Source organism: Acanthochromis polyacanthus, chromosome 20, assembly GCF_021347895.1.
Source record: "Acanthochromis polyacanthus isolate Apoly-LR-REF ecotype Palm Island chromosome 20, KAUST_Apoly_ChrSc, whole genome shotgun sequence".
Classification (NCBI taxonomy): Eukaryota; Metazoa; Chordata; class Actinopteri; family Pomacentridae; genus Acanthochromis; species Acanthochromis polyacanthus.
The window spans coordinates 12,440,974-12,729,331 of record NC_067132.1 but is presented as its reverse complement, the minus strand read 5'-3'; the positions used below and the strand labels follow the sequence as shown (position 1 = coordinate 12,729,331).

General features: G+C 39.9%; 11 protein-coding genes across 15 annotated transcripts in view; 6 read left to right on the top strand and 5 right to left on the bottom strand.

Annotated features, from left to right (window-relative positions):
* LOC110970197 (cyclic nucleotide-gated cation channel beta-3-like) overlaps positions 1-540 on the top strand; it is a 10,818-nt gene extending 10,278 nt beyond the window's left edge. Inside the window, exons 16-17 of the mRNA XM_051940448.1 lie at positions 1-79; positions 183-540. The exon at positions 1-79 is cut by the window's left edge and continues 72 nt beyond it. Coding sequence (XP_051796408.1) covers positions 1-79; positions 183-200 — 97 coding nt within the window. The 3' untranslated portion in view covers positions 201-540. The remainder of the gene's footprint in view (positions 80-182) is intronic.
* A 3,354-nt stretch (positions 541-3,894) lies between these two features.
* On the top strand, positions 3,895-23,394 carry cngb3.1 (cyclic nucleotide gated channel subunit beta 3, tandem duplicate 1). The gene is made up of 18 exons (XM_051940168.1): positions 3,895-4,071; positions 4,554-4,740; positions 5,755-5,890; positions 8,763-8,923; positions 9,026-9,325; positions 10,437-10,645; positions 10,744-10,794; positions 12,036-12,122; positions 12,246-12,310; positions 15,018-15,140; positions 16,148-16,289; positions 17,105-17,264; positions 17,522-17,619; positions 20,826-20,909; positions 21,703-21,821; positions 22,672-22,824; positions 22,978-23,125; positions 23,281-23,394. Exons 1-18 carry the CDS (start codon positions 4,003-4,005, stop codon positions 23,290-23,292), a joined length of 2,304 nt encoding a protein of 767 aa, XP_051796128.1. The 5' UTR covers positions 3,895-4,002; the 3' UTR covers positions 23,293-23,394.
* On the bottom strand, positions 21,355-50,739 carry nsmaf (neutral sphingomyelinase (N-SMase) activation associated factor). Its single transcript, XM_022220519.2, has 31 exons — positions 50,600-50,739; positions 47,073-47,159; positions 45,079-45,157; positions 44,399-44,460; positions 44,050-44,086; positions 43,819-43,869; positions 41,437-41,508; positions 41,189-41,236; positions 40,944-40,996; positions 39,835-39,964; positions 39,650-39,721; positions 39,419-39,527; positions 37,327-37,503; positions 37,121-37,200; positions 36,938-37,028; positions 35,372-35,435; positions 34,848-34,899; positions 34,532-34,652; positions 34,287-34,418; positions 34,165-34,207; positions 33,911-34,077; positions 33,226-33,337; positions 31,146-31,204; positions 29,666-29,733; positions 29,497-29,564; positions 29,286-29,409; positions 28,975-29,058; positions 28,518-28,668; positions 27,741-27,843; positions 27,276-27,385; positions 21,355-25,629 (listed from the first exon to the last, which is right to left on the bottom strand). Exons 1-31 carry the CDS (start codon positions 50,635-50,637, stop codon positions 25,535-25,537), a joined length of 2,739 nt encoding a protein of 912 aa, XP_022076211.1. The 5' UTR covers positions 50,638-50,739; the 3' UTR covers positions 21,355-25,534.
* Positions 50,740-53,136: 2,397 nt separating this feature from the next.
* Positions 53,137-61,065, top strand: LOC110970270 (transmembrane protein 241). Of its 2 annotated transcripts, none has more exons than XM_022220539.2 (15): positions 53,137-53,371; positions 53,962-54,008; positions 55,138-55,215; positions 55,305-55,386; positions 55,496-55,573; positions 55,749-55,774; positions 56,573-56,624; positions 56,713-56,761; positions 56,977-57,022; positions 57,131-57,166; positions 59,147-59,181; positions 59,268-59,337; positions 59,613-59,706; positions 59,813-59,877; positions 60,867-61,065. In XM_022220539.2, the coding sequence occupies exons 1-15, from the start codon at positions 53,300-53,302 to the stop codon at positions 60,928-60,930; spliced, it is 894 nt and encodes a 297-aa protein (XP_022076231.1). In that variant the 5' UTR covers positions 53,137-53,299; the 3' UTR covers positions 60,931-61,065. The 2 variants fall into 2 exon arrangements, with proteins under 2 accessions (XP_022076231.1, XP_022076223.1); XM_022220531.2 differs by having other exon boundaries at positions 55,746-55,774.
* A 137-nt stretch (positions 61,066-61,202) lies between these two features.
* Positions 61,203-69,598, bottom strand: rbbp8 (retinoblastoma binding protein 8). Of its 2 annotated transcripts, XM_022220550.2 has the most exons (19): positions 69,513-69,598; positions 68,068-68,211; positions 67,843-67,885; positions 67,664-67,759; positions 67,205-67,296; positions 66,395-66,467; positions 65,878-66,059; positions 65,708-65,794; positions 65,103-65,182; positions 64,927-64,994; positions 64,154-64,445; positions 63,721-63,892; positions 63,484-63,572; positions 63,079-63,187; positions 62,793-62,939; positions 62,647-62,689; positions 62,401-62,488; positions 62,177-62,318; positions 61,203-61,506 (listed from the first exon to the last, which is right to left on the bottom strand). In XM_022220550.2, exons 2-19 carry the CDS (start codon positions 68,165-68,167, stop codon positions 61,412-61,414), a joined length of 1,998 nt encoding a protein of 665 aa, XP_022076242.2. In that variant the 5' UTR covers positions 68,168-68,211; positions 69,513-69,598; the 3' UTR covers positions 61,203-61,411. The 2 variants fall into 2 exon arrangements, with proteins under 2 accessions (XP_022076242.2, XP_051796689.1); XM_051940729.1 differs by lacking the exons at positions 68,068-68,211; positions 69,513-69,598 and having other exon boundaries at positions 67,644-67,759; positions 67,843-67,860.
* A 1,749-nt stretch (positions 69,599-71,347) lies between these two features.
* Positions 71,348-78,220, bottom strand: fam168b (family with sequence similarity 168 member B). The gene is made up of 7 exons (XM_022220569.2): positions 78,068-78,220; positions 75,025-75,116; positions 74,829-74,912; positions 73,478-73,620; positions 73,112-73,310; positions 72,905-73,029; positions 71,348-72,816 (listed from the first exon to the last, which is right to left on the bottom strand). The coding sequence occupies exons 2-6, from the start codon at positions 75,092-75,094 to the stop codon at positions 72,917-72,919; spliced, it is 609 nt and encodes a 202-aa protein (XP_022076261.1). The 5' UTR covers positions 75,095-75,116; positions 78,068-78,220; the 3' UTR covers positions 71,348-72,816; positions 72,905-72,916.
* Positions 78,221-78,707: 487 nt separating this feature from the next.
* Positions 78,708-81,627, top strand: fbxo45 (F-box protein 45). Its single transcript, XM_022220561.2, has 3 exons — positions 78,708-79,223; positions 79,980-80,336; positions 80,424-81,627. The coding sequence occupies exons 1-3, from the start codon at positions 78,897-78,899 to the stop codon at positions 80,607-80,609; spliced, it is 870 nt and encodes a 289-aa protein (XP_022076253.1). The 5' UTR covers positions 78,708-78,896; the 3' UTR covers positions 80,610-81,627.
* Positions 81,628-92,171: 10,544 nt separating this feature from the next.
* nrros (negative regulator of reactive oxygen species) lies at positions 92,172-98,892 on the top strand. 2 transcript variants are annotated; one of them, XM_022220586.2, is made up of 3 exons: positions 92,172-92,473; positions 94,591-94,705; positions 96,777-98,892. In XM_022220586.2, the coding sequence occupies exons 2-3, from the start codon at positions 94,604-94,606 to the stop codon at positions 98,715-98,717; spliced, it is 2,043 nt and encodes a 680-aa protein (XP_022076278.2). In that variant the 5' UTR covers positions 92,172-92,473; positions 94,591-94,603; the 3' UTR covers positions 98,718-98,892. The 2 variants fall into 2 exon arrangements, with proteins under 2 accessions (XP_022076278.2, XP_022076270.2); XM_022220578.2 differs by having other exon boundaries at positions 94,588-94,705.
* Positions 98,893-112,629: 13,737 nt separating this feature from the next.
* Positions 112,630-122,652, bottom strand: sh3glb1a (SH3-domain GRB2-like endophilin B1a). The gene is made up of 9 exons (XM_022220596.2): positions 122,455-122,652; positions 121,818-121,959; positions 120,953-121,081; positions 120,258-120,391; positions 119,643-119,735; positions 116,425-116,514; positions 116,201-116,301; positions 115,254-115,488; positions 112,630-113,903 (listed from the first exon to the last, which is right to left on the bottom strand). The coding sequence occupies exons 1-9, from the start codon at positions 122,515-122,517 to the stop codon at positions 113,796-113,798; spliced, it is 1,095 nt and encodes a 364-aa protein (XP_022076288.1). The 5' UTR covers positions 122,518-122,652; the 3' UTR covers positions 112,630-113,795.
* Positions 122,653-124,699: 2,047 nt separating this feature from the next.
* On the bottom strand, positions 124,700-131,050 carry LOC110970339 (crystallin J1B-like). Of its 2 annotated transcripts, none has more exons than XM_022220607.2 (10): positions 130,906-131,050; positions 130,274-130,340; positions 129,373-129,552; positions 128,658-128,756; positions 127,774-127,866; positions 127,530-127,686; positions 127,327-127,442; positions 126,183-126,260; positions 125,650-125,789; positions 124,700-125,060 (listed from the first exon to the last, which is right to left on the bottom strand). In XM_022220607.2, the coding sequence occupies exons 2-10, from the start codon at positions 130,338-130,340 to the stop codon at positions 124,959-124,961; spliced, it is 1,032 nt and encodes a 343-aa protein (XP_022076299.1). In that variant the 5' UTR covers positions 130,906-131,050; the 3' UTR covers positions 124,700-124,958. The 2 variants fall into 2 exon arrangements, with proteins under 2 accessions (XP_022076299.1, XP_022076290.1); XM_022220598.2 differs by having other exon boundaries at positions 130,274-130,343; positions 130,906-131,035.
* Positions 131,051-141,748: 10,698 nt separating this feature from the next.
* Positions 141,749-253,084, top strand: LOC110970356 (guanine nucleotide exchange factor VAV3). The gene is given in 28 exon segments (XM_022220626.2): positions 141,749-142,180; positions 162,306-162,422; positions 196,935-196,993; positions 197,196-197,261; positions 204,065-204,173; positions 204,926-205,027; positions 206,940-206,973; positions 206,976-207,007; positions 208,283-208,386; positions 208,717-208,816; positions 209,150-209,245; positions 213,066-213,134; positions 213,877-213,963; positions 214,083-214,168; positions 214,852-214,984; positions 219,066-219,175; positions 222,325-222,426; positions 224,540-224,631; positions 226,620-226,642; positions 227,732-227,750; positions 230,811-230,941; positions 233,773-233,838; positions 234,510-234,544; positions 234,967-235,083; positions 238,299-238,386; positions 238,967-239,096; positions 246,127-246,278; positions 249,171-253,084. Coding segments are annotated over 28 exon segments (2,511 nt in total). The 5' UTR covers positions 141,749-141,973; the 3' UTR covers positions 249,216-253,084.
* The last annotated feature ends 35,274 nt before the right edge of the window (positions 253,085-288,358 follow it).

Genomic DNA, 288,358 nt, shown 5'->3' with positions numbered 1-288,358 from the left:
TGGACCCAAACCGCCGACACTCAAACTGCTGCGAGCCAGCGGAGGAAGCATCAACAAAAACCTCATTGACAAAATGAAGGTAGCTACAATTTACTGTTCTCCTCAAAGACATTATTTCTATGTGGTCATCGCACAAACTCCTTAACAAACTATATTTTGTGTGTGTGTGGTTTTTTTTACAGAGTTCTGGTGGTCAGTGAGGACTATAATGAGCCTGCTTTGATTTTTCTTTATAACTCCTTTTTGGGAATAAATGTACAGTTTTATTTTCAGCCTCTTGCTGCTCTTTTGTACAGAGTTTGTTTTCTGTAATGTTAAGATTTTCTCTGAGATGGCCTCATTCAAACATTTACTAGAAGCCCGACAGCAGCACGGTTCACTTAAAGCAAGACTGCGAGCTTTAAGAACATTAATTGTAATCACAAGGAAATGTACTAAATGTCAAACAACACTGGCTGCAACAAACATTGAGAAATGCAATTAGTACAATATTAGGATCCAGAGACTGTCTACTGCCCCAAGTGGATACTGCAGGTTATACACACGTGGACAAAATTGTTGGTACCCCTCAGTTAAAGAAGGAAAAACCCACAATTCTCACTGAAATCACTTGAAACTCACAAAAGTAACAATAAATAAAAATTTATTGAAAATTAAATAATCAAAAACAGCCATTGCTTTTGAATTGTTGATTAACATAATTATTTAAAAAAACAAACTAATGAAACAGGCCTGGACAAAAATGATGGTACCTCTATAAAAGATTGAAAACTATTTGACCAGAGTGACATGATTAACTCAGGTGTGTCATTTAATTGACATCACAGGTGTTTCCAAACTCATAATCAGTCAGTCTGCCTATTTAAAGGGAGACAAGTAGTCACCCTGCTGTTTGGTGAAAAGGTGTGTACCACACTGAACATGGACAACAGAAAGCGAAGGAGAGAATTGTCCCAGGACATCCGAAAAAAAATTATAGACAAACATCTTAAAGGTAAAGGCTATAAGACCATCTCTAAACAGCTTGAAGTTCCTGTGACAACAGTGGCCCATATTATTCAGAAGTTCAAGACCCACGGGACAGTAGCCAACCTCCCTGGACGTGGCCGCAAGAGGAAAATTGATGACAAATTGAAGAGACGGATCGTTGGAATTGTATCCAAAGAGCCCAGAGCAACCTCCAAAGAAATTAAAGGTGAACTCCAAGGCCAAGGTACATCAGTGTCAGATCGCACCATTCGTCGTTGTTTGAGCCAAAGTGGACTTCATGGGAGACGACCAAGGAGGACACCACTGCTGAAAAAAACTCATAAAAAAGCCAGACTGGAATTTGCAAAAATGCATGTTGACAAGCCACAAAGCTTCTGGGAGAATGTCCTTTGGACAGATGAGACCAAACTGGAGCTTTTTGGTAAGGCACATCAACTCTATGTTCATAGACTCAAAAACCAAGCATACGAAGAAAAGAACACTGTCCCTACGGTGAAACATGGAGGAGGCTCAGTAATGTTTTGGGGCTGCTTTGCTGCATCTGGCACAGGGTGTCTTGAAAGTGTGCAAGGTACAATGAAATCTGAAGACTATCAAGGCATTCTGGAGAGAAATGTGCTGCCTTGTGTCAGAAAGCTTGGTCTCAGTCGCAGGTCATGGGTCTTCCAACAGGACAACCATCCAAAACACACAGCCAAAAACACCCAAGAATGGCTGAGAGAAAAGCGTTGGACTATTCTAAAGTGGCCTTCTATGAGCCCAGATCTGAATCCCATTGAACATATGTGGAAGGAGCTGAAACATGCCATTTGGAGAAGACACCCATCAAACCTGAGACAACTGGAGCTGTTTGCTCATGAGGAGTGGGCCAAAATACCTGTTGACAGCTGCAGAACGCTCATTGACAAATACAGAAATCGTTTAATTGCAGTGATTGCCTCAAAAGGTTGTGCAACAAAATATTAAGTTATGGGTACCATCATTTTTGTCCAGCCCTATTTCATTAGTTTGTTTTTTTAAATAATTATGTTAATCAACAATTCAAAAGTGATGGCTGATTTTGATTATTTAATTTTCAATAAATTTCTATTTATTGTTACTTTTGTGAGTTTCAAGTGATTTCAGTGAGAATTGTGGGTTTTTCCTTCTTTAACTGAGGGGTACCAACAATTTTGTCCACGTGTGTATATTCTGTCATTTTACATGCTGTATATTTATTTTTTCAGTTTCAGTGGTAAAAGCCAAACAGAGATTATCTGGAATTATGAGAAAGTTGTAATAGCATATAATGTTTGATTGATTTTATGCCCATCTATATCTGCTAAAATAAATAATTACCTGATTTAATTGCTTTTCCTCATAATTCTGCCTTTTGTTTTATCATTTCCGTTCCTGCCTGTCAGCATTGTGTTTGTGCATTTAGAGTTACACTTCAGATCCTACCTAATCCTGTTAATCAGACATAGTGAGGCCTGATTAACTAAGTGGTCTTTCCATTTGTGGATTCCACACCTAGACGGGCCTGAAATAACCCAGGCACAGTCCAATTTTAAACCACGTACTCTCAGCCTATACTGTCATGAGTCACTCCAATGTATTTTATGCACTACCGTTCAAAAGTTTGGGGTCACCCAGGCAAGTCCGTGTTTCCCATGAAAACTCACACTTTTATTCATGTGCTAACATAACTGCACAAGGGTTTTCTATTCATCAGTCAGCCTTTCAACACCATTAGCTACCAAAATGTAGCATTAGAACACAGGAGTGATGGTTGCTGGAAATGTTCCTCTGTACCCCTATGGAGATATTCCATTAAAAATCAGCTGTTTGCAGCTAGAATAGTCATTTACTAGCCTATCCGTGCTAGACAACCCACGGCAACGAATTTAATTCTCTGCCAGGGTGGGTCTAGTTACCCTCAGTAAGCCTCGAGGTTGGATGCTCCTAAAACTGGCCGACGAATCACCATAAAGTGTAGAGTCAGAAGGCGGGCGTAACTAAGTGACGACAGAGGCGCAACGATTCTGACAGAAACAACCGGAAACAACTAGCCTAGCCGTGCTAGACAACGGACGGCAACGAATTTAATTCTCTGCCAGGGTCGACAACAGTCGTTGAGCTCCATTAGCACCGACTCTGAATAATCTTTCTGTTAACATGTCTGTAATATACTTGAGCTTCACCCATTGACTGTATAAATAAGGCTTCACCGAACTCCCGCATCCTCTGATTTTCGGCGCTCTAGGAACTACGTCAGCCTATTCGTTCCGCTGATTGGTTGTATACCTACCCAATTGCTGCAGAGTGATTTGATAGACAACCTTTTAGCCCGCCTCCCTCCCTGTCGAGAGTTCTTAGACCCTTGTGTCTTCAGACCTGGGTCTAGCTCGGCTAAGCTAGTCATTTACCACATTAGCAATGGAAAAAAATGCTTTTCTTTCAAAAATAAGGACATTTCTAAGTGACCCCAAACTTTTGAACAGTAGTGTATGTTAGCCAATTATTCAGTATATTGTAAAATATACTTTATTGTTTCAAACATAGAGATAAAGATGATCCTGCATAAGCACAAATGCTGCATAAATAGAGGTAATAGAATATGGAGCTGATGTGTAATAATGATAAAATAACCACCATCCTTCTCCTTGAACATCCTCCAACATCCTGTCTAATTGATCCTTTCATTTGAATTCCCTCCATATAATTATTTATTTCTCAATATCTTAAAATATACTGGAGCTTTTTAAATGGTCAAACTTATTTTCACCTGGACTGTAGTCAGCAGTGGCTGCCGGTGATTGGTGGCTGTGATAGCTGATCTGGTGTTGGCTCCAGCAGAGAGGGGAGTGTCCAGAGGGAATTAATGCTCCTAGGAAATTTAATTGCCTCAGTCCTGCTGTGAGACGAAGACTTCACAACAAGGGATCCTGGGGGGGTTCTTTTAAGATCCAAAAAGCAAGAGGAGACGCAGACGGACAGGCCTGTTGGCTGTAGCCCACAGAGAGCCTCACCATGTTCAGCAGGCTGAAGAAGTGGATGGGGGCCCCTGAGCCCCCGTCTGCCCCAGCTCCACCAGCTAAGGTAAGACCTCATCCTCCTCTGTTGTCTTTGAAAATACAGAAACTGAGTGTTCGCAGACCTGAAGCAGTAAGGTATTTTGAAAACACTTTTCTTTTGTAAAAAATCAGCACTCTATACCTTGTTCCTCATCATAAAATTGTTAATTTCTATTGGCTTCCTGCTAAAGGTTTTCATTAAATAGGTACATCATTTAAACCAAAAATTGCATTGGTTAGTTTAAGTGTGTTTGTCACACTGAGCTGACTCAAGATGAATTAAGGTGAACATGGCTGATGTCCAGCCTGTGAAGCAGCTTGGCACTGATGAGCACAGGAGCAGCTTCTGTTTGTTCAATAGAGAGGCTGGTCCTGTGTAGGAGGACACGCTGATGATTTTTGTGCTTGAGTTTGAGAAAGAGAGACTGAGGATTAATTCCAAAGGCATTCGAGGACATTAGCAAGTGTTAAAACTTTTCTCTGCATACCTGTGTTGTGTATTTACAGGAAGAGAAGCCTCCTGAAAAGAAAGATGAAAAAGAGCAGCCAAAGGAGGAGGAGAAGAAAGAGGAGCCAAAGAAAGAGGAGGAGAAGAAAGAGGAGCCAAACAAGGAGGAGGAGAAGAAAGAGGAGCCAAAGAAGGAGGAGGAGGAGAAGAAAGAAGAAGAGGCCAAGAAGGAAGAGCCACAACCAGGTGAGATTTCAGCCTGCTTGGTGTTTGCGTTCTATTAAGATGATTGTGATTTGATGTACAGGCACAACATGATACAGGTTTTGGAAACCTGGCTTATGGTTATATATACTGTCTTCTATATCCTGTCCATGGTTGTTTTTTCTGTTACAATGCATAGTACCCTCTTTTTCATTTTTCCAAGTGTCTGTGTTTTGAGCCAACGTGGCTACAAGCAGATCATTAGCCAGTCCATCTGTCCTCATTTGCTCTGAACACACACAGACAAAAGGAATGATGCTAACTGGCAGCAAATATTGAACAGTGCACACAAAATAGGGAATTGTAAATGTGCACTTTTTATTTCTGAATATGAAATAATAAATATCATCTGCATCTGATTGATTTAAGGGAAATTAAGAGACTGAAATGCACCTTGTGCAGTCACCCTTTCATTTGTGTAGGAAGATACTGGAGAAAGACATAAAAGCTTTTGGGATTTTTGTTGCTTATCGATGACATTTTTCCAGTTACAGTTTTCAAATGACAACAGCATCATAATAATAATATTAGAATAACTTTATTAATAACTTTATTTATATAGCACTTTCAAATCAAAGTGCTTTACAGAGCAAACAGCAGATAAAATACAATAAATTGATAACGGATAAAAACAATGGCTAAGAAGACACAATAACAACGATAAAACTGATAAGAACAACATCTAAGAAGACTCAATACCTCACAGTTAAACATTATCTCTTTGCATAAGCTCACAAGGTGAACTGTTAACTTCAAAAGTTTCTGTCAAATTCCATCATGCTCTTGTTTTATGTATCACATTATAGTAAACACAGGTTGAACTGCACGTCTCCCTCTGTCAAACTTGACACTTTAGAGTGATTCTATATCCCGCTGTTATAAAAAATATAACCATCTTCTGTCTGTTTTTATGTCTTGGGCGGGATCACCTGCTGATACGAGTGTTCATGTTCAGTTTAAAACAGACCAAAGAGTGCTGCTATATATTTCTTCCAGCTCCTGCCCCAGCTCCTGCTCCAGCTGCAGCTCCTGCTCCAGCTGCAGCTCCTGCCCCAGCTCCTGCCCCAGCTCCTGCCCCAGCTGCAGCTCCTGCCCCTGCTGGTGCTGCTCCTGCCAATCCAGGAGTTGAAGGGTAAGAATGCATCTTATACTGTGTGTCTGACACATTGAACCCAGTATTAGATTGGATTGAGCTTGTTGCGATGGGTCAAGTGGATGCTCGACTGGACTGTGAACTGGATAGGTTGGATGGCTCAATGCCTCGGGCTCCTGGTCAGGGTCCTCAAGCTGCTCCTGAGCAGTTTTTATGGTGGGGCGACATGCTTTGGTACAGCTGGGAGGGGCTGCTGCCTCATGGGAGGGTTCTGCAGCAACGTTTAACTGAATGATACCCGTCATATCCTCATGATTGAGAGGGTCTAAGGTTCTGCAAGAGAACACTGCAGTGCATCGAGATGCCAACTTTACAGTATTTCACCATATGCCATGATTCAACAACATGTTGAAAAAAATCCCCCCTAAAATTTCTACATAGTACAGTATGGTGTTGTTTTTTGGCCAAAGTTCATGATGATTTTTTTTTCAAAGAAAACCGCTCTATAGTGTTTTTCACGGCCTTCTTTACATAATTTCATGTTTTTATAACATGTTGAAAAAAATCCCCCCAAAATTTTTGACATAGTATACTATGGTGGGGTTTTTTTTGGATAAAATTCATGACTTTTTTCAAACAAAACCTATCATAGTGTTTTTCACAACCTACTACACATTATTTCATCATATGGCATGTTTTCACAACATGTTGAAAAAAATTTTTTTTTGACATAGTATACTATGGCCTTTTTTTTGGACAAAATTCATGATGATTTTTTTTCAAACAAATCCTTACCATAGTGTTTTTCACAGCCTACTTTACATTATCCCATCATATTGCATGTTTTTACAACATGTTGAAAAAAATTATAAAAAACATTTCGACGTATACCGTGGCATTTTTTTTGCACAAAATTCATGATGATTCTTTTTTCCAAAGAAAACCACTCTATAGTGTTTTTTACAGCCTACTTTACATCATATGGCATGTTTTTACACAACAAAAATTCCCCCAAAAATTTCGATATAGAAGACGAATATATTACTTTAGGCTGTAGATTACAGAATATATCGCGATGCAGTCAGTTTGATATGACACATTTTTCGGGTACATGTTTCAAATTGAGCCATGTTTGGTCAGTTCATTTTGGAAATTGTTTTATTGAAATGCTGCAAGTGGAGACTGGATAGCAGAAGGTCAGCAGTTTCAAATGCAGACAAATGCAGGAGCACAGTGGATGGTGACTGAATCCAATCTAAATATATATATATATATATATATATATGTATGTATTTTAGTCATGTTACCGGTATATTATTTTAATGATTCAAATGGAGGGGTATTACCAGTTCACTGAACATTTCTGTTGGCTTTTATAAACTACTGTGTCATCAGTGCGGCTGCGTAATGACAAATGGGTTGTAAAATATGGAGCAAAAGCTAAAAATATTCATTATAGGGGGTAGTTTGTATTGTCTGTATGAGTGTTACAAAAACAGGCAAGACAGAGCAACATGCAGCTGAATATTTTGTTTCAGGTTAGTCTGATGAGAGACACAAATTACCAACAAAACTGGAGCATTATAAAAGATTCATTAAACAATGACATTAAGAAACATGCACATCAATCAGCCGTAGAGGCATGGACTCCCCTAGCAGTAGATCCTTCAAGTCCTGAATGCTGTGAGCTGGGGCCTGCATGGACTGGTTTTAATCAGCACATCCCACAAATGTATTATTGCTAGAATTTGAAGGCCAAATCAACACCTTTCAAATCAAAACCATTCCTGAACAATGTTTGTAGTGCAGCAGGGACATTATCCTGCTGAGAGAGCCCACTGCTATCAGGGGATACTGCTTGGTTGTAGAGTTGTACCTGGTCTACAGCAGTGATTAGGGAGTTGATTCATGTCAAATTAACATCCATACGAATGCAGGACTCAAGGTTTCCCAGCAGGAAATTGCCCAGAGCATCACGTTGCCTCTGCTGACTCACCTTCCTCCCACAGTGGACCACTTTTCCTTATCTGCCATTAGAAGCAGCTTCAGGCTCGGTGTATTTGAGCCAATGCCAATGAAATTAGCAGACAATGCGCTCTACCATCTGATCCACAACCACCACTGTCAGTTTGTCCTGTTTTCAACACATCGACTTCAACAACTGACTTTGACCTGCTGCCTAACATATCCCAGCCTTTGACAGGTGTTATGGTAACAAGATTATCAACGTAATTCACTTTAACTATCGGCGGTTTTCATCTTGTGGACTGCTCAGTGTGCATTTGTTGCACTCAATATGAGACCATTCAGACCCAACCAGTGATTTCCAGCTATGAAAATAGATTCAACAAAGAATATCTTGACTCTGCTTGAGCTGTGTCCATTTGATGAACTCCTCCTGCCTTCAGGTATCAGTGAAGTACATCAGCCTCAGTACAGCATAAAAACAACATCTCCACCTCACTGCTACCTTACAGTGAGAGAAGGTGTGTGGACATCATTCCTGTAACAGCAGCCATGATTACACTGCGACTTGCCGCATGTGACTTCTAAATCAGGAAAGGAGATTAGGAGCTTAGTGGTATTTGTGACTGAGAATGATCAGGGATAGCATTCACATGCAAACTGCAGTTGATTTTGAAGAATTTATTGCATCCTCTGTAGACAGTATAGAAGGAAATAACATTTAATCCTGTTTTGTCTTTGGCATTCAGATAAATTGCAAAAGAAAACTGCAGCCCATGTCGTCTTTTTCTATCACACCAGCTTAAAAAGTGCCCTGTTAACATGAACTACACCTGCAAAAATGGCTCCACTTATAGGGAATGTTATGTCCTTTCATTTCCACTCATGCCTCTGCACTTGCCCTCTGTCTGATTTGCTGTAATCTTTTATGTCTTGTCTCTTTTAGTGAAGAAGCCCCTCCTCCTCCTCCTCCACCTGTTGTCTACTTCCGCTACACAGATGACACCCTCAGAGAGTTGGCCAAGAAGTTAAAGGAGCGAACAGCCGAGCTCAAAGAGAAAGCCATAGATCCTTACGCCACATCTCCAGAAGTCACTCCACCTGTCAGTAAGTATGGATGCAAACGGACTAAATAAGATGCTTCCAGGCAAAAACACAAACCCAACAGCAGAGCTGCTTAACCCAACGTCTCTTTCTTGGCCTGTTCAGCACCTATTCTGCTGAAGGACGACTACATCAGACTGAAGGAAGAGGAGCGCATAGCAAAAGAAGAAGCAGATAAAAAGAAGGCCGAAGAAGCAGCCAAGAAAGCAGAGGAGAAGAAGAAGAAGGATGAGGAGAAGAGGCTGGAGGCTGAGAAGAAGGCGGAGGAGGAGAGGATGGCGGAGGAGGCCAGGAAGAAGGCAAAGATCCTACCAGAGATCACCTGCTCCTGCTTCGACGTCCTCTTCCATCCGATCGAGGTGATGATGGACTCCGTCTTAGGGAACACCATCGATCCCTTCACAGGTGGGTGAAGTTTGTATCAGTTACAGCTCAGATGAAATGAATTAGTGTTTAAAAATCTGCACTGGAAAAATGCCCCTCTCAAAACAAGAAAAAAAAAACTTATTTCAAAGAACTTTTACCTTGAAATAAGTGGAAAAAAACATCTACCAATAGAACAAGTGAAAAATGGCTTGGTAAGACTTTTTGAAGTAAGATATAATATTTAGTATATTGAGATCTTATAATTAGCTGGGGAAACTTATTTTACGGTCCATTTTACCAGGAATGTCAAGCTTAGGTGTCTTACCCTCCTGTTGTCATTTACAGCACCAAAAGTACTGTTCCTTTGTCTGAAAAAAATCCAGAAATTCAGCAAAAAAGTTCCCCAAATTTATAAAAATTTGCAAAATCTTCAAGAAGAAAATTCTTTAAAAGTTTTCCCTTAAAGGTTTTATTTAAAAAGAAAAAAAATCCCCAAATTTAGCAGGAAATAAAAATGAAAAATATCTAAAAAAAATTGTAAATATTTTTTTAAAAAATGAATAAAAATCTTCCCAAAAATCCTAAAAATATATAAAGTGATTACATATATATATATATATATATATATATATATATATATATATATATATATATATATATATATATATATATCAGTAAAACTTCTAATATTTTCTTTACGAACATTCACAAAAAAATCAACCAAAATCCAGCGAAATTTGCTGGATTTTGGTTGATTTTTTTCTGAATGTTCTTAAAGAAACATTTTTTTTTAGCATTTATTTTTTTCCATAAAAAAATGTTCAAAAACTTTCCAAAAACATGTGGAAGTTTTCACAGTGAAAATGTTTTTTTTTCTCCACATTTTCAAACTTTAAAACGGGTCAATTTGACCCGCAGGATGACACGAGGGTTAGAACAAGATCATTTCAAGATTGTTCGACTCAACAAGAAACTTAAGATGGATTGTCTTAAAATAAGTCCCTCTATGTTGCTGAAATGTCTCTTGTTAAGGGAATTTATCTTATTCCAAGTGGGATGAGACATTTGGACTAAAAATAAGACAAACAGACTTGGTAAGATTTTGAGTTTTTGCAGTGTAACTACAAATCTTTTGTGTTCCTCTCTCCAGACCGTCGGTATATTGCCTGGTTGACCGTCGTTGCCGTGGCGTACAACTACAACGTTTGGTTCTCCACTGCTCGGTTGGCCTTCCCCTACCACAATGACACCGCCAACCGATTCTGGATCTTCTTTGACGTTCTCAGTGACGCTGTGAATGTTATTGACATCATTATTTGGCAGCCTCGGCTTCAGTTCGTCAAAGCCGGAGACATTATTGTAAGTGACAAAGCAACATGAAGCATCACTGTCACTGACCTGCATCTAGTGTGAATTTTAGCACTGTGGAATAACACGGATGCTTCTGTCGTCTGCAGAAAGACGGAGCTATGACTAAGGTGCATTATCGCAAATCCCCACGATTTAAGGTGAGAACATAATTTAAAATAACTAAATGCATTTATTCAAGCACAGTATATACAGTAAGTAAAGTTTTGAGATGGACATATTTTAGTTTATCTACTATCCCTGCAATTCCAGCAAAGACTGATTTTTTTCCTTTCAAATAGTTATTGAAGGCTAAATAGATTCAAATATCCAATAAATAATAATAATAATGTTTATTTATGTAGCACTTTTCATACATCATTTGTAGCACAAAGTGCTTTACAAACAGACAAATAATTAAAATAAAATGAAAGAAATTAAAACCCAAATCCACCCTCCCACCCCCACCCCACACACACACACCCCACACACACACACACACACACACACACACACACACACACACACACCCCACCCACCCCGCGATCCATACACTGTAATGTTAAAAGCAACAGAAATAAAAGACAAAAATAAGTCAGGGACGTTGTTATACCCAGTACGTACTGAGGAAACACCATCTTAAAAGTTTAAAATAGGTAAACACTGGAGGTGAGTTTAAAGTGTAAAAAAAAAAAAAAATGAATAAAATAAAATAAATCCATAAGTAGATCAGTAAAATAGATAAATTAGTAAATAAATTCAATTAAATATGTCATATAAAAAACAGAATGAAATAAAATAATAATAAGGATAATAATGATAATAGTGATAATTATAAATTGGGAGTTGTAAAAAGAATAAAAACACTAAAAGGCAATTCAATTAAAAGCCAGACTAAAAAGGTAGGTTTAATAATAAAGGGGAATAAAAGGGGAGAAGTTCAACGTATTTCCTATTAATGTGGCTATTGTGGCTCCAAGTGTCACACTAACTTTGCAGTCTTTGGACCCATTCTAAAGATTTGGAGAAACAAGAGGCAAATTGTCTTAATGTCTCTTCTACACTACCAGTCAAAAATTTGGACACACCTTCTCATTCAGTGCTTTTTAATTATTTGTATTGATTTCTACATTATAGATTAATACTGAAGAATAACACTTTTTGTTTACAGCATAATTCCATTTCTGTTTTTTTATGGTTTTGATGTCTCCAGTATTAATCTGCAATGTATAAAATAATTCAATAAAAAACATCGAATGAGAAGGTGAGTCCAAACTTTTGACCAGTAACATACGTCAGTATATGTTGCAGTAATGTAAATCCTTTCAGATACTATTATAGAACTGAACAAGCTCCACTCACTTTGAACTCAGAGGTTTTGCTTATATTCCTCTCTGTATAGATTGATATGATCAGCATCCTCCCCTTAGACCTTCTCTGCCTGCACTTTGAATTCTCCTCCGTATACCGACTCAACCGCTTCGTCAGGGTAAGCAGGCAGCTCGTAGATTTTACAAATAAGGTCAATGCAGAGTATCTAAGAAAATATACTTTGGACTCAACTTGATATGTCCTCTTCACTTCCTCATGACTGTTTCCTTGTGTGTTCTAGATTGACTCCTTCTTTGAGTTCAGCGATCGACTTGAGAGCATCATGGCCAAAGCTTACATCTGGAGGTAAATGATGATCACGAACTGATACAAACATCTGATCTAGATAATGGAGTAGCACTAACAGTTTAAGAAAAGACAGAACTCTGGTCATCCTGAAGGAAAACCTTGAAAATGTAGAAATGAGGAGAAAGAAACAGTGCAGTGCAACAAACCAGACAGTAGAGGAAAAAAGTGTTCAAAAGTCCTGATTAATCTAGATAAAACTGATTTTGTATCCTTTTTTTTTTTAGATTTCCAGGTAAAACAGGTGCTAAACTGAACTATTGATGTGTTTGTTCGTCAGTTATGTCATGCCAGAGGCTGATGTAAAGGTGCAACATGCAAGATTTTGCACATAAATATAACATTAGTATGACAGCAAACAACTATGTGCTTTGTAAAGATATAGTGGAGTAATAGGATCCTTAGCAGAGAATGAAGTTACTCTGTGTCTGTGTTAGTCCTTGAATCTCAGTTTCTCTGTTTAAGTCTCTCCCTTTGAAACTTATGGCCCGTCTGCAGTTCTAAAGACAACTAGAGCAAAGTCTCACACCATAATAAAAACATAAAAGTGCAAACTAGTGCTCAGCCAGTTTCCCAAAACACCAAATAATTTAAAACAAAGCATTTTATTTATGTTTTTTTACCTAATTTGTGTGTACTTGTTGAATTTCACCTCAGTGTGAGAGTCTCTAGTGCTGGTTTGAGGCTCTCCTCTGCTTCTCCACGCTGGTCTTTGTGTGTTTGTTTCCACACACACCCCCACTCATGGACAGATCATGGAGACAAATTCAAAAGTATCTGTTCTGATCCTTTAGGTTCGGTGCCTTTAGCAGTGCTAATGTGGGCTAATGGTTGTGACTAGATTTCTTTTTGTTGGCTCCCATGTACACTACCAGTCAAAAGTTTGGACACACCTTCTCATTCAATGTTTTTTATTTATTTGCATTATTACCTAAATCATAGATTAATACTGAAGATTTACATTTTTTGTTAACAACATAATTCCATATGTAGTATTTTATAGTTTTGATTTCTCCAGTATAAATCTACAATGTACAAAATAATTAACTAAAAAGCACTGAATGAGAAGCTGTGTCCAAACTTTTGACTGGCATGTATAAAACCCTTCTGGTTGTAAATGAAAGTGAAGCGAGATGGGAGGTGCAGCTGACCTGTCCTTTTGTTTTGATCTGAGATGCTAGCGCTCTAGCGACATCCAGTGGTTGCACATAGAACTTTTGTCTGCTTATTGAACTATACTTTGCCTTCAAACATTTTTTGTTTTGGACTCTGATCCTTCCTCTAAGTTTCTCTCCTATGCGGAGCATCAGAATCTTTTCTTGGATGCTTCCCAGGTTTTTGTGCCATAATCTCCACCATACTCCTGGCTGCTGCATCCTAATGCGTCTCCATAGCTACAGCTGGTCCCCTCTCCATCTCTGGCAAAGCCCTTATTGCTGGTTGACATTAAACACATCACTACCAGTGCACCAGAGCAGGAATGTTGCCTCAGACACCAGATTAAAACCTGTATAAATACAGAGAGACTTACCTGGTGCTGATAGGCTTAATTAGCAATGTGTGAACTCCTTTGACAATTTATATTTTAGAGCTTTGCATTCTAACTTTAGCAAGAGAATGTTTTAATTTGATAGTCTATTTTTTAACTACTAATTCTCTGACACACCAATTACTGTAGACAAGTGTGTCCATGAAACATTGTGTTATCCAAAGCAGCCTTTTCTTAGCGTAATAGTCGTCTTGATTCATTATTAGAAGTCACTCTCAGTTCTATTTAGAGCAGGGGTGTCAAATTCATTTTGGTCCAGGGGCCGCATACAGCCCAATTTAATCTTAAAGGGGCCGGACCAGTAAATAATACCGAGAAGTAATAATAAGTCTAAGTTTTTCCGACGTTTTAGTGCAAAGGAGAACAAGTATATTAGAAAAATCTTTATATGCAATGAACTGTCCTTTTAAAAATTAGATTAGAAACAAGCAGAGATTAAAGTAAGTGCAATTTCAACAACACTATGACTCAGTTTAACATTTATTTGTGTGCATTGTGCATTACAACTGATCACAGTGATTGTACAATGGCACAACATATTTAGTCACAGGTATGTGTAACTTAAAAACATAGTCCTGGAACTTAAAAAAAAATCAAACTTATCAAGATATAGAACTTTTTTGAAGTCCGTTTTCCACATCTGGAAAGTAATTGTGAACACCTAAATTAACTCTGCACACCTTTAAATCTTAAGCAGCAGCTATTTTATACAGACAGTTAAGAAAGTAAAGTTGTCTCCTGCCTTGTTTATGTATAAAATGTATATGGAAAATATACACAAAAAACTACATACATAACATGGATGCATCCATTAGAAATAATATTCCACTCAACCAAGCAACACACTAGAGGATGTACTCCTCGTGTGAAGATTTTTTAATTCAGCCTGTTTTTTTAAAATCATTTTTTAGGACAAATTTATTCCATTAGATGACATGAACTGTTGTATACATGTATTGATGTATGCATATTACAACATCTGCCTATATTCATTCTCCACATGTGACATTTTTCAGAGTTATCATGTTTTCATTACCTCTATACATGCTGCTACCGATGTAATTCTCACTACTGTTTGAGTACATCACACTAAGATCCTTCCATGTCCATCTAATCCTGTCTCTTTCCGTCTTTCATGTCACTCTCTCTGTGATGCAGAGTTGCTCGCACCACCGGTTATCTACTCTACATGCTCCACCTCAACGCCTGTGCCTACTATGTAGCCTCAGTCCACCAGGGCCTTGCAACAACTACATGGGTGTATAATGGAGAAGGCACAGCGTATGTACTTTTTTTTATGTTTGTCTTGTTGTTGGTTGTTCAACTTTGTGATTAAAAGTTGTAGCTGCAGCTCTCCATGGTGCTGAAACACTGATTTTCTACTTTGAACCTCGGGGCTGAATGCTTCACGCAGTTTCTCTGTGTCCAAAATCCCTCCCCATTTATTTAAGAATAAACTATATCTGCTGTGAAAGTGTACCTAACAGTGTAGATGCATTTAATATATCGTGTCCTCAAATATTTCAACAATCAGTGGAAAACAGTCAAGTTGTTGCTTTGTGTAAAGCACATTTGAAAGAACAGCCACTTCGCCAAAGTGCTCCCCATAAAAAAAAAAAAACTGGATTACAAATGAACCCATGGGGAGTCACACTCATTTTAGATCAGGAGCCTCATACTGTCCAATTTGATTTCAAGTGGGCCGGACCAGTAAAATCACAGCACAATAACCTATAAATAATAACAACTACAAATTTGTTTTATGATAAAGACGAAGACAACATGACAAGGATTCATCCATCTGTGTCTGTTATGGAGCAGTTAATGAGGGACTGATGTTACACACAACCTATCCCTTATCCCTAAAACAGACAATATAGACAAACACAGTGTGTGTACGCTAAGAACACACAAACTTTTCTAATGTTTTGTTTCTAAATTGAAGACAGCCATAATCCTTCACAGTGTATGTGCAAAAACTGGGTGAAGCCTAAAATTTAATAACTAATCTGCTGTCTTTTGGCAGCAGCAGCGACAGTACTGAACTTGTTTTTTGCATGTGGTTTAAGCCTTTATTTATCAGCTGTAATAGTTCTGTTTTTTGTAAACTTGCCGTATTTGTGCCAATTTTGATTTTTTTTCCGCTCCAACAGTTTTGTGTTATTTTTTATAAGTTGCTTTCTTTTTGTTAAAACCCTGCTTCGACATTTGAAGTGAAGGTGTTTTATTTTGTTATCTGCAGCTATCAACAGATTATTCTTTTTTTTGATTTATTTTTGATTCTACAGATACATACGTTGTTACTACTATGCAGTCCGCAGTCTGATCAACATCGGGGGTCTTCCAGAACCTGTAACCACCTTTGAGATTACGTTTCAGATGGCCAACTTCTTCATTGGTGTCTTTGTGTTCTCCAGTTTGATTGGACAGGTAGAGGCTTTACTCAACACGTTGTCGTGTGGTAGACCTGTTTCAGTCTTCGGCCATTTAAATACATACACTACTGTTCAAAAGTTTGGGGTTACCCAGGCCATTTCATGTTTTCCATGAAAACTCACACTTCTATTCATGTGCTAACATAACTGCACAAGGATTTTCTAATCATCAATGAGCCTTTCAACACCATTAGCTAACACAATGTAGCATTAGAACACAGGAGTGATGGTTGCTGGAAATGTTCCTCTGTACCCCTATGGAGATATTCCATTAAAAATCAGCTGTTTACACATAGAATAGTCATTTACCACATTAGAAATGTCTAGACTGTATTTCTGATTTATTTAATGTTATCTTCACTGAAGAAAAATGCTTTTCTTTCAAAAATAAGGACATTTCTAAATGACCCCAAACTTTTGCACGGTAGTAGTTTCTACCTCTGTCACTGCTGCACTCTTTTCCCTCACACATGCATACCACTTAAGTGCAATAACTGTTTCATCCTCATCCTCAAAAATCTGTGTATATCTTGTTCTCTGCATTTTTGGATTGTGTTTCTAATTTATTCTGTACTGCCTCATACTATTTTTTCTTCTTGGAGCTGCTGTAATGGTGAACTGTCCCCACTGTGGGATCAATCAAGCATCTTATCTTATCTCATCAGTATCTCTCTCTCTCTCTCTATATATATATATATATATATATATATATATATTCAATATGTGGTGCTTTAAAATATTCAGATTCCACTTTAAATGCTTTTCTTCATAATTTTTACTTCTCTTCAACACTCTTCATTTCTGTCTCAGATGAGAGACGTCATCGGCGCAGCGACAGCAGGTCAGACGTATTTTCGGGCATCAATGGACGGATGTGTTGAATACATGAACACCTACACCATCCCCAAGCTCTGCCAGAACAGGGTCCGAATGTGGTACAACTACACCTGGGCGGCTCAGGGCATGCTGGGTGAGGACTTCATCCTGTAATTCTTGTCAGAAGAGGAGACAGCATAAACTCTTCTGAAAAGGCCACTGATTACACTCTTTGATTCTGAGCAGCTTCAAAACGTATTTATGCCATTGCAGCTACCCCATATTAGTGCATTTAGATGAATTAAAAATGTGCAGGTTCGTTATCTACTTATCCGTGGTTATGAAGAAGAATCAGTCAAATTTGAACCACTAGAGGTTTAAGGGCAATAACGCATGATCTGTCCTCTCCAGATGAGTCCGAGCTCCTGGATAAGATGCCTCTGGTGATGAAAACCGCCATCGCTGTGGACATCAACCTGGCCACCTTCCAGAAGATCGCACTGTTTCAGGTGATATCATTAGCCGACTAAACACACACACACCCTCACCAAATTATTGTCAATATGAAAAAAACATGGCAAGATGTAATTCACTGTAATTCAGTTTTGACTGGTGAAAATAATAAGCACAGGTATCTCAAATGTCATCAGGACTAGTCTCAAATGTTTTTTGTCAAAGATAATTACTGACCATAGTTGCACCCACAATGTACCCATAAATCAGGCTCCTTTATATAAATATCTTGGTGTGTACACTGACAGCACACTCGCATGGCCTGCTCATGTTCAAACCTTTGCTCTATGCTACAACACGTGATGCTGTTTTTGAAAGGGCTGTCCTGTAACTGGTGTACTTTGTCAGCATAGCTAAGTATAAGCTCACGTCTCATCCAGAGACAGAACATCAGTCTTTATATTAATCATGTATGCTCAGGGAAACACAGAAGACAATGAATAATACAACAGACATCCTAAACCCAGAATCGGAGGTGTTACCATCAGGGAGGACTCCAAAGTGTCCATTAATGTATTCATCCACTCTGCTATCAACATACGATGCATGATTAAAACCTCAAGGATATTAGTGAACCATCATCTTTGAGGAACAAATGTGGTTGGTACAAACTCTTAGATGATCGTAGGAAATGTTTAATAGTGACAATAAGATTATTTCCATATGCACAATGTTAAGGGAACTCAAGGGATTGGGACTTAACAGCTCCTCATGCCTAGTGTCTACCAGCCTGTAGGGGTTAGGGTTATGAACTTAGGTTCAGCAACGTTATGTTCCCAAAGAATGAGGTCAGCTGATACCTGAATATACTGAATGACCAGGGGCCTCATTTATAAAGCTTGCGTACGCACAAAACAGGGCTATCTACGCAAAGGTTGTGATTTCTAAAAACAAACTTGGCGTGAGAATGTGCGCACCGGTGCACCAACTTTGATGCTTGCTTAAGCACATTTTGGAGACAGAGGGAACGGCAGTGCCAGAGGGTGAAGTGGTGAATTGAAACCAGATTGATCTCAAACCTTTATTGTTATCACATATTAGACTTGTAGAGCCGGATAATCATAAACCCTCATTGTTGTAGATGTTCCTGTAGTGCGTCATTCGGCCTACGACTGTATTTGCAGAACTAAGTTCATATGTCAAACTTCCATCGTCAAATGATATAACAGAGCGGTTAGTGGCACTGATTGATTACTAATTTGGAAAAGGCATGTGACAATCAGTCCAATCGCTGATCAAGCAGATAAATAGCGGGTGACAGCCGTGTGTAATGTGGCACAATGGATGCGCTGGCATTGCTGGAAGATCACGTTAAGAAAGGAGAGAGATTTTAGGGATCACAGGGATTTGCCCATGACGATGACTGGCTAATAAGCCGATTCAGATTCCCTAGAGCAGTACTCTTGGATCTATGTGCTGAACTGGGCCGTCTTAGATGGACCCACCTACCAAAACCACGCCATCCCGGTACAGACACAGGAGCTGACGACTCGGGGGTTTCTGGCGACACCGGCTCCTTCCAGCGTTAAGTGGCTGACAGGTATGTGTTTTATATGAAGAATATATGAGGTTACATTTGTTGTCTAAATCCTATCTGGGTCTGATATACAGTTAAATGATGTCCTTTAGGTCTGGGATATCACAACCATCCCTCAGCGCAATAATGCCAGCTGTTTTGGATGACATTATAAACATGACCAGTCAATACATCAGGCTTCCTTACACTGTGGGTGAACAGGCCAACATTAAACGGCAATTTGCAGCAATGTCTGGTTTCCCAAATGTAATCGGCATAACTGACTGCACTCATGTTGCTGTAAGGGCTCCGAGTGAAAATGAATTTGTCTATGTGAACCGAAAAAATGTACATTCAATCAGTGTACAAATTATTTGTACATTGGACATGATCATAACAAATTTAGTGGCAGGGTGGCCTGGGTCAACACATGATTCATTCATCCTGACGCACAGCAGTGAAAAGACTGCAGGGGGCGCTGCGTGAAATGCCGTGGATCAGCAGCTTATTTATATACAGATACATTCATGAGATACTTTGCATTGACCATTCATGGTAAAATGTGGGTGTGTTGTGGGCGGAATGTGAGGTGGATCCACCTGTGCAATCTTCCAGCTGGTGTGTGATTTATCAAGAAATTGCGAGCAGCTGTGCTTAGACACAGTTTTATAAATCAGGGTGACGGGCATACGTCTATTTAGGATTTTCGGCGTACGCAAACTTTTAGTGTGGATCCTACGCAGTGTTTTATAAATGAGGCCCCTGGTCTTTACATCAATGTAGATTTTCTTCCCTGATGACATGAGCATGTTCCAAGATGATGATGCCAGGATTCATGGGGCTCACATTGGACAGAACTAAATGCTGTGATATTGCAAAAGCTTATTAGAATGATGCCAAAATGAATTTGTGCCATACTCAAAGCTAAAGGTGGTTCAATGAAATGTTAGTGTGTGGCTTTTTATTTTGGACGGGCAGTGTGTTAAATTGCAACCAATTAGGGGAATATACATATGATTTCACTAGGTTTCATACATTGTAACTTAAGTATTTATTCCAGGGTTTATTTATTTTTATGATGTTTTATTTAACAGAATCACTAGTTTGACTATAACTACTGTCTTTATATTATTTGCCAAAACTTTGTGACCGTTGTCTTGGTGTAATTAGGCATATTTATTTTATTATTTCTTGTAAAATCTAAATTCTTGTGTGAATGTGGATCTGTGTAGCTGTCAAGTGTGCTGTGTGAAGCAGTGGGTTGGAGCCCCATACAAGTTTCCCTGTGGGACAAGAAAGTATATATTTATCTACCTGTACATATGCTGCAGGTCTTAGTGGGTTAAAGCTGGTCTGGACCTTTGACAGGAAAGAAACTAAACAATAATCTGCTCCCATTATCTCCACGACAAACAAATTTTTGCAGCGGTGCTAAAATATTTCATATCATAAGAGGATAAAACAGAAAATTGTTTGTTTTCATGCAGAGATACTAAAAGGAGCACCTAAAATTCAACTCCGTTTTGCTGCTGTAATCTTTTACTATGCAATAAAATACAGTGTTTAGCTCAATGGCTAACAGTCTGTTACTTTTCTTTTCTGAAAAACCTGACAGGCATACAGTCCCACATCCATCTGAAAACAGGACTTTAAACAAACCTGCCAACTAAACATCGTCTCTTTCAGGGCTGTGACCAGCAGATGTTGGTGGACATGTTACTGAGGCTGAAGTCCATCATTTATCTACCCGGAGACTTTGTCGTGAAGAAGGTGAGAGTGTGTGAACCTTACAAAAAGCCAACAAAGTGACTGAAAACTAAAAAAGTAGCAACAATTGGATGAATAGATGAAGTGTGCTCATTATTATGAGGCTCATTCCAGAATTGGAGGACATTTGGGCTGCAAAATATTTGAAAAAATAAACTCTCTTTTTCAGTTTTCTGCTACATATTCATCAGTAATTGATAATAAAGTATCAAAGGCTTGATTGGCTCAGCTTGCACATCAATGGTGCAAATTTTATTCCGTGTTTTAGTTGTTGTTTGCTAACCCTACTCTAATCACAGTAACAGGATTGCTAATCCATGCTAATGTTAGCTTTGATGCTCCATTCCATGTACAATAATTATTATTTAAAATATTATGTTGATGAAAAAAAATGTACCCACAATTACAAGAGACGTCAATGAAAAAAAATACCAAAAGAAGAATTAAATTGCATTTCAACTGTTTTATTTGAGATTCAATTTGGTCATCAGAGGGGTGGGGCAAGAGAAAAACTGCATTTTAGGAGAAACTTCACACTTATTTGGTATTTTTAAAATATTTTCAAATATTCTTTTCTCCACTTTTTTTTTTTTTTTTTTTAAATTTGGTCTTAGGACAAGTCAGTTTACACAACTGCATGTTTTAGTATTTTGTACATGGATTATTTCAAATTTGTTGGGTGGGACATAAAATGTCCTCCAGTCCTAGAATGACGCATGACACAACCAGCAACGTTTTCTGACCTCAGTGTAACTCTGACCTGTGTGCTGCTGCTGCCCTGTGTGTTTCTCTGCAGGGTGACATCGGTAAAGAGATGTACATCATTAAAAGTGGAGCGGTGCAGGTGGTGGGAGGACCTGACAACAGTATAGTGTTTGTCACACTGAAGGCTGGATGTGTGTTTGGAGAAATCAGGTTAGTCTGCAGAGACATGGAGGACAGAGCTAGGATGGAACAGAATAATGCAGTTTATGTGCAATGTTCATTACTCTGTCAAGGGACACAGCAAAGTTATGTGACGATCAGCGTACGTTCGTTTGTCCGTCGGTTATGCTGTCCGTTAGCAATATTACTCAAAAACAGATTTGGGATGAAATTTTTCAGGGAAAACCAGAAATGACACAAAGACCAACTGATGAGATTTTGGTAGTAATGTGACTTATCTGGATCTACGGATTTGTTAAAGAGTTCTGTATCATTGCCAGATAGCGACACGGTGTCACTGCTACTATGACAACAAGCGAATGATACATCAGCTGCCTGCTGACATCACATGATTGCGTTCCTACTACAAATCCACCACTACAGACTTATCGGGACTTATCCATCTGACATTATACGAGGAACAGTTGATTCAATTGTGGTGCTGTTTCCGAGTCCATCAATTCCCGCTACATATTTAGGTCACGCAATTTGGTATCTGTACATAACAGACGCCTGTTCTCAGAGTAACGTCATTTTTCTGAGTACTTCTCTTGTTTTCATCATTTTATCACCAGTAAGTGTTTTGATAACACTGCTTGGCATGATAAAGCTAAACATTGTATAAGGAAATAAACATTTGTCTCAGGTAAATCTGCTTGTTAACTTAAAAGTAAATTTAACAAGATTTTAACAACAGATATTTTTATTTGCAATAATTTCATCCCAAAACTTCAGTTTTGGGGGATCGGAGGCCCAGACGTCACTGAAAATGTTACTTTGAAATCATTTAAAGTTACCTGACTGGAATACATGGTTTGTTTTTGTGTTTGTGCCTAATCAGTTTACTACAGTCTGCTAAAGATGGAGGAAACAGACGCACAGCTAACGTGAAAGCACACGGCTTTGCTAACCTCTTTGTCCTGGAGAAGAAAGACCTGTTTGACATTCTGGTCCACTATCCAGAGTCTCAGAAGGTTCTGGCCAGAAAGGGCAGGTTGGTCACCAATAAGCAAAACTTTTATTATGATGAGTGTTGGTTAAAAAAAAAAAAAAATCAAGATTTTATGCATCAGTCAGTCCTTTTTATGCCACATTATATGTAAATACACAGCTCAATAATGATGGTGTCTGTTTTGTGATTGAAAAGGAAACTGACCAAAGCCAAAGGTCCTGCAGGGGCTAAACCAGAGGAAAAGCCGAAAGGTATAGCTCTGTTTGGACAAAAACCACCGACACCCAAGCTCCTCAAAGCCTTTGGCAATTTTCGTAAAGGAGGAGTCGTGGACAAACTCAAGGTAAAGCCTTTACACTGAGTCTCCACACTGAAATAACAGTTTGATGTGATTTAAGAGCGATGGCAGCTCTTTGTGAATTTAGTTCCAGTCTTCTCATCACTTAACCAGTAACTGCGGAGTAATGTAATGTTTCTCTTTCTGTCTTTTGTCCACAGAAAAGTGATTAAAGCTAAGAAGAGGATGTGTATTCCTGAGCGTCTCCATTTCACAGCCGTCTCAGTTTGTATATTCTACTGTTCGCTGACCACTGGAGGGCTCGTGATGTTTCAGATTTACAAGCAGAGATGTGAAACAGTTGAGTCGTTGCAATGTTTAGCACATTTTCAGCGTTCGTACGATGTGACATTCTTCGGCAGAAACATCAACTGGAACCAGCTTTAGCGCAACAACCACAATTGAAGCTGAATATTTGGAATTCCAATCAAATGATGTTCGCTTAATCTTTTGTAGATTCCTTAGTAGAGACAGAAAAGTCTGCTATGACGGCTCTGATCAGTGTCGGGAGCAAAATTTAAAAGTCAAACTTGATTTTAAAGTTTGTATTTTTGAAATTGTGTTTCATTTTATAATAAAAAAACAAAGTTTACTACAAAATGTGTCCTCAGGTATATTATTAATAGATGATATTGTGTTGCTTTATACCTCAGATTCGCTTTAGTTGAGCTTCTCTGCTTTTGAACAGTTTGGAAGGAGTGAAGGTTAGACTGAGCAGTAGTTACAGTCCAGGTGAAGAGCACCACCGACTGTGTGACTTCAGGATTTAACCCTCGTGTCGTTCTGCGGGTCAAAATTGATCCGTTTAAAGTTTGAAAATGTGAAAAAAATAAATTCACAGTGAACCCTCTAATGTCCACATTTTCAACATTTTTAGGAAATCTTTGAGCATTTTTTGGTGGGGAAAAAAGAAATGTTAAAAATGTTTAAGAACATTCACAAAAATCAACCAAAATCCAGCGAATTTTGGTTGATTTTTTTTTTTTGTGTGTGTGTGAATGTAATCACTTTAGATATTTTTAGGATTTTTTTGGGGGAAGATATTTACAAGAATTTTCTTGCCAAATTTGGGGGATTTCTTTTTAAAATAAAACTTTAAAGGGAAACTTTCAAAGAATTATTGGAATTTTCTTCCTGAAGGTTTGCAAATTTTCAGAAATTTGGGGCTTTTTTTTTTGGCAGAATTTTGGGATTTTTTCAGACAAGGAAACAATATGTTTTGGTGGCCGTAAATGAGACAACAGGAGGGTTAAACAGATTAAGAGCTGAAGCACAGAAGCAGTGAGTTGGGTTCTGAGTAGAGATCGACTGATCATCAGCTCTGTTCTTCATTAAATCCAATATTCAGCATTTTCCTGATTATCTGCATTGTCACTACATTTAACTGTATCCCTATACTATAAATTCATATAACGTGTACTACACTGGCTCGTATTCAGCCACCTCTGAGGTCTAAGCCAACGTACCGCAAGCAGCCCTATCTGATTGGTTACATGTCCTACGTTTAAGCCGATCAACACTGGAGGAAACTGTGGCACAGACAATCTGCAAACTGGAGCAGCTCTGCTAGATGAGAAGTTTTGTTTTGAAGGCAACGTATACTTTTGTTACGCTGAAATATTGTATAATTTGTTTTTTTTCTTTTACTTTTTGTCCTCTGATCCATTTTTGCAACACAATTAGTATTCAGTTTATTAAAATAAATGCCATGTAATTGTAATTACTCACTCGGTAACGCTGCATCAACTGTTTCTAGACAGGAAAAAAATGCATCTGTCAAGATAATGAAAAAAGGTTGCGACTTGTGCCACTCAGGAAAACTGAAATCTGACACCAAAAAATGAGACGGGCCAGCCTTGAGAGGTAAATGTGCTTTTGTAATAACACCTGAGCAGCATCAAGCTCTGACAGATACCTTAAGTTCACTTCAAACAATAAAATGCACATAAAGCTAATTTAAAAAAAAAAAAAAAAGCAAATGAAGGTCCATCCACCCATTAAATCATCCCACTTTCTACATTAGAGGGTGTGGAGGAAGGTAACATGATACATAAGAAATAATAAATTGGGGAAAAAATCCACAGCAATGTATAACAAGCTAAAAACAGAAGTGTAAAATAAGGCGGGTACACCGTTTTAGCTTCCTGCTCTCATGCACAAACCTGCACTTGGACATTTTCTCTCAAGAAGCAGATGATGACTAACATGACTGGATGTGACCTTCTGTTCAGTTTTGGATGAGGAGACTTGTGGTCGTCATCTCCACTGACTCCTCAGACACACTGCACTTTTACAGTCTCTTGTGAAAGTCCGGTGGTGGGGTCATGTAGACGGCAGGGTACTTGGCCTGTGTTGTCCAGTCTATTGCACTGGAAGCCTTCCTCTCACCAGAAGCTGGATTCTGCAGAGATGCTTCTAACTCTGGAGCTTCCAGAGGATTATCTGTCTGTCCTCCCCGCCTGTGATCACCGTGGTGCACAGCTCGCTCATCCACATGGCTGTGACAGCACCTGTACAAACAGGTAAACCTTTACAATAACAACGCTATCCAACAGAAGGCCAAATAATGATTTTATGCTATATCACTTGTTTTATCGGCATATTCACTCTCAAATTAATTGCAAAACTTTAGTGCCACTGCTATAAACTAACAAGGGTCACAGTAAAAAATTTTGATTTGTGTTACCTCATAATATTCTTTATGCTCCCTCTGATACATACAGTCTGTGTTGTTCAGTGCAGTTATAACACACTGCCAGTTTATAGAAACCCTCAACAGATACTACAGACAGGAGAGATGATGTGAGGCTTTACATGACGCATTTATTGCTAATTAACCATTTTAAAAGTCCCGTCTATGACAGTTTCCAGGTGCTGGTTGTGAGCACAGCTGCTCTACCTGCTGTGATGGGGAAGCTGTGGCTGGATTTGGTTATTATCAGACTTTGGTAACTATCTGACCCCGTAGTGCTCCTATGATGATGTGGATATTTAGGAGTTTAGGAATAAAGTAGCAGCAAAATGATCTGTGCACCCACACTACTGCGGCATGTAGTCAGTGCTGCAACCATTAAAAATAATGTGCTACAGCCATGATTTTAAAAATGGTTGCAGCCACAGTGACAGCTGTCATGACAAAGCTGCAGTCAGTGAGTTTCTGCAGTGGCCAGTGAGAGAACGGCGAGTCCGTCCAGCTAGTTGTTTTCTTTAATGCAATAGCAGTCTATTGGCTACATGCTAAAACATGATACAGCTCATGCAGTTGTGACTACAGAGAGTCATTTTTAAATAATCTACTCTGCATTTCCCTTACTATACTTGATATGCTCATCTACACACTGTTTGCATCTGACTACCAGCTATATATGTGGTATATTTAATGCCAGTCTTACATCATAACAGTAAACTTATGAGTCAGTTTCATTGGTGACTTGTACTTCGCATGTATCATCTATCTTATCATGCATGTATCCCAATGTGTGTAATATGTTCCTTGTTCCCCGCCCTCCTCCACCTCTTCTGTCCGCCACATGAACCGGGTTCTTCTCAAGGCTTTTCCCATTAAAAGGGAGTTTTTTTCTTGCCACTGTCGCCTTAGGGCTGCTCTGGGGGTTCAGGCATATGGGTTCTGTAAAGTGTCTTGAAACAATCTGAACTGTAATTGGCGCTATATAAATATAACTAAACTGGTTTAAAATAAGCACATCTGTCATAATCACCACGCTACATTATCTCAGCCGAACAGAGTAGCTGTGCTCACAGTTAGTGGCAGGATTTTGCAGGACATCAGCCTTTAAAAATTAATAATGAATCATAAAAGCATCATGTGTCGCATAATCTCTCTTTTCTGTACGGGGTTTTCCCAAAACTGGCAGTGTATTAGAACAGGACTAAACTAACACTTCAACTTTTTATAAGGAGCACAAAACATGTAAAGTACATTCCAAAGAGTAATCTTCTTAAAATTCTCGCCATGACCTTTATAGAGCTCTATGCTGATTGAAACAAATGAGAAATATTTTGCTTTTTTTATAAAGATTTTTGCTGTGACCTTTGGATTTTCCAAACAAGAGTGTTGTATTTCTTTTTTTTTTTTTAATTAATAATCGTCCTTAAGGAACAGAAAATAAAAGCTGGATGTGTAACGATGAGCTACCTGAGTGTGCAGGGATCCTCTGGGTGACCGTGTTGCTGAGCAGGTCCCACAGAAGGAGATCACCAGACTGACCTCCGCACAGCACAGAGTTCCCGTCCCAGCAGAAACACCTGCAGCCACACAGGATGCCGTTTGATTAGCTTGACTTGCAATATGGATCAAGTTCTCTTCAAAGACTGAGATTTGTGCAGAGCTACAACTCAAAAAGCAAATCAAATTAAAGGTTAAAGGTTTCATTTTAGACATCAGAAAACCAACTCAATACCAGCAAGTCAGGGTTTTTCTGATAAAATATCTAATGAGAGATCTTCAATATCTAAATTAGTTTAACAAGGAAATAAAGGTTCATTAGAAATGAGGGAATATCAACTCCAGCACTGCCCAGCCTCCTGGCTTCCTAAACAGCTTCACATGCTGTGACGGTGTGGTACAACTGTAGCGTAATTTGAAGTGAGACTCTTTTACCTCTGCTCCTCCTCAGCTTTCACAGACGAGATCACCATCCCCGTCTGGACGTCAATGACCTTCATACAGGAGTCCGCACCAACACTGAGAACGTGTCGGCTGTCTGAGGATATAAAAATCAGAGTCCTTCTTTAATCAGGCAGGACTTCTGTGAGTTTCCTAGGCAGAAACTTATTGCTCAAATCTTTCAAACGCACTCTCAAGTCCACACAATATTTCCACTGTGATGTCATTTCTCAGTTCAGCTGCTTAGTGGGAGATAAAAGCGAAAACAGAGAAGAGTTCCAGCATGCACTCATATACCCTCAGTTTTTATAAGGCTTATAGGCATACTGTTATGTTCTTTGGACAATAAACTCCAGTCTATGAGCTATAATGTGCAGCCAGAAAATAAACACTGCCTTGGCTTTCAGGACAGTACTGTGTGGTAAAGTCCTTGTTGATCCATAAAGAGGAAAAAAAAAAAATCAAGCAGCTGCCAGCACTTCAAAACAGAACGCTGAAGTGGTCTGTTGGTAGGAAACAATAAGCTACTTAATGAACAGCATTGAAACAAATACTGTGCTCTGCGTTGACCTTTCAGTGCATTTTATTCCCCTCCTACTGAAAGAAAGTTTCAGAAGTATTTCATTATAGTTTCTTTGTAGTACTGGAAGGGAAATTAATGCAGACAAAGTCACATAAAAGGTTAAATCCTAAGATTCTGACTTCAGTGCATAAAAGATTAAGACTAAACTGCACACCATTCAGACCTAAAAGATCTGCATTTACACTTACCAGGACTGAAGGACACGTGGTGGATGGTTCCATTGTGGCAGTGGACCTGCTGCAGAGTCCCGTAGCTGCTGGTGTCCCAGATAGTGACCGTCCCGTCTTTACAGCCAGACACCAGCAGAGTCCCCGCCGGGTTCAAGGCAACAGTGTTCACCTGAATAAGAAAAGTACAGAAGGAAAATGAGCTTGTTTTCAGCTCTGTAACAACTTCTCAGCACTTCATATGGTAACATTGTTTGGTGTTTTTAACCATCTGTGTGTTTGGTAAAGCCTCAAACAACAGGATTATCCCACACTTGACAACATTAAAACATGCACATAGCTTCATCAGCTACAAACTGGCTTCCAACAAGTCAATGAAGTTTGAACAAATGGTGTCGATACATACAGAGTTTGTAGATGATGAAGCCTTACAGCATGTAGAGCAACATGGAAAGCTAGCGTTAGTGTCCTCACTCACCCCTGCTTCATGTTCCAGCTCAGCCAACAACTCAAACTGGGTTCTCTTGTGACTGGATGAGCTGTCAGACGCACACTGCCAGACCTGTGAAACAAAACAACACAATAAACTATAGCGGTCTCTCTTGCTACAAAGCTACAGCTGTAAAGCTTGATCATAAAAATCAGCATATTCCGTTGACACTTGCATTTGTCAGAATCTCAAGAGCCTAAATTGGCTTCTTTAACACTTTCATGGTTGAATAATAAACAAACACCGTGAGAACGTGTTCTAGAATCACCTCTGTAAGGCTGGGATTTATTTATATTTACCTTGACAGTGGAATCCCAGGATGCCGTGTAGAGTCGGTCATCAAACCAACACGTATCACTGACGGCGTCATCGTGACCCATCAGCGTGTCCTGCCGCCTGCCGTACGGGACGGAGTAGAAATAACTAGAAGGAAGGAGATTTTAGGTCAGTGAGAAGCCTTCAACATTTGCCTAAAAACACTTGAAATGTGCACAAATATGCTGTACGTACACATTGTTGTCCCATGAAGAACACACCACTGTTTTACCATCTGCCAGCATCAAACATGATGATAATGCCTGAAAAACAGTCAAATGGTTTATTGTTCTGAGAGAACTGGAGCAGATTGCAAGAAAACATACAGAGAGAGATGATGTGGTAAGTAAATACAGACATGTACCATGTTAGAGAAGGACATGCTTCTCTGGAAGTCCTTTAGGTCTTTGGAAAACATTTTAAGCGTTGAGTCTGGAATAAAGAGACACAGCTGAGTTTTACACAACACAACAGAGATGAAACTGCAGTCATTTAAAATGAACTGGAATCAGTGATTTGAATCAATCTGCTATTTGTTCTCCTTTTCCACTAGTAACAATTTACAAAGTATTGCGACTGATGGGAAACCTCAATCAATAAGATTACCAATAGCAAGTTGAAAAACAGAAATACATTTCAACTCAATAGTAAAATGTATAAATGAACTAGTTTATAAGACCACATCATGGAGAGCAAACGTATAAGCTGTGAGTGATTTTCAGGAGGCTCAACATAAACTGTTCAGTTAAATATATCTTGGTGAGGATAGTGGCATGTATGGGGGCACTTGGAAAATATTGTACGTTAATTCCAGGTTTTTGCAATTTTTGGAAAGTAAATATTAAAAGAAACTCCAATTTGTTGAATTTCCCCAAACTTCACTGGCATTTCCCTTGATTTTTTATGAAATTTTCCAAGAATTTTAAGGTGATGTTCTGGGAATTTTCCAGACATTCTATGGTAAATTTATGGGACTTTTCCTAAAATTGTATGGGAATTTTCCTGGAATTATCACATGATTTTCTAGAAATTGTATTAGAATATTATGGAAGTTCATGGGATTTTTGTGGGAATTTTCCTGGAATTTTATGGAAATTTTTAAGGAATTCAATGTGAATTTTCAAGAAATTTGGTGGGGAATTTTCCTGGAATTCTCTGGGAATTTTCTTGAAATTTTACGAGAATTTTCCAAAAAATGGAAATTTTTAAGTAAAATTCCCATAAGATTTCCATTAAATTCTAGTAGAATTCCTATTAAGATACAGTAAAATGTCCATTACCTTACAGAAAAAGTCTCATAACATTTCCATAGAATTCCTGGAAAATTTTCATAGAATTCCAGGAAAGTTGCCATAAATTTTCAGGGGAAATTCCTGGAAAATTCACATAAAAATTCTGGAAGATTTTCACAATATTCCAGGAAAATTCCCAGAGAATTCCTGGAAAATTTTCACAAAATTCCCATAAAATTACAACAACATAACTAAGTTACCAAAATAAGGTGGTGGGGTGGGGCTACCAAATAATTTGCTGGTGTGACCAACCAAAAAAGCTGGAAGCACCAGTGTTACCAGTTGAAAAGTTAGTCCCTGCCCTGTTGTGACATTACAGAACTTGTGGTTTTGATTCTCTCAGACAGCTGCACAGGTGAAATCTGTAACTACATTAGAATACCTCAGGAAACACCACTGCAGTGACTGAAAACTGTACGCAGAAAATAGTTTTATTCATCAGGTCTTTAAATTGATTGATGCACAAAATTCTTTAGCAGCCAGTGCCTTTCTTTGGATCCTTTCTGTATTAATACAACAGTCTATTTGTCACTGTTCAAACATTTTCTAGACCTTGGGATGTGGAGAAAATAGCCGCTCCATCTCGAGTCACAGCGATTCCCGTAACAGCTCTGCAAATACAGTAGAAACACTTGATTATTAAAAAACATAAATAAATAGAAAGAATGGATATACACACGTGGACAAAATTGTTGGTACCCCTCAGTTAAAGAAGGAAAAACCCACAATTCTCACTGAAATCACTTGAAACTCACAAAAGTAACAATAAATAAAAATTTATTGAAAATTAAATAATCAAAAACAGCCATTACTTTTGAATTGTTGATTAACATAATTATTTAAAAAAACAAACTAATGAAACAGGCCTGGACAAAAATGATGGTACCTCTATAAAAGATTGAAAACTATTTGACCAGAGTGACATGATTAACTCAGGTGTGTCATTTAATTGACATCACAGGTGTTTCAAAACTCATAATCAGTCAGTCTGCCTATTTAAAGGGAGACAAGTAGTCACCCTGCTGTTTGGTGAAAAGGTGTGTACCACACTGAACATGGACAACAGAAAGCGAAGGAGAGAATTGTCCCAGGACATCCGAAAAAAAATTATAGACAAACATCTTAAAGGTAAAGGCTATAAGACCATCTCTAAACAGCTTGAAGTTCCTGTGACAACAGTGGCTCATATTATTCAGAAGTTCAAGACCCACGGGACAGGAGCCAACCTCCCTGGACGTGGCCGCAAGAGGAAAATTGATGACAAATTGAAGAGACGGATCGTTGGAATTGTATCCAAAGAGCCCAGAGCAACCTCCAAAGAAATTAAAGGTGAACTCCAAGGCCAAGGTACATCAGTGTCAGATCGCACCATTCGTCGTTGTTTGAGCCAAAGTGGACTTCATGGGAGACGACCAAGGAGGACACCACTGCTGAAAAAAAACTCATAAAAAAGCGAGACTGGAATTTGCAAAAATGCATGTTGACAAGCCACAAAGCTTCTGGGAGAATGTCCTTTGGACAGATGAGACCAAACTGGAGCTTTTTGGTAAGGCACATCAACTCTATGTTCATAGACTCAAAAACCAAGCATACGAAGAAAAGAACACTGTCCCTACGGTGAAACATGGAGGAGGCTCAGTAATGTTTTGGGGCTGCTTTGCTGCATCTGGCACAGGGTGTCTTGAAAGTGTGCAAGGTACGATGAAATCTGAAGACTATCAAGGCATTCTGGAGAGAAATGTGCTGCCTAGTGTCAGAAAGCTTGGTCTCAGTCGCAGGTCATGGGTCTTCCAACAGGACAACCATCCAAAACACACAGCCAAAAACACCCAAGAATGGCTGAGAGAAAAGCGTTGGACTATTCTAAAGTGGCCTTCTATGAGCCCAGATCTGAATCCCATTGAACATATGTGGAAGGAGCTGAAACATGCCATTTGGAGAAGACACCCATCAAACCTGAGACAACTGGAACTGTTTGCTCATGAGGAGTGGGCCAAAATACCTGTTGACAGCTGCAGAACGCTCATTGACAAATACAGAAATCGTTTAATTGCAGTGATTGCCTCAAAAGGTTGTGCAACAAAATATTAAGTTATGGGTACCATCATTTTTGTCCAGCCCTATTTCATTAGTTTGTTTTTTAAATAATTATGTTAATCAACAATTCAAAAGTGATGGCTGATTTTGATTATTTAATTTTCAATAAATTTTTATTTATTGTTACTTTTGTGAGTTTCAAGTGATTTCAGTGAGAATTGTGGGTTTTTCCTTCTTTAACTGAGGGGTACCAACAATTTTGTCCACGTGTGTATGTAGGGAAAGGTAGCAGACAAACTATTACAAAACTGAGTCATCTGTGAGGGGATTTCATAATTCTACGGTTTAGAAATGGGAGAAAACAATGTTTTATCACTAAGTATTCTACAGCTCTGTCATTGTTTTAACACTGGAAGAAGAAATCTTACAGTAGCCCCCAGTCCTCATGGGTACTTCAGCTTCCTGCCACCTTCATACAATGCATATACTTCCTCTTACTTGAGCCAAAGCTTTTATTTCTCGTTTATGCGACTAGAAATGCAAATATATTTGTACTTTGTTATTTCTGTAGCCAAGTAGATGGGTCCTGACTCACTCTTTATGGATCTTGTGGCTGGAAATGACTTTCAAACTCCCCATGTTTGTCCAAGCCAACTTCCTGCTCTCCTCAGTCAGATCTTCAAACGACGAATCCTCACTCGGAGAGGCTGCAAAACAACACAAGGACAACTACTGTAGGGATACAGAGGGGTCCAAAATATGGTATCCAGCTTAAATGTTGGATGGCTGTGGTTGCTATATATGTAAATACTATTTTCCGATTCAAATTTGGGGTGCCAAAGATCACAAAACTCAAGGTTTGTATTGTATCATGGCTTCTGACTCACAGATTGGATCATTTTTCACATCAGCAAAAACACAGATACTGCTGTGATCGTTATTGTCAACTTCTCTTTGCTGCTTCGTTTGTTGTCACTGCAACTGTGCATCAATGTTTAGGGGACTCCTTTCTCAGACTGAGGTATGTTTTCAGTGCCATTTTTTTTGTCTGTTTATCTATAAGCAGGTTTATGCAAAAACTACCAGGCACGGATCTGGATTGCTTTAGAAATGGGACATCGGGCACTGGCCTTGGTGAAGGATGCCCTCTCTGAGTGTCCTTCTAAAAAGGAAAGACCTAAAAAGTAATAACGGCAGTAAAACTGTCTTTCACACTATGATGGAAATATAATGAAGCTACAAATGATAATGTTACAGTGTCCTCCTACTGTTTTTGTTACCTGGAGACGTGTCGCTGACGGGTGAGTTGATGCTGGGGCTTCGTGTGATGTTCTGAAATCTCGGTGTGATCCTCTGAGGGTGGGGGCTGGTGAACAGCTGTTTGGGTGTCTGGCCGAACTCCAGGATCTGCGTCAGCATGGCGATCCTCTGATCAGTGTCCTCAATGCTTCCCAGAGAGATGGAGGCCAAAGTTAGGTTAACAACACAGCAAACACGTTTGGAATAGTATTTGTTGAGGAATTGTCTCCTCTACCTGTCACAGTCGATGCCGCCTTCATAGGTTAGCGGGTGAAAGACTGGAAAGCAGTGAGATAAATATCAGTTGTTGTCCAATTTCAGTGTGTTTGATGTTGAAAACAGGTGCGTCTGGTTTACCATTCTGAGCTGCCACAGCTTCACTTCCTCTCTGTTTAAAGCCAAACACCAGGTCTATCCACTCATGAAGGTGCTCTGATACATACTGACTCTCCAGCGCTGCCTTATGCTTCTGAAGAAAATCACTGGAATCTGGTGGAAGCAGGAGAAAAAGATTGCTGGAGCACAGACAGTAAGCTGAATTAATTCTTTACAAAATTATCAACAGGACTGCGTCACACACAGATAATCCACAGACGGTTTACCTGAGGCCCACGGCGGGAGAATGACGTCACCAACTAAGCTTCCATTCTGCTTCCGACCCAAATCAAGACTCTGTCTGTTTTCCAGGAAGCTGGAGTCTTGCCCATAAAACTCTGGGATTAACTACATTAGCAGAAGAATATTCAGACAACGTGTCAAGAGATACATTCTACAGAAATCATATCAAGACTCTCTGCAGGCAGCATGAACATATTCTGTCTTATTTTCTTTTATTCAGTCATACTGATAACCTTGTGCAAAATCTCTGCAGAATCAGGCCACAGCAGGCAAACTGATGAAAATGACCAATAGCTGTACCTCTTTGAAGTCCGTTGCTCCTTCTAAGCAGTTTTTCCACGTTTCACCTATGCTGTAAGAAATACCAAATGTCAGTAAGTACCAATAGACATAATCAGATGTTGTCTTCAAAGCTCAAAATACAACCTTAATAAACACATTTAAACAATAAGCGAGTCATAAGGCACAAATTGGTGTTACAGACTAAATGCAACACCGCATGCAAACAAACTTTTTAGTGTTGGAAAGTACTGTAATTAGTCAAGTAAACCACTTAAAGAAAATGGTATCTGAGTATTTCCATCTTACAAGGCTGCAATTTTTAACCTCTCAGATTTATTTGACAGGTTGAGTTACTTTTGATATGAAGATTTTTTTTTAAATGAATAATATAACACGTTCTGAGATACATGTTTACACACAAAGATTAAACTAGGGGTTATTTTTGAACTTCTCCATCACCTGTATATATACAGTACAAGCTGGGTTAAAGAACGTACTGATCAAAGTATTTTTGGGATGTGCATAAGGCGAAAAAAATGTACCTGTTAAACATGCGATCTGCGTGGTCATAGCGGCCGTTCTGGAGACACAGCATGTGCTCTGGAGCTGGAGGGGAGACGACAGCTTGGGATTAAGTAAAACAGTACCTTGATGATCAAATAAATAAATTAATTAAATCAATCTGTTCAGTTTTTGAAAGCGATTCTGGGCAATATTTATAAAATAGCTTTCAAAATATTGCATTTTTGTCTCTAATTTTAAAGAACCTGCTCCTTCATGACTGTCATAATAATTCTGATCAACTGTCAGAATTAAATCTGAAAATTAAATCTGCTTCGAGGAACTGCAGTTTCACATTCGTGTAGAATCTGTCAGTTAATGGGCTGGCACACTTCACGATAGGGCTGAAATGATTCCTCAAGTTATTCTAGTAATTCAATTATTAAAATTCCAAATTCTCTGAATCAATGCTTTGTTTAATCCACTACATACTAGACCCCAGGTCACTAAACGGTGGACTGTGGTCTGAGGCCGGATCCAGACTTCATCTGATACAGACCCTGACCTAAATAAATTAAATTTAACGGGGCACTTGTATTTAAGCCGGCGCAGCTTTTCTCGTGCTTGGTTTATCAGATCAGAGGCTGAACTACGAAGGCAGTTTGAAATGGTCACACTTTCTTTGAACGACAACCTCAGTCAGAGTTAACAGGTATGAAGGCGGTTTTCAACTTTCTTTGATAACTCAGACTTCCTGCTTCAAACTCATCACACAAACAGGAGTATCATTTGACTCGCTTTCCACACAAAATGAACCGATCACGAACAGGTCGTTTTAATAGAGAACAATAAGGAATTTATGACAATAAAATGGAAATGATAAAAGACAGGAATGCTGGTAGAAAACTGCTAAATGTGCGTTAATGTATTTATTTTACCATCAATGCAGCTGATAAAACATGATGTTGTATTGAAGTGCATGCAGGTCTGACTCTGTCTCACAATGAAGGAAATCACTTTAATTTGTGGCCAAATAAAAGTGAAACTAATGTTAATGATTGAATATTCTTTGTAATAGATACTAATAAACTAATCAGTTTTCTAGCCTGTGTTCTATCAGCTGCAGTATTAATAGCAGCAGTTTAAACGGACGGAAATCTAACAACATATTTATGGGATTTCTCACATCACCAACTAAATACATAATGGGTGCCCTTTGAGTTTTAGCTGAGTACCCCCGTACTATACTATATATTACAATACACTGCAGATGACTGCCTGTGTTCCACCAGGATGGTTATTTCTGTCGCACAACGCTCTCACTTCAGCTTTTGATTCTGTAACGCGCATGTCTAGCACAGAACTCGATTATTTGATTTATCGCCAGAGTAATGCTTGATTACTTAAATGATCGATCGCTGCAGCTCTACTTCACACCCATGAGCCTCAGTCTACAGTGAAGAGTGACAGTATTCTAACAGCACACACAAGCAGACACAAAAACCAACAGTCTGACTGATCCATGACCTACTATGTACAAACACACTGAATCAGAGGGTTTGCATACATTCTGTAGCTGAGAAGTCATGTGAAAGTGTGACACATACCAACTCTGACCAGGTAAAAAAGGACGTAGCCTGGAGAGGAGTAGTGACTTCCGTACAAGAAGCGAGGTTCGGGCATGCCTCTGTAGCGAGCCTGTGAACGAGAGAACAACTCTGCGGTCACTGAGGGGCTCCTCGTCTCAGATATTCACAGTCCAGAAACATCAGTAAGCATCACAGTCTCACCAGCAGTCTGTCCAGACGCTCTTTATTGAGGGCACCCACAGGTTTGCTCAGGTCTCTGAATGTGGCAGCGTTTGTCATGTCTGGAAAACAAAGTGTGAAGTCCTGACAATGAGCTACTCTTTAAAATAGGTTACTACAGAGAAAAGCCGCTCCAAACACTCAGCAGGCATGAGGTGGAGTTGTTAAGTAGAGGCCAGCTGACCCACCTAACTGAGAGCTGCTGTAGTCAGTGATGACCCAGGGGAAGACGGGGTACTGGGAGAGGTCGTTGCAGCTGCGGTCGGCCAGGTTGTTGAGGTGGAGGAGATACTGGTAGTTGCTGAGATGACCGCGCTGCCACTGCAACATGTAACTCTCTGCTGTGTGCTCCGTCACGTGGTTCTCTGAGGACGAAAGAGAAGAAACAACAGGGCTCAGATTGGAATAAATTATGGGGTTTTATCAATGTCACCGTTCAAAGGTGGTGGACTCTGGTTTTAAAGCAACCAGAGTCGACCAAAGTGCTGTACAGAAGCGTAAAAAAACATGATCAAAAGATAAGAATAATAAAACTAGGATAAAAACAATAGAACTAGGTAGAAATAATAGAACTAAAAGCAAAGTACACAATAAAAACATGAACGATAAATAGACTAACAGACTGGACTGCCCATCCTAGATAAAATATATGTGCACATGAGAAGAACAGACCTATGTGGTGTGAAATGCCAAGGAAAACACCAACATTTCAGGATCACTGTGAATAGGTAATGTCTAATACTCTGCTGTTGTTTCATTTACTTTTCTTCTTATGTGGTCATCATCAAGGCAAACAATTCCACATACTTGAACAGTATATGACCAGCCTTTTTAACATTTAGCAGTAGTAGTAATTGACATCAACAATCATTTCGTATTTGTAGAAATGCCAACTATCTGTCATTCAAGTTAACATATAAATAATGCAATTTTGACTTAATGTAACTTGAATTCTTGATATCTACAGCTCACTATCAACTAGTCAAAATGTCAATTGTTAATATTAACATCTCATTTCTTACAAATGGAAACATTTATTGCAGATATTTATAGTTGTTCTTAGAATACACATGTAAGTGGAAATCCAGGTATATACAATGTGATTCTGACAGAATAGAATACAATTATTGATACGTCTGATTGGAACTGTAACTATGTAATTTAAGAGATCTAGTATTACATTTTAAGCATCTGCAGCAATTAAAAAAGTTGTGTTTGTACTAGAGACATTATATTACATTTCCTTTTCCACCAGTCAAAGTATCACTGGGAAAATCTTCACTGATACGTATCTAAAATCAATATGTTAATCAGGTAATAGGTCAGACATATCAGAAATGCAGGGATATCTTCAATGACATGTCTGTCTACTAATGAAAATGCTAACCAGTGCCACATATCAGAAATGGTTTGTTAATAGGCCAGATATATACAATAGATACAAATTTACTTTTCCACTTATTCTTTATCAACATCTGATAATTCAATCATTAAAACCTGTTAACAACAATTACTTTTTATAGTCAAATTACAAACATCTGTACATTAATTTTGACTGGTTCAATTGTAATTTCTACATGTGAAAAAATATATGGTAGCGTGTCAAAAAATGCTTTCCAGACGTCTTATCTTAAATGAACGATTTATCATTTACACAACTGTGTCACAATTTTCACTAATAAAAAAATAAATTAAAAAAACTCATTCACTACTAATCAGCTCCCCAAATGTTAAAAGGGCTTCCTAAAAACAGAATTTCATTGTGAATTTAATTGCCATCAAGGCAGATTATAACAGTACACTGAAACCCTGGTAACACTGTTGTCTGTAGACTACAGCTGAAACATTATCAGCAAAGAAAATTATCATTTAAAAACATGTAACTGCACAACTTCACGAAACAAATAAAGAGCAGGACACCAGGCAGAGATTAATAGAAAGGTGATCTGTGGAGATGTCTTGCATTTGTGAGCTGTGTGAGCTTTCCTTTCTCATTAAACCGTTTTCAACATATTTTAAACCCTGCATTGTTTAAATCATTGTGATTGTTGACAAGTCGCGGCAAATCGCAGCATTTTGCTGCCACCTGCTGATGAATGTACGACAAAACAGGCTCTCTTTCACAGAAAAGCAAACACAACTAAGGGTCAAAACTCCACTGGGAACCTTAAAAGTATAGCATGTTCAGAATTGCCAATCGTCAAGTTTTAAGTGCAGAAGATTTTTTAGGAACTGAAGACACTTTGCAGCAGATCTATCAATGTCTTTGCGTTTTCTCACCCAGGAAAGTGGCGATGTAGTAATAGATCTCATCTCTGTCAGCGGTGTTGTAAAACTTCAGGTAGATGTCTGAGCAGAAATCATTCTCAGTACAGAAAACCTCCAGACCCTGGTGAGGAGAGACCAGACAAACGAACACAAATGTAAATGCAACTGCTGTGACAGCTAATCCGATCAGCCGAGTGAGTGAGAGTGAATTTTACTGCATTAGTGGACATGCAGCAGCCTCACCAGGGGCCGCAGACCATGTCGTCTTTTGTAGATTCTCCTGACTCTGTGCAGCTTGATTTGAATCACGTGTTCCTGAAATGACACGTAAACGAATTAAACATAATCCATTCGTGATGAGGTTCCTGCTGTACAGCAGAGAGGAAACGCAGGTATCACAGCTGTGAGCGGCCACTGTGTCGGCTCACCGGATATCCGTTGAGAGGCTGGAAGTAGAGGTTTTCATCTGTTATGCAGACGTGGCCTGGATTGCACACCAGAGGCAGGACCATCTCCACTGGACACTCCATGTGAGGCTTCTCAGCAACACTCTGAAAGCTGTAGAGCAGATTAACGCCACAGTCAGATCCAGCTGTGAACTCCTATACAGTAGGTGTAATTCATACTATAGCACCATCCTGCTGATTATTATGATGATTTAAAACAAATCAAATGGCAGATCTGGAAAAATCAAGATCTGGACCTGGTATATTAGTAGTTTATATCTCAGCTTATAGCACAGAGAAGGCCTCAGAACAATTTCTAAATTATATAAGGACCTCCAAGAGTTAAATGAGGGAAATACATCCCATATGAAAGAAAAATAGGGAAGAGAGGGAGACTTTATCATGTCATCAGAGGACTGGGAAGATCTGAATGACAAGCACTGGAAATCAACCAGTTTACTGTCCCGGACCGAGCTTAACTGGAAAAATATGGTCAGATTCTTTATGACATCGACTCCAAAACAATTCAGGGAGAGGCAGGATGCTTTCTGGACAGGATGTGGAAATGTTTGGGCAAACCGTTTTCACGTGTTTTGGGGGTGTCCTCGGATTCACAGCTTCTGGAAGATGATCAATGACAGCATGGAGAAGGTGTTAAGAATCAAAGATTGTTCTTTGTTTTCAGGTCTTGTTCTTGGGTAAGATGCCACCACAACTCATTGGTTACCCTAAGACAGGCTAGAATTCTGCTTTCTGAGAGCAAAAAAGCCACTACAAAAAAATGGTTATGTCAGGACCCACCATCGATAGAACACTGGTTCAATGTGATGCATGATATTGTTGTAATCCAGAAACTAAGAGACTCAAAACAGATATGTTTGATAATTGTTGAAATGGTTCGATTGACTTTATCGACTCATATCGATCAGTCTTTAAATGACATAAGATAAGTTGTACTATGCTGGTTCTCTACACAGTTTTTGTTGTTGTTTTTTTCCTGGTGTGTATATCTGTGTTCTATTTGCTTATTTTTAGCTGCTTTTTCTGTATGTCAAAGCATATAAATATGCTTCTGTTTGACATGTACATACCAGTTTTTGTCAAATGATGACCTCGCCAGACGTGACTGCAGATTGGCAGCAATCTAGAAATACACAAGAAGAGAAGTAGGTTAGCTCATGGATGATTATACGATGGTTACTAACAAGAAACAATCAAAACATAATCATGGATTGAAGGAAGAAAACAATGGAAACGTGGAACAATGGACCATTCGGGATTTCAATAGTATCATCAAATTTCAGGTTTTGGAGGTGTAAAGTAATTATAGACTCACCATTGCAGTCTGGTCTCCAAGTTTTTCCAGACAGGACGCCCTGTGGAGCTACAAAGTTCAACAAAAGTCAAAAAAGAGAAAAATGACAGCAGCACCCGTTCAGCACCAAAACAAGTGCAGCAAATCCCTGCTGGGTGTGTTTAAAAGTAACACGGACCGACTGGTTTATCAAACAGACGCAGACAACTCCTTCATGGTATCAGCTGCTGTAAATGTTGTATTAGTATTGATGTGGAATAAACACATACCTGCAGTAATGTCTGGACAACATCTTCAGTTTTATTCCACACTTCCAGCTGAAAGGTTATTTTCTTTGCTCCCTGCCAGCGTGATGACACAAATTTATTCAGGAACAGCAGATAATATCTTTTCAAAAAACAACAAAAAAAAAAACAATTCTATCCAGTTCTCCTTTCTAGAAAAGCATTGTATGGTTTTACCCGGATCCTTACACTTTAGTTAAAAATTACTTTTCCTGAATCTTAAAGTCCTCATTTCAGTTTTTTTTTTACACTATCTACACATTCATTCATGACATAACCCCCTAATTGTCCTCTTAGCCTGGAAGCACCTTCATGAATTATTATTTTTTTTTAAATTATCATTCTGTATTAAAAGGGATCATCTTGGATGAGAAAATCCAAAATGAGCAGATATGAGTGAATTTACTTCATTTAGAGTTCCTCATTGTCAGCTGTCAAAACATTATGGAGGAGGACAGAGGCAACGAAACAATGAGGATCAATTGCAGGATAACTTTTTAATGTGAATGTGGCAAACAAGGGCCGATCTAATGTTAAACTTTTCACTGCATCTACTGGACAAAAGTCAGACTGGCTGCTGATTTAAATCTGATATCATCATTGCTCCCTCAGTTACTCAGTTCTGATCTATGGCCCTAACAGCAAGTGTGTTTTGTTGTTTTCAGGGGGAGTTCTATACGGTTTTTCTGTTTTAATGTAGCTTTGTTAGCTGCTGTAATTACAAACTTTTTTGTGTATATTTTCTCCTTGCTGTTTAGAACTACTCTTGCTGCAACATGCATAAAATGTATACACCATGATTATTTGGGGTATTTTTATTTATTTGATTAAAGAGCATGATCAAACTATTTAACCCTATAGAGCTCAGCGTAGTGCATCTATCCCATGATTGCATAATCATTTTTGATTGGCGGTAGATTGGAAACCAGATACGATAGATCAATCATTCCTTTTGCCTACGGGGAGTTACACCAACATTTCACACATTCCCCATGTCTCAGAGCACTTTTTCATTGCAGTGGTGGGTTTGTAAAAGTACACAATAAAGTGCACGTAACAAAAATCTTCAGAAACAAGAGCACAGGGTATTATGCAGTTTCTGTATTTTGAAATATATGTGAAAAAAAGCAAGTTTTTTAGGCTTATTGCACTTTCAAACAATTTATTGTAGTAGTGAAGATGTAAGTCAATATATATGTTAATAAAACTTGGGATGTAAGGGCTATATTGATGTAAAGCAAATAAAAACACTACACTACAGTATGTAAAAATGTAAGAATATGTCCTGGTGGACTTGCACAATGGTAAGTTAAAGGCATTAGAGGAGATTTAATTTCCTATGACTTTGAACGTAGCATGCGCATGCGCACATACAACCTCTCCCTCTCCCCCCTCTAACCTCCCCCCTCTTAACATTTACGAAGAAACGCCCCCCTCCAGAAACTTGCGTAGGACTCGTTAAGTTGCCTACAGCCGCAGTATAATACAGTAATACATTTTACCTGTCCAGAAGGAATTTAGCAACCAAGGCATCTGTCTTTAGGTCCATTTGTTGCTTGAGCTGACGCCATCGCCCAAATGACTCGCCAATAATCACTTTTGTTTTTGCATTCTCGTGATCCAGTTGTCTTTTATTTTCTCTGACCTCAAAATATGACTTTCTTTTATAGCTGGGTCCCCCTGGATCTTTATATGCCATTATGTAAAAAAGATGAGCAAAACAAGTCGCCAGCTAACTACGAAGCTATACCAAAGCAACACATACAGAAAACACGTAAGTCCAAGGCGTACGTAATCTACGTAACTAGGCCTGAGCCGGAGGATTTTTGATTGACAGGAAAGGGAGCAAACCAAACGCCTCGGTCCGAGCGCATTGATTGGCTGATGTTTTTCAGGTCCTGCCATGTCCACAGTTACTTTTTTTTACTCTTTTAGAAACCATACATACAAGTCCACTAAAGGTCAGTATATTCATTTTATGTGAATCAGACAAATTAAACAAACAAAATATTCTCCATAATGCCTTTAAAGGGTTAAGAAACTAGTGTTTCAGATGAGAACATCACATAAAAAGAGGCCCTCTGGTCTGCTTCTGGTGTGTGATCTCTCAGGTCTGACTCATTTTATTTCCCATATCCTTTTAATATACCAGGAGAGTTTTACTTTCAGATTTCACTCTTCAAACGTCAATGATCTGACCGCTTGAAATGCACCTTTACAACAATCAGGTGAAACTCTGACCATTAAAGTTTTACATTGTATTCTTGGTTTAACGTCACATCTATGAACGGATTTCCACAGAACACACAAACTGCTCTGAGCAGGGAAACATGAGAGGAAACCTGCTGCTGAGGTCAGCTGACTCACCCTGTCGTTTCTGTAAGGTGCTATGACATTGCTTTCTTTGATGTAAATGATCTGAAATGAAAGTGAAAATTATATTTAGAAATTTACTTTGAAAGCCTGTGAAAACAAATGGGTCAACGCAACAATTACACAAGATAAATCTGGACAATCAAAAACAAGTGAGAGCAATAAACAATGTGACAAGCCAGGACTCATGCCACTCATTTAATCACCTCTGTATTTATAACTCACCTGTCCACTTGAAACAGATATGGCTGATGGTCGAGGCCTACGAGAAAAATGCACATCAGAGAAGTTAAAATGCAAAAAGGATCAACAATGAGGATCAAAACTGCATCCAAAGGTAAAAGAACCAAACAAAAACAAAACTGAATGGTAAGATTCAGCTTAACAACATAAATGAACCAAAATTAGCTTAATTCCAAACCAAACTACTAAGTATGTCATTTTGTAGATGTTGGTTTCAAAATTGGCTTCGAACCACATCCGCATTCCATTTACAAGCAACAAAACCAGTCTGACAAACTACACTTGAGCAGCTAAACTGAACATGTAACACCGGAGCTGAAAGAGTTCTCACTCGTTAAAAGGGTTGTTCTCCTTCTCCACAAACTCTATCTTCTTGCAGTCTCGTAGAGGAATCTGCAGACACAGCAAGGAGGATGAGTTATGATTCCCAAACGCACAGTAAAACACAGCATCCATGCAAAACAGACAGCTGAGTTTATGTCGACCACTTCACCAATTTGCCCAACCTGAATGTGAAATGTAAGGTCTTATATGTTCAGCTTTCTAAAATGCCAAAGTTGAGTGTAAAAATGTCAAGTTTTACATTTCGATGGCAAGTTTATCATTGTTAAGCCTCTGTGCCAGGGAGAGCATTTTTAGAAATTTGACACAAACGCTCAGTTCAACCTTGAGGATGAACCAGTTAGAGCTTAATGGTCAAATTTTAAAACCACTGTAATCTCATAACACTTCTAGTCATCGATCAACACCATAACTCAGGAACAGAAGGAGAGATGGTGAGCATATTTTACATTTGTTCAGACACTGAACTGTGATAATCTAATCTTGAAAGCCACCTATTAGCTTCCTTCAAAGTCTTCACGACAGACAGGACAGACAGGAACGCAAACTGCGACTTCACCAGTTAAAGGAGGAAAACAAACACTAAGCTTATCTCATTTTGTTTTGATTAAAAAAAAGCTTTTAAAACAATCAAAAGTTATAATATACACAAATATTAGGAAAACACACCTTTAGAATTGGCTCTTCGAGATCCTCTGGATCAAATATGATCGATCTGGAACAAACCTTGAATGAGCCTCTGATTTTTCTGCAACATAAAAGTCAACATCAGCTGGTTAGTGCTGCTAACACCAGTCCATTTAGTTACACAGAGCAGTAGATATACTGTAAAGGCTACAGAAAACAATAATACAACCATGAACTTATACATGAGTGAATATTTTGACTGAAAGGAACACAGATATGAGCCTGTCTTTTACAAGTCTTTCTATAAACCCAGAATGACTTTAACCTAAATCAGGGGTGTCAAACATGCGGCCCGTGGGCCAAAAGCAGCCCAGCAGAGGGTTCACTTCGGCCTATAGGATGATTTTATAAAGTGTAAGACATTAACTGGAATTTGTAAATTTGTGAAACTACAAATTTTAAATAATTCCTCGACCTTGACAAGTTATTTCGATCATAAAATAAAATGCTAGATTGTTCATTTGTAATTTTGTGTCTCATTTTTCTAATGTTTTGTCTTATTTTTTATTGTTTGTTGTCTGACTTGTCGTTTGTCTCGTGTTTTTGTCGCTTTGTTTTGTATTTTTGTTTCGCCAGTGATTTTTCTTATTTTTGTCATTTTGTGTTTCGCTGAATTGGTTGTTTTGTGCATCGTTTTTGCCAATTTGTGTTTTTTGTCTCGCTTGTGTTGTTCGTCAATTTTTTCGTATACGTCCTATTTTTGTCGCTTTGTAACTTTTTAATCAAAATTTTTGTCTCTTTTTTGTTTCGTTTCATATCATTCGTCTCATTTTTGTAATGTTTTGTCACATTTTTGTTGTTTTTTTGTCTGACTTTTGTTGTTTTGACCATAAAGTAAAATACTACGTCATTCAGTTTCAGACACCTGTGACTAAAAGTTTAGTGCCTTTTTGTAGACACACTGATCTGGAGGTTGTAATGTGTAAATGATAAACTGAGGCATGATGTTGTTGAAACTGAATTGAACTATTTTTTGAAAGAAATTTTAGGTTGTTCATGATGTGCAAAAAGATAATAACTTAAAAGCAAACATTTTCAGAACGTACTTTTATTTACTTAAAGGAAAAATTTATAGTTGTGGATATTTTACTGGTCCGGCCCACTTGAGATCAAATCGGGCTTGATGTGACCCCTGAACTAAGAGGAGTTTAACACCCCTGATGTAAATGACTATAAATATAGAACCTGATTTACCAATAAATGCTCTACTTGTGTTGTGCTGCAAAGAACTTTAGATATCTTAATTAATCCAGCGGAGTAATAAAAGGTGTTAAATGCAGTTTTCTGACTGGAAGAGACAGAATTATAGTGAGGATACAAACTTAACATGGATTTTATATTTTGTTAGAGAACGCAGTGCTTCTTGTATGTTATATATTCATTTCACAAATCTCCTAATGGATAAAGAATTCACAGTGAGTTAGAGAAAGACGTTAGAGTCCTCTGGTGATAAATATATTCGTAATTTAGTCATTTTCTCTTCTCACAGCTGGACGCATTCACACACAGCTACACGATGTTTGTAGCTGTGCAAACGTGAGGAGGAATCAGAGGAGTTACAGCAGCATAAATATCTCCCTTCTCCTCACTGAGAACATAGTCGTTTTACTAAACCAGAGCAATAAAACTAAACTGTTCTAATAGTTGGTTTGCGCATCCAGAACAGGAAGCGATGATGTTTGAACAGCTGTTTTTTTTTTACAAGCTATTGTAACTGCTATTAGCTCTGAAGGCCTTAAAGAAACATAATAAGCACAATAAAACCAGACAAGCTTATCTAACAGTGTAAGATTTATAATATTTGGATTGTCACACATTGATTGTGAGAAGTTATGTACATTTTCTAGTATTATGGCAGCATGATGACATGTATCAGGATTCTCACACAAGAAGCTTCTCCACAGTTTGCACTCAGGCTTACAAAGTCATTTTATAGTGAAGCGGTTTTTGTCAAAGCATGAATACTAAGGACTTGCCTGTCCTTTTTTGAACTGCTCGTCACATGGTACGCAGTGTGCTGCTCAAAGTAATATTCTTCCAAATCCAGCAGCAAGAGAGAAAACCTGGAGAAGAACGAAACAGTTCTGTAAGATAAAGACACCTGAAATACAGCAGCAGGTGTTAGAGTGAAAAAAATGTCAAAGCAAAAAACAAATAGTTTTAAAACGCTAAACAAAAACTTAAATCGGTTTAAAAAGCAAAGGTTTGCCTACTGTACACATAAAGATCTGTAACGAGTTCAATGCTGGAGTTCTCCTAGTATCTGAGATACAGTCAAAGGTTTGTTTACATCAGTGGTGTTGATAGAAGAGACAGAGAAAGCAGGCAGCCTGTATTTCAGGTAATGATCAGCTGAAAAACACATAAGCTGTAAACTGCTATTCATTAACCATGAGATGCACGAGTGAAAATGACCCAGTCAGGTTGTTTTCTTGCAATCATCCATCCATCCTCTATACACTGCTTTATCCTCACTAGGGTCGCAGGGGGTGCTGGAGTCTATCCCAGCTGACTCGGGCGAAGGCAGGGGACACCCTGGACAGGTCACCAGTCTGTCACAGGGCTACATATACAGACAGACAATCACTCTCACATTCACACCTACGGGCAATTTAGAGTACTCAATGAACCTCAGCATATTTTTGGACTGTGGGAGGAAGCCGGAGTGCCCAGAGAAAACCCACACATGCTCAGGGAGAACATGCAGAAAGATCCCAGGCCCACCCCGGGATTCGAACCGGGGATCTTCTTGCTGCAAGGCAAAAGTGCTAACCACTTTCCCACTGAGCAGCCCCTTCTTGCAATCAATCATTTCATTTTCCACCTATTCATTAAAAAAGACATTTTAATATCATTACATTCAATTTTTCAAGCTACCTTTGATAAGTCCACTACATATTTAGGTGATGTGATTCGCTATCCGTGCATAACGTACACATGCATAACACACGCCTGTGCTCAGCGCAAGGTCATTTTGTTTGAGGGTGCATCTATAGTAAATGACCACATTCTATGTTGTCGTGGTTTCTGATCATCAATAACTAATAAACAAATGTTGCATTTCTGACAATGCCATTTGGGGGAATGAACAGTCTTAGTGGAGTACTGCGCTCTCTGAGTGTGTTTTTTGTTCAGTCTTGTTCAGTCTAGGACTCATATGGAGGAAATAGTGATCAAATTATGACTAATATAGATTTATTACGTGATGCTGAAGTTCAGTGTTTGATGTGAATATGTTGTTTAGCAAACGCAAAGTTAACATATTAGACAGAATGATTAAAACGGTGAGAATAAAAGCAAATTGTTCCTTTTAATACAGATCTTAGTCAAAGCCTTTTAAAAAATGTGCTTTTTAATTGTTGACACCTTTTATTGAAGCCCTCAGCATCTGGATGTAAAAAAAAAAAACTTTCTCAATGGTTCAACCCCGTAACTCCAAAGACCACGCTTAATAAAACCCACTCTCAATTATATATATCTTACTCATTTACCGTGTTATTTTCAGACTTCTTCCCTTTGTCTCTGAACACAGCACTCAAGTTCTTATTCAGGTCACATCCTGCTTTAATTACTGCAGTGCCATTGTCTTTGGTATGCCCAATAAATGGCTTAATCTGCTCAAACTCATCCAAAACTCTCCTGATCACCAGCACAGAGTCCACTGCTCATATCACACTCTGCCTCATTAAGCTCCACTGGCTCCCTGTCCAGACACACTACAAGGTTCTGCTGCTCATCTTCAAAGCCTTCCATTACCTGTCTCTCTCATATACCTTCCAGATGTTCTACAACCCTTCTTGTGCTTGAAGACTGCTGGCTGACACATCCTTCATCTCCCCTGCACCACAACTCTGGCACTCACTACTTTCATGCATTCATCAGCTGGACTCAACTGCTCGCTTCACGTGACAAGGCAGATTTATCCTATTATACCCCAACTGCAATCCAGCGGTCATCCTCCTTAAATGAAGCCACAGACAGGAGGCTATTTCTATGATCGACCTTAAAAAACAGACAGATAGGGCATCAGATTTGGCACAGGGGTTTATCAGTTTCTGTGACAGCTCAGACAGAGGGAAGCAAAGCTCATTAAGCTGGTCTCTATAGACAACATCCAAGAAAAAAAAGCCTTTGTTTGCTGTTCAGCACAACACTGCAAGGTCAAACTTTGTTTAAAGACACACAAAAAAAGCCTGATGAATACTGGAAGCGCATTTTATAGTCTGATGAGCCCGAGACAAATCAGTTCAGGCCAGCATGTTTTAAATAAATCTGATCAGGAGAATCAGTGTCCTGACAGCGACGCACAAAAGAGAGTGTGATGATATGAAGCTGCATGAGAGCAAAACCTGTTGGGAGGCGACATTTAGCGATGGTACCATAAGGAACATACAAGCTTGATGGCAGAACAAGAATATTCCAGCGTGATAATAATCCAAAGCACACTACACAGAAGCAAAGACTACGGCCTTGGTTGTCAGTTAACTTGAATCAAACAGAACATTTGGGGTATTTTAAAAAGAAAAGGTAGAGCAACACAACTCCTTTAGCAAAAAGCAGCTGAAAATAGTCTCTGAAGAACTCTTTATTAGTTGGTGTTGTCCATGAGGAGCAGTGAGTCTTTCATCAGAAATGTAGACAGCTTGTAAGGTGTCCTTGGGAGTTTTGAAAGGCGCCAGTAAAGAAAAAAATATGATTACTTCATTTAGTTGCAGAGCTCTCGACTCAGTCACATAAAAATGATTCCAATTCAGTCTCTGCAGTGAGGTAAACAGGTTTTAAAGCCTCAAAATGAGCTACTGCAGGAGAGAAACTTTGAATACGTCATCGATGAAGAATGCCTTTGACTTTCACCACATTGTTAGATTTATTTCACACTTACTGGACTGCAGTTTAATCACCAGTGTGCAGGCGTCACTTCACAGCTGATGCAGAAATATTTAATGCTCCATTCTTTAGAGCTGAGCAACTGACTGCACTCTGGAAATCCAATACCTCAGTTTAGAAGAGGCAGAGATGGAAAATCATTTAAAAGCTTTTACGAGATCACTCTGCTGGTGGATTTATACAACCCTCTGAGGACTTATTCAAAAGCATAGTGCTTCTGTCATGAGTTCTACAGCAGCTATATGGTCTATTGTTATAATAAACAAATCAACTGATGGACATGCTGTCAGTTCACAAAGAGCTTTGAGTGGTTTTGTTTAACAAACTTAGACTTTAAACTGCCATAGCTTTTATCTGTTTTTAAACTAGAAAATACCCCAGATTTACAGTTACAATACACAGCAGACTAGAATCCTCCTGACACTTCCAGTAATAATAAGAGCATCAGTGCTGGCAGTGGAGCTAATTAGCTGAGTGGTCCAGTCTGACGCTACAGCTGGCGCTCATCCAGAGCCCAGAAAAACAGCCGCTGCCGCCGTCAGCTGCCCCTCCGGCCACACGACGACCTCCAAGAAAGACACAGAGACCCGTAAACAAGCAACGCAGGGACACAAACCTCTCTTTGGTTCGCTCTGGCGTCTTTAAAAAGGCCATGACTGCAGCATCCTCTTCATAAACTCAACACCGACGACCAGCAGCGGATTTCTGAGCTCTGTAAACACGGAAACTTGACTGAGACCACGTGACTCTCTTACACAGATCATCCCCCCGCGAAGGAAAACGAAGAGGTCTCACTCCGGCGCGGTTTCTGGGAACCAAGCACTGCACGGCGGGATTTCACACAAAGGGGGGGATTGTGACTGATGGCAGTGTGTGCCGCCATTTTCAGAACTTTTTCATTATGAAATAGTGTCTTGTTCTGTAACTTCTGATATTTAAAAATGCTTCAAAAGTGGTATCATAATTATTCCACCAAGGAACATGGCGGAGTTATGTGACAATCAGCATATGTTTATCCTTCCCTCTGTCTGTGTGCAACTTTACTCAAAAATGGACAAACGGATTTGGATGAAATTTTCAGGGAAGGTCAGAAATGACACAAGGACCACCTGATAAGATTTTGGAAGTGATGCGGCTTATAGTCTGGATCCACGGATTTGTTAAAGATTTCTGTATCATTGTGAGAGAGCAGCACGATGTCACTGTAACTATGACAACAAGTGAACACTACCTCTGCTGAATGCTGGTGATCACATGATTGCAATCCTACTACAAATCCACTGCTGCAGACTTACTGGTACAATGTGAATCATGATGAGCGCGATGAAGATGTTATTACTACATTTAAACCCCCAGAGTATGTAAATGTTTGACATTTTGTGTTTAACAGCAATTACGGAAGCACAATACTGACACATCAGAAAAAAAAGTTAATTAGCACCACAATAAACAATGAAAGGTTTGACGTGATAAAAAAGATAAGCAGTACGCCATATTGTTATAATAATTTATGTTTTGTGTTATAATATAAGAAGTTTTCATGTCATAAAAATGTGAAAACATCTTATTATAGCAATAAAATTTTCACCGTAAGTAACATAATATTGATCAACTTTTCTTTTTGTGTTAATGCAGCAATTTTTGGAGAGAAATCATTGCACAATTTTAGTGCCGTTTAGTTATAGTGTTGAATCTCTGTAAAGTTAAGGTAGTCAAAGGTAAAAGAAGAAGAATAGTCAAAAGCAATGCAGGCAGCAGAGGCTAATATGTCTTGATTTTTGTTTGCAGTGTCTGAAAAAAATCCCTATAAAGCAGCTCAGCAGCAATTTTCGTTAGACCCTGAAAGTTTGGTAAAGATGGTAGATCTTTTAAAATCTGTGTCCCAAGTTTGCAAGACAATTCCAATCTTAAACCCAATCGAAGATAACTTGAAGTCAACATCAGGGTCAGTTTCTCAAGTTTATCCTGAGATGAGCAAAAATTCACTCATCCTAAAATGAACATAGAAGACAACAAGAAAAGCACTCAGAGGCTGCAGTATTCCGCTAAGACCATAGACTGTATGGCTAAGACTGCTCGTCATTGTATGATTTCCAACAGATACGTCCCGATAAGTCTGCAGTGGTTGATTTGCAGTCGGATCGCAATCATGTGATCATCAGCAGGCAGTTGAAGTAGTGTTCACTTGTTGTCATAGTTACAGTGACGCCAAGCCGCTATCTGGCAATGATAGAGAAATCTTTCACAAATCCATGGATCCAGACTGTAAGACGCATCACTGCAAAAAGCTAATCACTTGGTCCTTGTGTCATTTCTGACCTTCCCTGAAAATTTCATCCAAATTTGTAATTTCGTTTTTGACTAATGTTGCGCACAGACAGAATTACAGACAGACAAACATACACCGATCGTCATGTAACTCCGTCGCATTCCTTGGTGGAGTAATAACCTTACTAATCCTATTATTATTGTGTGTTGATCTGAACATAGTATACATTAAAATATCTGAATGTGAAAAAAGGTTACTATTAGTATGTTTAAGTTTTGAAAAATTCTGAAGAAATTATGTTTAACCAAGAAACTACACTCAGTTAAGGAAAATTAACTATCCTCTACAATCAAAAGTATTTTGAATTGCCAGTCTTAACTGTCGGAAATTTTACAGGCATTTTAAAATGGAGGAGGAAACTTGAAATCCTGAACTGAAGTTGAAGAAAAGTAGTTTTAAATGGATGAATGCAAACAGTTGTGATTAATTTACACACAATTTCAAATTGATGTAATTATTAACATAACAATCTCACCCTAACCCACCAAAAAAAAAAAAGTTTGCAGCTTCTGCAAATCAGTATTTTTTTTAGACTTTCAATCATGAATTGTGATTTAGAATTTATTTTGTGGTTGTTTTTTCTAATAAATGAAAATAGTGAAATGGGTGAAAACAGCTTTCCAAAACCTAAATACTGGAGAGATTGATAATTTCCATTTTGAGAACAGAGATGGTATTTTTGCTTTTAAAAGTATTTATATCTCTTTCCAGCTGCAGATGACTCAGACACCACACTGACATACTTGTTTTCAGATCAGAAAGTCTGACAGAGATAAGCAAAGGCGCATGCGTGACGCCCATCCAGTGAGCGATCCTGTCCGTTATAGACGATCTCTGTGTGAGGACGTCTTGACGTGTCACCAGGGGACACTGAGGGAAGTTTCCGATCTTAAAACCTCTCTAGTTTGAAACACGCTACATGTATGAAATGTAGAGTTAGTTTTTGGTGGGAATCATGTCCCTGCTGCGGTGTGTCTGCGGCTCAACATGCAGTGGAAGAGACACATCAACGGACTCGCTTTTAGCCTCGTTTTCGTTGTCTCGTATTTCACGAACAAGGTGAGACTGCAGTAGACGCAACACTAGTTTAAAGAGGAGACGTTAGCAGCTAAGTTTAGTTCAAACAGCCTGCTGGGTTCGTGTTGTTTTATGTCATTTTCTACCTCCAGCACCCAGACTTAAGCACAGGAAGGCTCCATAACAACTCCTGTGTACAGAACTTGACTTATTTCCCTTGAAAACTGCGGAAAATCGCATTTCATCACAAATAACAAGCACTGAAATGTAATTGCTGTTACAAATCCGGCGTAAATGTGACACAATAAAGCAGCATTATGCAATAAAATCCACACAGATTAGTAGAAATACTTGCAAGAAGTAAACAAACAAGTTGTAAAGTAGATACAGAGTATGCCGAATGGAAGACTGAATCCCATCAGTAATAAATAGTATATTCAGCTGTGTTTCACCACTTAAAGGATTTTGTGGAGAGGTATTAACTATAGCAATTGATAGATATTTGAATGGGGTTTGGTTCCAGTGAAGGAACATCACCTGTTATATAAATGATAAAAGTTATGAGTATCACACTGGTGGCATATGATGAGCTCATGGCCTGGTTTATATGTTTTTTTTTTCTTCTTTTGTAGTTTGTTCTGTCGGTGCTAAAGTTCACCTATCCCACCTTATTCCAAGGGTGAGTAGCTGAAAATATATAATGTGTATTTTAAAGCTCAAATACATCAAATAAAAATGTTTGAAAAGAAGCTTCTTCCACAGAATGAATATGCCTCTTGATTAAAGTTGTATCTACTACAACTGACCTTTTACATATACGCTATTAATGAGTGACCACATGCAAACTGCCAGACCAAAAATAAACTCACTGTTTACTCAGAAGAGAGTACGCTCCTGTACAATATCACTTTAATGTCAGATGACATGATGCAGAAAAACCTGTGCTTGCTGTTTTCTGCAAAACTGCAAGATTACATTAAACCTGATGAATATTGGGAGCAAATTCTTTGATCAGATGAGACCAAGATCTGTTTCTTAGGTCCAGGACTACAGGTGGGAGTGTGATGACATGGGCCTGTATGAGTGCCAAAGGTATTGTGAAGAGGACTTTTATAGATGCGCTATAAATGCCTGTGGATATACCAAAATACAGCCTGACAAAGGGACTTCCAGTGTGCAAAAGCTTTACAGAACAGGAATTTTACAGCATGATAACCATCGAAAGCACAAAATCAGTTTCCAAATAAGAGGAAGGAGAAGAAACTGTGATCTGGCCAAGTATGTTGTTTGACTTGAATCAAACGGAACACCTCTGGTAGAGTTTATTTTTTTAAAGGTTGAGTAATACAACACCTCCAGCAAAGAACAATAGCTATTCTTCAGAAATTTGTACAGCACTGGTGTTCTCCATGCTGAGGAGGATTGTCTGTCGAAACTAAAAGTGGACATGTGAAATCCAGGAAGAAATAAGACTTTCCTGTCAGTAATGAAATGTGATTTTTGGTTGCGTTCAGTCAATGCTAGTGCATAGGGGTATACTCACTTTTGCTGTATATTGTACACTACCAGTCATTCAATGGTTTTATTTGAATATTTTCTACATTATAGATTAGTACTGAAGACATCTCAACTGTTAAATAATACATATGGAATTATGTTGTAAACAAAAAAGTGTTCATCTTCAGTATTAATGTACAATGTAGAAAATAATACCAATAAATACAAAATGTTGATTGAGAAGGTGTGTCAGACTGTTGACTGGTGGTGTATGCATTGCTCACTAACATGACAGAAATGTTTGTTTCCAGATGGCAGACATTAATCGGGGCTGTCCTCCTCCTCCTATCTGGGAAACTGGGATGGGTGGAAATGAGCCGCATCACCAGGTACTTTTCGTAGACTTTTTCCTGGAGGATTAAATGTTTAACTCTCATATTTAGATATTTCTTTGACGTGTTTCAATGCTGTGTGACAGATCTGCAGCTCTGTCCTGGCTTCCAGGCTCTTGTCTGTTTGTGGGGAACATATATGCTGGTTCCAGGGCTTTATCACGCATCGTAAGTGGCACAATTAATATCGTACATTGGTGCTGCCTTAGTGTTGTGTTTTGTCTGTTGATTTTACTTTGGTTCTGTGTTGATGACGTTGTTTTTCCTTCTTGTGCAGGACATTCCTTTTTTCTTCACTCTTCAGAATTCCTCTCATGTTGTTAGTTACATAATCGTCAAGGCTGTCCGTAGAGAAGTAAGTGCTCTATGTGAATCTGTTCCATTATGTGCAGAGCACTCTGCCCTGTCATCTTTTTCACTGGAAGTAAAGGAGGCAGATATGGGACCTTGAACAGCCAAAAGCCACATACTATATCTTATACAAGCTTTTACCACTCAGTAAAATGTGCTTTCTTCTGTCTGTCCAGCAGAAGACACAATGGCCTAAATTCATCAGGTATGTGAATTTTTTCCATGTGATACAGCTGTACAATTACCAAGTTCTATATGGCAAGTACACAAAGGTTGCAGGAGATGAGGTGGACATGAGGGAATGCATTTATTTCACTTTACCCAATGAATCTAACTTGTCAAACACATATTCAAACACAAATATGAACAAGAAAAGCACCGAGAGAGCACAAGGCTGTTCATTCCCCCATATGACATTGTGAGAAATGCAGCATTTTTCTTACTTTTAGAAATGCAGCATTTGTTTATTAGTTATTGATGATCAGAAATCACAGCACTATGGAATGTGTCCATTTAATATAGATGTACCCACAAACAAAATGACCTTACGCTGAGCACAGGTGTGTGTTATGCACGTGTACGTTATGTACAGATACTGAATCACGTGAGCTAAATATGTAGCGGGTGGCGGGAATTGATGGGACTCAGAAACACTACCACAGTTTAATCAATTGTTCCTTGTATCATTTCTGACGGATAAGTCCTCCTAAGTCCGCAGTGGTGGATCGTTAGCAGGCAGCTGATGCACGCTATCTCACAATAATGCAGAAATATTTAACAAATCTGTGGATCCAGACTATAAGCTGCATCACTGCCAAAATCCAATCAGGTGGTCCTTGTGTCATTTCTGACCTTCCCTGAAAATTCCATCCAAATCCGTCCGTCTGTTTATGAGACAGACGGACAGACAAACGTACGCAGATCGTTACATAACTCCGCCGTGTTCCTTGGTGGAGTAAATAATCTCTCTGCTGCATATTTAAATGTGCTTCCCCTCCTACAGCGTCTGCCTCATGCTGCTCTCAGCGCTCAACCTTCCGCGTTATGACCCTCAGGTAACAATGTGTAATCATCATTAAATGGTGAATTTCTTACTTCCAGTGCAACACGTGTAGTTACTGTACATGTTTTTATCCTCTGCAGTTTGACTACAGTGGTTACCTGTGGGCTGTCTGCCATCTGCTCTGTGTTGGTAAGTTTACTATGCAGAGATGCCGCACCGTCAAGGCTTTGGGGAAACCACAGATTCCTGAAAGAAATCAGTCAGATGTTGTACTTAAGCTGTAAGTGATCAGAATATGCATCAAGCAGGAGGCATCAGAGTCTGTTTTTACTTATAAGATTGTTCCTTACTGCCAAAAATACCTTAAGAAAATGAATGTTGTAAAAATGTGATTTAATTTTCAGGTGCTTACAGGGTGTTTCAAGTTCACTACAAGTCCAGTAACCTGAGGTAAGTTTAAGCACATCTGATCAGAGCAGCAACATGCAGCAATTCAATCTAAAGTTGTTATTCTGAACATCACACACTGAACATGTTCCTTTTGTGATTTTATTCTAGTGATCTTGAGCAACAGTGCATTAACTACTTGTTCAGGTAAGAATAAATCATTCTAAGAGTTTTGATCTGACGCTGAATTGGTCCAAATTTTACTCTCAAACCTTATTGGGAAATTTAATTTGCATCTTAACAATTACAGATTGCTTCCATGTCTTACCAAAGTGTTGCTGTGACTTAAATGATGTAAAGTTAGGCATGTACATTTGTGTGATATTAAATATTGCAGGGTCAAAACTTTAATATTTAGATGAGCCACATGAATTTGTATTAAATATAATATTGTAGGGTCTTAACCTTAATATTTAAATGAGTCATAATTTTCTACCATATATAATAATGTAGGATCTTAGTGTTGTCTTAAATTAGTAAGGTAATTTTGTACAATCCATAATATTATAGAGGGTTAGGCTTAGTATTATATATATATATATATATATATATATATATATATATATATATATATACTCTCAACAAAAATATAAATGCAACGCTTTTGTTTTTGCTCCCATTTTTTATGAGATGAACTCAAAGATCTAAAACTTTTTCCACATGTACAATATCACCATTTCTCTCAAATATTGTTCACAAATCTGTCTAAATCTGTGATAGTGAGCACTTCTCCTTTGCTGAGATAATCCATCCCACCTCACAGCTGTGCCATATCAAGATGCTGATTAGACACCATGATTAGTGCACAGGTGTGCCTTAGACTGCCCACAATAAAAGGCCACTCTGAAAGGTACAGTGTTGTTTGATTGGGGGGGGGTCCACTCCTCTTCAATGGCTGTGCGAAGTTGCTGGATATTGGCGGGAACTGGTCCACACTGTCGTATACGCCGATTCAGAGCATCCTAAACATGCTCAATGGGTGACATGTCCGATGAGTATGCTGGCCATGCAAGAACTGGAACGTTTTCAGCTTCCATGGCACACCTGTGCACTAATCTTGGTGTCTAATCAGCATCTTGATATGGCACACCTGTGAGGTGGGATGGATTATCTCAGCAAAGGAGAAGTGCTCACTATCACAGATTTAGACAAATTTGTGAACAATATTTGAGAGAAATGGTGATATTGTGTATGTGGAAAAAGTTTTAGATCTTTGAGTTCATCTCATAAAAAATGGGAGCAAAAAAAAATAGTATTATATAATTATAATATATATAATACTTAATAATGTAAGATATTACATTTACATTTAAATAGTCCAGTAAATTTAAATAGAATATTAAAGGGTCTTAGCCTTAATATTTAAGTTAGATAAATTTACATTATACATCATATTGCAGGTCCTTAATATGTAAATTAGTCAGGTAAACTTGAGATTTAAATAATATTGTAGGATCTTAACCATAATATTTGAATTTATCAGATAAATGTTATCCTATTTTTCTGTTGGAAGGTGCTCTTTATCAGTGTCCGTTAAGTAACTAGTGGCAACTAAATGCTGTTAAATCTTTATTTCTTTAATTGTAGGAAAGTTTAAACTGTCCTCTCATTGAAACAAGTCAGAGTTAGCCTAAATACAGCAAAAACTTCATATCGAATCAGAAATTCTGGACCTCGCTGACAATGACCTCAAGTAGAAGGAGACTCTGTCTAGCAAGAATATGTTATAAATCTGCTCCAAAATGTAATATGGGTTTATCTTTCCCTGTGTTCGGGATCCTTAACGAGTTGCATGAGTCAGCCCGGTAGTTTCTGTGTAATCTTTCCCGTAGACAGACAGAGGCACTGAAAACATACCTTCACATGAGTGAATATACTTTTTTCAATCATGTGATCATAAACACATTGCCTGTGCTTCCACATAGTATGCAGAGGCCAATAAATAATTAGAATTAGTACATCAGGATTGTTATTTTTTTTTCCCAATGTACACCCCTTGTCAAAAGTTTTGAGACGGGTTCGAATTTATTTGAATGAGAAAGTGTCTCAAAACTTTTGACAGGGGGTGTACATTGGTGCGGTTTCAGGTATTATCAGTAGGTAACTAATTACAGCTTTTCCTCACAGTGTGCTGCTGCTGGCCATCGCTGCTCACCCAACAGGTACAATCAGTCCTGTGCAGATTTTGCTTCTCAGCTGTTTTACTCAGTAATCTGTGCATCATTTGTAAATCTTTGTTCCTCTACAGGTGACCTCACAGGTGCCTTGGAGTTTCCCTCCCTGCAGTCGCACACATTTCACGGTGGATGCTGTGCCAGGTGAAAACATCAGTCTTCCTGATTAATGGGAGAAGCAGCGCATGTAGCATCAAAATGTAGCATACTTTAGGTGTGATTTATGCAGTCCAGACCGTCAGTTTAACTGTATGGGATCTCAAACAGGTTACATCATGCAGAGGCTTACAGATCCTCTATTAACTGTACTTGGTTGTATAGTGAGATAAAAGCAGATGAGACAGGCCTTTTTCATGTTAGACTTTTTAATTTAGCTTGTTAGCAACACTTGCTGTCAACTTGTGTTTCTCACCCTGCAGTGCTTTGTTGGGGTTCTTGCTGCTGTTGACCACAGTCAAGTTAAAAAGTGGACTGTCCCTCGAGCACTTTGGAGTTTGGATTTTTTTGTCCAAGGTAACCTTTCTCGTTTCATTTTTCATCATATTTTGTGGTGTACTTAACACTCCTGTCCACGTGAAACATCAAGTGACTTCATTACTGTGATAATGTTTGCTGTCAGGTCACTGCGATGTTAATCTCCCCGTTTATTTTCCACATGGACATCAACACCCCGTCTCTCTTTTGGTGAGTTTCTCATTGCCTTTGTACCACATTTTGATGTGAAAAGATGTTTTTCACTCAATAACAATAAGTTTTATGTTATTATGACATACAGACTCCTCAAAATTACAGGTTTCATGTTCTAACAATATATTAGCATGTTATAATGTGAAATATTTCAGGTTATAACATGATAACTTAATGTTACTACATGAAATGTTTCACATTGGTAACTTCCATTGTTATTTAGTACAGTGGATGTTATTGTGATGATACACACATGAAAGGATTGTAAAATGCAGAGCGGTACAGAAATAGCTGATGTAGCATCATTTGTCACTAATTAGCCAAACAGGCACTGAAGGCTCCATGGATACATGATTTATCACAATATTATCTATTGTACACAAAGTCAGAATCTCACTGTGTCTCAGCATGAAGATGAGCTTAGTCAGATCACGTAAATGTGTAGTTTTCCTCAAGACATTACACGTTCTGTTATTACAGTGTAAATTACCACATTATTATCTGAAGCATTTCACATAAGACAAGTATGTTATTTGTCTCTTTGTTGTAACATTTGAGGTTTGTCTGTCACAATAATGTGAAAATATGTTATGATAGGAATCTTTTTGATGTGAAACTGGACAGTTTTTCATTTTCTTGAGTGCCAATAATACGCTTTCATACCTTTGTTTCACAGTTATCTTTCATATTCATTTTAGCAATGAAGTGTACAAAATATTTTTTCATGTCATGAATGTCTCCTATTTTTTGTTGTTTCTCAGCGTCAGTTTTTAGCTGTTACATAGATTTTTCTAACTGCTAAACACATGAAGGTGAATTATTTCAATGTTTGACTTTCCTCCTTAATAGTTTAATAAGTACGCCATGGGGCTGTGTCCAACCTGTGCTGTTTTTTTGTTTAACTTGTTTGTGGCCAATTATTGAACTAAAAATGTGATTCAGACTGACTGTTAGAAAAGTGACAAATCTGTGCTTGTTGATCGCAGCGTGGTCGTCAGTCATGCTGGAGAGGCCCTGCTGGTTTACGCCCAGAGAGATTCTCAACTGTAGCTTTCAGGATGAGTTCACAACTCGCACTTCATAAAGAGATTGCTTTTGAAGAACAGATTTTATATTTTCATTATTTTTATAATTTCTCATCTGCACTGATTATCTGCTTACCAAATAAAACTCTTTATATATGAATTCTGTTTTCATTGCCGTCACTTTTCATCCTCAAAGGGTTTCTATGTACTGAATGTGGTATTTCTTCTTGTTTTTTTAGTAAAATTCATTGACACTTGCAATCATGTAGACATGGCAATTCCAGCACTCCATAGGGATATGGTTAATCTTTTATTTATTTAAACATGTTACGTACAAAAACACAAACCAGCCAAATAGTCGTTACACTGAAACACTGAACATTCTTAAGGTCACTTTAAAACAGCATCTGTGCTAGCAGAACAATTTGAACACAGTAAAAAGCCTGTTCTTCTCACAGATTCTCAGTAAACGCGTCAGTTCAACAGTCTTCTAACAGAGAATCTTTTTAGTCCTGCTGGCTTTGCTTTGGAGAGAATAAAGCAGTGAGTGGTTGTCTTCTCCGCAGACGTGCCTCAGGATTCTTGTCTTCCTTGATGTAACCTATTAACAGAGAACATCTCAGTGTTTGAGACCACAGTGACTTCTGCTATTCAGTTCAGGCTAAGCTTCAGTGTACCGCCGGCGGTACACCTACTAATTTGCATAGGAATTTCAAGAATGTCCGACGGCTGCAAACACGATTATACAAACACTATACACCGATGGAAAGCTTAGATTCTCATGAATCCGCCGGTATAAACCACTTTCAGATGCGATTACCACAGCGGGTGAGAAAAATACATTTGTCCGACAAAAACAAATATTCATCCATCCGTTCTCTGTACACGGCTTCAACGCACACAGCGCGACTCACATTTCCGGGTTTGTTATTACACACACAAAAAAAGATTCCACAAAACGGCCATAATCCAACCTTTTACAGGCAGATGACACAAGCCAGTAAACTATTTTATCCAAAACATGTCCTCGAATCGGTCATTTTCAAGGAAATGCACCTCGCGATGCCCGTCCAATATTCCCTGTATTTTTCGTAATTTTTTTTATTTAAAAATAGAATATTAGCGATTTTTTTGTACTGAAAACGGCTGGAATTGACTGAAGCTTAAAGGGTTAAAGGATGTTGTGCTACTGCAAACATTTTTGGAATAACACTGTAAAAATGTGACACCATCCTGCTTTAAAGAAAGGTTTAGTTAAACTGTTCAGATACCTCTATCAATGCATGTTTGTGTTGATGGGAAGCCAACTTCCCAGAAGTTTTCAGGAGTACAAGGAGGAATATACAGAAAGCGATGTCTGGAGCAGGCGGACAGTTTTTTCTGTTTTTCCTCCTCTGGCAGATGTGCGTAATACTGTAGGAAACCACATTTATGTCAGCAGAATAAGAGTTAAAACCACATCTGTTTTATTCCGCTTTGTACTCTGCATACTCACAATTTCACATTCCTTGCAGGTAGTGCCCTTCAGCTTTCTTCTCTCATCTTTCTTACGAATTACTGCCACGTGTGGAAATGTCGGGTGTCTGATCCAGAGAGACGAGATTTAGGTTGTGGGGAACTGACAACGTGTATGAGGCAGGAATGCAAAGCAGTGAATGCTCTGCCCTTTTTCCTCTCGCTGTTAACTTTGAAACAGAGTTTAAAGGATACAAAACAGTAATAATCAGCGATTATTTCTTACCGTGCTTTACTCTGACGTGCACTGTTTTCACAAAGATCTTGTTCTAGTTAAGGAGAGTAAGATTAGAGGTGAGCACGAATTTAAGAGCTGCCATCCAATGTTAAACACAAAGTCCAATGACGGTTTCTTTTAATCTCAAAGCTTACCATCGTCGTCCTCTTCTTCCTCCTCCTCCTCCTCTTCGTCACAAGGCTGGCTCTGGCCTCCACGTGAACTGGTGAAGGACTTGTACTCTCCATTCGCTGTTGTCTCAAACAACATATCCAAACTGTCATTTGCCTTCATGCCTAGTCCTTAAAAAGAATGAGAGATGAAATATTATACATCAAGTGCTATAACCTGCTGGAGATTGGACCTATCAAGTTGTGTTAATAATCTCAATCAAAACATTGCAATATGTGGTTCTTTTAAAAAATAGTTTGTTGTATTTACCAGGCACATTGTCTTCTCTGTCCATGACATTATGTCTTTGACCCTGAAGTAAGCTGTGACTGACCCAAGTGCAGTCAGTATCTGCCAGATGCTGCTCTTCTTCCATTTCCTAGAACACAAACACATACTCAGAGACTCAGTGTACAGTTACAGCCAGATATATGAACCCACTTTTGAGACAATTTAATGCAGTAGCTGAAAACATCATGACACATGCTGATCTCAATCTAGAAATCCCCACAAATAAAATTAAGAGCCTATATATGTGCATCATATGGATTCTTTAATAAAGGTCTAATAAAAATACCATAATCTATGTCAATTCAGTATCATAATGTCTTAACAGCTAAAACACAGCTCATGAATCCAGTGAATGAAGCAGAATTACAGGTCCTGTGACTGTACCTCGTCTCTTCTCCACTCACTGTCATACATGGACAGAGCGAGGGCAGGGTCAAGGCTCCACATATTCTCCACCGTGTGCTTCTTTTCAGCTTGGAAAGCAGAATTTCACAGATTCACATTTACTTTCACATTCAAGTCGATTGATAATTATAAAGAAACGCTGAACGATTTACAGCATCAACCTGCAATCTGACATAAAAGCAGCCCTTTGAATTATTAATGTTGCACAGAACTCACCAGGTTTTCCTTCAGGCTGGCCGTGTGAAGCATTCAGATCCTGCAGAGGACTTCCTTTCTGGCCCGCACCATCTGCATCTTTTTTAACCTTACTGTTGGGCTTCTTGAAAGTAGGACTTACAAAAGAAACGTTGGACTTCTGGCGGGAAGTCTCTGCTTGTGCTGACTGGACCTGTAAAATGTTAAAGATAATCCAAAATATTTTAAAACTAATCTGTTCTGTGCTATAAATACTCATGCCTTTACTTCTTAACAGGTTAAATTTCACCTCTATAAATATCACAATTTAAAAAACAAAACAAGAACTTGATAAAGAAGATGGATCAATGTCTAGTTACATAGAAACCAGCATCTTAGATTTGGGTAGCACATGAAAGTAGAGCCGCTTCCCCAAACACACACATTTATACAAGCTTTTGGACACATCTCTTACCTTGATGTCCAAAAGCTCCTTCTTGACGCTTTGATTACTTGCAGATGAGGTCGCTTGGTTGAGCAGTTCAGGCTGCAGGTGTCTGCTTTCCTCCTCTTTGTCTGACCCTTCATGGGTTCCTTGTTTGTTGCCCTCCTGCACCTCATGGTCACTTTCCTGCTTTATTCTTTTCGCCTTCCAAACGGAGCCGTCTTCTGAAAACCGTTTGACACTTGGGAGCAGAGATGGGGATCTTTCTGTGGTGCTGTCTGCACTATGGATCAGTGTGGATGAATGGGAGGAGCAGTGAGACCTTTATGCAGGGAAACAAATTGATTACGTGAATTAAGAGCAACAGTCAAAAACACTAATCAGGAAGCAGTTGCATGAGAGTACAGAAACACATTACTACGAAAAAACACCTACAATACCCTCAGCGTCTACAGATAGAGACAGAATAAGGAAGGGTGAACTTCTCTACACTGCTCAATTGCAAGACATAATGTTTCCTACACACATGTTCGAGACGGAAACAGATTCTGAGGTAGAAAACTAATACAGAAAGCCCTCTCCTGCAAGCTGATGGCAGTGTTTTTGAGGTGTTAGATTTGAACTTCCAGAAGTCTGAATCTGTGTTGATTAGTCATGACACTGACTGTCTTTTTCGCTCATGATACATTTTGTCGTGACATCCAGGGGTTCTGAATGTCACATAAGCACCTGTAAAGCCACAACATGTAGGATTTGTAAACGTACAACTAGGCAGCAGATAAATACATCTCAACTGAGCTTACTTTAAACGGCCTTCATGCTTCCAGCGAGTTTTTGTGCTGCTTTGTTGTCTTGCAGAGGTCTCCATTTTCTGAGAAGAGAGAATATGAAAAAAAGGAACAGTGAATGTGAGTTCAGAGATAAGATCTAGTTATTCAGCACACTCACATTTTTAGCAATTAGGTCCTCTCCCACTTACCATAGGACGCTTATCAAGAAGTTCAAAACCACAGGTTTCTGCAATCACTTCTTCCCCATCATTATTCACTTCTTCTGAAACTGGACGGAAACATGTTCAGTGACAAGTTTCACTTCTCACAATTAAAGCTGCTACAGAGGCAACTAAAAATGTTCAGTGTTCATCAGTCCCACCACTCTATGATGCTTCATTAGCAGTAAAATAGGGAAATAATTTCACTGGGTGGATGATGTTTAATAGGCAGCTTATACACTCTTTTTCACTTTTCATTGAACAGTCTCTACTAAGTAGGGAGGTGGCTACACCCAACACAAGAAGTTAATCTGAAGTGATAGTATGAATTTACAGCAACGCCTCTCTCTCTGTGTGCAGCCTAACTGGGTGAATTCAGCTGATATCATAGGTGTGTTTTTATAGATAAATGTTGCTCATTTCCCTTCTAGAATTTTCCAGTAACACAGGTGCTAATGAAAAAAAATGAATATGTGAAAAAAAGTTTTCAGTTCCTGTTGTCTAAGAAACTAAAAGTACAGTCCTTCCGGTTCTTACATTTCCTAATTCTAAATAATAATGGCATTATAAGACTACAGTGGATGAAGTCAAACCTGAAATCTGGGATGCGTCCATTTCACAAGTGTTGGGTACGAGCACTTCACCCCACCCTGGGTTTCTTGTGGGCTCTTTATTTATCTCTTTAAAAAGAAGAGCAAAGATGAAAACACTCTGTTTCTTCAGACAGGTGATGGAGCAGCAGCCTGCTCTGTAGATGACTCACCGTCGAAGAGTGAAGTGTTAGACTTTGGCAGAGGCATCTCTGCATAGCGGACATGCTTGTTTTTGTTGATATTTTTCCGTTTCTTCAGTCTGTTCACCACAGGCAGCGAGCTCGACAGGATCGGTGAGTCTGGGATGATGCCCTCTTCCTCTTCCTGCGGTGAGGCCTCGTGGAGCTCCGAACTGATTTTAAAAAATTTAAAAAACACATCTGCAATGTTTAAAAGGGAACTGAAACTTTCCTGATATAACTTGTTCTAAACCTGAAGCCACAACACTGTCCTCCTGTAGAGTGTAAACTATAGAGTACATCTTAGTTAGGTTTCAAGTATGGAGGGTTTAAATAATTAAAACTTAAAGTGAAACCTCTGTGGCGTCTTCTGACCTACAGTAATTGGAGTCATCTTGGGCAGCTTTTACAAAACAAAAGCTGGCTTTAAAATACTAATTGTTCAAAGTATTTAATTAATTTGCAAATTTTACAAAGAAAGCATGGTGACAAACCATTAAGAACTTACCGAGACATCTTTAACTTTTGCAGCTCGGTGTGTAGTTTTCTGTTCTCATCCTCCAGACTGTTTTTTTCATTCTCTAAGGAACAAATGAGCAACAGCAGACTTTCACTCACAAATCACACTTATCGTTACGCTCTTCAAAGTGTCAGAAGCCATATCTTGTGCTACACTGGTTGTGGGAGAATTTGCACTACCACTGCTCTGGGCATGTATGACAGAGTAGTTCTTTCAAAGGGGACACACAGGCCACAACTGTTCCCCATGTGCTAAAGTCAGGAGATATGTGGAGCTTCTATGTCATTATTTAAAGAGTATAGAATTCTTTAATTTACATTCAGATTCTCTAACATTTTCCCTAAAAACCCTGTTCTGTCTCTCAAATGACTGATCCAAAATAAACACTGACAGGCAGCTGACACTGTCAGGCCTTAGAAACAGGAATAGACATAACACAGTAATATGGTAATCTCACTAAAGGAGAAATCTGATGCTCCCCTCAATCTCTGATTGAAAAGTTGATGGTATGAAAAATACTGACATATCAGATATCAAACTACCCTAACTGTTTTCTAGTTGTTCCTGTGTATCACAGTGTATGTCATGTCAGACAAACTACAGTGATGAAAATTGCAAAAACATTTTTGACATTCTCTTTTACTAGTACTTCAAGCATGTGGACTACACATTTAAGTAAAAAATAAATGCACTTGTTTTACAGGTTTTTCTGTGCTTTTAATTACATCAAGGAGGGTGCAGAGCTCTGGTTAAGCACTCTGTGACAAAAATAATAATAAGAAGAATGAATAAACTCACTTAATTTGGCAATAAGTTGCAAATTTTGATGTTGATGGGTCTTGAAGTTCTCCTCTAACACGACGCATCGATCACACTCTCCTGTCCGAAGCCTGGAAACAGTAAACAGCTGCTTGTGGTAATGTTTCAAATCATTTCAACTTAGCATGCCAACACTGTAAAGTCTGTTCAGCTTTAGGCTTAATTAGCTTTCATCAAAACCTTCTGATACAACCCTCATTCGCCTTTTTCATTTTAAATCTTACAGCTTTGGATTCCTAATGCTCTTATTAGAATCCCTGTGACAACAATAGCAGTCCTGAGTGGTACAGTGCCGAATACCTGTCTTTTTCTTAGTTTATAAGGTAGAAGGAGAGTTAAGTGAGGATCATCCGTGCTACTGATTTGGATTAAAACCCAAATGAGACATAAAGCATTGCGACAAACGGCAGATAAGTACATAGACCCTCAGGAAGTTACTTGTCCTCCAGGAGAGTGATGGCATCCTGCAGGGTTTTGTTTTGCTCCTTGAGCTGCTGGTTGCGATTGTAAAACACCTCCAGCCTCTGAGCATCTCTGTAAAAAACAAACACTGACACATAAGGTTACCATTCACAAATAAATTATTAATGAAAAAGAGTGTAGCATAAAATACTCACAGACAGCGATCTTTCTTCAGCTTGCTCACTTTTGCCTCCAATTCTGTAAACAGCCCCAAATGCAATGTTAATGTGTGAAACAATAGAAAACCTTTTATTTCGTATCTGATTTCTGTAAAATGTACTTAACAAGCATAAACATAACAAGACACACTCATACAGTAAATAAATAAACACTCATCTCATTTCTGCCTTCTTGTCTGAGGTCAGCTATGTGTCCATTACCTTGAAGTGCATTTTGGTGGCAGTCTCCCAGCTGCCTCCATAAGTCTTCAAACAGATCAGCTGGTTTGGTTGTCCCGCTGCTCTGTCCCGGGCTGCTCATCCCCCATTCACATATGAAACTCTCCACAGGAAACTCTCTGTCAGCTAATTCATAACAGAAATTGTGTTAAGTATTTTTCTACTTTGCATTTAATGGATTTTGTACCCTCATTACCACCGAGCTACTAAATCTAAGCTGCCATCGACACCATGAGCACGACACTATATGTCATTACATTAACAACTTTTTGATCTGCAATTCTCCAATTTCATTTAGCAGACGCTTCTATCCAAAGTGAACATACATCTGAGAGTAGATACAACACAAGCAAGGATCTAGTTAGGAGAAAACAACCTGGATAAGACCCACAAAATATGTTCAACGGTGATAGGATCCTAGTGCTTACAGGCCGTGCGGTAGGTCAGAAATTTATTTTATCTATGTATTTATTCATTTTGCAATCTGTCAAGTGCAAAGGTGTTCGGTGAAGAGCTGGGTCTTTAGTCATTTCTGAAAGAAGAAATATTTATCCCTTATGGGTGTTAATTTAGACAGAAATCAGCAAATATGTTGCTGTACAGTCTCAGATTTTGTTCTGTCTTCATAAGTATGTTCATTAGGGCCAAACACTAAGCTCTGTAAAAGCAGATGCAATATTATGAATTATTGGCCCTTGAAATTGAAAAAGAAAGTACGAAGTTTCACAATGAAGGTGGTACTGGGGTCCCATAAGGTTCCTGGAAGTGTGTATATATGGATGTATCCATATTTCCAATGACTAATACCACCTTTGGTAAACATTTCATTAAGTTTGGCTTAAACTTCATGTTTACTGAACCACTATAATGGCTTTCCAGGTAGGACGTCTTTTTAGCGTGAAAATGCAAACATTACCAGGTCTGAACACACGTATAGTTTTAAATATATATATATATATATTACACAACTTAATGAAAATAACAAATAAGTACATTCTGAGTCAGTGAATCAACTTTGTTAGCTGAAATTACATGGACTGACACTTACACTGAGATGTAATGATAGCCTACAGAACGCTAGTTTAGATTTGCCAAACTGTGCATTAAATGCTAAATTTCTAAGTTTAGCTTTGGTTGACTACTAACAGCTCCAGTTCCGTGTATAACAACTAACTAGCAACTCTTCAACTCTCACTATATATTACAATATACAACACAAAGCACTCAAGGCTGTGTTGTGTGTTTGCTATAAAATGAGGCTTTAAGGGCGTTTATGCTCGGTTTTCAGCAGTTGTTACAACTGTTTGTATATATTCACATTCACCATCTTGACGACTGTAAACAAAATGAAGCATTAAACGCGAAATACGGCTACATAAATGACACGAATTCACAGCAAGAATATCAACAAACTAATTCAGACTCACACCAAAGCGTCCAAGTAAATACAGAGAGACAAACAGCTAGGCTAACATGGAAGTATACGAAAATCCAAATTCGCGGGCCGCGTTGCATGCTGGGAAGTAGTCTTCTTCTGCTGTTCCTTGTTTTTGTTCCTAAGATTTCCGGCAGACCAGACACAGCGAAGGCGTTTTGCTGCCCTCCACAGTTCATCTGTAGAATTTCACTGACGCAGATAGATCCCTGTATACAGTCCAGTACAGTGATACACCTAAATTCAGGTTTGGTTGATTTCTAAGAGTCCACGTTCAGTTTTCACTTCAGTGATCTGTTACTCAGGTTTTAAACTGCTTTGCTTACTTCCCTTGCTGAGATAGTTTCTACTGGAGCACAATTTACAGTTCCTGCCTCTTCACAGATACAGGATCATCATGATGCTGGAAACCATTGTTAGTGCACAGTGACCCAGTCTCTGCCTAATCAGGACTGCATTGTGTGTTGTTTGTTTGTACGGTGTCCTTGGGTGCCAAGAAAGGTGCCTTCAAATAAAATATATCATCATTATTAGTAGTAGGATTGTCCCTGCTGGCCGCTGGTGTTGGTATTGATGAAAAAAATCTAGTTTAATGTCTATTTTCTTGAATTTCCCTTGGGATTAATAAAAGTATCTATCTATCTATCTTTATATATATTTTTGTATTATTCATGGATTCATTTAATGCTGAATGAAATGACATTCAATATAAGAGACATAAAGAAAACAAACTGTTCATATTTGAATTTTCTGTGATTCTTGCTGCACATGTCTGATCTGGTCCCACCTACCTGCCCAGTGGTTATGTTCTCTTTGTTTGTTGCCTGTTTTCCTGTCTTACTTCTCTCTCGCCCCAGTCACTTGACACAGATGACCACCCTCCCTTAGCCTGGTTCTTCTGGAGGTCTCAATCTATTATAAGGGAATTCTGCCCCTCCACTGTAATGTGCTTGCTCATAGTAAGACTGAGCTTGTTGAGTTTCATAAAGGGTCTAAATCATAGTATTCAAAAATATTAGGTAGAATTGTACTATTAATGCTGTTTCTCTCATGGAAGGTGCCATTGTTTTAAATGTACAGTATGAACAATGGGGACATTACCTGTTTTATTCTTTCCCAGTACTCCCTGTACTGCTGTCGGCTTTGTAATGTTATTCTGTTGTCAGCAAAGATTGGCTGAAAAATTACAGTGAAGAATTTTGTAGTCAAGAGCCTTGATCAGCTCTGTACTACTCCCTAAAAATAATAATTTTACTATTGCTACTAGAAAATAACAATACTATTGTTTAAAAAAATACTAATAATAATACAGCAAAAAACAATATTACTACTATAATAATAGCTTTAATACAGCTGGGGAAAATACAGATACTACAACAAAAAGTAATCACAAATGCATAAAACATAAACCCAGATAGTTATGTCAGTTTACGTAATGCTAGAAATGAAGTTTGTTTACTACCAGATAAATTATACAAGCTAATAAACAGAGCATAGACTGAAAAAGAGATACAGGAAAAATGGAAAAGACATTTTAAAATTGAGCAGTTGCATAGTAAATATTGGAGATTTTAAATCCTTCATATTTTAATTTTTTAAGTAGATCATCAATGTCTGCCTGCCACATAGTCTATTATAAGTTAAAAGTGATCATTTTAATCAAGCACAACTGTATCTGATGGATCATATAGGTACAAATCTGAAATATCCTATTCCAGCAGTATTTATTATTAATGTTACCAAAGGGTTACCACTTTGCTTCTGTGTAAACACAGAGTGTATACTAATGCAGCAAAATATCCAATAGCACAGGACAGAATGCACTGATTATTCTTATATTTGTTTTTATTTTTGGTCTTTCTTTAGAATACAAAACAGGAACCAAAATCACAAAAATAACATTTACAAAACAGATCATTTAACTGAGGTGACTGAGGCAACATAGAAAAGCATGTCTGAAACAGTGACATTGGTGGATTAGCCTGGAACCTTGAGGTAAAACAGCGAGCAATGTCAAAAGGTCCAATATCGTCACAAACTGTTTTGAATTAGTGCCTTCGTTCAGTAGTGCTATTCACAAATGGAGTTTAACAATATCGTGTTTTCCTATCATGTCCACAGCTAGCAGTGATTTACTGATGTAGTGCTTCAGACCTACCTAAGAACAAATTGGTTATAGTGACCTGTAGGCCTAAAATTCTAAGCATGTTGCACTGTATGCCACCATTTTGAATGGTTTGTATTTTAATCCACGTTCATACGCGGCCATAAACTCACACATGACACCGTTCCTCATTCACTCTCTTTAAATGGGTGCAAATGATTTCCAACAACTTCCTTTACTCGCTTCCCACCAAGAACACTTCTGGCTAAAATTACTGGATAGTTTTTAACATCAACATCACCCAAGCTGGAGCTGCTTCAGACTTTTTCTAAAATGCTTAACAAGGCAGGAAGAGCAAAACAGAGTGACTAAGTGTTGGAATGGCCGTCAGTCAGAGGCACGAACTCAAAAGTCCCATCTTTATCGTAAAATACAAAAATGGTAAGAGATAATGCAAACACTGCATCACTGAAAGAAACCATAAAAACCTAGCGTCACTTACCTAAACACAAAGCAGTGAAAATAGTACAGTTTGGTCTGCGCTCGACTACGCAGGCATGTTTTTGCATGAACAAACGTTTCTTGTCTTTTCTTCTTTCACATTTAAGACATGGTCACTGGTGATTCAGCATTGCAGATTATTACTTGTTTTTTTTGTTTGTTTTTTTTTTTTTAGTTCCTTTGGATGTGTGCCTTTTTGTTGAATTTGCATCTGTCACAGCAGGTAGATTGAGCTAGCATTACTTCATATATCTATATATACACATGCATTCAACATCATATGTATCCCCCAAATGAAAAAACAAAACTGAACAAACAAAGAAATGTAACTATTCCAAACTCCCTTTTCACCACTTTAAGGGCTTAAGCTATAAAAACCTGCATGACAGTCCACAAAAAGTTTGCATGGAGGCTCTGCAGTTTGATGTGAGATATGCAGCAGGTTGAAGAGGTGCTGGCGCTGGGGGTGTGGCATGGAATGCAGCCTTATTCCATATTAGGAGGGGTCATGGGGATGGGCCTTTCATTCATCCCCTCCCTATACAAATGGGCCTCTTTCTATGTAGTTGGGTTTTAGATTCACATTATGCTGGAAGAAGAGTAACTGGTTGCGGACACCACCAGGGCAGGTCCTCACCAAGAGCAAAAAACACTGGAGTAGAGTGTGAATGCATATCTACCATCTTCTAACCTGCAGAGAGAAGAAAAAGCATAAATATAAACCTCAAACCTGCGTGTATTTTTAGTCCATTTTAAGCGTCTCCGTGTATCGTACTCACGCTTCCCTCTCTTCACCACTGCGGGGGCACGTAGCTGTAGCTGGGTGTCCCAGGAGGCCGATATGTGGGCATCGTGACTTGGTGGGGGGCAACAGGCGCTGGTGATGGAGTTGTCAACAAAGTTCCTAAGAAGCAGAGTGGACATCGTAGATATGAAACCGTGCATGGGTATTCAACACAGTGAAGTGACGAATCGCTGCGGCTCACCAGCTGACATGGCCATGGTGGTGCCGGCTACCATCCCCATGGCGACGCCGTTGGGGCGGGGAGGGGGGATGGGCGGGGCATACATCGCTGCAGGCATCCCATTGGGCTGGACCACCGTCGTGTGATGGATAACATGAGGCGGCGCAGCATACAGTGGCTGTGTGTAATAAGGGCCTTGTTGTTGTGACGGTATTAGTGCCTGGATCACAGACAAACGGGATCATTTGTGACAGCTCGAAACCATAAATACATTACCGAAGTGAAAGAGAACAGGATAAAGAGAAACAAATATTACAGAATTACAAAAGACAAACTGTACAATTCAAACCAGAGAGCTTTTTAATACCATCACTCAAACGCACTGACCTGTGCATAGGGGTTCTGTTGGGCATAGGTGCTCCTGACAGGATAAACAGCAGCAGGGTAGGGGTTTGGTGAGGAGGAGTAGGGTGGGACAGTCCCTGTGTTGGGAGAGCAGGACATTTTGAAAGGAGTTCCTGGAGCGTAGCCTGGAGCGAGAGGAACACACCTCATGTTAATGCTGTTTTCATAGTCTCAAACAGACGCACAATACATAGAAGTACGCAGAATTTTTGGGACATTTTTACTGTTTTTTCTCAGTCACTTTGGTTCATTTCTCAGATCAGAAGTGAAATTCTCAAAACTATTTCTTCAATCTTCACATCGTTGTGTCACTTGTTCACATCAAAAAAAGCAGTTTACATTTCTTTGAAGAAGCTGCAAATGCTTTGGTTCATCCATGCAAATGATTCTGCACAATTCTCTGCCGTTTCCTACATTATCTATTGTTTATGTCATGTTGATCAAAATGTATTAGAATGGGTCTCTGTTGAATAGTCTCACCCCCACAACAGTTAGGCATTAGTTACATGCAAAATGGTTGAACAAGTTGTCATAATATGTCAAAGATATTTCTATACATTTCCATCAAACTTTCTTTTCTAAATCTGCCCTGAACTGGTAAATTGCTCCCTGGTGAATCTTGACTTTCTCTAATGAAGGTAAATGTGCATACACATCATTTTAGTCTGATAACAGATATTCCAATTGAGGTTACCGTGTATCAAACTAAGACCTCCTATTTAATGATTAGTGGGTTTTTTTCCCCCTCAGTAATTGTTAGGCTATGACATGTCAGAATATTCATTTATTTTTGTCCAACCATCAGATATCCGATCCGTGAAATCTAATCTACAATGGCATAAATCAAACAATAATTGTCATCCAAACTTTAGCCATAGTTTCCATCAGAACATCCCTCCAGAGTACACTGTTATAATGACAACATGACTAAGCAATCTGACTGTCTTATCCACACACAATGACACAAGGACTTGTCATTCTGACAGCAATGACATGTTCACTGACACAGATATTTACTTCTGAGAAATGAACTAAGGATTCTGAGCAAGACACTGGCTTTTGCAGGTAATCCGTGGTGTTTTGAAAAATGGACTTACTGGTTTGCAAATGTCGAGGAGGATTCGAGAAATGTACCAAAGCAACTGAGAAGAACTGCAATTACTCAGTTTCTCAGTGGCACTTAATAAAGTTGATTCTGTCATCCTTTACTATGATATACTTACAGTTCTACAATTCTAATCGAGCGCAAAGACATGTGAAGCATTGGAAAGGAAGTGATCTCATTTATCTTCATACAAACTCCAGAAGAGTTTTAGTATCGCTCTGTTCTTACCACTGGGGAAGGCTGGGTTTGCTCCTGCGTAGACATTGGGAGTGTATGCTGGAGCAGCTGCTGCATAGCCGACAGGGAATCCAGCTACCGTGAGCAAAAACAGAAAAAAAGAAATCAATATTTTTCTTGATTTTGGGCTACTTCTTTGCATTTAGGATATTTGTTTAAACCACTAAAAGTCAACACATGAAGTTACCTGGATAGCCTATACCCTTAGTGTTGGTGAAGGGGACCCCTGTTGGTGCAGGGCTGTAGACTGGATTCATTGTGTTCGCCTTCTCACAGATGCTGCAACAAAAGAGTCAAAGGAAACATGAACTGACGTTGGTGCAGCAAAGTAAATGATCCGATATAACAAAGTGGGAATATTTCACATTTGATGCAAAAGTCATCTGTGTGAACAAACACAGATTCTTGTGCTACCAGAACTCCACCAGCAGAGCCGCAACAATTAATCAGTGAAGAATTTAGCTCTGTATGATTAATTTTAAACCATTTTATTAATCAATTCATCAGTTTGACAATTGACAAGACAAAACCCTCAGCTTCCATCTTCTTAAATGTTGGTATTTTCTGGGTTTTGTACTCTTATATGACAGTGAGCTGAATATATTTGGGTTGTGGACAAAACAAGACATTTAAGGACGTCATATTGAGCTTTTACCAATTAACTATTGATTTTTTTAAAATTTCCTGACATTTTTAATCAACAGATGAATGAACAAAGGAGTAATTGTTGGTTGCAGCCCTCTCCCTCTCACTGCTCTTCTATGGGTTATCTTTACATTTGGGACTGACCAAAAAACGCTGAAATGTTTCTGATTGATTGCTAGAGATCGTAATATTTATAAACACCTGGTCCAAAAGAGGCTGTTGACTAGAAAAAAAACTTTAAAAAACATAACAGTATAACTTATTATAAGCTGGTTTGTTTGCCCTTTTTAGACAGAAGCTTCATGCTTTCCCAACTCCAGCCCTATTAATAGGCCTCTGTCACTGTAGTTCTCCCAGGTGGAACAGGATAGATTACATCTCCACTTATGCCCCAAAAAAAACTGAGCTCAAACTATGTATTATGGCAGCACTTAACATCGACATGAACAGATAAAAGCAACACAGAGGCTGCAGTGGAGATATAATTGTTCTTCTCACGGAGGGCTGCCAGTGGCTCACATGTAATGACCTTGCTGGGTCACATCACATTTGGTTCTTTATCTTTAACGCTCTGTTCACACATACTCATAAACTGAAATGACAACACTTATTTGGGGCTGGTTATTAAATAACATCACATCAAACAAGGTGTCATGAAGCCGCATCACAGCAGCAACACTACAGTAGAAATAAGCTGTTGCCTAGAATTTTCATTCCATAAACTTCTAAGTCTTTCATTATAATCTGACCACAGTATATCATTTCAGCACCAGCACTGTGATGTGTGTGTGCCTAAAAGCCACATCACACAATGATAAGTAATGCAAATTAAGCCCAACACATTATGCTACAAGTTTTTGTGCTGTTTAACACACAACAAAAACCTGCATTTTCTCATTTCTCATGACTAATCTATAAGAGAAGCTTGTCTAACATAACATAACATAACATACTCGTATTTTAGGTTTACTGGAACAAAGCCTTTAAAAATTCACTTTATTTACAAGGTGCAGTGCCTTGCTGAGGAGAGAAGCACTGAAAAGGATGATTCAGTTGCAAAAACAAATGCAGCATTAGCTGTATAAGAATATTTTGTCTATAGATGTGTTGCCAGTGTGAGGAAGGTGCCACAAAAAAATTTCAGCTTTTTAAATACTATTTTTCATGCAGATATACTCCCCTAAAAACAAACTCCAATCATTCGAGAACGAGTAAGTCTTTTCAGTTAGTTATTCAAGTATCAATGTGAAATTTAAAGTGTTTTTTTCTCCATATCACAATATACATCAAAGAAGAGCATTTTTCCCAATATCACACAACTTTATTTACCAATTGACATCTACCCTATGAATTGCTTTCCTATAATCATATTTTAAATTTGCTTTCCAGTTAAACATATTAATTCCATTTCCAGCAGAAACACCGGCTTCTGCTCTTCATGATATTCACTTGTTAAAAGAAATATTTGTCCTCAGTTGCATTTTATTTCTGTGCTGCCCTCTAGCTGTGCTTCAAATCCCATTACATCACTTTTTTTAAACGTGCTCATTCAAGGGAAACCTTTACCAATGAATGAACTACTTCTATAACGGTGAAATTATTGACGTGACAACATGCACGCAAAGTGAATAGAAGCCATTAAGCCATTTGTGCGGTTAAGAATACAGCAAAAATACTAATTTTAGTTTGCGGTCTGAAAATAACAGAGGACACAGAAAACAACATTTTTAAATTAAATGAAACCATCTTTCTCTTTGCATCACGCACACCGGCTGTAAAAGTATGAGGCATGTAGCTGTCTGAACTGTGCATGCAGGTGAAATGAATAAACGAGGTGATGCAAAGAATGTGACCTTTTCGTAACAACAGATTACATTAGACGAATGCATGTGCGTGTATTTATTTGTCAACTTCACATTTTTATTTTAAACATTACAGACGCGCACACACACACTCACTTATATTCACATACATACATATACATTTTGTGTAGTTTAAACATAAATTACACAGTGAGTTCATATTTATAGTCACTTCTCATGTATGTCGTCATGACACCAAAACACAAAGCGGACAGGAACAGTGTAAATGCTCTAAATGATTTTCATTCCTTTTTAGTTTTTATAAATCGAACAAATTATTGCTTTCTGGTTCGCCTGTGAGATCATTTCTCTAGGTCCTAACACCAAGGTCTCCGTGCATTTTCTTAAAGGTGACGTTGCCTGCAAAAATAAAGATGGCAACCTTTAAGTGGAAGAATTTTGAAAGGTGAACGTAGCGAGGCTTTGTTATCTTCAGCTAGCTTAGCCCAAAAGCTTCATAAAACTGCACCACCTGCAGTTAGCAAAGCGTGTTCGCGGCTGCAGGTAGGCTCCGGTGTGCAGACTGACCCGCTAATCACCTGTCTGACCGCACAAAACCGCCGGACTGTCCCCGGACAGCAGACAGATGGGGACAGCTTGTCAACAGGCCGCATAGCTCAGAAGGCAGGCAGCCAAACAGCTGTGTCCCGCAGTACCGCCTGTCCCAACAATATACATCACCCACAAACCTTCATATTTTCATAATAACCCACGGTAACTTACTGGTTACAGTTTTCACCGTCCGTTAGTCCCCTCCTCTGGTCCTCTGCTGTAAAATGAAATTTAGCTAGCTGGTGTTTTGCTCCCAGATGCTTTGCTTAACTCTTTTGAGCACCCCGTCACTTCCGTGTCGGATCACGTGGTTTACGAAAATAAAATACATTATTTTCGTTATCATATTTTCACATCGCAGTGAGTATTTCCTCTTTCTATACTTAAACTAACACTTTTGAATGGTTTTATCATCAAACAAAATCTGGGAAACGATCATGGATCCAACTGACAGGTCAGGTAAAATAATCAATAAATAAACAATGGTATCATTTAACACAGGTCGTTTAGACTGGGCTATTTTTTTTGTAACACCTTCGCTACTCTTTTGACATTGCAGCGGTGTAACTTCCAATATCGTAACACTGCAACGTTGAGGCAATCCTCTGTGAGCCAATTAGCATGTCTGCCCCGCGGTCCTAGCAGGTGATAAAATATATTTCACCTGAGCTTAGAGTTTCTTTTTATTTAATAAGGCTACAACGCTGTATTGGGGTGGCTTTATTGGTCATTTAAAGGAACTAATACTTTCACTAATTAATTTTCCCGTTTTGTTGACAGCAGCGCTATAGGTGTATTTGCTCTTCCAGGACCTTGACGCATCGTTTCCATTCAGCCATTGAACTGGGAAGAGTCGAGTCCATACTGTTGAGGTTTCAATGCGACCTACGTGCGGTTTTATAGGTAAAATGTTACTATTTAACTTATATTAGGAGTCATCCTACGGTGTAAGGTGAAAATATTCGGTCGGCTGGTGTCGTCGGTCAACAGCAGGGCTACAATGTCTGGAGCGGCCGGTGGGGGAGGAGGATCCTCCTGTTTGGGTGCAGCAGCGGCGGCCAGTTGCAGCTCCGCCGGCTCTCCCTACGCTGCTGCAGCCGGGGGAGGCGCAGGGGTGGCCGGGAGGCTGCCAGCTCGGGTCCTGGAGCATATTTTCTCCTATCTGGAGCTGTCTGACTTGATGCGGTGCGCGTTGGTGTGCTGGCATTGGTATAATATCCTGGCGGATGAAAACAGCGAGGTGTGGCGCAGCCTTTGCAGCCGGTCTCTGAGCGATGAAGCCCTGCGTTCAGACATCCTGTGCAACCTGCTCACCTACAGGGGGAAAGTAGGTTCACCTCACTAGTACACCTTTGTTGTCTGAGGCTGGTTAATGACTAACTCCAATCAAAAATCTACTTTTTTAGTGATAGTGTTGCTCTGCCAGCACGGAACATAACTGACAATGTGGTCTTCATCATGAACCCATAAACGGTATTATTGATTGCTAGACATCCCAAGTGATTTTTAACCATTCTTTTATACATTATTATTATTTCTGAGGATCCAACATAAATGGGCAGGTTGTTACATGGTGTTTGCTGTAATGTTGTTTCTGGGGTTACACAGAGCAGGTTCTCATGAGATAGTAGCTCTCTGTTTTATCCCTGAAGCCCTTACTGAGGTTATCATTGTTGCCTAACTGTGTGCAAGTTGGCCCACAAGAAGTTAAACCAGTTTTTGAAATAGTCTCTGAATGGAGATGTAAACAGGAACACTGAAATCAGGAAACTTTACTTGGAAATCCTCCAGGTGTTGCTGTAAAATCCCTAAATCCAGTTTAACATTTTACAGAGAGTCTAAATGTTAGGATTAATTTATGTCACATTTCATTTAGCAACCATAGCACCGAACAAAAGATTGAAGCTCCATAGCCCAGATTGGTTCAGTGCACACTTTCTTGCAAAATAGAAAATCCAACACAGTGTCTCATCTTGTTATGCAAGAATGCATGTCTAAAAGAAGGTAATTTCACCAATAAATATGCTTCTATTAATCATATAAGCTGTGAAATGCCTGATCAATTGCCTGTCCTCCTCTGCAGCTCAAGGCCTTTCAACACGCTCTGAGCTCCCACGACTGCTCCCGCAATGTTTATGTGAAGAAGAACGGCTTTACCCTGCACCGCAACCCCATCGCCCAGAGCACGGATGGAGCACGTGGCAAAATTGGCTTCTCAGAAGGGCGGCATGCCTGGGAAATCTGGTGGGAAGGCCCTCTTGGCACCGTGGCGGTGATAGGCATCGCCACAAAGCGGGCAGCGATGCAGTGCCAAGGCTACGTGGCCCTGCTGGGCAGCGACGACCAGAGCTGGGGCTGGAACCTGGTCGACAACAACCTGCTGCATAACGGGGAGGTCAACGGAAATTTCCCACAGTGTAACAATGCACCCAAATATCAGGTAGGAAAAAACTAATTAACATACACGGTGTCTGGTTTTTGGAATGTTTTTTGCTTTACACTACAGTACGATCGTGCTTGTCCACAGATTGGGGAGAGAATACGAGTGATCCTAGACATGGATGACAAGACATTAGCCTTCGAGAGGGGTTTTGAGTTTCTTGGAGTAGCATTTCGTGGACTGCCCAAAGCCTGCCTGTTCCCTGCTGTGTCTGCGGTGTACGGCAACACTGAAGTCACCATGGTGTACCTGGGGAAACCTCTGGACGGCTAGAAGCTCAACAGCCTGTGCCACCGCTCCGTTAAAACTTCCAAGCTCCTGGAGACTTTGTTGTACACTTTCAAGGTTTCAGAGGCTAAGTGGTCATGTTTTCTTCCAGATAGAACAACTTTATCCACATGAACAAAGAGAACCGTTGGCATTTCTACTACAGCTGGACTGGACAAACCACAGGGAGAAAGAATGTGTGGTTGACTGATGTAAACATGTTTCTCTACCACCGTGGAACTGACCACTTTTACAGTTTAGCTGCTGAGCTGTTTTACTCACAGGTCAGGGGAACATTATTTAATGTCATGCAATTCAGACTAACAGTGCTGAAGATTTATTTGAGATTTTATGACTGCTTGAATGAGGCCAAAACTACTCTAAACTGTGGCAAATACTTTAAGATACCATTTAAACAAGTTGTTATCTGTAGTTATCTGTTGTATGAGGTAATGGAATCAACTCATTGTGGATCAACACAGTTTAACTAAAATCAACAGCTGGAGTGTAACGACTTCATGCCAAATCAGTGTGACCTGATGTTATATTTTGATCAACATGGAGGACATGCAGACCAACTGGCATGCATGTGCATGGATAGCGGTGTATGGACAGAAACATCTCCCCTTTTAAAATACTCACCCAGTAATGGTGGAAACTATACCTGTAACATGATAACGTGTCCTTTTTAATGTGCTATTGTAGTATTACACTTTTATTTATTTCTTTGTTTTATCGATGGTACTATAGATGCTGTACGGTTATAAGGCCTGAAAATAAAGTCTACATGGTGCCACTCTTAGAATAAAGATGCTTAGATGCTTGTTTTAATGTGTGTTCGGCACAGATGGGCTTTTTATAACGCAGCCTGTCAGTTTGTCTGTGTATGCACAGCTGTCGAAATGCAGCGCACGTTTCCACTCCACGTTGCATAAATCAGCCCATAGAGATGCAGTTTTTAAAGACATGAACACAAGACTGTGGAATTACTGTGAAACCATAATAAAGACCTCACAGATTCTGACTGGCCTTTGTATAAATGTCAAGAAAAGAACAAACAGCTCTATAAGCTCTTACCACCTCTTCAGATTTGGATCATTCAGATAAACAGAAGAACTGAAGCTGTAGTAGGGGCAAACATTTGGGAAAAGGGAAAAATAAGACAATTTTAAAATATAAATCATCCTGTAGGTCTTCCCCTCTGTTTTAACTGCCTCCCAGCAGACAAGCGCATGATTTAAATGCACAAAGATTTGAATGTGGCAATGCACATTATGTCAAAAATAGCACAATGTACTACATCCAGGTAGATTTTGCAGCATACAACATAGCAGGCCATTCTGTCCCACAGTCCTGCGCACACTTCCGTCGCATACATCAAGGTGTCTTGCCCGAATATAAACAACCTTGAGCTGCTGAGAGCAAACAGACAGATGACAGCTCATTTCAAAGTGTGAAAGTCAAAGTTTAAGGTGCAATATTTTAATGAGGCAGTATGTCCCAATTGAATGCAGACTGCATGAAACAGTAGGTATTTTGTGAGAGCAGTTGTAGAATGAAATTAAAAGACAAAGTATGTAATGCAGACATAGTCAACATGCATCAGTGGTTTCATCCAAGTTTCAAACACCACTTTCCCAGGTGAAAGTCTTGTGTTTAACCCACTGTGCCCAGACATCATGTTCTCATGTTATTTGATCAGTGAAAAGCCCTATGATTGGCTGAAATCTCCTGTCATGGACTAGATTTTCTAAAGTTTAAAAATGGAGCCAAGAGGAGGTACAGAAGTCTAGTTTTCTTCCTGTGTGAAATACAACATTTCAAAGATCATTATGGATTTTTTCTGCTCAATGATACCAAAACCTACTGTTTACCCCAGTTTCAAATGCTCCATTGGACTATCTGACAAAGGACAAAGCTGGAAACGGAACTGTTTTTCTTAACCAATGAAAGGTTTAATTATCTACAGGACACATGACATTAATATACTGCAGCTACTGAAAAACAGGCACATGACACATTGTCATATATACAGGATAAAGCATTTCACATATATCACATTGAATAGACTGTACCATGATTGCTGAAATGGTTTAAATTGATTAAATGAATTCATAGGTGGCACATAGTATGCAACAGTGAGAGTAACTGTGCATGAACGGCATATATTTTAACTGATGTGACGTCTATGTTAGAGAATAGGGACTTAAAAGACCAGCAGGCAGTTTGAGTGGGGATGAAGAGAAAACCATCCCCATTGTTGACGTGCAATCCCTCCTCCAGCCCCTAGTAGCAGAAAGAGTGCAGTGGAAGAGAGGTCATTTAGCAGAACATTTCTGCCTGACTCAATGATCCTTTATGTGACTGAAGTTTGTTAAAGTTAGAATCTCTTGATCTGAAATATGAATAGTATAACTGTTCAATGTATTGATAAATCAATGGTGCTGTCCATGGTGCTGAAGAATCAATCCATAACATAATCTAAAGTGCAGCCCATAACTTCTCAATTCTGTACTATATTGTAGCTGGAATTTAACACTATCATTGTTCATTTTCAGGGCTTTCCTCCTTAATACATTTGATTTACTGACATCGTATGAGACCTCTCCATCACTGTAGCTGGAGGGCTGCTGGTTTGTGACAAACTGTGGTCAGACTTTTGCTATTACAGCCCACACACTGCTGAACTCTGTGTCTCCTGAACCCAGTCTGAAGCTTCTCCAAAATCACTCCTTCAAATATTTCTCTTTATTTTTTGCTGATACTCTTATTTCTTAAAAAAAAAAAAAAAAATTAAATCGCAGTTTTTATTTTCTTCTGGACTCATGTCTCTTTTCTTCAAATTTTATGTATTTTAAAAATTGTCCCATGCACTGTGTAAAATCGTAATTACTCCATATTCAATGGAGTAAAGTTTACCTTCAAGATCAGTGACCAGTAAGAATGTGTAGTTGCAGAAGAGCAAGATGATCCAGAACACTATGGTGCCAGAAGTATTTAGTAGCGTCTGTGCTGCAGAAAACACACCTCAGACTAAGCCGCCTCTATAAGGGGAGACATGACTGCAGGTATCAACTTAACAATAAATGTTCGGTGTAATAGGTGTCTGAACGTCTGGGAGTATAAAAGGTCTGACCTGTTTGAGGAAACTGACCTACAGTGACTGTCCTGCGCTCAGCTGTGTGTGTCATAGTGTCTGTATGTGTACTGTGAGAAGCATGAGAAACCCCTTTTATATGATGTAAATACACCATTTGGCACTCCTCCAGTCTAAAAAAATAAATATATCAGCTACTGTATGAGGCTGTATAGTTTTGTTTTGCTTAGTTTTGTTTTACAGGCAAATATTATTTTTGAATTGAGCAATTAATACCTGACTTTATGGTTTCTGAGTGTTTAGTGTCTCAAGTTCCTTTTTTGGTTTGATTCATATCAAGTAATCTCAATGTAGTCTAAGATATTACATGTTTATATGTGACCAGCCTAATTATATAAAATGTGTTTGAATGAAAATGATTTACCATGCTAATGATGGCAGTGTTGGTCTCATGTTCAGTCACTTTCCCAGCTTAATATCAACAACAACTAATTCACGTGTCTTCATCAAGTGCCATCATTAGATCAGTGCACGATTTTAATGGATTTTGGTTCCTCCTATAGTGACCTTCATGTTTTAGTATTTTATGTATGTTTGTACATGACTGTTTAAAAGTTTGGAGTCACTTAGAAATGTCCATATTACTGAAAGAAAAGCAGTTTTTTTCAGTGACGATAACATTAAATGAATCAGAAATACATTCTAAGACATTGTTAATGTGGAAAATGACTATTCTAGCTGGAAACTACTGACTTTTAATGGAATATCTCCATAGGGGTACAGAGGAACATTTCCAGCAACCGTCACTCCTGTGTTCTAATGCTACATTGATGATTAGAAAACCCTTGTGCAGTTATGTTAGCACATGAATAAAAGTGTGAGTTTTCATGGAAAACATGAAATTGCCTGAGTGACCCCAAACCTTTGAACAGTAGTGTACATTTATTAATCCATCTATTATCTTTATCCTCTGTTAGATCGCAGAGGGACTGGAGCCTATCAGAGCTGAGTTAGGTTGAAGGCAGGGTTCACCCTGGACAGGTCACCAGTCTATCATAGGGCTACATAGAGACAAAAAACACACTCATATTCACACCTGTGGACAATTTAGAAACACCAATTAGCCCGGACTGTGGGAGGAAGCCAGAGTCGTGCTCAGAGTATCTATCTATCTATCTATCTATCTATCTATCTATCTATCTATCTATCTATCTATCTATCTATCTATCTATCTATCTATCTATCTATCTATCTATCTATCTATCTATCTATCTATCTATCTATCTATCTATCTATTTACCTACCTACCTACCTACCTACCTATCTACCTACCTACCTACCTACCTACCTATCTATCTATCTATCTATCTATCTATCTATCTATCTATCTATCTATCTATCTATCTATCTATCTATCTATCTATCTATCTATCTATCTATCTATCTAGAATAGAATAGAATAGAATAGAATAGAATAGAATGCCATTTATTGTCACTATACACAAGTACAATGAGATTTAGAGCATCTCCATCAGTGCAAGATACATGTAATAAAAATCACAAAAAAGGATAAGTTAAAACAGTTAAAAAGAATAAAAGTGCATGGTCAGTGTGATATTGCACATTAGAATAGTCCGTATTGCACAGTAGACGGTTTTGAGGTAGTCTGGGGGGGGGGGTTTGGAATGTCAGTGCATGTTTGAATTCAGAGTGGTGATGGCTTTTGGAAAGAAACTGTTTTTGAGTCTGTTTGTTTTGGTTCTGATGCACCTGTAGCGCCTTCCTGAGGGCAACAGGACAAACAGGTCGGAACCAGGGTGGAAGTTGTCCTTGATGATGTTTCCTGCCCTTTTAAGGCAGCGGGAGGTGTAAATGTCCATCAGGGAGGGGAGGGGGCAGCCGATGATTTTCTGTGCTGTCTTAACAACCCTCTGAAGCCCCTTCCTGTCTGCCATGGTGCAGCTGCCGTACCACACTGTGATGCAATAAGTCAGCAGGCTCTCAATGGACGAGCGATAGAAGGTCGTCAGCAGGGTGGGGTCCAAGTTGTGTTTCTTGAGAACCCTCAGGAGGTGTAGTCGCTGCTGTGCCTTCTTAATGATCGCCGTAGTGTTGTCCGTCCAGGAGATGTCAGAGGAGATGAGGACGCCCAGGAACCGGAAGCTGTGGACCCTCTCCACACACTCACCGTTGATGTAGAGGGGGGCTAGGTCGGTGCTGAGCTTCCTAAAGTTGACAATGATCTCCTTTGTTTTCTTGGTGTTCAGAGCCAGGTTGTTTTCTGAACACCAAGCTGCCAACTTCAGGACCTCCCCTCTGTAGGCTGCCTCATCTTCTCCTGTGATGAGTCCGACAACTGTTGTATCGTCAGCAAACTTCACGATGAGGTTGCTGTTGTGGGCCGGACGACAGTCATGGGTGTAGAGGCAGTACAGGAGGGGGCTCAGCACACAGCCTTGTGGGGAGCCGGTGCTCAGTGTCCGTGTGGAGGACAGGTGGGGGCCGAGTCTCACAGCCTGGGGCCGGTTGGTGAGGAAGTCCTTTATCCAGGCACATGTGAGAGGGGGGAGGCCGAGAGTGTCCAGTTTGGTGATGAGAATGTCCGGAATGATTGTATTGAAGGCAGAGCTGAAATCCACGAAGAGCATTCGGACATAGCTCTGCTGCTGCTCCAGATGTGACAGCGCAGAGTGTAGAGCTACAGCGATGGCGTCCTCAGTGGATCTGTTTGCACGATATGCAAACTGGTAGGTGTCGAAGTCTGGGGGAGATGGTCCTTGATGTGCTGGAGGACCAGTCTCTCGAAGCACTTCATGATTATCGGAGTGAGGGCCACAGGACGATAATCGTTTGGGCTCATGGTGGGAGACTTCTTAGGTACTGGGATGATTGTGGCGGTTTTCAAACAGGGCGGAATGATTGCCTGTGACAGGGAGAGGTTGAAGATTCTGGTGAAGATGTGGGTGAGCTGGAGGGCACACGCCTTTAGCACTTTACCAGGAACACCATCAGGGCCAGCAGCCTTCTTGGGGTTCACTGCCAGGAGCACCCGTCTGACTTCATGCTCGCTGACAGTGAGTATAGTGGTGCAGGAACTGGGTGGGAGTGGGGGTAGTACAGGGGCTGCTGAGTGTTGCTGTTGTGATGGTTCAAAGCGAGCAAAAAAGCTGTTTAGCTCCTCAGCCAGTGATGCACTCAGGTCTTCTGTTGTTGTAGTGCCGCCCCTGGAGTTTATGATGTCGTAAATGCCCTGCCACACCGCACGTGTGTTGTTGCTGGACAGGTGAGACTCTATGCACTTCTTATGGTCCGCCTTTGCTTTTTAATTCCTTTTTTCAGATCCGCTCGAGCAGTCCTATAAAGGGCTCTGTCACCTGATCTGAAGGCAGTGTCACGGGCTCTGAGGAGTGTATGGACCTGGGCAGGGTTTCCGATTTGGGAAGACCCGGATGGTTTTATCCACAGTCACATTCCCAATACAGAACTTGATGTAGTCTAGTACTGTTTCTGTGAAAGTTCCAAGCTCCTGCTGTTCAAATAGGTCCCAGTCTGTCTCAGTGAAGCAGTCCTGCAGTTGGGAAAGCGCATCATCCGGCCAGGTTGTGACAGTCTTTATGGTGGGCCTGGCACTATGTCTAAGGGAGGTGTAGGCTGACTGTATCTATCTATCTATCTATCTATCTATCTATCTATCTATCTATCTATCTATCTATCTATCTATCTATCTATCTATCTATCTATCTATCTATCTATCTATCTATCTATCTATCTATCTATCTATCTATCTATCTATCTATCTATCTATCTATCTATAATTAAAATAATGGTTAGTTGCAACTAAGTAATGTGTGTTTTAGAAGTCTGATCACTGTGTTGTTGATTAGTCTGTTTTTAAGGCAGCATAAGAGGTTACATCTTTGTTTCCTGAACTGCTGGTACTACAAAACTGTCCACAGATACAGGAAAAGGCCTATAACAAGATACAATGTGTCAAAAACAGGAAAACAGAGCAACGGTCTTCCGTCAGCAACATTAACTGGAAGTGGATATTTAAAGACCACAACGTGTGGCCTAAAAACCTAATTCACCTCCTCTCAGAGTCCCCTCACTTTAAGTTTCACTTTGGCTGCATTTACTTCCAGCATTGAGGCTTTAAATGCAGCCATCCACCACATCGCTAGCACATTTAACTCAGATAATCTCCAAGCAATCATTTACAGTATTGTCATGCTCCATCTTGCTGTTCTCTATTAATTATTTATGAGGGTGATACAACAGTGACTCAACCTATATTCAGATAAAAGGAGCCTCATGCTTTTACTGTTGTAAACACTGTGTGCTCTGGGAACATTCTTCCACTGCACACTGAGAGACCCATTTTTACATTTCAGATAGTAGCAGCAGCAGCAGCAGCTTGTTTTGAAATCTGCAGAATCACATCAGCATGACTCATAACTGGATAAACAGACACAAGTGTGGCACATACAGAAACTTAACCTTCATCTACTGGAAATATGGGGAAAAGGCATCAGAGTGCCGGACATGCTGTTCTGCTGCGATGTGGACAAGTGTAGGAGAGAGTTACCGCTTCAGTAAATGATTGATTGAATATGTGCTGTCAATGCTGAGAGCCTGGCTGCATTGCCTGTTTGTCCCTTCCTCTCTAAGTTCCCCTGTCTGAGTATCTGCTAATACTCTCTGGTTGCTGTCCTGTCCCTGAACGTCTGTCTATCAGCTCCAGCCTCCTTGATACGTTCAACCGTACTGTCTGTCTGCCTCTGGATTGTGTTTCCAATTACAGCATCTGTCCATCAGTCTGCCTCTCTGTGACATTTACTGCTCTGTTAAACCTGCTGTTTGATGGCAGTAATTACACCTCTACAAGTGACAGAGGACAAGAAGAGCAGCTAATGTATTCTTAAGGTGTTGTGATTTTTTTCCGTAGATGGTTTTTTGTATAAATGTTACCAAATCAGGCATTTTAAGGGCATCAATGAAACAGAGGGCAAACTAAGTGGAAGGCAGCTGCATTTCTCCTTTTTTTGTTCTCGAAAACATTTCACCTGTCATCAAAGAAGCACTCCTTGCTGCATTGTACTGCATACAAAGCGTCGTTCAGCTTGTGGGTGGGTGTTTTATTCTTATCTAAAGGATAAGAGACACTCCTTTGAGGACAGCGGTGTTCACATTCTGGACAGAGAAAAGAGACAGTTTGAGAGAGGAGGGACAGCCATCTTTAACCCTCATGTAGTCCTTACCAAAAAATGTTGTTGCCTTGTCTGAAAAAAGTCCAAAAATTCAGAAAAAATTTATAAAAATTTGCAAAATCTTCAGGAAGAAAATTCCTGAAAAGTCCATCCATCCATTCTCTATACACCGCTTTATCCTCTCTAGGGTCGCAGGGGGTGCTGGAGTCTATCCCAGCTGACTCGGGCGAAGGCAGGGGACACCCTGGACAGGTCGCCAGTTCCTGAAAAATTTCCCTCAAAAATTTTATTTTTTTTAATAAAAAAAATCCCCAAATTTGACAGCGAAATTCACTGGATTTTGGTTGATTTTTTTCTGAATGTTCTTTTTCTTTAATGTTCTTTTTTCCACCAAAAAATGTTCAAAAATTTCCTTAAAAAATTTTGAAAATATGGAAGTTTTCACTGTGAAAATATATACATTTTTTCCCCACATTTTTAAAAATTTAAAATGGCTCAATCTGACCCGCAGGATGACAGGAGGGTTAAACAGAGGAGATAATCTATGACTTCACTTATCAGACACCTAAAATGCAGTTTCACCACGATGAAACACCTCGAGTCCTCCCTCGCGCGATAGTTTCAGAACTATTCAACAGTCAAGGCGCGTGACTCGTGTCTATAAGATGTGTAATTTTAGGGTGAATAGAAATACCTGAAACTCCATATTAGTCAGTTATATTTGCTGAAGCAGTTAAGAGTACCATCACCATGACCGAGAATCTGTACAGAGAACTTAATAGAAGTTTCTGTTTGTTATAGGTTCATTAAATATGTAGATTAAGTGTTACTTTTTAAATGAATGAATGAATATTAGTTATTGCTCGGTAATAACTGAGTCATCGCATTCTATTATATATGAAAAAAAACAATCTGATTAAGGTATTTTGATATACTTTCATGACATAACTATGATCTCATGGACTATCCTTGTAATGCCTTTACTGTATCTTTACTAAAAATGTATCCAACATCTATTCATACATACATACATACATTCATTCATTCATTCATTCATTCATTCATTATCTCTATCACAGACAAACAATCACACTCGCATTCACACCTATGGACAATTTAGAATGATCACATCTATTCATGCTAATTGTAATACTTGTGCTGTTGCATTGGTTGATATTTAAACATAAAATATAGTCATATCTGTACAATATCCTCACAAGTTTTGTAAAAGCTGTCATAAATCTGTCAGATGACATTAAATTTGACTGACCCAAGGCTTTCAGATCACAAGATCCTCGTGACAAAATGAACATCCTGTTTCCACTAGAGGGCAGCGATTGTCTTGTACATGTTAGCAGCTTCACAGCACATAAAAACTGGCTCATGTGTGGTTTAATATATCAGGAGGACAGAGGCTGCCCATTTTTTCAGATGTAAATACTGTTTAGCGTGAAGTAAAGTTTTTTTATTGTATCTGTTCTTGTTAACAGGCTGCACAGTGACTTGGTAGTGGGTTTTCTCCACGTTTTATGGCACAGTCCTGCTGAGATTAAGTGGTGATTCTAAATAGTCCATAGGTGTGAATGTGAGTGTGATTGTTTGTCTGTGTGTAGCCCTGTGATAGACTGGTGACCTGTCCATGGTGTCCCCTGTCTTCACCCTAAGTCAGCTGGGATAGACTCCAGCCCCCCTGCGACCCTAATGAGGATTAAGTGGTGTATAGATGATAGCTGGATGGATGTTCTCATTAACATCCAGCAGTGGAGCCATATTGAAACAATTACAGATATTAGCTGAGGGGAGAGAAATGAAATGTTCTTGCTGTTGAGGAATCAGGAAAATAAGGCAAATGAAAGGAACATAAACAATAGCCTGAGACCCTGAGGATTGTAAATACTCCAACATTTATCTTTATGTTGGTAAGTCCTCACTGCTCACACCCTCCTCTCCCATGAGGCTTTGCACCTCAGCTGCCACACCACCTCCTCAGCTCTCAGAAATAGAATGCAAATGTTGATACCACGTTCTAATTTGGTCTCAGCTGCTAAAGACAAAGCATAGTGACCAGAATTCACACTTGTGCTGCCCATGTTCACCAACAGTTGCTTTCATTTGATATACTTAGAACGCCACAAGTGAAGGATGTCAGTTGTCTTACATCACATGCAGAGCCACAGTTGAAGATGAACACAGATTCTAAAAGTGTCCTAACAGGTGACCGAAGCAATGTAAAAGCATCTATGAGTCAGAAACCCACTAGAGATGTAAGGCAAGAGGATCAGCAGTAATTCCAATGCTAACTACACATTTAAATCACATTATTTAGGCAGCTGGGTGAGAATTAAAGATGCCTGTAAAAGGTTTTTGTTCAAGTAAGTTTCTTTTAGCGTTCATTGTTGTTCAGCAAAATGCATTGTGTATATTCTGAAGGTCTAATAAACATGTTGAATTAATTTCCCCCAGCATAAAACATTCAGAAAGCTGGCTTTTTTATGAAACCTACATGTTTTTTTCCATCTGTGCTTTTTTGCAAGCTGCTCTTGTGCATAAAAACAAATGGAAACGCATTTTGTTCAGTTTTGTATAAACAGTCGCTGCGCTTTCTCTCCTAAGACATTTCACAGGTTATGGATTAAAAAATGCTGCTGCCACCTAAACTATTTTTACTCCAGAGTCAGAAGTGAGAGCTAGAGATGTCCTGTGTGAAAACAGGAAGGCATCACTAACTAATCGACACTCCAAGGACAGCACCATCACTTCCTGATTCCCAATTCCTTATTTTTGCACCAATACAAAGCAGGGTCCAAGCTGACAGCTGGAGTTGAACAGAAGATGGAGGAATTGTTATGCTGCATTTAGTTGCCATGCTAAAAGAAAAATAGAAGGAAACACATGAGGTGTTTAGATAAGCTACTGAAAGGTTACTTGAGGTGAGCAAAGTAAAACACGAGAAGACAGTGTTGATTCAGAGCATGCTGCAGCTAAATGATTTGTGCAGTTATCGATTGTCTTCATGATTGTACATTTTCTGGACTATATTAACATATCACCAGATGCACAGTGTAAAGCGTGTGTGTGTGTGTATTTGTTATGGCTGTTGCAGGCCGAAAGTCAGCAGGAAGGGTGTGTGTGTGTTGAGTGGTTTCCTCCCGAGTAGCTTGGCTGATCAGAACGAGCAGAAGGTGTCAAGGGTGTGTTCTCATTGGGTTTTTGCGGTAGCAGTTGCGCTACCAGCATTAGTCGTCTTTACAGCAACACCACTGCTGAAGAAAAAAGAAAACTCTTGTGCAGCAACCCTGGTGAGGAGCTGTTAAGCCTGCACTCGCCTTCCTGTGGCCCCGGGCTTGAGAACCTCTGACTGATTGCAGTTTGTCCATGTGACTCGGTTTCCGCTGCCTGCCTGCTTCCGTGAATAGTAAAAAGAGGCATCAGTGCTTCAGTCAGCGCAGAGGAGAGAAGCTGAACTTCACACGCTCTGAACACACTCTGCAAGCAGCGAGGCAACCAGCGATATGGTCAGGGGATCAACCGTCAGTGGCTTGGGAAATCCACACCTAACCACCAGTGTAAGTAGATGCACAAGGTGCTGTTGTAGTACAGCAGTCTGCACTGATACTCTGCTAAAAGAAGCAAAATAAACTGGCTCAATTAAGAACGTTGAATAGAAATGTGTTTGGTCTTTGATGTATTTGAGATACTTTAATGATGACCTGCTTTATATCATAGCACTTCATGTGAAAATTTGAGTCAGCATACTTTTTCTAGATATATGTTTATGGCATTTAGACATTTAAGGAACCATGTGGTGGACATTTGTGCAATTCATACACAATGTAACTGTGTTCAGCATTATCAGAATTTTTGCTTTATTTTGAGAAAATGTGCAATTTTCTCACAATCTGGCTGCATCAGTCCAGTCAGAAAGAATAAGTAGTATTCTGCAAATATTCTGCAAAACTCATACCGAGAGCATAGTTTAGGAAATGCTATTCTTCTGTTGCACACTGGCCACTAGCAAGGAAAAACTACTGTTTTTAAAAATGCTGTAGAACACAGAATCAATACTACAAGTTACAAAATTATCAAAACATTAAAATGAAATTTTCAAAAAGCCTAAATCTGACCAAAAATTGCTATATTTATTAATGGTATCTCTGGGAAAACATGTCATGTGAGTAAAAATACCTGAGTTAAGAAAGCTTGCAAGGCAAAAAGGAACACAAAAACTCCATATTCTGTATGCGTCACACAGTGGTTTGAACTGAAATTCAGGAAATTTTTTGCAAAGCTGCTGATCTCAGGACAAACTTTCACAATCTAAATCAATGTATAGGGTCCTCCGCAAAAGGAAACAGATTACATGGCGTAGATATGAACACTGTGAGAATTTTATTCCTCTGCCATGAAAGAAGTATGAACTGGACGCGGCATTCGTGTTCATAGAAGTCATGGGAAGTGTTTTTGATATTGCGTCTCGGTGCTGCAGAAAGTCTTCAGATATGAGTAAATCAGAAAAAGTGATAAAATCAACAACTGATAAAAACACTTCAATCAGTCTGAACATTTCTGGAATTAATTTGAAGTGGAACTCTGGTTATTAAAGATGAAGTTATCTGCTTCAACACTCCTGCGTCTCGTTCGGCTTGTTTGAAAGTCCACTTAGAGTGAAAAAAACTGCTTGTACCAGCATTTCATGAACACGTACATACACTACTGTTCAAACGTTTGGTGTTTTTCATGAAAACTCACACTTTTATTCATGTTCTAACATAATTGCACAAGGGTTTTCTATTCATCAATCAGCCTTTCAACACCATTAGTTAACAGAATGTAGCATTAGAACACAGGAGTGATGGTTGCTGGAAATGTTCCTCTGTAGCCCTATGGAGATATTCTATTAAAATCAGCTGTTTCCAGCTAGAATACTCATTTACCACATTAACAATGTCTAGACTGGATTTCTGATTAATTTAATGCTATCTTCATTGCAAGAAACGGCTTTTCTTTCAAAAATAAGGACATTTCTAAGTGACATCAAACTTCTGAAGGGTGTAATTACATGCGCATCGCACACAAATTGTAATAACTATGTCTACAGAAAAGCACAGCTAATGCAGGGACTCCTTCATCTGTTGGATCATCTACCATCCACACATAGCAGCACCCTCCTTAATTATTGGCACCCCTGGTTGGGATGTGTTCTTTAGCTTCTACTAAATTCACTTTTTTTCTAAACAACATAGGACCAAAATGAAAAAAAGAGGAAAATCCAACCTTTAATTCAAGTGCATTCATTCAGTGGGGAAAAAATCACACATTAAGAAATAATTCTTTTAGTATCAAATCATGTGTGCCACAATTATTAGCACCCCTGATGTTGATATTTTGTACAGCCACCTTTTACCAACAAAACAGCACCTATAATACATTTTTCTACAATTTTCAGCGTGAGAGTATGATTCTGCAATAAAATGGAATTTATTTTACGGTTTTCAACACATCTTAACCAGAACTACCAATAATTATGGAGGGCGCTGTATATTAACAGATCGGCTGAACAGTACTGCATCTGACTTTTTTTTTTTTTAGATAAAGTGTAAAAAATAAGTAATATAAAAACGTAGGAATCCATATTCAGTCGTTCAGAGCCTAATCCTGTCTGATTCTGCCATCTTCTCAGCAGTGAGGATGATAAAATGCCAGTCCACGGACTCACTCCCATCCTGCTTTGCTTGTTACCCATGTGGAGAATCCTGACACCAGTTGCAAGTCATCCACAACCCAGCCGATGTCAGCTGGTAAGACGACCTCCTTTCACTCTGCTCTGCTTAACAAGAGCTCTAACATAAACTTGATACAGTATCAGCAACACAGGTGGAAATATGAGTTTGTCTCATGCAGAAGGTCAAACTGTTTAAGTGATGTTTTTTTACTGCATTTTGTTGGAATGCAGTTCTAGTTTGAAGTGGAAAAGTCTCCACTGATAAATCAGTCATCTTGTTTCACTATCATGACCCTCAAAAACTGTGATGTTTTATTCTGTGGATATCATAAGTTCTCTAAACATGATCTGGTAACAATGACCATGTTAACGTGAAATTACATTTGTGAGGAGATTTAGTTTGACACCAAGAGCTTACATCATCAGCAAAGTTTTCTCTCACTAATACGATCCATGGTCTGAAGGCAATCTGTATACAAGGTTTATGATTTTAGTTACAACTTTAATTTATAATAATAATAATAATAACTGTAAACATCTGGCAGGCAGAAAAATATGAAATATGTTAAAGGATATTGGAATAATGAAAGGTTCCAAAAAATTAAAACTCGGTCAAAGTAGCATCCAATATCTGTAAACAAATCGTATTTTGAGCTGATTTAACGACAGTAAAACTGTGTAATTTTAGTTACATACAGTAAAAGAACAAACTGACATGTGTTCAAATACAGACTTTTAATGTGGATATTATTTACAGTTTAAGCCTGTTTTTGTTTTTGTTTTGTCTGCTTTTACAGTCAACATGTGATTTTACCGTTTTACTCTTTAATTAGCAAAATGGGAAAAAATTGTCAAATACCACTTAAACAATAATATACCATTTTTCTATACTTAATATGCATAATTCATCTTTCAAATAATGTCAAAACTCTGCAAAATAGTAGATTTTTTAGCTGATTTAAATGCAGTAAAAATAATTTAACAGTTAAACATTGTAAAAAAAAAATAATGAATTGCCATTACATTACATTACCATTACTATGTGATTTTACTAGTTATTATCAGCAATTTGACAAAACAGGGAAATTCTGGAAAATAACAGCAAATTTCCCCCCCAAAAAAATACAGTTTAAAACATTTATTTATTTATTTTTACAGTCTAGAGTCTCTGTAGTTGTTTTCACCTTAAATTTTATTTATTACTAATATATTAATGAATGCTGAAAGTGGCACTCAATTAAGAAAACGGAAAAAAAAAAACAACCCTGCTGTAGAGTGTTATGGTAAATTTAAATATTTTAGAAATACAATAATTCCACAGCAATAAAGTAGTAAACTTTATTTACCCTTTTCTTGATATGATCTAAATAAAAACTGGATGGAAACAGGATAACATCGACTTGTTCATTAAAATTCAAACATATAATTTGTCAGCTCTTTTTAAAATTCATACCTACTGACTAAGTGTTAAAAAGCACTGACAAATGCATGAAATACTTTTTTTCAAGTGGTCCCGTGAATTAAAGTGCAGCGCTAATGGAAAACGGAGGCTATTTCAAGGAAGTGTTGAAATTTTGGTTATTTATGGTGAGATCAGTGACCCTAACAGTCTACAGAGAGCCTACAGCGTTGTCAGTGTAAATGCTAACATAAGCACTATTGACATTTGCAAATCACTCAACACAAAAGTGATTGAAGAAACAGCTTTAAAAATCATTAATTTTGCATCAAGTTTTCCGGCAACTTGAAAAATGGTGGTGCTACAAGAAGAAGAGGAGAACCACTTAATTCATTTTAATGAATCTCCAGGGACCTTGACTATCTGTGGCAAATTTCCCAGTAATCCATTTAGTAGTTGTCGACATATTTTAGTCTAATAGATCAACATTGTCATTGCTAGATCTTGCATGCTTACAAAACTAAAATTCTGACACTATATACATATATATATCATATATCATATGATAAAACAATCCATCCAAACAGAAAGCTGACTGAGGTAACCACATGAAGGGTTAATTTAGGCCATGCGATATTTGTTCCTGAACCTGGTAAAACAATCAAATACAGTCACTGAATGCCAAAGCATTACAACACAGCACCGGCACACAATACAGAAACTTGACAGCATCTTATTTTCTCTGCAGATACAAAGAACAGCTCTCTGCAACGATGCCGAGCTCTCCTCTGTGCCCATGGGACTGCCAGACAACATAGAGGAGCTTCAGCTTAACTACAACCACATTAAAACACTACAGGACTCCGCTCTGCTCCGTTACCCCTCACTAAAGACCCTGAGCCTCGCTTGCAATAATTTGGAGAGAATAGAATCAAACACTTTTCAGAACTCACAACTGTTAGAAAGCCTTAATCTAGCAAATAACAATATTTCTAGTGGCAGCCTCGCGTTAAAAAAGCTACATGGCCTCAGAGCTCTGGATCTCTCTGAAAATAGGCTAGACGATGAAATGGCTGCCACTCTCCTTGAGAACCTAACATCCCTGGAGTATCTCAATCTTTCCGGAAACCTCTTGCGGAGAGTGGACGAGACCTCGTTCAGAGATCTCCACCAACTCAAAGAATTGGACCTGCAAAGAAACTTCATTTTTGAGATCGATAGCGCCTTCGACACCAACACCAAACTTCAGCGGCTGAACCTGGCCTTCAACTACCTGCCTTGTCTGACTGACTTCCACATGACGCAGCTGGTCGTCCTCAACGCCAGCTACAACACCATCGAGTGGTTCATCTCCAGGCAAGACCTCAATGAGACTTTCCAGCTGGAAACGCTCGATCTTTCCAACAACAGACTGCTCTTCTTTCCGTTCTTGCCCAGCCACAGTCGTTTACGGAACCTTTACCTCTCCCACAACGTCATTAGTTTCTACGAACGCTTGTCGCGCAACGTCACGCACCCAAACTCAACCACAACCGTTGAGTTCTACAATCTGAAGAGCTACATGCAAAATGTGACCGCTCAGCTGTGGGATGACGACCTTCACGGTGATATCTGCTCTTTAGAGATTTTAGATCTGAGAGGAAACCAGGTGGATTATTTCCCCGAAGGATTCATCCAGAAAATGCCAAAACTGTCCAGACTTCAAATGTGCACAAACTGCCTGGAGACTTTAAATCTAACAGCAGAACAGTTCTCTGGCAGCTTGTACGAGCTGGACGTCAGCAACAACAGACTGAACCAGATTTTGGCAGACGAGGATACACTGACCACTCTGAGCAATTTGACGTATTTTAACCTGAGCCTGAACGGTCTGGAGAGGCTGCCACTGGGTTTGTTTTCCTCACTGCCAAGCATCCGCTCAGTGGATCTCAGCTCCAACAACATTGACATTTGCCTTTCTGAGGAAGCTGAGATCACTACACACACTCTTTCATCTTGCGTGGACTGGAAGAACATTGCATCCTTAAGGCAGCTTTACCTAAAGGGATGCAACCTTAAAATAATTCCAAACTCTGCATTCACAGGTTTGTTATTGACACACTTAGAACTGTCTGACAACCCTGGACTCCATGTCAAAGAATCAATACAGAGACTGAGCAGAACGTTGCAGCATCTAGGTGTAGGAAATACTCAAATACACGACTTCGACTTCTCCCGCTTTCACAGTCTGAAGTCTTTAAACATTTCAAAGAACTCTCTCGCTCACTTACCCCCTTCACTTCCAGACCTCGACCTGAAAGTGCTCGACTTGAGGGACAACCAACTGTCCACTATCCACTCAGCTCATGCTGAAGCCTTAGCCCCGAAACTTCAGACTGTTTTTCTCACAGGAAATCCATTCAACTGCTGTCAAACAGAATGGTTCAGGACATTCGAGACAACGAGGACAATCAATATAGTTGGACAATCAGAAATCGAATGTGAGGATCTCTTCGGAACGGAGCGTATCACTGACCACTCATTTTCCTGTTTCGAAGAAGAGGGGGAGTCTATACTCTGGTACATTCTGCTTCTTTTACCTGTGTGTGTTTCTTTTATGGGAATTTCCATTATTGTCTTCCTCACATTCAAGCCCAAAATGCTACAAAAATCGATCAAAAAGAAATGCTTCAAGCCTACATCTTACTGATACTTTATAAACCCTGAATGAGCTATGTTTTGTACAGTAAATGTAACAGAATGTATGTTGGAAATAAATTCACTTCACTGTAAGACTGTCTACAATAATGAAGTACTGTAAAAGTTTTTCACATGGCTATGCATTGTTCAGTAAAGTGTGGCTGAATGCCAGGCCCTGATCCTGATGTCCTGATGTAAAAATGTGGCCGAGTTCTTGTGGGTCCTGGTGTGTGTGAGTGTGTGTGTGGGTGTATGTGTGTGTGTGAAGATATGCAGAAGTAGTGTGATGCAAGCTGTTGCTATAAGCAGCAGAGGAAACATGAAATTTCCTGTTTTGCTAAGATGTGCAGCAACTGCCCAGTTCTGTATCTCAGAGAGGAGGGGTTTGAGGTTTCCTTCCCACCACTGAGACTAAGATGCGTCGTTCAAATGAAATTCCAGAGTGTCTAAACCCTATACTACCCCTGTATTGATTCACAGTTATCTATTCCACCGTGCACCTCATAGAAATGCAAAAACTTTAAACAAATGCATACAGATATCATCAGAAATGTTGTATATACGTATCAGACACGATGCAGCGTTAGTGTTGCATAGCACAGAGAGGAGCAGCAGTGCATCTCTACAGTGTGCTGTGTGCAGCTGCTCACGAGGCTGGTAGATCAGTCTGTAGCTGTACATGATGCCGGAGGCTTAACCAGAAAGAAACCAGAATACCGCTGTGGTGCTGCTCATGGTCATGGTGGTTGCAACATAAAAAGAGAAACCAGAGTGAAGCCTTGCCAAAGCCTCGAAAAGTATTTTTTTTCTTACATATCTTTCACAAAATAAAGTTGCCAGTGGGTATGTTACAGAATCAAACCACTAATATAGTGTGCTTCCTTCAAAGCTGCAAATCGATTTTTCGAAAAAGTGAGAAATGTAGCGGCTGATGAGAGATAGAGCCTCGTGTTTTGAAGGTTTTTTAAGTGTGAATGTCAGTGAGTTATTAATAAGAAGTGTGACTGGCTCAACCTTCATGCTTTCGCTCATTTAACTGACTGTGAAACTGAACTACTAGAAAATGCAGAGGTGCACCTTGAGGTTTTCAGTTTCTCTCAGGAAATATGCAGCATGAAATTTAAGATAAAGATGTTTTTGTGAAAGCAAGAAGTGGACTTGGGGTGATACAGTGCCGATAGTGGCCTGCCAAAATGGCTTAAGAGCCGGGAAAGGAACTTGTTGTCCAAAAAAAAAAAAAAAATCATCATTTGAGGAAGCAACAGTGGACTGGTCAGAGATTGTTGACCAAGAGGAATTTTATTTGATTAGTCAGCTATACTGGGTCAGAAGTAAAAGGAAAGCGTTATTTAATAGGTTAGAAGTCACTTAAATAACAGGGCAGCCACACTACTGTAACTCTGAAGGTAAAAATGCACCACAGTGATTTTAAAAAGCATATTCATACCACATACAGAGTATATGAAATCAGGTTAGCAGCAGGCATATATTGCACTGCAGACCTGCAACTTTAATGAAGCTGATTTTCTCTTTTTTTTTTTTTTGCAAAAGAGCCCAGCTGTGGTTATGGGGTCATACTGGTGATTTGTTACCAGATACACACCACAAACACGAGCAAGTGTTGCTCGGAAAAAAATGATGTCTGTGTGTTTATACTTCTTTCAAGTAGTTGCCACAGTTAGTCCCAGATAAATACAAATGTGATTGGAGAAGTGAAATTTTAGTGGCAGTGGTAAAAAATGACATTCATTTGACATGCTTTCTCACATCACAGCAGCTGTGCATTGTGGTACTTCTGAGCCATGATCTAGATAGCTCACACCTGGACATATTAACACCAGAAGTGGTCAGGATTACGTGGGTTATACAGTACTGGTGAATGACAATATGCCCCCAATCACACTGAAGTTGAGTGAAGTAACACACAGTATTTTATCTGTCAATCTAAGAGGTATTAGAAATTGTACATTATCACGAGTGAGTTAGTGGAGTATTATCTGCAGAAAAAGTACTGTATGTACATAGAATTTTCAGTCATTCTCTGGTAGATGTGCACAATTTATCAGGATAAATGACGTCGTTTGTGCCAAACGCAAATGTGCACATGCTACCATGCTCACAGTGATAACACACAACACATACACTGTATGTAAAAGGTGAATGTTATGATCTAGACGTCACCCACTGGTTTGTGGATGACCATTATGAAGCCTCGAATGTGGAATTTGGTTGACGCCATCTTGATCTTTGAAGCCGGATGTAACGAGCTAGAGGTGGATCTGAAGACCTCAGTCACAAAGTAGCCACACTGTAAAACAGACTTTGCTCAATTGTCTATTTTTGTCTAAATGGAGCCATCATTTACAACATGAGCATCCTGCTCTATTGATAAAGACTTAAAACTGTGCAATTTAAATCACAAACTTGTTATCAAAATGTTCACTGAGGTGACAGATTAAGTGAAAAGTGGGTTTATTCTCTCATAGACTTCTATTTAACCAGACCTCGTTTTGGAACCAGAGGAGTCGTCCCCTGTTGGCCGCTGAAAAGAATGCAGGTTTAAGGCACTTCTGCATTGGCTTCACTTTTGAAACTCTGATGCTATGTTCATCTATTACATACAGTGTATGGCAAAACAAAGGGATGTTTAATATGATTTTAATTAAGCATCTTAGTGTAGCATGTTAGCATGCTAACATTTGCTACTAGTAATGTTTAAACAAGAAAAGCACACAGAAAGGCTGCTCAGTCGTTGTACGATGTCCAACGGATAAGTCCTGATAAGTCTGCAGCGGTTGATTTATAGCAGGATCACAATCATGTGACCACCAGCAGGCAGCTGATGTAGCGTTCACTTGTAGGCATAGTTACAGTGATGCTGTGCCGCTATCTTGCAATGATACAGAAATCTTTAACAAATTCATAGATCTAGAGTATAAGCCTCATCATTGCCAAAATCTAATCAGGTGTTCCTTGTGTCATTTCTGACTTTCCATGAAAATTTCATTGAAATCTATTAGTCCGTTTTTGAGTTATGTTGCAAACAAACAGACTAACAGACAGACAGATTCACAGACAAACATACGCTGATCGTCACATAACTCCGCCGCGTTCCTTGGCAGAGTAATGAATAGGAATGCCATTTAGCAGGTATTTGGTCATTGACCGGTTAGTAGTGGCCTAAGAAACTTTTTAGAGCTGTCAGGTGGTTGTAGCAGTTTATCCTGCGGTGGACATGGATGTTGGGGCTAAATTTTATGGCTACTTATCCAAAAATATTTTTGCTCAAAGATAAATATCAACATCATATTGGTGCTCCAGAAAAAGTCAAGGCACCACCAAATTAACCAAGACTCACCACCCATAGATCATGAATGCACACGGAACAAAAATGTAAATATTGCATGCAAATGGTGTTCTTTAAAAATCTTGTTTCTATTGTTTTGGTTTTGAAAGAGTTACATTTAGTAAACTGTGCACTTAGCATTTTTAAGCTGTTCAACTGGTGACTAATGCTCAACCTTTGAGTTAATCCACACTTTAATCAGGTGTGGCTTTAAAGGACAATGATTAGATAGTGTGACCAGTACACAGACAGTGACTGTAAAAGGTCACCTAAAAATGCAGCTTTATTTAAATTACATAATGACAAAAGAAAAAACAGAATGCGGTGTCATCCTGCTGGATGCTGCCATGTTAGCTGGAGCCTTAACCAGGCACTTAAATGTCCACCACTCCACTAGTTGACCACTCAGAAATCATCTCAGACAGCTTAGTAAAACAGACAGTCAGCACCAACTTCACCGAGGCCTTCAGGAAAAGTGGGTCAACATCTGACAAGCAGCATCAACAACCTCGCCACTCTTTGCATCACAGATGTGTAACTTGTTATTGACGTGTGGTTTCTGGTCTATGACTCCACTCCTTATCTGCCAGTTATTTCCAGGGTAGTCATACTCGGTTGATTAATGACATCCAATTTGTTGTAGAGACGTTGTGTTAGAACAATTTCTTATCTCCCTATGTTACAAGTATGGATATAATTCTATAAAATATTACATTCTGTATTTCATTTTGGTTGTTTGTACTTATTTTTGCTCCAATCCTTCTAGTGGAAGCTGAGATATTTGACTGATTGAGTAAAAACTTTGCTCAAGAAGGTCAGCAGAATTTACTTCATGTCTATTAGTCAGTGACAGAACTTGCTGATCGGACTTACGAGCAGCTGGTGTGACGAAAATACACAGCATCTGAAGTGAAATGCCTCTGACAAATCATTGTGAACAAGGCTAGAGTATCATCTCACTGCACCATTTTGCAGCTAAACAAACACCTTTTCCCCCAACAGGTTTGTTATTTTATAAGTAGCTGTTAAAAAATGTGAAACTATCTGATCTGAAGTTCTTTGCACATGTATAATGTATTTTTATAAATGTCTTTATCAGTATTTAGTGTAGCAATGAGGTGAATACATAACCAAAATGCTTTTAAAATATTTAAAGTAAGAAATACTACAATATTCTAAATAATACATATTTACCTGGGTGACTTAAATGTTAAGGTGAGAAGCCTGTATTATTGTACACTACTACAAATTCCCTGACTCTTTACTAAAGTTAAGACTTTGTAAAACTACACATGGACAAATTCCCTACAAATCCAGAGATTCCAGATGAAAAAGCATTTTGGTGGCAGTGGAGGAAATGCTTTGTTCAAGAAGGCAGAAGGTACGTTGGTGAAGCAGCACATTTAAATAAGAGTTTTCATCTGACAGAAAATAAGGAATGAAAGAAGAGGAAGTGGTTTTTCTCGGGCATGCTATCACTCATCTCATTATCTGCGTCACGATCAACCGGTTAAGTCTGACCTTATTGAACTGGGCGTGGTGGTTTTAAGAGGGACAAATGTGCAAAATGTATGAAAAAGTGCCAGTTTGGGAACACAGAATGCTGCACAGCCCTCACCTCTGGTTGGCCTCTGTCAGCTCGGTGGTGATGCTTTAGTTTAATGTCCATTGAAGGAACCAAACTCTAATGCACATCGAGATTTTCTACTAAACTCTTTAGGCCATTTTATAAAACATTACACTCAAAAAACTCTCTGGGTAAAAGGTAGCACGGACTACTGAGGTCAAAGATAAGCAGTTGCGTGCTTTGAAATGAAAATATGTAACATGTAATGTGATGCACAGGCAGCATGTCAGTCAAAAGGCAGTTTGCAAAACTCCACTTCCTCTTAACCCTTCCTACTCTCATGACAGGCAAAGCAATATCTTTGTTCTGGACTGACTGAAGAGCTTAAAGGTGGACTCAGCAGAAGGAACACGTTAAATCTGCAAACCCGTTGCGCTGTATGTTTTTAATACCACAGAACGAAACCATGCAGGTACAGAAGAGCTCACTATATGCACTGCACTGCCATGCAAATCTATATGCTTTTAGTTGGTCGTGCAGAAAAAAAAACAAATAAAATAGAAACAAACTTTTGAACTTCTGCTGCATGAGCACACATCAAGAGTTATCTATTGAAATTAAACTGTTATTTTTCTAAACTCTGGCATCAGTCTCCGCTTTATGTTGTGGTCCATAAACTACCTGGTAACACACAGAAGGAACATTTTTAGTTCTTATATTCCTTCTGGGGATTCTGCACCATTGCTTATGAATAATTGGTTGAATTTATAAATTTTCATTTGAATAAACAGATAGAAAAAAGTTTGCATTTTTTTGACTGTAACAACTTTGAAACAAACATATTGTGGTGTTTGATGTAGTAAATAAAAAATACGCAAAATTCCAGTGTTTTTCTGCAAAACCTGTCATACAAAGGTATATGAAGTTATTGGCTGCTCTATCTGAGTTATGAGATTTACTGTGCTTTTAAGATGCCACATTTTCACTCACTGCTGTAAAACACTGACAGTCATACACACACTGAACCTTGGGTATTTGACTAAATCAGGCTCAACCAACAATGGCCCTCCTCAAAAACAAACACAAATTTGAGATATTATATGACATTGCTACTTCTTATTACTCACCAGGGTAGAAACTGGAAACCAAAGCTCGTGCAGGAGACTCAGGATGCGCACGTACAATCACTCACACTGTGATATAATAAAACAGAAGATCAGCTCTTTGATTTGGAGTGAAAACACACCTATTAGTTCAGAAGTTTTCTCTGAACACCTCTCAGTTGTCTCCATTTTAACCAAAAATACAGCTTTTGAGCATTTTTTAAAAATACTCGAAAGCTGCTAAGGTTAGTGATTGGTCTAATGGGACTTCTGGCGTAGCACCTTGGGCTGGTAGCCTGGCTTCTTGAATGGACAGTGTACCACATGAGGTCGCTGGAGCCAGTATTTAGACACCTGGTGTTGGTGGGAGACCTTTAATTGCCAGAGGACCTTAGGCTTCTGTGGGACCTTGGGAATCTTTGGTTGCCCTGTCGCCATCTTGTTCCTAAAATGCCAATTTCAACAAACATATCCTCAAACCAAAACATAATAAACTAAATGTATCAAATAAACTAAACATACTAAAAAGAATAGTTTTATCAAGTCACTACAGCATTAACACATTCCTTATATATATATATATATGACACTTTTCATACAGTTAAACTCAGAAATAACTATTTTACACCAAGAAAATGTCAGTGTCACCCAAACTGTGTTTTTCAAACATCCCATCAAACATTCTGCTACTTAACAAACTCTAAATTCAACCATTTATTCTCCATTTTGTAAACATTTCATCGTTGGACAATAAATAAATCAGACCCATGAAAAGCATACATTTAATTTTCTTATCGTAGTGATGACTGTTCAGGTCTGGTAGGTTTAAGTTTAAATGCACAAAGTAAACATTTAGACTTTCATTTCACAGACACATATCCAAAGTGATGTACATCTGAGATTAGATACAACACCAGTAGTACAGGCCAAAAGGGTCCTCACTGGACAACTGCACCCTGAATGGAATTTGAATTACTGAAATCTACCAGAAATCTAAGTTTGGCTCACAAAGTTAAGCCAATGTTTGGACACATAGAGAGGTTTTGCATTATTCATTGGCATCCATCCATTCATTCAATGTAGCCACAAGGGGACACAAGCCAGTGTCTTATTGTGCCGGTCCCAAGCCCGGATAAATACAGAGGGTTGTGTCAGGAAGGGCATCCGACCTAAAACTTTGGCCAAATCAAACATGCGAATCAAATGTATGACTTCCATACCGGATTGGTCGAGGCCCGGGTTAACAACGACCGCCATCGGTGCTGTCGACCTACAGGGTGCCGGTGGAAAATGGACGACTGTTGGTCGAAGAAGGAGGGGAGGAAGCTGTGTTTGTAGGAAGAGAGAGAAGAGGAACACCAAGAGTCTAGGACTGAGAGTAGAGACTTTGCATGTTGGAATTATGACAGGAAAAGGTAGAGAGCTGGTTGGCATGATGCAGAGGAGGAAGGTGGACATACTGTGTGTCCAGGAGACCAGGTGGAAAGGTAGTGAAGCTAGAAGTTTAGGAGTAGGGTTCAAGTTGTTCTATCATGGTCTAGATAGGAAGCGAAATGGAGTAGGAATTATCTTGAAGGAGGAGTTTGTTAGGAATGTCCTGGAGGTAAAAAGAGTGTCAGATCAAGTGATGAGCCTGAAGCTAGAAATCGAAGGTGTGATGTTCAATGTTGTTAGTGGGTATGCTCCACAGGTAGAATGAGAGCTGGAGGAGAAGGAAAAATTCTGGTTGGACCTTGATGAAGTGATGCAGAGCATCCCTAGAAGTGAGAGAGTTGTCATTGGTGCAGACTTCAATGGACATGTTGGTGCAGGAAACAGAGATGATGAGGAGGTCATGGGCAGGTTTGGTATCCAGGAGAGGAACACAGAAGGACAGATGGTGGTTGACTTTGCAAAAAGGATGGAAATGGCTGTAGTGAATACTTTCTTCCAGAAGAGGCAGGAACATAGGGTGACCTATAAGAGTGGAGGTAGGAGCACACAGGTAGACTACATCTTGTGTAGACGGTGTAATCTGAAGGAGATCAGTGACTGCAAAGTAGTGGTAGATGAGAGTGTAGCCAGACAGCATAGGATGGTGGTGTGTAGGATGACCCTGGTGGTGAAGAAGATGAAGAGGGCAAAGGCAGAGCAGTGGAAGCTGAAAAAGGAAGAGTGTTGTATGACTTTCAGGAAAGAGTTGAGACAGGCTTTGGATGGTCAGGAGGTGCTTCCAGATGACTGGACAACTACAGCAAATGTGATCAGGGAGACAGGTCGGAGAGTACTTGGTGTGTCATCTGGAAGGAAAGGAGATAAGGAGACTTGGTGGTGGAATGAGGAGGTGCAGGAGTGGATCCAGAGAAAGAGGTTAGTTAAGAAGAAGTGGGACACTGAGAGGACTGAAGAGAGTAGACAGGAGTACAGGGAGATGCAGCGTAAGGTGAAAGTAGAGGTGGCAAAGGCCAAACAAGGGGCTTACGATGACTTGTATGCTAGGTTGGACAGTAAGGAGGGAGAGACTGATCTGTACGTATAGGTTGGCAAGGCAGAGAGACAGAGATGGGAAGGACGTGCAGCAGGTTAGGGTGATACAGGATAAGGATGGAAGTGTGTTGACAGGTGCCAATAGTGTGATGGGAAGATGGAAAGAGTACTTTGAAGAGTTGATGAACGAGGAAAATGAGAGAGAACGAAGAGTAGAAGAGGTGACTGTTGTGGACCAGGAAGTAGCAAAGATTAATAAGGATGAAGTAAGGAAGGCATTGAAGATGAATTGAAGATGATGAAGAGTCGAAAGGCACTTGGTCCTGATGATATACCTGTGGAGGTATGGAAGTGTCTCGGAGAGGTAGCAGTAGAGTTTGTGACTGGGTTGTTCAACAGGATCTTAGATAGTGAGAAGATGCCCGAGGAATGGAGGAGAAGTGTGCTGGTGCCCATCTTTAAGAACAAGGGAGATGTGCAGAGTTGTGGCAACTACAGAGGAATAAGGTGCTCAACACACGGGAAGCGACAACAGTCGCGCTCCATTCATTTTCTATGGCTGCTGTGCGACGAGACGAACATCGCTTTCCCCCCTCCCAACAACGCGACAGCGACATTCATGCATGTGAAATTTCGCGCGCGTTCACGTAGATGTGCACCCGCTGGCTTGCGACGCGATACAAGAAAGTTGAAAAATGTTCAACTTTTGTCGCTGTCGCCTGGAGCTTCAACCAATCAGCGAGGGTTTCACTCACTTACCAATGAGCTTACAGCATGTTACACAGTGAAGTCTGCTCCTATACATTAATGGTCCGCTCTGGTTTTCAACAATTGTTTTGAGTCCTTTTTCAACATTGAGGAGCAAAACATTTTAGCCGTGATTGACTTACCGAGTCTTTATGATGCTTCCCTTAATGACTATAGTTATATAAATAAAAAAGCTGCTGCACGGGAGTTGGTTGGCGCCAGGGTAAACTTTTATAAGCTAATGTCAATAGTAAAATTTCGGCTAAATCAAGCAATATCTTCTGGCTCATCATCTTTATGCTTTTCTGTCATGAAAATCTTTGAAAACGTAAAAAAATCCGTCCAATTTCACAGTTGATCAGAAGTGAGGGAGACAAGCAATCTGTGCTTTTGCACAGCGCGCCGTGTGTCGCCATCGCCTGCCGCTGCCAAGTATCGTGCACCGTGTGTTGAATCTGTCTCCTGTTGCGATGACTTTCGCATTCCCCCCTCAACTGTCGCTTCCCGTGTGTCGAGCCCCTAAAGCTGATGAGCCACACAATGAAGCTATGGGAAAGAGTAGTTGAAGCTAGGCCAAGGGCAGAGGTGAACATCTGTGAGCAGCAGCATGGTTTCATGCCAAGAAAGAGTGCAACAGATGCAATATTTGCTTTGAAGATGTTGATAGAGAAGTACAGAGAAGGTCAGAAGGAGCTGCATTGTGTCTTTGTAGATCTGGAGAAAGCTTATGACAGGGTGCCCAGAGAGGAACTTTGTTTTTGTATGAGGAAGTCTGGAGTGGCAGAGAAGTATGTTAGAGTGGTGCAGGACATGTATGAGGACTGTAAGACAGTGGTGAGGTGTGCTGTAGGTGTGACAGAGGAGTTCAAGGTGGAGGTGGGACTACATCAGGGATCAGCTCTGAGCCCCTTCTTGTTTGCTATGGTGATGGACAGGATGACAGACGAGGTTAGACAGGAGTCTCCATGGACTATGATATTTGCAGATGACATTGTGATCTGTAGTGAGAGCAGGGAACAGGTGGAGGAGAAGCCAGAGGCGTGGAGGTTTGCCCTGGAAAGGAGAGGAATGAAGGTTAGCCGCAGCAAGATGGAGTATCTGTGTGTGAATGAGAGGGACCCAAGTGGAAGAGTGAGGTTACAGGGAGAAGAGATCAAGAAGGTGGAGGATTTTAAGTACTTAGGGTCAACAGTCCAGAGCAATGGAGAGTGTGGAAAAGAGATGAAGAAGCGTGTACAGGCAGGCTGGAACGGCTGGAGAAAAGTGTCAGGTGTGATGTGTGATAGAAGAGTTTCAGCTAAAATGAAAGGAAAGGTTTACAAAACTGTGGTGAGACCAGCCATGTTGTTTGGTCTGGAGACAGTGTCCCTGAGGAAAAGACAGGAGGCAGAGCTGGAGGTAGCAGAACTGAAGATGCTGAGGTTCTCTTTGGGAGTGACCAGGATGGATAGGATCAGGAATGAGTACATCAGAGGGACAGCACATGTTAGAGGCTTTGGAGATAAAGTCAGAGAGGCCAGACTGAGATGGTTCGGACATGTCCAGAGGAGAGAGAGTGAATATATTGGTAGAAGGATGCTGAGTTTACCACTGCCAGGCAGGAGGCCTAGAGGAAGACCAAAGAGGAGGTTTATGGATGTGGTTAAAGAGGACATGAAGGTAGTTGGTGTGAGAGAAGAGGATGCAGCAGACAGAGTTAGATGGAGGCAATTGATTCGCTGTGGTGACCCCTGAAGGGAAAAGCCGAAAGGAAAAGAAGAAGAAGAAGATCCATCCATCCATCCATTCTCTATACACCACTTTATCCTCACTAGGGTCGCTGGGGGTGCTGGAGCCTATCTCAGCTGACTCGGGCGAAGGCAGGGGACACCCTGGACAGGTCACCAGTCTGTCACAGGGCTACATATAAAGACAAACAATCACACCAGCATATTTTTTAGACTGTAGGAGGAAGCCAGAGTGCCCGGAGAAAACCCACGCATGCACAGGGAGAACATGCAAACTCCATGCAGAAAGATCCCAGTCCCAGGCCGGGATTTGAACCGGGGATCTTCTTGCTGCAAGGCGAAGTGCTAACCACTACGTCACTGCCCCATTCACTGGCAAAAAATTGAATTAATTCTTTGAGATCTATACATTAATAGTTGGGTGACATAAAATATTCAAGCCATAAAAAGGCCCTAAAGGTGCTTACAGGGCTCCACTCCTCAGCGATCCCACCCACATTTTGACAGTTTGGTTACATTACCTGTGTTCACCTTTTTACCTGCCAGAAGTCTCAGATGTGTAGCTCCTCCATCTCCTCTGCTCCACCACAGCCCTCTGAAAGTCTCATACGGTGTTGGAGTCCCCTTTGGGATGTGGTTACTTTGGGAGAAGCCGTGCCTGAGAAATCACCAAGAATAAGAGCACAGAAATAAAACAGGAAACAGTTTATTAAGATTAGATCTGTGAGAAATCACACCCCTTTTCAACAAATTAATAAAAGTCTAAAAATCATGCAAAGATGGTTCATTTTACCATGACTGGATAATCCCTTGTTTTAACTGTGATGTTAAAGGAAAGTCAGTTAGCTTCTGTTGTTCCACCCTCTTCAGGATTAACATCCTTTACTGGACCACTATTGGTTAGTTACATAGGTGCTGGGTCAAAGTCTTACTGGCTTGTGAAGAGGAGAGGGTAACTAGTAGTTGGGAGAGTTGAGGAATGTCAGAAATAAACATCTACAAACATAAACAGCTTTTATTTTAACTCCAAAAACATTTTTTCACCATATGGAACCTTTAAATCTTCATGAGGAATCAACTCTGAATAAGTAAATGCAGTTTCTGTCAGCAGATTTTGACATATTTCCATCAGACCTGTAATAAATCTAGGACAGAATCTAAATGCAAGATTTTTTGCACATATTTTAATCAGTCCATCGCAGAAAACTAAGAGTAATAGGAAACTCAAGACTGCCATGACATACATGGTATTTACAAGTTAAGTAAATTAGCTGCCAACAGATAAAAGTGAGGTTGAACTCTGCGTGGTACAGGATGACTCTGCAAGAGCTCCTGACAGTTGAGGAATTTTTTTGAACTGATTAATATCAACACAACAGGAAGAACTTTCATAAAAGGCGTAGTATGTACTCATATATACTTTATGAATCATTAAAAAACCCCACCCCCTCAATTAATAACAAAAAACGACAAAATGAAGGAACCTAAATGAAATTCTTTCCACATATCCTTCATGAAAGGCCATTGCCAGACCTAAATGCACTCTTTTAACGTCATATTTAAATGTATTCCGTTTGACAGCTTTAATGTGCAGCTGTCATGTCAGAAATGAGTACACTAACTTACACGATTAAAAGATTTCTACCAGCATTCCTCTTTCACAACATTTAACACCATAATACATTTTTATATTCCTCCCTGGTCTTTTGAGTAAAGTATGCAACACACAATTAGGCGATTTTGTACAGAAGAAGAGTGGCATGATATATTAAACGCTCCCTTTTTAAACACACAGTCTGAAGAAGGATGCCAGAGAGCTAACAAAGAAAGCTGATAAGGTTTTATATTTTTCCAGAATACATAGAGAAAACCTGACTATGACAAACCTGTTTCATATTCACTGAATCTGATCGGCTATACTAGATTAGAATTGCAGATTATAATTTTGCAGTCAATTAATTGGCTAAAAGTGGCTGCTGCTGATAAGAAATAAGTGTAAAAAAATTGTACTGTATGTTTAATTTTATAAAGCTCTTGAGACCACAAGGAGTGCTCTTAACATTCACGTAGAGCCAAAATAAAGCTAATACTACTGTGTGCATTACTCTACCCAGTCCAGCAGTTCTCCTTTAAAGCTTCTTTAAATGAAGATATTTCATCAAACTGGGTCACTGTTTTGGCTCATTGTCTGGGGATTGGTTTGCTTCTGGTCCACAGCTGCAGCATGAAGCTCCACTGGGAACGGAGGAAGTCACTGGGGAACGGGTCAGGAGGGCCCAAAATAACACCAGCGTGGAGGGAAGCTACACTTTGATTTTAGATGTGAAACATATATTTATGTGAAGTCAACAGAAAGTCACAAAAATAAAAATATGCAGCATTGTTACACATCTGTAAATCAAATTTGTTGTGGATTGTTTAGGTCTTTTAGCATAGTGGGCAAAATTTGAGTCACTATGTTGGTGCTTGTGTTACTTACTTTACAGTCCAGTCTTTCTCATTCAGTGTATTTGCCTCATGACTGCTGTTAATCTGATCAAATGACACAAGGAAAACATTTAAAATAACGATAAATGAGTTTGTTCGTGTAGATCGACAGTACACTTGTGCATTACTGAGAGTTCATGGTGATGCATCTCCTGGAAAATGAGCGTTTTCTTTACTTTTTAGTTCATCATTGTCTGTTAAATCGATTTTGCACGTTCTTTTCTTATGCATTTCTTTAATATACAGCCATTTTGCCAATAAAATAAGAAACAGGGAGTTGTTACAGCTCACAAAAGCTGGTCATGCACCTATTTCTCAAGTTTGATGACTCAATCTGACATTTCTGCAAAGTTCTAACATTACAGGGCCAAACATTTCACAACACAGTTATAGGGATGATGTTGCCTGTTCTGCCCTCTAGTGGTCCCATCCGTGAACAGCAGATTCTACATGCATAAAACGCAAAAAACACATTTCAATGCATTAAATTGTGTATTTATTTTACAATTGTATGCCATCTCATCAGGTACACACACGACAAAAAGCAGATGTGTAATAATATACTTAAATCTCCCAGAAAGAAACAAAATATTTAGACAATATATGGATGTGGGGTTGAAATGAAAGGTTTTGGGGGTAACTGATGAAGCATGTTAGTAACATCTAAAAAAAAAGTAAAAGTCTTTACTTTTAGAGATTAAAAAAAAATTGAACACCAAGTCCACAAATAAACGTATCACAAATGTCACGTGTATTTCTGAAGAATACACAATTTAATAATTTAATCAAAGAAAGTCGCTGTTTTCTGGTTGAGATAAAATGTGGAAAAGCTGGTTTCCAATTCTGCCAATATTAGGGTTAAATACTTAGAGAGGAGGCTGAACTGACAGTCTCAATACTGCTGGTGTAGCTGTAAAAGAAGGAATTTTTAAAAAAAGGCGGATTCACTGTGATATACAGGCAACACGGTGTTTGGAGTTTCATAACTGCTCGGCCATCAGCAAGCTACAACTTCTCTTATTCTGCCTCGTCTGACTATCAGATGTTGTCCAGTGAGGCTCCATGTGAATAAAGCTGACCAACAACACATACAGTATGGTGCTGTTAAAAAGGACTTTTCACAAGATTATCAATTATAAAATAAGACGTAGAAACAATCAGCATTACTCTCCACTTCAAACTGAAGTGCACTTTCCTTGCAGTATATAAAAAAAAATTGTGCCACCACTTGCAGGTATTCACATGAGCAGTGAGGAAGGAGAAAAAAACTCACATCAAAAGCATTTAGGTTGCCATCTGAGATACATATTGTAAACAAAGTTGTTTTTTAAAGTTACAGTTTGGGAGATGTTCTTGCACATATTTCAGGTCGCATGGTATCAAACACAAAGGCATGGAAGCACGTTTAGGAAATGTACTGCAAAAAAGAAAGAGGGAATGGGTCCATTTGCTTTCCCTTCACTCGCATTTATTCATTCCAGCACGAGTCTGCTACAAGCGAGACTCCGTCTTTTCCTTACAAAAAAACCCCTCATTCTAAAATGACTGAATGGAAGAGAAAGTGAGGCCTGGCCCTGCAACACGATATAAATATGAGATCACAGCTGGTTACAGAGGGCTGGATAGAGGAGGGGGCTGGTGGGTTTCAGTTGAGCAGCTCCAGGTAGGTGATTGGCACTTTGCCCTTCTGGTTTCCTCGCTCACCCATCAGCCAGTCTGAATCCATTCCTGGGACGCTGCTGACCATGATCACCTGGAGGGAGCATGGATGATGGTCATTATCAAGGCTCATTATTATTCAGAAAGTGCTCTGTATCATCTCCTCTCAGCATTCCATTCGGTTTTCAAGATAAACAGCCGACACAGCCAGAACTTTACACAGCATTAATCAGCCCTATAGACTGTGTTTTCCACTTGTGGCATATTGTGGTTATAGATCCCGTTATTATCAGAAGCAGCGTGGGCTCACATGGCTCACAAAATGCAACGGCAGACTGGAAAATTTCTAGTTAGCAAGTGATGTCATGCTGGTTCATTGTTAATCAACCACAAGCTTGTAATGGACAGTTCAGATCTTTTCCAGGAAAAGGAGTGGCTTATGTTCCGCTGAGCAGAGGCTGCTGTAAAGAAACTGCTGCAGTCCTCGTATGGAGAGAGGATCGTATAGTTATACAGGATGCACAGAGAGCAGAGGAAATATCTGTTTGGAATTAGACTCAGCTTCCTGATCTTGTTAGTTCTTGGACTAAAAGAAAGTTGAAAATAAACTGGAATAAGTAGAAACAACAAACACAAATGTAAAAGAGAAAAACTCTGCTGGCAACCAATATGAAAAACATGAGTATGCCGTATTAACATTTGCATAGTGGTCCCTCACCATATCGCAGTCTGACTGTATTATGGATTTTTAAATTGTATATATCGAATTTTGGATCACAGATTTTTTTGCTAGATAGCGGGATTTTGCAATTTATAGATATTTTATGTAGTCATTTTAATTATTTTTGCAGTAAAATAAGCATTTTCTAGCCTAAAGAATTGGAGACAATATTTTAAAAATCTAAAAAATAATAATTAAGAGATATTAAAAGAATATTAAATCAAAATAAAACGTGTAGCGTACAGCGCTGGGTGCTGATTGGCTCAGCGACCATAGCACCAGTCTCCTCCATCTCCCCTGTAGAGCAGCATTCAGCATCTCGCCTTCCGTCTGATTGCTTCGCAGTGTTTTTGTTAAATTTGTGTAAAAAAACTGAATTTTTCGAGCCCTACAATGTTGACCCAACGTTCTGCTCCTTCTGAGGCTCCTGGCATCAAAACCAAGCACCAGAGAAAGACGCTTACTATTGCAGAAAATTATGTAGGTTTAATAGTGTAGAAAGTGTTTAAGAGGATAGGAAGTGTTTTTAAGAGTGTGGGAAAGGTTTATAAGAGTGTGGGGAGTGTTTATAAAGCCTTAGATATATATAAATAATAAAATACATATAAGGTCGCTACTTCGGGGATTCTCGCCTATCACGCCGATAGATGACGGACCACTGTACCTCATGATCTTTCTCAACAGTCAGAAAATTCAATGCAATGATGAATATTTCATGCTCACCTCATCAGCCAGCAGAGAAAGCTCACTGCTGCTAGCAGCATCGTAGTCGTAAAGGACTCGGGCTTTGCGGCTGCCGTTGGAGCTGCGCAATTCACTGAATCCTCCCGATGCTGTGGAGCTGCTGCGGCCTGCAGACACGCTGGGCAGGGAGGCCGACACCGGTAAGGTGGGCACGGAGATGCTGGCACCACCGGACACTGAAGACTGGTTGTTGTTGGTAAATGATGAGGGGAAACTGATGGAAGGGGAGAGGAGATGATGAGCACTGACACCTGTGGATTCCTGTGGCACGATAAAGCCATCGACTTGTGTCATTTTGCGTTTTGGTTTATGCATAGACATTCATGGAGCATCTATAAATGTCATCTTCCAAACACATTTTGCACCCACGCAGCCTCATACAATCAGTTGGTAAAGTTGTCTTGAAGTAGGTTTCACTGGGAGAGGCTGCTGCTATCTCTCACTTTAAGTACTTGACTTTTCTGTGACCGAAATCAGTTTGATCAATATTAGTCATTTTCCTTCTCACCTTAAAGTGAAAACTTTTTCTAACCCTACATGACCTTGCTCATCTTTGATTTTATCACACAGAGACAAGAACATTCAGCATCAATACTTTAGTCTACAGGAAGAGGTTTTAAAAGTGAGAAAGTCACCCATTTGAAAAGGAAATAAAAAAATAACAGATAAGGATCGCGTTGACTGGATGGTACTTGCAGTTTGAGTATGTTAAAAGTGACACTTGTGAAGGAGTGATAACATCATGTAGGTTCTCTTTGGAAAATATTGATGCATGCTGCTTTTTTTTTTCTTCCTCCACAGCTGCTCCAGTGGATCTTGTGTGTCAGAAAAGCTACGTGACATTACCCATGTTGTAAACTCCCTAAAAACGACAAGCTTGCATTGTATGACATTATTCTTGACAAAAGGCTGGAGTGATATTTCACCTGCCAAGCTGCTTCTGGAGATCCACCATGTACTGGTAACACTGTGCGTAGTAGGTAGTCTGGGCCTCCACAAAGTCATTCAAGCAGCGTAGATGGTGTGCCTAGTAACACACAAGGAGAAATGGTGTCAAGGCATCTCAGCTAAGCATAAATAATTATAAATTTTACTACCAAAAGGCAGCAGCACTGTAATTACATTCAGTGATGATATTTGTTCAACATACGTGGGTGCTGCTGACGCCTTCTAGCAGCAGTCTGGTGATCTCTGCCTGTCTATCGAATTCGCTCTGGGTCATCCTCAGCTCCTGCTCTGCCTGAGAATGAAGAAATTAAATTGTACTTATTTTAGAGAATAGCCACACCAGATAGACTTTCTGTAGGTGGAAGAAAAATGATCTGAACAAGCAATACGTTTTGTTTTTAAATAACAAAAATGGTGAGAATCATGGCACAGACCAAAGGAAACACATGGTTACAAAAAAAAACAAAAAACAAGATGGACGTGTTTGTATCGCTGAGAGTCCAGAAGGTGTTGCCCCCTCTGTGATGATCCAATAATGCAGTGTTTCTAGTGTCTGAAGAGTATTTGTGGTTGAAGCCAATTTGATTTTAGAGAAAACCCTCAACACATTGCAATTTTTTAAACAGCTTTGCTTGAAAATCATCACGTTCATCTGAAAGTTGTTAGCTTAAATAGACACTTAGGATCACTTAGAAATGTCCTTATTTTTGTAAGAAAAGCATTTTTTCAATGAAGATAACCTTAAACGAAGCAAAAATACAGTCTAGACATTGTTAATGTGGTAAATGACTATTCTAGCTGGAAACGGCTGATTTTAATGGAATATCTCCATAGGGGTACAGAGGAACATTTCCAGCAACCATCACTCCTGTGTTCTAATGCTACATCGTGTTAGCTAATGGTGATGAAAGGCTAACTGATGATTTGAACATCAAACACATGAAATTGCCTTGGTGACCCCAAACTTTTGAACGATAGTGTATATACTGCTCAAAAAATTTAAGGGAACACTTCATTCTCCTGTCATGTTGTTCTTAATAAATTATGCAGTGTATATCAATGATTGGACAGTGGTGAACAGAATTAGTTACCTACTGAGGGGGCATTCACAATCTTTTACGCTTCTAACTAGATCCCCAAAGTTATACTGTGATGATTAAGTGTTCCCTTATTTTTTTAGAGCAGTATATATAGTTAAACAGTCTAAAAATAAAAGGGTTCAGTCTGTATCTGTGAGTTTACCTCGATATGGCCACAATGAGACAAGTTCAGGAAAGTCAGATGTGGTCAAAAACAATGACGGAGATAACAAGACGTACAGAAATAACAAGAAAAGGGACACAGCATTTGAACATGTTTCTGTCCTACGGGAAATGTTTCCTTTTCCTCATGCCGAGCCAGTGGATTCAATATGAGACCTGCTGGAATAATGGCTTGTTGAGACGTTCTAAAAGAGTCCAATAAACACGCTGACAATGACCTCGCTGTCCTGCACTCTCTACAGCTTACATTAGAGGCCGACAGAGAGTTGTGCAGGAAGGGAGGCCTTTGCAGTGCGTCATTCTTAAAGGACTTGTCTACAAGGATTCAAGGTTTTCCATGTGGGACATCATGGAGATGGAGAAAGAGACAGACAGCAGCTGTTGACACTACTACCAAGGGGTTTGTTGTGTGTGTGTGTGTGTTTTGTGTTCAATTCAAAGATGGCTCCAACATTCCACTCACCTCTGTCACTTCCTCTGCTCACATCTGCTGCTTTGCGTTTTGAAAACAGTGACACAGTAGTTAGAGCTACAGCTGCTGCACAGCCACAGCCAACACAAGACATCCTTACACTCCGCGTTTGTGTGAAAGCGAGGCAGAGGTGTGCTCCAACAAAAACCACAATCAGCACAACGTAGCAGGACCGTGGCAATGCAGCACTTAGAACATTTCTTATGCCACCAAACCGCTTTAGATTTCCTGCCATCAGTGCATCTTTGTGCGAGATCACAACATCATTCAAGCACAGATTAAAGAAAAGACACGGTGTCGGCGTTAACCAGAAGAAACTACTGTTTACAGTTCATGTGTTTCGGGGACACTTTCTTTCTCACAAGAGAACATGTTTGCTCAAATGTTGTTGACAGGACGCACAGCTGTTTGTAGAGATTAAACACACAATACAATGTCAATACTTTGCTATTTGGAAAAGCTGTATAAAAAGAATATTCCAAGAGGAACAAAATAATGATTTTGTACAGAGAGCTGAAAATTACGCTCATGGAGTCTTAATGGGACTGTTTCTTCCAGTAGTTGTGGAAAAATTGTGCTCAAAAGAAACTAAATTATGTTAGATGATCTGAGGGCTGCAGACAAACAGCTCTCATACTGTCCAGGTTCTGTCTACCAGTTGTGGCATATTAGCAGCTATGATTAGTACACGTCTAATTTGTTTCCTTACTGACACACCCATCATGTTCTACTCCTGATGCAGCCCGGAGGAGGAGGAGATTAGGTGTTTGGCTTTCCTAAATGATTATGTAATAAATGTGCCACATATGAGGTCATTAGAGATTTAATCTGCAGACATTGTTAACTGGAATTCAGGGCAGTTTTCATTATGCTAACTAATGTTTCCTCACATCCTCCCACAACCCGGAAATTGTTCCCACTGAACCATCATTTAAGATTTTCCAATCCTTAAAGGAGCTGAGAGCGAGGAAACACCGGTGTATCCTAACCAACACATAAGGAAGAGCTGTGAGTGTGGGAAGCAAGAAAAAAGTCAGATGTGCAAGATTATTTAAGAGCAGTAATGAAATAAAATACTTTGTATGTTTGCAAAAATAGAAATTACCAAGTTCACATCTGTAATTAGAAAACCTGAGTTCATATTTGAACACTTCTAAGACATCAGACACTTCAAAAACGATTTGCTTAAATTGCATTTTACTCAGGAAAAAGGTTTCTCGGCCCCACTTTCTGTTCATTTATCAAAACTATGATGATCCTCCTGCATCCTGCTCAAACACAGCTGGAATGGTCTTTGCTGCCAGCTTTGGTGCAATGAAGAGTTAAAGTCTAAATTATGTCTGAAGAACTTGAACACAAAGCAAAAAATAAAATTAAGACAACTCTCTGGAAAAAGGGAAGTCTAAACTTCCCATCATTGCTCATGTGACTGTATGCAAGTCACAAGAGATAAAATTGTCAGTCCCATGTTGTGTAACTCTGTGTGTCAGTCATTCAGACACAGGGACAGTAAGACACGCCCTGAGAGCTTTTTGTGCCCCGAGAGGAAGTTGGCTAATGATTTTAACGAAAAGCAAATTTACTAAAGGTGGTCATTAATCAGCATTAGAACAACCAAGAAACATCCACATGCAAAAATGATGGTGTGACGCTGAAAATGACTCGGGTGATTTTGTGTGTACTCACTGCAGCTCTAGCATCAGCCATCCTGGCTTTCTTTAGTCTGGTTTTGGCTGCGTCCAGATCCAGGCGTTTGACCTGCAGCAGCTTCCGCTCTTTCTGGACACAAGTCACAACACAACAGAAGACTCAGAGACACAATCCTTAGCCCTAAGCAACACATAATGTCAGCTTTCATGCAGATGGGGTTTGTGGTTTGTGTTGGCTTTCATCAGGCCGATTATAGCAGACTGAAATGTGTAATTAAAAGGTCTTCTGTTGCACCAAAAGAACAAAAAGGGATACTTGAGATTATCGTGAAGGATCTCATTGTTCAGGATACCTGTGTTGACTGTGAGCAACTGTAAAGCATCAAGGGGTTTTTCACAGAACACTAAAAACAGTATAAAATGTTTTTCATTGTTTAGTTTCAGATTTATGAAATCCATGCTTATTCTCTAACTGTTCCAGCCTTTATTTTTGGAAGTGAAGCATTTCCAACCTAATTGAGCAACTGCAAAACAATGAGAGCAGTCATCCATACTATATTTATCTACATCGTGGACGCACTTGTCTTGTGAATCAGTTCCACATAAAAGTCCAGTGAAAAGCGAAACTGACTCAGCCAGCAGCCAAACTCACCAGGATGGTTTTAAAGTCGCCTTCTAGAAAGTTTCTAAAAGGTGTCAGGAAGTTGATGGCAGAACTTTGGATTAACTCCCGCTCTGCCCCTCCAATCTGCTTCTCCGTCTCACCACATTTAATCAGGGCATTTCCTGTGATGGTCAGCAGCAGATACAAAAGTTTACTCCCAACACAACATAGAACAGAAGATTAAGCACTGCACAAAGCCTCATGCTTCAGTCTTGAAGACACAGATCAGATGACTGCCATGCTAACTGTTACTAATAAGCTATGGCCACAACTGAGGAATGACATGGCCGACACAGACAACTGGCAGGGGATGGTCCTCAAATCATGACCGAGTGTGGTTCAAAAAAGCCCTTACTCGGTTTTGCAAGCTTTTATGAGACAGAACACTGGCATGCAAAAGAACCATTTCTGCTCAACAACAAACCCTTTATAACTAGAGGCTAAGAGGCTTTCAGTGTTTTTGTCTGCTGAATAAACTGGGGAACATGTAGGGGAGGATTGTTGTTTGCCGAGTTGCAACAACTAATTTCTTAGATGTTCTTACAGATTTTGGAAAGCGAAAGTCTTCAAATTTTATTCAACAAAATAAACTCCAGCGAGAAAAAGTGTTCTGAGCCACAGGCCAAGTTTAACAGCTTCAGCTGGTGTTACCAATGTGTCAGGCATTTCAGTGAAGGACTCACCATAGGCAGTTCCAGGGCCAAATTCATTTCCTGAGTCGATCATGGACTGGCCCAGCAACTCATGGTTGTTCATTCGTGTGGGAGCTTTTTTCTCCAGTTTCTCGTACACAAATTCTTCTAGCCGGACATCTGCAGATTACAACAAGAAAACTCAATTACAAAGTCATAAGACTACAGTGAGGGCGGGACGGCAGGTCCAAGAGACCTCCAAACTGCCTGACTTAAATTTGCAAACTCAAACAGAAGCATTCATTATGACAACCATGACAAGAAAGAGTTAAGGATTTTACAGCAGAAGCTGATTTGATTTGTTTCATGTTACTTTGTCATGTGAAAGAACGTTGACAATCATAGTGCTGTGTTTTATGTGAACACAGAACGAGTAGAACAAATCCAGTTTTCCATGTCTAAGACTGTTACACAAGACTGCAACTACCAGATGGCCTGTCTGTGTTTGTTGTGCGACAGTGATATGGCATCATGGTGTGAACTGAAGAGGATGCACAGCTGAGCTTACAGACACCCTACCTACAAATGTATGTCAAACACCCCGTCACAGATGTTTAGCATTGTTATATTTGACCCTTAGTGGCAAACATACACACCTCCAAGACTGAGGATTTTTTGGATTCAGAGGGCTGCAACACGAGTTATCAACTTCACACAACGATTTGAGTAATAATGCTCAGTTTCAAATACAAGGTCATAACAGAGCTGTGGGATGAGAAAAGTCACTGGTATACAGTTGACAGATCTACATACAAAGTTTGGTGACTTCTTGACACAGAGGGGGAAACACAGGGTGGGTAAATGTGTCAGCCCTGTGATTGTCAAGTTCATTAATAAATGATAAGTGTGGCCTTACTTGGATTGGGCTGTAATAAGACTTCTGTCTGCTTCATAATCCTCTCTGTCCATTGCTTGGTGTTCTCAGCTCTGATCAAAAGATTCTCCAGATGAGCATCCAACTCTGTCTTCTCAGCCTGGCCAAGCTTCTCTTCTGTAAACTGTAAAAAGAATATGCATTTAGAGTGTGACCATAAATTATTGTTCGGAAAGTGACACACACGTTTTTAAAAGGGTCTGAGGTGTCACACACGGCATCTTGAAGGAAAGAGCAAACTAATGTTAGCAAGCTAGGCGGACTAGCCTGCAAAATAAACGTTACCGCTGTCTGCCCAGCTACGGCTGATGCTTCTATCAACTCGTTACAGAGGCCTGCATTGATGGGTAAGTTGAATAACTACAACATATTTGGTTGTATCAATACCGAAGTATCCCTGGTGTTGGTTAAATTTACCGTGTAGTGTAAAATCCAGCAAATTTATTCGAATATGGGTCATACTTTCAGGCGATAATGGGCTACTTAGCTACACAATAACAGCCACGGTAACGTTAGCTGTTTAGCAAGTGAGCTAACGCTACTTTCCTGGTAGCGTTACGCTAGCTAGCAGCTAACGTTAGTTAGCAACGACTTCCACGAACCAGACGGTTGAACTTACTTGTACCGCACGGCTCAGGAAAGTACCGGCGTCTGCGGCTAACCGCTTAACATTAAAGTCCATGGCACAGCGCTGAAAAGAAACACTAAATACAACTACTAGCTAGTCTCACACTCAAATGTCCATCCCTACGGAAAATGTCATTGAGGCAACTTTTTTGTCAGAGTTCCACCCAGCTGTTGATCCAAGCAAAGATGATGTACTCACAAGATAATTCCCATCTCCTCCCCATCGTGACCGCCATAAGAAAATACTGCGTTTGCGCAATTTTACAGAGACACTAACTGGAAAAACAGCACTGAAAATTATGTTAATGTAAGAAACCTATTTGTATCGCTTTGCCATGCAAGACGCACTAAAAGTGTAAAACAAATATAAGTGAGTAAGCGCAGTTTAATGTATTAGAACAGGAAACACTACCCTGAGTACAGCATATAAAAGCGAACACGGCACGTAGTAGAAGATTTATCTCTTGCTTCGTGTGTTTCTCTTTGACTCAACTAATCTTTTGTTGCATTCAGGCTATGCGGAAATATCAGAATCATAATAAAGCGGACGAAGAAGGAAAAAATAAGTATGAACATTTACATTTCTGAAATAGTCGCTCAAGAAATCCAAACACCGTAGCCAGAGACAGTTGTTGTTGTATTCGGCTGGGATTTTTGTATTTGTGTATAACATGCTCCTGCAAATAAATCACAACCAATGGGATTATTAGTTTTAATATTATTACTTAGTTTCTTGTTTTATTGAGACACTTAAACGTAGCGTGTAGGAAAACATTTTCCTCAAAATGCCATGCTTCACACACATTAAAACATTTGGCACTAGTATAGAAAACAAAAGTAAACCATAAAACTATCAATTTCAGCTTTTATAAATACATGTTACTTTGAAAAAGGTACATTTAGACCTTAAATGACATAGCATTTAAAAGCATGCTTGAAGGCACCATTTGTGCAGTGTCTGCAGTCTTTTCTGCACTTATTGTTATAATCCGCCCTGAACCCTGAATCTAGCACACTTTGGTTGTTGGCTCTTGCTTTGAATGAGAATTAAGTTATTCAGCTGTATACTGCAGATACACCTCCAATCAGACTTAGTTGTTTACCATCTTGAATCTGACCCTTTCCACCCACCACAAACATAAGGCAAAGTTTTTATTTTTAATATCTATTTCTTATGTGGAGCAGCAGGAAGAGGATGAGGAAGGATTGGATAGGTGAGGGCTGGCTAATGTGTTCCCATAAATTCTACATTTTGTTTTATTTGCTACAGCCATGTTGGACTCCAGACTTTGTATATGTAATCAAAGTTAAATTAGTGCTCACCGTAAGTAACGCTGCTGACGGGAACAGGGAGAGATTCTTTACATCCTTGCAGGTCAATTGCTCAGTCACCCAGCACTCAAACACTTTTCCTTGATTACTTTGTGTACCACATCCTCAACACGATGCCTTTAGCAGTCCTCTCATCTGTTTCAGAGAATGTCTTGAGGATGTAGAATTTTTCAGATTTTGGGAAAACAAAAACAGTCTTCGGGTCTGGATGTAATTATGCCAGACTGAGTTTGCTACCTGCTGTGTGGGAGGAAGTCAGCCAGAGAGAGAAATCAAATGACTTCCCCTCTGTAGGCCTCCAAAACAACATCGAACACAACCTTTCCACTCACCTAAAGGATAGTTCCAGGATTTCTTCATCCAAATATTTGTTACTGTGAGATACACAAGTGAAACTGTGGGTATTTCAAAAACATATTATCCCCTTTTTACTGCAAAGATAACAGGTCATATCAATTTCCATTAAGATATTGATTTACTCCGTTAACCTTAGAAGTACTGCCTTTTTATCATTTGTCAACACGGTCATATAAGCTGTAAAAGCAACAGTAGCCTACACACTGCATTTTTCAATAACCACACCACGTCAAAGATATTAAGGCTTTGGCAATGCTTTACGCTTGGCTAACTTTCAGAACTGCTGGGGCGGGTGCTTTAAACATGCAAATATGGCAGTCAGCACTTTTAGAAAGGCAGAACAGCTCCTTTGAGGGAGGAATAAGTTGCAAGTCTCTGGTTGTTCCAGTAGTAAATCTGTGAGTATCTGCTCTTTCACTTCACAACAACAGAAAGTTCTCAGAGGAATAAGAAGACTGAAACCTGCTGAAACCCGACAACAACAAAATGACTTTCTCATCATCGAGATTTCGTGAGATTGCAGCAAAGAAGATAACAGTACGCGCTGGTAACATAAAAGTTTTTATTTGAGAATGTGTTGCACAGACCTTCACTTTCTTACATAATGCAGCTTTGGCAGAGCAAAAGGATTCAAGTTTCATTCAGCACGAGACTTTAGAATGCGACTGTCATGGATCGCTGTGTCAAAGAACATCTGTAACTTAAGAAAGTCTTTAAAATTAGCAATGAAATGCAACTCTCCACACTCCATAAATACTTGAGCGAGGATGAATAAGTCATATTCAGGGTAAAAGTATAGATGAACAACTACTGCTGGCTTCTTTTGACCACATTCTCGGCGAGCTCCAAGAGTAGAGGGTATCTGAGCGTCCTCTTCCTCCACGACTCCGGGATTCCCTGGAGACCGGTCTGAAATAACATCGAGATGACAGCTGAAAGCATCAAGAAAGCACAAAGCTCCCAGAATAGCTGAACTCACCGTCTTTAAAGGAATTCCACAAATATAGACAACAATATGCTAAAAGATATATTTTCAGGTGCTATTGACACAGTAGGGACATTTAAGGTCAAGCTCTACAGCAAGTTTGTTCACACTTTGGACTTCAGTTTGAAAACAGTGAACTAGTGCAATGCATTTTTTCCTAATAGTGCTGCATGTTATGGCTGCGTTAGCTGTGACAATGGGTGATACAAGTGTGAAAGTATTAGTATTGGCACATCAGCATCTGGAAAACAAATCAACGGTGTGTATGTATGATGCAAAGTTAATGTATTCTTATTTTTGACTGATCATTTTATCTTTAAGTATTTTGTGTTCTAGACAGAGCTTGTAGATCAATCGCGGTAATCATAAATGCTACCTATAATATATACCATAAGCATATGATTTGCATTTGCATTGCAGGAATGACCCACGAAAAGACTGGAATGTCAGTCTCTTTCTTACTTTAATTGATTTGTAGTAGGGATTCATGTCTGTTTTGCATTCCTACAGTACCTGAGCTCCAAAGCAGGCTCCTATGAAGGAGGATCGGCTGGCGGTGCATCCCCCGCAGCGCATGGTGTCCCTGACTGCTTCATCCAGCTGGTTGAGTGTCAGGACTCCATGAAGCGCTCCCTGGAACGCACCGGGCAAAGCTGGACACAAAAACCAGGGTTCAGCAAGACAGCAGCAGAATGATGGTAACAGATAATGTAAATGAAGTGTGGTCTGTTCTTATGCTGCCAAGAGATAGGATGTTATGTTATTACTGCCCCTTAAAAACTTTATAATTTGCTTAGACTGAATAACTTGAACATGCATGACAAGCAGAAGTCTTTACATGTACATTAAGGATCTCAACCTTTTACCCCTGTAAAACCCGAGACAGTTGGCTCAGCGGGAAGGGGAAAATGAAAAGGAAGGAGGAGGGAAACCATTAGTCAGGAGATCAAAGGCAGGAGGACCCACTAACGGATACACTGACAGGACGGATACGCAGGCAATGCCAAGTCAACAGACCTGAGTCCTGCTGCTACCTACTGGCTTACCTCATGTGTTTGTGAACACAGCAGGTATGAGCTGTTGGGATGCCTTGGCTAAGTTGTCCTTCACCTGGTGGATATGTGCTTTAGCAGAGGGACAGGAAAAGAGATAAAACATATTGTTTATTGTTCAAACACTGTTCAAACACTACAAAAAACATGTTGGCACTGACTACACACTGCTAGAGTCTCATATTATGCATTTTTATGCCTCTATTTTAATATAAATGTTTGATTTTGAGGGACAAATGCATACTTTGTTTAAGGAAGGTCATATCCTGCATGCAGTGTTTTGTTTCTTTTGACCACATGTCCAAGGTGCTGTGCTTGTTTAAAGGAAAGAGGAAACTAGAAAGCAAATCGCAATAGTTTCTGCTTTACCCAAAGTAAACCAGCAAAATGCACAGCAGCATAAATTAAAGCATATTAAAACCCAATGCACAGTAGCTGTGGGCCTTCTTATAAAATATCTTAACTCACACAAAGTAAACTTGTACTGAGCTAATCAAACCATCCAGTTGCTGGTTCCCTCTGAAGTTTCCCTCAGGATAGCTGGCACTCAGAGTCTCGTAGTTTTATCTGGTAAGGCAAATGATTACAGGTCTTGGGGCCAAAACGTTCTCAACCTGTTCTCTCATTTTAAATGGGTAGGAAGGCCGGCTCGCTGCCTTGGAGAAAGGTTTGAAATGCAAGCCGCCTAGTGGGCCACTTTTGGTAAGCAGAACGGGCGCTGTGGGATGAACTGAACTTCACAATTTACGGTAACCTTGTGGAAACTATTATGAGATTGTATGTTCATTATTATGCATTGTCCCATCCAAATAAATAAATAAATACAGTTAAAGTTCATCCTGATGGGTAACGCATATTCCACATAACAGCAACATCCAAGACTTAATTGCAAGGATGTTGTTGCATTTTGTTCTCTTCTTTCTTACATTGTTTTGTGTCTATGGCTCCTCCATTCTACCAAATAATGCCCCAAAACTATTTTTTAAAAAAAGAAGAAATCTTGCCTTCTGCACCTTTAACAGACACATGTTAGAGTGGTATCAATCTTCTTACATAACTCTGAGCAGGAAAGTGAATTGGCATATTTTCCACAACTGTTTCTTTAAATTTCTGAATGAATAAACCATCAGAGCCTTACCAATAACAGCTCTGTCCAGCTCCTGGGGGTTCTGTCTCTTGGGGTCATTCAGCTGCGCCAGAACTGCGTTCAGAGCATTGCGGTCTGGACCGTTCAGGATGAAATGCTCCAAAAACCTTATTCAACAAGTACATACAGTACAGTGTCAGACACATAGAGGTTCAGGAAATGATGATATCTGTTATACAAAAACAGTCCCTCACCTCGCTGCAGCCAGCGTCATCGCCACACACATGTCATTATTCTGGGTCACCCGCGTGGCTTTCTCCACCTTCTCCAGCATCTCCGGTTTCCCAGCAAACATGGCCACCACTGGAGCTAACTTAGTGACACCATCCATCTGACAGTCCACGTCACAGCCTCACAAAACACACACACAGAAGGATTACAAGCTGAAAATTGTAGGCCTAGAGGGGTCTTTGTGCCATTGTCGTCTGTGATTTTTACCAGTTTCCTCTTTGCCAGCATCGACATTTCTCAAGAAAGCCTTCAGGCTCCCATTCCTCCACGGGCCGTCTATGGGGAGAATGGCCTTGGGACCTGACAAATACAACAAAAAGTAGTTTGTTAAAGGGGAATATAAAGGAAGAGAAGAGCAGAGAAACATCTTGGACTTTCTCTTGTACATTACTACTTCAAAAGTTTGGAGTCACCCTGCAAATTACGTCTTGCATGAAAACTCATGTTTTTATGCATGTGCTAACATAATCAAATACCCCTATGTAGATATTCCATTAAAAAATCAGCCGTTTCCAGTTGGAACAGTCATTTACCACATTAACTAATTCATTTAATGTTATCTTCATTGAAAAAAAATGTTTTTCTTTCAAAAATAAGGACATTTCTAAGTGAACCCAAACTTTTGAACAGTAGTGCAGCAGTTAAACTCTCTGTAGGTGGAGCTCTTTTCTTTGTCTGTGCAGTCATGATGGCTATCACTGCCCACGATGACGCAGCTCTTCTTGTTATTGCAACCCGTAAAGCCATCTGCACTTTACTGTACCCAGAGGTGCCCTGTGGTGTTATGGTGATTTACTGTAGCACTGCGTTTATATGACATCCTGACAGTAAAAAAAAGCAGCAAATATTCAAAGTGCTGGACACCAACCAAGAACAGGGAAGTCTGACTGTATGGAACATTTTCATGGAGAGGGAATTCCCCATCAGCAGGTAGAGAAAAAAAACATTCACACGCTGTTATCAGACAGCAACAGAAGCACTCACATCCTTTTAGACCTGTTAAGCTGCTGATTAACAAATATTGAAATCACTATATTGACATGCAGTTCAGTGAAAGTGATGGTTATGTAACAGCCGGTCAGGTACAGTACCTCCTTTCTTTCTGTAAGGATCGTTGAGAGGCAGATCGTACACCGTTCCCGGACCAAAGAACTTGTAGATGCGCTTGGTCAAGTCTTCCACATCCACATCTGTAAAAACACGACACAAGGCATCATTAGAAAACCCTTTACATTTCTGCTACTACCATATTTTGAAGTGAAAGATGGTACGTCTGTTTAAAAGGTTTGCTATTGAATAGCCTGATGTATTATCTTTTACCAACAAATCTCTTAAAGGTGGTTTGTGTCGCAAAATAAGTAATAGTTGGGAGTAATACGCCTGCTTACTTCTTTGTGAAGAGTTAGAGAAGTAAATTAATATCACACTCATTCAATAGGAAGCTATTAATCTTAGCTTGGTGAAGCCTTAGCAGAGGAGAAGGTAGTTTTGAACTTTCAAAGGTAAAAAGTACACAACTCTTTCAATACCACTGTTCAACACAACACAATTCAGTCCATAAAAAGAAAACTGTTTTGTGGGTTTTGTGCATATGTAGCTTCATATTATAGACACTGTATGTAAGGGTAAATCTTTCAGAAATCTTTGCTCCTTTCAATGTAGGAATCATCGTCATTTATGGGATTTTTTTTACTATGCAATTAGTATCCGTAACACAGTTTTATATAGAGCTTTATTCCCAGGCTCTGAAAATATCATGTTTGCATATGACACATAGTTGCTGGCCGTCTGGGTGGATCTCTGTACCTCCACACTGACTCAGTGACTCCAGCAGGACGTACGCCTGGTCTCCATAGCAGGTCTGTTCGCCTGTTGTCCTACGGTAGAAAGGATTTGCTGACTGAGGCCGAAACTCCGGACAGGGCTCCAGATCAGAGAGGACTTCTTTCAGCCGGTCTGGGCTATAGATCCAGTGCATGGGCTGGGCTGTATGGGTGGGGAACACACACACACACACACACACACGCACACACACACACACACACAATGCTTTTAACATACAGCATATCCAGTCTGTCAATAATAAAAAGCATATAAGAGGAGGAAAATGTGTTATAATGAAATAAGAGAATCCTGAATCTAAACATGAATTACATGTAGAAGCAGTGACATTAGCAATTACTCTCCTTATATGCATCATTATACGGTGTTAAGAATTAGATGTGGTTGTAAAAATAAATGTGCTTCTTGGTTAGCGCTCATTTATCAGTGCAGCTGTTGCAGAAACTCGGCTTTCATAACATTATGTGTGAAATCAGCATGAGTTACAGAAATGAAGGCACCACCCATGTGCTTTATCACCATCTGCAGATGTTGCCTATGGATAATTCTACTCAACATGTTTCTACGCAACACAATGAAACACAGTTTGAACATGTCACATTGTGTAACAAGCACAGCAGTCTATTAAATATATCAAATTGTAAATAGCGGAAAGTGAAAAAAGTCATGTATAAACATATGTATCACATTTGCAGTATGAAAAATAACCGTGACTGCAATGTGAAAGAGTAGAACGCCCATGAGAGCATTCAAATGCGCTAAAAGGGCCTATGAATTATGAGGACACAGGAAGCTTTGCCACATGAAAAACTCTGCTGCTAATTAACTCAGCTCCGGTATCTGCATCTCACACACTTTATCTTACCTGCTGCATCTGCCACTGCTGCCCCGATAATGGCCCCAATGGCTCTGTCTGCCACACTCAAGGCCATCTGCTTTCATTATAGACAAACATAGAGCATAAAAGAGAAAATGCAGAGAGGTTGTTATGCTATGTTCAAGCAGAACCTTTGAAGAGCCTGCCTGAATGAAAACCTGCCATTTTCATTAAAGAAACAGAAATGCAGCTCAGCATTGAGGTTAGAAATGTTCTAATGCAGCCAAGGACTTCAATGTTTGCTATGATGAATGCAACATATAGAATATCTAAATGCATGCATTATATTGTTTCTTTTGGTGGAATGAAGCTTCTCCTCATATAGTTTACCACCATTAATTTCGAAAGAAAAAAAGAGGTTACCATGTTAACTAATACACCACAATATTAATTGCATTTCATTGATTAACATCTGGTTAAAAGCTTAGAGTTGTTCCTATGTATTCATGGCTTTAATCAGCAAACTCTTCATGATTTGGCTGTATTATTTTAGAATTTGCGTAAAATATGAATGTGCTTATTTCATCAAGTAATAGCCTAGAAGTTCTGAAAACTATAAGATGTGTGATGACGAAGCTAAATATTATTTTAATAACAAATACAAGCTTGTTCATTCTTACCTTAAAGCCTGATCTGGACCTTTCTGCACACCACTTCAAGTATTGCTGTCTCACTGTCCGTTTTCTAAAAAGGGGAGGGTCGATAAGCCGAATGATAAGCACACACCACTCGCAAACAAATAAAAAAACATCTTGTAGTGCACTGAAGACCAAAACTGGACTGGACTGATAATACATAGCAATCAAAAAAGTATCACTAACATACAGAAAAGGGATTAGTCCAGCTGAGGCTCATGGGAATGTCATTAGTTTAGAATTTTTCAGTCATAAACCAAAATATTGGACAAATGGAAATATTATCCTCCTGATGGAGATAAATGGAAGTCTGGCATTGTAAAAGTTTAATCCAGAGGGGTGCATGAATGGCTGGAGGCTTAATTATAGTACAGTCCACCCTGTCGTCATGGAGATCTTTCACTCGTGGTGGTCCTTAAGGAAAACTTAGAAAATCACAAAAATCATTGGGATGCATTTTATGAGAATATTAAAGTGGTCTCATTTTTTTTACTGACAGCTAAGGGGTTATTTTAAAATCTAGGTACTGACTCATATATAGTATGCATACACAGTTCAGTTACATTTTCTGTTTCACTTTGAACAACGGTTGTGTTCAGCAACCAAATAATGCAACAATTTGCATCAGTCATTTTGAGTTAGAACAATGAAATGCCAACCTGCCCTTGAGCAAGACCCTGAATTCTACCTGTCTACCGTCAATTTCCTACCAAGCTGGTGTGAGTGTGTATACATTACATATATATTAGTGTAGCTCCTAGTGAGAGCAAATTAACTTTCTACTGTGTCCCTGTTGATGATGAACTCCGCATTTATCCCAAATAACCGACTTTTGATGTCAAACCTTTAATATTACAATCTAACAGAAAAGTTGTGATGGATATAGTATTATTTCTGTATTGATCTGTGTACATAAGTTGCTGCGTTTTCTCTGACCGGAAAATTAGGCCAGTGGTGCACAGCCAGACAACACTCACCCACACCGTCTATTACAATCTGCACATACACCATCAATGTCTTTCTTCGATGTCAGTGTCAAGTTTGCCTCATTCCATCGATTAGATGTCAAGTTATTTCCCTCAATTAAAGAAAACTTCAATCTGCTAATAGAGCTACAATAAAAACACTAAAGTCATTTGGGTTCATCTGCGGGAGAATGTGAATGTCAGATCAAAATTTCACAACAATCCAGATAATAATTAGCCAGATATTTCAGTATGGTAAAGGCCTCTAGGGCTGATAAATGAAGCAAATGTTAAATGTTAAAAACTGCAGCCACTTGAAACGCCAGTTGAGGCTGGATTCAAAAGTGAGTCAATCTCTTTAGAAGCTCATGTTAAAATGTCCAACTATACAGCAGAAATAAACATATCTACAGCCTGTTACAAAAAATGGTTTCAATCTCTAGAGCTAATTTCTCTGTATGTGAGGAGAATTTTTTATAAACTCACTCATTTGTTTGAATGCTTAAATTAAGGGTGCAGCCACTTTGAGAGACGGTTGGGTGCCTTCATAAGACAGCTCTTCGTCTATTTCAGTTAAACACTCCACCTCTCTGCCCTCTTCTGCATTAACCAGGAGTTAGATGGAATGAAGAAACGGCTGTAATCAGCTCACTGATCTTCAAAACTGTCTTCAGGAAATCTATTGGTGATGTCATAGGTGATTGGCTCATCTTTATATACACACAATCAACAGTTTCAGCCCTAAAATAAAAAGTGAAAGTTAAGTCAAAAGAAGGCAAACACAGGTCTAACTGTGTTATTCTATTGATTTGACTCAGCTAGTGTTTCTGCACAATTGAATAAAAATGCTGTTGCAGATGCTGTTTGAAGCTAAAGACAAAAGATCTACTCAGCAGGATTTTGAGCCTCTCTACAGGCCTAACACTGGGAGTCACACTCCTCACTGCTGAGCTTACATAGTGTCTATCTGCAAGTGATCCCATGTGCTTGAACTTAAGACAGTTTTAATAAAACTATTAATGTTTTTTTTAAATTCCTAAAAGGGGTGAACACTTTATTTATAGGTTAATTTGCACTTAACGAACTCAACTTCAACACCAGAGGGCAAATTAATATATGCTGAAATGACTTTCATAGACTCTCTTTGTCATTTTGATTTGTCATGCTCTCTCTCTCTCCATATATCTTCCACTCCATTGCCTCCACCCTGACAGTTCCCCAGCTGATCCTCTCCACTGCTGCAACTCTGATGAAACCCTGCAAGGCCTGGCCCCTCGCCACTTATCCCAGGCCTCTCATGGGTATCCCAGACCATCGATTTCTCCTCTGGCCTTCTAAAACAGCAAAAATAGAGCGCTACGGCTGGGGTCAGACAATCAATAGCAGTTAGAAAACAATGAACAAAAGCTGCTATGGTTGCCTTCAGAGTAACCTCTAGGTTATGTTCACAGATACTGAAGGTATTAGCTGTAAAAAGCCCACCATGCAAATGCATTCACTGAAATTTGCCATCAGGTACTGATGCATTAAATAATTCAAAATATTAAATTTTCACTAGCACATGGAAAGAAATGCACAGGGAAACAGACTTCAAAGAGGTGCTTAGTGAAAATACATGACATTGCAATTTGTGTAAATACATTAAGTCAGGTACAGCTGAGAGATAAAACTTCATAAGACAAATCTGCAGGGAATGGAGAGCGTTTCCTTTCTCCGGCAACGAGATAACATGCCCTTCACAGAGCGGATGAAAGAGCTGCACAAATAGATCAGACGCTGTCACCAGATCAAGTGACACAATGAGCTGGGTAAAGCTCTATAAATTACAGCCTGGCAGAGCTGCAAGACGGTATTGGTGGAGTGTGGACAATGTGGCAATGCCCACATGTTCATGGGGCGGCTCAGCTTCGGGGGCTTTGGTCATCTGGTAGGACAGTGGGGAGTGGAGGGGATGCCACTCTGTTATTTGATGCCAAAACTTGCAAAATAACAATGTGTAATTGAAGGCCATGGATGCTGACCTGAACACAATGCTGAGGTGCATTTGGGGCTTGCAGAGGCAGATATGACCGTAACCAGCAAGAGAAACGAACAAAGCTCTTAAGCACAACAGGGCTTCATGGTAAATGCTAAGCAGTGACAGCTGGAGGAATGGCTACCTAAGTGAGCAAAAAAAATAAAATAAGACTAAAAAATCTAAATAATGATAATAATAATAAATATACCCAAATATAGAAAAAATTAGCATGAATTCTATCATTTTTTTCTTTTTTTCTATATTTGTTGCATATTATTTTCTTTTTTGCTCATTTTCTTTTACACACACACACACACACACACACACACACACACACACACACACACGCACACATATATAATAGAAAATAATATTTAAAAAATAAAACTGATGTATTTCTGTAACAGTGGGTTTTACAGAGATTTGTCAAAAATTAATTATATATTAAAAAGTAATTCTGAACTTTTTTAAATTTATTTTTGGTTCTGTTATGCTCCTTGTCCATTAACTGCATGGAGAAGAGGGACATTTTAACATGGGGGTTTAAGGGAACTGACTCACTTTTCAGTCAGCCTCAAGTGGCCGTTCTAGGAACTGCAGTTTATGGTACTTAACTAATGGTGTCATTTTCAACCACAGACATTGACCCACCATCCATCCATCCATCCATTCTCTATACACCGCTGTATCCTCTCGGGCGAAGGCAGGGGACATCCTGGACAGGTCGCCAGTCTGTCACAGGGCTACATATACAGACAAACAATCACACTCACATTCACACCTACGGGCAATTTAGAGTTATCAATTAACCTCAGCATATTTTTGGACTGTGGGAGGAAGCCGGAGTGTCCGGAGAAAACCCAAGCATGCACAGGGAGAACATGCAAACTCCATGCAGAAAGAGCCCAGACCCACCCCGGGATTTGAACCGGGGATCTTCTTGCGGCAAGGCGAAAGTGCTAACCACTTTACCACTGTGCAGCCCCCACATTGGCACACAGTTAAATGAAATTCTTTCAAATTGTTTTTAGGGTAATTTTTGTGTAAATGCATGTATTTCACGTGTGATGGGAAATGAATGTGCACATTGCGAACTTTTGGCAAGCAGGTGACCTGAAGCTGCGCTCTATCTAGTTGTTGCTTCAAACTGGATTCTCTTTGTGCCCAATACACAACATTTGATTGCAGAATAGTGGTCTATTTTTTGTTATTATTTCTGTTTTTCTGATTTGGTTGAATAATTGTTGTTGCTACATATCTCCTCCTCACCCACTATGATTCTTGCTCCTTTCAGTAGCTTGTTAGTTCACTGGTCCTGCAGCAGGACATTCCCATTTCTGAACTGGCATTGCAATGAAAAAAATCTGGGAAACAGGTGACACACAGTCTCACAAAAGAAGCAGCACTGATAGACAGCACAAAATTATTTAAAGCTGCTGTCCGGAGTTTGAATCGCAGCGTCTCCCAAAACGCTGTTGGTCCCACCGTCCCTCCCTCTGATTTCGCCCCTTTATTTGTGCACGCGCGCAGTACATGAGAGAAGTGCCCGGAGTGCTGCAGCATATGGCCTGTTTTGCTGTTTTCCCCTCTTCTGCATTTAGTACATTTAGTAAATAATAAAGGAATTACGTTAGAATGCTGTATTGAGTCTAATTTGTCCTAATACCAAAATAACATGAATCTGCTAGGACGAACGAGTAAAGTTTCAACATGTGATTACACTCGTGTATCCCTCTCGATGACGTTGTTTATCAAACTTAGTGCATTTACGCGTGTATATGTGTTAGATTGTTTATTTATTTCTATCTAGAGTTCAGAATTGCATGACTCCTCTGACGAAGAGTATGTCCCAGACGCCCCAACACCTTCCTCCAGAGGTCGGGCATCTAAATGAAGCCGTCAGGCGGGCTATGGAGGCCGTGGTCGGGGAGCGATGCGAGCACCCCGAGCCAAAGAACGTCCTGCAGTCTCTTGGTCTGACAAGCCGTGGGATTGGTAACTTTTCTGGAAGTTGCTGAGCCCTGATGCTCTCTCCTCCACAAGCAAAACAAATGTGCACGTGGTTGCGTAGTGCGTAGCTCGCCCACCTCTGCATGGGCTTGCTTGCTGTGCGCGTAACCGTTGATTGACAGCATGACAAAGCTGAAGCTCGAACTTGATTGGTCGGCAGCAACCGGCGCTTTTTGGAATAACATGGGGGTCTATGAGAGGAAGGCGGAGCTCAGGAATAAATTTTCATATCGCGTTATACTAACTTTATATTATAGTATCGAACTAGACTAACACATTTAAGCTTTGTTAAAAAATGATACATAAATTGAAAACAAACGGAAACTCCGGACAGCAGCTTTAATGTCACAAAAGAGGCTGTGAAATTGTGGCACGCCGATATTTCCAGAGGTGTTCTTATTGCAAGACTTGTCTATAGCAGTGTATGAATAATGTTTGCTAAACCTAAACAAGCAAAAAAAAGATGCAAGACCACATGCAACTCAAACTCCAGTCTCCAGGTTTTGTGTATCCATCATAACCAGGTCTGTTTAATAATAGGAAGTTGCTAGAGGTACGGACCCGTACCTCTAGCCTGTGGCCTACGGATACGGCACTTTCCATTTGCGAATCAGATACGCGAGATCTGGTCACGTGACCCCCGGTAGACGCTAGAGGTACGGACCCGGAGCATCGGTACTACAGGTACGGACCCTAAACCTAACCCTAACATTAACCCTAACCCTAACCTTTGCTTACCTTTCAACATTTTGCAGAGGTTAGCAGATTCTTGACTCGCGAGACTCGCGTACGGGTCTGTATAATGGAAAGTGCCGTATCCGTAGGCTACAGGCTACGGGTACAGGTCCGTATCTGTAGACACTACCTTAATAATATATCAGTAATCAGCTGTCCTAATGTAACTAGACCTGGTATCTGGAGAGAATGTGCAGATTGAAGCTTGTAAAACACTCTGAAAACACACATAAATGGAAGTAGGCCAAAAATACATACACATCTGGTACGTGCCTGTAGGCTCCTTATAATCACTTAAATACTGTTTATTGTGTGACATTTTTGATTTAGTCTTCCTTCTGCCTTATGCCATAATTTCTTTGTCTTCAACCACGCAAACAACATTATAGTTTGCATTTGATTGTTGACTTTAATTATGTGCTGTGACAGTGGCGAAGAAACCCTGGCAGCCGCATCACGTCTGCCATATGTGCCCAGAAATAATCATGCTGTTACTTGGAAGTTCATGTGGTTAGTCATTACCTTTCATTTCTGGTCATCTTCCAGGTGAAATAACCCAGAAATAGGCAAATCAGTCATCTGTGCATTGATGGAAAATTGAAGACAGTAACATCCTGTTTTCATGCAAATGCAGTGGTGCTAGAAAAAAAAACAAAAAACAGCATGAACTCTTCGGATCACTGGGTTTTGGCAGCACATGTTAGTGCAATTTGAACTGAACAATTAAAGCAAGTCTTGTGTGATAAAGGCTGAAAATGCACTGTACAGCCTTAATTCCAACATACGAACCATGCAGTGTGTTTATGTGTGTGTGTTCTCCCCGAGTCGCTGTGCAGCATTAATCAGAGGAATGCTGATAATTGCCAGGATGCAGGGCTGTCCAGTTTGGGAGAGGAAGTTGAAATAGAAGAAGGGTGCTGAGCAGTTCGCCAGCATCCGGCCACTGCAGCCACCTCTCCTGTCATCTGTGCAATGCCAGCCATGGCATCCAGTGTTCAGCCTGTGGAAGACAAAGCTGGATGCTCACAGCTGAACCGCAACCAACCTCCGTTTTTCATTAGTCTTTATCTCAGTGCAATGTAGATCAGTGGAAGAGGAGACATTCGTGCTGGCGTTCCCACTCCGACATTCATCTAAATCCTCTGCACAAATATGGAGAGCAGAGGTGGAGATGAGGAACTGAGATGGGGAGAGAGAGCGAAGAATTGAGGATCACAGAAGTGTTTACAACGGCAAAATGCTGGAGACTAATCTTCACCGCATTGTTTGCACAGGCCCATGTGTTCAGTCATTGTATGTAAATGCACTCAGCAGAGCACACAGTCTGCACAGAGCTTTATTTCTTTCATCCAGGTTCTTCCTCTTCGTGTCTGGAGATCTTATTGGAAATGAAATTAATCTGGAAGGTGCGCAGGTCTTCTCTTCTAATCTCCCATCGCTGCCGTGCATACTGTAAGAGCAGCCTCGCTGTTAATGTGATTACCAGCACTTTCTTCTTAGAGGGTTGCATTCATTTTCACATATTAGATGTCTCACATTCCTGTCTCCGTCATTCAATCCACACATTTCTGCATTAAAGGCAGAGCTCTCTATCTTTATCACATCCTCCTGCAGCAGTATATTGTTTTGCTATTAACTTTTTCACGTGTTTATTCTCCTCAAACAATAATTTTGCAGCTTGTTGCTTTTCGTTCTAACAGTACAACAGGGATCAATAAAAGCTTGCATCAGTCTAATTGGTTTTGCAGGTGCCCTCTGCTGCTTCACATTCATCCCCGGATGCTGCTTACTTGACTCTTATTTTGTAGCTCCAGTTTGTCAGTTTAATTGCCTTGCTCAGGAGCAACTTAATAACGACAGAGTATTACACATTCACAGCCAGATTGTGTGTTTATAGGCACAAGCTACAGTGCTACGTGATAATCTAGCATGTGCTAACGATGAAAAGGCTGCTTACACATTCTGTAATACCCCGCATCATTTCCATTTCCATTACCGAGCAATTTAAAACATTTAATTTGATGCCTATAAGTCAAACCAGAGCAGTCAGCACACAGCGCAATCTGAGGACACTTTCTTCATTTTAGTCACATACAGGCAATAAAAGATAAACCCAGCTTCAGTTAGACCATATATTGGCTCAGTCATGCCAATCAAGCTCTCAGTGGCGTGATAAGCAGGTTCATGCATTTGCAAAATGAATGAGCAAGAAATGTTAATGCTTCCCATTTATAAGAAATAGTACGCCTTTACACGTGTCTGTCTCTTTCTTGAGGTGGTGTGAAAAAAACATTTACCTCATATCATAAAAGCAGATTTGTTTACTATTATTGCATTATGAATAATTGATTTATTCACTTTTTGTTGGACTTTTTCATACTGGACAAAATTCTAAATGTCCATCCATTTATCCATTATCTATACACCACTTAATCGTCATTAGGGTTGTAGGGGGCGAGAGTCTATCCCAGCTGACTTAGGGTGAAGGCAGGAGACACTCTGGACAGGTCACAAGTCTATCACAGGGCTACATATAGAGACAAACAATCACACTCACATCTACAGGCAATTTAGAATCACTAGTTAATCTCAGCATGTTTTTGAACTGTGGGAGGAAACCGGAGTACCTGAAGAAAACCTGCGCATGCACAGGGAAAACACGTAGACTCCATGCAGAAAGATCCCAGGAAGGCTGGGACATGACCTGGGATCTTCTTGCTGCAAGGCGACAGTGCTAACCACCAAGCTACTGGGCAGCCCAACTCTAACTCTCACATTTGTATTTGTATATGTCTATGATGCCATGTTAGTATGACGATACTAAAAACAGAAGTAGTTATGCTTCCATTTTCCAAAACAGGAAACAGTGCAGGTAGTAGATTGAAACTGGAAATGATTTTAATGGACACACTATCAAATCAAATCAGTAAATCAAATTCTAAAGGTACAGCAGGAACAGAATCACAGCTGTTATTTAGTAATTACCTTTTTAACCTTCTTTATACAGCTACACATAAGGCATTGTTACGGTGTCTCTGTGTTGGTTTCACCTTGTGGATTAAACTCTTAAAAACAAATATTTACATGTTAAAATTACATATTTTAAAGTAGTTTTTTTAAACTTTATTTTTCTTATTTTTACGACAAACATGGCTAAATGTACATAGCAAACAACATGGTCAGGGAGTCACAACTTAGATAAGAAAATAACACATACACTCGTTCTCATCTGTCTACCTATACGCATTTTCACACAGTATAGATGTATCTGTATGTGCACCTGCACAGGCAAGTTTAAGCAGATAGCATCTTTGAAGTTACTGAGCTAAGAAAAGGGTCCTTTTGTAGCCTGAGGTTATAGGTGATCTGCTCGATATGAGATAACTGATTGACAATATTTATAAAAGTATCCACAGAAGGGCCGTGTTTTCAAAGCCAGCACCTTGTGACAGCATTCTTGCTGGCTGCCATAAAGATCATTAATAAATATACACCATTCTTGCTTAGATCTCCTGGGGGAAGTCTGAGGTATAGTGTTCGGAAGGACCTATTAACCTCAAAGCCTGGTACCTTGGAGATCGGTTTGGACACTTCCTCCCAAAAACAGCTTGGTAAGTGGACAAGATCAGACTATATGTATTCTACCGCTCCTCCAGCATTTCAGTGGGGTCCTCATTTGTCTGGATTTTTGTTTATTTTAGGGTTATGAAATAGCAAGGAATGCTTTTCCAGCAGAAGTCTCTTCAATTTAGTGAGTTTGTGGAGGAGATTAGCTTTTCTCATATTGTATTCCACATTTCCTTTGTTATTTCTATGTCATTTTTATTTTTTAAATTACAGTTATCCCCTTGTTCCTTAAAATGGTTTAGGCCTTGATTACACTCCCTTGTGGATGCACACAAACAGCTGCAGACACCCACAGACACATACTGTAGTTGTTGCTGTTACACTGCTTCTGTAGTCCGCAGGAGTCTACATAGAACTTCTAACATTAGGCTTCGATATAACTCTACACTGCTGTTTCCTCTAGAACGTATGGATTCATGAACTACCTACCTCTCTTCAAGCACCTCTCCACAGTGCTGCACCTCGAGCACACCAGCTCCCCTACACCTCTGCTCAAACACTGTAAAACCACTCTACGCATTGGAGTAAATCAGTCATACATGTTCGAACGGGAAACCAAACCTGAAGATGGATAATGAAACAGAAAGGTCCATCCTGCAACCTGACAAGCTTGGTTCCTTAGGTTGTAGGAAACAGTAAAAGTCTGAATTTTGACACTGTCATCAGGTTCAAGGTGGAATTGCCCAACCGTAGCAGTGACTGTCTATTTAGCTCACGCTGTGTCTAACAGCATATAGAAAAAACACCATATGGTCATGTTAACAAGGTAAAGCATTTGATTTACACCGGAGGGGGTCTTTAACTCCGACATACCTCTTGAGGATGAAGTGTGTCTTCAGCATTTTAAGCACAAGTTGACAGTTTTGCACTTTTTCCTCCCCAAACTGGCAATTCACTCATGAAACTGACAATGGTATGATCTCTTGGTGCATCACTGAATAAGCAAGTTGTGGTAATATAAAATACAAAGCAACTATACACAAATGTAAGGTGTTAGTTTAATGAGTGTAGTTACATTTGTTTATGTAATATATTGACAGAGAAGCATTGGTTATAGGGTCTTCAACCCACTTTATGATATGAAATGAGGGTGCAATAAGAGATTCAGAAGCTTTATGAATCATAAACCATGACCACAGCCAGCTTAAATATCAATATATTTAACAGAAAGTGACATATAATAGGGATGAAAGAGGATCTGTATGTCAGAGAGATAAACTCATTTGGCTTGTTTAATAATTTCTAGACCTGCCCTATCATTATAGCTACTTTCTGTCCAAGCAGCAGGATTTGCATAGTTAATGGCTGCGAGAGTTAAATAAGATGGTAATTTTATTACAGTCCATGTTGCTTTCTGTTTCACTAAATGTTAAGTGAGGTTATTCCGTGTACTGTCATTTCATACACTAGCATGGGAGGCAAGCGGAAGAGGTGAGGAACTGGGTGAGGGGGAGGGAAGAGAGACAGAGAGAGAGAGGAAGAGTGCAGGGTGCGCTCCATCCACAGCCTCACTACACCGGACTGTCATCCTCTGAGCGGCCGCCTGCATCTCCAGCTGCTCTCCGCAGAGCTCCACTGCCGTTTCACCGGGTTTTACGCTTCACGGATGTAGCATGGATCCCGTTTAAGGGCACCACCAAACCGACAGCAGTTTCGTTTCTTAAATTCTCTCAAAGCTCGTTCGGCTCAAGTCAGAATAATGATGGAGTACTGGAGGCAGTGCGCGCTGTGGCTGATCAACTGCAAGGTGCTTCCAGCGAGCCACCGGGTTACATGGGAGTCCGCTCAGGTGTTCGACTTGGCGCAGACCCTCCGGGATGGAGTCCTGCTGTGCCACCTGCTCAACAACCTGCGGCCCCAGTCCATCAACCTGAAGGAGATCAACCTCCGACCTCAAATGTCACAGGTAAGAAACGGTCTCTCCAGCGCCTGTGCCTCACTGCATCGCCAAACTTACAGCCCCGATGGTGAGAGCGCTGCCAGACTCGGTGAAAGTTACGCCGGTTTAAAGCCTCCCTCGTCCTAGGCAGCGGTTGCATTCCTTGTAGAATACAGCTGAATTGTATCTTAATTGAAACCTCTTAATATAAGATTCGGCTTAATATAATCCACATATTATGAAATACTTTCAGGAAAAATTCTACTTTTTAAATCTTGGTAACGGCGCTCGCTACCGCCCCCGCTGTGTACTAGTCGGTGACGGAAACAGTACAAATACGAAGTCAACGAATCATATTAGTTGAAACTGTGTTCATTCCAGTCTTTACTTGTGTGCGAAATGTACGCCGAAGGAAACGCGGGCTCGTTTCCATCATAGGGCACTCAGAATTGTTGTGTCATTACACGAATACTTCGACAATTCGCTACAGGACACAAAATTACAGAAAAAAATAAACAGAGTTTGGTGGGTATTTACTATGGGCGGATTTAGCGCTGTGTAAAAGTTAATCTCTGAGAGAAAATGACAAAATTCGGACTTTTTCTGATTTTTTTACTTGAATTAGTTGCATAAGTTACTTATAGTGACTATTAGACTGTTTTAGTACACAGTAAATAGTGCGTACAGACCTCTGGCTATCTGCCCTCTGTGGGTGATGTATATACTGGTGGATAAGCCTTAAGTGGTGACTGGGCTTTGTTGTGGACTGCACTAATGACATAAATCGGTTTACTTTAAAAGATTTACCATATAGACAAAATATAAGGTGTTTTTTAAATTCAGAAATTGAGCAAATAAGGCATTTATTTGGATTGTTTGGTAATAGGAGTTATTATGATCCTTTGTGTTTTGTGGTTTGCTCTTTGATAGATAGATAGATAGATAGATAGATAGATAGATAGATAGATAGATAGATAGATAGATAGATAGATATCTGTGGCCACGTGGCTCCTGTTTGTCAGATACCATCTGTCTCAGTAACAGGACAGCCTAAGCCAGCGCCAGATTAATATTCACCTTCATAACACAGTGAATCTGGCTGTCTGGCCTGCTGACAGCACACAGTGAGGTAGACACTCACCTACAGAGTCTGCAGATCTACTGTTGGAGCATTAGACTGTACCACACACAGACTACAGTATATTACCTTTAATGGATGCCCATCTAATGCAAACTAGAGGATTAGGTATGAATATGAGCACCATGATGTACTGACCATATAATGGAGAGCAGGATTATGCCTGTTTCCTGGAAAAAGAAGCACTCAGAGTCACGGTGACACAGTCAATATAATATGCATTTACTGTTCGTTCACAATCGAATTGGGTATCCGCTGTTCGATTTGAGCGCACAGGTCAAGTGGACAATTTAAAAAAGCATATAGGATTTTAATGTCATTAAGCGGAATGAAAGTCAGCTGTGTAAGGATCCGTTTACCCAGAGATTTCAGTGAAAACTAGATTGGGGCTGTAAGAGGAGAATGTTGGTCCATTTGCTGCTAGAACCAATATCATTGCTAATTCAGAGACAACAATAGTTCAGAGTTTTCTGTCCACTGTGGCACACTGACATACAACAGAATCCCATGCGTAGAGGGTTGATGAACCATACTTACACTCAGCACCTGGTCTAGCCTGGCCTGGCCCAGACTGGGTTATTTATAGGCAGACTTTGTTTTATGCATGGCTGAGTGGCTTACTCACACCACACCAGTGATGAAGCTACATTTAGAGGCATATTAGCATCAGTAGTAGGCAGGATCCCACACATTTACAAAATGCACTTGCAAGTTCATGTGTATGTCAGCAGACACTGCGCAAAAGTACTGCTTTTGCTCATGATACCTTGTTACTGCAGTGTCTTAAAACTGTTTTTTGGAGCTGAAGGTTTTGAGGTGGTGCCTGATCAACCAGCGTTTTTGAATCGGTCATTTGTTTTTTGCAAAGAAGCAAAGTGCATAAATTGTTGTTGACCAAAGGATCTCTAAAGATACAATCCCACCAAACAATGCATATTACAGCAATTATGGGCTGCTTAAATGCTCATTTCCTGTTCAGATGAGTGGTAAAACATTGTTACATTGCGAGGATCACTCTGAATATTGTACATTTGTTCTGAAACTTAACTCGTACTTTAGATGTGTGTCAGTAGATCACGACAGCTTTCCCTTTCACACACATTCACACTCTGTGCTGCTGGATACAAGCTCCCTGATGTGCACATCGCTACTAGAGAAATGGGCGTCGGGACCCCCCCAGCAACTTTGCTCCCTCTGTCTCCTCCAAGTTAAATTTACATAACTGAGGGTGGAGTTGCTTCCCTTTCGCCCTGCATAATTCATGAGGACCGTGGCAGCTACTTTATCATTGGCCAATAATAACACATGGGACACCGCTGTGGCCTCACCCGTGGGACCTATGAGATGGAGAGACAAAGGCGCTGAAAGGACAGAGCTACAAAGAGTCTGTTTTGCCTCCATAGAGGCATCTCAGAGGACATAAAGGGACCTGCAGGGATAACCCGCTGTGCTGGGGTTGGCTGCGTAATTAAAGTACAATGCATCAGAAGCTCTGGAGAGTTCACATGTGTGGTGTTGGCATGAGGACGGGCTGCTTCTCGTTCTGCAACATTAATTGTGTTTGGATGATTTGTATGGGCTGGAGGGAGCCAGTTATGTTGAGAAATGGATCATGCGAGGGCAACAAAGAGACTGAAAACTACTTACATGCTGTAAAATGATGAGGTGAAGTAGGTGTGATCCATCTATTTACTGAAGAAATGACCTGATCTGTGCTGTAGCCTTCTCTCAAGCAGAAGATGAAGAATGATGGCAGTGCTATGAGCAAATATTGGATGATTTGACTGTGTGTGTTTGCAAGGTTTTCTATGACAATTTAAAACAAAGAACTTAGATTTTCAGTTATGGGCTTAGGATCAGCAACATTTTCACCCTCTTTGATGGGAGTTTTACAGGGCGGTAATGAACTAATTACACAGTCTAGACACAGCCCGACCGCAGCAAATGCAGCATTTTGCTTTCCTACCAGAGAAAACACCACATAATCAGCAGTTGTGTTTGGTCTTGCACAGTGGAAATCAAGGGTTTAGCTTGAAGAGGAACTATGGATCGCTTGTCATGGTGCAACGAGCAGACCATGCGGTCGAACATGCAGTCTTTTTACCCGTCTGTGTCTTGAAATGTTTGGTTTAGTATTCTGCTGAATCTGTTTCTGTTAATAAAACTGAAAATGTCTTCTAAACCATGCTTGGTTAAGTTGGTGGTTGTGGCATTCAGCTGCTTGTACGGGTATTTTTTCTGTTCAAATGCGGCTATAAAGTGTACTAAAAACAAACTAATGTGACAGGATGCCTATTGGGGCAAAGGGCAGCCAGCGAGTCACATAAACAGCTCCATAAATGCATAAAAACAAACTTGTTGGGGGGTTTCAAAGTATATAATTATACAATTTGATTGAAATTGAAATCTTAAGTCTGCCCCGGCGCCCCTAACTTGTTAAGCCTACTGTTGCCTTGTTTTCCGTGAAACAGGATTATGGGCTGTGGATTGAGAGTGAGAACATAGTTGCGAACCGACCAGCTGCTGAGAGCCTCTCGCACAGACCAGCCAAGAGCCTCGACATGCACAGGAAATCAGGAAACGGAATAGAGGAAGGAAGTGAAACTAAACATGCCCTCGATCGAGCTCAGACCAATGCAGTGTAGATGTCAGACGCAATGAAGAGAAAAGCCGCTTCTCTCTTTGCGCAGCCAAAAAACCGCCCCACTTTGCTCTTCACAGAGTCGGCTTCAAAGATTTCAAGGCCTGTTCTTCATTTGTGAAAAGTGAAAGTGAGAGAAAGACATGCTGTGAGTAAGAGTCGGGTCTAATTTTAACGAGGATCAAACGGCTACACATCAGAACACAGAAAAACAAGATTCCCAACCAACAAATAGGTGCCATGAAGGCTTTATTGACTCATTTATGAATTAGTTATCCATTTATACCATAGTGATGCAAAACTCTGTAGTATCAGGCTACATATAACAAGCCCTAGAAGTGAAAATCTGTCAAAAGATTCAACATTTTTTGATACCCAGTAAATTAAACTCCACTTTTTGACAGGTAAGCAGCCAGCGTGACATTCCAGCTGACCAGACTTTGACTCTTGAAGACCTTGACAGCTGTATTACATTTGTACTCACAGCATACTTGGAGAACACTATAATACATTATACATGGCACATATGTATATTTTATAAAACTGAGACCAAAGTTCTGTGATGTTAAACAAAGGAGAGAAAAGCCAGTTTCACACAGTGAGCACTCCATGCAGCAGGCTTCAAAGGCTCCGAGGCTCGCTCTTCACTCGCTGAGACTAAAGTTAGATAGAGGTAGTGTGGAAGAATGAGGCACACAGAATGTCTTAATTTTATTTTTGGTAAAGCAGTTCATATAGTTTGAGGAAACAGGAGCTTGTGAGTCTGTTTGATAATGTAAAGTAAAATGTCCCAAATGTGAACATGTAAATTTAGTTTGAGAACTTTGGGGTTCACATCAGGTTTTACAGTGTAATTACAGAGGAATAAAGCTGATTGGTGGATTGTTACTGAAATGGAAATACATGATAGTTGATAATAGATCAGAGGGGTGAACCACATAAAGCAATGCGGTTAAAGTGAATAATAATACTTGTTCATCACAGATTCATATCGCAGACTGTACACTATAGATGAATCAAAATAAGAATGTCAACAAAAGTACAACTTTATTGTAACGAAGAAAGAAACTGTAACGAGCCAGATAAAAGAGACTCACCAATAATATAATTTATGTTTTGACCAAAACATTAACAGGAGCTGAAATTCAGTTTGTTGCTTCCAGTTGTTTGTAGGAGTCTTTCCTCTAAACTTATTAAATACCAGCAGCATCAGACAGGAGTGGGAACAACTGCAGTAACTTTGTCAATTGCTTATAATTATAAATAGTCCTTGACACGGAGACAGAATCTATCGGAATCTAACAGAAGTTCACACTACGTACTTTCTTCACTGCAGTTAATCAGCTGCAGTGAAATTATTTGTTAGATCGCGGTTGTCCTCAGGTTGAGTTCTGAACTTCATCACAGTAGCCGGAATAGTATCCATCCATTATCTAAACACCATTTAACCTCATTAGGGTTGCGGGGGGACTGGAGTCTATCCCAGCTGACTTAGGGAGAGTGCATGGGACACCCTGGACATGCTACCAGTCTATCACAGAGTTCACACCTACGGACATTTTAGAATCATCAGTTAAACTCAGTATGTTTTTGGACTGTGAGAGGAAGCTGGAAAACCCGGGGAAAACCCATGCATGCACAGGGAAAACATGCAAACTCCATGCATAAAGATCCCAGACCCAGGCCGCGATCTTTCTAGCTGCTTGTAGCTGCAAGGTGACAGTGCTAACCACGGAACCACTATGCAGCCCCGGCCTGAACAGTAGTGGTTAGAAAATCATCACACATTGACAAAACCACACTTTGTTTTTTGGACACTTTGATAAACTGCTGTCAGATTTAGTCCTTTGTTTATCAGTGGATTATTATGTATTACACATCACTTGATTTACTGTCCAGTCTTGAATGTTTGACAAACATCGTGGATGTACTGAGGCTCTCTCTGTCCTGTGGTAGTTTTATCTAAACAAAGCCTTGACTGGCGTTAATCTACAAGTGACATGTATATGACACTTTAGCATATTAATACAATGTTCTGTATCCAGTGTCTGAAAAGGGGCTCATTTTTACCTTATAAACGTGTTTTTAATGGATTGTAATGCGGCAAGACGATTCATTCAATGTAGGTGTCTAAAGAAATGCTTTGATTACATCACAGTGCGAAAAACGGATCTGTTCTAACTCCAACTTTTAGATGCATACCACCAACTTCTGAAAAGATTTATGCAGTAGTTGCTCTGTGTGTTTGGTTTCAGTGCTGAATTGTTGATGTTACACCACATGCATTGCAAATTGTCACTGTTGATTTACTGTTCATGGTCTTGGAATGGTCTCTTGTCCACTTACTCATTCAGCCTCTATAGAGTGTTTAAAGAACACTCACTAGGGGACAAGGCCATGCTGTAGATACTTGAATGTAACACTGCTACATAGTTATGTATCATGTATTCATAATTCTATCATTTCCACAAGAGACACCAGTACATGTGCACCACATTTGATGATACAAACAACACAAAGTTGCTACTTCTGGCTATGTTATAATTGACACAACATTGAAATACAAATTTAAAACACAAATCTGTGCACATGTAGCTTCAAATACAACATATGTTTCCTTTATTGTATCATATACACAAGCACGAAGATGACAGCAGTTGTTAATTATTGTGAATTGCTACCCATTCAAAGCAGTCAAGTACATTAAAAGAACAATTTCAAGTCCCACAGTTGCTACAGCAGATATTTCACAAGTGAGCTACTGAATAGCATCTCTCTACCATATTTACAGTTCAAACTGAGCAACTAAAGTCTCACGTATGCTTCCTGTAGGTGTTTTAATAATAACTGCTGCTGCTGAGGAGGAGGAGGAGGAGGAGACAAGCTACGGTAGATTTTAGATGTCTGAGAAGTGTTATGCTCACCCCAAAGGGTAAAAAATTGACATTAGCAATCAGCTAACGTTTCTTCTTCTTGCAACAGAGAGACAGGCTGCGGTGTGTGATGCTGTAAGTCAGCTGATGTGGTGAACAGCTTCTGTTGCTGCGCTACAGTTTGGTGTGCCTCGTGATGGTTTTGTAGTTAAACATATAGTGCATGAAACAGAGTAGATATTACAGTGGGTCCTGATTATGATTACTCGGCGGAGTTATGTGAAGTTAAGCATTGGTTTGTTTGTCTGTCATCAGTCCGTTAGCAATATTATTCAAAAACGAACTAACGGATTTGGATGAAATTTTCAGGGAAGGTTGGAAATGACACAAGGACCAAGTGATTAGATTTTAGCAGTGATGCGGCTTATAGTCTGGATTCACGAATTTGTTAAAGATTTCTGTATCATTGCAAGATAGCAGCACAGCATCACTGTAACTATGACAACAAGTGAACACTATGCCAGCTGTCTGTCAACAATCACATGATTACCGTCCTGCTATAAATCGACCGCTGTGGACTTATCAAGACTTATCAATGATACGAGGAACAATTGATTAAATTGTGGGGGTGTTTCCGAGTCCCATCATTTCCTGCCTCCCACTACAAATTTAGGTAACATGATTCGGTATCCGTACACAACGAACACGTTTAACATACAAATGTGTTCTGCACAACGTCATTTTGTTTGTGGGTACATTGATATTAAATGGCCTTTTTCTATGTTGTTGTGATTTCTGATTATCAATAACTAATTTAAAAAAAATGCTGAATTTCTTTTAAAAAAATGCTGCATTTCTGACAAGGCCATATGGGGGAATGAACAGCCTTGGCAGAGTACTGCGCTCTCTGAGTGCTTTTCTTTTTTTCCAATGTGTACATTGGCTGCTGTCGTTTTTAATTTCCTGAGATTAGATATGATGAATTATAAGTGCAGTGAGAATGGACCTTTACCCCTTGATATCAGTAGTTAGTTCTTTATAATAAGAGCTGTAAGTAGAACTTCCAGTCAACTTCAGCTCGTTAACTGCACTGATTTTATTGCTATTATCTGCACTTTTCCTGGCATGACAAATAACAAGGTTGCCAATAAAAGAGAGAGTATTAGATATACAGTGCATAGTCATGCACGTAATTCTTGTGTTGCACAGCTATTATGTTACACAGCTGATATGTGAAATCTTCTTAATGTATTCTACTCTACAGCTTTTTAACTCTTTGACACATGTCCGAATGAAGTCTGTAAAGCGTTCTACGTACGATTAAACTTTTTGATTTCATTTGTAGCCCAGAAGACACTTTCCAATTTAGCTATTTTCCTTTAAGAAATCCCATATCATAAAATTGTTAAACATTCCCACACTAAAACATACATTTGATGCTGCTCAGCCTCCTTTCTAGTCCCTTATCTTGTGTAGAAACTGTCTTTTGATTTGTTTGTATGAGAACAATAACAATTAATGGTGATATTTCATTGACTTAGTGCAATTCTCATCTATATTTAATACATGCTCACACCTTTAACCTACTAAATCTGCATATTAATATTGCACATGCTACAAATTGCGTGCTATTAGTATGCAGTATGCTCGTGAGTACCATGATGACTACCCCTGAGTTGCTGGAGCTTGGCTGCCCTTGTTGATTCATTTTGAAGGAAGGATTGCACCTGTCATAGTGTAAACACCACATTACTGCAGCCATGCATGCCACGTCAGAGCAAGACTCCGCAGCCTCGCGTTCACGATTCCAGTGCAGCATAATGCAGTCGCTCTGGTTTGTTCCGCCGTGTCCACACGATACGAGCATGCTCATGTGCGGTTTTATGTCCACCGACATGGACGCAGATATTTGCAAAGAAAAGACCGTGCTGCACGTGCACAGAGCCGACTGGCCTTTCATTCCATCACCAAGGTAACAAGCCTGAACCACAGCCAACCAGTAAAGACAGCTCCGCCACACATTAAAGTATAGATAATGTATATCCTGATTTTATTAGGAGATATTCAGTGGTGGGGAATGTACTTACAATCAATGTTTATTCTGTTATTCAGTCCTGGCGTGGATACTTCGGTTAATCACTGTTGAGTGCTCTGAAAGCCTTGAGAAAGTCAATACTGTCTTTTGTCTTTACCGGCAAACAATCATCATCATCATCATAAGTGACATTTGGTTGTCAGGAGCTTCCTCACATCAGAGGAGACCTCAGCATACACTGTAATTTTGAGCATTCGGAGAGCAACATTAATAAATGATAACTGCACTCGTGCCCCCTTTTTTTATAGCTTGATGGAAATGTCAAGATGCAATCTGAAAGACAGAGAGCAGTCAGGAGTTTTATATATATATATAGATGATACTAAGCTCCAACCACCAACCTCGGTTATAGCCAGCAGCAGTGTGGCTGCAGCCTTTTACCATCAGGATTCAGTGTAGTGGAAACCTGGAGCCAGGAGAGATGTGTAGTACTGTATCAAGCTCTGCAGAAAGCTAATATTACGACTCACTGCAACCTTCACAGAATGCCGACTAAATACAAATGAATGGAGCAGCATATATCTTTTTTGTAGACGACACATACATGTTTGTGCAAGAATATGGACGCAGAATGGATATAGATAACGCCAGCTGCAGTTTAGGAGATTATTGAGCCCGTGTCTTTTCCAGCAAGGACAGGTCTGGTCTGTAGAAGACGTCCTGAGCTGGAAGTGATGGATGGCTGCTGTCTGTTGGAAAGTCCGCATTTGTGTAATGGAGACAGAGAGGGAAATAGTAAAGGCTCCTGCAGAAGGTATAGGTGTGACTCCATATAGGACCGAACAGTATGCATAAAAAACCCCAGTGCGATTATTTTTGATTTGAGCCGTAATTTTAGTGGAAATGGTCCTTTTTACATTTCTTTTTCACCGAGGAAAATATAAAAATGATGATGTAATTTCGACTGCAGTCTAACAGACATGTTCTCTTATGTCTGGAGAATACAATGTGTGGGTGTGCTTCATTTATAATGGTAGGCTATGACACATTTTACTTTAATTGCAGCTCCTGCGATTTGGAGAATATTTTGATGAATTGCTCCAGCGACATGCATGTCTATTTCAGTATATTCACTGAATGAGGACAATGGGTGGGATCATATATAAGCTTATATGTTGTATATAGAATTTTACTGATTCTTTGGAGGGCTCTAATTTACCAGGCATGGACATTTTAGAAAGATTGAATATGTTTTTGTGAAAAAAAAATGAGATACATTAAGACAAACATTCAGTTTTATTAATTTTTTTACAGTGTACATCTAAAAATAGCTCCCTCACAAACCCACATCAGTCTAACTACACACCTGAATGGGCATTGACACACACACACACACACACACACACACACACACACACACACACACACACACACACACACACACACACACACACACACACACACACACACACACACACACGCATACACGGGTTGGACAGCAGTTGACCGGGCAACACAACAGAGTGTTGTTCACACTTTCGTAACACAATCTTCCAAGAAGTACCAAATCAGGTAGAGTAGGAGGAGGAGGAGGAGGAGAGATGCTGTCTGCTCACCATTCACGCTTCAGTGTTTGCTCATTCAGGGTGTACATTTTATTTAGTGCTCGGCACAGTTTATAGGACATTCAGCTCTCTGCTCTCCTCAGCCCTTTGCTCCTTTTAATCCTTCTTTTGAGTCAGTCACACACTGTTGAGCTGAATCTACTTGACCTGTGTTGCCGTCGCCAAGAGGGTTCATATCTCACGCAGTAGCCCTAATTCAATTCCCTTATCTAGTGGGGGATGGAGTAAACGTCGTGTATATGTAGGGGTCACTGGGGTTAAAACCAGGATTTAATGGAAAATGGTTTCTGAGACACGTACTGGTGTTGTGGGGGAGGTACAGGGTTTCCCCTGATTGACTTATTGGCATTATATGAATGAAACTGAAAAACACCGGAAGCCTTGCTGTAAGCCTTTGTCAGGCGTCTTCAGAATGAAAATCAGGTTTCATCGTGTGGATGGGGAAATCAAAGCTTTTCAAAATGGTGTGCAGCTGAAATGTCAAGAGGAAGAAGACAGCTTTCTGTCACTGTCAGTTCTTCCTGTGATTCATTTTAAACGACAGTAGAGCTGATCATGCAGTTTGGGTGTTATTAACCTTTAGGTATGGTAATGCTGTGAGATGACTTTGCGAACAAAACCTGCTGTTGGGTTTCAATGTCAGCAGAGATTCTTTTAAAAGTGTGCTTGGAGAACATGACAAACAACTTTTGAGGTTTTTTCAGTGATTCTGGCATTTGTAAGAAGATCGTGCAGCTAGTCTGCTGTAAGAGAAAGAAGAACTATTTGAAAATTACCTTTGTGGACATTCGGCTGTCGTTATTTATCTGGATTTTAAAGAAATACAGAGATTTGGATGATAGAAATAACACCACTCTCTCATATCTGAATGATAAACTTAATCCTACTGCCGACATGGCTGTAAGCAGCACCTCTAAACTTCATGAATTAACACAATACATTTTTTATTTATGTCGCCAGCATTCCAAACATGAAAGCAGCTCTTCTATTTTTGGTCTGTCTTTTGGCCTGGACCACTAACCTCCTGGAGTCTCTGCTGATTGTGTCGTCTCAGTCCACAAACTTAGGAAATAAGAGTTTATTGTCTCATCCAATTATTGAATCTAATATTCAACATTTTTCCAAATATTGGTATTATTTTCTTTAAACGAATTCTCGATAAAGCCGCCTCTCTCTACCTGTAGTCACTCTGTGATCTTCAGCATTGTCCCGCCCACAACACCATCTGATTGGTTACACATCATGAGTAATAGCCCGTCAATACTGGAGATTAAAATGCTGAAATATTACCAATTAATGAAAAACACAAATAAACAAGGATACTTCAACAAAGTTTTATGTTTGAATTTGAAATTGCATTTTTAAATCAGGTTCTAAGCTTCCTTGATTAATAGAAATCAATATCATTATTGACCCTGAAAAGACATCTAGGGCCAACCTCTACCAGAAACAGTCAGGTGACTCTTTCAGAGATTTGGTTCAGTGACATCATTTCCTATACAGTTAGGATTACAATTAGGGATTTGACCATCCAGCAGATTTAAACCAATATTAACTTCAGTTTTTTACCCCCACTAACTCTTGAGGCAAACATCTCACTATTTAGTTGCTGGAGGCTCCAGTACGTTCAGCAGCTAGTTACTTGCTTTTCTTGCTTTCTCAGAGCCTCCTGCTGCATCTGGAATTTAGGTTGATGAGAGAAGTGAACCAAACAGGAATGCTGCAGACCATAAAACCAAAACAACTAGCTGCAAGACGCTAAAATGCTCCACAAAGCTTTGAGGAACTGCAGAGTAAGGACACGATTCTCCGTGGGTTCACCTCCACTAGTAGTCACCCCTTTCACATTACACACAGTAATGTTTTCCATTGCTAATATGAAATGAGAAGTGAAGCTGTAACTGTTTTTCTGGGGGTGAAAAAATCTTATTTGGGCTCTCTCTGATACCACAATGCTTGTCGCCCACACTTACCGCACATGCTGAATGGAAGGATTAGCAGGAGACCGAAACACAGCTGCAGTATCTCCTGGACACACAGATGACTTCCATGCCAATCCCCTCCTCACCTAAAACGGGCGGTGACCAATGAGCCGAACTCCTGAAAAAACAGAACAGTCACTTACCGGAAATGTGAAAAGATAAAGAGGTGACAAAGAGGTTGTCACTAACTAGCAGAGGATATTCACAGTCATGAGTGACTGGAAAAAGTGACTGGAAAGGTCATCTGCATGCAGCACAGAGTCTGTGGGTTTTTACTTAACACTTTAGCACACCATAAACTGAAGAGGAGGAACTACAAAATCTGTTACCACAGTGTATTTCTGGAACGTAAAGCTGCTGATTGCATCTTTTTGACAATATTCTATGAAGATAAGTGAGATGATGAGCCTGCGGTCACTGTCTACACAGTCTGGACGGGGAGGGAGCAGCGTTTTCGGCAGCGTCAGCAGACCTTCGCCTCCCTTTCCACCTCCCATTTCCTGGTTACACAGCTGCTGAAAGCTCCAACATGACATGGATGTGACCTGATGGCTCGGATTGTGATATGCCACCCACGGGTTATAACTTAAGAGTCTTCACAAAAGAGCACCACAGATCACATCACGTGGTGTCATTCACACTGCATACACTATCTCAGCGATGTAAACCAACAAGTGGTTGACCATGGCAGAAATCAATATATCACCTATACATTTCACGGTTCCCTCTTAGTAATTTCCTTCTTTTTGTTCTCACGCTGCTGTCAATGAGGACATAAAATAGACAAGCAGATGGAGAACTTTTAACCAGATTTAATTCTTTGCACACAGGCCTTGATTCCCTCTGCTCGAGATGCATCCATTTTATCGCCATTAATTGATGCTCAACGAGGTTTATACAGTGAGATGGCCACTCTCTGCCTGCATACTTCTAGAATAGGATTTCATTAAGCACCACAATACACACAGGAGCCATAAAAGGCTCCAGCTTGTTGCTATGGAGCTTTGACTCGTATCAAAGAATACATAAGCAGACGCTGGATACTTGTTGAGGATACAGAGCACGACCTGGTTCATATCAAAAGCGCAGCAACGAGATAGCTTGTCTTACAGGAATTTTTTATATTCCACTCGTTTGGCCTTCAAAATGAAGCGCACTGGTGGAATTTTAAGCCCCCCATACATCAGTCTTGTATAAACTATGCATTTTCATCCAAACTGAGTCAGTGTCTGTTTGGAGCTTGCTGCGGAGATGTCGGTGCTTAATCTGTCCTTAATTCCTTCTTCTGCACAATGAAGTTGTTTGCTGAATTCATTGGATGACAGAAATAGGTGCACTCATGCGCTGTTGGTTGTATTTGCCTCGGATGTGGAACAGTTCAGAACAATTTTGAATAGCAGGTTTATAAATAGAACCCAATAGATACAGTTTTTTTTTTGAGACACATGCTATTTTCTTCCATCAACACAGAACATAAACAAGCAAGTTTGATAAGGACTGCAATAATATGTTTTTCAAGAGAGCTATGATCAAGATATGCACTGAGCAAGGCAATTTGGATAACCATGCCCTGGATGAATGAGAACCTACACAGACATCTGAGCAAGGCAATGTATCATGAAGGGTCTCATATATTTAAGGGACACAGTTTATCATTGTATTATCATTAAAAGTTTGCATTCATCATACACATTTATTTCCCAGACTAGATCTGTAGGAGTGAATTTGCCCGTTCTATTTATATAATCTGATTTAATCTAGATGTAATGGATAAAAAAGTTTAAAAGGTTCCAAAACCCCATAAACACTGTTTTAAGACTTATTTCAGAGCTGTAGTGTGTTTTTATTTTAATTAATCTGACTTACCAGATGCAGACTTTGGGTAAAAATCTGCAATTTCTGCTTTCCCCCTTCGATTCTCTGGGTGTTAATGTTTTCAAAATCCCTTTCGGTACAGGAAACGACAACACCCTTTGAGTTAGCAGCATACATGCTGAAAAGTTTTACTGAACATTTGGATCATGCGATAATGCAGGTTTGTTTATGTGTATCAATAAGAAATGAAAAAAATATGAACGTACAGAAAATCACCTTACTTTGGCTTAATTTTATTAGTGAGGCTAATTAATGTAGCCATAAATGGGAAGGCATGGACAAACTAGCCACATGGTTTGTTAATTGCTTAAAACATATTTTTTTCATTTCAGGACCTTTTCATCATATGTTAAATTTAATTAACTTGCTATGCTAAATGCTAAAAACCCTTCTGGCAGCAGCCTATTAGCTTAGCTTACTGTAAAAACAACAATTTGTCGATGAAAGGTAGTTTTGAGTCAACTGTGTTCATTTGGATTTGGTTCATTTGTGAAGTTTAAAGTAGCAGCTAGCTAAATCTTAGCTCCTTCCAGTTTTCATGCTAAGCTAACTGGCTGCTTGTTGCCTCTTCTAACTCTCAAGAAGGCGACTAAACATATTATGCTAAATGACACATTATTCCATTATAATATAAACGCTATTAATCGCAGACTAATTTCAAAGCTGAGGAGTCAACATAATATATTCAAATGGATTAAATGACAATTTACATACATCTCCACATTAATCTTAGTTCACCATATTGACTTGGTTTGGACACACAGTGCATGCAAATGTCGCGCACACACACACACATGCGCTTATTAGGCCATTCGCTTCCAGAGCCCCAGAGAGTCACCAGTGCTGAAGAAAAGCTGCCAGTGGAACAGTTAGCGGTTGCCTCATGCTGCTACACTCTTGTTAATGCAATTCCCCCTCTGCTGTCTTCGGCTCAGTGCAGCAGAGACACAGTCTTTCATATGTGCTCTGTGAAGCTGCTTCCCTCAGATAATATACCGAGGTCCTCTGGGACTCTCCAGAGACTCCAGGCAGACAAGATGTGCTTGTCTGATAAAAGAAAGTGATGTGTACAAGTGTAAACATTCAATATTATTCACTCAGTGCTCGCTGGCTGCTTTACTCTTATCTGGAGCTTGCTGGCTGGGGGCTCTCTCTCTGTGAAGCCATCTGTAAAGCCTAATTCAATTGGAGTGGAGAGGCATTTTATATTTGATGCATGGACATGCGCCGTGCAGACAAATCTGATTTTTGCTCTGTACCGCGAGGCCAAAGGTGTGTTATGCATAACAGAATGAGCTCAGCTGTTTTGCTTGTTCTCCTGAGCTCTTTGCTTTTCTGAGATGACACCGAGTGAATCATTTTCTCCTCAACTTGTCGAACATGATTACGGTTCTGAGTGCAGACACATAACAGCACAGCGCAGCACGTGCTCACTTTAAGAAACGGGAAATGGTTAATGAAATCCGTTTCCTGTGAACCGGTTACCCAAGAAGAGAAAGAAGAAAAAGAAGAAGGCGAGAATGACGAGTCATTGTGATATGGAAACTTATCTCTGGAGAATTTTAAATGATGGTTAGATAGGAAGCTTGAGAAGCACTTATTGCCATTTTGAGTATTAGAGAGTGGGCAAAATGACAAAAAGCACATAACTACACACAGAATTTTACCTTTACAATTCATCCCTGCAGCTAAACCTTAAATCAGGGGTGTCAAGATCCGTTCCTAGAGGGCCACTATCCTTCATGTTTTAGATGTTTCCCTCTTCCAACACACCTGATTCAAATGATCAGGCTCGTTATCAGGCTTCTGCTGAGCTTGATGATAAGCTGATCATTTGAATCAGGTGTGTTGGAAGAGGGAAACATCTAAAACATGCAGGATAGTGGCCCTCCAGGAACTGAGTTTGACACCCCTGCCTTAAATAATTGAGTGTTTTCCAAGAATCAAATAATATTCATATTTTTCATACATTTTTCAAAGCTGACACTAATAGCTGATGGGCATTCTAATTAGTGAATCTTTCTTCTGTAGCTGCCAATTTCTCCTGACTGATTTCTTTGTTTTTCCTATCACTTTACACAGTTCTTTTGTCCTCCTCTGTATGAACAACAGTGCGGCATTTTCAGTTGTCTTTCTTTGTTTTAAATGCTGGTTTCACATACTGGTGCAGCCATAATGCCTCACTGCTCAAATGTGCAAGCCACAACCACACAGTTGCTCTTGCAGTGTGCGTATGTGTCTCTGTACCCTTCATGTCAACATTGATATGCTGATAAATCCATCGTGAAAGTGCCATTTTGCCACATTATGATCTGCCTGTGAAAGATGCACGGCTTCTAATGCTCTGCACTTCCAACAAGACATCACATAATGCCAGAAATCTGGTCGTTCTTACAATTCTCCACATCATTTCCAATACCGCAGCAAAAAATAGTCCAATTAAATGAATGCATTTCATCATCAGCATAACTTTTTTTATGGCAGCCACAAATAATAAATAGTCTATGTCTTAAAAAGAATCTGAAAAAAATATGAAAATTACAAAAAACTGTGTAATACAGCCTTGAAGTGTTTAAAACAAACAGTATTTTGTTATATAACTCACTCCAGTTTCCTTGTGAGGACTTAGATGTGAGTCCTTGTCATATTTTTTGTGCCTCTGAAAAGCTTCAGATATGGTTGTCTGCGTGTGCGTTGCTCGACTTAACATCCTCTCCGTGCTATGAAAAGATCATTAGGAAAACCACAGAAGCTGCTGCGCACACACACACACACACACACACACACACGCTCACACACGCTCACACACAAAGGTTTTGACAGGAAGAGTTTTATTTTTACCGCAAATATATATTGGTTTTCAAACATCAGCTATCGACTTGATTGCTGTTAGCCTTAATTACTGATAATTGGTTATCGGTATCATCCTAGCATGTAAATCACATTATGAGCTCGTGTTGTAAACTATTTCTACGTTCACCTCAACAAGCTAATTCAGTCTTTGTGAGCTGTGTACAGCGTTGCCACAACAGATGCAACTGTCACACTTGTTAATATAAAGTAACAACCGAAAGTCTCAGCTGGCAATGAGTGAGCAGATTTGCGTGTCTGTCTTTGAGCTGCTCAGTTTGTTCTGTTGAATGACTAAGTGAGACTGCTTGCGGTCTGACTTTTAGTTATCTGTGATGGACTCCAAAGCTATGTAGCTGGAGGTTTTTTTGTTTTATTTTCAAATCAGGCTCAGAAAACCTGTTGACACCATGAATTTGTAGAATTTACATCTTCAACAGCCTACCTATGACTGCTGTGGTACTTTAAGCACCTCTGGCAGTAGGGATGCAAATTTTGGACTATTGTTTAAATGAATATCAGCAGCCTTATTAATCAGTAATTAATAATTGATGACATTGATCAAGTACAGTACACTCTATTCCAATTGCTGGTATTGCTGCCGTGTCAATGGACAGATGACTGCAAAAGTGTAATATATATGTGCCACCAGCACTAGATCTCAGCTCATCTTAGATACATGAGCTCGAGCTGGAGTCTATTAAGTATCACAGAGGTCTTTGTCATAGTGCCCGTTGCTAGCTAAATCCTCACAATACTCTCTGGTTGGCAACATGGAACTGCCAGTAGTCAGATAGTCATTAACATCCCTGTTTGATACCACTGAAAATAAGTACCATCATGTTTTCAGAGCTTCGGTATTGACTAGTGCTGCAACAGTTAATTATTGCTCTGCCAAGGAACGGCGGAGTTATGTGATGATTTGTCCGTCTGTTTGTCTGTTCGCAGCATTACTCAAAGACAGAATAACGGATTTGAGAAATTTTTAGGGAAGATTAGAAATGACACAAGAAGCACTTGATTAGATTTTGGCAGTGATGTGGCTTAGAGTCTGGATCCACAGATTTGTTAAAGATTTCTGTATCATTGCAAGATAGCGGCCTGGTGTCACTGTAACTATGACAACAAGTGAACACTATGTCAGCTGCCTGCTGACGATCTCATGATTGCAATCCTACTAAAATCCACCACTGCGCACTTATTGGGACTTGTCCGTTTGAAATGATACAAGGAAGAATTGATTAAATTGTGGGGGTGTTTTTGCATCCCATCAATTTATACTGCCTGCTACATATTTAGGTCACGCGATTCAGTATCCGTACATTACGTACACATGCATAACACACGCCTGTGCTCAGCGCAAGGTAATTTTTTGTGTGGGTACACCATGTTAAGTTGCCACATTCTATGGTGCTGTGATTTCTGCCATGAATTTTTCAAGATTTCAGCCGTTGGAAGTGATACGACTGAGCAGCCTTGGCGGAATACTGCGCTCTCTGAATGCTTTTCTTGTTGTAGCTGTTATAATCTGTTAGTTGTAAACTAACTACTAACTGCTCTACATTAACTGTCAACTGTTTTGATAATCAATTAACCACATGATTATTGAGAACAAGGTAAAACTCTCTTACTCCAGCTTCTTAAATGTGTATAATTTCGGCAAACCAAATGTCTTTGGGTTCTGGACAGAAGGAGACATTTGAGGACATTCTGGTGGCCTTTGGGAAAAACTGATCCACAGTTTTCACCATTTTCTGACATTTTATAGACAAAACAACTAATAGGGCAGATTACTACTCTTTACTGACAGATTCATTAACAATGAAAATTACCATTAGTCACAGTATTGACTTGGTGCCAAAGTACTGGCTCTCATGTCATCTCTATTTCAAAACACTGTAGAAAAGCTAAAAGTCCAAACAAAGGCAGTTTATAGTGAAACATTAATACAGTCAAAAGTACACTTACAGATTAGATCATTGGTTAAGCCCAGTTGCAGCACTGCGGTGCACAGTGTTGTGGCCAAAAGCATTACTTCATCAAACACCTCTTTCATCAGCCTCCTCTCTTTTGTTCCATCTTGTCTCAGCTACAGGAAGGCCCAGTCACAGAGGCTTCAGATTGGCTAACTGCACTATGTTGACACCTTCCCCTTCACTCTCCGCCTGCAGCTTTGCCCTCTTCATGAAGAGCGTTCACCACCTCAGAAAGCCTTACTTAACACTACGGCTTTACCATCTCATTCGCTCGGTTTCATTGATGTTTTCGAGCTGCATTCAGTGGTGCCGCATAATTTAGATAAATAGCTTCTGGGTTGGGTCCCATTAGGATCATTAGTGAAAGATTTAGGTTGCAGATGAGGCAAAAACACTTGTGTCCTGAGTAAATGACCTTGTTTATTATTAGTAGAGTTACTTATTGATCGTTTGATTCAATTTTCGAGTCTCAAGGTGCACCTTCAGCTATAATTAAGCTCACAGGGTATGAAAATTAGCTTAGAAAGAACCTCCCTGCCCCTTCAGTGCACCTGCATTATACAACTTAATTACTAGTAGCCTTGTTACCACCTATGGAAGATATACCTCGACTCAGTATTTTTGTAGGATATCGTGGGAATATATATATATAAATATATAGTGATTCACAGAACAATAAAGGTAATTTCTAGAAATTTGCTCCTTTCTAAAACAGTCAGATATTTGCTTTTTGAGTATGTTATCTTAATGGTGACATCTACTCTATCAATAGGAGTAAAAAGATCTCTGCCTTCCTCTCCCAGCTCTGCTGAATTATCTTTTCCTAATTACCCTCCACTCCACTGCCCTATTTCAGCAGGAAATACATCATAATAATGAAACAAGACGCCCTCATGGTGCCTATAAACACTGATTCATGCATCTTTTAGAGCTGTGGTCCTCCAGTGTTCTCCGCTGCATGGCCTGATTAGACAGCCAGAGTGAACACAGAATAGAAAAGCAGCCGTATGCGAATCCATTCATACGTCAGTGAAGACACACGCGTATTTCTTTAGAGATGAAAATGAAGGATAATAACAGGTCATATCATTCGTGCATGTAATGCATTTATTGGTGACTCACTCACACATGAACCCTCTCTTTCTTTCTCAACGCAGTTCCTTTGCCTGAAGAATATCAGGACTTTCCTGGCGGCGTGCAACGAGACGTTCGGCATGAAGAAAGGCGAGCTGTTCGAGGCCTTTGACCTTTTTGACGTCAGGGACTTTGGAAAGGTAAGGCAGGATTAGTCAGTGGCGTAGAAAGAGATAGAGGTTTGGTTATTGGGAATGACAGCCTGCATCCACCCTCGCTGTGTACACCAGCTGTCCCCAAAGACTCAAACACTGTACTGAATTAGTCAAATGCACTTTTAAGCCCACTCTTACCTTTGTGTGGAAGTTCTGGAACTTTATCAAAATTATTTATAAGTCTAAGGTCTCTTTTTTATTCAACTTGGATGCTAAATTATAATGAAAGTCTTGTTGCAGATTCCAGTGTCTGTGCTTTCTTCTCACACAAGTCGAGGCTTTTGATATTGACAGCCACATTTTGGATTGTCTTAGAAGATCAAACAGGACAGTTGCCTCTGGGTGTTATCTGCAGTATCATTAGCTGATGTGCATCCTGTCATTACAGGTGCTAATAAACGCAGTCTGAGACCACGTTGCAGCTTTCTTCACACACCAGAACTCTTAAGCCGAAGCTGAAGTCAGCATCGTGACCCTGTAGTTTAATCGCTTCCTCTCATTAAAGTGAAAATGCCTCCGTGTGCAGAGTTTATGAGGGGTTAAAAGTCTGGCCTCGGGTTCATTACTTTGATAGGGCTCTCAGTCTTTGCTCGCAGGGCTGTGAAAGTGTCTGTGGCTCTCTGACAGCACTTCTGCTGCCCTCAAGAAGTCCCCAGGAGGTTTAATTAGAAATCGCAGCCTTGAGCAGAGAGAGGGTGCTGCTGGGTGCTGATGCACATGATGGGCTTATGAGATGACATGGTCATCTATCCATGGCTTAAAATGTGTCTGTGTGGCAGAGAGAAACACAGAAAGACGGAGACACAAACTAATTGGAATGGAAAAAAACACTGTTAAACATCTGTCTTAAAACTTCCCTTTTTAAGGTCAACCCACGTGTCAGGTGACAGCAGTCTCCCAGAAAAAGTTTATGAAAGATAGCAGCTTGTGAAATGAAGGTCTGTGAAACTGTAGTGTTGTACTGCGACGATCACGACACTGAGAGACTAAGTTTTGTTGAAATAGCTTCCTTTTCCTTTCAAGTAGAACCATCTGTTTGTTGAAACTTAACTTTTCAGCTGATCTGTTCTGGTTTTGGTTTGAACATAACTACAGAAATCATCTCAACACAGTGGGGGTTGACTGTACACTGTAAAAAAATTAAAACAATTTAGCTGTCAACTGTGAATTGCTATTTTTTCGACAGTTTACCATTATTTTGTAGATATGCCCTGTTTTTGTAAATTACAAGTAATAGGTAGTAAAACCATGGAAAGAAGGTATAGATTTTTTATGTTAACCATAAAAAACTGTTTTGTCAAAAATCCTCCACATCTGGCTGTAAAATGACACTATTTTTCTGAATTGAAAATATATCAAAAATATTGATAAAAGTAAAAAAAATTTTTTTTTACAGATATTTACTATTATTTGACAGAAAAAAATTTGATTCAGGATTTAAAAATTGTAGATTTTTTTTAAAATACGAAAAAATCCCTAAAATCTAGTAAACTCACAGAAAAAAGTATTGATTTACATGGACTGTGGACTGTTAAACAACAGGTCAAAACTGTAAAAAAACAACAACTTCCACATCAAAAAGCTGTACTTCTACAAGTGGTAATTTGTCGTTTTTAACATGTGACCATAAAGTATACTGTGTTAATATCTGCTAATATAATGTAATTTTTCTACAGTTAGCTGCTGTTAAAGTTTTTTAATGTTATGAAAGCATTTTTTTCTGGCGTGTTGGCTGCTAGATTTTCACTTTTTTGTTATTTTCTAAATTACAGAATTAGTTTTTTATAGTGTACAATGACTAATTGGGTGACAGCCAACAAAAGCATTTTTTAATGGAGTCTTTGACTTAACAAAAGATGTACTAACACCATACCCTCTGTATGAACTGTTAATGATACAGTATGTACAGATCTTTAAAAAAAATCCCCAAGAACGGAGAAAGAAAAATGAGAAAAGGCTTTAGATATAATCAGCAGCACATTTTTTCTTTATCTCTGCCTGAATGTTCATTTTTACTGGTGTGCGGAGCTGCATTAAGTAGATGAGAGAATTAAGTCATCTAGTCATTAAGTCATTTATAATTAAAACACACTTGGACCGCTGGCAAGTTTCTTTCTTTATGCTGGGAGGGAAATAGTTTCACTGAAAATCTGCAGTGACTTGGTGAATGAGACTATGCAAATACAAATCCTTGCTTCTGAGCAACAGAAAAAGTGGTACAGTTGAGGGCTTTATGGATTTACTCATGCTTGTGATCTTGCATTCTTATGCTTTTGAAGTTTCAACCCCCGTATGTTGCTTTCTTACTGAGAAGATCAATACCAATCTCATGGTTTGGAGATTATAAAAAAAAAGAGGGTCATCTGGGACCCTTTGTTTGCCGGACTGTTTTGGTTGGAATAATTAAATTAGATTCAGTTATTAAGCAAAAGTGCTGGCAGGTCGATTGTCACAGAATTTATGCTGTATTAGCTAACTAGCTGTAGCAGACAGAGATGAAGGTCATCCATGTCAAACCCTTTGGATGCCCACCTGTGTTACCCAATAGAAAAATCTATAAAATCCATAGAAAATCACTTGCAATTCTGTAATGAAACTTGTCAATTCCACCTCTTCCAATGCTTGTTATTTTTTTAATTCAGCGTAGAGTGCCACAATAAAACAAAAAGCCAAACTGTCCCACATGAATAGCGAGGTTACCCATCTTGATAACAAATGCCAAAGTGCTAAAGCCTCCTTTATTATTAGTACAAATAATGTCTTAAATTTTCACTCTTAGTCTCAGTCAGATTGGTTTCAAATCCTATGTTTGCTGTATTTGGATGTGGATTTTAAAAAAATATATAGAATCTGTAGCATCTATAAATGGAAGCAAAATGTATCAATTATTAAGCATTCATTAAAAAATCTGCAAAAATATATATTCAACTGTGGTATTGTACTGGCAAAACAAACCCTGTGTGTGAGATTTTAGGATGCATTCGGTTCGTATGATGCAAAGGAACAAACTGCAGCAGAAGAACAGAGTGTATATCAAAGGGAGAATCAGCCCCAGATGATGATATTTGCACATTCTCAGCCAAAAGAGCTAAAGTTAAGATGTGCAACTTCGTACAACAACATAGTCAGCTAATGGCTATCATGAAGCACTTGACTTAACTGAAAATGAGCTGTTTTCTTGACATGAATTCAGTGATTCCATGTGTATATCTGTATTAATATAAATGGGGGGAAATTTAAGGACATTCCATTTAAGTTCACATATAAGCTCATAGAACTCCCCAACTTTATATAATGTTCATCAGCTACTTTAATATATTACATTTTGTCCAAGTTTTTAAGCACAAAATTGAATTAGGAACTGAACCAAACACATGCTCAGTCCTCTTTTCAGCAGCTCTGCTCACTACTTGTCACTAAATGACTGAATGTTGCAGTGTTGCCACCTGGGAAATGTTAAATCCCACCAGATACCAGAGGCTTAAAGTTATCATATTGTGAGGAAAACTATTGCACACAATTCATAATCAAGAGAAGAAATAGGCGTAAATGATTAATTTGAGAAAACGGGTATTGAAGATGAAAAACTTTGTGAAACTACCACCTACAGATCTGGCTGCAGTGTTAAAAACCTAAATAAAAACATGCTGACAGCTGTATTGTTGCAACCCAAGTGGGACTGTCAGTGAAGATTTGTAGAGGCAAAACTAACATGTTCTGCATATTCTGTCATACTTTTTTTTGTTTGTTCTGTCATGTTTAGTTGATCATGTTGTGTTTTATTAACATTTGTGATCATTGAGGATGTGGTCCCATTAGTGCAGATGATGATCACTGTGTTAGTACAAATATAGTTTTGCCTGTTCAGATTGATGCTCTGACTGCGGTTAAAAAATAGAGAACTGTGACAAGACTATCGTTGTTTCACTTATACTGATCAGAAGCCCGTCACACTGTTATAGCCAAAGTGTAAAGGAACACTGGGGCGTAGTCACATGGAAACATCTAAACATTGAAATCTGAAGCACAGCTGTTCAATCAACTAATGGTTATAATGGGAAAAACATGAAGACATGTGTTGGGGCTTATTCAGATTTAATGGTATTCAAATAGCTTAGAGTGATTAGAACTGCTGAGTACTTGTATGTGTAACAAAATGATTAAATTATCATACATTATAAGGCTTTTGGCGTTGTTGATTCTACATCATACAAAGAAGGGGATCGTCACACATCTGGCGACGCGGATATTTGATGAACTAGAGAGAATTTCTCAGTCCAGCTTTCCCTGACCAGCTTCAGAAGAGACCATGAACTCTTTCCAGGCACAGATTAATTCTCAGCGTTTGTGATGCCTGGTTTCACTTGGCTCAGGTAGAAGACTTTGATGACTCTTGAGTGAATCCCACTCCGCCCAGAGTGAATCTAACATCTCTGAAATTAGACTGCAAGCCGGGTTGGTAATCCTCGCTCGGCTGGCTCTGCAGAGGCTAATGGAGTGAGGAGGGGAGGGAACGGGCAGAGCTGCCATTCACCTGCCCTCCCAACACTTTCTGTTCTCCGTGCGTTTTAAAAATAGCTACTGGACTCCTCCTGAATAAAACATCAGCCGTGCCTGTTTATTTTAGAGTTTGTGTGATCGCGCCTGTGTGAAGAAACAAATCTCTCTCAGGGCTCAGGAGTTGCACTGTGTAATCTTAAGGTATTAAAGTTCTCGACTTCTTCACCTTCAAAGCTGGGAAAGAGCAAGAAGAAGTGTGCTTAGAAGACAGACTCAGAACTTTGAAGAAAATGTGATACAGAATTTATACCAGATATGCATCTGACTGACAGCTGGATTGTTGGTAATTCAAACTGTGGCTGCAGAGCACTAGTTCTAGGAAAACAGACCAGTGCAACAGGTCTGTCTCCTCAGTGCACGAACATCTGGTTTGCACATCTGTCTTGTAGACACATGAGGGGATGTGGGCTCTGTAGGGAGAAGAGAAATTTGGCTGCACAGGTCATGCACACACACTGATACACACCTGGCAGAGAGAGGGGAAGGGCGAGCAAGCACCAGAGCTGATGGTGTCAAGTACTTAGAAACGACAGCGTCACAATATCTTTCTTTATGTGTGATTTTTTTAATCTGTGAAAGTATTTGGTATCAAGGACAGGTAAGCTGGAAACTATTGTATTATGTATTACCAGATCATATGTGTTTTTTACAGTGAATAAAGCTTTAGTGACATACAATACAAGCTTGTTCTATAGAGGAAAACTTCCATGTAATAAGTCAGGGTCAAACTGAGGACTGGTTTAGAAGTATTTTTCAAAAGTAATCTCTTGTGAAAATGCTAAAACACAAGTTGAAGCTCTGCCAAAACCATGCCAAACCAACAGCCAGTGACACAACCCTAACCCAAAAGCCATGTTGGCTAATAGAAGCTTTAAAAAAAACATTGATGTGGTGTTGGTAGGCCACCAACAATGTCACATCGGAGAAGGAGGAAATTGTGTGTGAACTGATTCTGTTTTTTCTGCTCCTCAATGCAGTGGAAGAGCAGCTGTATATTTATGTGTAAAGGTGTGAAGTCCTGTTATCAAGGTTACCACAGCACTATATTGATTATGTCTTCTATTGCACATAATCGCTTCATGTAAACAGAGGAGATAATGGAGTTTACTTTATTATCACAAGAAGGAAAGTCAGTTTGCTCTGTCTGCACATCTACCCTGCAAACAGAGTGTCTGAATATCTTCAGGCTAAAATTAGTTTCCCAAAAGTTCTTTTTTCCAGTCACTTAGAACTGTGTTTGTGTGCGGATGAAAGGCCAGAACTCATAGATAGAGCTACATTGTAAATAGTAGCTGCACTGTCACTCAACATGACTTGACACAAATGACTCAACAGTGAAACAGTAAAAATGTTCTGTGAACTGTTTGGTAACTACAAACATGGCAGCTGTAATCCCACATAAAATTAAAGAGCCCATTGTATTCATATCTACAAGTTGAACATTTTTTGGGGGAGGTCTAGTGGATTATGTCAACATACTTGAATGCCCAGAAAACATACATTTTGTCATGTCTGACACACTCAATTTTAGCTTCTGACTATTTGAGGACCCCTCTTGAAAAGCCCAGTCTGCTCTGATTGGCTGGCCCGATGACAGGAAGGCAACATTGGTTAGAATAGAATAGAATCACTAGAATAGAATCACTTTATTCATCCCCGAAGGGAAATTCAGTGCTACTATAATCTACTATAATCTGGTTACTACTATAATCTCTGAACATAGGGAGGTGACCCTAGCAGAAGAGGCTCCGGTGAGGCGATAATGGCCAACTGCAAGGACACTGCACATTTTTTGTTTGAGGGCAAAATGAGGCATGCATTTTACAGAATTGTGACATAGTGATGTAGATAAGTAGCCGAAGGATGTCCTGGACTTCAAACAAGGCAGTTCAGGCAGGCAAGGAGCAGTGCTTTGTGATTTTGTGAACCTTTTCCATGCACAAAAGCTACAACAGACTAAAGTAAAAGGAAATACACCCCAAAAGGCACAATATGGACTCTTTGAAGTTAGTATTATTTTCAATTTTCTCTCTTACAGATTGTGTTAAAAATACCACGATGTGCTTACAGTGAGCTGAGGAGACCATATTGAAATGCAACATGCTACTAGTAGCAGTTGAAAAGCTGCCCCCTTGTGATTTCATGTATAAAGCCTGACATATCTGTGGTTGTGACATAAATGCAGAGAGGTGCTGCCATCATCATCCCTGACAGTGAATGACTAACTGTCTCACTTCTATTTTACTGCTAATTCAAGCTGGTTTCAAAATAGAATCAAAGTGCTGACAGGAGCTTTCCATACTCAGTCACATGATGGACAGTTTCTTAGTACTTGGAGAAAAAATAGTTATCCTTTCTTCACTCCAGTATTTACAGATCAAGGAAGAAAGATACAAAATGTAAATTAGTGAGCTCATGAGGTGCTTTGGACAAAGTCATCATTCCCAGTAATTCCATTCTCTACACAGAACAAAGCTAACCATGTATTGTCTGTGGCTTCATTTAGTACTGGCATTTTATAACTGGTAAGAGTGCATGTAAGCATTTTTTATCACTTTCAGTTGTTCTATGAGGATACGTGTAGAGACACAGCACCCATCTGGATGATTGATGAACACAGTGGTTTTTATGAAGACCAGTTCCTGTATTGTAAAGTAACCTCACATCATCTGTATGTTCCATTCTGTAGAAAATGCAAATTCTTGCTGCGCTGCGGCTTCCTTCAGATGGACCAGAAGATGCACATCTGCATGTGTTTAACCATATAAAATGTAAATAATCTGGTAATAAGAGAGTAATGTTGCATGCCGTTGCCTTTGCAGCTGCACCCAAGTCATCCATCTGAAACAAAGTCACCACACGTGTAATTTAGATATGAAACAGTTTCAATAATCAGACGAGAGTTTCTGGGGCTTCATCCACACTAATGTTTCCATTTTAAGATGTTTTAGCCTGACCATGATCTCTGTCTAGATTAGGGCTGAATGAACTTGAAATGAAACTTTGATTTATTATTTACTATGAAATAGATTGAAAATCACCATCAAAACATTATCAAAAGTGTGTACTGAAAGTTTGAATTTGCTTGAATTATAAACAGTTGAACTACAGCATTCATTTCATTATATATCCTAAATTGAAGCCTTTCAATTTACTCATAATAATTTTGTTTTGAAATTGATTATTTGTTCTGACATCTTCCAGATGAGTGTTTCAGAAATAATGTTCGTTCATACTAACACACATACAAAAAAGTATCACATAACCATGTGTTGGTCTAAACAGAGAGTCAGTGGTTGGTTGCTTAATTTTAAAGATGAAATTGCTCAAATAATAGGTTTCCTCCTGCGTGTGTAGGCAGTAGTAGCATGGGAAAATGCAGAATTTAGCTGAACAACAGCTGTTAGCAAAGACAACAAGACCAGCAACATCTGTAGTTTGTCATCCATGTTGAACTGAGCACTGGTAGTCGAGACTGATGTCATTTTTTTCGTCCAAAAAAAAAGAATCATGTGATACGAGCGGAAGGAAACAGGGAAGGACATGTAGTGGCTAAAAAGACCCAATCAAGAAGCAAACTTGGGTGTCTGTGTTTGTCTCACTTTCTGCCGAACCAGACTAAAATATAATCCTGCAGTTCCCAGACTAAAACAGGGCCAGCAGCTTTTCCAAAAGTCTCAGTTTCAAGGCAGAGTAGTGTGGACATGTACTTGTAAATGGAGCAGAAGTTATGAGTCCTACAACCAAAATGTATCACTGTGGATCTAGGTTTCTAGAGTTCCGCCAACGCTTTATTTATTCATTCGTCTTTGTACAGTAAAATCTTCCTTCAAACACTAAATCAGTGCATGAGCAGGACATGTCTGAAAGCCTCTCATGTGCTATCTTTGAAGAGGTTAATCAGAACAATCCAGTCTGATCTCAGTACCAGTTCTATCTGTTATCTCTTCCACTGACTCTCCAGCATTTATAGCTTGATGAAGAGGTTGATTACATGTATTTTTCTTGTGTTGTTTTTTTTCTTCTTCAGATAAGGTGTGGAAACTGATAGACAGGGAAAGCGAAGATAAGGATGAAGGGGGAGACAGACAGAGAGGGGTTATTGATCGGTTTCTTCCTCCTCAGTTGACTGTGATAAATTTAACTGTGGAAACCCACTAAAGGCTGATGCATCTCCTGACCAGCCCCCCTCATCATTTCTCCCCCTCTGTCTCTTTCCTTTGTCCTTCAGCTGTGCTCTCTCCAGTAGATCTGTGTGGTCAGATATCAGATGTCTGCTATGTGCTAATGCATACTTGGGGTGTATCTTTGTATCGCAAGGCTAAGCTGCTGGAACAGTGACCCACAACTGCTTTAGAGACACTTTCCAATAGCTGACATTAGCGTCAGATCAGTGCACCAGCTCGCCAATGTATTTTACTGACATTTGTCATTTGTCTGTTATGTTAAAAAATCATCAGTGCATCTCCACTTTGAATATGATAGAGATTCATCCCAGAGTGGAGTAATCTCTACAGCCCGGTGTAGGAGGTTTTACTTTATAGCTTTGTAGGTGTCAGTCGGTTAAACCTGCAATTAAACTGTCAGCCTCATGGAGCTGTGAACCCGCCTACAACAGATTAATTAGTCTGGCTTTTAAAGCGTAGAAGCGTAGCCTTACTTTCCTGTCATGGTGCAAAGGCTTTTCTATCCCGAGACAACACAACAAAAGAATACAAAAATGGTTTAAAAAGACCTGACATTATGTAAGTGTGCAGTGTTTTGATCACTAAAATGTGTGTGTGAGAAAGCCAAGTCAGTTTAACTCTCTGCAGAAGCAATTAGTTCGATTTTATTGGAGGACAGCTGTAGAACAGACTTGTCAAATGCAGGTGGAAGCATTAACTTTAAAAATGACCACATTCCAGTTGCGTTGTGCATGCAGGTTCTCTGACACTTAGATTTAATGGAGCTGTAAGGATCATTGTTTGACATGAGAGAGATCTGTGTAGGTGGTCTCAGAAATACAAAAGTGTCATCTGCAAACATGTCCACCTTGACTGAGGACACAACAATATACATGTGAATCGTTTGGATTTTATCATCCCACTGATTGTCTAGTGTCCAACCTGGCTTGGAATATCATAAACCAAGAAGTAAAAGTGTTAGAAAAAGGAAAATTAAAAGACGATTACGATTTTGGGTTTTCACAATTTAATACACATAATGGACTGCAATGCTGCTATTTAAAATGTGGTCTCTGCTCTTAAAAATCTTTTTCCATGCAGATAAAATCACTAAGTTTAAGCTTGTGGAAATCTGACTTTCGAATGTCTTTGGTCACACACCTGTCTGAGTTGCTGTACTGCAGTAACTGAATGGAGACTAGAGGCTTCACTGTGCACAGCTGCCTAGCTAGCTTCTATTGTAGTCTGCATGTGAGGCATTTAGAGAAATACCAGTGTCTAATGACACAGATATTCAGCAAGTTAGGTGTTTTGAGTCGATTTTGATTTATATTTTCCCTCAAGGAGATGCAATAAATACATGTGAAGAAGATTTCAAAGCAGACATTTGTACATTAGCAGGAATGTAGCAAAACACGGAAATGAAATCAATGATTTGTTTATTTTAATATGAAAGTGCAAAAGATTGTCTTTAAAATCAATAAGTAATGATCTTTACATTGATCAAAATAATCATGATTGGACGTAGGTTGGCCATAGTCTTGCATAAGTCAAAGCTTGAGAAGAAATCTGTGTCCTTCTTGTTATATTTCTGCATGATTTCTTTCAGCACTTGAGTTCTGTTGGTACCGTAGTGAAATCGTCACGGTCTGGTTCCTGTAGAAATGTTTGCACTTATATCACGCTGTTCAGGGGTGGTCATTTACTGGAGCTGAGTGTGAAAAAAAGTTGATGCTTCATTTGCAATGCATTTGGAGTGAAAGTCATCTCCAAAACAGTTTGACAGAACCTACTGTAAAGATGCTTTTGCTGAAAGCTCTGTGGATAATTCATGGACTCCCAGTGTCTGACTGCATGGCAGCTGCTTCCACTGGAATCACACTTCTCATGTCATACTGGCTTTCTTCGGGCACGAATGCCTGCACATGTGCAAACACACACACGCGTGCACACACAAGCACATACACACAGGCATACAAACACCCTCCAGGCCCAATCATGGCTTGCTGAAGATCACTCGACCACAGAGCTCCCTGCTTCTGTGTTTGCCAGCTGCAGAAAATGGATCGTCTCTCTTTGATTGTTTCAGAGTGTCAGAGAAAAAAACTCCTTTGATGATTGCGGACATCTGTTTGATCCCTATGCGAACTCATTGGATGTCTTAGCTGTGGCAACCACCACCTTGCTCTGTGTACAATTACACACATTGAAAGCAGAAAGTAGGCTTCTTATAGGGAGCAGTTTGAGTATGAACATAAAAGCTGCTGATAAAATGTGTTTTGAAGGCTTTTGACAGACATCTGCACTGCTCACAGTGTTTTAAACTCTCCCGAGAATCTTTTTTAACTTTCTTACAGCGTGCAGGTCATACAGCAAAGGTTGTATCCATCAAGGTTTCTCTGATGTGCAATTCACTTTTGTTGCTCTGTTGTGTTGGTGCTGAAGAACCTAATGCTTTTATTTCTGCGTAAACAGAATCAGAATCTTTGTCAGTCATCAAAACAGTAAACGTTTCAGTAACACTTTCACGTTTATTTCTGAAAAATTGCCAGCTTAACCCTTTAGACCCTACAATAAGCCAGTAGGTTTAAAAGGTGTGTTGTCTTTTTGAAAAATAGCCAAAAATGACACCATTTATCAGAAACTGAAAGCTGGAAATAATTGGCAGGTTTTCAGCATTCTGACTTTCTTAAACTACTCAGCTGTGATGTGCTGTTCCATCAGGAAACTTGACAAAATCTCAGCTTAAAATTGTACTATTTCATCAAATTTACTTCATTCTACATATATTGCTTAAAATATTGTCAAAAATTTATGGTTTGCTCGAACTAGAGTCTGTAAAAAAACTATAATTTGTGTGCTTGCCAGTACGGCTAGGAGGCTATAAAGGACTCAGCTGCTGTCAATGGGTATTTTACGACAATTCTGGGACTTTTTGGTTGAACTGGGCTGAACTGCAGATTTTGCTTCCATAGAGCAAATCGGAGGAAACTTTGGAAAAAAAGATCAAAAATGTGCGTTGCAAAATATCTTTGATATATCGAGTTATCATTTCTTTTGTTCCAGTATTTGTAACGCCTATGGACACTTAGAAAAATGTATACTCTGATACTTGGTTTTAAAGATTTTTGTACAAGAAGAAATGAAAGAAAAACAGCAACGTTTTTACATTTTTTTAGCGATATATGGCATTGTAACAGTCTCATTGTTCTCTCTACTTCTAGCCTTGGCTGTGCTGTTTCTATAGAGGTGCAGGACTTTATGTTGTAGAGAAAAATTAGTTCACTGAGTAAAAATGTGACAAGAGTGAACAGTTTGGGATTCTAAAGATTTAAAAGCTTTTAATAAGTACATTACATTAATAAACTTAGAACACTGCAACCAAGTAACATTTAGTTATATTTTGCCGTTTGAATCCAACCTCGCCTAATAATCTGACAGCACATGTGACTGTTTTTCCAGTACGGCTGCAGATTGAGGTCTCTCTGTCCATGGACTGACCTCAGGTGATTTCAGACCAGATGGATAATTTCTTTGTTACTCTCAGGTTCATATTGCTGGCATTTAAACAAATCATGCACAGATCCAAACCAGTATGAAAGCACTTGTTTTTGCGATGCCACGTAAATGACAGAAAGACGAGAAAACCGATTAAGATAAAAATCGAAGCATTTGGAAGCAACTTCTTGATGACCTACTGTAATAGTATTTATGGAACATTAGCTGAAATCGGAGGCACGCTGGCACCGGCATGGCTGGACTGTGACAGAGGCCACTGACACTCGTCTCCATCAGGTTTTTCAAGTCTTCATACAAATGTAATTCTTGTGACAACGATTCTCTGACATTTAAAATGCCACACGGACCTTTTAAATGCGAATGATGGGATAAGATGTTTGCATATGAGTGTGTGTGAGTGCTAGTGTTAGCTTAATAGTGCGTGTGTGTGCATGCTGGAGTGGCTCCCCTGAGGACTGACTCATCTCAAGTCTCCGCTAGCAGCAGGAAACAGGACGAGGAAACGGTCACCACAGAGCCCCCTCTGGAGTTGTTTCTTTCTGTGTGTGTGGATAAATTCAAATTCTACTTGAGGTGTAACGGTGCATTTACACAGTGCGTGCTGCGCTCTACTCATGCTGTCAAAATCACAACTACCTCCTCTGGTGTGTTGTATTCTTCCCAATGGCCTCGTGGGGACAACAAGACTGTCAAGACCTATATTTTGTATGTGTGTGTGTGTGTGTATGTGCACGCTCGCTTGTGTGTTTGTGTGTGTGTGTGTGTGTGTGTGCGACCGAGACAATTGGACTTCCCCTAAATTTCTCTGTCAGAGGTTCTAACAAGTAGACACTCTTCCTGTGACCGGGCTTCTGGAAGTGGAAGCGTGGTTGTGAATGTGAGAGAGTTTATGACACACAGCGTAAAGAAAAATTAAGAGGCCAAAGCATGTTCCAACTGGAAAAATTACATTTTATATGCCTGCCACTTTTGACCTGCTGTGGGGAGTGTGTGTGTGAAGAGAGTGTGTTGTACATCTTTGCTCCAGACCAGTTCAAAGGGAGCCTCCCATTGAGTGAGTAACACATAAACCCTGCAGGTAGTCCTTCTGTGGAAGCACTAAAAAGGGTCTTACTCATTCTATAAACTTAAAATCCAGTTTTCAAATGCAAACAAATGTTCTGTTGCAGTTATTCTGCATAATATTTAATAGGAGTACAATAAATAGGTTCATTTAATCTCTTTGTATTGGCTTCCTGACATTACTTAGTATAACGTTAGCGGTAACATCTGAGGGTACTGCTGAGTATTGAGGTTACCTGGCTGCGCAGACATGCCAGGTATTTATAGGCCACCGCTGAGTGTGGGCCAGCTACAGAGCATGTGAAGCTAAGCCACCGTGGTCAGGATCAAAGACGACAAAGACTGAAGTGCAGGACTACAAACCAGCCCTCCTCCCCTCGCTGTCCTACTTTCTGACAGCTTTCCCCCCCCCTTAGCTTCAATACTGATGGTCTCTCTACCTGGAAAAACAGCAGAGAGACCTACATCTCACTGTGGCTGAATGCTACAGAATAAGGTTGGACTGATAGATTTGCTTGCAAGGTCTGCTGTGAAAATTGCAATCTGGTGTAGCTGTTGCTTGACAGATATGCTGTGACTGTACAGTACCACTACAAATATTTGAGTTTTTTTTCTTATGGAATGCTGGTTTACATCAATATAGTGTAGGTTTACTGTCACTGTTATTTTTAGTGGTATTGTATTGTAGGGGTGTATTGTCTTCTGTGGTTCACATTGCTTTAGAAGGTTTTCCACACTGACAAGAAAATAACATTGTGGCTTTCCAAAGCTTCAGACTAGCAGCTAAATATTTGTTTCCAGCAGCTTCAATCATAGCCCCGATGGAGAACCAAACACATATCACAGTCCTGTATGGATGTTTCTTGGAGCTTAGACATAATAGTTCGTAATGCACTCTGAATGCCCATCTTACTGCATTGATTTCACCCCTAAACACATCATTTCATTACATCATTTCCATGGATCAAAATTACACATTTACAGTTCTTTTCTCCATAAAAACACCATTGTCTTGCCTTAAAGTTGCTTCGATGTAACGCTATGGTATTTTTTAAACTAAAATGGCCACCCATCCTTCCACTGCTTGCTGCAGCTCAAGCACACCAGCTCACCTATGACTGCTGTAGCACTCTTAAACTACTCTACACTACACTACACAATGGCACGCTGTAAATTTGGACTAATGCAGTCATATTTGAACCACAAATTGCCTCTGAAGGAGAACAATGATGCAGAAAACCCTAAAATGTCACAGGATTGGTTCCTTAGAATTGTTACATATCAGATCCTGCTTGTCTGAATCTGTGATTTTGAGACTGTCATTGGTACATTGCTGTTTCAAGGTGGATATACTCAGCGAAGACATTAAATGTTTATTTCATTAGCCTATGAAAAAGACCATATGGACAGGTTGATGAGGTTAAAACTTGATTTTTGGTGTCTTTCCGAAGATTATTGTACATACACACTCAATAGTGGAAATTGTCTGTAACTGGCTGTAGAGACAGAAACAGAAAAGTTTCTCATATAAAAGTCAGTACGCAAGTGTAAAAATAACACATTTGTGCTGTTAGTGGCATTAAATGCTTGAGTGACTATTTCTTGGCCTGGGGCAGGGATTTCATGAAGTCTCACTGTTGTCACGCTGTGGTTGTCAGGCAACCAGTGGAGACTCCAGAAGAATACACCTGGTCAAGGAAAAGCTTAGGAAAAACGCCTCAGAAAACTGCAATGGGCCATTTTTGAAGTTTGTTTTTTGTACAAGCTATGAAAAAAGATACACCATAGCAGTTAGTGAGCCTTAGAGGTGGTGCTTTGCAGATGTTACTTTTGGACAGAGCCAGGCTGTAGCTGTTTCCCTGTTTCCAGTCTATGTGCTAAACTACACATATTACACAATCAAACTTAGCAAGTTACAAACTTTCAAACTATTTCTTTTCTCTAGCGGAAAAGCTCATGTTTGTTATGTCATGGTCACTTAATGTGTGTTTCCCAGTTCTAGTGAGTCACTAAGAAGAGGTGTGGTGCGTTTGTATGTTCAACTTTTGTCTCGTAAAATGTTTTATGAGCAGATCTGTGATATGTAGGCCTGGATTGGGGCTACTTCAATCCAAAAGCAACAGCTTCTAAAATGTCATGAAAGTTCATTTTTTCAACCTGCTGACAATAATAAATCAGATATCTCTCCACACAGGCTTCAGTCACAACTACTGGACTTTAAAACCACACTGTTCAGCCTCCACTGTGAGGTTCAGGCATCAGAGTCGAGCTGTAAAACTTTGATCCTGCTCACAGATGACTGTATGAGGGGTGTTTATTCAGAACATGAATTGCCCGTGGTCAGCATTCTCTTCCAGATGGGCAACCATGCGCTGCAGTAATGTGCAGATTCTACATGTTTATCACACTCTCGTCAGTCCACTTTCTCCCCACCGTGCAACCGGTTTCCCTGGGGCACCTGCTGGCTTCATCTGAAAGAAGACGAAATGAGGGAGATTTATATTTTCAACAAGTGCAATCCCTGTCAGACACATCTTGAAAAACTTACTCCTAAAATCTTTCATGAGGCGCCGCAGGCAACATCTATCATCTCTGTATCTGAGCTAACGGCAACGAATGAGATTTCACAGAGACGTTTATGGCTTTCTGATCTAGCTGAGATGTTTTTCTGCAATGTAAAGATTCTGCAGAAACCGTGCGGAGGACTGTGTGTGTATGTCAACGATGCTTTTTCCAGATGCTGAAGGCTCTGGCTATGAGGGGGGTTGGGGTCTTTCACTCTCTGTATTGCTTCCCAGAGGTGGAGGTGGAGTGGGCGGATGCACTGTCATTCAAAGTGAGGGTGATTCTAAAAGCTAATCTCCATCCTCCACACTCTTCAAATGTTATCTCGCTCCACAATATAGCAACTGTTCCGATGTTATATAATACCCAAAAAGAGGCAGTTTTACTGAAATCACATGGGGAGAAAAAAAAAAGTTCATGCAGTAGATAAAATAATGCATGGAGGCAGCCTTGTGATTCATCTTACATGAAAAGCTGTGGATTGGTTTCTTGTTCTCTGGGCGGATACGGGAAACATTCTGATGGGGATTACAGTAATACAGTATTCATGGCTGTGTAGTTATTTGATGGGAATTAATCCACAAGTGGTCGCTGTATATTCAAATGATAGAAAAATGAGGGCAGTCTGTTTCCTATCCAAGTGTTGACATGGATATGCGAGTAAAAAAATAAGATTAATTTCAGCAGCAGGGCCGAGCTTTTTCTGACAAACCTGGTCGATGACAAATATATCCTGTGTAGCATTAGCACACTGTACAGCAAACAATATTATTAATGCCATTAATGGACACTGCTATATAAACCATTAATAACAGCACAGAGCAGAAAGCTTTATGAAATGACTCCTGATGTCCCTCTTAAGACACAATCTATAATTGAAGGTAATGTGTATTATCCATTATGATATCCACAGGGATATCGTATTATGACATCCACAGGGAGCTGATAATCAATAATAATCTCTTCATTCAGTGTGGCATGTGAACCAGTTAAAAGCACTGTTCTTTGCTGCTACACAGGTATGTTCATGTTCATGCTCATCTTTTATGGAAAGTTTTAAATTAGCAAGAAAAGCACTCAGAGAGCGCAGTACTCCGCCAAGGCTCCTCAGTCGTTGTATCATTTCCGACAAATGAAATCTTTATTAAAAAATGACCTTGCGCTGAGCACAGGCGTGTGTTATGCATGTGTGCGTTATGTACGGATACCGAATCGTGTGACCTAAATATGTAGCGGGTGTTGGGAATTGATGGGACTCAGAAACACCCCCACAAATGAATAAATTGTTCCTTGTATCATTTTCAACAGTCCCGATAAGCGGCCGATTTTTAGTAGGATCACAATCAGGCAGCAGGCAGCTGCCATAGCATTCACTTGTTGCCATAGTTACAGTGAGGCTGTGCTGCTATCTTACAATAATATAGAAATCTTTAACAAATCCATGGATCCAGACTATATACCATACTGCCAAAATCTAATCAGGTGGTCCTTGTGTCATTTATTGTGGAGTTATGTGACAAACGTACGCCGATCATCACATAGCTCTTTTTGCAGAGTAATTATCATTCTTTAAGAAAATGAGGGAATTTTATTTAAAATAACAGAAATTGCTGCTAAAACTTCAAAGTGAGTGACTGGATGCGGTCCACACTCATCCACACTCAGCAGTGGAAAGTAGCAAAAATGTAGTTTGCAAATGGTTTTCTTCTCTCACTTAGACAAGAAGTTACAAATGACTTTTCCATTTTTATGGTTATGTTTGTGGCAGGACAGTTGACGTCTGAGAAATTGTTTCCGACAGCTCTGGATGGATGTGATCCTGTCTCCCAAATTCTCTTCCAAGTTGGCTCAGCTCTTCAACAGGAGTAGGACAGCATTCAGCAGAGCAGCATGGACAGTCTCATTTACTCTGTCACAAATCAGAGGCATTAGGTGATGTGAATGGTAGATTCACTGACTTATGGTTTCTGCAGACCACACTCTCCTTCTGTCCATTATGAATTCCAATATAGTGCATATTTGGTTGTTTCATGACATCCATTGTGTTACAGAGGTGCTTATTCCCTTATATTTAAAAGAAGCTATAGATTTCATATAAAGTTACTATATGCTGCGTTTGTTTTTGTTCAGTTTATTACTTCTACTCCTTTGTATTTCAGAGTGAAATATTTAACTTTCTTGCTTTAGTTACTAATTACTCTTAAGATAAAGATTTTACACAGTGCATGACAAAACAAGCTTGAAAATGGAATAAACCGATATCTTTTAACGTTTTCAACTTCTTGTGTAGTCTCGGTCTTGTTTCAGATGAGTTGCTAACATATTATTTTTTTAAAAGCCATATTATTATTTTTTTCCCTCTAAATGCCTCACATTATTTAATTTTTACAGATATTTAAATCATCCAATATTTCATCTAATATTATAGAAAAAGACTAAAAATCTGAAAACAGATTTGTGTTTCAGAGCTTTGTTTTTCTTCAACCATCTCTCATTAATCAGATTTTCTGCTGTCCCTGAATATAAAACCGTCTATTAAATAGTTTAAATGATCTTGACTTGCAGTTACTACAGAAACATGCTGCTGACACACTGATGCTTCGCTAATAATATCTAATGATGTCCTTTATATGGTATCAGTCTTAAGAACTAAGCCATTACTTTTACCTCAACATTTCAGCTATTTTTACTCCCTCCATACATAGGATTACAGAAGATTTTCATGCAAGATCTTTACTTTTAATGGAGTATTTTTTACGTTACTGGCTCTTCCACCACTGTCCACACTCTTATCTTCTACCTCCCTAGATACTAGTAGTAGAGTATTAAAGAAGATCTTTTGGAGTGAAATGTTTGGGGTTCATACAAGCAACAGAAATCCTGTAAATTTGACCTTAAATTTGGAAGGTTGGGGTGTTTTTTTGGGTAGCAGCATCTGTAAATGCACTTGTTTTGTCTGAAGTTACGTTAAGCGTCTCTAATGGGTAGATAAGTGTGATAGTTTACCTTGTGGCATTCAGTTATTCAAGCACAAGTAAAATAGCATTCCAAGATTGCGAACAGCTGCGTGACTCATGTGTGGAATCTGCTCAGCGAGATTGAAACAGTGCGTCTTTAAGTGCTCATGATTATAATGGGAACTCCTCAGGGTATGCTAAATGATGCTAACCCACTTACGCCATATAGATATGACAAGCTGACTATCTGTAGCCAAAGCTTTAGCAGCACACATCCAGAAGTGGGAGCATATTTGATGCATTGCAGGGGAACTGAATGCATTTGGTTATTTTGGCTTTTTTGCTGCCATTTCAGAGCCAGTTTGGGATTTCATCACTTGATTTGATGTCTCATGTTATGTTCATCAAGAAGATCTCCTATATTACCATAACTTACATCAGAATTTAACTCAAGCAGAAGAACATCTTTGAGTGGAAGCTCTTCTCTGTTGCAGCTCTACTGTTTCATCTAGACTGATTAGATGAGCAGCTTTGTATTTATTAATCCTACCTGTTTCATCCTGGGTATATGACACCAGATAATAAAATGACCAATAAAAGCCAATGACGATGACATGCTGGTGTTGAATCTAGAAACAATATACTAGACTGCTAGAACGGATTTACTGCCTTGAGATTTGGGAATTCATTTCCCTTCCAGGCTTTTACTGTCTTGAGCCAATATTCGGGATGTCATTATGTTTACCTTGTTCCTTGGAGGTTTGGATTTATGACACCATCTCAGACAGGATTTGCCTGTTATGACTCTGGTCAACACTGTAATCCAGCATCGACGAAGGAGGTGATAAAACACCTGACATGTAAACTACCACGATGAATAGCACTGCAAGGTGCAACAAGATGGATAACCCTGCCTCAGCCTTTGTTTACCTACACCCAGTATGGTTATAAATCAGGAAAAAGCATCGCAAAAGATGTGTCTTCTGTTGGCCAGAAAACCACTATATCTGATTTGCTGGAGCTCGTAAATGGTGAGGCACTAGTCTGATTGGTCGAGAGATTTTTCTTTGTCCCTTAATGTATATAAAAATCCGCCAGTGCTGTGTTTCTTCTTTGAACTAGAAGCAATTTCCCCTTTGAGTGCTACACTCTGTTCACTCTCTGCAGCATCACAGATCTACTGGCTTTTCTCACCTTCCAATAGTTTAACTACATTCACCTGGTGTCCCAAGTGTAATTCAGCTCCTGATTAGGTGACTGCAATAGGAGAGCTTTGAGGTTGGAATTGAGATTGCTTTAGCGAGTACTACTGGGGAAAAAACATTCATTTAACTGCTTAGATGTTGTAATTTTAAAGGGAGCTTATCCAAATACAGGACAAGATTTACAGGATCTTGCTGCCATAATGTTAAGGCCATGGAGAATTTATCCTCAGTGACAGACTCCAGTCCAAACCCCAACATATTCATGCTTGATAAATGGTAAAATCTTTTCTTTTTTGATAGCTGGATCACTGACTGAACTACTACTATAGAATGTTCAGTCAAACAGCTGTTTGCTGCCCCACATTATGAACATGAAAGGAATTTTTTAACCTAAGCTATTTGTAAATGTTACATAGGTGGGCACGAATTTTGTCGAAGATGTCTTGTAGGGTGCTCCCTGAAATGTAGTGTCAACAGGGTGTGCTGGGGTTCCACAAGCTCAAACAGACAGTTATTCTCTACATCCATTGTCTATACACCGCTTAGTCCTCATTAGGGTCACAGGGGGGCTGGAGTCTATCCCAGCTGACTTAGGGTGAAGGCAGGGGACACCTGGACAGGTCACCAGTCTATCACAAGGTTACATATACAGACAAACAATCACACTTGCATTCACACTTATGGACAATTAAATTAGTCACCAATTAACCTTAACATGTTGTTGAACTGTGGGAGGAAGCTGGAGAACCCAGAAGAAACCCACACATGCACAGGGAGAACATGCAAATTCCATGCAGAGGATCGCGACGCAAACAGGGATCTTCTTGCTGCAAGGCAAAAGTAGTAACCACCAAGCGACCGTGCAGCACTATTTTCTACATGCATGTCAGAAAATGTATTGTAGATTAGCTGTAGTACCTGGTTGTGCCACCAGGTGGAGCCTCTTACGGTTTAAGACTGTAGTGACCTAAGGAGGCAGTCACTTGGATGATGGGCGGCATTGGTAAGCACAAAGCATTGTAGGGGTTTAGCTAGCAACGGGCACCATGACAAAGATTCCTGTGACGTTTAATGATGTCCAGCCAGACCTCACGTCTTTAGGACAAGCTGAGATTGACTACGACAGCATCTTTATAATCTAGTGATATGTATAACAGAGTTGCTTTTCCAATCCGTATCATGTGTCTGTTACACATTCAGATTACCTTACTGATTCAGCTAGCTGATTATTGATTTAGACAGGTATTCACAATTTGCATCCATCCTGTCCTGCCAGCCTTGTGACAGCGGACATAAACAAAGGGCCAGGCTTAGATTTGTGTTGATATCGATGACTTAAAAAATGCCTTGATCAGTCCCAATTCCAATCTTTGAGATTGAATCAGGAAATCCTTACCTGTCATCATCTGTTTTTGCAGTTGGTGCACAAGAAACAAACATATGTTACAGTTTTTCAACAGAATATGAGACTATATATGCTCTAACAAACATCAGTTGAAGTGTGAGTGGGGAAAACCACTGTCACAAAGAGACATCAAAGCTTGCTTAGTAAGTAATTTAGCCATAGCTTCACTATTTTCATTTTCTGATGCTAAGCTGTGGAGAGATACATCCCATCGACAGACTTCAGCATTTGTTGTCTCCTCTTCTGGGTCACAGGGTCCCGTCGGGTGAGACAGAGCTGACTAAAGCTCAAGCGAAGGGCTCAATAACTGACACAGCAGGATCAAAGGCTCCAAATGGGGAAAAAAAATTCAGAGGAATGTCCATATGGATTTTCACTGACTGCCTTGGGACATCGTTTACAGCACAGACGACCCACTCAAAGTTGCTCTTACACTTTGTTACAGTTCTGCCGACTCTTTTAAGTCTTGGCTCCCCCAAATGAGCCTTCAAGGATCTGAAATGTGCAGTTTTTAAACAGCGTCCTGGTAACTTCTCTGCAGCGCTTGTTTCAAGGACTCTTATAAACAGAGTTCATATTTTCAAGTGAAGGGCTCCTCGGGGACGCTGCTTTCCTCTGTTTGCTTCATTTCATCCTCAGTTAACTGCGAGATAGTATTTCAGTGGCGAGGGAATGAGATCGTCATGTCAGCGTGATGAAACAATGGCGATTGTGTTGTAGATTAGTTTAGGAGTGGGCGGAGAGATGAGGTTATGTCTTTAGCGTGACTGCCACAGTGGAGTCAATGATAATAGCAGCCATGAACACAATAGCACGGAGCTCTGTGATGTGTTGCGCTATCTTTGAGTGGGGGATTCTCTTTGAAAAAATTAATCTTCGAGTGTACAGTCTCAAATATTAGTCTGCGATGATTTTAGGATGCTGAGATTCTTTTAAAAGCCACATCCACAGATGGGTTCTGCAGCCTCGCGATGTGTTTTGAAGTTTCAAACAGCTGCTTTTCAATATGTGAGCAGTTTTCATTAAAGGAAAAGATCCAAGGTAGTCCTCTGGCAAAAACTTAAAAAAAAAACAAAAAAACAGGCTTCTTTGGATGGCTATTTCATGATGAAATTCTTGTACATATTTGAACAAACAAACGGTCTTCGTCAAGGAACCAGTATGTTTGTGCTGGGTTGTAACTCAGCTCTAAAGCAAAAATATTATGTTCTTTCGTTTTTTTTTCTTTAGTCATCTCAATAAAACTTGTCGACTCTTTGTCAGATGAGTGCCTTGGATTTGTTTTCCCCTGCCAAAGAACACCTTCATTATACTTTTTGGAACATCCAAGCATTTGATATTATTTTCCAAAAAACCTGAATATGGATTGAATTAAATGGGGAAAAAAAATGAAAATTGGATTCAAAGTGCCATTATCTGCCATATATATACTCTCTTCCTGAAAGCGTCTGCTTCACTTGCAGTGCAGTAACCTTCTTAAAGAAAAAAGGTTGAAAGTCATCTAAATTTGATTTACTGAAAGGGAGACTCCACTGATTTTATTAAGATCAGACTATTTGGCACAAAGCATACTATTCAGCCTCTGAAAACACTGCTGTTAATGTTTTCTTTGGCTCGGCTGAGAAAACAACCCTGATGATATCATCACAACCCCAACAGCAACCCTGGAGTCCTTGGACTGCTACAGAGGTGCATGGACTTTGAAGCATATATAAAAGATTTTCTTTTAATTGCAGCTAACACATATTTTTATTAGGGATGTGCGGGACTAGTCGTTTAATTGTTTAACTGCCTACTCATTTATTAAACGTATTTTACTAGTCGGTTAAACGCTGCATTAAGCATCATGCACCTTGTCCCCGACCGGGCGCCGCCACGCAGCTCTACGCTCGGGCGTGCGCCGCATTCTCGTCCCATCTGGGCTACCTGGTTGATCCTGCCAGTAGCATATGCTTGTCTCTTTTTTCAACCCCCGCTATCCCCCTCATCATTAGCGGTGTTTTGACCACTCCAGCTACACCCACCACGTCCCTTCCTGCCACCCCGAAGCAAAGCGGCTCCAGTATGTGCTGCTCGTGGACTGTCATGGCACACCGACCCGCTTCCGTTACGCACAGACGCAGCGGCACTTTCTGTCTCAGTGGACGACTGAACATCTTCATCCGAGGGTGAATATTCCTCTTCAGAATATGAGTAAGCCATTACTTGACAAAGTACTTTGTCCGCGTTGAGCAGACCTCTCGGTATGGTGAGTTTTCTCACTCTAAAATGTGCCGTCTTGTGCTCTGATACGCTCCGACGGCGAGTCTTGTCTCCTCGGTTTTCAAACTCTGTAAACTCCAAAACTTTGAATGAAAACACGCCCACAACTGATGCTCAGATTGAAGTTCCAGATGTCTGCCATCTCCTGGTGTACAGTACATGAGGCACACGAGGCAGTATATTTGAAGCTATGGCTTGTTATGTTCAGCAATGTTGCTTGTCGCAATATTGCGACTTTGGCGCTTAAAGGGTTAAATTGCAAGTTTTCCGAACCGACTCGTCCCCAATAAAATTAGCGACTAGTCGGTTCGGAAATTAGTCGAAATTCCCATCCCTAATTTTTATTATTGCTTAATCTGCCTTTTAGCTTCTTTATTGATCATTTGGTCGATAAAATCAGAAAATTGTAAAATATTGAGGATAATCAAAGTGCCAAAAAAGTTAAAAACCTAGAAATGTCAGCTTAATATCACTCAAGATTTACCAACTTTACCAACATCCCAAGTAATTTGTTAAAAATGCTTAATTTTGGGGCCATTTTTTAATGAGAATGAATTTGACTTTTATTATTTATTCATGTAATATCACAATCATATGATCTATGGCAGCAAAATACATTTTTAATGTGAAAATGACTGTATGGTTATTTGCCTTAGGTAGGGTGTTTTTTTAAATTGAGAACAATAATAGACTAAGCAATAAAGAAAACATCCACAGTTGTTAAATCTCACACTACTGTATTTATGTCACATTTGTTTATGAGATTTTCTCGTCTGCACAGTGTGTGTGTGTGTGTTTTGCGTTGACTGACTGTGTGTTGCTGGTCAGCTGTGAGCAGCCTGCTGATTCAGACAGTGTGAAATTCAGCTGGAGTTGAATCACCTGTCAGCAAAGTGAGGATTTGGCAGCCGGGATGTGTGCCTGGGAACATCAGTATGCTTGTTGTGCGTTTGTGCGCCTGTCCGTGTGTGAAAACCATGCAAATGTGCCATCTCATGGGTAATATGCTCCCCTACTAATGTGAACAAAACACACGGGCAGTGTAGGAGTGAGGGGTTTTGCTTGGAAGGGTGTGAATACAAGCGTGAATGTGTGTCTGTGTTGTGAGCGGCTGTGTTTGATGTGATTTACCTGGACAGTGAGGATGACCTTAGTTTTGACCTAACGCTGTTGAGATGGAGTCATGAGGCTGGAGAGAGATATGGGTAATACTCAAAGCCTATTTTTTCTTTTTTCTTCTAGAGTAGCTCATAAACTGAACTATAATCAGCTTAAGATCAAGAGATGGAGTAGGAGTGTGGGTTAGAGGAGGCTGGGAGTGTCTTCAGCTTCTGTTTCTGTGCTAGAACAGCAGTTGTTAAAACCCTCAGTAGCTTGATCATGAAGTGTTTAACCATCGATCAATGATTGAAAACACTTTTAAATCACATCTTATTTTGGGGGCTGCACAGTGGTGGTTAGCAATGCTGCCTTCCAGCTAGAAGGTCCTTGGTTTGTGTCCCCGGCCTGGGATCTTTCTGCATGGAGTTTGCATGTTGTAATGCTGAGATTATTGATAATTAATAATGAGGTTCGTGATTATTCTAAATTGTTTGTAGGTGTGAATGTGAGTGTGATTGTTTGTCTGTATAAGTAGCCCTGTGACAGACTGGTGACCAGTCCAGGGTGTCTCCTGTCTTCACCCTAAGTCAGCTGGGATGGACTCCAGCCCTCACGACCCTGATGAGGGTAAAGTGGTGTGTAGCTAATGGATGGATTGATCTTATTTTGGTTATTTTGTGTTGTTCAATTCAGTTATCAGTAGACAGTTTGTTATACATTCAATGTCATACCTTATTAATTACCCCGCCAAGGAACACAGTGGAGTTATGTGACCATGGATGTACATTTGTTTGTCTGTTTGAAACATTACTCAAAAATGGACTGACTGATTTGGATGAAATTTTCAGGGAAGGTCAGAAATTACACAAGGACCAAGTGATTACATTTTGACAGTGATGTGGCTTATAGTCTGGATCCACAGATTTGTTAAAGATTTCTGTATCACTGCAAGATAGCGGCACAGCGTCACTGTAATCATGACAACAAGTGAACACTATGCCAGCTGCCTGTTGATGATCACGATTGTGATCCTACTACAAATCCACCGCTATGGACTTATTGGGACTTATCCGTCGGATAGCCTGCAGGGACCAACTGATTCAATTGTGGTGATGTTTCCAAATCAGTTCTCGCTGCCCGCTACATATTGAAGTCAGGTGATTCAGTACCCATGTATACATGACGTAAACATACATAACATGCACCTGTGCTCAGTGCAAGGTCATTTTTTATTAAAAATTTCCTCCGTCGGAAATAGTACAATGACTGAGCAGCCTTGGCGGAGTACTGCGCTCTCTGAGTGCTTTTCTTGTTCAATATGAGTCAGCATTGATCATGAACACAAAGTCCTCGTAGCTGCATTCATCCCTGACACATAAAACAAAATTTTAGGATGTTGTCAGACAGATGTCAGACTAGAAGCATCTAACAGAGACGATGTAAGGGAGACTCACCACTTCAAGAATCCAAAATAGAAACCTATGGGAGAATTCCATAATGTCAAATTGTCTGCTTTGTAAGAACCAAACCAGGGAACATCCAGGGAGTTGTGTTGTTTTGCTGACACAATCACAGAAACTGTGGCCAACTCGCTAAATTTAAAGCGAAAAAATTTAAAAAAAAGTATGAGATTTGATTCTTGACACACAGTTGATACAACTATTTACATTAGAGTTGTTACACTTGAAAGTCTGAGCGATAGTGTTACCAAGATGGCTGTCCAGTGGCGAGACTTGCTCTAGAAGAATTTTGCATCTAATCATCTAATTGTACGACAGACTAAGCACAAAATCACAGTTTACATTAACATCAGATTTCATATGAGTTAGTGGTGTCTGGGTCTGAACATCTGATAGAAATTCACAAGTTGAATCATTGGAGTGAGGGAATTGCAAATGCTGCATTTTAAAAATGTCTGAAGTATATTTTAATTTGATTATATTTCATTTAAGGAGTTTCAAACTTGCAGGGGTTGTTTATGCTGCCTATTGAACATCGTATACAACGTGGTTCAAACATGCACGCTGTGGCTCAGTGAACATGAGTCTGGTCTTGTTATTTCACAGCCTCACATTTGTACATTCTGAGAGGGTCTGACCCTGAGTTTAAACTGTCAGTGCTTTTACAAATTCATGCCGTCCTCCGTGTGTGACAGTCACGCTTCTGATGGTGTCTCATATGGTAATTCTCCATCGCATGTTTTAACCCTCTGAACCTCAAGTACATTCAGGGTATTTTTTGCTCCCCTCACAATTTTGACTCACTGCCAACTATTTTTCACTGCAGAATAAACTCTTGCACCTCTATGGAAAAAGCACAAATATGGTAAGTTGGAAACTTTAAAAAAAATCCACAAAAATAGATTTGGTGGAATGCAACAAAGCTATGATGCTATAAATTGTAATAAAAGAAACAGTTGCATTTCTTTGATTATTGATAATTGACAAGTCCAACGTTTTTGTCAGCGTCACCAGAAAAACATGGTAGCTCTACATGTTATAGATATTTTTTGAGGCACATTTTTCGATTTCTGTCTCCAAACTAGTCTTCTATCAGCTCTGTGTATACACAACCTGCAGTTCAACCCAGCTCTGTCAAAAAGTCCAAGATTTTTGTTCTTTTTTCAGGATCTGGTTACTTGGGGTAAATGCAGGGGACACTCTGGACAGGACACCAGTCTATCACAGGGCTACACACAAAGACAAACAATCATACTTACATTCACACCTACGAACAATTTAGAGTTGTTCAACTCCAGTAGTTCCAAATTTTTACATACTTTGTTGGTTACTATATATTTTTAAAAATATTTCTAGTACCTTCTGAAATCTGAAATTGTTCTGTTCTCTTTTCCTTTTCACATACCAATTGACTAGTTATCACAATTCATCCTGCTTTGTGACTTCATCCAAGTGAAGTCTGGCAGGCTTGGCAACAAGCATGGTCCATCCCAGTCTAAGAAAGTGTTACTTAATTCTAAACAAGAAAAGCACTCAGTACTCCACCAAAGCTGCTCAGTCGTTGCATCATTTCCAACGGATGTAGTCTTTAATAAAGAAATGACCTTGCGTTGAGCACAGGTGTGTGTTCTGCACGTGTATGTGTATGAATACCGAATCGTGTGACTTAAATATGTAGTGGAATTGATGGGACTCGGAAACACCCCCATAACTTAATCAATTGTTCCTTGTATCATTTCCCACCGATAAGTCCTGATTAGACCGCAGTGGTCCATTTGTAGTAGGATCACACTCATGCGAAAGTCAGCAGGCACCTGACGTAGTGTTAACTTGTTCACTCATAGTTACAGTGACACCGTGCTGCTATCTCACAATGATACAGAAATCTTTAACAAATCCATGGATCCAGACTGTAAGCCGCTAAATATTTTCTTTTGTTTTTCTTTTAATAATTATTGTCATCTTCTGTTTTAATGTCTTTGTAAAGCACTTTGAATCGCCTCGTTGTTGAAATGCGCTATTTAAATAAATTTGCCTTTGCATCACTGCCAAAATCTAATCACTTGGTCCTTGTGCCATTTCTGACCTTCCCTGAAAATTTCATCCAAATCCGTTGGTTCGTTTTTGAGTAATGTTGCAAATAGACAGACAAACGTACATATCGTCACATAACTCCGCCGCGTTACTTGGCAGAGTACTAATTTTTTTGCAGCTTTAGATAGCAGGAACATGCAGAATTAGATGATCTTTCAACCTGCAGCTTGGATTTTAGGCTACACACGCTGCATTTCCACTTGACGGGTCAGAGCATCTCTAGATGTGCTTTAGTTGATCTGTTCATTCTGCCACGTTGCTTTAACATGTTTTTACTTATTCAGGACATCCAGATCATAATCTTAATATGTATGTGCACTCCCAGTATGTACATGTGAACAGTCCTGTTGTTCTCACTTGCTTGTTCGAGAACATCAAGTAGTGCCGTGTGGAAGTATTTATAGATTTGGCTGACTTAGTGCATTTTCTAGCAAGGTGTCTTCTTCATGACTGTAGAGTGAATGCAAAGCAGGGTTTGATGAGGAGAGTGGTGGACTAAATGATGCAGGCAATAAAGACAGAGGAGAAACGACCAACGTGTGCTGCATTCCAATCAGCTATACGTGTATCCAAACACACTAATTATGTATTATGGGTCGTAATGAGCCGTGGCACTGATTGTCAAACATTAGCTAGTCTGTCTCTCTGAGCCAATTACATTTTTATTGGCTCCTCTGTATGTGGATTGGATTTAATGCACCGGCTGCGTCTGTTTGACAGTCGTGCTCGCATGTTCGTGTATGTATATGCGGTGAAAAAACAATAATCAATCTCACATACGACGGCGTGCACGAAAATGGATCTCACGTGCAGTGGCATACACACAACACTGAAAACAAACTGAAATCAGTTAGTCCCAGTAACACATGTACTACATCCCTCCCTCCCTCTGCATCACACCCCCACACATCATCAACTAACATGCATTGTACTTACGCCCTCTCTTGTGTATTTTTATGTAAATTCTTTCAGTATTTCAGTGGAGGCTGTTAAATATTCACATGTCCTTCATCTCCCAACTGTAACAACAGCAAAAAGTCTGATGGGAAAAATATGGGATGGAAGAGCCTTCTGGTTTTCACCCTGGAAATACAAACTGGCTTACTGAAAGCTTCCTGCTTTTCATTAATGTTTTATAAAGTACGGCCTGCAAACACAGAGGCAGGGGCATTAAAAGGTTTGTGAACACTTTAAAAAAGAGAACATGCTGATTGATATACATTTGTGATGCAAAAAGACATTTACAGACGAGCCAAAGAAAAACTTTAAATTTTTTTTTGTAGACTTATATGTGGTTTCTTTTAGAACTTCAGCAGAACTGTATTTTTTTTAAAGGAAAAGCCAATTTGGAGCGTTTGGTTTCTTCACTTCAGCACATTCAGATCATCCTTGAGTGTTTACATCACCAAAGTCATCCTCTTACAGACAGCGTTAGGTCTTTGTGCAGAAAACAAAAGCACTTCCACACACTGGATGATAAGCGTGAGACACTTCAAGACGGCGATGTAGGTATAAAGCAGTCAGAGAGGGATGCAGCTGATACTGATGTCTTCTGAAGGTGTTTTTGCGCCTGCTGGTTCGGTGTGGTCAGATCAGCCCCTCGAGTGTTTCCCTCCGGGTTTCGATCATATGTGTGGTGAGAAAACCCTGAAGGCAGTGTCTGTCAAACAGCTGATCCCTGGTCAGGCACATTTACATAGTTGCTGGCACTTTAATGTGAAAGCATTTTGGACAAAATGTTTGAGAGACGCAGCAATACACTGACAAATACACTTGTGAAACGCAAAAGGCAGCATCTGTGTGTGTTTGTAGTTTCTAAAACAGCCACCTAGTTTATTGAGATGATTTAGAGGCTGTGAATTTTATTATGTGTAACCTCTCATATCTAGACTCTCAGGAAACATAGCGTTGATTGATAATACATTTGGAAACTGCACAATAAAAGGAAACTGTTGGTCAAACAATGATTTTTGCTGTTGCTGAGCTTCTGAATTGCAGGTTACAAAACAAAAATGATGGTTCTGGCTGAATAGTGATTTGTTTTTTTATTTTTGTTTTTTTTTTTTGCTGAGGAAGGTTCAAAACTGAGTATAATGGTTCACAGTTATCTAAATGGCAGCCATGATAGAAGGTGGTCCAATTTTCCAAATTAAGGAGGTTCATGATAAATTTGTTAATTTAACCAAAAAAATAAGACAGAAGATGGAGGACATGTGTGTCAAAAAAATGTATTGTAAAACAGTTTTTATGTTTAAAATGGCACAACTGAACGCTGACGTGCAGTGTGACCTGGCAACAAAATAGTCTTTTTGGGGCGACTTTTGGTTGCAGCTTGAAAATGGAAGATCAGTCAAAGCTGACTGGCAGTCATGCTTTTAATTTAAGATTCTCTGTCAGTCTGACTACTGTCTAGCACTGATTTCAAACTCTTTTAAATGACCTCAATTGCAAACTGTAAAGAAATATTTGTCTCGGTTTCTTAAGCAAAGTCTTTATGCAAAACATATAATATGACCAACTGTATGTGTTCCAGTGGATTACCTAACAGATCTCTATTTTTAGCTGGTAATCAGTAATTTAGAAGGAAAAAAAAGGGGGAAAGAAAATAAAAGCAGCCACAGAAAGGAGGAGCAAAAGCAGAGAGCTGAAAACTGGGACAGCACGCCGGCTTGTGTGTGAAACCAGCAGAAATGTTGACACGTTACACATTCGAAATGCATCACTAAAGAATATATCTGCAGAAATGAGCAAAATGAGGATAAGCAAATATCGAAAATTGGTTTTGTGTCTTGTCAGAGACAGATACATGGGGCTGCTATTGATTTTTTCTGCAGCCTCGCTTTAACATCCAATCAGTGGAATCGTCATGTGATAATGATTAATTACAGTTTTAATTATGAGTAAGCGTCAGAGTTCAGTAAAGTGTAATTACAGTGTTACAGCTGTTTCCACTCGTCAAGTATAAAATTATGAAGCTGAGAAGCTGAATAGCTGCAATTTTAGGTTTGAATGTTTTAATATGAACATCATGTATATATGAGCGCTTCCAAACACGCACGTATACATGCAGCCACCCACTCCCACATGCTGTGCACTCGTCTGCCTTTCTTCTGTGCAGACACATCCCTCATCCTGCTTTAATTGGTCTGGTGTGAATCACTTGATCGGGCGGTGCCACCGTGGTCAGACAGAGCAGGTTTATTAGCCTCCATCAAAGGGCCAGTCATCCTCCATCATCTGCAGTACAGTACATGACTGCTACTCAGCCTTTGACCTCTGATTTATGTTCACACAATCTACTGCGTGATCTCCGAGTTGTTTTCTTAGCTCATGTCTGCTTATTGCTGTTTCTGCATTGTGATCTTTTTTAACTCGTAGCAATACAAACGTAGTAATCATGTGTATTTTTGCCTTGCTGACTAATGAAATTCGACACTAAAAATTGTCTATATGCGTCTTGGAATTATAAACCTCTCATTTCCTTTGTGGTCATTTTCTTGATGTTTCTATTATTAGAGGTATGACTGCTGATGGATGTCTTTAAACAGTCTTCCTGGCTGCATGCAGATGGTCAGTTTTGTGTCCGAATGCATGTGACTCATGTGCTCAGTGAAGCCAGAAAGCACAACATTTCACGATTCGTCCCCTTAAATTTCGCCTGCCAGCTACAACTGGAAAGCTTCCAAAGCTCTGTTCAACACGCAGTGGATCCTCAGTTTTTGGACATGTTGTACCTGCCAACTGGCCTCCGGATGTCATGCCCTTCATTCATTACTGGAGAGAGTGCACCAACGGCTCTGCTTGATAACTCTGTGAGGATTAATAAGTGGAAGGAGGAAGATTTTCCTGACGTAGATCTGCAGTCCCGTTTTTTAACAACATGTGCTCATGAGTACATGCTGTGTGTTTGAGTAGATTTTTAACACAACGTTTACATGTTGCAAAACCATTATATAATTACTGCATTAATGAAGCACAAAGGGATGCTATACACACATCGTAAATAGTTGCAGAATCTTGCCTGAAGTCTGAATCTGTTTTTCCCGTCCTTCTTTGCTTGCTGAAGGGCTCAGTGATAGCACAGGTTGTCTAACCTCCAGGCACCTCCTTCAGGGCTTCAGTATGTTTTGGATGATAGTTTGACAGCTCTAAATAAGTTCTGTACAGTATGTGCCAGATTTGGGTGTTTTCTCTAATTTGGCTTGCAGAAAAAAAGCTCCATGCTGCACTTAGCATCCTGGAATCAACCATTCTGAACAGCACTGTATTTCCTTCGATAATGGAGTCGATTTAAAGAGTACATGCAAATGAGCGGGATTGATTTTCTTGTTCCAGTTAAAGCTAAAAAATAAATTCCACTTGCGCTGGAACACTTATTTCATGGGCTTATTTCACAGGAAACGGGAGAACAATTCAAAAGCCTCATTTTTGTCGCCCTCGCTTTAATTATTTTGGGTTGATTTTACTAACATGCTTCTTCTCGTGTCCACCCACCACAGATGAGAGAGCGTCTGATAAATATGTGTCAGTGTCGCCTTCAAATATGTCAATGCGCTCAATGTTGTAAGCTTAAGAAACAGGAAAAAAAGAAAAAAGTGCGTGACTCTCTTTTTTTCCCCTGGATTTTGTCTCTCAGGCTACAAACAGGCTGTCATAGCTCATTTGTTGGGCTTGTGTTGCTCTAAAGAACACCTGCAGACATTACTCAGAGGCGAAAACAGCACCATTTATTTGTCTACATGTTAATCAAGTGGAAAAAAAGGAACAAAATATGATGAGTGCTTTATTTGCGATTATAGATAGTACAGTAACCTGTTTAATCCTTACTTCTTAATTGCTACGTTGATTTAAATGTATACAAGTGTACGTTTGAAGCACTTTTACACCTCCTCGCATGATGTGTTAACACCCACTGCTGCAGAGCCGAGCGCAGTCACAAACTCGCTGCATCCTCCCACTGTTCAGCTGCTCACGACTAACATTTCCCTTTGATCACCAGCTACAACTAATGAACTCGGCTCTTATTTGTGTGTCACTGTGTCATTAACGTACTGCTGCCTCCGAAGCGCCTCGTGTTTGTGATGATTAAACGCCTTGCCACATGCAGGATCTGACAGATTTATGAAGCTTGAACTGTCACTCAGTGTCATCCACGTCTGGTGTGATGGACGGGATGCAGTTTGGTTGCAGCTGATCAACACGAGTCTGATTAGAGATCCTTCTGGGTAGAAATACTGATACACTGACAGATGCAGTTTTAGTTTGTTGCTCATGTTTCTGTGGCTCTCTGTCCTTTGTGGTGCCACTGTCTGTTTACTGGAGGGGGAAGGGGAAAGGGCCAGTTGTGCGATCAATATTGATCTTTGAGAGCTTTTGCTCCGGGGCAAATGTATCTACGTTTCATCTGTGATGTGCGAGTGTGAGCTTGCAAACACGACAAGAGGTTTGCGCGAAACATGAATGAACACAGCTTTGAGCTTTGATAATACAGCTGTATTCACCAGGTGAGTTCGGCAGTGATTAGTCAAGCAGGTCACACACTCACACACACACACACATAGAGGAAGTCAAGGGCACTGGCAGGACTGAGCACAGAAGCGTGAAATTACATGTCATACTAATAGCAATCATGTCAGCCCACGAGGACACGCAGTTCACTTCACAGCATGATCAATTACTGATCAGGTCATGTGACGCTGTCTTGCTGTTACTGTGCTGCTAACTGTTGACTGTGTGTCAAATGAGTCATTTTACTGTGGAGGAGCCTTGTTCATTTGTCTGCTCCCTCTCATCATATTGCACTAAACTGTGTGTTACTATTTTAAATTCATTCCAATATATGGGGACGTTAAAGCAGATCCAATTAATGTAGTGTTATAAATATATATATATGCACATACCAACATTTGATTAAAGTTGCAGTGTGCACCTTCATTAGCGCCCATAACATCCAATGTCTGTTTTTTCACACAAACATGAGAGAAGGCTTTGAAAATGCTGCCCTCATGTGTCTCTTCTTGGAAATGCAACACCAACACCCGAAAAAAATCTTCCATGTGGGTCACACTATTCCTTGTCAGGCTTTTGCATATAAAATAATATAAAGAATATTTCTAAATGACATCTGTCTTTCTTTTCCAGGTTATGGATACACTATCTAAACTCTCCCACACAGTGATCGCGCAACAAACTGGAATCAGGTAAGCCAAAGTGAAATGATGTAATGCAAAACAGTGCAACTATATATATTTTTGAAGGTATAAAATGATGTGATTATGTCTTGTGATGTTGTTATATGCAAACATATATGTCATTAAATGTAGCGCAATGTAAAGGAGAACCACATGAAAACAATATGAGATTTTAGGTCAAAAACAGACTCCTCTCTGTTTGCTTTTACAGGCCTTTTCCTACAGAAGAGAGTGTTGAAGATGAGGACATCTACAACCACCTGGAGGACCTCATAGAGTATGTTTCCTCCCCTCCCTCTCACCTATAATTTTAAGCTTTAAAGATGGATAATTTTGCCTTTTTCTCTTAAATACCTGTGAACATTTTCACAAAAATTTCATTTTGAGAAAGTCAGCTGTTATCTTCCTTTCCCTGCCATTTGAAAATGTACACAATGTTGTAGATGAAGGCGCCATTTGTTCCCTGGGTGTTTCCTGGAAGGCAGCCACCTCCTCCGAATTTTTCAGCATGAGCTCGCCCCTCTCTTTTCTTAGTAAGCCACAAGTTGTGTGGGACTGTGAATTAATCATCTATTAGTCAAGACCTACACTGCAAAGCTTTGCATTTTTAAATGGCAGATTTTTGTGTTTAGAAATAAAGTTCATTACTTGAAGTTCAAAAGGGTTGTATGAACTTCAGTTAATTATTGACAGACACTAACCAAACCAACCACACTGGTATCAGCATAAACTTCAGCCTGATCCTTTGTTTACATCCGCTCTCATGTAGGTGTCATAAAAGTAGAGCACAATTTGTGGTAGGACATAAGTGATGCAAACTGGACAACAGACACATGATATAGGAAAAAAGTGTCTCTAATACGCATGTCAAAGGGATGTAGACTTGTTTGAGTTATTACAAGTTGGTCTCAAGAAAATTAGCCCTGGTCAGAGGTCATGAGACGTCACAGAGGACTTTGTCATGGTGGCACCTTGTTGGTCAAACCCCAATAATGCTTTCTGCTTGCCAACATACAACTACCTGTAGTCTGAGTGACTGCCTCCTACAGCATTAAACAGTAAACATGTCCAGGTATTACATCTAATCTACAATACTTAAAAGTGTGTATTCAGATACTAAGTTATTTTAAACACAGGAAACTTGTGCTCCAAACAAAAAGGATGTGCACTCAATGAAGGACCTAGGATCCCTGATCTCTCAGTATACACACCAGTGAGCAATGATTCATAACACATCTCTGGGGGTCATCAGGTGGAAACTTCCCTTCAACGGTGATTCACCTATTTAGTCCCACAACACCTCCAGGAGGCTAGGCAATGAACTCTGGCATCCCAGATCTCCTACACAATCCAGACAGCACTGCCACGTCCAGTTGACCCAGGCCCGTTTAGGAGATGCTTCAGTGCTGATGCTACCAGTTAGCTAGTACAAAAGGCTGAACACCTAGTGCCAACTGCTAAAAAGTGACAAAGAAACTATACTTGTGAACTTTCCAAACCTCTCTAAATGCTAATGCTAGCTGCAAGACTACTACCATGTCCAAAGCAAACATACCACTGACAAAAAAACTATACAAGCCAGCTCGCCAAACTTGCTAGTGCTACATGCTAATGCTAACTGCTAATTGCTAAAATACTTCCCTACTTTAGCCAAGCTCCCCACAGACAGAAACTATACAAGCAGACTTCATCTAAGATGCAAGTACCAAGTGCTAACTTCTAATTGATAATGCTATCTAACAAGAGAAAACTAACAACAAACTAAAAGACAAAGACACAGCCAGTACCTTACATCACAGATTTACCTGAGATGGCCACATAGTCCCAAAGAGACTCTAACTGGCCACCACTGTTGCCAACTCCTCAGTAAGGAAAGTCGCTGTTGGCTGTCCTAAAAGTCGCTAGAAGTCGCTAAATGACGTCATCGCCTAATTTGCATATTTCCCAGTTTGCATGTAATTGTAATCAACGTTGTAGGAGAGAGGAATAACGTTGTGGAAGAGACCAAAAAGTGAGTATAAAACATCCAAAATATGTTTTTGTACTAGAGGCTAAATGCTGTGGTTTATTTTAGTATGACAGTGAAGAAACATTTTCGTTTATATGGCTCCGTAAGTCTGGATGGGATCTGTAGTGACTTTGCGCATGCGCGATTCATCTGCTGTCTGGCCGTGGAGTGATGTGGGTGTCCCCCTCCCCTCACTGGGACTGCTGCGGGGTTACTGGACTGACAGCCTGTGCTTTGGGAGGGGGAGAAGCTCACAGCAGCACCTGCTGCTTGTTGAAAACAGTAACTGCAGAATGAGCTGAGTTTTCCTATTAGAGTCTCCAAAACGGCCGAAAAAGTCGCTAGATTTGTCGCTAGTCGCTTTTGACAAAAAAAAGTCGCTAGGAGCTTTGAAAAGTCGCTAGATTTAGCGAGAAAGTCGCGAAGTTGGCAACACTGCTGGCCACTCCCCCACCTGATCTACACTTCATTTCCTGGACCTATGCCCATTGGGAGAGGAAAAAGAAGGCAAGGAAAGCAAAGTGAAGGAGAGGGCTTGTCCTCTGCCTCCCTCTACTCCCTCACTGCCTCTGTTTCACCCCCCCCAACTATTAATATATCTCCTAATCCATATCCACTGACTAGATCTAGCAGCCACATCTACCACGTCCCTCACCGTCTTCCTCAGACTCTGCCCCTGCGATTCCAGCTCCCTCAATAGTGACCCTGTAACAAAGTCCCTACACTGTACTTCAACTGGGCCAACTCTGGTTCTCTATCCGCTCTGCTCAGCTTCTGTCTTTAAGTCTGCATATCTAGCCTTCTTCCTTTCATAAGCTACTTCCACAGGACTGTTAACTCAATGAAATACACTGTCTGTTCATTCACAAACCACAATACAATGTCTGGCCTCAGATTAGTAAACACTATTTCTTGGGGAGCTACAAACTTTCCTCCTAAATCTACATGCATTTCCCAATCACAAGCTCCTACCAGACGGCCACACTCCTGCCTCCTTCCTGACTTAAGGCCCTTATCCTTCTCCCTCTCTCGAACAAATTTCACCACTAACATCTCCTTACTAGAACCTCCAGTCTTCTCCTGTCTTCAGTTCCTGCAGCTAAATAATAAGGGACACAGATCAGAACAAGGACAGATAAACTTGTTCAGGCTATCCTCAATATGAACTGATGAAGGACATTTGAACGTGCAGCCTTGGAAGACCTTAACTAAACATATGACAACAATAACTGAAACTATCATACGACTTCCATTTTCAAAATTCAATTGAAAGTAACAAAGATTGCGTTTTTTTTCCGCTGAAAGCAAAGGACCAATAAAATAATAAGATTACACAATCCTCCTTTGTGGCAAACAGGACTTTTGGCACAATTCCATGCAAAGCCCTTTTTAAATGCAGTGAAGCAGTAAAAAAATGGTTGACTGGCTTGTTTAATATGGATTTTTTTTTAATGTAATGTAGTCTGGTTTGGACTATTCTTGTGTCAGTTGCCAATTTATGCAGATGTTCTTGTCAATACTTTTCCATTGTCTTGCTAACATTGCATTGAAGTGAACGGCTGATAACACAGTGTAGTTGCCTGTTTATTAATAAGACTTATATTAGTCTATCACTGGGACACATTCGAATGTCACTGCTGGAATCTGAGCAGAAACCATTACCAGTACGGAAAAATGAGGGATATCGTGACTTGTGTGGTTAAGTGAAGTCAGTGGAGGGAGACAATCCCACAGTAAAACCACTGTTTAAAAGCCTCGCACTGACACTGTGGTCTGGTCTATGTTTAGTGCTGACAGCTCCTAGAGCAGGAAGCAGCCCACTACCGGTAGTAACAGAGGATAACAGCGGCCTGACAGCAGCCAGCAGAGGATGGGAGGTTTGATGTGTCAGTCTGAATCTTGCTGAACTCCCATCTGTTCAGTGTTTAACAGCCATCCAATGGACAACATATACTGAAACATACCATTGCACACAACAGGAGATCTCGCTTTCGCTTTATCTTCGCCATTTAGAGCCATCTGTCAGCAGCTGACCAAAATAAATCTTCCTATCTGGCAAGTGAAGATTTTGAAGATCATTATGTGTTTGAGACTGAATTAGATTAAGCGCTAATTCTGTACACCACTTGACTTCTTGGGGCCATTAGTTCAACTTAGTTTAATGCAAAATATCTTTGTTCCTTGTGAAAATCAAATCATTTAATTTGATTCTCCAAGAAAGACTGCCAGCGTGTGGCTGGAATAGGGAGTTTTATTAAATGTGGAAATGTCATTAAATAAGACAGACGTGCCATCTCTCTTTGTGAAAACTACTCTGGTTGTGTGTTTTGTGTTGAGATTTAAAGACCCATCCAATGAAAATCAAGGCTTTAATCATATTAAGATGTCTGTCTGATGTTTTCATTTGCTTAAAGACATATCATGAGCAAAATAATCAGTGAATTTCTGCCTTAAAACTGCAGAGTACTGATGGCAGTTTCAAAAACACGATTCAGAAACAGAGATGTCAGCTACATGAGTAATTCAAATGAAATAAAACAAAAGAGGGACACAAACACGACTTGCATTTCTTTAAATTGTCAGTTAAGAGTATTATCAATGTCTACTATGTTTGATTGTCATTGTTTTGGTTGTTCTACTGCAAAGTTGAATATGTGACGGTTAAAAATACCATACTTTATCAGTAAAGTATCACACCTTTTAAATTCCAGGGTATATTACCTTTAAGAACATACTTAGTTCTGTCGCTTCCTGTTAAATAGGAGAAAAGGTGTCAAAAATATTTGGTAGTTTTACAGGGAGATGTACAAATTTTACAGGAAGATAATTATTACCTCCGCCAGGAGGTTATGTAATCACCGGAGTTTGCTTATCTGTCTGTCCGTCTGTGTGTGTGTGTGTGTGTGTGTGTGTGTGTGTGTGTGTGTGTGTGTGTCTGTTTGTCTGTTAACAGCATAACTCAAAAAGTCATGGACGGATTTTCACCAAATTTTTTACAGGATGTCCGGAAGAGCACAAGTAAGAATCGATTAGATTTTGGCGGCCATCTCTCAATTGTCCTTCGACCTTCAAAAAATTCTTGGATCCAGACGGTGATTCAGATCACCTCCAAAATCTAATCGATTCTTATTTGTGCTCTTCTGGACATCCTGTAAAAATTTGGTGAAAATCCGTCCATGACGTTTTGAGTTATGCTGTTAACAGACAAACAGACACACACACACACACACACACACACACACACACACATATAGACGGACAGACAGACAAACAGACACACGGCATGGCGGAGGTATGCGCTCTCCGAGTGCTTTTCTAGTTACATATGGATTATTCTTCTGGCATTACACCAGAACTTTGGGGTGCTGGTAGTGTATTTTGTCAGTCTTCATGTTTGGCTGTCAGTACAAAAGTTGTTTTTCTAAAAATCTCTAAATGTTCTCCAATAACCACAGTTGTCAATGCTTAATCCTCATGCCACACCCTACCAATAAGGGCGATTTGAGGGGGAATGATTTGGTCTACCACCCCCCTTGTTAACCCTCTTGTTAACCAGCCATTTCCCCCTGTCCATCCTAGAGTACTCGAGAGAGTGTGGGGGCAGAAGGGTGGTTTATTTGAGTTTGTTAGTCCAGCCTGCCTGACTCATTGATCTTTTATCCAGAGTTGACAACTCTCATGCTTTTGGTGTGAGGCACCGGCTTTCAGGCTCTGACTCACACTCACTCCACATGAGAAAAGGCCTCAAAATCACAAAACTCCTTCTGTGTATGTTACCTCATTGTTGTTACTCCATAAAAAAAACTTGATTTCGACTAAAACAAGTCTGGAATAGGTCAGATTAATTAAACTCAATCAGTCATCAATTATAAATATAACAGGAGCTTAAGTTTAGTTTGTTCCTTCCAGCTGTTTGTAGGAGTTTTTCCTCTGAGTTTATGAAATACCTGCAGCATTTGGACACCTATGAGAGTCTCCAAAGCTGGAGAGTTAAGTGCATTTATGCACATAGCACAATAGTGGTAACTTTAATTTTTGGACTACTTTTTGGCTAATTATAAATTATCCCTGGCATGGGGTAAAGATTGATCACAATCTCGCGGCAAACAATAATTTATCTGTAGTTTTTTGACTTGATGTAAAGTCACAGCTTAAAAGCTACAGTTAAATATGTTAATCCTTATGGTCGCATAGAACTCTCACATGGAGTCCTGAGCTCAGTCAGAGCTGTTGGAAAATTATTTAACTGCGGAAAAGTCTGATCTGTTTACTTAAGTCTACTAATGTGTGAAAAGATGCATTTCCATAACTATATATAGAGCATCGCCTCTTTAATAATTAAAATAACAACCAAAAAACAAAGACAATAAGTATGTATCAATGAAAATGCATTTTACTGTAGCCTGCCATAAGTGGCTGTGGTTATCTACGTTTTCATCAGGGTATAGTTTGCTTAGAATTATATATTTTGTCTGATGGCTATTCAAATTGAAATTACAATTGCAGATATAGTATCAAAAATCATGTTGGTTGGTGGTGTGGGAGCCCATTAGACACCCCCTCTATTAAACATAGCAGATCTATTCTTCCCCATAATAAACCTGCACATGTAGAAATCCTTATCCATACCCTCCTGTGCAGATGTGCCTTTTTAAGAGTTTTCTCCTCATGTGACATCTCTTTTGAGAACATCTGGTTCTGAAGTACATTGATAAAAAGTAGAAGAACACACATCTACGCACTGAGTCACTTGCTAAGGTACAGTAATTGGCTCCGATGTGAGCAGTCAGAACAAGCCTGTGGTGTCACACATAAAAGTCTTTTCTTGCGTGCGTGTTCCTGAGCCACTTTCACAGCCACGGATTAAGTGTTGTCCCCAGCTAACAAGATTTGTAGTAAAGTATTAAAATCCACGTCTGTAAAACCGGAGCCGTGTGTGTGTTTCTTTGTGACCCTTCCGTGTGGTTGTCATGAAGAGTAAAAACCATTACCCACTCACTGTGAAACTCAGGATCAAACGGCAGCGTGATGTAATGTAATGTCACTACCATATACTGTCATGTGTGCCGCAGTGAGAACGGAGTGGAGGACGAGGAGGATCTGTATGACTGCGTGTACGATGATGAAGATGGCGGGGAAATCTATGAGGATCTGATGAAGACAGAAGCCATCCCTCCTCCGGTTAGTTCACCTCTCACTGACATACGAGTTGGCCCAAAGTAGCACACAGCCCACCTATGAACACATATTAAAGAAACACTGTAGCCTGACATTGTGGCATATGTGCATATTCTTTTTTAAAAAATGGACAAATCGAGCCTCTGTGATGTTGGTATGTTTACTAAATATGAAGCTAATGGCTGATTAGCCTAGCCTAATCTAGCATAAAGGCTGAAAGCTGGCCTCACTGAATTAGAAGAAAAAAATCTGTGGGCCAGCATCTCTACTACTCACAAATGAACACTGGTTGGACCAGTAGGTGCAGATCAGACCCATGCAACTCCTGTCTACCTTTGCAAATTGTTTACAACCAACCATTATATTTTTCAGAATTCATCTAATATTTGTATGTATTTAACTATTCTGATTGGTATCTTTTGCTCTGTTTTACGCTCTCTCTGTTACAGTCGATGTAACTTGGTAATCATGGTCTTTTCTAACTCTTTAAATCTGCAGATACCAAAGATCTAATTTTGTAGCTCTGTTAGTTAGATTTTTGCCTACATCATTAACGCTTTGTTCAGTGAAAATCCCCCATGTTCTCTCATAATTGGCAAACAGCTTAGCAAGCATGTGTGACCGTCTGACCTTGCTCAAAGCGTTGGATTGACTACATCTGGTTGAGGACTCAACAGTGTGTCAGCCCACAGAGCTGACACACAGTAACGGGCCCCTGTGTGTGTGTCTGTGTGTGTTTGTATGTGTTTGTGTAGGCGTTCCAGAAGCAGGCAGAGATTGACATCAGGAGTTGCTGTTTAACAGAGATCAAGCAGACAGAGGAGAAATACGCTGAGACCCTGGAGTCTATAGAGAAGGTAATAGATGGTTGTCATAGTGAAGACGTCATCCCGGTGCTTTACACTGACTGAAATTGAAGCATTTCATGTGAGTGAGTGTGCCGGGGTCAGTAGCAGCAATATGCAAAAGCGTAAATCCAGCTTTCCTGTCCAATAGAATGAGTACCAAATACTACTATGAATACTTCCAGAACTATTGAACGTGCACAATTGTAGTTGAATGATTTTTCAGGAGATTTTTCTTTCTTTTTCTTTTAAATCGAGGTCTCCATATGTTTAATTTTAAGAGAACTTTTTCAACCTTTATCCTTTGTGCTGGTAGGCTGTTACTTGTGATGTGTAATTTATTTTATCAGGAGCTTCTGAGGCATTATATTTTCAAGTTGTCTATTCATATGTCCTTCTCACGAACACTGCATCTCTAAAACACCTTCAGACAGTTTCTTCAAATTTGAGACAAATGTGGACTCAAAGATGACCTGATTAGATTTGGGTGGTCAGAGGTTAAGGTCACTGTGACATCCCATCTGTCTCGTTCTCGTGAACAGCTTGCAACAGAAATGCCTGGAGGAAATTTCGTCACATCTGGCACAAACGTCTACTTTGACACAAAGATGAAGGGATTAGGATTTGGAAGTCGAAAGTCACCGTGACCTCACAGAACACATTTTTATCCGTAACGTGAGAATTTATAGTAATAATTTCTCATTCCAACAAAATTCTAAACACAATTTTTATAGGATAAAATAATGAAGTCATGATATTTTAAATCTTAAAGGTCAGGGCTGGACAGAAATGGAGGATAACTCATTAGTCGAGACATAGAACATAGAGGCATAGGAGGTTTCTACTTTATGTCAGATCATGTAAACTGGTATAACTAAAGAAAATCATTAGTCTATTAGTCTGATAACATTAGTTGTCAACTAGATGGCTCGTCTGGTATCTTTTCTGTGTTTTTGTAGTTGTGAAGGGCGAGAAGTTCATTCATGGTATCTGGGTCTAGATTTCATCCCATCAAAATCCATTCATTTATCAGTCATCAGCCCCAGTTCTTTTCAAATGTTTTACATTAAAATTGTAAGTCTAGTTGTCCCAACAATGATTTAAAAGTTACAGCTATTCTTTGTTTGCCATTGATGTGAAACTGCACTCCACCACTGTGGCTAGAAAAATGAAGGTACACTTTTTTTGGGTGGGAACAGTCTCACCCTATTTGATTTTTTAAAAAGATAACAAAGCACTGAAGTTTGGCCTCGTTATCACCTGTAATGTGAGAAAATGTGAAACGGACTCACTGTAATGACTCGTTTTGGGGTATAATGGAAATAATAATGAGTAGTGTAGCAATACTCCCAGAGAGAAATGAGTTAAAGCATGCATTTTTATTTTTGAAATTAGTAGTAGGTGAAGAGTAATCCCAGCACTCCTTACAACAAACTGCCCTTAAAGACCAAAACTCTGAGAAAAGCCCTTTTCTTGGGGAGTTTTCCACCTTACCCTGCACTTTCACAGGACTGTAGGAGGCCCGCCGTCTCTGAGGCTCCAACCACAGCTACTTGTCTTCTCCCTCTTGTGTACGTTCACGTCTGTAAAAAGACCTTGCCTGATTTCCCAGTGGAGTGTCTCGGTAGATGACTTTCGATATGAAGTGGATGGTGGAATTTAGTTTGTGCTCGCCCGCTCCTTTGAGATGTAGAGGTGACTATGCGGTGGGAGTTTTCTGAGAGGAAATCATTAAATTGCAAACTCTGAAAATGAGATTATTGTCGTGACCCAGACAGTCCTCCTTGTTTTTGCTGACTGCAGCTCTTTGCAGCTTGGCCCCATAATATAATAGCGTCTCTCGCAAAATGACTTTCCCACTCTTACTCTAGAGGAACGACTTTCATTCCCTTGCATCCTCTCTCTCTGCCTCTCTCTCCTGCAGCACTTTATGACGCCCCTCACCATGTTTTTACCGCCGCCGAGCTGGAGAAGGTGTTTGTGAATATTCCGGTAAGTCATCGTGTTTCACTGTGGTCAACTCAGGGTCACAAAACTCTTCTTTTGACTTTTTCACTGAAAATGCTTTGAAAGATCACACAAAGGGGAGCACAGATGTAACCAGTGAAAAAGTTTATGACTTAATTTCACATTTTAGTGTCACAAAAACTGATTTAATTAAAAAAAAAATAGAACTCAATGGTTCACTGAACTTGAAATGAGTTTTAAATCCAGTGAAACTGTAGCACAACAGAGTCTAACTATAGTTACAGCCATTCTAGGCTGTCAAAGTACTAGAGTCCTTTAAGCTAAAGGTTAATGGGACAATGCCACTACTAACATGCAGGTTGCTGCCAAGCAGGGAGAGATTTTTTGTGTTTACTGTTAGTTTTGTGTTTAATATACTAACATTTTCTAACTTGCATAACAGATTTTTTGACAGAGTAGAAAAGCACAGGTGTAGATAATAGAACAAATGGGTTAATTCCACATTTTATTGGTTTACTGTGCCAAAAACTAATTTTGTTATGGACCTTGATGCACATACATCTGCTATAAAGCTTTAAATTCATATTAAATATTGTGAAATTAGGAACATGACAGAGTATGACTATAAGGTAATGGTCATTTTAGGTTTTCTGTCCATCCAAAGCACAATAGTGTTTTGAGCTAAATGCTAACTGTGCTAACATGCTCACAATGATAATTCTTAAAATGCTAATTGTGAGCTCGAAGAAGGATATTTTCTGTGCTTACTTTTAGCTCTGTGTTTTAGCATGCTAACATTTGCAAATTAGCACTAAAAACAAAGTATAACTAAAGCTCATGGGTACGTCATTAGTTTTCTGGTTAAACCATTAGCTTGACATTAAAAATAGCCAAACAAAGACACATTGTTAAATGCCATCTCATTTAAAGCTTCAGCATAATGTTTGCCTGTTATAAGAAGTAGTTACGATGTAATGTTAAAAAAAACACGAATTGAATTCAAAAAGACATATGCATCCAATATAATGTCAAAAGAAGGTTAAAATCAAATGCTCAATTTATTTCTGGATAGACAGAAAAATGATAGACGGAAATTTTGATAGTACCAATCTCCTCACTTTAAATTGTGTTTTGTGATTATTCATGCTTACAGGAGCCTTGATTTTTCATTATTATCTCACACATATTTACCAAACTATTAGTTTAGTTGAGAAAATGATCTTCCGATTAATTGACAGGCAAGGAAAAGAATTGTTATTTGCAGTTTAATGATTAGCGTTGTTTGCTGTTGTTTTTCAGGACTTGGTTAAAGTTCACAAGTGTTTACTGCTGGAAATCCAAGACTCAGTCCACCATAGAAGTGCCCAAAACCTTTACCAGATCTTCATCACTTTCAAAGAGAGGTACACAATGAACTTTATAACATCTCACTTTTCTGTATTTTTTCCAGTGTCCCCATATGCCCTTAAGATTTCTGTAAAGCTCTGTACATATAATTTATAATAGTGTAGTATAATATCTTAAGCCTAATAGTTTTCAGTCATCATGCAATGACAAGTTTCTCTGTATTGTATGCGACCAACTTAGAACAATTTGTCTGTCAGCTTTGTTTCTTCAGTCAAGTTATTAAGTAGGTCTTAACCCAATCTTAGACGCTGTTTTCAGAAAAGTGTAGGCACTCAATTCGTCTCTCTAATCTTCTTACTGTCTTTCACATTTTCAATATATTTCAGGTTGTTGATCTATGGAAAATACTGCAGCCATGTGGAGACAGCCATTGCCACCCTGGATGACATCTGCAAAAACAGAGAGGATGTGCGCATGAAGCTAGAGGTAAGTTTTTTTTTTTTAATGCTTTTTATTAAATGATCAATGAAAGCTTATTTACAGCTACACCAACCAGTGTTCATTTCTCAGGATGGTCAGAGAATGCCCTCAAGTGTGTACCTGAGGCATTGCAGGGGATGTCACTGCAGCTGACAACATAAATTACAGCAAAGCTTTTATTAAGCCTGAACACGATCCTCCTTTCACTGCACGTGTTTCTACAAAGTGAAAAATGTAAAACTAAACCCTTTTTTATTGAGAGTTGGTGGAAATGGTATCCTCTATAGGGTCTATACATAATGTATACACTATTGATTCTCTTTCTGTGTCTTTGTACAGGAATGTTCAAAGAGAGCCAACTACGGCAAATTCACACTGAGGGATCTGCTAGTGGTCCCAATGCAGCGGGTTTTGAAGTATCACCTCCTCCTGCAGGTAAAGTGCTCCAAACTACCGATCATGTTTCTGTTCTGAGCAGTCAAAAAGTTGGCATTTCATCTTTTTGTAAGGTTGTAGCCTTCCAGGTAATGCTGGGAATGTTGGCAAACCAGGGATGACTGCATTTTTCTGAACAAACCCACTGCACCCTCTGCAGTCTGTCCATTCATGGGACAATACACTGAGCATATCGCATTCATTGTAGCATAACTTTACTAATATATCATGTGTATATCATGTTGGCGGTGCTGATATTGAGCTTGTTTATATCTGACGATCCCAAATGTATTTTTTTGTGTGAAAAGTGAAACGGTATGGTATTTTGAGTGATAATCTCTAAAGATTTGACTATTTTTATGTTGTGAATGCATCATTTTATTGCTATGCTGAATCCCTGCATAATTAGATTTATCAGTTTGTCTGTAAAGATGTCATGCTTAGTATTATCAGGATGACGACAGATACTACAAATGCTGCTAAAATACACCAATGAATGCACAGAAAGTTGACCAAAATGAACCAAATTGAGCCACACTCCTGATTGATAAAGCTTGTAGGTACGTCGATAAGATCGTTGCCTGGTTTAGCTTCATGTTCTGTGTGAAAACATGACATTTGAGCATATGTGTCACCTATACTACCTTCTAAATACCAAAAGCAACTTTGACACTTCGTTAACTTTGCTAAAAAGTACAGTATTTGTATTGAATCAAGCATCTATGCATTATTAGCAGTGGAGAGTGACTGATTAGATTCACTGATGCACTGTACTTCAGGGCTGTTATGAGGTTCAAGATTTTCATTTTATGATACCTACTGTTTAAACTCTTCCACTCGTATCTGCCAGTAGTGGTCACTCTGCTGGTTTATGCATATAGTTACAATTACCTGCATATCGACCAGCAGTAACATTAACATACTGATTACATGTCACTGCATTTTAATAACAGCAATAAATGTAAATATAAAACCTTTTGAAAAAGGGTGACTGGGCATTATAAAGATTTGAATTCTTCAGATATAATTCACTGATAGGCTAGATTGCAAGACTTTTGCTAAAAACTGTGTATTTTATACTGTCATGTCACTGCTTTTGCCTCACTTAAAGAGATCAGAATTTCTCCCACTACTGTGCATAACCAGCTGTGTAATTAAGCTGTCCATATTTATCCATCATCCTATATTTCCGCCCCATATTTCACACTGCACAGCTGCATAAGATGTCACTTACTGCTATTCTGGACGAGATTGTAAATGACAGTGACTTCATTGACTTTATAGATGACTCTTAGCGAATGACAGAGCCCCATCAGGGAGTTTTTGATTCAGCAAAGGCTCCATCAATGCCAATCAGTCTTTATGAGCAGGAGGACTCACTGTCACTGCTCAGTTCATCCACCGGAGGCAGCCTTGACCACGTTTCGCTCTCCTCCCCAGCCTTCGTCCTTCAGGCTCTGAGGCTCCTCTCGTCTATTTCTGTAGCTTCTTTGTGTCTGCGAGTCTGAAATGAGCCGCTCATAATCTGATCGAGACAATCAAGGAGGAGGTGAGAGAAAATAGATAAAGTGAAGCAGGACTGAAAGAGAGAGCAGCAGACAGAACGAGACAAACAACTAGAGAGATAGACAAAGAGGAAGATAAAGTATTTCTGATGTGTTCAGAAAACCTGAGTGTAGAAACTAAGGATGAAGTCAGTGAGAAGTTACTAATGTGTCACTGAAGATGGAAGCATTTCATATTTCAGCATTCAATGTCTCAGAACCTGTTCCTCTGTAATGCATTTTGAATGATGCATATTGTTGTGTTTATTTAAATTTTAGGAATTCTGACATGCATTTTTGATACAGTAGCAGATTTGAACTGTAAAATAGGGCAAAGACTGAATGCTTAATTGAGCTAAATCAATGTTGTGGGTACGTCAGTGGGTGGGGAGGTGACAAGAACAGCTCTGCCTCCTTGCGTCTGCTGTAACAGTCTTCCATAGGGAGGATTTTTACTATGTTATTCTTTTATTGTGTATATGCTAATGTGAAACCTAGGAGGTGCGATGAGTTCAAGGTGGTCTGATGTGTAGTAGGAGGCTTTTTACAGAAGCAAATGAGCTGATTACTTAAAGTTCAAATGTTAATCTTTTAAATATTTTACTGCAAGAACCATCTGTCTGAATTCATGTGGTTTGCCTTCATCTAATTTCCAGCAGGCGCTTTCAATTTGTACATGAGTGATATTCAGCTTAGGGTTCACAAATTTGGATAGAAAAAAGTGTCCAAAAGAGAATTCTGTTCGTCTGTCATTTTCAGATAAAAAAAAATCAAAATGAAAACTTACAATTGAAAGAACATATCACTCTTTGCACAACCGAGGATGGGCAATCATTTCTTTGGATGGAAGAATGAAAAGCATGCACATTAAAGTTTTTATACTGTTTTTGTGTCTGTTGAAAGCGGTGGAACTAGAAATTACCTGTTGAAAATTTGCAAGACTTGAATGCAGACCACATTTCACATGTTTCAAAGCACATTTCTGTTCTCTTAGTAACATTTTAATGCTGAGGAATTGTAAGTAGTCAAGTTATTTTCAGTCCTAAACCAAAAAAAGACTTCTCTTTGCTTTCATACCTCTAACCTAGTAAGTGAAGCATGATAGAAGCATTACTAAAGAATGCCATTCAGATTGTGTCCACAACAGGGTTAATACACCAATATTCCTCTATGTGGAAGACATGCATGCTTTGCTCTTTCAATTCAAATTGCTCATTTACTTATGTTCCTCAGGCAGAAATGTGCCCATTCCAAGAGGGTTCCATAAAACGTCCCAAATTAGGCTCTCTGAAACCTCTGAAAGCGTGTGATCTCACCACTCTCATGTTTACATGCAACACAAATGTAACACCAAAAATAAAAAAGGAAAATTATCTGTAGGAACAAAGATTCTGTTGTGTCAACATGGGCCGGGATCCCTGTGGAACAGCCGGGTAATAGCAAGCTGCACCGAATAAAGCATCCGCTGGGTTACTTTCCCACATGGTGACAGCCCGAATCTGTACAACTAATGTCTTGTCACTTCCCCTCGCTCCCCGAGTACCTCTCTTTTGCTGTTTCTTTCTCTCTTTTTTTTGTCATCAATCTCTCGCTCTTTCTTCCTTGCTGCCTCTGCTCATCATTTCTCTTCCCCCCTGAACCTGCAGCAACACGATTCCCTCAGTGAGTCCATCATGTATGGTCCCTGCTATCAGTGTGACCACTCCCTTCCCCTGTATCTCTGGATGTGTGGAGGTGGGAGCAAGCCTTGATAAATAGGCCTCTGTCGTCTTGCTAGTGATAATAATGCCCAGGTTGAGCTTGACTGACACCAGGGATTTGAGCAGTGCCAAGCAGACATATATATCTCCCTTAGCGGCTCAGTGTGTATATGTGTGGACACAGTGTTTGTCTGCCTGTATGAAGGACATGCATGGCATCCTTCCTTATCCTCCACTGCTGAGGTCTAGATGTCTTGTTTACGCTGCAACTAGGCACTGGCAAGCAATTTCAGATACACACTGCACACACAGACACACACACACCTGCAATAGATGAGTGCACACACATACACACTATCTGATTTATTTCAGGACGAGGTTCTTTTTGCAGCAAACCTTTTTCATTTCATATCTAGAGGCAAAGCCTCACGTTCATGTGTGGCGTGTGGCGGTACTGTATGCGTGCAGGATAACAATGTTCATGAATATTACATGTATCTTTATGATTGACAGACAACTTTTCGTCCCTTTTTACATTTTCTGTTTTTTTGTGCGTGATTTGTTTTTGCCCACTAGGAACTGGTGAAGCACACTCATGATGCCACTGACAAGAGTAATCTACGGACGGCATTAGATGCCATGAAGGTACGCCATCAGTTTGTCCAGTGTGTTGTCTTTCACAATCTTATCCCAGTGTGCATTGAGCGGAAGGCCCACCACAGCGTCAGCATCACTTTAATCAAGCAGTAAACTGTAAATAATTTATGTGAAGTGCACTAGGAGGAACACGCATACCCAAAATTACGAGATGTGCGATACACAGCTCAGCTTCAGGTTTCATGCTGTTCTTCATATCAACATTTGGTGGCAGTAACATGCCAGGAAACGTCGAAATGCACCAACAAAAACTGTGAAAAAGAAGAGTGCAAGTTCGCAAATATAGATATATAAACAATGCAGGATTTAAAATAGCTTTAAAAATTGCTTATTTTTGTTGGACCTCCAGGACACACACAATGCATTTGGGCAAGAAAAACAATTTAAATATATCTTGTCTTTGTTTATGGCACCTTTAAAGGTAATAATGTCATGGAAGTTTATTGTGGTTTCCTAAATAATGTGTTATACATGCATTAAATTCATTTTTCTACAGCTTTTCATGGTGATTTTGTAACCCTGTGAAGCTGCTCAGTAATACTGAAAGCTGAGAGTCAAGTCAATCTCTCTTTGTAAAGCAGAATGTCATACATGGTCTCTTGGAGTTTACAAGCCTACATGGCGAAGTGAAAACTACGCAAAGGATGTTACATACAGTGCAGCATGTCCAGCTGCACTCTGTGTAACTAAATTAAAAGAGATGTTTTATTGTTTCCTGATGTGTGTGCAGGACTTGGCTCAGTACGTTAATGAGGTCAAGAGGGACAATGAGACGCTGCGAGAAATAGATCAGTATCAGAAGTCCATCGAAAACCTGGTAAGGCGCACGTTTTGTCCAAATAATGAGAGGCTGGTATCGTTTACACAAGGCTTTGGAAAAAGGCTGTTATTCCTGCCAGATCACAGCCCAACTTTGTCTTTTCTCTTCTGCTGTAGAATCAGCCTCTGAGTAACTATGGGAGACCCAAAGGTGACGGGGAGGTACGGGTGGCCTCGGTGGACAAACGAGCTAAACAGGACAGGTGAGATGTCAGGTTGACACGTTGGTTGACTAAATGACTGAAGTTGAACTGGAATCAGGTGCTGTGGTTGGAAACCTGCCAGAGTATGCATTAGTTCAAGCCACAGTGTTGTTAAAACTAAACCTGTGTGCTTTCTACAACATAAAGTCAATACTCGTGAATTACATGCACAGTACAAGTCATATTTTTGGCATTTAGCTGATGCTCCAGTCATGTATGATCTACAATCATAAAAATGAAACTGCATTTGCAAGCATTGTTAAGTATATGTATGAATACTGGGCTTCTACAGGAATGCACCCTGCAGTTTTTCCATCAGACAGATATTGTATTGTTAGTCTTATTGTCAAGGATTATCTTTGTCAAAACACACGTCACCTGACATGAGTAACTGCCTGCTTTGCCTTAAAACAACAGCTCGCTTGACTATCTACGTAAGCAGACAGAAAAATGCGTAAAACCTTGTTTAAAGTTTCGTTTTAAAAATGTGCTTGGGATCACACAGTTCAGGACAAGTGATAATATGGAATACATCAGATGTATTTCTATTACATCAAAAAAGTGGTGTCCATTTAACTTGACTGCAAGTCATATGACGACCCAAAATACAATGGACAATAAATATGAAATTATCAACCACTGAGTAAAGTTTTTTCAATGATTCTGACATCTTTGAACTGCAGGCACATCTTCCTGTTCGATGCAGCCGTCATTGTCTGTAAGCGACGAGGAGACAACTATGAAATGAAGGAAGTAATTGACCTGCACCTCTTCAAGATCACCAACAACCCCACATCGGACAAGGAGAACCGAAAGGTCTGCATTCACACAAGCAGTGCTGGAGTATTTGATTCATGGTTTGGTGTAAAATGTCTCTGAGCTGGACCTCTAATGGTCTAAATGTCATTACGGTGATGCTTTTTAGCCTGAAATCAACCAAAACACAGGTGTAATATTAATAATGATAAATATATTAGACTGTTTAGGTGAATATTAATTGTTGCTATTATGAGTATAAACTACAGTGTTCATTGCAAGAAAGGGCTGCTGTTTGAAGGAGTTTTGGGAGTGTTTCTTCCACATATAGTTTTTAGGGGCTATGGTGTTTCTTGAGTATTGTAGAAGTCTGACAGGTGTACGCCATGCAATTTAAGGTCAGATCTGGGAAACAGAGGGCATATATAAAATAATTTTACAGATGTAACACATCACAGAAATAGATCACATCGCAGTACTCATCCAGAAAAACAAAGGTAATACAGAACATACAGTGTTAGATCAGCATTGAGTGGGAGTGCTCAGATTCTATCATGGTAAGTCATGGGAAATTCATTGTATTGTACAACATGGTCTGGTTTGGATCCCCCAGCACTGTGCATGAGTAGGCCTCCCAGTTGATTTCAGCCTCCAACATGTACCTGCCAAGCTACATGTTTTTCAACTTTCAGATCTGGCTCTCACCTTGGAAAAGATATTGGCACGTCTCTCAGTCATTTCACCTTTTCTTTCTTTTTCTTCTTTTCTGTTTTTGGAGGCAGCACATCTCTAGTGAACATTTCATTTTCAGTTCCAAGAGAGTAACTCGATTCCACTTTTGGCAAGGCCGCAGTGATGATGTTTTACCTCAGACTTGTGGAAACATTAGCCTCAATTAAATCAAGTTGATGTCAAAAACAAACAAAACTGGATGTTTTTCTTGCCTGCCTTGCAGACTACATACAGTATATTGCTCTCAAGTGCTCAAAACTGTCAAGACACATTTTCTACCTTTTGTATTACACAGAAATGGAGAACTTTAAACAATGAACACAAGTGCGTTGAATTTAAATCCAAAGAAAACAGCTTATTACAACAGTTAACAGTGTGATTCACGCCTCTAACATTTTCCTAACTTTTATTTTTGCCTGTAATAAAGAAGCCTATTGTCTGGACTGATGGGTGGAGTAACTTTGAATCCACAATGATTCAGCTCATTAACTGACACAGAAAATATGTCTTTAACATTTAGCTTTCAATTTTATGGTGTGTTATCATTTTCAAAAAGCAATAACCCACTTAAAGCTGTGATTTACAGTGATTTTATAAGAGCTAAAAGAGCTTTGGATGACATTTAATTTCACCCAGGGCTGTATGCCACGTAGTCCATCCTCTTAGGACAAAGTAGTGAGCTTATTCCGCATGAGGGTTGACTTCACTGTTGCTCTAATAAACAGCTTGTAGAACTGATAACACAGTAACAAAACTTGCTTATTAATGTGCTGTGAAATAAAAAGAACAAAACAAGCATCTCATATAACAACCAGTCAGCTATAATGGAGGCAAGTCTTGCACTGTTGAGCCCATTATTGCCTCTTTATGACTGAGTCAGCAAAGCTCCGAAACCATGTTGGACTCCTGACAAACCAATTAACAGCGCTACTTCTGCCTAATGAGCAGCCATAACAATTCATCAGATAAATGCAGGTTCATAAAATTGAGTTAAAATGGAGTCAACTTGCTTCTTGACAGGATTTCATGAGCACCTGGAACAACCTCTCCGCCCCGCCGCTGCCTTCTGTGCTCTCAATCCCCCAATGTGCTGCTAAAAGGAGTCACATGCAAAAGTCATTCCTAACACAAACAATATCAAACTAATCAACAGAAAAGAGTCTTAAATAATTTGGTACATGCTTGTTCCAGCACATGTTTTACAAAGTCTTGTTCATTTACCAGCATCATACGGAAACAGTGTCAGACTACAACAGTCTGCCTCCTCCCAGATGGTGTTATCATTAAACCTCGCTTTGGGCCTCGCTACACACATACACACAGTGAATACTAAGTGCCAAGTGGGGAAAAATATTGCCAATCATAATGAGGAATGATATCTAAGGCGTGCCAGGAAACAATGATTTGGGTAATAACGATGCTGTAAATAGCAGACATTAGTAGGCTTAGACCCATATGGGTTTATATGGATATATTTTATGACAGTGGCAGCCAACTCAGTGTCATTCACATTTGACATGATGGATACAACGCAGTTTGTTTGATCACATATTTAGGTTAGATATGTTGGAAATGACTGAGCATAACAGTAAGCAGAAGCTTCATCACATTTATATGCAAGTCATCGAGAGGTAATGGCCTCAAAGTCTGATCTTTGAGACGATGCAAGCAGGAAAGTTTGTCCAGTTGCTGTCATTTGTATTGAAACTATTTTTATGTACTTTTTTCTTTGCTAAAGTCAATGGTTTGAATGTTTACAACAAATAACAGGTGGAGGGTGTTGCTCATAGACAAACAGAAAACTGCTAGTGTCTTTTAGGTTTTGGTTTTATAGCGAACAACTTAACTCCTCTAGCTGTTCGCTGTTTTAACTGTCACTGCTTTCATAGCATCATTTTAGGCCACAGCTGGCACCTCTTTCCATCTATATACACTATCATTCAAAGGTTTATGGTCTTCCAGGCAATTTCATGTTTTTTCCGTGAAAACTCAGACTTTTATTGATGTGCTAACATAATTACACAAGGGTTTTGTAATCATCAATGAGCCTTTCAACACCATTAGCTAACGCAATGTAGCATTAGAACACAGGAGTGATGGTTGCTGGAAATGTTTCTCTGTACCCCTATGGAGATATTCCATTAAAAATCAAAATAGTCATTTACCACATTAATAATGTCTAGACTGTATTTCTGATTAATTTAATGTTATCTTCATTGAAAAAAAATCTGCTTTTCTTTCAGAACTTAGGACATTTATAAGTGACACCAAAGTTTTGAATGGCAGCGTATCCATGAACTGTATCTACTTTATCCTGTAGAGGGTTTCTCAGCTGACGTTAGGCCAGAGGTCTATCACAAGGCAAACTCAGAGGCTGACAATCATGAACAATCAGTCCTCGGGCCAATTTAGAATCACCAATTTCATTACCATGCATGTCTTTGCACTTTGAATTGAAACCTGATCACCCAAGCAGGCACAGAAAAACATGCAAACGTCCCACAGAAAGGTTCACACCACACAGTGTTCTTACAGTAAGACAACAGTGCTAACCCCTGTAACACCATACCTCCCCGTCTGTTTCCAGAAAAGTGCAAAAAAAGGTTCGTGTATATTTTGGGAATTTCCATAAAAACTTACATTACATGATCTTCCTGGCAGTGTAAACCTTTTAAATGTGAGCGATAAACCAAGTAAACAGATAAAAACTGACAGAAGGACAGACAAACACCTCCTCCTTCTCTTTACAAATTGGTTGCTAGATGATATCTTTGCTGAGCACAAGTCTTGGTGTCCACTGGGAATGCCTCTGTAGAGCACTGCTTTCCTTTTCTCTTTTCATTCAATGGAAAAGATGAGCCGCTGCGCCTCCCTGACAGCACTGTGAGCTTGGCTTGTTTTTAGCCTTCAGAGCTGAGAGCTGGAAGTTCAAAATCACAACAAGGAGTCATAAAAAGTGCATCTCACAAGCATCTGTTTAGTGAGGCTATCTAAAAAACACATGCCTGTGTTGACACAGAGGCTAATGGACTAATGTTTAGCCTTTGAAGTGGATAATGGTAGCTGATTACAGGCCCACTCACTACTTGGGTCTGTGCATGCTGTCTGATGCCCAGCAGTTATATGGCATAGCTACCTCACACTCCTCTCCTCTCCTTCACGCTTCCTCTATGTTTGTCTCAGTCTGTCAGTTCTTCCACCCTCCAACCCTTCCGCCTTTGTGTTCGCTCTCCCCGAGGCATCCCTCTTTCATTTTGCATCTCTTTGTCTCCATCTGTCTCCCTGCATCCTGTTTCGTTCAGCTCCTGCTCCCTCCTGCTCTGTTTGTCTTTCACTCAAACCCTCCATTTATTTATTCGCCGTTGTTGTATTTTCTGTTTCAAATGCGTCTTTTTCTGTCCTGTTGCAGTGGTCCTACGGATTCTACCTCACGCACAACCAGGGCCAGAGCGGCTTTGAGTTCTTCTTCAAGACCAAAGAGATGAAAAAAAAGTGGCAGGACCAGTTTGGCATGGCCATGTGAGTGTGTACTGTGTGTGTGTGTGTGTGTGTGTGTGTGTGTGTGTGTGTGTGGATGCGTCTGTCTTGCGTGACGCTGTGATAAACATGTTTGTGTGTCTTTGTCCCAGCCGCATTTTGTCACAACATCAAAACGTCAAAAGTTGCTCACCCTGTTATTCAAGAAAGGCCACTTGATGATTTGTAAGACACACGACACTGTGACGCAAAGATGAGCAGATAATAACAAGCACTGACACTAATAAACTTTTTAAAGAGACAGCACATGTGACTAAATTTAATTAAAGCATCAGGTGTATGTTGTCACACTGCATCAACCAGTTTTCATCCTGAACTGAATCCAAATTCACCTAAAGTGACTGTCAAAGTAGTTCCAAAATGGACAAATGGAACTGTAGAAGCATAACTCTGCCAACCTCACTGTCTCTCACAATGGTGACACATGCTGTACAAGGCCGCATTTAATTAATATAACTACAAGAGTAGATTTCTAATCACACATATTAAACATACAGTGCTAGCGAAGTGAAACCACAAATGAAAAGACTCGAATTGTGTGAGTATTGCTCATGTATGAATCCTGTCACATCTCCAGTGGAGTCAAGTAGGACTTAATTCCCTAATTTCAAACCATGAAATGAAACTGTGATTCCATTAAATTAGGACAACCATCATTTTGATCATCAAGGCAAAAGAAAACCTGAGAATATGTCTCATTAGAGTGGCAAAGAAAAACATTGCAAGCTTGTGCAAGAAGGCAGAATTGTAAAGCTTACAAATATTACAACTGATGCAGTAAAAGTAAGCTGAAGACTGACCTCAACTTTGTTTGTCATGTGTTGCACGCACACACACACACACACACACACACACACACACACACACACACACACACACACACACACACACACACACACACACAAGTAGTTAATGCATCCCTGACGCTAAATATATAATAATTTTAACTGGATATAAAATATGGACGTAGCTTTCAGGTCTGAAAAGTGAAGCCAGTGCAAAACTGAGCTGAGGCTGCATTCTTTCTAACAGCAAACAGGATTTTTAGAGTGTAAAAGCTTAAAAATGTGAAAAACATGGAAAACACAACATTTTAGGATAATGCTGCAGGATAACATTTAGCAGTATTGATGAATCTGTTCAAGGTTTCTTTACATCTTTACATGGATAACCAGTGTATAACTACATTTCTCAATAAAAATGCCATTGGACAAACAAGACTCTATCTTTATACATGAGACATGGATAAATAGATTTCCAATAAAAAGTCAGATGTATTCCAATCTCCATAAAGTCCATAAAATGCGTGTGACTTCATTCTCTCTGCTATCAGAGATATGCTGTTGTCCAAACACAACCCCTGTTCGTGATCAGTGTTGGTTTTGCTGTTATAGTCCCTAAACCTTTACTGCATAATTTCTAAAAATACCACAGGCCAAACCAAAATCCTCCTAGTCCCCCTGGATCTTCTCTGGTTAGAGCTGAGGTAAGTGTTATTGGATTAGATTATTGTTACACTGACTGCCAGTGGAAGCAGCAGCACTGAGGTGAGAGCAGTGAGGCTTTTTACGAGGTGCAATTTCAGTTAAAATATAGAAACTAAAACTGGAATAGCAACAAGAAAAGCAACAGGCCTTAACAAGAAATGAAAGACGAGGATTAAGAAGATGAAGTGTTGTGTGATGTGAGACTTGAGAAAACAGGAGCTTTGGTTGATTAACTTTTGGGGCTGATTTAACAAGCTGAGAGAATAGAGAGGCGTTGCCAAACAATCACATGCTCCCACAGCGATGCTTAATAGCTGATCTGTGAACAGTTGTTCTCTCGTGTGCGGCCTATATTTTCGAACCACCCACCATTTGCTGCTTGACTAAAATTCAGCAGCCAAGAGGGGTGGATATCACATCTCTTCACACAGAAGCTCAAGATAAACTGTTGCTGAAAGAGCACAGAGTGAGCGATTTATCCTTGAAAGAAAAGGACTTTGAATGAAGCTATATTGTATTACTATGATTTTAGTCCCTTAAATTCAAGTGGCTATCTCTCAGTGCAAGCGTAGGCTGCACAAACAGCTTGCGTTGGAAAAGGGACAAAAGGAAGCCATTTCCAGCTAATAACAGTATTCACTTACAAGTGTATACCTTTGCTGACCTCAGGACACAAGAGAGGACAATCCTGAAGTTCTCTTTTACCAAACATCCTTCTTCTTTAAAATGTTCTTCCATCTCAGCTTCATCTGTCCAGCTTTCCATAAAACATGTTGTATCCCTTCAGTTTGACTAATTATTGGAGTTCAAGGAGAAGCACGTGTGGATATGATGCAGAAAGACGAATATATGTAAACAATGTCAGCATGGCTTACGACTGTAGCAGTGAAACCAAAGGAAGCATCCCTTGAATTTGAATATATGGGCAAACACTGACAATTTCTTTCTTTCCTTCTTTGCTTCCTTCTATCTTTCTTTCTCACCTTCCTCCGCACACATGCAACCATGTCCCAAGGGGCCAAGAGCACCTCTTGTGTTCACTTCAAGCAGACCTCGCCTGTCTGCTTGCAATTCTCTTCTTCAGACTTCAAAGAAGCGTATCAGTGAAATGTTTCTGTAGCCATGGAAGAGTTTGTTGGCTGCAATTATGAGTGGAAAAAAATATTTCTTTTTGCTTTGAAAATTGACATTTTCATCAAAGAGCACAGCTGTTTGAAAAGTGTAACAAATTGGACAACAAGCACAAATTCATTTTCATTCAGTAATTCGGTGAAAATAACTTGTAGTACGACTGACAACAGTGGACATTGTTTATTGTAGTACATGTTTGTGTTGGACAAAAGCTTTCAGCCATCAGTATTCCCTTATAATTTACTCTGTTGACCACATTTTAGGTTCCTCATTGCTGATTTTGTGCCTTGAAAATTGCTCTTTAGAACTTCTCCTGCTCTACCTATAATTAATATGTTATTTCTGTAAGATACTTCCAGGTTCCATATTATTAGACTTTCCTACTTTGCTTGGATCTTCTCAGTTTATAAAAGCATTCCAGAGCTAATTCAGTGCCTGAACTTTCTCATTTGCATGCTTCAAACTGAGATTCTTCAGGAGTCTAATGTTTGTTGTGTTTTCCATCTTGTTTAGATCGAACATTCGTCCTGAGAATGCAAATAACAACTTCCACGAGTTTCGCATGCACACCTTCGAAAGAATCACCTCCTGCAACTCTTGCCACATGCTGCTGAGGTAAGAGGCTAGTTAATATTCATGCAAACACACAAACGCACGCAGAGTAGAAGCAGCACAAAAACTCTTCAAGGCTATCGTCAAACGTAAAGACTGAGGACGAGATGTAGACCCTTTCCCTTCAAACAACTGTCAGGCCTCCTTTGAAAGGCCTCCGCTCTTCGTATTCCTCTCCAGTGTACCCTAAAAATCTATTCGTCACTTTGCCTTTACTCCTCTCTTCCTCGGCGCATGTGCCTTAGTTACACAAAGTTCCTTTTGAATTTGCTGAATGGTATCGGCACCCAAAGGACTGCGCCTCATGGTCTTTCTCACAGCGGGAACGACTGAGTGGTTTCACCTACCGAAGACGGTGAAGAAAAATGTCTGTCACACTTCAGCACTCGTTCAAGGCGATGGATGGGGAAGGGGGACAAGATTATTGCTCTGTGAATATACAGAGCCAGGCAGTGGATTCACCAACATTTTCTGAGGATAAAATACATGAAAAACAAGAATGAAGAAGTGTCTGAAGAGCAGCTTTTCTTTTTGAGGACATCACATCGTATTTTTAAAAATGATTTCTCAAGTTTTTCTTCACATAGTCATTCCTCCTTTGGACTATTGTATTCGGGCTGTTCTCCGAGAGCTCTTGGTTTCAAAGCTGTCAGAGTGTGTTCTATTTGAATGACAGTGAAACAGAAGTTCTGTTCTTAATTAAACATAACTAGTACAGTCAAATGAAACAAATATATTCTGTAATTGTACGATATACATGCCATGATGTCATAAAACATGAATGCATTTCTTGGAAGAAAGTTTTCTGTCAGCTCTGTAGACACTTGCATGTAGGAATACGCATTTTAGCTTTGATGTGGTCATAAAATTTCCCAGGTGCGCCCAAGGAGAATCTTTATAGATTTCATAAAAGATGAAGAATGGTTTAAATTCACTGTTAAAGTGTAAGACAATTAGCCAGACATTAGTCTTTACTTTCTTGTCATTTTAATAAGGGCCTTTGAGATGCTTATGCAAACAAAAGCAGAGCAACACACTCCTGCATTCACGTGTGTGTGCAAATGTTTTGCTCCAAGATGTATTATAGCATTTCATTTTGCTTTTTTCAGTATTTTTAATGCAGATGTTCACCGATCAGCCACAACATTAAAACCCCCTGCCTGACATGGTGTTGGCCCCCTTGTACTCCTAAAACAGCTCTGAACTGTCAGGCCATGGACACACGACCTGCAGGGGTGTCCTGTGGTGTCTGGCACCTGGATGTTGGCAGTGAATTTTTTGGGTCTTATGGGTTGTGGCTTGCCAGTGGATCAAGCTTGTTCTGGTGCATCTCATGGATGTCAAACCACATTAGGATCTGGAGCAATGTTTATAGATGGTTGGTCTGTGCCAAAGTAACTTCCGGGACCCTAAGATTTTTCCCAGCAGGACTCTGGATTGTCCTAGTCAGTGGTTTTAATGCTGTGGCTGGTTGCTGTCTGCTGATGTAACATTATCTTCATTAGTTTCATTAGTTTGAAGTGAAAATTTGTAGAATTACCCTCTGTTTAAGCTGGCATCTTGGTTGGCTGAGGTGGAGCATTATGGATTTGAAGTCAACCTAAGATGTGGATGACTTCAAGATCTATACCTAAAAGAACAAAACAAAGCAAGAACAAGGAACAAGAAGAAGGGCACTATATTTAACGGCCATCCATCCAATGGTTGTTGAGATATTTTACCCAACGCCACAGATGTCAAACGTCATTGTGATGCAACAAGTACTACACTTAAGTAAGCAGTGGAAGTTGGAGGATCGTCACATTTAATAGTGTACACTGTGAAATATGACAATCATGCTAGCATGCTAATCTGAAGCAGAACACTGCACCTTTAGACACCATAAATTACCTGAACATGCTGCACTGCACGTACAAACTGCATGTCCTGTTAAGCCTGACAGAAAATGTACTTCACCTGTTCTGCACAACACTAAACCTTTCAATTGCCTCTGGACATGCAACTTAAACCCATTGTTTTCCAGAAGTGTCGCAGCAATTTTGCTATTCTTTGCATTGTCTGCACTGTTATGACTGTGCTTTCTGTGTCATGAATTCTCCTGTTCTTGTGTCTACAGGGGCGTCTTTAACCAGGGCTATTTGTGCTCCAAGTGTGGTTTAGGTGCTCATAAAGAATGCCTGGGTCGCTTTGGCTGCTGCGGAAAAACAGGTAACTTTATTGCTCAACCTCATATCAGTCACATCTTGTCTACAACAGGTCTGCACTTAACAACGTGTCACTGAACAAAATGTTTTTAAAGAGACCTTCAGTCTAGTCGTACAAATAGAGCTGTGCTTTTATAGCAGTATGAACATGATGACAGATGACACAGAATGGTACATAAACCTGATGTACGAGTGTCTTGTGACAAATTATGGGCATGGACGAGATTTGTTGCAGCAGGGTTTTAAATAATAGCTACACAATGACATTTTAAAAAAGATGTAGAAACACGAAGGGGCAATGTGGGAATTAAGGGTTTGCTCTAAATAAATAAGTACTTTATAGACTTTGTGTCCTTATCTCTCCAAACCAAGGTCATCCAAGTATTCGATCAGTATTGCAGATATGCGTTCAAAAGCTCCCCTGCTTCCCTGGGTGGTTTTGACACTTCAGAGCACCTAAAAGGCAATGTCACTGTGTATCGTTGCGCATATCCCCAAAGCCTAATAGTAGTTTTACTGAGGAGTTTTAAGAAACTCCTGACTTTTTTATTGTGCCCCTGTTGTGTCTCTGTCACTCAGCTCCCTGTGCAGAAGCACTGACAGCTCTGAGAGAGATGGAGGGAACACTTCAGACACGTGGAACGGAAAAAAAAAACACATTCACACTTTTTGTTTGTGAAAGTTTTTTTTAGGTCTTGAAAGTGCATGATCGTGCTCTCACATCACTAAAACTCTGCGCAATATTTTTACACCCAAGCAAGCGAGCGGGTTGAACTGTTACAGCCAGCACACACTGTACCAGCAATACAGCTCGTCGCGGATTGCATGAGTGTGTGTTTGTATTCCCCGTGGCAAGCTGCCAGCTCCTGTTGGACCTGGCATCTGTCATGGTGCTATCAGGTCGCAGAGGCAATAATGCCACTGCCAGGCCCACCTGGGCACAGTGTGTACCTGAGTAGATTGGGGCGACACTGGTGGCAGGAGAGCGCGGAGCTGTGAAGGCTGGGATGTTGGTTTGAATTTGCCCTCTCATTACTCCACGCAGTATTCACCCTCTGCTGGTGCAGGAAAATGTATAAGGGTGTGGACGGACAGCCAGCAATGTACTTGTATTTCTACAGATCTGGAACTTTTCTTGCAAAGAAAAACTAAAACTACAAGTGCATAAAAGCTGCACACTCACAGTCATGGCAGATATTTGAATTTTTTTTACTGCCTTCTTTGTTGCCCAACTCTTTGCTGATGTTCATATGGCCCCAGCATTGAACTTTATTCACTCTGCAGCTCATAAAGCCACCACAATAAACAGATTTTGTCAATACACCTGCAGGGCTTCGCTGCATGCACAAACACACAATCACAGCAACAAAGTAAAGAACTGTGTGCGTGTATTTGTGTGTGTATAAGAGACACAGATAAGCCATTGTTTACCTGCATTTGTCTCTGTTATCAGCTGCCTTGCCGTGTGTTTGCGTAACAGGTCAAAGTTCACTTTAGGAACAACAGGCCTGCTGTGAGAGGTGTGTGTGTGTGTACAGGTACTGTAGGTACAATGCATATATTTGTGGCTTTCTGCCAGCTAGCGTGTGTGTGTGGAGGTATGTGTGTGTTTAGGTAAGTGCTCTGTTTGCACAGGTACAGAAGTGTGTGTTTGTGTGTGCGTAAGCGTGTGTGTCTACGGGGGGTGTAACCTATCCCTCAGGGAGCCAATGAAAGAAACTGGTGGAGCAAAAACCACAGGTCTGCTCCCCCCCTCCAACCCCACCCCTCCCTCTCCACCCCCACCCCCCACCCCACCCCGCCTCGTTACCTCCTCTATCCCGGCTGTCAAGTAGTGGCAGCACAGCAAAACAAAGCGAGCCACGGTCAGACACGAGCGTCCGCCTTCTCCACTAATGAGGGAGTGTTGCCTTGTACCGATGAGTGTGTGCAAGTGTTTGCCTGCACCCGCTAACCCGCCATTCACTATGCCTGTTCTCAAACTTCTTTCAGATTCCGGCTCCGTCAGAACTCAGGTGAGCTGCTGCTGTGTGTGTGTGTGTGTGTGTCCGTGTTGATGTGTATACTGTCTCTCTGTGTCTGCTGTTCGCCTTGAAGACTGCTCTCTCCTGCAGCTATTTGCCAAGGAGACCCCAATTGACTTTAGTTGCTGCAGCCCTACCTGATGCCAGAAACTAGGATGTTTTGGGAGATTTATCCTAAGTTGTCTCTGCTGCTTCTTAAACTGTTGTGTGCTTTACTGCTACAATGCTCACAAGTAACCCCAAGCAGGACATTAGACTGGGCTTACAGCAAACTTGCATAAGTTCTATGCCAGTAGCTGTGGTTAAACATGCACCATGCACTATAAGTAAGATTTTATGCAAAAAAAAACAAACAAACTGGAGGGTAATTGAGTGGTGTTCCAGTAAAATGGCAACAAACATGTTACAAACTTTTCTGATGCAATCCACACACAAATATGCCTGATACGTTCACTAGGCTGTATTATTACAGATCAGTGGTAGTAGTATTAGTGGTACTGTCTCGTAGGAGAATGCAGCTGATCGGCCATCATAACCAACTTTTTGAATAACAAAAACTGTCAGACACATGACATTCTTTCGCTTATTTCAATAATTTTTGCACCATTTAAGGACAAAACATTAGTATGCACGAAAATAGCAGTATTTTCTCATAAGAAATCCAATATGCTGTCCTGTGCAACTTTGAAATATTCCTGCTGCAAAGTGGGGCAGAGTTTGCTCATGTCAGTGTATGCGATATGAATACATGCAAGGTTTGCTGCATGTGGCCTGCATGTAGACAGCAAGCCAGCTTAAAATATTTATTGTGTGTGTGCAGCAGTAAGCGTGCAGCCAATAATTGATTTAGTAGGTTTTAAGCTTTTAGAAATGGATGGAGGCTGCTCTGATTTGGTGCATTAGCCTGTCTAGACCATGGCAGTGAATAGTGCGTGCTTCTGATGGAGGAATTGGTGACTAGGATTTGATCAAAACTACATTTTGCACCAAAAAAACACCTAGTGTGTACTGTATGTGCATATCAGTGTGTGCGTGTTTGTGTCTTTTTACGAGTGTGTCTATCTTTGTGTGTTTTCGCAGGGCAAAGATCGAGATCCAGGTGAGAAATTCAGAACACAGCACATCTCCAGACATCCTCCACCTCGCACATATCTTTCTCTTTCCTTTTTATAAACTGGTTTTTCTCACTGGTAATGTTTATGTACACAGAGACTGCAGCTGCTAAGACAAATTATCTGATTTTGGCATGCAACCCAGACTACTATCAAGTTGCACGAATGCTGTCTGGGCTTATGCTTTATAACCATGCAAGCTTCAAAAACACGGCTTTTTTTTTTGCTTTTTTTTTGCAGAAAATGTCCAGTGTTACTTTTTTGTGATATTTTCTGAAAGTTGTCAGTTAATACCACTATGAAAGTACAAAACAGGATATATGTTCTGAATAAAATCATTTAAAAAATACTTCAATAATGTTACACTTGCTTTTGTAGAAATCATTTCATTGTTGCATATGACAGCTTTGTGATAAAATTGCAAAAACATCAGTCTCACATTCATATAGACAAAGATAACATCTTCATAGTGCTTATATTAATGATAAAACGGACAATAGCACTAAATCTGTTCTAGTAATAGACATTATATTTCAGCTTTACAGCTTTTACAAATTGCTTTACAGGTTACTATCAAAACCATCTCTTGTTTTAGCTCAATATTGTCTGCGATTCACTTTTTCCCTTTTGGTTTTTCTGTTGTATTGACGCAGAAAGAAGCTATATATTTTGTATAATATTAAGTAGTTTGTCAGGGCAGGCAATAGTTTTACATGAATTCCTGCTCTCATGGCATCATATTGTTTTTATTTCTATTTTCTTTCAAGGTAGTAGCAGTAACCTTGCTCAGTCAGAGAAGGAGGTGTAGCTGGTAGCTGTTAACTGGCTTTGCTGCTGCACCTGAGTCTTAAGCTGTGACTACAAAAGGCTCATTTAATTCAATAAAACCAAAGCCAGAGTGAATAAAACAGCATGCTAAGTTGCTCTGGTCATATCTGATAAATGTAACTACTCCATTTATAGCCGTCTCCCTGAAAAAGAACACAACTAACATACAGCGTCCTTTGGAAATCTGCGTGCTCGTATGTGTGCGGCTGCACTGCACAGAGGGCCTTTAATCTCTTATAAACCTGGCTTCAACACTCATTTTTCCACCCCTCCATCCATTATGCTGCAGAAAATCATTTCTGACTGAAGACGCATTAAAATCAATAGGCATTTGATTGCCCCAGCTCATGGCGTTTCATAATATTTCAACGCTGCTCTCTTTGTCTATTTTCAAAGGTGCACTAACACGTGGCTTGTCCTTGTGTGGATAGGAATGCAATTCATGCCCCCGAGACTCAATTCTCCATGGCCCTGTGTCTTTAGAAGTCCTATTCAGGCAAGATCGCACATGTCAGGCTGCCAGCCACAGTGCTACAGCACTGGAACAGATCCTGAAAGAGAAGCAAGGCAGATATAGATGTATTGGCTTTCAATACAATGTTGACTCCTCTGTTATTTGCCTTTTGCTTTTGCCTCCTTCTTCATGCTGTCACTTGAATTTTTTTCTCATATTGTATTCCTGAACAACACTATCTCCACACAGTGCAAAGAAAGATATGCACTGTTCTTTTTTTTTCTTTTTTTTTTTATTCTTGTACATATGAGATATGAACTTGGGATTTGTTTGTTTGGCATGGCTGGGTGAGTCATAGTGACATATTATAAATCAGTTTCAGTGATTTCTTGGTGAATAATGGGATCAAAGTTGGCCATTGTATAAAATCAAATACTGCTGACTGAGGTTGTTCCAGCAAGTAAATTCAGCTTGATTATAATGTGCCCCTTTTACTGCATGTGTAAACCCTAATTACAATGGAATACATTACCTGTGGAGAAGCACACCTCAATTAGACCCTGGATTTGGAAGAAAAGCTATGCATACTGTGTGCTTTAATGGCACCGAGAAAAAGGAGGGAAATGGTGAGAAGCAGGTGACATGATGGCGACAACAACAACAGCAAACAGCACTCTCAGTTCTCAGCAGTATAAATAGAAACAGCAGAATAGTTTCTCTGTTATGCTTTCGTGGAAATATATTCATGACTACTTTTCATTTAATCTGTCTAATGGAACAAAATATGTATGACTTTGATTGAATTATACTTAAAATGTCCCAGCTGGTGGCCAGAGCACATTGTTAAGCAGTAAACAGTGCTCACCCCTGCTTATCTTTTATCTAAGCGCCTGATAACCAGCCATGCGCCAGGGTGCACTGTTGCTTATCTGTAATATGATAATGAATAATGGCTCTGGATGATTTGCAAGGGCAGTGCACTGCTGACAAGGGGTGTGTTTGGGTGTGAGTGTGCAGATGTATAGTCCCTCTCATTACCACCTGTAATGGGGCCATGCATAGTTTAGTAGAGCAAAGACGCATCTTTAGAATGACAAACATGCCCTTTTAGACGCGAGGTCGGACACACATGCTTGTACGCACACGCAAATGGTCACGCATGTGGATAGGAATTCATGATTGAGCGACTCAAGCTGAAGAAGTCCAGGAGAAGGGCTGAAGTTTCTTCCTCCTCCGTGTTTGGTATACGTCAGTGTGGATGTTAGACACTAGTAAAACTTTTCAATTAGCTTCGATAATTACAGCCATTAAAATCAAATAATTTCCTCATTTTACATAAAACTATCAGCATGAGATCTTGTTTTAAAAATATTTCATTAATGGGGATTTCTTTCTTTTATCCTACAGGATTATATAAAAGAAAGTAATTATAGTTATATAAAGATAAAGGAAAAAATAGATTTTTTTGTCTGGTGATCTTTCAAATAATGTTTCTTGTGCAGTACAATTAATACCGAGGTCATCTTTTTTTATTTTTTCAAATTCAGCTCTAATCAACATTGACTATACTTCTTGATTGCAGAGTAAAACGTTCAGGCTTTTTGGTGGGTCAGACACTAAATATTACCCATCTTTTACACTAACATCTACATGTACAGTATAGCTACTTCAAGTTGCTATTTCTAACTGTTAATGTACTTTATTGGTGTTTATATGAAGTCATTTTGCACATAGCAAGCAGGCATTAATGCTTTCCATCTTGCAGGTCTGCCCAAGATGCTGGTAATCAGGAACTACTTTGGTGTGCCGAGCCCCACTTCTGGTCCAGCGCTCAGCATCCAGACGGGTGACATCATTGAATTAATCTGCGCCGACATTCACAGCCCCTGGTGGCAGGTCAGAGCTCACACTGTCTCTTTATCGCATATTTTACCAGGCTAAAAAATGGACCTGCTGTATTTAAATCTCTAATATCTCCAACTGTCAGTCCATCTCACCTTTTTCCCATCTAATATTTTATAACAGGTTTAGAATGACGTATCCATGTAGGCATCTCACGTTTTCAAAAATTTGCAACATTATCCTATGTATCAAATTCCTCATTAGTTTAAGAGATGTTTGTGTAGATTTCATTAAGTAAATTGGTGAAATTTTGTACCTTTTATACCTTCATCTTTTACAGTTTTTGCTAACAAGCTGCATGGAAAGACAAAATTCTTAGCAACAAGCCCCGACAATTAGACACAATACAGCTCTTCTCACAAGGAAGTAAAACTCCCACTCACTGGAAATGTTTGTTTTATGCAGGCAGTTACTGTTATGTGATGTAACACATGATTTAAATTTCACCGAAGGAAATAAGATAATCTGCTTCCAAGAAATTTGATGCATTGTTGCGCGTCAGTCGCTTACTGCGTGCTTGAAAGTCATCATAATAATTATATGAGATGTAAGATTTTACCTTAGGCCTCAAAAAGGCATCTTATTGTTATGAACTGCTTTTGCATTATAATCAGACGTGTAATGAGGAACCCAACAAATCTCACTTCACTTCATACACAACACATAAAATAGATGAAGGATTCAATTAACCATGTGTAAAAGCTTTACTGGAGGCAGCTACAGCCCCACAGTCAGCAAACATTCAATATCCATCACCTTTGTAGCCAACAGACCATAATCATTTCTGTTCTGGGGGTGTGTGACAAATAGAATCGATCACTGTAATTTCATTTCATTCAACAGCAACCATCTGTTTACTCTGTCAATGTTCCCAGCTATAATCATTATCAAACTCTAAGCAAGGATGCGGCAGAAAGCAGGGCCTCACAAAAGGACTTCTACAATGTCCTGGGGTAGCAGGGATGTGACAGGCAATGACCAGAACATTGACAAAATAGGCTTAGCTGGGAGTGTGCCTCTGAGAGTGTGGCTGTGGCTGAAATGTCTCATAAAAGACACTTGTTCCCAGAATACAAAACACAGCCCGTCTCAGACCCCCTGAAGATCACCTAGAAACCCCAAAGCATCATTTGCTGTCGAGTAGTTCAAAAAAAGGATGCCTTTTTCTTAACACTTTTCCTTGACCTCGATGGAAAATGTGATGAGGTCAGAGAAAGATGTGAAGGAGAATTCATGAGTACATAGGAAAAGACAAGTGCAGCGCCGGGAGAATCTGACCGCACTTACACTCGACTACGTAATCATGTGAGGGGTGGAAGCTGTGGATCTGCCGTGGATAATACTTTGCTTTGAATGCTGCTGTGGCAAGGAATTATGGGCCATCGTTATCGCCTTTCTATTTGTAAAGAATGAACTTGTGAATCCTGTGCTGAAGGAAGCAATGAAGCACCTTTAATTAGCAATTACTGGTGTCTTTATGCTAAGTCACTGTGCAAAGGAATAGTCCTCAACTTATCAAGAGCCTGAAATCTTGAAATACCCTAAATAGATTTGCAAACTTGAATTTCATTTCATATCATCGCAGTTTCTTAGGCGTGTCACTACAGGTTTTACCTTCCAGCTCGCAATGAGCCTGCACAGTTAGCCTTATGAGCCCTGTATTAACAGGTCAGGTCAGGTAATATCTGAAATTGATTCAGAGATAGCCTGATTACTGACTTAATTACTAGTGTTTTTCCAGTGCTGAGTGTGCAGTCTGCAGGGCAGGGCAGGTCTGCAAAACTAGACCCAGACAGTGAATAGAAGAGAAAACTATCCCATTTTTAAAATTTACTTTAATAATAATTCTTACTTGTGCTACAGCTGGGATAAATGTGTTAACTATGTCACTGTGTTTATATGTCCTTTATAATTCTTCATGATTAACTATATTAGACTTGTCAGTGTTCACTTTACATTATTTTCATGCAATAGTAGTGTGTGTACGGTAGCCTTTTCGCCTAATAACAGTTTCACCTTTAAAACTTCAGAATATGCCTCTGGTAAAGCCTTGTTGCGATTGTTATGATGACTTTTATTCAGCCTCTGTGTCACATGCACATGTGAGTAATGCTCAACATTGCAGGCCTTTTTTTTTGCACACTCGCCTTTTTCAGCACTGCCTCAAGTACATGCCACTCTGCATTTCACTGCACACACTGAGTGAGCATGTGACAGATAAACCCTTTGAATCTTGCATGCCACTGCAACCGTATGTTGAGTCTGTTCATTTAGGGCATATATGTGCATTAAAGGTGTGCATTTCCATGTCCTGTGGAACTGCTCTTGATGAAAACACTTCTTTTTTTAAATTTCTCCCTCAAGCTAATTATATGGCAAAAATAATTAATTTACATGAATGTTACAGCATTTTCCATGAAGTCATTTCTGGAACTTAGGAGCCTTAATTTCTTTCCAGCTGTGGAATCCATGGCTGAGTTATTGTACTGAATGAATCAAATATTTTGTCAGTGCACAGAACAAACACAGCATCATCAACCCATTGTCCGAGGGAGAAAACTGCACTGCAGCCTCCAGGAAACTCCTATTTATTTGGACTGTATCTCCCCAGTGTTGATAAATCAAGGTTCCAAGCTTTAAGAGTCATCACCACGGGAGGAATAAGGAACTCATCCTCTTCCTCTCTTCCTGCCAGGAATTATTTCAACAATAGTTAACTGCTGCTGTAAATTTGCGCTGCTGTGTTGCCAGCTAATTGTTCCTGAATCATGGAGACACATAGTCAGCCACATGTACGTAACGCAATTATCTCTCTGCGGTTTCAGGGCAAAATCCTGTCGACGAAAGAGGTTGGCTTCTTTCCAAGCGACGCTGTGAAGCCTTGCCCATGTGTAAGCATTTCCTTCTAGTCCTTCAGCACATTAAGGCTACTAGCAGCTCACATTTGGTTACATGAATTTACCAGTGACAGGGAGATTGTGGAGAATTTCTGAGGGAAGGTAAGCTATTTTACCTGGTAGAGGAAGAAAATCAGCCCTGGGGTTTTTATGTTGTGAGCACAAGGAACTTGGCTTGTTTTATGAGATAAAGGAGTTTTGCAGTTTAATTTGTTTAACAATAAGAAGCGAAGAACAAAATGATGTTCTAAAGGTGCAAGCGATACTACAAAATGTGCAAAATAAACCGAAAAACTGGGAGTGAGGAGTGAACTATGTGTCAGTTGCTTGTTTTGTTCCCCCCACTGCTGGATTGTCATGTTTCATTTGATAAAATGAAATTCAGACTCTGTCCAGCTGCTTCAGGAATACGAGGCTTCCAGTAGATAACAAACTATTATCACCATACCCCACTGTTGTAAAGATAAGGAGGGCATTTAGCTGTTTTATTGAGGTCGTACAGTCTAAACGCATCTGTTTTATACAAGAGTTACAATCAGCTTAAAAACAGTCCTGTGGAACTGGCGCCAAGCGCTTGGTTTTATTGTTGGGGTTTATGTTGCACCGATGTCGAAAGTTTCACGAAAATAACAACCACACATGTCTACTTTTGGTCTTTGCTCCAGGTCCCGAAGCCTGTTGATTACTCCACTCAACCATGGTACGTTAACAGAACAGCTATCTGACTTTGGATATATATATATATATATATATATATATATATATGAGAAAATGAGTCTTTGCAGAATTTTATTGGATACAGCAAAACACAGCGAATACAAATGTAAATGTATCCAGCATGTACTCAAGATCAGAGCAAACACGTCCATTTTTTTTTTTTTACCTGAGTAATCACAAAATGTGCATTTATGAGATTTTTAAACACAGTCTCTACTGATAGCCATTTAACTATGCAGGTCTACCCTGGAAGTGAAGGTAAATGTAGCAGTCATCACAGGAAAAATGTCACCTGCAGTCTTATAGACAGCATGAGTCCTGTGTCGTTATGTACATAATGAGTCGGTCAGCTTGGCTCTTTTTTTGCGTCTTTCCTCTTTAACTGCAACTTTTTTGCTGTTGCAGGTTTGCGGGTCCTATGGAGAGGCTCCAGGCAGAGGCAGAACTCATCAACCGGGTCAACAGCACCTACCTGGTCCGCCATCGCAGCAGAGAGTACACCGAGTACGCCATCAGCATAAAGTAAGTCCACTGCCAAGATCCTTCCTCAGATCCAGAGCAGAGACCAGCACCTCCTTTGATTCATTTCTTGGCTTTAACCGATTTGAATTAAATATCATCATTTATTAAAGTGGCTCTTACATAATGATATACAATTTGTGCTCACAGCAGGAGTTCTCTTTAATGTGGCCCCTGAGTGAGCACATGCTGCAAATGGATCATTTCTGTAAATCGGAAGTAGGAAACAAAGGCAAGGAAGCAACTGTAAGAACATATGTTTGTCATATTTTTTAACATCTAAGAGGTTGATTTAAAATAAACATGGTAAATAGTCAGTACTCACAGTGTAGAATTATGGGCCCTATGGGGTTATCTTCTGGTCCAGCTGTTGACAGCCATCAGATTTTATTGTTTCTCTTTTACATTTCAATTTGTCTGCCTCTCTGTGGTTACACTGTCTGCTAGATTTATCAGCCAAACCACAGTATTGACCAGATGTAACTCCCATCTTTACTATATAACTTTAAAGAGCAATTTGTTGTTTATAGTAGACGGATGACGTGCTTGTTCTCTGAGGCTCAGACTGTGGTTAACCACAATGAAGTGGACTAGATGCTGATCATGAAGCAGGGTCTCAGTTAAGGCACACATAACAGCATTCATTATGGTTTGACCTAAAACCCACAAAAACAGTCTTAATGGTTTATAATTAGAATCATGCAGGCATTTTAATCTCGGTAATGAGGTATTAACAAAGCGTATTTCAGAACCTTGGGGTGCTACTGACCCTACCAATCTATGTAACTTATCTTTGAGCTGTGAAAAGAGAGCCGTCATCTCTTACTGCTGAGTCTCTGAGCTGGAACACTTTCCTTAACGAGGAGTAAGCAGGCTTCTCTGTAAGCAACGGAAGCATTTCTTTAAAGCTCATTTAACTTTCTTTCTCACAAAAAAGACCGCTTGCAGTGCCTTCATGTTCCTTCTGCGCTGAAGTCTTAATTGCATGTGTGCACACGGACTTTGAGCCATGAATAGAGCAGAAAATGAATGTAAAACTGTTCAAGGTTATTAAAACCTCCCCATGAAAGAGGGAAGCGGGGTAGAAAGAGACATACGTAGCTGTGGGAGTGACATTTGAAAAGTATTACTCACAAATGGAAATGTCCTCTACTACATTCTCTGTTCGTCATAGCAGAGCAGGCAGAGGATTTTTGATGATTTTGTCCAAATAGCCAAGAGGCCCCAGTTCTGTATGAATTAAGCTTTAGCCTTTTAACTTACTGTATTCCCCAAAAGCAAAGGCAGCCACACACATAGTTCTGGCCACAGAGTTGGGAGTATATTTAGCTTTTTAAATCTCAGAAGAAGCCTGATATTCCCTAACTTTTAAAGTCCTGAAAAGTTTCTGAAAGTATATATAGTTTCAAGTTGTTACAAATTTATTTATTAACCTTAAATACTAGCTTAGGATTTAGAACTTTTAGAGGCTCTAGTGTGTTACATTTAATTTCAGATGATTGTTTGTGTAAAGCTGAAAATCAGTGCTTTGAGAAATACATTTTGTTGCTGTGTTACTGAGAATGATATAGGAGGACAGACACCACTCAGACCTTATGCTAGATATGAAGCTACACCCAGGAGATGGTTAGCCTAGCTTAGCATAGGTTGACCTAAGCTGTATGCAGAGACTGGAAACAGTCTGGCTTTGCTAAGTTTTGAAAAAAAATCTATCTAAAAATACTTCTGAAGCTTAGGAATAAACATAATATAATATATAGCTGTCACTGTTCCAACTGAAACATAGCTGGATATATAACTTAACCCTCCAACAAAACTTTGGATTTAGAGTATTTTAAAGAAACAAGACATTGCATTACTTACTGAGGTCTAGAAGTGCTAATATAGTGTGCATTGTTTTACATTTGGACAAACTCTTTAGAGTGTCCCCATTTCCAGTCTTTATCCTAAGCAAAGCTAGCAAGTTTCTGGATGGAGCTTTATGTTTAATGAACATATGAGGGTTGCATTCAGGCTGACTCTCAGCTCATGAGCCAAAAAACATGATTTTCAAAATATCAAACTACCTCTTTAATACTTAAATGTGCAACCAATAGCATTAATAATTTTACTTCTTCAAGGTCTGTCCAGTTCTCAGTAACCAAAACTCATATGAGGGCTGAGTCTCTAAATTTTGTTAATTTCATTGTGAATGGAAAAAGGAGCGTTGGAACTGTCAGGTGCAAGAAGAATTGTGTCCATTGCTACTCTTTTTGACTATTCACTTTCTACTTGGCTGAATTTGGAACTGCAACAAATTGTACTTAGTTCCAGTTATCGTCAGGTCCTGATTGTTCAGGTTCTCCACAAGTACATCAGTACATGTTTAAAGTCATGTACACTAGCAGTCAAAAGTTTGGACACACCTTCTCATTCAGTGGTTGTTATTTAATTATTTTATGCATTGTAGATTAATACTAAAATATTATTGAGATCACCACATCTGAAGACACCAACAATGTGATCACCAGGAAGAACCTGCTGAAGATGGAGTTCTCCTGTCAGTACCCCAAACGTGGCAACGTGTTGCAGAGCTTCTTAGTTCACAGGAAAATTGCCACCGTGTTCGAGAAGGGTTCCAGAAAATTCAGCTATGAGTTTGAATTCTACGAGGACATCAGCTACCAAATCATTCTACAATGTAGAAAATAATACAAATAATTACAAAGCACTGAATGAGAAGGTGTGTCCAATCTTTTGACTGGTAGTGTACGTCAAAGATATGTCCAAGTTTGGCATTAGTACTGAAAAAGACCCTATGTAAATATAGGGTACAGGTTATGAAATGCTGAAAGACTTGTACAAATTTTCACCACCCATTAAATTGCATGCTGGAACAGCACAAAGCATATTGTTGCAACAGTGTTGCTAACAAAGCAACACTCTGACACACAGACAGCTTTGTTTTGTGCGAGCCCTGACTGAAGTTTTCCTTCCTGCCGCCTCAGAACCCCATCAGCCTCCTTGTTAATGCAAAAGCAAACGTGTGACCTGCACAAGCGGTTACACACGTGTGCGCATTCACTCCTGACCACCCATCATTCACGTGTCACAAACCTTTGGGACCCTATGCATTACTGCGACGGCCTCGCTCTCCACAGGGGCCAGGGGCCGGCCACCGATCGATGGTGGTGATCAGAGAGGGAAATTACACTCATAACTTATTCAATGGCCCACAGGTACAACAACGACGTGAAGCACATAAAGATCCTGACCAAGGAGGGCTGCTTCCACATTGCAGAGAACAAGAAGTTCAGGAGCATATTAGTGAGTCTTTCCAGCCTGTTTTATTTTTTAAATTCCACCACTGCAATTCATAAATAAATCATCCTGTTCGCTTAATGAAGTGTCAAAACCTGAATTTTATTTTAGCAATGTGCACAAAAATAGCCATGATTAAAGCCATGTTTATACTGGCCCGAGGGCTTCAGCATTATGGTCTATAAGTCCAATGCATTTTGGGAAAGGTTCCCTATTTTTTCATGGCAGGATTGCATTTTCTTTCCTCAGACTGTCTGTGTAATGTCAGAATACTGCTGTGTGCCAAAACTACATTTTAATAACATTTAATTTTGAAGTCAGAAAAAATGATCAAAAGGAGATGAAAAGCAGCGGGCACTGTTGTAATAATTAGATTCAGTTTTCCTGCAGACTCTTCATGACATGACAGGTTGTATTCATGAAACATCTGTGTCATTTACATACCTGTCAAGAGGAATAAAGCAAACATTTATAAATATGTCATTTCTGTGCTTTTACAAATTGATTATCAAAAGAAAAGTGACATATGGTAAAAGCAAATGCAAATGATTGTATATGTTTGATTGATTTGTTTCTCGGTGTTCAGGAGTTGATTGAGTACTACAAACACCACTCCCTGAGGGAAGGTTTTAGGAGTCTGGACACCACACTGCAGTTTCCTTACCGGGAACCAGAGAACGCTGCTATGCATCGCCTCAACCGATCAGGGGGAAACAGTGAGTAGACTAAGAATTACAAAAATTAATACGATCAACCAAACAACCCTAGTAAAATGACATAACTCCTTCAAATTAGGATACTCCACCAAGACTCTAATATTTCCTTGATATTGGAGTCAGAGATGATCAAAATTGAGTTTCTGGTTACTGTTGTGGGAGTTGGCAAAATAATTTTGTACAAACTGTTGTCTCAGTTTAGGTTTAGATCTCTATGCTTGTTTCATTAAACTTGAGAAGTGGAGTTTTCCACCACTAGGAGCGCTGTGGAGCAATGTTTCAGTGAGAACATCTCTCTATTTTTATACGCTGCTTTTGCCTACAACAAAACTTAGGGTGCATTTTAGTTCCTGGGATCATCCATCCATCATCGATACACCGCTTAACCTTCATTAGGGTTGCAGGGAGCTGGAGTCTGTCCCATCTGACTTAGGGTGAAGGCATGGGACATCCTAGACAGGTCACCAGTCTATCACAGGGCTACATATAGAGTTAAAGAATTACACTCACATTTACACCTACTGGCAATTTGGAATTATGAATTAACCTCTGCATGTTTTTGGACTGTGAGAGGAAGCCGGAGTACCTGGAGAAAACCCACACATGCACAGGGAGAACATGCAAACTCCATGCAGAAAGATCCAGGACAGGCTGGTGAGGCGAACCGAGAATCTTCTAGCTGCAAGGCGAAAGTGCTAACCACTGCAGCCCATAATTCAAGAAAAAAAAGAAAATGTTGACCATAGTTTCTCAAAAAGCAAAGTTATTTAGTTTATAATTCTTTGAGTCACTGAACAAACAGAATCACTATATTTAAAAGCTGGAACCAATCCTAATCAATATCTATTTTTTTATTTGAATTTGATCTAAATGGTTAACGATCAAAATAGTTCCCAGTTGAATGTCTGTTTGACTAAACATTTCAGGTCTGTCCATGACATACATATGTATATACATATACTGTCAGCTTACCAGCTTCAGTGAAGTCTCATTAAACTCCGTCAGTCCTTCCTTCATTAATAGTCTTAATGATGACATCACTGCTTCTGCTTTCTGTCTGGTTTCCTCATCTCTCATCTTTTCCAGCTCTGGCACACATTAATTCATAGAGAAGCATCTTCACTGCCTTAACAGAGTGCGATAGTTATTTGTTGTTAAAAACAGTCCAGTCTCCTCTGACAGTAATTGTTTTCGACTCAACTGTCAAACGGTGCATGGAGAATCCACCGAGCATGTTATTAGATTTGATAACACTCTCTGGTCGATTACTGAAGATCAAATCAAAGTGAGCTTCAGGCGAGCAACGTAGTCTGGTAGAACCTTTAACAAGTGAATGTTTACAGTAGGACTTGAAGGGTAAATAATTCAAATGAAAATCTCATCTGTTGATAGTTATTAATTGTTATTAATTTGGGCATTTATTATTTTTTATTTATATAAATGTATATATGTTTAAACATATAATTTGGTATATTGTGGCAGTAGATTATCACCTGAAGATCTTTCATATCCAATGATAATAATGCAGCAGTATTGAAATGTCAAGTGTTACATGAGGGTAATTTGTGATGTCAGTAACTGAAGCTCACCAGCAGAATATTGTCATTTTTCATTAGTCAGCTCACCTTTGTCCACAAGCATCATTTTTACCCTCAGACGGTATGAAATCTTACAGTCACAGTGTGCGGTCTGTTAGTTATCAGGGTGAAGATTTCAGCAGCGTGACTTTCTTTCTACCTGTTTAAGAATGAGCTGTTTGTTCTGTTGTGAACAAACCTGCAACACCTCAAGACAAAAAAAAAAAAAGAAACAGGTGGTGTCACCAGCACTTCTGATGGGTAGAGGTGGCACTCTGCTGATCGTTTATTTATGCAGCTGCTGTTCCTGCTTAACTCTGCGACTTTGTCAGTCATTACCATTACTAACCTGATTCCTCTCAGCATTCAGCTGTTATTTATCAGGGCTGAATGAAAAAGAACATAATATCCTCGGAGATGTTTTTTTTTTTACCTTTTTGATTTGAAAGTTAACAGGTGTGGGGTATAAAACTTTGAACTGTGCTTTTAGCGAGACGATGTTTTGAAGTAAAGCAACAGATAAAACAGCAGAGCATTGTCAAAACTGCCCATTCGGGAGTGACTATAGGCATTTCTGTGACAAGAAAAGTGGTGATAGATCATTTTGTGGGAAAATGATCAGTGTAAATCATGCTGATTCTTTGTTTCCTTGGCTTGGCGGATTATGTCAGATGGGAATAAAGTTGAAAAACTCCGAAGCTGAATGAGAAAGTGCTGTTTGCCTTACAAAACATACATGTTCAACCCACACACTGATTGTTTCAGGCAATGCCAGAAGAAATGGTTTAAAACCCAGTGTGTGAGCCAAGCAAAGCAACATTGCCCATCAGTTGGTTAATGGAAAATTTATGACTTATCACAATCAGTGGTGAAATGAGATTCGTTTGAAGGCTGCATGCCACTGCGTGCCGTGGAAAAGAAAAGTCCCTGGCTCGCTGACGGTCACGTTTCAAGCAGGAAAAATGTGAACAGATTGTACGGAGCTGTTTGCTTGTTCTAAAGCGGGGCCTTTTGTTCAAACTCAGCTTCAAAACACAAGTCGAGACAGCTCCAATCCAAATTTGTTTTCTTCTGGTGAGGTCTTCTTGTCTTTTAGGCAGCCTGCTCCTGGTGTGCAGACTTCATTTTCTCTCTTTCACTTTTAAATGACTCTTGTTTTGATTTCCATCTTTCCATCTTTCCATCTTCCCAGAGCACTGCTGGAAAACTCCTAATTAATGTTTCAGCTTTGTTTTCTGTTTTTTTTTGTTGTTTTTTTTTTTGGACAGCTTTGTGGATGGCAAAACTGATTGATCGCTTTTTACCAGTAACTACAAAAGCAACACCAGCACTGTTAATCCAGAACACAAATGAATTTGCGTCAGATGACCGTATGAGTGGGACACTGGGCAGCTGATTGGATTCTAACGCTGTGAAATGCAGCGCTTGTGTGTGTGTGTGCGCTTTATGTCTCGTCTATTAGTCAGGCAGCTCACATTGTGCATTCCAGTGTGGTCCACAAATCAGATTTTGCAAAAATGAAGCATGTAAAATGCAGCTGGTGTTTCGCTGGCTGTTTGAAGTGGAGGGCGATCCCTCTTCATATTGCTCGTACCTAGACACCATTAGGGGTTGCTGAGCTGTCTCTCAGTGCACTGATTAGTATTCATTTTAAAAACCACTGGAGCTCTGTTCTCCTTACAGCATATCAATAACCCAGGCCAGTTAACTTGCCAGCAGTATTGTTGGGAGCGACACATTTTTCATAAAGTTTGGGCATTTATCTGCCATAGTGGGGATTTGATTTTCTATTCCCAGTGGCTGAAACGTGGGCTTCTGTGCAGCGGTGGGTTTTAAATGAATGGGGGCTATTGGGTGGCACTGTTTTAAAGAAAGGAGGCACATTTGAAAAATGAGTAGAAATGTGTTACCGCTCAAATTTAAATTCCTGCTTCTGTGTGATAATGGATTATACATTGTTAGACGGCACAATCAATAATAAATGAATTCTAAATAAATGCCGCCAGATATTTTGATGTCAAATAGTAAATAACTTTTATACTTAACTTCACATAGCCTGTGATCATGGACAGATTGTGGATTCAGACATATAAAAAAAGGCTCACAGCGTTTGTGTCTCTTTGGGTTTACCCTTTAGGCTTTTTGCATCTTTTTGCACTCATTGAGAGTCTTTTTGTGATCGTTTTGTGTCTCTTTGTAACTGTCCCTACAATGTATTTTCTGAGTTTTTCCTTGTTTCCCATTGTCCAGATAAGACTGTTAATTACAACACGAGGTTTTCATTGGTTTTGCTCACCTCACTTAAACTCTTCTAGACAAAATTATTCTTTGGCATCCATTCACAGCCAGCTACTTTTATTGAATTTATTCTCTTTCTACTTCTGAGCGAAACCTTTTAAGCATAAGTTTTTTTTGTCCCGATTGTGCTTGTGCCAAAGCTTCTATGTTCTGTAGTTACATTCCAAAATAACCCAGCGGACTCAAATTTATCCACGGAAACTGAGGTACTAATACTTTCAGGGTTAGAGGTTCTATTCCCCAGAGCAAGGCACTGACACTGCCAACTCTTAGACATTGTTGGAATCGGATCAATGCCTGTAGCTTCTTTCTCTGCCAGTAGAAATATTGGAAGACAGATAGAAATACAAATGCAGTGAATCTCTAGTGGGTTGTTTTTTTTTAAGCTATATGCAAGATGAAGACAGTTTTTTAAAGTAGAGAAATGTGCGCTGTGGACATTGTTGGCTTCAGAAACACTACATATAAAGCACTTAGGAGAGTAGCGTAATAATAGAACAGGAATTAAAGCAACTTAACTGGTGTCTGATAAGTTATTGACTTCAGAAGTTGTGGTGATGTTACAACAGGATGATTGTCTTCATTAATATGCAGATGGAAATCTATTCCCTGTGCTGTAATTGTGAGTACACTGCATGTTCTTCTCAATTAAATGGAGAAGCGAAGATGTCATACTCCATTACTGATGCTGGCATCATTTTGGCCAACTGGAAACAAGATGTGTCATCAGTTAATGTTTCAACAGGATCGCCGTTGTGGCGTGGATTTCTGTGGACCTGCAGTGTTTGACTTTTAACTCAGTGAGGACGATTTTTCACTTTCCCGACAGATGTTTTATGAAAATCTACTTCAACATGCCTGAGTGTGTTGTGTACATTTAAAGCTGCTTTTCTAGCTTGTTGTTGTGTTTATATTCTATTTCAGCTCATTGTAGGAGTTTGTAGAAGCAAGAGGTTTTCAGTATTTAAAGTTCCAACCAAGACATCAAGAAATGACTGTAGGTTTTGAGAAAGTTTAGGGTTTGATCCCTTGTGTTTGGGTTCAAAATTACATTTTCTAATTATAGGACCCGCATTAGTCCAAACTGTGTAAATACTTCCAAGGGCACTGAGCATCAATGAAAGAGCTGCTACCAGTGGCGGTGGAGAGGAAACTAGCTTCTCTTGTGCCTGTCATCATTTATTTTTTATCAAACTGAGACTGTGTTCTTTATTGCTTTGAAAAAAAAAGAAGGAAAGATCAAAATTGGAATTTTTAAAAACATGTTTTATTTTCTCTCCTGTGCCTCTCTCTCCTTCTACCATCCCTCCCCATCCCTGCCCTCTCCCCTCTCGCATCTCTGCGCTCCCTGCCTGGCCTGCCCTGCCATAGCCCCATTGCTCTGCGGCCTCTCTCTTGTAACTCCTGCCGGCTACAGCTTTGTACCTCCTTCCTCTGCTCCCTTCTGGTCAGGTACAGGTATCACTTCTCTCTCTGTCTGTCTCTCTTAACACTCTTTCTTCCTGTCTTTCCTTTCATGTTTAAGGCTGCTTTGCATGCTGGCTGTAGCTCAGTGCATTCACATCATCACATGAATCTCGGCCATTACATCTTTCATCTGGCTCCACATTGCGCCATTTCACCTCGTACATGGTTGCGTGCACGTACATGCCATCCTGTGTGGAGAATAGGGACTGTTTGTTTTCATGCATGTGTGTATGGTGTGTGAGTTTCTGTGTGTTTGCATGGAGATAGCAGCGTGTGAGGCAGAAAGCAGTGTTGAGAAAAGAAGTGGTGTGTGAGTTGTTTTCTGAGGTTTATGCGGCCGAGTGTGCTGTGTGCTTGTGTGTCTGTCCGTCAAAGTAAAGGTGGAAGTGTTCAAATACACAGAGCTCCTCTATATTAGATATTCTATCCCAACGGCCAGGTTGTAGAGGTCTGACATTCCATTTCCACCTGTCAGCTTAGCCCGGTCCGACCCACCAGTCAGTGTCTGGAAAGGAAGAAAGCCGGCAGGGTGGGATGGAGCAGTGGTAACTAGCTAACCTGCTCCACATCTGTCTCTCAGACCGCTGTCTCCTCGACAGGAGACACCTAATCTCGCACACACTGCTGTCAGAACACTCCAGCTGGACTGCTTCAACAAAACCCATGGACTACACAAGTATAGCGCATTAAGTCAGTGAGCTGTACCTCTCTTTTGATGCTAGAGGATGTGAAAATAGACCCTACACTGGTAGTAAAGAGTTTGTTAAAACTTCCAGCACATTAGTACTGCATGCTTATGGTCAAAACAATCAAAACATTCCCTGTCTTTTAAACTGTAGTTTCACCCTTTGATGCCTGAACATATTTACAATTATTTTACAAAAAATCCTTATTTGTGTTTTTGCTTTCAAGCTGATGCGAAATTAAATGGAGATTGTTAATTTGTCGATAGCACATAGAATAGATATATAATAATAATACTAGTAACAGATACATGATAGTGTAGGACCCACACCAACCAGTTATGTGAGAAACTAGTGCTTGCTAAAGGTTCCTAGGTGCGTACTGAATATGCACAAACTGGCATTGGGGGAATGGATGCGCTATTTCAGCTGCAGATGAATGCAAGCGGTATGATGCAAATTCGCGACAATCAGTTTAAAACTACCTTAAATTACTACTTCAATTAGTAACAACTACTTGTATAACCATTAGTAAAAATCTAAGCCACTCACTAACTACTAGATAGTTTAAAACTGGTGATTATGTAAATCTGGTTGCAGCATTAAAACATTTTCCTGGTATCTACTTTTTTGTTGAATGCTTCAGATGAGATCGTCTGAAGTGCTTTATTGAAGCTTTGGTGGGGAATCATGGCAGTGTTGTGTATGTTTGGACTCTCCCCCCCAACCTCTTAGAAAATGGAATTAGTTGCAGATAATGCATACATAGTTTTCTATCAAATATCCGTAGCATTTTTTAATCAAAAGCAATCATAAGCTTTTCCATGACTTAAAAGTGAGTTTTAGTAATTACAGTATTTTTAAGGTTATTACCCTCTCCATCTCTGTGTATATACGTGTGTATAAAAGTGTGAATGTGTACATGTTTGAATGGATTGAATAGTTTTTAAATCTATAAACTGTCTATCATCACTTTGCTCACTCTCCCACCTTTTCTTTCTCTAGTGTTTACCCCCAAAGTGATCGGTGTGGCGATAGCGAGGTACGACTTCAGTTCACGTGACACCCGGGAGCTGTCGCTGCAGGAGGGAGACGTGGTTAAGATCTACACCAAGTCAGGAGCCAATGGCTGGTGGAGGGGCGAGGTCAACGGCAGGGTAAGTGGCAGCAGAATGGAAATGGCGGGGGGATGTAATTTTGTCCCATTCTGACTTCCAGATTATCAGCCTTTCTCTAAAAACACAGCACTCACAGAAATTAAACTGTGATTCAGCTTGATATTGCAGTCGCGTTCACATTCAGTGATATTTGTTCAACACACAGAAGTTTAAGAACTTTCATTAGCTGTATTTACTCAAAAATAATTCTGCTTGTTAAGTTCCTAATTCCTAAATTGTAGGTAGCACTAAAAGCAGGCGTTTTGTAGAAGAAACATTTGGCAGATATTTTTGTCTCCAAGTACTTGGAAAGGACTGTTGAAATTTTTTCATTAGTCTGTCATGTACTACTTATCTTTTTCCACATATCATCTCTTGGAAGGGTTCATTTGCTGCTCTTGTACCACTTAAATGCATAAATTTTCTTTGCCAATGCCAAAAGCGCTCTATAACCAGGCATACAATGCTGAGAGGATCCAAGTTCTAAATGCAGGAAAATATATGTACTGACTCCCACTCGCATGCACTGCATTTTAGCTTGGCTCAGAGACTAAGTGTGCACTTGTATAAGTAAGTAACGTGTCTGTGCTGAGAGTGTGTTTTGTGAGCAGCTGTGTTTAATGAAGAAGCTTTTCTCTTTTACTAAGCCTGATGTGTGTGTTGATGCTGCTCTTGTGAGTAAGCAGAGTGAGTAAAGTCTGTGGAGAGCTGTTAGTCTCTCTTTAGGGCCGTCAGCCAATAAACACAGTTGGTGCTCCTTGCTGGGAAAAACAGCTGGCTCTGTCTGTTGTAAAGGACTTTTCTGGGATTATACCGTCACATCAGATCAATAGCATTTCGAGAAATAATAAAATCTGATCAAATCCAAAGATAATCATATTGACAACATCTATTAGAGCTACAGCATTTCCTTAAAATTAGATTTTTATATAATCTGTGTTTCTAGTTATGTCATTTTTTTTCATTGAGGTTTTTGAAGGTTTATGTCTCTAAAATCTACAAACTTGTTATCACACTCCTAAAACAAATATTGCCATATTTACTCAAGATTCTCATTGACAGTCATTTTGTTCAATTATAATTACAATGACTAATTTAATTACATTTAGCGCAAAATGTAATCAAGCTTAATCCGTGTTATTAAAAGGTTTTGGCAGTGCATTGCTAACATTTATTTTTCAGCTCAGGTACCGTGCATGAGGATTTGTGACACAAACAAGTAAATTATTAAGCGTCTGCCAGAAACATTTCATTAGTGTTTAAAAAGTAGCTATTGACAATGAAAAGAGCCACATGAAATATTTTGTTTCATTTTAATGGCAGGAAAATTAAAACAGCAATACACAAGAAAAGCATTCGGAGTGAAGTACTCCGCCAAGGCTGATCAGTCGTTGTGTCTTCTCCAACAGATGAAATCTTGAAAAAAATTGTAGCAGAAGTCACAGCACCATAGAATGTGGCTATTTCATATAGATGTACCCACAAACAAAATGACCTTTACGCTGAGCACAGGCGTGTGTTACACATGTGCACGTTACGTATGGATACTGAATCGCGTGACATAAATACATAGCAGGCAACGAGAATTGATGGGACTCAGAAACACTCCTACAATTTAATCAATTGTTCCTTGTATCATTTCGAACAGATAATTCCCGATAAGTCCACAATGGTCGATTTGTAGTAGGATCACAATCATGTGATCGGCAGCAGACAGCTGACGTGGCGTTCACTTGTAGTCATAGTTACAGTGACACCATGCTGCTATCTCCCAATGATACAGAAATCTTTAACAAATCCATGGATCCAGACTATAAGCCTCATCACTGCCAAAATCTAATCAAGGGGTCCTTGTGTCATTTCTGACCTTCCCTGAAAATTTCATCCAAATGTGTTGTTGCTTTTTTGAGTAATGTTGCACACAGACAGACAGACAAACCAACACCAATCGTCACATCCGCTGAGGCTCCGCCTCCTTGATGAGGTAATTACAGATGAGTGGCAAATTACAGGAAAATTCTGAAGCCTTGACCCCAACAGTGAGGAGATCTGGTGGCTCTGTGACTGTCTGGGACATTTTCCTGCTGTGGTGTTGGTCCACTTGTCCATTTAGAAGCACTCACTGCAAATCAACACTAAGTTGTTCTTTGTTTTATAAAGTGTGAGTTAGTAAGGCCTAACACCTTACTAACTCACACTTTATGAATGTTTGTCCTTCAATTTGTCGTGTCTGTATATGTTCAGGCTGTCGTGTTTAGGATGCCATTCAGGAATGATGCTCATTGCTGCCAGTGGCAGCTTGTGTAATATCTCTTTATCTAATGAATGGATTGGCACAGATTGTGATAGACATCAATGCTGCATGGATCCCTGCGTCTGTGGGGCTTTTCATGTAGGGCCACCAGCTGATTAGTGTTTGACTTTGCCCAGTTTTGTACATATTTAGTCACAAACTGATGACGTCTTAATTTTCCTCTGCTGTGCTGGGCTGCGTTTAGGGCTAATTAGCAATTGTTAGCATGAAATAAGAATGTATCTATGGTGGACATTGCACCTGCTCAGTATCAGCATGTTAGAAATGTCACAGTGTCTAAATGCAATCTCACAGAGCATCTAGCGTGGCTGTAAATGCTTAGCCATTTTTGTTGTGTATTGTAAGTGATTTTCATGCAAATGTTTTCTCCTTCTCAAACATCATTCAGTTCTTTTCTGTGCCAGATCTGGTAAATGCAGAAAATCAGTCTCTGAAGTAGACCGAGCTAAATTACATTAAGGGAAAGTGGGTTCAACATGAACTGCAACTCTGCATCATCAAAACAACTCAAGTCCTCACAGTGTAGTGCTGTCACTCAACCCTTTACTGATTTCCTATTTCCATTTTTCCCCCCTCAGGTCGGCTGGTTTCCATCCACGTACGTTGAAGAGGGTGAGGAGTGAAAGGTCCGATATGGGAAGAAGAGTAAGATGAAAGAAGAACGGCAGCGGAGGAGTAAGCAAACTGAGCGCATAACAGTGACAAACAGAGTGAGCTTCTGCACCGCTGCTCGCTCCAGTGTTACTTTTCAGAGCAAAGCAGACGGATTCACTCTCCTCCACGGTGCCCTGTTGCCTAAAACCATCCCGGAGGCCTTTGGGAGAGAAAAGGGCTATAGTACATTGCAGATGCAAAGATGCCCAATCATTTCTGGTTGACTCTGTGTGGCTAAGCGACTCCACCAACTAGCAGCTTGCCTGTCAGCGGGGCACAAGCCCTCGCCAGACACCCCCACCCTCTCCCTCCTTACTTCGCCCACCCATCCATAATTCATCCTTCGCTCCCTTCCTGTCTGCCCCAGCCAGCCGCAGACCCCCAACTCCCACCTGTTTCCACCTGCCAAGTCGGCCGTCGCCAAAACTGTCAGAAGCAGATACTCAAAGGCTGCTCTTCCATTCATGCGCTCATCCGTCCATCCATTCATCCATCCATCCTCCCCGCCACTCCATGTGGGAATAGAGTCATGTGACAGCTGGAAGAGACCTACACTGTAAAGTTTTTTTATCCTTTCATTCTCCTCTCATTCTGAAGGAATTTCAGTCAGTTTTGACCTTGCCTGTGTGTTTGTTCCACTAATGCAGGTGGTTATTGATGACTTGATGACCCAGATTCATACACACACACACCACCCACCTCTCTTCCCCTTCAGATTACGATCGCCACACACTCACTCTTACAAGAGATGTGAGAGAGGGATGGCGTCGGATAGCATCGCTGCACAGTGCCAGCAATTGATCGCTGTTGTTCCTATTTTCCTCCCACCTCCTACATTCTTTATCTCCGGCACAGCTTCTCATGTTTTCAGTTGTCTTGGCCGTTGGCGAATGGGGCTCTTGTTGACAGAGCTGCCACCGATAAGAGCAGAGGATCGCTGAGGGTTTATCTTATTGGAGGCATTAGCAGCTTGTCGCAGAGTCTGGAAGCCACCTGCCCCCTGAACCTGTAACATAAGAGAAGCAGATGAAACACAGACACAGTCCAGCTTTGTTCTCCTTAGCTTGCAGTCTCCTTTTTTTCATTTTTTTTACAGCATGCTTTGAATTATTGTCGAAACCTAGATTTGTACTTTTGCAGCATTTTCCACAAAAGAAATTTGCATCACCTTAATGGAGATTTTGTGTCTTGTAACTGTACATGCAGCTCCAGAGCTATCTTCTCAAGACTACAATTTTGGTATTCCATTTAAAAATGTTAGTTTTTCGGAAACCTTTCTGTGCTGCTTATATCTTCCTGCTAACTGTCCTCCCTCTCACCTCCTCTCCCTTCTGCATTCCATCTTCACCTCTCATACACTTGGTGCAACAATGTCTCCTTAATCCACAGTGAAAGAGGATTTTCCCACTTTTAAAGGAATAATACCTTTACAGGAAGACACGCTGCATGGCACACCAGTAATGTCACGTTCACTGGAAAAGGAGGCAAAGAACACAGATCCAAAGTAGTGATCAACTTAAGTCTGGAGCTGGGAACGGCTCGGCTTTGTGCAGCGGCGTCGCTTTTCTCTTATATCGAGAGACGTTTTTCGCTGTAAAGCAAACGTCAAAATATACATCGCTGTCTTTTTAGCATAATGGAAATTTTACTCAACTGATAGTTAATGAGCCAATGGTAGAGTGATGTTCACACTACATTACAAGGGACTCGTTCTCTAGTGTCCTCAGTTTAAAGTTCTACATTTCCTGCGTTCCTCCTCAGTTACACCTATGCATGACGTTTTTAAAATCATCCATGTTCTCATTTTTAAGTCATAATTTAACATGCCGTGTACATATAATACAATTATATCTGCCAGTGAAACATGGGGTTGTTTGTTATGGCGCAGCATTTCCTAGTTCACACTTTAAGTGACTATATAGTGACATTATGGTGGACATTGGGTTATATTAAAGTTTAACCACTAGATAAGATCAAAGAAGCCGTCATGTGGCTAACTAGAGGATCCTGCCTGGAAAGAGCCCTCTGAGCCGTCATTCCAATCAAAGCTACTTCCCCTCCCCTGTCATGTTTTCATTGTGTTCATGCCACTGGTTATTGCGCTGGAAATACGTTTTGTGAATTTAAGTGAGACTGTATTGTAAAGATATGCTTTTGTATGCACTTAATGGAGCCATTATGTTTGAAAATCATTAACAACCCCTGCCAGCCCTGTCACTCTACTCCTTTATGATGTATGGCAAAGATTTTTTTTGTTCTCAGTCACATTGCGTCACCACTGGACTGAAGAAATGTGTCAAAATGGGCCGTATTAATGCACTTTTGCGTTCCCTTTCCCAGTGTTCATCTTGTCAACAGTGTCTTTAAGTGACCACTAGATGGAAGCATCCCAAATGCAGCGCCTCTTCTCCGAGCACAAACCTTCAACTTGATAAAGTTTGGAGATGACATCATCTGATTAGGAGCTGAACAATATTTTTAAAAAGCAGCAAACCTCAGGCTTGTTGCTGAGTGTGAGAAAAGGAACACGACTAAGTCATCAGAGTGTTCTAGACTGAGGTTTTTCTAAAGGTGTCTCATCAGACTGTAAATATCTGTTGATATGATATGAAATTATTTGTAGAATACGGTGCAGTTATCACAATATCAGTACTGACTTTCACTTCAACGTCACATCTTCAGGAAAGTTTGAGTCCAGTAAGAACTCTTAGGTTTCTACTTCCCAATATGTCTGCAGTGACTGAACAGTCAAAACTTTAATTTATGACATCTTTAGAGAATCTTAGAGAGAGCTGTGCTGCAGAAAAGGCACAAATGTGATCCAACGCAAGCTTCTCTTCCATCTTGGGAGAACTGGAGAGCCAGAGTGGGCTTCTTTAATCGGAGACTCGGTAATCCACTCCTGCTCTCCCTCCTCCGCCCAGATGAACTCTGACAGCGGAGCCATTTACAACTGCAGGCCGCCTTCTCCACCAAGTGCGCTTCCAGATTTTTTTGTGCGCAGGAGGGACGGGAGGAAGGCTCAAGGGTATCTGTGATCTAATCATTACACCATCTCCTCACCTCAGCGACCTCGCTGCATTCATCTCTCTGTCGGCTCCCCTCTCTCCGTGTCACTTCCCTCCTCTCTCTCTCTTTACTGCTCTCTTTCCCCATCTATCTTTCATCCAATCTCTGTCTTCTCGGTTTCTCTCTGTATTCTGTCCCTCACCCTGATGCTCTGTAGGCTGTAGCCGTCCCTGCTGTATGTTGGCGGAAGGAAAATGGAAGATTCAGTATTATTGGGAAAGGAAGGAGAGTGGCGCCCTGTATCTCTAGACAAGCACAGCAAAATGAGGACTGGTTTAATTTTACCACAAATTAATAGGCTCGGAGAAATGATGCCAATTACAGAATGAAATACAATTTGCTCGCACCACTGTTATCTCCTCACGTACAGTGTGTGCACAGATTATGTCCGTATGCGTAGGCACATCCCACCTACATGAGGAAAAGCATCTCGCCAGGATTCAGGGCTGGACTGAACAAACAGCAGTCACTCACACATGAAGGAAACATGCCATAATCATACACTCCTGTCTTTTGTTTTGCTGTCAGCGCTCCGTCTTGACTGAAGTTTGCATCCATGTCAGTGTTTTGTAATCCCAGTGAAGCCAAAGATGTACGCTGTACTTACTGTACGCTCAATGTTATGTCTCATAACCACGGTACCCGACCGCTGTGGCCTAACTCTAAAACCGTGCAATCCTGACTGTGTAGCATAACCCTGTATTTTTGCTGTATCATACTGTAAATGATGTACATAGCACATAATAAACATATACACTGCTTCTTCTAATGTGTCGGTATTTCTTGTAGTAATTTATTGCGGAGAACATAATTTTGTATAATTCCTTTGAAAGCAAGTGAGATTCAGGCAGTAGTTTGAGAGATAGGATGAGTCTGAACAGTCACTAAAAACACAGAGGTGTGACATGAGTAATACATACCTGTATAATTCAAGATAATTCACACCAATCTGCCACAACATTAAAACCGCCTGCTTAATACTGTGTCAGCCCCACACCTCCAGGGGAAGTCCTGTGGTGTTTCTCACCAGGACATGGATCCTTTGGGTCTTTGGGGTTCCAGGGTGGTTCAAGCTAGTTCTGGCAAAACCTACAGACACTGAACTGAATTGGGTTCCAGTAAATTTGGAAGTTGGGTCAATAGTACTTTTTTTTCCTTGAGCCATTCTTGAGAAAGTTTTGTGTGACATGATGCATTGTCCTGCTGGGGAAAGCCTCTGCTGTCGGGGAGTGTTGCTGCCATGAGGGTATGTTTAGTCTAAACAGATGCTTAGATGGGTGTCAAAGTAGCATCCACATGAGTGATAGGACAGAAGGTTAGCAGCAGAACACTGGAATGTAACAAGATTATCAATTTAATCACCTGTCAGTGATTGGTTATTGCATAAAAGTGAAGCATAGCTCCATATTAAGCTGTCCAGTATTTAAATTGTCTCAAATTAGTATTACCTCCTAATTTTATAAACCAATAATATGTAGAATGATAACACTCAGTAAGATGCCATTCCACTGAATAAAAATGAATGTTTAAACACCTCCTGTGCTGAGTCTTTTTAAACCTTGTTAACATGTAAACATGGCTTTTTTTAATTGCCATATTAACAGTCAACACTATAGCTGACCATTTCCTCTTTGAGGCTGCAGAGTACTGATGACACAATAATAAGGATTCACACATCAGTTTCATGTGTAACAAACCTGAGGAAGTCAACCTGGTAACTGCTGGTGTGGAGCTGTTTGTATGATTATTCTTGTTTAGATTTAGGTTCTGGATTGAACATGTATGACTGAGTCACTCCAGTATTACAACTTGCTATTGTGGAGCCTAAAGTAGTAATGAAGTGTTTAAACACAGTCGTAGGTGAGCTTGTGTTCTCGATCTGCAGTGTACAGTGCTGCAAGGGCTGTCAACAGCCAGTTCGTGGCATTAAGGGATTATTTTAATGGAAAATACCTTCAAATATTTAACTTTGACACCTGGCGATGAGTTTTTTAGCAGGTTAAACCACTGCTGGAGAGTGGCTTTAATTCTGCTAAAAGTACAGTACTAGTGCTTTTACTAAGATCAGCTTTGCATGTGGGGCCTTTACTTCTAGTGCAGTATTGTTATTTTATGGTATTTGTACATATACTTTAGGATCCACATGCTTCTGCAAAGCAAACCTGATTGCCGCCAGAGCAAATAACAGCAAAAGAAGATCCACAGAGCCAGCATGAGTTTAATTTCTTAAGCGAATAAGTGTGACCCATATCCGTTCAAGGGTAAAATAAATTAGAAATCAATAAACAAATACAGTTGGTAACTAAAGAGCATGTTGTGCCTCAAGGCGCCGCTTTTAATAAGAGCTTGGGTGAGTAATTTTGGGTTGGTGGATATTTATATATAAATATATTCAACAATTGTTTTTAATAAGACAACAGTAAAATGGACTCTGATAAATTCAAGGCTGAGGCACACATTATGATTTTGACTGAGTGTTGAATTCAGTAATAAGGAAACGGCTTCAGCACCTGCAGGGTTACAGTGAGCTCATTAGGTGCAGCATGTAACTCTTTAATACACATAAATCACGAAAAAATATGGACATGAAACAGCCTCTGGACCTCACCGTGGTCAGTTTCATCTCTGACTGCTCAGTTTGCCCGAAAGTGAACATTCTCGCCCAAATTAGGGCTTAAATGACGCAGCTTTTGTTGTGCTACTGCCGTGTTTTGTTGCTGTTCCCTCTGCAGGACTTAAATAACCTGCAGCCGGTGGGGTGCTGTTTCTCACTACCTTATTGGCTAATAAGTGTGAATGAATGTGGGGATAAACAGTGGGTCTTGTGGCTGTGATCATGCTGATAATAATGAATCAAGCAAACCTGACTTCTAAATATAAATGAATGCAAAAAAAAGGTGCATGCTAAGAGTACTGTGGGTGTGTGAAAACATGCAGTGAATAGTTGTACGTATGTTGAAGAAGTTGTGTGTACAAGACGCAGACCATATGCTGGTGCTTCTCTGCAAAAATCACCAGAACTGGGTCTTGTGTTTATTGTGTGCGTGCCCATGTGTGGGTGGTGGTCTCCTTGGCCATCTGGTGCCTGGTTACCTGCTGTAGCTGAAGCTAGAATGAGGCTCGGACACCAAAAAGGATCAATGGTGCCGGGCTATAGCAGCCAGTGCTGTTGGCACTGCAGGGGTGGACAGAGATGCTGTACTAAATGCCCACCAGGCGGGCTTTGCCTTGGCCGAACCAGTGTGGATCAGACCCGTCCACTTCCAGCTGAGGTTGGACCACCAGTGTGACAGATGGCTGGGTGACATCCGCCTTCTTCGCTGTTCTGAGAGAATGTGAGACCCGACTTTTTGGACTGCTGCAACCCTGTCTGATATGAGATTCTGAAGATTTCTATGGCGCTGAGGCTGTAGGACGCGAAGCTCCAATAATACAAAAGCAGGGATGGAAGGCACTGGACTCCCGATCACAGGATCCCATGCATCAAAGTACGAACGTATACACCGAACAGAATATGCTCCACAGGCAGAATTTGATTTCACTGGACAGAATTTCGGTAGTGGGGGTTTAGTGATTCATGGGCATGCCAGCTCATGAGAAGTATGTCTAACATTATGTCCACACCCCTGAGTGTGTTGACTCGCTTCTAAAAATGTCACAAGTAGATGGAAAACATTTTACAGTGCATAATTAGTCAAAATATTGCACTCTACAAACACACCAGCTGCTGTGCTAAAATATCCTGATGTTTTATAATGTGCTATCCTCATCAGCCAACTGCATGAGTTTAGATAAAGTTTGCAAGACTTTTATTACTTTGTGTTGAATCCTGGCCACTGCATGGTATATGTAAGCAAGTGTGAACTGAATAACATTGATCCTCTCATTATAATGCAATGTTCTTTGATTGATATTCATCATGCTATCACATCACCATCACAGCAGTTGCGATTCAGGGTTTTTTGTCACAGCTACATGACTCGCCAAGTGGCATCAAGAGATCTGGATGTCCCTGGGTTCAGTACAAACTGCAGGAAAAGAACTATTGCCTACAGAGGAGCAAAGGCTTGGAACTTATTTCCTTTGAACATCAGAGATATTAATAACAAATTACTGTATAAAAGGAAGATTACGCAACTCCTTTTTCAGCAATAATTGTTAGATGCTTTGTTTTATAGCATACTCTGTAAGATTTGTTTTATTTTTTTAATAGGACTTTATTGTAATGTATTATATGTTTTAATGTTTGGAAAATTTTAATTTTATGTGTGGACCCCAGGAAGACGAGCAACCACTTGTGGGAGCTAATGGAGATCCTAATAAACAATAAACAGCATCAGGATGGCTCCTCACTGTCCCACACTCTTTCTCCAACATGACAGTGACTCCAAACATACAGCCAAGAGTCACAATGAACTATCTCAAGCCTGTATTTTATCATCAGGTTATCAAACGTCATCAACTTGCTTAAAGATCTGTGTTCTGTGCGTGAAGTATGGACTGAATATAATAGATCATTTGTGCACTCTAAGCCTTGAGTTTCTAATTTGGCCCTCATCTTGTTGGATTTTTTAAAACTGGATGCACTGAGTGAGGGGTGATTTGGATTTTAAACTACAGGTGCCCCACCCTAAAACATACCCTGTTTTATCGTCAGTTTTACTATAAATAAGATCATAATTTAGAAAATGATCATCCTGTAGTACTAAAACTACATGAACTATGACTGAGAGTACAAACGCTAAATATTTACTAATGTAACAGATTAAATCATTTTTTATTGACATCTATGCAATCAGACTTAATTTTGCAACCACAGCAGCTGCCCCCTGTTGGTGGTTAAAAATAATGCAGGTTTAATGAATTTACACACTGGATTAAGGGGTGCCATCCACCTTCTACATACAGTGCATGGTCCAAAGTTGTACAAGAATCCATCAGAATAGTTTTACTTCCAAAAGCACAAAGGTTATTATCAAGTCCAGCCAGAGCTATTTGGATATGGAGGATATTCCAGTATATCTGTGTTGATGCTGAAAAGGGATGCATTTGAAAGCTGCTACATCTGGTCAGAAGAACAAACCTCAGGTCAAATGAAAGTGAAGAAATAAGACAAAAAAACACATTTGTAAATATTGCATCTGACTCTAAACATAGACATTTTCTAATCGTTCCAATAACAAAAATATACCGAAGAATCTTGTTGTCAGCTGTAACAGTTTTAGTCTATTTTTCATGAGTAATAGCTACATCACAATGTGAGTTTACAGATTTAATGACAATAACCCAGTGTTGAATAATTATCAGACGTGAGGGTGACGATGGTTGTGGAGGGTTTCTGGGACTCGATGATGTTGGAGGCTCTGGATGGAGGTTCTGTTTCAGGTGATGATACCAACAGTGCTGCACAGGATGAACAGAACAAACAGGAACACCGGCACCAATAGATAACATCCCGCCATAAACTTTCATCCATACGTCAGACCTATCTCTAAAACACACAAAAGTGAAACATAACATTCTACAGTTAATAAAGTATGGCACTGAAAATATCTGGTTAATAGAACAAATTACAGCTCTCTCCACATCACCATTAGACACGACTGCGTCTTCTTAAATTGTTCTCCATGCAGAACTTCCTGACTCTCATTATGCACTCTATAATAAATACAATATAATATAATATAATATAACATAATATAATATAGAGCAATGTGGAGCTCCATGATTTCTGCGTGGGTTTTGTCACTCTCAAAGAGAATGAAATTGGAAAAGCGCTACAACAGTCGTATTTTGTATTTCGGGTTAAAAAGCTAGAGCAAAAATCCAACACAGACATTTTTCCATTAGTTAAATAACACATTTCTACATTTAGGTTTTAAAACTGAAAAACAAAAATACAACACAGTTTATTGTTTTTTTAGATGTTACTGTGAAATGGAAAAACGAATGAACAAACCATACACAGATTGACCAAAAATGTCCTTCTTTGTGAATTCATTTGATTATTGTACAACACATGCAGTAACAACAGTGAGGATACTAAAGAATCTGCTTGGCTATCTGAGCATGTTTCAGTTTAGCACTGCAGCCATTTGTCTACTTTCCTTTCCGTCTCCTTTTTTCCAAATCCTTCATAAAATCTGCCATGTTTTGACTTCGTCGACTGCACTCCATATATCCCGGTCTATTTCTCACTCTGTCTCGCTTGTGCTTTCTCTGGTTTTATTGCTGTCTTTTGGGGCCATGAGGGAGCCATCATCATTGCCAGACGGTATGGCTGCTGTGTGTAAATATCAAGCAGCACTCTTTCCCCCCTGTTTTCCTGGAGACTATCAGCACTGCATAAACACCGAGGTGCTGTCTACGGAACACACTCAGACAGCTCATCACCATAAAAACATACACACACACACACACACTTGTCCATTCAGAAGCACACACTCACTGGGATGTTGCGGGCATCTTTCGGTACCGGTTGCCGCTACGTTACTGTAGCCTCCAGCTTATTCTCCTACAATAGTTATTCATGCAGTGTTGATTCAAAGCAATGTATGTGTGCTATAGCCTCATGTGCATGTTGACATGGCTTGGCATTGCTCAGGAACAAAAGTGATTGCATTTATTCCAGCTGGCATGAAAAACACTCATGCATACTATAGTGCACTTTTCAGAGCTGCAGTTCTGTCGCAGCCTCCTTTTTTTATTCACACATACGAGCACAAGCACACACGAGCTATAATGTGTGCCCCCACACACATGCATGCATGTGCACACACTGGTAACAGATGGTGGCACAGACATTGCATTCGATAATAAGCAGCACTATGAAAATGTTTAAAATGCACCCTTTAATTTCCTGAAGGGCTCCCCCCAAGATTTATCTGCCACATTATACGTGCAACATTTAACACATTCAGCTCCCGTCTTCTAAGAGACTCACTGCTCTGAGGTGCTGTGCTTCCAGATTCACATTCAAGGTCAACCAGCAAGCTTCCTGCATCGCTGAAACACGGAGCTTAGAAGCAGGTAAATCTAAATGTAAATGCATTGACATGCACAACAGACTTGGCCAAAGCATTTTACCGGGATACAAAGCTGATACTTGTGGCAGTTCTATTCAGTTTGTGCCGGAAATAAACACTTTGGTGTGATGACACCCTGCATGTCCCACTCTCAGGCTATTTTTTCAGTGTCAGGAATCAGACAAAAACAGAACAAAAAACCGGGAGTGTATCTGTATTTGCATGTGCACCTGTGACCTCGTCATACTACTTGTCTGGAATAAATCTATGTGGAAGTAGCAATAATACATAGCAGAAGGTTAGAATATATCAACCTGATAGTCATATTACAGCTATTAATTCTTCCCCTAACCAGTATGAGCTAAATAATTCCAGTAGGCTGACATCAGTTACCATGGTTACATGACAGTAAATTATCACAAATCCACACCGTAGTCTACCATATGTGATTGTGAAATAAATGATACCTCATTAGTGGATTCTGGGCATAATGATGCATTTGTAAAACTATATACTCTGAGTTTAAAGACACAGCGACTGTGTGGATTAACCCTCTGAACCCCAAAATCTGCTGATGAGCTTGAGAGACACTTGATCTCTGATAAATGGTGTAATTTTAGTGACTTTTTAAAGGCAGGAAATGTAAAAACAGAAAGAATCACCAGCTTTTCAACTTTTCACGATCTTGTCGATTGATGACATTTCACAAAAATAACTTCATTCTACAATCTCGCTTAAAAATGACCCAAAAATGCATGCTTTGCACAAAATAGATTCTGTAAATGATGAAAAATTCTGCACTCCACAGCACAAATGGAAAGGTTTTAGTGACTTAACTGCAACCAACAGTCACATGACAGGAATTCAATGACTTTTCAGCTGAACTGCAGGCTGTGTTTATACAGAATAGGCAGGCAGGGGTGGACTGGGGCAAAAAATCAGCTCTGGCATTTTTGGCCCAGACCAGCCCACAACATTATTGGTTGACTGAATCAAGCACTAATTTTTGAATGACAAAAAACTGACAGAGAGGTCGGATTTTCAGAACAAAAATTCAAAAACATCCCTTGAGACCTATACAAACTTGTTGACAAGTTGGGGGAAAAAAACAATTGCAATCCAGTAGAGCAGGGGTATTCAACTAAAATTTAAAGTGGTCCAATCTGAGAAAATGTGTTAAAGCGAAGGTCCGGAATATCAAAATGTCAAACCTGAATTAGTGCGATAGATATATGTCTGTATAGCTCTCTTTTTGCATTCTTCATATGGGATGGAAATAAAGTAACGTTGGTTTAGCGCAGGCTGCACAGTGGAGTAGTGGTTAGCACTTTTGCCTTGCAGCAAGAAGCTCCCCGGTTCAAATCCCAGGGTTGGCCTGGGATCTTTCTGCATGGAGTTTGCATGTTCTCCCTGTGCATGCATGGGTTTTCTCCGGGCACTCCGGCTTCCTCCCACAGTCCAAAAATATGCTGAGGTTAATTTATAACTCTAAATTGCCCATAGGTGTGATTGTTTGTCTGTATATGTAGCCCTGCGACAGACTGGCGACCTGTCCAGGGTGTCCCCTGCCTTCGCCCGAGTCAGCTGGGATAGACTCCAGCACCCCCATGACCCGAGTGAGGATAAAGCTGTTACGGCCGGAGGTAGGAGAACCCAGGCGCAGACACAAAGACAGGCAAGGAGGTGTCAAATGCAAAGGAGTTTTAGGGGCCGTTTACACGAGGACCATCCTAACAGAAAACGCAAAAGTGGCGTCTTGTCATTTCACGTTTAGACGAGTGGTTTTGAAGGAAATCTGCGTATATACGGTGACTCTATAGTGTGTGGAATTCGATTGGATATGCATGCCAGGCAGCTGGGTGGCGCTGTGATAAAACTCTGCCATGTCTACGCGCATGCTTACTATCTCCCTTTTCGGATCTCCGCCGCGGTAAATGTTCATGAATGGAATCTGTACGTTTGTTGGTACGACTCCTGTAGTGTACATAGAGCTGCCAGAGTTGCTTGAAGGTACGAAGGATGGAAATAATCACACATCTTTGTTTACGTCCTTGTACCGGCCGGCAAATGAAAGCACGTATGTGACGTAATCGCGTGCGCGACGTGGTCAGATCTCGGCAAAGTTTTGCATTTTGCTGTTTAGACGGAAACGTAACGGCGGAGCATTTTCTACTTTTCCACTCTGGAGGCCGGTTTCAAATTTTTGCATTTTCAAGCCCCCAAAATGCCGTCCTCGTATAAACGGTAGGGTGTTTTGTTGAAATATTTTGCCGTTTTCACCTGCAAGCGTCCTCGTGTAAACGGCCCCTTATTTAACCAAAACTTCTACATAACAGAAAACGGGCCAGAGGTGGCTAAACAGAAACTAAGTAGTTGCAAACAACAGTGCTAAAGGAAGATACTCACACCAGGGGAAAACTAATAACAGTGGGCGGAAAGAAACTGAAGTTCAACCAAACAACCGAGTCCAAAAGGTAAATCCATAAAATGGGAAAAAGCAGAGTAGTCCATAACTGATGCAGTCTAACAGGTGTAGGGAAAGCGGGGGAGTGGAGTCTGAGATGACGCGAGTCCAACAATGATCCAGCAACAACTGAGGGAAGGCAGAGCGCTTATATGATAGAGGAGGGGAGCAGGTGAGAGGAATCGGCTGATTAGCTTCAGCTGAAGCTCGTGCTGCAATCAATTGGCAGTCAGAGGGCGAGTGACCGGAAGAGAGAAAGAGACAGGAGGGAACAGAGGAGAGAAAAGGGGCAGGAGCTGGAGTGGAACCATGACAAAAGCAGTGTATAGAGAATGGATGGATGGTTTAGCGCGTTCATCAAAGGCCTGTAGGTGTGAAGCAGGAAGCCCCACAATGAGGATGTGAGTCTCCTCCTCCTCCTTGTGGTCAGACTTCAGGACGATCTCTGTGTCCAGGGTGTTATTAACGCCATGAGACTTCTCAAACTTCACCGGGTTCTCCAGCCAAGCGTAGATCGTACTCATCATGGTGTCCATGTCCAGAGCAGTGATGACATCGTTCTGCGTAAAGCCATCTTCACCAACTTCAATCTGATCTTGGGGCTTGAAGAAGTCATCCTGATGGACCACGCAGCAGTTGGGCAGGTTCTTGATCAGGCGGTTGGTGAGGGTGGTTTTCCCTCCATCGGTTACGCTGCCGATGCTGATGATGTACTTCATGTTCTCGGATTGGTCAAAGCTCGGAAAAAGAGTCAAAAACATCAACAAAAACCGAGTCAGGAGCGATTAGACGTGGAAGAAAGCTGAAAAACAGAAGGTTGCAGCAGGAAACATCAACTACTCGAGTCCTCCATGGTGCTTGAGTTCAGTGAGTAAGGTAAGAGCAGAAAGGGAGCTGCCACTCTGATGCAGTTCTTCCACCCAGAAAGGACCTCTTTCTGCTGTTGCTGCTACACATACTGCCCTAGTTGAGGTTTTAGGTGGAATATTCCTTTTAACCAGCCCCTCAGGTCTCTTTGAGGATTTTGGACGGAATACTCGGTGAAACCAACATTGTTGGTGCATGTCCAGGGATTTTTGGTGAATGTTCCTTTAAGGTGGATGTGTGAGGACCTTGTAGGTGGAATACTTCCTGAAACCAACCTTTTAGGTCAACATTCAAAGATTTAAGGTGGAATATTCCTTTAAACCAACCTAAATTTGATGTTTTGATCATTATTAAGTGAGAAATCTCAATCGAGACTCCTCATAATGATGTTTGAGATTTATGCTGCTGTTATTTGTTTAGTTCAGACTAAATGACAGAAATCCACAACTGTAATTTTGTTCCAGGACTCGGTTATTAAATGTCAAAACAATCCATGTGACTCTAGAAACTCAACAGCTTTACAAACTCTAAGATTAAACTCTCTACAAGGATCCAAAATAAGCTGGACTTCTACATGAGAGCTTTAATTATTCTTCATCGACTTCCTGAAAAGTTTGGTCATTAAAAAAGATAAAAACTAATATTTTCAGCTGAACTAAAGACAGACTTTGTGATCTTTCAGCTTACATGTTGTGTTGTTGTAAACTTACTCTTTCAAATAAATAGCGTTTGCCCTGTTTTTGTGTTGGTCCTCGGCGACCCTAGACAGCTGTGTTGTAATGTTTTCTGAGCAACACACCATACTATGACGTTTTTCAGTGAAGTTTCTACTGTAGAACCAGTTTGACATGTTCAGGTGTTCTTTGTGTGAAAACTCAGAGATTTCAGGTATCAAAAGGTGGTTTTCACCTTTCTTTGTTAACTTTCTGCTTCAACTTTAAACTAAATTTACTTCACTAAGCCAGCTGTCTGGACTTCCAGTAAGCTGTGTTCCTATTGGCTGTCCAGGCGGCTGCTTGGTGTTATCAGGAACACCTGAGCAGCTCAGTGTCTTCCTGCTTTATGTCTGCAATCAAACCTTTTCTCTGCTTTCTTCACTGAACCGGGTTTGTCTCTGTTGCTTTAGTTTGTTCTTTAGGCGTTGGCTTGCAGCTTCCAGCAGTAAAATCTAGTGATGGTGAAATCGAAGCTTCATGAAGCAATGAACCCCTTTGACACATCTGCTTCAAGAATGACACATTGCATTTGACACAACCAGAAGAGTGACATCTGCTGGTCATGTGTCAGAACTGCATCTAAATGGAAACAACTGAAAAAGCCTCAGGACTGCTTGTCTCACACTGCTTTGTACTTGCAATAAATGTTTTAAAATGTTATAAAATGTATATTTGTGTGCATATATGTGTAGTGTGTTTCTATGAATGCATGTGTGTTGTGTATGTGTGAATCTGTGTGTGTGTGTGAGTGAATCTATGCATATCTATCTGTGTGTTATTTAGTGTATTTAATGCAACTAGATTTATGTAAACTAAATTCTAACTAAATGTATACTCTCCTTAACTTCTCTCAAAATGACAAATGCGCTAGCGTAATCTCCTCCTCTCAAAAACCCACAATTTGAGGAGTGAATCAGACCCCTATGCCTTTTAAGACCTGGACAGATTGAAATGTCCGACTTCTTCAAAGTTTGCGCGAAGCAGCGCGACACGCGATGTGACGTAACGAGGCCTCGTTCTCGATAGTCACATGATTGTGGGCGTGCTGAAGCAGGGATCGAAACACCGTCTCGTAACACTTTCGCTTATAAAGCTCGGCACTGTGTCGAGCAAACTGGCTCGAGCGTAACATCACTAGTAAAAATCGACTTTAATGTGTTTCTTGGTGTGTTGTAGGGCTTTGTAGTTCTCTTGGTAAATGTGGTTCTTTAGCCATAGTTAGCACATGGTGCTAATGTGCTGTGATTAGTGGATTTAGTGCAGCTGAGTTGTGTCTTTATCTGGGCTGTAGTGAGTCTTTAGAGGTTTTTGGTCAGACACATTCTGTGTTCTTGTTTGTGAACCAACGTTGGTTGTCCTGTTCCTGGCCTGATTCTCTGTTTAAAGAGGTTCTCTGGTAGGCTACAGGAGACTTTAGCATTTGGGTTGTGCTAGTTTGGTTTTTGTACGGTTTCATTTGGACGACTATCTTGAGGCCCTTCCATGTGGTTTAGTCAGGCGTAAACTAACTGTGACGTCACCCGTTGGTTTCAACGCCGAGGAAATGAAGCCCGGATTTTGCTACTTCCTGGTCGCCTTTTTGGATTTTTTGGAGCCAGTGACATAAAAAGTGTCATCAAACAGACTGGACCGGAGAGCAACTTGGGGCAGGATTGGCTGAGGACTCTCTTTTCCCGCCCACATTTTACCGCAGAGGCTTCTGTTGCTGTCTATCAAGTATAGCCACGCCCCCTGGCTCCGCCAACTTTAACGATTCATTTAAAATTCAGTATTGATTTATTTTAAGATCGGCCACCTGATCTCTCATTTTGACCATGAAAACTAACAGGAAAAAAATCCTGAGCTGTAGAAAATCAGCCTATCAAATTTTATTTTTTCGAAAAAGGAATTGGGGTCTATGGAGAAAAAGCTTTTTGGAGCCAACCCAAGCGGACGGCGTGATATTGCAAGTTTTTGACACTTCCGGGTTGGCTTCAATTCTGGAGCCAGAAGCTACATCCACTATACATACAGTCTATGGGTTTAGTGAGGTTTTCTGTAACAGTTCTACAAAGCAACCTGCAGCAGAAGAGACTTTGAGAGTTTTTAGGAAGTTCTGGAGACTAGACTTTAGAGCAGCAGAAACATTTGTCAGCAGTTTGAGCAGGAGAAGGTGAGCTTCAGAGTAGAAATGAGAAGGAAACCTTCTTGACTCGTGTGGTGAGGTCCTGTACCAAGAGTTTGAGCAGATTGTGAAGAGTCTGAGGTTCTTTGGTCTGAAAGCACCAGAAGAGTCGACTCATTAAAGGAGAAAACAGGAGATATTGTTGGTTCTTCTGTTGCTCTGCAGTTTTCAGTTTCCTTAGACTGAATATTAAGTTTCTATTTTAAGTGGTTTACCGTGTGAGCACAAGAAGACTTCAGTAAACTCCCTCCATCCCCTGGACACAACATATTTTATTACCATGTTAAAGCTTTTTTTTTTTTTTAAATGTTTTTTAGTTTGAATTATAGTTTTAGCATTGTTTTTTTCTCTTTGCTTGTTCAGTTTTGTCATCTGTGTGAAAGGTGCAAAACAAATGAAGTTGAATTGATAAACTAAATAACTGACTAACTCATGATTGTGACAACAGAAGTATTTTCATTTTTTAAGGTTGGGGTTACAATCTTGACAGAAAAAAAGATTAAAGAAATAAACTATAATAAACTATAATCTATGGGTTTTCTTTTGCCGACATGCTATACTATGAACTACAGGCCATACTATGTTATTCCTGAAAAGTAAACTATACTTTGACATTTTCTGAACTACATCCTATACTATGGTGTTATACAGAGTGCTTTGGTTACATGTTGATTTATAATGTAGATTTTTGTTTTTGTTTTGTTTTTTGACAGGATAACCACAGACCTGACTGTGAACACCGTTGACACCCACCTGAGGGAGACGCTGCCTAAGATCTCAAGGCTGTTTGGTCGTGGTCTTCCTGCTCCAGAACGCCTTCATCAACTCCGTCTTCTTTTGAAGAGGCCCTCAGATGCTGCAATCTCTGACCTTAATGAGGAACTGCTACTTTCACTCTGTAATGAGATGGCGGTTATTTTAAAGACCCAGCTCCTGGCAGCTTTGAGTGAAAATTTAACATCCATCAAAACTACAGACAGTTAAATCTGAGCTGTCAGTCAGTATATCAAACATCAGGTCTGACCTGGGTGTCCTAAAGCACGCTGTGGGTGAAATGGAAACTTCACTCTCCACATCTTCGACGACATCGTCACACTCCAAAGCAGAGCACCTGTCTGCTGAACTTTTAAAAGTGGACTATAAAGGTGAAGAACGTGAGCAGCGGAACAGACGTGATCAGGAAGAAGTCATTTTCTTTTTTCTTTTCTTTCTGGTTGACTTGATGCTGTCAGATGCAGATGTTGGAGCTGATTCTGATCATTCAGGAGAAAAAGCTGCTTTTCCTTCTTAGACTTTTCAGGAAATTATTCTCTCAGGTTTTCTCTGTTATTTATATTTTTATTATCTGTGATCATTTCATTATTGTAAAATAAAGTTGGAAGTGTTGCTTTCAGTGATTTTTTTTTAAATAAATAGCAAATATGAGGCTTTTATTTTTCTGGAAGTAAAAGGAAACGTTGCTTATCCGTAGTTTCGCTAACTTAACTTTAGCTGCACTTTCACCATGTTCTAACTGATAGTTTTATTTTATATATATATGTATATTAAAATAGCTGCACTTCCTTTGTATATTTGGTCATTTCTTATGCTGCTGTTTCACTGGGGGGTGGGGTGGGGTGGGGGTGGGGGCACGGAACATAAAAAGCTCCAGAAACTGCTTGGGGTTCAATGACTTAAAATCTATGCAATGTATGAAAACAGATTAGATTAGATTAGATTAGAATCACTAGTCATTTGTCATGAGTAGTTGCTGGTATTAAAATTGTAATGGATTGTATTGTGTCTACCATTCCTATGCTGCATTCAAATGTTGGGCCGAGGCTCCTGGGATTCATGGGAAACAATGAATGTATGTGCCGGATGAAATGAACCCATTTACATCATCTGTGTGGATCCACATATTCCAGTCCTGGAAATTAACAGCTGATTGCAGGCATTTTGAAGAGGAGACCCATTTGCAGAGGCAAGATTACTGCTAGATGTATAGTTAAAAAGAAAAAAATAAAGTAAAACACATATGTATGTAGCCATTGTTCTTACAAAATGAATATAAACATGCAGGAAAAAGTCTCAGGCAGTTTGAAAAAACTGCCACAAATTTGTCTAACGGGGATGTTTCAATGAAGGAGAGAAAGATGTGTGTTGACATATTTTGCTTTATTGAAAGATCATAGTTTGACCTCAGTATGTCTCACTGTATGGCTTTAACTCATGCAAACTTCCATCCAGTTTAATCCCGTAGAGCTTTATTTAAATTTGTAGTTACAATCCTGAAGCTTCCTAGCATTACTTGTGTCATCCCGAATCACTGGAAATTGTACATTAAAAAATGCACATATACATTCCATGCAATGGCAAAGACTTAACAAGATGCTGTGTTGAATTTGAATATTTTTTCTTACTATAAATATGATATTGCTTCAAGGCACCGCAGGGACACACGGATACAGAATGTGTGATGTTAGTTAACAGTGCAGAAAGTGTTATCTACTTTTGAATCAACCTGAGGGCAAATTTAGGAGAAGTACTGGGAACATTAAGTCTAAAGTGGGCAAATGAACTCTAATCACCCTTTTAATTCTACTCCCGCAGATTTAAATTATTAATTGGTATTTTGACTCATGCTCAAATGAAGTTCATCACAACAGAGGTGCGTCCACATGTCCAGGAGAGGCTGGAATTCTCTCCTCCCCTGTGGTTTGTTCAGGATGCTGGAGCTCACGCTGATCCACTCCAATTTGGCAGCGGCGATGAGGAAAACTATCGGCCTGTATGGTAAGCTGCTGCCCTGGTTAGATTTCATTTGCCCCTCTCTTCCAGCTGCATTAGCCCATCAATCCTTGTGTTACCGAAGTGGGACTGGAAAGATTTTCCGGCAGCGTATAACTTGTGTTACAGGATCCTCACTGCTGTAATGATTTGTTCAGACAGGCCATATGACATGCCATTTGCCTGACATCAATTATATGAATGACAACCACGCATCTAATTTGGCAGATTAACTGAGTGAACGCATTTGCCCTGCCGTGATATTGTGTTTGGTTTGTGCATGTTGTAATAAGGCTGCTGGGAAACATTGTTATTGCTTATATAATGCATAGGCATACAGCATGCGCACAAGCATGCATAATAATCTGCCATATATAGAGTAGTTTTACCTTCGTACTGTAGCTCAGATAGTTGAAAGAAGACACCTAGAGCTGTCTACAGTATAGTATATATACAGACCCCTGACTCCCCCCTCTGTGGCAGGGGGATGATGGAGATGTGGGAGGCAGAGCTTCTATTTTGGGGTGTTTGAGTCGAGCTCACTCTTCGCTTTGCCTCTCTCTTTCCCTCCTAACCTCAACTGGCAATCGTGCCTTTCGCAGTGTGCCCATTCCCCAGTGTCCCCCGGAGCACCTCCACATGTATTCAGCTCCCATTTGTCATTCGTGGGAATGTGGTGGCGTCAGCACTTATGTCCCAACCTCCACCGATGGCACCACACCACACCACTACGAGAAATTTCAGCCCTGCCTCAGGTCACCCTCCTCCCTTATTACAGTTTTATATCTTCGGCGTGATGGATAATGATGATGTTGTTGCCCTATTTAGTCTGCTGTGGCAACCAGGCTCACGCATGAATTGCTCATTCAGTTGCATTTCATTTATGCCTTGGCTCGCTACTCACAGATCTGTTAGCGACACTTGTGCATTTAATGCCAGACCTGAATGAGCAGAATTCTGCTTTATAACCAGTGACATGTTTCTGGTCAGTGGCTGCTGGCAGCATAGCTGGATAAGAGATACGTGAACGCTTTAATGAATTACGTGCAGGTTTTCAATGACCTTTTTTCATATGATTTATGACCTGTCAGTGTAGAGGTAGTGCTGGTGTAATTAATAACATTAACAATGACTCTGAATAAACTGAAGCAAATAAATGAATTTCTGCCAACATTCATTTTATTATCTATATTTGCATTTCTTACTTTGGCACATAAATGTCTTTTGTGGAACAGCTCTTCAAAGAAGCTGAATTTTCACACTGTGGGACTGATTTTTGATATGAAAATACTTTTTAAAAAAGCTCTATGGTAACATTAGTGACAAGCTACCTGCAGCTGGAATACAACACATAGCAGTAATACTACTATACACTTACTGCATAACAACACAGGGGAGCTCTCACTCTTTCATAATCTTGTCTTACTAAGTTGTCATTTATCATTATTCCAATAAATAAAGAATATAACTAATAAGAATATAAATGAAAAAGAGTTGCTGCTGTCTATTTTTTTTTTTTTAGCACTGCAGTGAATTATTTTGTTTCTCTGTTTTGTTTTATAGGAATCAGCATCAAGAAAGTTAGTGTTTTTTCTAACGTTTGAGTTAAAATGACTAAAGTTTATGATATAGTGCTGTCACACATCAGTGGTGATTGCAAGAACACCAAGCATTCCAGTGCCTTTAATAAAGTAAATTAGTAATTAATCATGCATAAATCATAATAAATAATAAACTCATTTGACACATGAGCCTGATGTGAGATACAGAAAAGTGCAAATGCACGACAAAAACATCATAGCCTCGGTATTTTACAGAACCTCACCCTACAAAAAATGTAGAAATTGTAATTCCAGGCGAGCTCATGTCCTATTAAGTTGAGCAAACCTTCCCTTGGAATCCCCTTGTAGTTTGCAAACTGGTTACAACGCCAAGTTCTAGGGGAGCAACATAAAACTAGATGAAGAGTATGAAAAGTCAGCCTTTCTGATTCCTTTATAGCCAATTATAAAAGCTTAAATTGAACTTCAGGGAGAGTGAACACCAAAACAACAAACAAACCGGCCCGAGCTAGAATTAAAGCCTGCAAATGATACAAGAACACTTAAAGCAAACACCAATTAAAAGTAAGAAAGCAGTGCAAATTTAGCAGAAGCAACCACCACCTTTCAAACATTTAGCTGTGTGTAACATACAAATGAGCTACAGACTAATTCTACACAAAGTCCTGTCAGTAATGTCAGTGTAAATGTTCTAGTTTAAAGGCGGGGGCAGAAACTGGCCAAGAATCCTCTTCAGTTATACAATCAGATGGTCTGTGACTGGCTGCAGGATTCACCTGCCAAGAGCAGGAGGATGAAGTAAAAGCGATGTCCACAGAGCTGCTGTGAAGTGATTCTGGCCTGCAGTGACCTCAGTTGGTATTTCCACCTAATGCACACTCCAAGTAGAAATGACGAATCCCTTTTTTGATTTGAATCACTTTGTTCAGCTCAGTTCAAAGACTTTAGTCACTGAATGTGCAGCTTTTTTTTTTTTTTTTTGCTGAGCAGTTGCATCACCGTTCAAATCCACTTAAGCACAACGGCCGGGGAGTGCGTCATCATTCACACGACCCGACGCTCAGCACAGATTCAGTGTCTTCAGTTCAAGCTGCCATGTTCAGCTGAGTACAAAACAGACCCATATGAGTGCTGTGCATGAGGCTAATAGCTCAGCAGTCTATTATTTATGCGTTTTTAATGAGCTACTGATTCAGCCAGGGACAGTGGTGATTTAACATTTTAAGTTAACTTTAAAAATCATTGATGGACTTCACAGTTCAGGGACTGAGCAGTGTGTATGTACTGTGGATTTTGAAAACAGGTGCAACACTGTGAGGGCAGCAAGAGTGAACCAAATGAGTAAAGCTGCAGGCTGGAAGGCTGAACAATGAGCTGAAACTCATTATAAAGCTCCTTAAAGCAGTGGCTAACTGCAGACTCAGATCATGATTCTCTGTAGTTTCATCACGCTGCATGATTCCTTTTTCTTTTTTCCACATTGTCATTTGATATGTCATAAAAATATTGATCACAGCTGCATTAAGTCTAAGATATCATGCATCTTAATGTGTGCTATAAATTTCTATGTCATTGAATCTTAGTTTGAAATCACTGCAATAAATACAGATATTGATACAGTCCTATAAAACCTCTTTAGAAGAGATGGGGAACATGCTACAAAAAGCTAAATAACATGTTCGGTTAAAGAGATTTTTCCCGGATTCATTCCACTCACGAAACCAGAGACATGGTTTATGTGAGAGGATTTTTCCATAATGAATCACAGCAGCTACTGAGACAAGATGTTTAGGCCTCCGGTAACTTGTTGAGCAGCTAACAGCAGCCCTCATTTGAAACAGAGCTGACAGCTCTGCGCTCATCCCTCGTAGCGACAACACTCACCTACGGAAACACAAAGACCCAACGGCAGCGTACACCGACGACGATCTAATAAATTAAACTCAATTAATTACCATGTTTAGCATAATTCTGGAGTTTAACAAAGGTCTTTGTGGTAGATGTATGCAATACAACAATTATTCATTTTGATGAGCAGGGATTATAAATGAGGCAATTAACACCCTGTCAGATTGGAGGGGAAAGGCCCTCGCTACCCGTTCTCTCTGAATCCCACTTTTTTTTGCCTGTAAACCTCCGAGTGGAGTGCAGCAGCGGCGTCAGGCTGTCAGATGGGGAGGGCCGAGGGTCAGCTGGGTGCTGGAGTGACCGGGACAGCAGTCGACAGTTGACCCCATCAAAAAAACAGAGCGGCTGAGTGGAGATGCTGCATCCCTCCATCTTCTCAGGTTAACCTGATTTAACTCACACACACACACACACACACACACACACATACACACACACACACACACACACACACACACACACACACACACACACACACACACACACACACACACACACACACATGCACACACAGGCTGCCAGCGAGTTCGGTCCCCAGGCGAGAACTGGGGCTGCAGAGAGGGGGAACACATTAGCCTAATAAGGGCCATCTGGTGGCCATTCATTAACTTGACCATCCTTGAAGTCCCCGACCCAAAATGTCATTTTTCACTTTGCTGTGAAATCCGTTAGGTGACAAGATGAACTTGGGCCAAATTACCAAAGATGGAGAACATGAGTGAAACAGGAAGACAGAGCAGACAAAGAGCTGGAATGTGAGGACGTATGTTGGAGCTGAGAGACGGTGACAGGGAGTGGGAGCACGAGTGAAGCCAGAAAAGGAAGATAATTAGCAGAAACTGTACACGCAGTGAGCTGATCCTGTGTGACGCTGTTAGTGACACACTGAGCACTTTTAACCCACTAGTTAATTCTTCATATTATACACACAGCCGCTAATCTGTGTCGACAATTACTTTTCTCACACAAAAATACAGAAAAATGTGCCGGTGAAAACAACAGCAGCTCTGAAGTCCACTAAGACACTGTGGAAATATGCTTTGTGCGAGGATTAATGAGAAGACACTGTGACAGATACCTTTGCAGTGTATCTCAGACCTTGACTGACACTCATTTACTATGATAAGTGATTCTTAAATGAGTGTACGCTCACACATGTGAGCTGCAACGCCCTCATGCAACAGGGGGTCTGCATGGGTTTAATCAAGCTGTCTGATTAGATGCCTGCACAGAGAGGCACCTTTCTGTCTCGTACCAAAACACTCTCCACAAGGTCATATGCAAATACTCCTATTATTTCTCACAGTCTTTAAATTCTTTCAAGTGGTAATATGAATGGTCAGTGTGTTTTCTTTTTCTAATCTGCAGTGCTAAGCAGACATTCCTTTTCTCTGCAGTTTCCAGAAAGGATACATGTATTTTTATTTCAAACACCGTTTGCTATCTGTGTTCAAGGTTGTTTTAGGCACAGCAGGTGACACTTTCTGGATGGTTTTACATCATTAGAGCACATTGAGAGTCTTATCTCGGTAAAATGTTCAACATTCATTTTTTTTCTAAGACCTCACCATCATGCAGGGGCGAACAGTCTGTCCAAACTTACAGAATCATTTTCTCAGCACAGCTGATGCGCACATTAACATATGATGTACAGGATAACATTCCCCACCTTGGCTCAGTGCTACTGTCAATACTCTCTTGTTATGTGATGAGTGATAGAGCAGGAGAGAGCTGGAGTTTCTGTGTGTGCTCTTTGTCTGGTCTGACATGTACCTCGTACATGTTCTTTGTTCATGTTCTCAGGATCCTTTCAGTGTCATTCATTCTACTGAATCTTTCCTTCCCACAGTTCAAATGCACTTTCTTATTTCTGCTCCTGGATGCTTGAGATCCTTGAACCCTTGTTTGTTTGTTTGCTTGTTTCTTCCTCTGAAAGCCAAGTTTCTTATACATCACAAACTTTTCATGGACACTTTCTGTTTTTTCCACCACAGACACTGCTATACTCCTAGCTGCTGTAGCCTACTTTGTGTCATTTACTATGCTTGTTCCCCTACTCAGATCTGGCAACGCAGCCATTGCTGGTTGATGCAATCGCTCCCAGTGCACCAGTGCAGGAATGCTGCAACACATTCCAGATTTAATTTTCATCTCTGTTGGTTAATTAAACTAAAAAAAATCTCAACTTTGCGCATTAAAGTTCCACATTTAGAAGTTTTCTTCCCATGAAAATAATCCCTTCCTGTGCCCTTGAAATGACTCAGATGTATCTCGGCATGTTTCTACTTGGTTCTCTTTCCACGTACTCCTACTAACTCACCCATCAGCTCACCTACTAATCTGCTCAAACACTGTAAACCTACTCTAAAGCCACACAATGACAAATTGTACAGCTTAATATGCTTGAACCCAGACCATTCTTTTGTTACATATGAAACCCTGGAAGTTTAACTTTATGTTGTTCACATTGTCATCGGAGGCCATGCTCAGCCAGGGCGCTGACTGCTCATTTTGATCATACTAGTTCTTCCAGCATATGAAAAATGAAAAATATGAAAAATAAACACCATTTGGTACTGTGGACAATAATGGATTTTCACTCAAGGGAGTCTTACATACTGCAAAATAAACTACAGAGGGATTTACCTGCATTTAGAGGCTTAATAAGCACTGTGTGAGCTCATTTGCTAAGGGTTTAAATGTACCAGACATTCATTTATATGTAAAACTCCTGCACTCTAGCTTTAAAGGAGACTCTGATAGAGACATTATATGGTGGAGAACCACAACTAACTGTCTGCAAGGAAAAACCATAACACATCATATGTCATCTTGGTTTAGCATGTTGGAATGGTAGCATTTTCCATTTAGTCAAGACGCTAAGACTTTGATTGATCAAACTTTACCAAATGTTTTAAAGGCATAGTTGCTCAAAGCTCTTAATCTTATCCATCTCCCTGGAGAGTAAAGTTCATTAATAAAACAAGCAAAAATACAAGCCCAAATAATAATAAACACCAGATAAAGCAAATAACTCTCAGAAGTACAACATGAAAGTCAGCAGTGTCCATAAAACTGATTTAAAACTTCAGCTTCTGTAGTTACTTGACCGACATGCTGAGACTTAGAGCTATTTCCACCCTAACCATTCACCTGCTGGGTCACTCCTGATTGGAGGGATGGTCTTGTACATGTCACAGGGATTTTTGAAACCTGCCTGGATTGGCGTTGCTATGGTGACCAATTGGCTTGGGCAACAATCACACTGCTTATTCATTATTAAACATTTGGGATCACCGAAGCTATTATCTAGAGACGTAGCATCAATGCCTGGTATTGCTTTGACATAAGACACACAGATAGTGGACAAATAGAGTGGAAATACAGCTAATATTAGTTTAAAGGTCTTTGGACTCGTGTGCCTGTGGGTTTTAAGAGATGGGAAATGGGCAGATATAAAATGTGAACCATATTTCTCAACCTGGATTCAATCTAGACAGACACATACTGTGAAAATGTGAGTGAATAACTGCAAACACAAATAAATCCATCATTGTTCAATAGACTGGAAGTGCTTGATTACATAGCCAGGATGTATATTTTTTCCTACACTCCTTATACCTGATTTAATTTTCCACGCTGCTCTAAAAAACAGGGAATGACAACTGTCAGCGAGGTAAGCTCAGATTTATTTATATCTTCACTGGAGCTGCAGCAAGCCAGAGCCATGTGCAAAACTTTAGTGGAAACTTGCCATACATAATTATTTCACTCACACCTGTTTGTGTCCTCGGGGACACACAAAAGCAAAAGCGGGGAAAAAAAGAAAAGAAGGTATTTTCTACTGCTCCTTAATGAAGCTCTTCCTAGGCAACAATGCATTTGCTCATCAGCAGATTCTCAGCTGGTTGGACACGAGCTTCAGGAAACGGTAAAAAATGATAATGAGAGAACATAAGACATTTTCTGTGAGCCTCAAAGTTCAAAGATAACGAAGTCACTCATCTCAGTGCTTCCCCACTGTGTCTGTAATCAAAGCTTCTCGGTTGTATTTTTAACATTACATACATGGAATGATTTTCCTCATCTCTCTCAGCGCTGTCCGACATTTGTTCCAAGCCGCCCAGTGTCGTCAGTGTTGCTTCATGCGGAGCACATCCCCAAAGGCGGAGTAGATGTTACTTGCTCAAGGGCACTTTAATTCCAGTGGATGAGAAGCAGAGCGGGAGATTTTCATTTACTTTCCCTGGTTGTAGGAGCCGAGCTGCCAAATAACACACTGTGCTATCCAAACCCTGGAGGTTGCCCAGCGGTCCAGTCGCCAGGCCGAAGCACTTTTAGCCATGTTTGTGTCTTTACCATCCAATAAACTGGTTCCGTTTGATTTGCTGCCAGAGCCTTTGCAGAGATATTCCTATTAGTTGGGCTGGACAACAATACGGCTGATTATCCCAGCCTTATTAAAGCTGCAGGGATGCCAACAGTGGAGCAAACTGTATTTACAGCATCAGAGGTGCTCTTTTGTTCTCCCAATAAAGAGAAGATACAGGAATGCTGGCTAGTGATGGCACAGATGACCATCTTGGCCCTCATTTGTAGTTAGCAGGCTGCATGAGGCATCACTCTCTCTCTCAGATCGTCACCTTTTTACTTCCATCTCCCACTACATGCTGTACCTGCAGAAACATCAAAGATAGCAGGTATTAGCCCTCCTCTTTGAAGGTGAACAATGCTAGAGTGATGCTAATTCTCTAATCTCCATTTCCTTCACTTTAAAGTCGAGGAAGCTTCAAATGAAAATATTAGAAACTGTCAAGCATGGCCTCATTTTTCTCAGTAACCAGAGACAGTAAAGGAGGGAATTTTTTAGCTAGGATGGCCTTACATACAGCATAAAAACGTGAAGCTATGAATCTCACTGATTGAATTGCCGTCTACAAAAAAGAGAGAGAAAAACAAACACAGCCAGTCCTGGCAAGGATTTCTTTTCCCAGTGTGGTTTTCAAACGCTAAAGCTGTGATTCTCACATGTCTGAAAGTGTTTGCACATCAGGTGTCTTGCCATAGGCATGGCGCCGAATCAATTCTATTTCTGCTGAGACAGATGTCTCTGGTCTTATTAGTGCAACACAGACAACACTGAACGCTGATATAAATGCCTTTACCTGAAGATATGTGAACAATACCCGTTGAACCAATTACTGTCAGACAAACCCTCTCTGAGTGACGGTAATATGCCAAATGGCTTTTCACTTACAAATGTAATTCAAAAGATTAAACCGCCTATTAGGCACTAAAACAACCGAGAAGTTGAAAACTGAAGAAAGGTACTAGAGATTTAAAAAAAAAAAAATGCTGATCTTTGTTCTTGCTATGTGAGCTCTGTGACTTTTTATTTGACCCTGTATTTGTTCTGTCTTTAGTATATATACATATATACAGTGCCCATGTAAAAATGTTGCACACTAATATTTTCTCTTTAGCTTTGAGTATGGCACACATTCACTGATATTGTTTCAATAAGCTTCTGCAATGTCACAGCATTTATTTCTGTCCAGAGATGCATCCATTTTCTACCAAGATCTTCTATTGATGATGGGAGAGTTGGAGAAATTCTTCTCCAGAACATCCCAAAGATTCTCAATGGGTCTGAAGTCTGCACTCTGTGGAGGTCAATCCATGTGTGAAAATGACGTCTCATGCTCCCTGATCCACTCATTCACAATGTGAGCCCCATGAATCCTGACATCATCACCTTAGAACACGTCCATGTCATCAGGGAAGAAAAACTCCTTTGATCTAAAGACCTGGTCATTCAGTATATTCAGGTATCAGCTAACCTCATTCTTTGGGAACAGAACGTTGCTGAACCTGACCAACCCCAGATCATAACCCTAACTCCCACAGACTGGTAGGCACTAGACATGATGAGTTCATCACTTCATCTGCCTCTCTTCTTACCCTGATGCCTCCATCACTTTGGAACAGGGTAAATCTGGACTCATCAGACCACTTGACCGACCACATTTCGTCCTTGAAGATGATGGTTCACCACTATCCTTCAGGTTTTAATAAGGTGTTAAACGGTTCTTAATCCAACTTTAGTAGTTTCAGAAATCTCCTGGGTTATTTTCTTTGTTTGATGCAGGTCAATAATTTGACCCTTCTGAGACAGATCAACATCCTTTCCACGACCACAGGATATGTCTTCTAACATGGTTGTTTAAGAAATGAGAAGCTCCTCACTGCATCAGCTAGAGTTAAATAAGTTGTTGTAGCTGAAACTTATTCATCACTGTGGTAATTATCCAGTGGAAGGCTTTTATGTATTTGCTTGGTTAAATCCAGGTGGTGGCTTTTTGCAGTGTATATATACATATGCGTGTATATATATATATATATATATATATATATATATATATATAGATAGAGAGAGAGAGAGAGAGAAAGAGAGGGAGAGAGAGAGCGCAAGGCTGTTGACACTGTGGTGTGACACACTGTTTGTCCACAGCACACACTACATCTGTGGAAAACAGCCAGTGTGTACTCAGGCTGATACTATACACACTGCAGGGAAGAGCATGACACAGAAAACAAACAATCTGTTACTTCAAATCCCTGCAATTCTATATTCAGTCATTTGCTTTATTTTTGACTTTGACACCAGAATACAGCTGATTCAAGTGTGTCATGAGAGTCTGTCTGTTCTCACGGAGCCGTACAGTGTAAGCCCTTGTAGGGAGAGTTGTACTATTTTTAAAAACATACAATCTAATGACACGGATTTTTCAGAGAGTAACTATCAAAGTATTTAAAATACAACTGAAAACAAAAGAGTTGTGGTCTCAGCGAGCATACCGACACTAAAACAGCACACTCCGGGGTTTTGATGTGTTGTGACAAACAAATAAAAAGTCAGAATAAGTGACTTGTGGCCTTTGTAAAGAAACTGTTCACTCATGCAGATGGTTTTCCTCTTTCAAAGGTTGTGTGGGTGTACATGGATGTGCTTGATTAACATTTCTCTCACAAGTATCTTTAATATTCATATTGTTATGTTGATAATTATGACCTGAACAGTGAGCAGAGGTCTGATCAGGTAGAATCACTCAAAACTCCTGAATGGGTCTGACAAGCCTTTTAACACTGCTGTTTTAAGGCATTTTTAGTCTGAAACTGATCTTACATGCAGGTGAGAAGTGATGTAACAAATGCCCTATTAGGGGACATACACAGCTCAAATACTAAATGTACAATCAACACAACAATGTAGGGTATAGAATACATCATTTAAAGAATGAAAAAATAAAGAAAGAATGAAATATTTCAAAATCCATTGGATGGATTGACAGAGATTTACACTACAGGCGCTCATGTTCTCCGGAGCTCAGTTGGTCCGAAGTCATCCATTGGATTCCTGCTATTGGAAAGAAGAAAAAACAGAAAATGGATTAGATCACATTTGGATCAAACCTTCTCTCTGTGTTGTTTATCATGAGGGCCAAAAAAAGAAAAAATCACGGTCCTCGCAGAAAACCGCATTCAGGATGGATTTCAGCAGAAGTTGGACAAATATTACAACATTTCTGTTATGCAATATATATACATTTATACATATTTCGCACTTGATTTGTCTAACTGTTCGAGTAATAATGTAGACATTAGGCTACCTATTAAGCATTTCACTACTGGAAAGTAAAAGAGAAAGGATTGTCCCCAAATAAACATGGGAACAGTCCTAAACAATGTTTTATCTACAAATGAAAAACAAAAACCAAAACTGAATTAAACACATTTCAAAATATGCACATTATTTGTGTGAATAAAGCATATTTTTTGCCGATGTATTTGTTGTGGGTCAGACAAAAGGTCTGACTGCTTAAATAAGACTGAAAATAGAAAGAGGCATGTCTATTGTTTATTTCTACTTTATTCTGTCTCTTTAAATAGAAACACTTGTAATGATCCCATGTGAGTTGTTCTATGTTAGCATTTGAAACCTCAAAAACTGACATAAAAAATAGATGGATTATCTGATCTTGGATAGCAGAACATAGGCTTTGTAAATCTAGATCAGTTTAATCTGGATTAAAGTGTTTAAACATCCGACTGACTTCACTGTTTGCCAGTACCACAAGGTTGATATTTGTGATTCTCATGAGTGAAAGATCAGAATTACTTGCTGAGATTGTCCATTAAGTAGAATATTCATCTCTCCCTCAGGACGAATTGAAATGACTTTGATGAATCTTTAATTTTTCATGCAGAGTCACCAGAAGGTCAAAATTTGAAATTTTCCAATACCATTAGCTTCAGCTTTACTCTGTGTTTAGTGCCAATTACTGAATGCTAAATTGACATATTGATTATGGTAAACGTTATACCTGCTAAACATGCACGATTTTTCCATGAGTATTTGAACATGGTGACATTAACATTTGACTCGCTCTTAAAAATGATCAATCACAAAAGACTTGTGAAGTCATGGATAAATGATGCATGGGAGGAGACTGATTAATATCTGCACCAATACAGAATTCAAATGACTTTATTCTTACTGAAATGGTAGAGCATTGATCAGTCCCTCCAGGATTTTGCTGGCATTTTTCGTGATTGTTGCGGCTGAAAATGCCTGAATTCGCGGCAGCTTTTCTAAAAAGTTGCGATGTTTTAAGCTTATTTGTTGAGATGAAATTGCGGGAGACAAGTGACAATTGCTAAAAAGCTGAATTTTTCCAGCTTGTAGAAAATGTTTCAACACTGTAATTGGCAATATTTATCCCAAAATTAATTATTTAACGTTCCAACCCATTTCCACAAAAGCTGGCACACCATGGTGGGACATTAGCAGCAGCCAGATGCTGGTTTAACATGACGTGGTTGGTATCACAAAATGATAATTTACTTTTGAATGAATCATATTTGTACATATCTGTCAGTGGCTTAAAAAGTTAATTTCACTTCCTGGCACACACGTGTTCACACACACGCTCAAGGCTTGTCACGTCAATTAACAAGAAGAGAGCGCAGTACTCCACCAAGACTGTTCATTACCTGACCTTGTGCTGAACGCAGGTGTGTGTTCTGCATGTATACATACCGAATCACGTGACCTAAACATGTAGCGGGCGACTGGAATTGATGGGACTCAGAAACACCCCCACAATTTAATTAACTGTTCCTTGTATCATTTCCGATACGTCCACAGTGGTAGATTTGTTGTAGGATAACAATCATGTGACCGTCAGCAGGCCGCTGAGGTAGCATTCACCTTTTGCTATGGTTACCGTGCCGCTATCAGAGGCCGTGCCGCTATGAATCCTTAACAAACCCGTGGATCCAAATGTTAAGCCGCATCCCTGCCGAAGTCTAATCGCTTGGTCCTTGTGTCATTTCTGACCAACCCTGAAAATTTCATTCAAATCTCTGAGTCCGTTTTTGAGTGATATTGGTAACCAAGGAAGGATTCACACACGCTGATCGTCACATAACTCCGCCGTGTTCTTAGGTGGAATAATTAATCTAACTTACCTTCATTCTTTCAGTGCTCTAATGGATCTGGATGCAACAGTTTCCATCATGGTGATTTGTCTGGTCTGTTGTCCGCTCATTTCAGCCGTTCTAATATGTTTCGTGTTTTCTTTCTTTTTTTTCTTTTTTAAAAAAAATGTTTATCAATCGATGATTTTTTTTTCTTTTTTGTATTCCACCACAATATTATACGGGTGTAAAACAGTTTAGCTCCACTTTGGTGAAGAACATCAGTGAATTGATAGTTTATCACCGTCTTCAGCAGTAATGTTTGTTGGTAAATGAGAGACATTAGTATCGCACATGTCTGCATCTTCAAAACATAAACAAGGAAGTGCATTCGGTCACGTACGTGCATTCGGTTTGCGCTGGGAGCTGCTATGATTGGTGGAACTCACGGGAGGCGGGCCAAAATTGCGGGAAAGTTGCGGTGATTGGACAAAATTGCAAGACCGCACAAAATTCACGAGGATTGGTTGATTTCGCGTGAATTCACGCGATCGCAACATCGCGAATTCCTGGAGGGACTGATTAATGAACATCTTAAATGCTGATTGTTGTCTTTGTCTTATGAGTAGATTTGTCCAGATTGCAGTAAAATAATCAGCTTCGTGTGATTACGATGATTATTTTCTCCTTTTGACATAATGTATGTGTGCAGATATGATGTGTAGTTTTTTATGCATGTATTTTCTCTAGTATTTTAAGAATTGGGACTGCATTTACCAAAACAACAAAATGTGACCATTTATTATACGTAGATGTAATCACAAAAAAAATGACCTTGCGCTGAGCACAGGTGTGTGTTATGCATGTGTACGTTACATATGGATATTGAACTGCATGACCTAAATATGTAGCGGGCGGCGGGAATTGATGGGACTCAGAAACACCCCCACAATTTAATCAGCTGTTCCTTTCCAAATTCAACCCAGGTTTATTTGTAGAGCACTTTAAACACCCACAGATTGAAACAAGGTGCTGCACATCCAGAACAAGGCAAATAAAATAAAAATACACAATAAAGGCACTAAAAGCAAATAAACTCATCATTTCCGATGGATAAGGCTCGATAAGTCCACAGTGGTCGATTTGTAGTAGGATCACAATCATGTGATCGTCAGCAGGCAGCTGATGTAGTGTTCACTTGTCGTAATTACGGTGACGCTGTGATGCTATCTCGCAATGATACAGAAACCTTTAACAAATCTGTGGATCCAGATTATAAGCCACATCACTGCCAAAATCTAATTACTTGTGTCATTTCTGACCTTCCCTGAGAATTTCAACCAAATCTGTTATTCCTTTTTTGAGTAACGTTGCTAACAGATGGACAGACAGACAGACAATAACAATAGGGTCAAAAATTAAAAAGTATTCAACATTAAATAAGTAACCTTGTGCAACAAATTTAAAGTAAAATGCATCTTAAAATAGCATTTCCTATTTCAGTGACAGAAGTATTGCACAAATATTGACCAAACTGTCAAAAATGAATACTGTTTAAGGAGGTAAACGTACGCCGATCGTCACATAACTACGCTGTTCCTTGGTGGAGTAATAATATGATCACATAGCATCAAATTCTCTACTCTTAATATTAATATTTATTTTAAATTTAGCTTCAGTGATTTCTTGTTTTCCTTTCCACTTTGTATGTGCAGCTATAACATGACCAAATCCTTGTACGAAGCTCAGACATCATAAATATGGTTATTCCTCAAGTCTGGTGCAATTCTATCCACAGAATTACCACTTACGTCTGGCTCTGGTTTCTGTGTACAGGTGCATCTATGAAGGGAGCAGCGGAAACCTGTCGCTGCAACATCAAACCTGTTCCAACCCTGTGACGAAGGCTGGTGTCACCTCCCCTTCACTCTTGACTCTCCCTGCCATCAGAGCCGTATTTGACATCCGTCATCCGCGCTGAGCCACGATGGGATTTCACTCTTTACATTTCAAACCCTCTCCTGACTCAGACACATCAGAAGAGTCAAGTATTTTAAAGTACTGGGGGAAAAGTATGATGAAGCTGGAACCCTTATGTTTCCACTGCAACAAGCCCCGGTCTCACTTCACAGTCCCTTTGTCTCCTGTGTGTTTTCTCACTCTGACGGAGCCCAGCACAGACTTAACAGACTGTGCTGATATCATGTGACTCACAAGGTAATGAAGAATGTGTTTATTTTTACCGATCTACAAAGATATGGTACTTTTATTCCTGGCGAGGGACACACAATCACTAATTAAGCACCACACATTAGTGCTGCGACAAATGCTGAGTACAATATACATGTTATAGGATTGTATTGGGTTATATTTTATAGTGTGTTTGTCACAATGCCTGTAGAATACATTTTCAACTTACAAAAAATATCAATGACATTCTTCAATTTTAACAGTTCTTCTAACTAACTTTAATAATAACCCACGCTTTCACACACTGCAGGAACTGACGATCTGACATTTCCCCCAAGAAAAATGGATACAACACCTATATGTTGCTGCTATTTAAAATCCAGGATGTATAACACTTTATCACCAGAAGGAGACATATTACTGTGGTAACATCACTGTGGAAACTCTCAGGTGTCCTGGTCTCCAAAGGAATCTGTACCTTTGAAAAATGGAGCCTTGAAAGTATTCATTAGTTAGCCAAGCAGTGAGATTACCCCGCTAATGCCAGTGTGATTTAAAAGGAAAGATGTAGGCCAAAGGAAAAAAGAAAATGTTTTGCCTTTTCAAAAGAACCATTTCTAAAGGAAACGGGAAAAAAAGAGAGTATGACTGTCGAACAATTTCAGTCAAGCTCTGTGAAAGCTTCTCGCTGAGGAGCAGCTTAGTATCCACAAATGGACGTACTGTATGTCTGGTCTCAGTGTGGAGAAAACTGGCAATGGAAGAAAGCACCGACCACTCAGCACTGTAGGAAAAAGAAACACTGATCAATAAGTGCTGTGTGCGGTTCAATAAGTGCATTGATCATCACACACAAACACATCACAACCATAGCGGGAAAAATCGTGCTAGGCCAAGGTCAATACCTCTCAACCCGACCTAATGTAAGCCTGCTTGGGTTTGCTTTCACTGGCTGTCTTACAGAGCGTTTGTCAATGAGCATCTGAAGTAGAGACACTGAATGTAGGCTAAAAAGAAAAATGTTTGACATGTGAGATGCCTCTGTTGATGCCTATGGGTAGTGTTCTTTTTTAGTCTTAAGCAATGTCAGGATCCAGGACTTTTTTTGGTCAACAAGGACACATTGTGTAATCACTTAGCCAACCTGAACAAATGGGAAATCTGTACATTTACTGTAAGGAAAGGTGTCTGTGAACAAAATCCAGTTTAATCTTAAAGCTGCTATGATCAATACTTTTATGTAAACAATGGGTCATATGATTATTCTGTATGAGAAAAATGTTACTTATAGTGAAGTATCAACTTACCCTCAAATCTATGGTGCATCATAACAACTTTCCATTCCTTACTTGGTTTCCTGCCCTCTTCCTTTGCTTTGGTTCACTCTTAATGCTCTTGTTTTTGGCAGACTTTTAAAACTCAACACAAAGTTATCCACTAAACGATCAACATAGGGAGGAATTCAATCAGCAAACTTTGCTGCTGAAAAATAAAACCAACACAGAGTGTGCAGTTCCTTAAATGGCCACTTGAGGCTGACTCCAAAAGTGAGTCAGTATCCATCGAGCTCCATGTTAAAATGTCCAATTTTATAGCAGAAATACACATATTCACAGTCTGGTATTAAAACAGTTTTGGTCTCTAAAACTAATATTCCAGCTCATGATAACAGAACGAGGGGTGAGATTTTAAATAAATCATCTGCTCAAATTGTATTAAGGCTTAAAGTGACGCATAAATAAAGGCGCGACCACTTTAAGCTCATATCCTAGAGACCTCTGCTCATTTCTGGATATGCTGGGAGTTAGAAGGAGGAGTAAGGCTCTGGCAACATGGCGACAGCTGGAGCAACCACTGATCTTCAGAAGCTTTCAGGAAACCAGTGGGTGACTTCATTTTGCAGGTAAAGAGTCAGATATTTCCCTTAGGAGCAGGTGTTTGCTAAAAACAAAGCTAAAGAAAAAACAACATTGGATTAAATCTGATTTGAAGCTTTTAACTAGAGTATACATGAATACTAACAGAGTTTTGTTTGTGTGCAAGTCTTCTGTACTAACAAGCTCACTAATGACACATCATTTCTCGGTATCTGCGCATAAATTATCCAGCTAATAATCCTCCTACGCTTAGCCCCAAAGTAAATAAGTGTGTATCATTTTCTAATATGTTAAAAAGTCTATGTTCAAAACACACCACAAACACAAAAAGCATCATTTGAACCATATCCAAATGTGTTTCTGTGCCTTCTTGTCTGTTCCATGATTCATTTTGCTGGAAGTCCACAGCTAGAAATATATCTCCATCCACTAAAAATAGTAGATGGATAAAGATACCTGAAGCTAGTTTGAAAAACAAGGATGCATCTTATGGGTATTTGGCTCACAAATGGGAAACACAGAACTATATTATAACACTAGTTTTGTGTTATATAACATATGAGAAAAGGAACTTTACATTGCATTACGACTTAATTTAGTATAAATGGCACTAAATTGGACTAAATGTGGAAGATTTAATGAGGCATTTTCATCGCTGCTACTGTGACAAGTCCTGACCTCGAAAGGTAACCCTATCAAGTTCTCCATTTCTTTGATTTTGGCTCTCCAAGACAACTTACAAGTCCTTAAGTTCTGATTTGAATCGCTGCATTTGACACTCACCTTTTTATCTGCACAAATCTGACAAAAATGCTCGTCCCCCCTTCGAGCGGCGGTGACCTGTGAGCGACACAAACAGTCGTTACATGACGGGAGAATTCCAGCTAATTACAGCACACTTTCAAAGACACATCTGCCGCCTTCAGAGCTGAAATGCCTTTGCTGAGTCACTGACAGATGAATTCCATGCTGTTTTTGCTACGGGGCAGAAATAAAAAATAAAACACCCATTGCCCTTTTAAACACTTTTCACCAGTCATTTCCACAAAGCACATTACGGAGGGGAGATAATCCAGTGGCGGTGGATGGTTTGCTCCGAGGTATTTCGGCGATGCTTCATGGTTGGGTCAGCCAACAGCTGCTGGAGGTGAGATATCTAGGATGAAGTCCTCTCCCCAAACGACATCAACTCTATTTTAATTCTCCACACAGCATGGTGCATTGACACCTGGGCTGAACACATGGTTAAAATTAGGGCCACTGTAGGGGACCTTGACAAACAAGTGACTTTGACTGAATTTATCAGGGCGTCCCCGGAGTCCGACACTTCTCACACACACAAGAGTGTCTGAGGAAACTTTGTTTTAGTTTGTGCTGTCCGTGAGCACTAATTTCCAGTTTAAAAACACAGTGTTTATTACTGTTGTACTACTCTGTCATGTAGCTGGGTTTGATTGTGTCTGCGTTTTGCTAACTCAGATGGAAATAGTGTATTTTCAGCACTTTAGAGGAAACAGTTAGAGGTTTTATTTGCATTTACAGCAATGAAGATTTCATTCTTAAGATCTAGACGTGTTTTTGTAGCTCGCGATCTGAAAAAAACAAGAAAATTAAATATCTGTATCAATTAATTAAGCATATCAACACCAGTATGCCAGGAAACAGCAATCTGTTGTTATTGAGGCATTAGCACAACAATCAATGCTTCTAACTTCTTTTCCTCCGTCTGAGTTAAACTTTAAAAAAACCAAAGGATGGAGCCTGTTTAGCCGGAGCTGCGGCTTGAATATTTCAGGTTATGGATGAACTGTCGAGTGTCTGACAAGACCCACTATATAAACTTTGAACACAGGCTCTCAGGGAGACATCGATAGTTGTAAATATTTAATTTGGTGCCTCCGACAATGCATGACACTGAAACAAATCTTTACCAGATTGAATTCAAGATAAATAGCACGGAAATATTACCAAAGCTGATACGCAGATTTCTGTGCCACTATTTTGTCAGGGTGGCCTTGTTGGGGTTTTTGTTCCATAGATCGCATATTAATTTATCTAATGTGTCAGCGTTTTTGAAGCAGCACTAAAGGCTGCACAGCATTTCATACTGTCTGTGCAGTTATAATTGAAAAAAACAAGAGAAAATGGATGGAATTCATAAGCTAATACTTGCAGTAGTTTACTTTTATTTTCCATCTTATAAAGCCAACAACAGACTAGCGTGAGGTCTGGTAAATGAGTTTGAATGCACTGATCATGAATCCCCATGCTCAGAGCATTCGGTATCAGGATTAGTGTTAACAATAAACACGAGGAGTTCCATGATGTCTTTTTTAAAACCATAATAAAGGGCAATTTTGCAGCACAATAGGACTCACTCGAGGCTGTTATTATGGCTTGTGTCCTGTTATTACAATCTCAAATACTTGTGAACACTCAGGATTGATTCGATTCACAGAGCGTAAACAGACAATATAATTAGACATTGAGCACACTGACACTCCTTTGCACAGATATTATACTAAATATGACAGCACACGATACGAAACAATAAGAGCCTTTAAAGAAAGCCAGTTCCAATTGAAATTGCTTCATGAATTTACTGTGTTTTATTGAAATTTTAATCAGTGTGCCGTGCAGCTGTTGCAAAACAAGGTTTATTTAGTGAGATTATAATACTCTAATAATTTCAGAGACATTTCAAAAACGCACATAAAACTGTGTCATTTGGTTCAATGAATACAGAAAATAAGTTGCATATTAAACCAGTGGTATACTGGTATGATACATACATTTGCTCAGGCACTATTCTTAAGGAAAATTAAGTACAGTTTCAAATCACTAACAGGATTAATAGAACTAGTAGCATTGTTATATACTAATAGTTCTTTTATCTTCTTGTTCATCCTTTTTACAAGAGAAACGCTTTACTTTTAATGCCACTACATTTATTTGATTAATGTAGTTGTATTTTTCTGCTATTTTATACTTTTAATCCACTACAACTGCTGAGTTCAGTTT

What these genes read in the sequence shown, in the direction of transcription:
- fbxo45 (XM_022220561.2), top strand. Translation starts at nt 78,897, where the DNA reads ATGTCTGGAGCGGCCGGTGGGGGAGGAGGATCCTCCTGTTTGGGTGCA. An exon ending in TGCTCACCTACAGGGGGAAA is followed by an intron (nt 79,224 to 79,979) that starts GTAGGTTCACCT and finishes CCTCCTCTGCAG; the next exon opens with CTCAAGGCCTTTCAACACGC. An exon ending in ACAATGCACCCAAATATCAG is followed by an intron (nt 80,337 to 80,423) that starts GTAGGAAAAAAC and finishes GCTTGTCCACAG; the next exon opens with ATTGGGGAGAGAATACGAGT.
- sh3glb1a (XM_022220596.2), bottom strand. Translation starts at nt 122,517, where the DNA reads ATGGACTTTAATGTTAAGCGGTTAGCCGCAGACGCCGGTACTTTCCTG. An exon ending in TGGCCCTGGAACTGCCTATG is followed by an intron (nt 120,392 to 120,952) that starts GTGAGTCCTTCA and finishes TGACCATCACAG; the next exon opens with GAAATGCCCTGATTAAATGT. An exon ending in TTTCTCTGCTGGCTGATGAG is followed by an intron (nt 113,904 to 115,253) that starts GTGAGCATGAAA and finishes TGCTCCCTCCAG; the next exon opens with GTGATCATGGTCAGCAGCGT.
- rbbp8 (XM_022220550.2), bottom strand. Translation starts at nt 68,167, where the DNA reads ATGAGCAGCCCGGGACAGAGCAGCGGGACAACCAAACCAGCTGATCTG. An exon ending in CTGAAGAAAGATCGCTGTCT is followed by an intron (nt 67,760 to 67,842) that starts GTGAGTATTTTA and finishes TGTTTTTTACAG; the next exon opens with AGATGCTCAGAGGCTGGAGG. An exon ending in CCTGCAAGGAATGTGAAATT is followed by an intron (nt 62,319 to 62,400) that starts GTGAGTATGCAG and finishes GGTTTCCTACAG; the next exon opens with TATTACGCACATCTGCCAGA.
- cngb3.1 (XM_051940168.1), top strand. Translation starts at nt 4,003, where the DNA reads ATGTTCAGCAGGCTGAAGAAGTGGATGGGGGCCCCTGAGCCCCCGTCT. An exon ending in CCCCAGCTCCACCAGCTAAG is followed by an intron (nt 4,072 to 4,553) that starts GTAAGACCTCAT and finishes GTGTATTTACAG; the next exon opens with GAAGAGAAGCCTCCTGAAAA. An exon ending in TGTGTGTTTGGAGAAATCAG is followed by an intron (nt 21,822 to 22,671) that starts GTTAGTCTGCAG and finishes GTGCCTAATCAG; the next exon opens with TTTACTACAGTCTGCTAAAG.
- nsmaf (XM_022220519.2), bottom strand. Translation starts at nt 50,637, where the DNA reads ATGGCCTTTTTAAAGACGCCAGAGCGAACCAAAGAGAG. An exon ending in GGCGGCATCGACTGTGACAG is followed by an intron (nt 34,078 to 34,164) that starts GTAGAGGAGACA and finishes CTCTCTGGGAAG; the next exon opens with CATTGAGGACACTGATCAGA. An exon ending in TATTTTCTCCACATCCCAAG is followed by an intron (nt 29,734 to 31,145) that starts GTCTAGAAAATG and finishes TCTTTATTCCAG; the next exon opens with ACTCAACGCTTAAAATGTTT.
- LOC110970270 (XM_022220531.2), top strand. Translation starts at nt 53,300, where the DNA reads ATGCAGTGGAAGAGACACATCAACGGACTCGCTTTTAGCCTCGTTTTC. An exon ending in TTCCGCGTTATGACCCTCAG is followed by an intron (nt 56,625 to 56,712) that starts GTAACAATGTGT and finishes TATCCTCTGCAG; the next exon opens with TTTGACTACAGTGGTTACCT. An exon ending in CATCGCTGCTCACCCAACAG is followed by an intron (nt 59,182 to 59,267) that starts GTACAATCAGTC and finishes GTTCCTCTACAG; the next exon opens with GTGACCTCACAGGTGCCTTG.
- nrros (XM_022220586.2), top strand. Translation starts at nt 94,604, where the DNA reads ATGCCAGTCCACGGACTCACTCCCATCCTGCTTTGCTTGTTACCCATG. An exon ending in AACCCAGCCGATGTCAGCTG is followed by an intron (nt 94,706 to 96,776) that starts GTAAGACGACCT and finishes TTTTCTCTGCAG; the next exon opens with ATACAAAGAACAGCTCTCTG.
- fam168b (XM_022220569.2), bottom strand. Translation starts at nt 75,094, where the DNA reads ATGAATCCAGTCTACAGCCCTGCACCAACAGGGGTCCCCTTCACCAAC. An exon ending in AACAGAACCCCTATGCACAG is followed by an intron (nt 73,311 to 73,477) that starts GTCAGTGCGTTT and finishes TCTGTGATCCAG; the next exon opens with GCACTAATACCGTCACAACA. An exon ending in CACCATGGCCATGTCAGCTG is followed by an intron (nt 73,030 to 73,111) that starts GTGAGCCGCAGC and finishes TCTGCTTCTTAG; the next exon opens with GAACTTTGTTGACAACTCCA.